The sequence below is a fragment of the Eschrichtius robustus genome, chromosome 3 (genome assembly GCF_028021215.1).
Source record: "Eschrichtius robustus isolate mEscRob2 chromosome 3, mEscRob2.pri, whole genome shotgun sequence".
NCBI lineage: Eukaryota > Metazoa > Chordata > Mammalia > Artiodactyla > Eschrichtiidae > Eschrichtius > Eschrichtius robustus.
Window position 1 is genome coordinate 180278770 of NC_090826.1, and position 288358 is coordinate 180567127.

The window sequence follows — 288358 nt, forward strand, 5'->3', positions numbered from 1 at the left end:
TCCGAAACTTCTTCAAACCACATCCTCCGAGGCAGCTCTGCTCGACCCCAAATTCACTTTCTGGTGCCAGGAACAGGCCACTGTACTCACTGGTAACGAACGTGCCTATCTCCCAGGGTTCAAGCACTTGACAGATGCTATCACACTAAACTGTTAGTGTTTGAGAGCAGCTAGGATAAAACATCCTTCTACTGATAAGGATGAGACACTGACTACTGACTACTACTGATGAGACACTGCAAGTCAAGCGACTTTCTCTTGAGCACCGAGCAAGTCAAAGGCCATGGAACGCTGCAAACTGTCTTTACTCCTCAGGCCTCCTAATTAGGTCAACCGCAGCGGCCCAGGCCACTTGGACGGCCCGTGCTATGGCCCTCTCCCCCGGCGGCCACTGCTGCGCTTCCTCCTCTGAGACCCCCCCGCCCCCCCTAACCTGACTGCTCCCCCCACGTGACATTCAAAGCTGCCCTTCACTCCACCATAAGCGTCACCATCAGCTCCACCACGCGGCCTCTCCCCTCTCGGCAACTCCAGGGTCAAATGCCCTCCAGACATCTTATCCACATCATGATGTTTGTTAGGAGGATTATTTAAATGCCTTCTCGCGAAACCCCATTATAGAGAAGAGAATTCTCCACAGCCCAGATTGGAATTTGCACAAAATTTGCCTTCTGGTCTCTACCTCCTGATCTTTTCTCTCCCCTTCCAGCAAGACCAGCTAAAGAATTTGTGAGGCCCAGTGCAAAATGAAAACAAAAAGCCCTTTGATTAAAAACAAAACAAAAAAAAACAACTGTGAAGAAGTTTAAGACCATGACAGCAGAGCATTAAAGCAAGCCCTGGGCCCTGTGTCTCTTCTTCCTGAGCGCTGAGCACCTTTAAAGACGCATGCTCTGTGTCTTCCTCCACCTGGACTGCCGCCCCGCCACTACAGCAGCCCCCAGAGACTGTCTGCCAATCCCTTCGTCCCGCGCACCACTGACATCTGCGTCCTGTCACAGCCCCTCAGAGACCAAGCAGTCGGCTAGTTAACTCACCAGATGAATTGTGCGCTGTGTCACCTGGAAGGTCCTAATCCCCACATCCTCATTTCAAGCGTGGCCTCCGGAACCCTGGCTGGCCTCCGGAACCCTGGCTGCACTGCCCTGAGGAATTCGTCACTGATCGGCCCAGGGGAACCCTGTGTGTGTGGACAGTGTGAATCCCAGCATCTGTCAAGTAACCTTGCCTGTGGCCCGCCTAGACATGGGGCTTAAGCCTGGAGAAAGTCTCCTCAGCAGAGTAATCCGTCTCGTTTCTCCAGGAAGACAGACGAAACAGTTAATTTCTCATTCTCTAGAACCAAATGCACATTTGTCAGCTAAGAACAAACAGCTCTGCCAATTAGCAGAGGTCTCAACCTGAATCAATAAACTTCAGCCTAAAAATAAAGCCACGCAGCCCCTTTGCAAGTACCACTTGACTCAAAACAGCCCTAGGTGGAATATTCCTTAATTACCACTGTTTCATAATAGTTTTTTTGACCCTCTTTTCTCAGGCATGTTTGACTCTCCAGGGTATTTCTAGGCATTGCAATTCAGCAATTTTAAATCCGTTTCTAATCTCCAGATAGTATCATTCATCCTACCAAACAACCCAGGGCCTTGGCAGAAAGCAAAAATAAAATAAGAAGTATATTATTAAGTACTGTATATCATTGTTCACATCATCCAGTATAACCAGCGTTTTGAATTGCTGGCGTTATTTAGGAAAAGTCTGGGTGTTTTTCATGTGTCATTGAATTCAAGTACGTTTTGCTTTATGTTCTTGAAATACTGAGCATCAGCTGTGTTTCAGAAATTTAAACTAGAGGAATTCACTAAGGGAATCCTTAAAGAATTCTTTTGTAAAATAAACCACTGTTTTCAATATGAATAATCATCCTGTAATCTATATTTTCTGTCAGATATTTTACATATTCTGGTAGTAGGCAGCATATACTGTGTTTCGTCAAAGAACGATGCCCAAACTGCATCACCTGAGACAGATAACTTAGATTTAGAAGCATTACATTCTATTTATTCAACTCATGAAACCATGTTAGTAACAATCCAGTGCAGACGCCAAGTTCTCAATACGAAATGAATTAATTACAGTGAATATAATGCAGCAAGAATGGGGCAGGACTTGTATAACTATAGCATCTGTGCCACATGTCCTCCTGGTAAAGAAAGAAGTGGGGGGGGGGGTAGGGGTAGACATCTAGACACGTGTGCCTGAAAACTCTCGGTTACTACATAAAAACTGAAATAAAAATGTAAGATGTGTACAATTCTCTAGTCCTCAATCAGAAGTAAATCAGAAAAGGGATGTAGGAAGAGCACAGAGCTCAGGGCTTAAGAGGCCTGAGTTCAGTGTGATTTGGAACAATGCAAAAGAGATCACTTTCTTTGTCAATGAAATGAAAGCTTTCAACTAGATTATCTCCAAAGTTGCTTTAAACTCTCAATTTCTGGGATAGAATTTCTACTTTAAAATGCGGTTGGAGAAGCAGCTCTAGTACAAGCTCTTCAACTCCTTACATAGACAATACCAAGATTTAAAAACAGAAATTTCACCCTTGTTGTAAAAGTCTCTTTCACAAAGCTGTTCAGCAAAGGCATGAAGAAAACAACCAATTAATATAATTTTCACACTTTTGTTTACCCTCTGCCTACTTAGAAAAGCAATAAGAAGGGATAAATGTCCACTAACCTGAAAAAAATGCCATCTTTCCTATATTATTGTATTTGAAAGTCTTCAGTAAAGTTAAAACAAATTTCATGTTTTATTATATATTATTTTCTGTATTATTTGAAAGTATGTTTGGGAAAAATGGATGTTGTGATGACAGCCCCAAATTTTTCTTTTCCAAACTAAAGTCATACTTTCTTGTGTCTCAGTCTCCCTTGTCTAATTCCTGTTCGGGCCCTTTCCTTGGCTTCATCTATAAAAATCATTCAATAATCTCTATTGCTCTGATGTCCTGTATTAAGAATGCCTTGCAGGATTCTAGGACCCCAGGATTATATCTTTTATAATGGCAATACTGCTCATTTTCCTTTGGACATAATTTTCTTTGGGCCAAATTACTTTTCCTTTATGTAAAAATGTTTTAAGCATAGATTTTCTATATCTTAAAAAACAAAACAAAACATTTCTCTGAATGACTAGTTTTACAGTTGTTAAAGCAAACCCCAAATATTCAAACTTGTGGGAGGAAAAGTATGTGTTTTTTTTTTTTTTTTTTAATGGAGGAAAGCACATCAAAGTAGACTTCTAAAGGTCTGGGATTGCCATTTTTTTAATTCCTTGCTTTCCATAAAAATTAAACATGTTTTAACTCATTTTGCTTGCTTATCATGTCCTTCCAAAGGTTTTACAATGTAGTTTCATTTTATTATTTTTCAGATCCAAAGACAAACGTTTGCTTTGTGTTTTATTCTAGTTCCTTATTTGAGAGACTCATAAGGACTCCATTGTTCAAATTTGCATGCTTCATAAAAATACATATTTGAGTAAATTATACTTACAAAGCTTAGCATTTGTTGACATCTCTCGTTAACTACTACACTAATTTATAGGTTATAAAAAGGCTACAGGGAAGACACAGGACTCTCTCTAAGGAAGGTTTGTGATAGGAAAACTTGTGCAATATAATCCTTCTCCCTAAACTCCACGATTTAATCGTTAAGTGAAAATTGGTCAAAAGAACATTAAGGGGCTTCCCTGGTGGCGCAGTGGTTGAGAATCTGCCTGCCAATGCAGGGGACACGGGTTCGAGCCCTGGTCTGGGAAGATCCCACGTGCCGCGGAGCAACTGGGCCCGTGAGCCACAAGTACTGAGCCTGCGCGTCTGGAGCCCGTGCTCCGCAACAAGAGAGGCCGCGACAGTGAGAGGCCCGCGCACCGCGATGAAGAGTGGCCCCCACTTGCCGCAACTAGAGAAAGCCCACGCACAGAAACGAAGACCCAACACAGCCAAAAATAAATAAATAAAGTGTAAAAATTAAAAAAAAAAAAAGAACATTAACAGTAGTTTTTATTTTCGATGAATCTTGTTGGAAAGGGAATATATTCATTAATTGTTCTAATATTTACTGAGCATCTACTACACCAGTCTCGGTGCTCTGTCCACATATGCAGCTGAAGCATGGGTGAGAAAAGCAGGGGATTCCTTTGGTACAGGAGGGAGATCCATGCAGGCTGACCCCAAGTTCTCCACCCTTTGCTGTACTGCCTACCAACCAACTCAAGGACCTATTTCTTCTCAGATTGCCCTTGTCCCTGAGCCACTACCTAGCCAGCTGTTTCCCTGAGTCCCTGGACACCCCACAGACCTCCTGGAGTGGGATGGAGCTATTCATCACCATTCACCACTGCCCTGGGGACAGATCTGTTTTGTTTCCAGATTGTCAGCAAGTTTTGAAATAGTGATCTGCAGAAGAGCCATTTTAATCTCTGTGATTTTTAAAAAAAAATTTTTTTTTAAAACAAAACATAGGAAATGTGGCCCAGGTGTGTTTGTTCCACCCATCTATAGCTGAAAATTCATACACTTCGCAGAAAGCGCCAGGCTTATATAAAGAATAAGGGCAGTGAAGTGAACTGTTTAGGTGACGAGAAACCAGACAGGCCTCAGCTTTGCAACCACGTCCAGTGGGCCCAGTATGTCTAAGGTATTTCTCACTTAAAGAAGCACATAATGGTGGTTTCCATCTGTGATAACAAGGGACTACTGGAGTTCCAGCTTCCTTGATATTTCACTGCGTTTGACTTTGTTAAAAAATAAATATATCACATTCCATATAAAAGAAAATATGGATTATAGGAGACAAGGCATATCTTGAAAGATCTTCTCACTACCAGACACCTAGAAATGCTAGAAATATATATATATATATATATACATATATATATATATATATATACACACACATATATATATATACATATATATATATATACACACATATATATATATATATGTATATATATAAAACAAATACCCCCATTTAAATGCATAGTTGAGCTCACAAAAAGTAACAGAAATCCCCAAGGAAAACCAGAGCAGAGCCATAAACCAGCATGAAATGTACAGCTGAACTCAGCTAGAGGGCTGGCTCTTAGGAGTCCTTTGAAAGCCAGAAAAAGAGATCCCAGGCTGTATCAGGTAGGAAGGTGAGCCAAGGACCCTCAAAGTGCTGCATCTTCACTGAGAGAGTAGACTGGAAAACCAGTTACCTGCAAAGACTGAGGACAAGATGAAGCAAGCATGTTGGATTCAGCATAATACCAGGTGTGTGCTTTCCTGGATTTAGCATTTAAATTTACCCTACCTGTGTGGTCCAGGAACCAGCCCCCGCAACCCCACGTCAAAAAATAACAAAGTAGTCCTGGGTTGGAAGGGCCTGGGGCCACCTGACAGAGCCTATGCAAATCTTCAAAGGGATGTACCCCCAACCCCAAGCAGAGATAACCAGATCAACGATGTGAATGTAGAAAAAAGCTAATAGATGGCGTCCCAGTCCAAATTAAACAGCTGTGCACTGTCTTCTTTTTTCTAGGAAAAGAACATTGCTTTCCTAGCTAAGTTAATGTTGCCTTAAATACAGTGGGGAAAACAATAAAATTCTAACTGATTCCCTGGAAACTAATCGGAAAGGACAGGACGAGACCACTAAGTGCTCAGGAGAAAGGGAAACCAAGTTAGGGCTGCTGTTGCTTTGTAATAACGAACTGGAGATCAGGACCCCGACAGCATTACTGATTTCCTGGGAAGGCCCAGAGAATGGATTCAGAGCAGCTGTCACGTGGAGACTATAATGATCGGGCGTTAGTGACTGAGCTTTATAGGCTGGCAGAACCATGACTGTAACAAAGGCATCTTTTAGAGTCAGTCATTTGAATAAATGCAGACAAAACTGATAGTTAGTTTTAATTGCTATTTAAGTGCATTTTGTCCTGGCAACAGTGTCGGGTGCTCAGTTGACTGTTTCTAATTTATGTTGTCACTATGCTTCTGGCTCACACAGGGGAGAAGCCAAAGTTAGATTGTGTCTAAGTCGGCAGCAAGCCAGAGCTGACAAGACCAGGAGGTGAGTCAGGTCTCATGGCAGATGTAGGGCCACACTCTAAGACGTGGACCTTGAGTCTATCACGACAGATCCTTGCTCTGCAAGGATGCAACATGGGAAGGAAGTGCAGGCAGAAAGGACCAAGTGCAAGGCTAAGGGGGGCAGAGTTAAAGGAAAGCAGGAGCGGCCCCGGTCATCCTGAGCCAAGGGCACAGGTGGAACAAGGGGAAATCCACCCAGAAACGAAGAGGAACGTCTCAGGATCTGGGAAAGGCCACGGATCCTCACAAAATGCAGATCACAAATATCTGGTCACCCCCAGGAATAGGGCCTCATCTCTTACTTGGTGATACAATGAGGATTGTGGCTAAGAGACTAGTAGTCTGGGTGGTTTCTTGGAGCAAGGTACTATCAGAACAAGGTACACAGAACTCAAATGTTTCCTAACTTTTCAGTAAAAATTCTGTGTCTTTGTAAGTAAGAACTTGAATAAAATACTTTTAAATCCTTTAATGAAAGAATGTAAAGCTAAAACAACTGCTTAAAAAAAAAAAAAAGCTTCTGTTGAAGACTAAAGAGGCGATGTGACCTTCACATCATCCAAGATTGTCTTTGACAGATTGTTTCAGTACACTTTTCTTTTTGGCTGTCTTTTTAGATTAGTAAACAGGAATTATTAGCATTTTTTATACAGTACTTAAGCATCACTGTAAATGTTTTCATAATTTATTATCTAACCACTTACTTTTCAGTTTAGTTAAAGGAAATGAAAACATTCTAAATGAGTTTTCCTAAGTATTGGGTGAACACAGCTAGAAATAGCTGCTGAATATGATTATCAAATTTGGTTTGAAAAGAAATATACCTCAGTAGGCGGGTAGAAAATAAAAGTCTGTACTTCAACCTGGACAGAAAACTTTCCACAGCAGTAGGTGTAGCAGCCATTCCGCAGGGTCTCAAAGCAGGTGATTATATTTGCGGACATGTGGGAAAATCTCTCCTATATGGGAATGAAAACACTGCCACACACTGTTGACTAGTGGATACGTTTCACTGAAGAACTCACCAGTGCCTACTAGTCAAGTCACTGGAGGTTCCTTTTGGTTCCAGAATATATTATAAAGTGCTACCGTACGAACGAATGGCAACAAATATTTAAGTAGGAGGCACTGCAAATAGTAGGCTTATTTCTTAAACAACCACCACCATCAATAACCAATATCCAATATTTCTTTATTCTGTTCATATGAAGTTCACTTTGGATTTTGACCATACAAAAATATTAAATATTCACTGACTGCGCACGTGAACTTGTGTTACTTTGAACTTAATTTGGCTGAAACAGAAATAGAGTAAAAGTGATTAGGCAGAATGTGCGGATCGAAGCTGATCAGGAGAAACAAACAGCCTCTCAAAGGCAAGGGCATTCCAGAGCCGCACCAGCAAAAGCAAAAGCACAAGGATACTGGCACCCGCCCTGACATCACTGAATCAGTCACAGCTGCCTAGGCGCCACGGATTACAATGCTCCAACCCCATCAATTGTCCTGACCTACCCTTTTCCAGAGACACCACACATGCTAAGAAATCTGCCAAAAGCATCTACACCTTGTTCTGGAATGCTTCCAGGACTGCCTTCTACCTACCCATCGTGTTACTCTTCCCTCTGCGGCTTGTTTCCCAGCCCCTGCTGACACCCAGTTTTCACTCCATAGGAAGATGCTCCGGCTTTGTTCTGTGAAATAGGCTTTGAAGCTGCCACCCGTTCAGGGTGTTACTTTCAGAATCTTCCTGTCTGCTTCTGGCACCCAAACCATGAGAAAGACGAGTCACTCCTGAATCCCAGGCTCAACGCCTGGAGAGAGTCTCCAATGCCTGGAGCTGGGGAAGGAACTAGACAACCAGAAGCCAACGAAAATGACTGCATTCAGCAAACCACCTGGATCCTTCCCAACTAATCCACACCCCACCCTCTATTTCCTGCACCATTGCTACATCTATGCAGCTCCTGACTTCCTGAAGTTTGTCTGCCTTTTCTATTCCCAAACTTATCCCTTAAGCTTGACAGATTCAATTTCCCTGGGTTTAAACCTCCAAATCATAGAATACACGTAAAGGTACTCTTCTACACCATGAGGCCTCCAAATACTAAGAAACACTCCATCAACCTCAGCCTGATCTTTGCCACTGTTTTATTTAGCATTCCTCCGCCGCCACCACTCTGTTTCTCCCCCTCTTATCAATCACCCTCCCCCCGCCCCCCACACACAATTACAGGAGGCACAGGACAAGGGCACTGGCAATCTCACCAGCCTCTGCATTCACCAGTCCTCATCCGCAGCAGTGTGCGCAGTTAAAAGATTTTCACAGGTGTTTTAACGAACTGGAGAATGAAGGAAAGTCCAAAAACTGCCCTATGAGGACCAGTTGAAAGAACTAGAAAGGTTTAGCTAGAAAACAGGCCTCTTCAGATCTTTCGATTGTTACAAGTCCTTAGTAATTTGATTATTCCAGATTGAGTTTAATGGTTCTCAATAATTTGGTAACAAGTGTTTGCTGTGGTAGCCGACTTACTGGTATTCAGTTCCCTGTCTTTTTTTTAAAGGGGGATTTCACTTTAAGCTATGCATTTTCTAAAACTACAAGAATGAATTACTTGGGGAAAAAAAGGCTGACTACTACATTGAAGATTTCATGGAGCTACCGCTTCCAATCATCTGATCACTTCAGATGGGCTAATAATGTTAGATAAGACCTCTTTATCAGCAACGCATTGCATCCCACAGCACTGATTTCCATATTCAACAAAACCTCTCTTTGCATAGATGCGTGTGTAAAAACAGAACATTCGGTACAGAGGCCAGAGTGCCATCGAAGGTAATTATTGAGACAGTCAAGTTCCTTTATGCCAGCAAAAATAAGATGCTGGGCGTCTCAGGGAATTTCAGAACCTGACTTCAAAAGGATCATACAGGGAGGAAACAGAATTTAGCACGGTGGACTACTCTACAGCATAGATTTGTAAGTATGAGATTCTATAAAATAGTTGATGAATACAATAATGTTCGCTTGACATAAATGACTAGTGGATGTTTATTTCAAAAGCAGAAGTGTTAGCAGGTTTCTTCTAAGGAAAACAAAGAAACGAAGTAGTAAACACACATTTGTGTGGCCTAGGCTTTGAATACTTAAAGTCACTCGTGTATAAACGAAGCTTCTAAATGGAGCAGTAAAGGAAATATTACAGTTTTAGAGTAGAGTATGGTCTTTCATTTCATGTGCTTTTTGTGTGCATGTGTGTGTATACGTTTAGGTAAAGATACATTATGAAATCAGGAACTTCAGAATTGTTTGTTTCAAAAATTACGCATTACCAATGATTAGTTCCATCATTTAATTAGCTGTACTGATTTCAAGTGTAGGTCGTTAGACGGTTTCTATGAAGTATTAACTTGATTTTATGAAATTTCTTCATTCTTTAATGTTATGCCTAAGCACAACTATTGCACAAATTACTTGTTTTTCACTTTTATTTTTTTTTAAGTTATTTATTTTTTATTTTCTTCATTTTATTTGTTTATTTTTGGCTGCATTGCGTCTTCATTGCTGCGCGCGGGCTTTCTCTAGTTGCGGTGAGAGGGGGCTACTCTTCGTTGCGGTGGCTTCTCTTGTTGCAGAGCACAGGCTCCAGGCACACGCGCTTCAGCAGTTGTGGCTCGCGGGCTCTAGAGCACAGGCTCAGTAGTTGTGGTGCACGGGCTTAGCTGCTCCGCGGCATGTGGGATCTTCCCGGACCAGGGAATGAACCCGTGTCCCCTGCATTGGCAGGCAGACTCCCAACCACTGTGCCACCAGGGAAGCCCAAATTACTTGTTTTTTAAAAGGCAGGAATTTTGTGTGCTATGACAGACAAAATCTCACCAAAATAAAAAACTTTTCTAGGTTTTTCTAAATCTTATGTGACATGTCACATTATAAAATAAACACATTCAAATGACAACACTACATATGAACAGAATATCAATTGCCTACCAGGATAATAAGAACATTTAAATATGTCAAAAGGCTCAATTTAAGAAAACTCATTTATTTTCGTATCACTTTGAGAAAGATTTCATTTAAACGTTAGAGGAAACTTGAATCTATTCCTGGCATATTATATATCTAACTCAATTAATAACTAATGCATTTATAACCACTCTAAGAATTGGCTTTCATAGATAAAATATATTCTTTCTTCAAAATAATCAGGAAGAAACATTGGAGGTAAAATCATACGGAAGCCTAAACTTGTTCCAAATATTCTATGCTTAGACAGTAACAGTGCACACTAGTTTTACCACGAGGATATTGAAAAATAAAAAAAGCTAGGTAAATTAATACATAAAATATTTAAAGAAAAAGCAATGGAAAATACAAATACAAAGTATAGGAATTTTTATGATATCAATGCATGAAACTAATAAAGTTCTAAGTAAGGAGTGAATAAATCAAAAATGTAGATAACCATAATCCAGCACTTACAAAGTGGAAAAAATATTTGCTTAAAATGTAAGGCAGGGTATTTATAGAAATCTTTGCCAAATATGCATTCTCCAGGAAGCACACAATAATTTTTTTGTTTGTTTTTGTTATTATTTTATTTTTAGGTCAATGGAATTTTTCCACATATCATACCACCAATATGAGAAAAAAATGATTATTGTTGATGTGAAGCTTGGTGAGTTTCTCCAATTTAAATCAATTCTATATCTTATCAGTTTAAGTCATTCTTTCACAGGAAACTCTTTTCTTGCCAAAACAGAATTGTAGTTCTGTGGAATATTTGAGGCTCATTTATATTTTTACCAGTAAATGACCATGTGTGCTCTAAGTTGAAAGGTATAATTTCACTGCAAATGTTCTTAATTGGATTTAAAAAAATTTAAGCAAAATAAATATGAGTTTATCAACAGGAATTTTAATCAAATTCTAATTGTGAAGAACTATACTTTAAAATTTTTTTAGAATTTACTCCTTTTGGAATCACCAAAAATATTTCTTAAAAGTTTGCAATTGTAAATATGAAAGTGTTTCACTCTGTCACTCTATATTTTGGTAACTGTAGATGTGGACGCACTACTTAATGATAAACATTGTTGAACGCAGGACTGCAGACATTTCCTTTTAAACCACTAGCTATTTTGGAAGTTCTTTGTCCTCACACTGTGAATTATATTTTCTTCATTTGGTCAGATGAAATTCCAAAGGCTGCCTTTTCTCTTCTCCTTTTAGAGGTATGAGAATTTTAATTTCTATTACTTTGTCTGCTTTCCATCTTCCAGAATTCGTTTGAAATATTGTGTTTTCTGTCTCCTTGTTTAATCTGCCTTTTCCTTCATGTTTAAGCCTTATACATTCCTTTACTATAATTTTAGCAGTGTCAGTTGGAAGAAGTAATAAACTCAGGAGTTCAATCTGTTCTATTACCAGAAACTGGGTTAAATAATTGTGCATTTATCTCTTGGTTTCAACGTTGGAGGCATTATGAGGACGTGGGGAGTGTTCTGTGATATTCCAGCAAAGTGGAGGTGCATAGTGACGGTGAATCCAGCAGTAACTGAAAGAGGGCATGCAGGTGGGCAAGGGATGCGCGGTCCCAGGAATCTTAGAAGATGAGCAGCAGGGCTCCACTCACTGGGGCAGCAGCCAACAAGGTCCACTTCTCAACGGACTAGAAAACCAGAAAAGTTCATAAAACAAGACTATTGTGTGATCTAATTTTTCTATGCAGAATACACCTTGTACCCAATTCTGTCACTAAGTATTTAATTTAATTGTTGATGCTTTTATGTCATTATATTCTATTGGCATTCCATAATTTAATAAATCTGTGAATGTTTGACTCAGAATACAACAACATGTAAACAACTACTTATACATGATTATGAAATAGCATTTGCACGTAACACCAGGAAATTTATACTCTAGTAAGAGTAAAGTCAGAAATATAAATAACATTATTTTTATATATTTGTATATATTTTTGTATATTATATATATTTATATTTATATTCCACTCCTTTTCCAACTAATGAGCCACCTGGGCCAGAGAACCTCCCTCTGCATCAGTCACGTAGCTCAGCACGGGGCTGCTACTCGTCTATATGGAGCCTTTGCTGGAATTTTAAAAAGTAGTCTTTCCATCACATGGATGAAACCCCACTTGGGGGTCATAGCCTGGAAAGGGAAGTGTGGGTGGATCTCAACCCTTCTCTCCTCCAGACCAGGCATCCGGGTTGGGGGACAGCCTGCATGATTGTACACAAGGGGAAGCTCTGGCTGGGCTGTCCTCTCGTCCCTTCCCCTCTACCCCTCAAGCTTGCCAGGGCTCTTCTGGCCAAACGAATCCTTCCTGGCAGCCCCATCCCTTCAACGGGATACACATGCCACATGTGTCTGAAGCTCTGCCGCAGACCTAGCTAATTATTAAAGCTGGAACCTCAGCTACTACCATAATACGTGAACAACAGAAAAATAGGAACACAAGAGCAAACGCAAACGAAGGAAGGAGGATTTGCAGGGAGTGTGCTGACACACTGAAGAATGAATAAGATTAATTGGAAGAACTTATGAGGTCTGAGCTGAACTTTAAAAAGAGAAAGGGATGCAGTCTTGACAGAACGTGTGCTTCCTGTACACACACTAGAGCTTAGGAAATATTTCCTGAGGGACAGAGTGTAAGAGGCTGAAGGACGATCACATTAACTGGAACAGAAGGTTTTCGCACACATGCGTTTTTCTAATATGTACAGTTCCATTTTAGAAAAGAGGAAATTAGGAAACTGAGAGTTTAATTAATATGCCCAAGTTCACACAGCTAGTAAGAGCCTGAACTCAAGCGTATGTCTGTTTGGCTTCAGAGCCCAGGATTATTTTAATATACCCTGTCACCTCTCAGGAACTGCGGGACTCCCCAAAACTCTAGTGCACCCAGAAATTACTTTACCTTCGCTGTGCTGCTGACCTCCGTGGGTGCTGCACACTAAAGACTGCTCTGCTTTTGTCAAACAGGTGCGTTGAATTTATAAAAGAAAATATGATGACTTATAAACAGACATGAACTTTAGATACACAGATCACCAATGCGTGCACATAGATCCAGTAGATCAAGTGAGGAGACGATGAGATATAAAAACGATTGTTAAAGTAGAGCTTGGGGGACAAGTCCAGGCCCAGGAGAAGACAGAGATGACGAGCGACACTGACAGAAATGACACATGAAAGAAAGAAGTTCTCTACCATCCTCCCGCTTAGAAGATAAGCAGAGAGCCATCGGGTATAATCCGCATCTTAGAGGTGATTACAGAGATGAGGAATCTTGAAACTTGAGGGTGCAATTACACACAGGATCAGTTAAGGACAGCCAATCGCTGTTAACAGTTTTCTCAGCCTCAATTATTTCAGTGTTAATCATCTTCAGTCAGATTTGTCTTTCTAGAAAAAGACTTATTTTCTTCACACTATTATTGAAAGACCTCAATGAGTTATCCCTACCAACAGGGTAGAGCCCAACATTGAAGGCCGTCCAGAATCTACCTGCACAAACATATTCCCTATAATAAACTCTCCCTTTTGCTTAAACTAGTGTGAGTCTAGAATAAAGTCTCCCGTTTGCTTAAACTAGAGTGACTCTATATTTGCACTCAAGAGTCCTAATTTTGTTCCATCCTGTAGATGCATGTAGCTTCCTGTCCCTTGGTTCTCCTCACAGCAAAGACCCACACAGAAAATGAAGTCCAGCAGACCACAGCACCCATAAGTTCTTATCCGCAAACCTGCAAATATACTTAGACCTGCACCTGTGCCTTCCCTGCCCCTTCCAATGACAAGGGGACAGGAACTTCCTCCTATGCTTCCACTAGGACATCTCCAAAGTCCGACCCCCCCTTCTGAATCCCACCTCCTCCTCAGTCTTCAGAAACCTGAAATTCTACGGATTTTCCCTCTTTCTCCTATGTCTTCACCCTCTGTCCATGGCTACCACGGCCAACTTCAGGCTGAATCACTCGCAGTGTAGACTTTATGAAGGATGTCCCCAAGATGTGCAGGCCAGGTCTCCATTTCCTCTTATTTTCTGCTGCTTGTTTCTGCCCTCCCCACTCCACTAAAACCACTCTCACCGGGGTTATAGATGACCTTCTTGTTAACAAATCTGAGGGATGTTTTCAGTCCTTTGCTCTCTTAATCTCTACCCAGGTCCTAACACTCAATTAGCCATTTTTTTTTTCCTTTTGATAACTCCTCCCTTGGTTTCTGTCATAGCATATTATTCTGATTTTCCTCCTGCAGGGCCCTCTTTCTCAGTCTCTCTCTTAAACGTGTGTGTTCATTCATCTGTCTTGAGCCACCCGCTTTTCTTGTTTTATACTGCCTCCTGGACCATTTCATCTTTTCTTTTGCCTTCTCTTATATGTTTTATGAAAACTGCCCATGTTTACCTTGAGGCTGAATTTCTTCTACCCGAACTTGTTTCCTTTCCTTCTCCCACCGGGTAGAGTCAATACATCAACAAGTTCGGATAGTTCCTCCGCTAAAACATCTGAAACCTATCCCCTTCCCACCACTGCTACTGCCACCTTCCTCACCGAAGCTTGTAACATCCCTCACCTGGACTCCTGCAGTCACCTCCTAACTGGTCTCCCTCATTCCACCCCGGCCACCCTACAATCCATTCTACTACAAAACCAGTTTCAAATGTTAACACGTCTATTCCATATTTTAAAACCTTCAATGATTTTTCAGCCTCTTACTACGAAACTGATGGTGTGTAAGGCCTATCGTGCTTGACTGCTGCCTCTACCCTTATGGCTTCATCTCCCACCACGTTCTTGCTGCAGTGAACGCTTTGGAGCCTTTCTCTCCGAGCTCTCTCCCTGCCATACTCTGGACTCATGTAGTGACCACATTCCTTTCATTTCCTCAATGAGGACTCGACCCATTGCCTACTCTGGACTCATGTAGTGACCAGATTCCTTTCATTTCCTCAATGAGGACTCGACCCATTGCCTCCTGACCTGGGCCCAAGCTGCCTCTCTCCTTCACTCAGCACATTCCTGCACACCCTGTAGTTCTAGCTCAGCTACTGCTTTACCGGGATGCCTTCTCTAACCACCCCTGGGTCCGGTTAGGTTCTCCTCCCATGTGTACTCATGGGCCCCTGTACTTCCTGTTGCAAAGTCCCCACCACGTGAATATTCACTGCTTGTTAGTGAGGATGGGAAGAGGAAAGACAGGACCTATGTAGACCCCCGGCAGCCAGAACCTGGTACATAACAAGTGTTCAACAGATGTTTCCCACGAGCCAATAAAGACTGATATAAAACTCACTCCTTATCCTGAATAACTCATTGCAGATAAGTGTGAATATATATTTAGCAAAGTATTTCCGGCTCTCATTGTAAAGTGTGGATTTAATCGTTTTTAACAAATGTTTGAGCTTTTTTTCTCAAAGTTTTGAGTTAAAAACCTTCTGTGCCATACATTGTCGATAAAGCCTGGGCTGACTAACCTCTACCTGAATTTTAAAGTCAAAGTTACACTGACCAGAGTGGGGAAAGCCAGGTAAGCAACACTCCACTCAGAATTCGCCCTTAAAAAGGCTTATTTTTTTATTTGGCTGTTTACACTATTTTGTTTGGTTAATTACAAAGAGGCCAATTCTTGTTCAGTATATTGAGAGAGCTTTCTATAAATAAGAGTTATCCAGAGTGGGAAGACTTGGGAGTTGGTGAATTCATTGCTGGGAGTTCCTACGTGGAAAGATCTTTTTCAGAGAGCTGTATTTTTTGAAAGCTGTTATTAGAGAACAGGTGGGCCAGATGAGTTCTAAAATCACAACTCAAAGCACCTATATCCCTGTAGAATATTTATGAGATGAGTCATTTTATTCTCTTCCCTCCTTCCCATCCCCACCAGTGGCTGTGTTCCATTAACTTCAAGAACCCATCCTTATTTCTGTATGATTTATAACTTTGTCTGTTCTTTAGAAGTTGACTCTAATATATAATCATTTTAAATCACTAGATTATGTACTAAGTATATGCTGCGTTTCTTTAGAAAAATGAGCAGGCGGAATTGTTGGATCTGTAAGATGTGCAGAGATGACTCTAAGAGGCCTCCTTCAAAGTAAGTAGCATGTAAATTCTATTACCATTATAATGTATATTTATCACATGATAAGTAGGTGTATGTTTATTCAACTGCTGTCTTAATATATTTTGCTCAGAAAGTAAAATTTGCATTTACACATGAGTAATTCCACTAGAAGGGCAATCATGCGTTACACTAAGGTTCCGTTTTCATTATTCATGGTTTACACTTGAGAATTCAGCAAGTTTAATGTTTTTAGAGAGTCTTTTACGAACAAATATTCTTAGGTTTTTTTTAAAGTCTTATATTGTTAAAATTTTATATGTTAAAATGAGACTCTTGGGCTTCCCTGGTGGCGCAGTGGTTGAGAATCTGCCTGCCAATGCAGGGGACATGGGTTCGGGCCCTGGTCTGGGAAGATCCCACATGCCGCGGGGCAACTAGGCCCGTGAGCCACAACTACTGAGCCTGCGTGTCTGGAGCCTGTGCTCCCAACAAGAGAGGCCGCGATAGTGAGAGGCCCGCGCACCGTGATGAAGAGTGGCCCCCGCTTGCCGCAACTAGAGAAGGCCCTCGCACAGAAACGAAGACCCAACACAGCCAAAAATAAATAAATAAAATTTAAAAAATAAAAGAAAAAAAAAAAAAAAAAAAGAAACTGCCAAAGTGTTTTCTAAAGGGGTTGTACCATTTAAAAAAAAAAAAAAAAAAAAGAGACTCTTTGATCCAAAATATTTACATGGTTCAAACCCTCTATCTACAAAGTGCCAGACCTTCATCCGTGGTTGCAAGAGGTGAGACTGGAGGGGTAAGCGAATGCTCACCAAGCTCCCAGGTCTCTTCTACATTTTGCCGTAACTCAGAATGAAGCCATTCAGATGGGGCCAGTGGCTATACTAAAATGGAAAGCGGAATGCCTGAGGAGGGTAACAAACCGTTTGACTGGATTTGCTCACCTTGAAGAATCCCCAGGCCGAGGATCCCTGTTGGGTTAACCTGAGAGCCTGACCTCGTCTGCGTGGAGACTCAGTCGTGGCCACGCAACCCTGCTACAGTCGGAGCTCCTGGTATGCAGGCTCCCGCCCTGAGGTTTCCAAATATCCAACAACGCTAACCAGCTACTGTGTGTCTGGAGGATGCGGAGGCTCCAGTGGTGGGTGGGAGAGACAGGAAGACCCAGAGCTCAGCATTTCAACGGACCAGCTGAGGCTGCTGAACTGCCCAGGCCTGTGGGAGAAGGAAGACGAGAAGGCTGGTTTGGGAAGAGCTTCCTTCTCTTCTGCTGATGATTCCCATAGAGCATCACATCAACGCTTGCCTTCCTTCTACCTGCCCTGACACCCACCGTCAGGAACGGCGAAGGCCAAGGAAAGAGAATTCACAGTCCTCACCAACCAGGAGATAACAGTCATTTGATAAGTGCTTTATGTTCCTGACCTAACTTAATTTTCGGGGTAACTTTCTGGATAATAAAACTGAAGCTTGGAGATTTTAAGTTAGACCAAAAGCTATAAAGTCCAGCACAGGAATCAGAACCCAGGACTGTCAGACTCCAAACTCTCCTCGTTCCTCTCTCCGCAATGCTGCGATGTCTCAGAATGCTCCCGTATCTGTTTGGTACCTGCTCTCTCTCTGTCCAGAAGAAAGGAGGGGACGCAGAAGTGGAGTCTGTTATGAGAAACTCCAGGGGATGAGGGGACAAAGGTGTTTAGAATTACCCTAAGGGAAACCGGTAGCCACGGGACAGCATGAAACTGGTGAAATACTCAGAAACAATTTACAAGCAGAAATGGGATTAAACCAAAACTAAATTTTACTTCACAGCTTCACCCCCAACCATAATTAGCCCAATCACGATGCATCTCCATAAACTCATGACCCTTAGAGGCACAGGTGCTCCCTTGCCAACAATCACCAACACCAAACTTTGAGCTAACCCAGGACAGTGACGGTATCTCCTCTCACACTGTAGCTTTTCTTCTTTCCTATATGACAGTTAGGTCTGCAGGACACCTTGCCAAGCACTTTTCGTTTCGCTGGACTGGAAAAGGTGATTTTAGGTTTCTGTTTTTAAAGTTCTAATACGAGAAAGGAACAACGAGTCTGACACGGTTTCATGGAAATGTGTGCTGAAAGCAATCTCAACGGTGGTGCACTGTTAAGCCTCAGTGCTGAAGCAAACATTCCATCTAGAACTAGCAAGTACCACCTGAACTTTCAGAAAACAAAGGATATTTGACCTTTTTAGGACTCCCAATATTTTTCTATGTCCCAGGTTACTTTTTAACCTCTTTAACTAATCTTCTTTCACTGTGTTAAGTACCTGCTAATGCAGATGGCTGTCCCCTCAACACTGAGTACTGAGCTAACTACACCAGGTGACAGCCAGTGGGCAGTGCTTGCTTGTATCTATAGTGGCTTTTGATTAGATGCGGTTATTAAAAATAGGAAAAGTAAGAAAGTATCATAAACTGAATGGCAATGAACGCACTGAGTATTTTAAAGGAGGGAAAGAAAGTGATTCTGAAGAACAGTCGCTTACCAATTCACCTCAAAAAGCCCACCAAAATGAAAGAAATGAAGTCTCGAAGCCAGTATCTTCCACAGATATTTTCAAAATGGTAAATAGCCTTTTTCATACTGTTTAGGTCAAATGTAGCTTGACATATTATTCACAGTGATAAAAACTAAAACCGTCAAGGTAAAAAAAATATATAGCAAATAACTGACCAAGAAAATATTTATACGTAATAAATACAAAGTTATGCATGCCAATAGGTTTTGTGGATAAACTCTAAGAGTCTAATAGATAAATGAGCAAACACATTGCTGGTGGCAGCAACATACAACGTGTAACCCTTTTAGAAGCATTGATTCTACTTCTGCTAATCTCTTAAGGAATTACCTTGACCGCTGGCATGGCAAGCCTCAATGACAGCTGGGTTTTATTTGTTTTTATTGGTGAAAAATTAGAAATGATCAAAACACTCATTGAGAATAATTATGTCAACTATGGAATGCCCCCTTGTAGAATACTTCATGGTCACTATAAATGATACTGACTCCCAGTGATTATAAATTTACAATTACTCATCTAGAGATAAAAGAATAAATATTTCCTTAATCAAAAAAGTAAATAAATAAATTTACAATTATAAATTATAACACTATAAATTGTGAAGACATAAAAGGCTTATTAAAAGGGTATATATAAACTTGTGTGTACATATACATGTATATACACACCCCACACACATATAAAGTATGCACACACACATATGCAGAGAATGATTACTTCTTGGTTAAAAGCACACAAACATGCATACAACCAAAAAACTAAAAAGAAATACATCAAAATATTAACAATGGTAATCTGGGCCACAGAGATTGTAAAACTCTGGTTCTTTATCTTTTTAAATTTATTTTATCAGATTTTCATGTTTTTTCTACTTTTATATTTTTATAATTCTAATCACTTAGAAAGTAAAAATAAAACGTAAAAGATCACTGGGAAATAAATTTCCATCCCAAACTACACACAAATAGAGTATAACTATATCTTGGCATTATTTTCAAGATAGCATATTTCTATTTAGTTCAGAAAAAGCTTGAGAATATTTTAGTGCAATGAGCACCTTTTGTTTCTTTTCAAAGCCTTACTTTGGAGGAAGCATTAGAGTGGGCCCAGTCTTTTGAAAAGTTGATGGCTACGAAATGTGAGTATCATGTACATATCATTTTTTAATAACTAGTCAGTTTTATTCTTGGAGGAAAATGAGGGAACTTGATGATGTATGCTTGCTGCTCTTCTCACAGCCTTCTAAACGGCAACTGCCAAAGTTAAAAAAAGAAACCTGAAAATAGTTTGCCATGTCAACCAGTATTATTTTCTTTGGTGTTAATTAAAGCAAGATTAGTCATTGTGAATATTTATTCTTCACAAGTATATGTGTAAAAATCCCTTGGAAAATATGTTTAAGTAGTAACACATACTGAAATATACTGCCTTCCTGTAGCTTTCTAAAGTTATAATTTAAAAAAAACTAACAACTTCCTCTTCTTAGTGCCTTGAGAAGTAAGAATAAATTTGAGTTTTGATATTCTAAAAATCCTCAAAGTTTGCTTCTAACTTTATCAGTGTCTGATTTAAGTGGGACTTCATATAAGTCCATATTTAGTTATGTATGTGTCAGAATTCAGATGGTATAAATGGAAGATGATAGCAGTGGATGTGAGGAAGATAAAGTCAGAGGCTCAACACAAGACATACGAAGGAGCAGTCAACTGTGTCTGGGGTAGGAAATTGGGAGGCTGTAGGAAATGATAAACACCAGAAGACAGGTACAGAGAAAAATTAGGGCACACTCAAAGAAAATTCCTGTTTGCTGAACTTGGTACTTCTTTCAAAATGCGGTTTGTTCCCCTCAAATGTCTGCTAATGACTTGCTCTAGACCTTTTTTAATTTGAGATTCCCTGTTAAGCCTCTCTGTGAACGTTTAATCTGTTTACATCTATTGACTGTGGGAGGGGAGTTAGCTGTGATACCCAAGGTTTAAATTGGCAGGGGTGCCAGCAGTTATTCTGGGCAGGGTGCTTCCCGTCGCCCAAGGCTCGCCATGTTTCTGGGGTGCTGCCTGCTCTTCTCGACTCAAGGGCCCCACCCCCACCCCCCACCCCCACCCCGGTTCAAAGACAGCTGTCGCCACCTGGCCTGGAGGGCCATGGCACAGGTGCGGACCCCTGGCTACTCCTACTGAAACACCTTAGCCAGCCGGCCTGGCTCTTATTCCACGGCACCCACAGTGCTGGGACACACAGCTCCAGGCTCTGTCACCACCTGAGGGCCCACCTCAGGTAGCAGCCCTTCCCAGTGGGCACTGAAGGCCACGCTTTCTTTCTCTGACGCCACCGTCCCCGCCTCTCACTTTTCAGGTGTACCTCATAGTTTGTGATCCGGTTTGCCAGCATGACTGCAAATTTTAAGATATGTATCCTTTTGGTCAATTTTAGGATATTGGTATAGGAGGAAAGAGACTAAAGTGTATGTTCAGTTGGCTATCCCGACTGATCCTCTGTTAATAATTCAGAGTTCGTCCCAACCCCCAGTAATCCATATTGTGCAGCACTGCCAGATTAATCTCCCTCTTGGAGTTTATTATTCTTCATCTGCAAAACGGCATAATATCATGTATCCTTTCAGCATCACTGTGCAGGTTAAATATACACCCCCTCGCTCAATGCCTGGTACAGAGGAGACACACAATGACTGAGAGTTATTTCTCTTAGAAATAAAGTGCTTGTCTTGAATAGCATTCCTTTTTCTCTGCTGCCCACCCAAAAGTCCAAAGTCTCCAACTTGGTTTGCAGGACTCTATACCTAACCCAACGCACTTTCTAACACTTACCTCCAGCTCTGTCCCTACACGTGACATGCCCTTCTGCCCCTGTGATGCCTGCTCTATCTTCTACATGCCCAACTCTCCTGGTCCAGGCTTTTGCCTCTCTGTCTCCTCTATCTACTCTGCCCATCCTTAAAGGTAAAATTCAAGTCCCACTTTCTCCTCTTGGAAACCTCCTGGAAATATTTTTCTCTCTCTCTTCTATTTGATAGTATCATTATTTACTTTGCTTCTAATTATGGCAATTTTGTGTACTGGGTTTTTTTTCCCGCAGCTGCATTCTCACTAGATTGTAAATTCCCTGAGAGCACAGATCACTTCTCATCCACCTTTCATCTTACCTCCCAGAGGCCGAAATTGTGCTTTGTACCTAATGGGCATGCAGTAAATGTTCAATGAATAAATACGAGACAAATATTAGTAAGAAAAGATCAAAACGCCATTGTGTAAGAGTTTAGGTCAAAACTCTTATTGTGTAAGAGTTTCTGTGCCAATCCTGGCAGCCTCATAAACTGAGTGAATAAAGTTAATTACTCAGAAAAAATTTTCAAGTGGGATCTTGGCTAGAATTAGCAATTTAGAGATCTAGCATCATAAGAATAAGTAAAGTCTAAAGAAAAGATGAGGACAGGAAGACAGCATACTGCTCTTCACAAAAATCACCAAAAACAGGGTACTAATCTTACCAGAAAGTGAATTACTGAGAAATTCATGTAAAAATTCAACAATCATGTAATAAAAAGGTGATAAAACAAATCATTCTATGGGACATGCAATCAGAAAGATAAAACTAAGAATACAAACATTAAATGTGCCAGAGAATAGACTGCGTTTACATTAACCAAGCACAGGAGTAAAACTCATCCTCTAGCTAAGACACACAGATGCCTCCACACAAATTAAAAAACAATTTCTAAGAATATGTAGAGTTCAGAAACCCACATGGCAAAGATTCTCACAAAAGGCAAATTTTGAGCTGGGACTTAAATGACTCAGATTGTTGTAAAATGATAAAGAGTTCTGACTGTAAGTACTTTGCTTTCTGACTGAAAGCAAACAGGAAACGGTTTTAAAAGAAGGAAGTACAGTAAAGACAAATGAGTGCTTCTTTCAATGAAGAAATGTAGTGTGTAGTATTCCTCGGAATTTGGTGTGAAGACTGGTCTCATTAAAAAAATCTCCACAATGAATTAAAGAGAAAGTACCCTGCAGAAGTTCCAAGTTTACAGATGATAGAAAGTCCTTCAAGTTTCCAAACATCCAAGATTTTAGGAAAAAAATTATTTTCAAATGGGCATAAAAGTAGTAATAACTTTTTTTTTTTTTTTAATTTTATTTTTGGCTGCATAGGGTCTTCGTTGCTGCGAGCGGGGGCTACTCTTTGTTGCGGTGCGCGGGCTTCTCATTGCGGCGGCTTCTCCTGTTGCAGAGCATGGGCTCTAGGCATGTGGGCTTCAGGAGTTGTGGCGTGTGGGCTCAGTAGTTGTGGCTCGCGGGCTCTAGAGCACAGGCTCAGTAGTTGTGGTGTACGGGCTTAGTTGCTCCACGGCATGTGGGATCTTCCCGGACCAGGGCTCGAACCCGTGTCCCCTGCATTGGCAGGCGGATTCTTAACCACTGCGAAACCAGGGAAGACCAATGATCACCTAAAAGCTGAGGACTCTACAAACTGGAAAGGTCAAGACTAAAAAATAATTAAAATCAAAACTCTGATTAATCAACATTTTATTTTTGATTTTGATTAAAATGTCAGAAAAGAATGCAGAAGGCTCATACATAAATAATATTTTTTGGCCAAATCTCAAAAGATGAGGATAGAGGTTTCCCACTAATATTCGAGTAAAGTATGCTTAATATAAATAAAAAAAGTTTAAAACGGCAACTAATGCCCTTGGATGAGTCATTCAATCCTTCCACGTGTCTGGCTGACCTTCCTGGCACCGGACAGTACATTGAAAGAGGCCTAGAGGGTCACTGTGCTCAGCTCGTGTGCACCCTCTAGAGGGAGGAGAGAGACAAACAGGAAAGCCAACTAATAGCTTAATTAATTCCACAACGTTAATAAGTGCTTTGAAGAAAATAAAACCAGGTCGTATGGCAAAGAAAGACAGGAGTAAGAGGGAAACTCAACGGGATGATTAGAGACAAACTGTCGGAAGGTGTAAAATTTGCGCTAAGAACTGAATGACGAGAAGCGGCCAGCCATACTGGGGTCTGGGGGCAGAGCGGCCCAAGCAGAGGAAAACCCTGTTCAGAAGACCCTGAGATATGAATGAGGTTAGTGTCTTCAATTAACCGAAAGAAATTCAGCGTAACAGGAGCACAGGGCCTTATAGGCCACATGAACGACCTTAAATGCAAAGTAACAAGCATTAATGTGCTTTGAGAAATACCCTCTGAGGATGGGGAAGGGGAAGGGCAAGGGAGGGGAGGAGATTAAGAGATACAAACTACTAGGTATAAGACACATAAGACCCAAGGATGTAATGTACAGTACAGGGAATACTGCCAATGTTTCATGATAACTTTATATGGAATATGATCTATAAAAACATCAAATCACTATGTTGTATCCCTGACACTAATATTGTAAGTCAATAAAAGAAAAAATCAATAAAAGTACGCGCTAGTTCTCTTCTGAAGAAAAGAAGCAGAGAGACTAGTTAGAAGGCTTTTTCAACAAACCAGTTAAGACTGGAACTCAGTAGGGAAGACAAAACCTGGAGTAATTAGCATATAGATGCTAATCCAAGCGGAGGCCCTATGAGCTCACTTAGAGGGACAGTTCAGAGGGAGGCGAGCAGAGATCCAGACGTGGCGCTTAGATGCACACCAATATTTCCATATCCAGAGAAGAGAAGGAGTCTGTGAAGGAGATGTTAAAGGAGCATCAAGTGAGTGAAGAATAACCAGGACAGCATATCATCACGGGAGGCAAAGAAGAGAGCGTTTCAGGAAGGGAGGTGTGCACTGTGTCTAAGGCTGCTGGGAAGTCAGGTAAGATGTGGAAGGAACAGCGACCATTAGGTGTGGCAACATGAAGTCAATTGTGCTGAGGTAAGAGCAGCCTTGGGGGCAAGGTGGAGCTGGATTGGACAAGAGAAAGCAAGGCAGATGATACAGGGAATTATTTACATAAAATAAATTTTGCTGTGAAGTTCATTAGAGAAAAGCCCAGACGCTGGAAGGAAGCGTGAATGCAGTCCACGCTGGGCGTAAAGAGTCAGTAGTTGTTATTGGTTTTACTTGGGAAATAAAGCAGCATATTTGCAGACGATGGCAACCACTAGAGAGGAAGAAGCGGATGACACAGAAGAGAGTGGCGGCGACTTTAAGAGCAAAGGAGAAGTGCAAGGCAACAGGGAAAGCAAAATCAGGTGGGAGCCACAAATGAACTGTTTGGCCCACCCAAAAAGCAACTGGGATCCTTTCCTCTCAGGAGGGGAGTCAGAAAAGGGCAGGTACCAGCGGAGGTAGGTTGGTTGATTTGGTGGAGAGAAGGTGAGGGAATCTCCACCTAATCAAACCTGTGTTCTCAGCTAAGTTTGAAGCAGGGTCATCAGCAGCTGAGGAGAGGAAGAGTTGGCATTGTGAAAGGACGGGATAGGAAATAGTTTCTGGAGAGTTGGAGAGCCACGGTATTAGGGGAGGATGGTAGGATGACAGGGTAATGCTGAGTGCCCATTTTAAAATTTGCAGTGATGACTTCAAGTGAGAAAGCACAATTGTGTATTCTTCCATGGCCTGTTGTGTGCACTCCGGCACAGACACAAGAGCAGACGTACAGTTAAGCCCTTCTGGATCGGCAAGGGTTCTGAATCCCAGAATTTGCATCAATCTTAATTTTGGCCAAAAGCATCCTTAAGTGTACTGAACGCTTCCCTCCCTTTCTCAGTGATCACAGTCACCGTGGACAGCCTTGGAAATGCCAGATGGGAAGTGTAGGATGATCGTAGTGCTGAAGGCACCGGGGCTGCTCCACACCACAGAGCAGCTGCATCACGGCAGAGAGTGCACACTACAAGTCACTGAGGGATATTGTTGTCCCCTCCTGTGTGTTGCCTCGGCTCTCCTCATCTGTGAGGTTCTGTGCTGCTCACTGGGGATTGGCAGCTCCCTACACCACCCTTTATTCTCAGCGCTGCTACCCACAGCTGTTGCCATGGTTCCCCTCGCCATCCCTCTTACTCCCCATGCTGCCGTGCCTCACCTTTCCCGCTAGCACGTTCGTCTTCTTTAACTTCTCAGGCATGTCCTCACCTTGCAGGGAAAACAACAGAACAACAACAAACCTGGCCTTTTGTAGACCTCAATGTTCAGTTAGTACATTTTCTGTCTCGCTCTCAAGAAACCAAAAAGTAACAACTATAATCCTCTGGTCTTTGGTGCTTCCTGGATGCTGAATAATTAGAGCCTGCCTCTTTACTTTTCAAAACCTACAGAGAGTCCCTTTAAAGTACAGAAGCACGAGGGATCCAAAAGCCTGGATTGACAAACATTTCTTTACTGGGTACCCGTTACCCGTCAGGCAGCACGTAGGCGTGGGGCATGCAAAGGTGAGTGACTGCAGTGCTCGTTCTCAAAGGGCTGGCAGGCGAGGGGAGAGTAAGAGAAATAAATCAACACACAGAACAGACTGTGGTACAGAGGGAGATACGATGAGAACGAAAATAAGTGTGGACTAGGTGCTGCTTGTCAACTGACAGGAAGCACTTATCTAACCTGCTGTGGGGACAGGGGCTTCGGAGAGATTTTCTTCAGAAACTGAGATACCAAACCTGAGTCTTCGATCAGGGTCTGAAGCCCGCCACACAGAAGGAACTGCATATACAGCAGCATGGCAGTAACACACCACCTGGCCGGGAGGAGCAAGGCGCAAATCAGGACGGTGTTCAGGCATGACAGGATGAGGCTGGAGAGGCAGACAGGGCGGTATCCTCATGGGCCCTGCAGCCACTGCCGAGAGGTAGGGGTTTTACCATTAGAGCAATGGGAAAGGCTGAAGGCTATAAATAAAGGGCCATGGCCAGATTTTCGTTTTACAGAAGTTTCTCTAATAAGAGTGAAGAAAAGATTGAAAGCAGATCAGATGGATGAACTTAGGCTTTTTCAGATTAGATATTTTACAAATATTCCCCCAAACCATAAACAAAAGTAACATGTAAAAGTAAAACAGAAGATAATGCCATAAATAAAACAGATAGTGTCTTTAATACACAAAGAGACCTGGAAATTCAAGAAAACAGTAACAATGCAAAAGAAAAATGGACAAAAAATTTGAGATTCACAGAAAGAAAAGAAATGGTCTGGAATAAAGAAAAAATGTTTAAGCATTCATATTTTTAAAACACAAATTTAAATAATTACAAGTCACTGGTTTTACCCAATCTGATTGGGAAGGAAGGAGTGTGTAGACATGTCAACACTGCTATTACTAATGAAAAACAATGAAATATTTCTGAAAGCAATTTTGCAATAGGTGTCAAGAGTCTCCAAAAATATTACATCATCAATCTAGTAATTCTACTCTTTTAATTCTAGGGAAATAATTAGAGATGCAAAGATTTATAAACCAAAATGGTCAACGTAGAATACGTTACAACATATAAAGGGGAAATAATCTAAATATTCGATAATGGTAGCACGGCTAAATATAATACAGTGTAGTAGTCCTGCAATGGACTATTACATGACCTTTAAGAGTAAACAGGAGGGAAAAAAAAGAGTAAATAAGAGAAAGTGTTTGCTACACCATATTAAGTATGAAAGAGTGATACAAAATTGCTTTCATTGTATAATGCCAATAAGGTAATTTGAGAGTGTGTCTGTATTTGTGAAGATGAATGAATACTGTTTAGGTAGAAAGTTAAATGAATACTGTTTATGTAGAAAGTTAAACATGAACAAAGGACTGAAAGAATGAAAGGAAATATATCAAGTTGTTAACAAATTTCTGTATTTAAGTTGCTTTGATAATAATATGGCAAAGAGAAGTTAGGAGAAAAACCAGAAATGGTTAATATCATACAAGCCAAACCAGAGAATTTCTATAAAACAGACTTATTTTAAAACTTCACACAGAGGCTGGTAGAATTATGGAATTCATTTTCCCCAGTGGTACATATTAAAAATAAAATGGATTTAACATAGTTTTAGACACTTTTCTGGTGGCAGACTGCCACACAGACCATTTTTAGGATTTAATGCATGCCATGAGCCTTGCCGCCTTGCAGAAAACAATCCTGGAATAGATGGGCCACCATTCTGACTCAGACAAGAGGAATGTCATGTTTCCTTTCTATTTACATCAAGATACCAGCATGTGTCACCTTGTGTGTCACAGAAATACTAATTTCAGTGTCTAATTTGTAAAGAACACACTAGGGAGTCCCAAAGGCACCACTCTCATTCTTCAAGGAAAAAGCGTACACTATGTGTGACATAAACCTAGTTCTTCCATCTTCTCAGTTTAATGAGCAGTTCTCCTGTTTATCCCTATTACTCTGCTCAAGCAGAATCATGGTCTCTGGAGCGTTAGTGCTCAGAAAGGAGCATCACTTAAAACCTCAGAACGGGCCGCACTGGGCTGCATCGCCTAATTTGGAAAAGGCTTTCCCACCTTGTAATCCCCTTGTTGTATGAGTCAACAGAAATTCTACAGTGAGCAATTCAGTTCTGACTTTAATAATTGCTCAGATTCCTGGAACACTTTCTTTTTCTTATAAATTTATTTAGTTAATTAATTTATTTTGGCTGCGTTGGCTCTTCGTTGCTGCGCACAGGCTTTCTCTAGTTGCGGCGAGCGGGGGCTACTCTTCCTTGCGGTGCGTGGGCTTCTCATTGCGGTGGCTTCTCTTGTTGTGGAGCACGGGCTCTAGGCGCGTGGGCTTCAGTAGTTGTGGCACATGGGCTCAATAGCTGTGGCTCGCGGGCTCTAGAGCGCAGACTCAGTAGTTGTGGCGCACGGCCTTAGTTGCTCTGCAGCATGTGGGATCATCCCAGACCAGGGCTCGAACCCGAATCCCCTGCATTGGCAGGCAGATTCTTAACCACTGTGCCACCAGAGAAGTCCCCCTCGAACACTTTCGTACAAATATTTTCAGCTGCTTAACTTACATAACATAAAAATTAGCCTAATGAAGACAAAATTCTATAAAACATACCAATCATGTGAGCTACTTGTTCTCCACACCAGAGTCCTATCAGTAATATCAGACAAGTTCAAGTGGTCCAGGTCAGCTTTCACTAGGATATGATACAGTAATACGTGGTACTAAAATCTCACTAATCTACAAGGAAGGTGCATTTCTTGTTCATGCTACACAATGACTGGGTCAACTGTAGCTCTGTTGCAGGTCTATTCTGGCCTTCAGACTAAAGGAGCAGCTGTTCCGGAATGTGTCCTTCTCACGTATTTTGGGGGCGGGGGGGAGCAATGGCAGAACCCCCTGATAGTCCTCCTGAAGCCTTCTGCCTGACCTGCACATGACACTGTGCATGGGTGTCATTGGCTGACACAAGTCCAATGAGCAAGGCTGAAATAAATGGGACATGAAAGTACAATCCTCCTCCAAGAAGGGCAGGAATAACTGAGAACAATACCACCGTCTACCACATCGGGTATCTATATAAAAATATATGTGGCAACACACGGATGGGTTCATCAGCAGAGGACTTGGGAATGTTGAGAACTGTTGAACCATTCGGCCAGCCCCAAAAGACCCTTCCTCCACTCAATCAGGAGGGAAGTTAAAGAAGGCAGATACAGATGCAGGCAGCTTCTAGAATAAGAATCCCTAAACATTTTACTATACAGTTAACCTAAACATAAATATAAACACAAATTTGGAATACTATAACATGTAATCTAACACTGGTTTCCAAATTATCCCCCAACCTGCCCCCCACCCCATCCACTTAACCCATGCAAGCAGCCTGGTGGCTAAGTCTCATTCCAGAATCTGTAGATTTCATCTGGCAGCTTGTTTTTTTTCCTATTCCATAACTCATTTATTTTAGGATCCTTATTTTCTGTTCCTAATGAAGCACTCAGTCAAAATTTCTCTAAGTACAAAGTATAAAAAATTGCTTTTTATTTTCTTAAATAGGATTGTAGTTCTTTCAATACACACTGCAAATTATTGGCTTCCAGCTTCACTTGTTACGCCAGAAATGGCTTTCTGTTTTGATTTGTTTTGTTTTTTGGTTTGCCTACCCATTCAGCTGTTTCTCTAATAGGAATACCAATTGCTACATCTGTATTCTCTGACCCCAGCTTTCCGTGTCTGTGATGAGGTGAGGCACATCTTAAAGTTAACTGCTGTGAAAACAAACTTCTTGTTTTAAGTGTAAGGTAACATATATTCCCCCATTGGGTAGAAATACCAAATCCATATCCTTTCCTTGTTACATTTTTATACAAGCCCTACCCCAATCTCGTCTGTCCTCTCAATTCAAACAATGCTTCTTTTGAACCATCTCCCACCCAATGTCGTGAAGGCTACACTTGCTCCCATGATCCTAATGAACCAAGCTCTAATCTTGCGTCTTCCTAGGATAGCACATTTCTTGCAGGTTGCCAGCTTTCCCCAACCCTAATGCCTCCTTAGAAGGTGTTATTAGAATCTGCCTCTGTTTGAGTTTTTCTCTTGAATACAAAATACCTTAATTGTTGTCTTTATTTTTGTATCAGTGCTGACAGAGCAGTAGAAGCCAAGGAGTCAAGGAGCCTGGCTTTCTGGTGCTAGGAAACTCATTAGATCCAATCTCTAATGTGAAGACCTAGGAAAACATGATTTTACTCACCGTTGCTATTCCCTCTGATTACTATTATTTCTTGTAACAGTTAACAATACTAAGATATTGTTAGTCAAAATCCTATGTTTCATCACGTGTTCAATGTGCCTACATACACATTTCTGTCACTATCATTGGAAAGTTACATTGTCTTACCATTTAGCAATTCAGTTTCTCAGATATGCCAAGAGACTTCCTAGTCACCAAAAGAAGTTTCCTATTTTTCTCAGAGGGTTCATCTTGAATCTTGAGAATACTTGATCCCCCCAAAGATTCTGATTAATGTGTAAGATGTGTGAAAATTCACTTAACCCTCTTCTTCAAACACTGGCGCCCACAAAATAGTGGCTCAATCGGGAAACTTCCTCCCACACGTTTGCCCCTATCTTCCCACTTCAGCAAAGACCAGAGCTGAGGATGACCGTCTCTGGCATCAAGCGTCACTTAATGGTTGTTCTGCACATCCTCACGGCCCCGTCCTGGATTTTGAGGCAGTTTCCAACACCCTGTCCGAATTCCATTCCCTGCCTCGTCCTTCATTTCTGGCGTGAACCATAAACCATGGATATGAAGTTGAATTGTTCATCACCCATGTTCTCCTGCTCTAATTGCACACGAGAAACACCCCGGGCTATACAGCCTGATCAGTTTATCATTTCTACATGGTCTGGACATTTTCCTTTCAACCCTGACCTGCCTGTTTAGATTCTAAACCTTGCTCTTACCCTCCAGTTTGTATTGAGGTTTTAGATTTTTCATGTCAGTTTCATGATCAGAGCTCTCTCCCACTGAGGCCATTTAAGTCCTGTTTCTGGGTCCTTGTGACCTATTCCATCCTAGACCCAGCCACACTAGTGGGCATTTTGCTCTCAGTAACACGGAATAAAGGAATGAAGGAATGATCCCACCACTAACTGGCACTGTCAAAACATGCTTCAGATGCACAGATGTAACTGAGATGTGGGGTGTGTGTGTGTGTGTGTGTATCATTATATAATACTCACTTGTTAAATAATTTGGGAGCTCTGATTCAGATGTTAGTTTTAAACTGCATTACATATTGTTCAGATATTTTTAGGATGCTGACCCAAGAAAATAAACTGATTTCTCCTCTACTTTTAGATGGTCCGGTAGTCTATGCAGCATACTTAAAAACGGAGCACAGTGATGAAAATATTAAATTCTGGATGGCGTGTGAAACCTATAAGAAAGTTGCCTCACAGCGGAGCAGAACTTCTAGGGCCAAGAAGCTTTATAGGACTTACATCCAGCCAGAGTCCCCTAGAGAGGTAACCACACCTGACAATGCCGGCAACCGGAGATCAATACACCCCAGGAAAGCGTTAGTGTCTGTCAAGCACACGTATGTGCCAGCACTCTACATCCAGTACCTCCTATAGTGCTATGTAGTCAGTATTGTTAACCTTACCTTACAGATAAGAAACCTGAGAATCTGAGAAGTTAATTTAACTTCTTCAGTGTCACACAGCAGTTAAGTAGGGAAGTTAGGCCTGTCTGGCTCCAAAGCCTCTCCTCATTAAATTATCTTAATTCCCAGGAAAGTGAAAAAAAAAGAAGTCCTTGTAAGAAGAACTGACTCTGCTACAAGAAACAACAGATAGCATAGACGTGGTGACTTCCCCAGTGGGGGTGGGCAAAGTGTGCCGTCACTGCTCACCTTAGTTTAAAACCAGCAAACCCAGCATACATTCACACTGACATTACTGCCAATCACTTACAGCTGGAGAAAGGAAATAAAGAGTCATGAATGAAACGGATACCCTGAGACTCCTCCTGGTGGAGAGAAAATGAGGAATGAAAATTCTGGTCAAGAGGATAAGGGTAGAGGGTGGTTTATGAGATTCCTGTCTTTCAGGAGAGTCCAATATTATTGACTTGTTCCTCAAAACTCTTGTCTGGAAAATATTTGGTTTATTGAATAACCACTTCTCTCCTCTATTTCTCCACTTCTCTTCACTTTCTTCCCATTTCAGGGCATAGTCAGTTAAATCAACGTTCATGACTGTTAAGGAAGATAAACTTCAAAATAGCCCCAATTTTCCTTTTCTTTAAAAGAGGCCTCCACCTCATAAACTCCTTGCTTGCAGACTCCACTAACGAACCACTTGCATCTGCCTAAGGAAGCAACGGTTTCTGGTATTTCCCTGGTCTTGGCCCTCATGTTTTGTGGTTTTTTTGTTCTTGTTTTTTTTAAATCTGGGATGTGGAGTTGGATGTTTACTTTTTCAAAAGCAAGTAGCTTATCTCTTATCAGTCTTTTAAGATACCAATGAAACTGCAAACAAAATGACCCTATTCCACTGAAAAGGAGAGGAAGAAAAAAATTAAACCTTTCCATTCCATTTTCATCTTCAATTATGCCTACTTATGTTCTACATGTAATTTCACTTTTCAGATTAACATTGACAGTTCGACAAGAGAAACCATCATCAAGAATATTCAAGAACCCACTCAAACGTGTTTTGAAGAGGCTCAAAAAATAGTGCATATGCACATGGAAAGGGATTCCTATCCCAGGTTTCTAAAGTCAGAAATGTACCAGAAACTTCTGAAGACTATTCAACCCAACAACAATTCTTGACCACCACTCAAAATTGAAGATGGTATACTGAAAGTCCTGGCTTTGTGCTTCTAATATAAAAAAAAAAAAAAAAAAAAAATCAGAAATGGAGTAGGAATGAAATAGAAGAAATCAAACTATAAATTGATTTCTAGTTCTCGAAGAGAAACAGATCCTGAAAGGATGGACTACAGAACTCTTATAACATGAATAACACAATTTATGGCATACCTACATAGCTCACTTAATATATAAGGAGAAGGAAGGTCTTTCTTCATGACAACAGTGCGATAAAGTTTTTACTGTAGAAATCCAACTAGATGGATGTTTTCTTATTAATGAAATTTTTCTGTCATAATGCACAAATCAGTTCTTTAAAAACTGTAGCTATATGAGTTTTGTCTCTAGCGTGAATGTACTCTTTAGATAGAGTGCTCATAATAACTTTAATTAGTAGACAAATTTGGTACTCAATGTATAATCAATTGTATTATATCATAAGCCATATAAAAAGATGTGTTCTTGAGAGATATTTTACCTATAAAATCTTCCTACTATTACTTTCATAACTGAACTTCTATATTGCATATATCTTCTACATGTGAAAAATTCCAAATGAGTCTAAGCTGTTTAAATGTATGAATTTCCTCATTTATTTTCATACTTATATTGCTATAGGGTAGAAAATTTGGCTCCTATATTTTGAGGTTTTTTTCCTCACAATTTGAATCCATCATGATGGTCTTGATAATCAATAAATCCAAATATAAACTAAAAACTTTATAAATATGTGATTTTTTTCAAAGACATGATAAAGTAATTTTTCCGGTAAAAGACTGTTTTTATCTTACCTGTCATAGAAGCTTCTTACAATCTGTCAGAATATTCCAGAGGAAAGAACTCATGTCTGTTTCACTTGCTTTGTTCAGCACATAGCATAGGATAAATGTTCCTTAGTAATGGATAAATATTCTTTACTTTTGATAAAGAATAAGATACTTAAAATATTTAATATCATTTTTCCAAAGAATTAACTGTAAGAAATTTCTGATCAAGGTTTTTAGTTTTAGTATGAAAAGTGTTTCTCAGGTCTCAAATTTGACGGAAATAGCATTACTATTTTAAAATGCCTATAAAACCTAAGCTGTATCACATGAAGATAAATATTAACTGGAATTATTCTCATTAAACAAAGAATTATTATAATATAGAATCAATATTCAGGGGTTCATTTCTGGGAAAGAGAATTAGCTGTGCAAGAGAACATTTTTTGTTAAAAAGTATAAAGCTGATTAATAGGGGCTCTAGTTACTTGTAGAAGGTGTTACCACAGTAGTCCAATTTTATCTAATCCACTGAATTTATTTCTTTTAAAAATATCAGTATAAGAATACAGGTTTAAGTCTTAGATATCTGAACTTGATAAATGATCCCTAGGCACAATATGCCAGAAAAAAAATGTTTCCACGTGTTTCAAATAGTCTCCTCGTCTCACTCCATCAGCAAATGAGTATATGCATGGGCAAGTCAGAAAGGTCATACATCCATGGCCTCGAGACACATGGTTTCAGGACACCTTGAGCCCTTCCCACGCAAATTATACTAAATCAGCCAAACACTGATGTAACTAATAAATGGAATAACCAACATCCTTTGCTACTTATTTTTCCCCTTGCACTCCAACACAGGATAAGTCTAGAATTTTCAGTTTTGCTTATGTGCTGATTTTACCTTCCAAATACAGTCCCTCTGCCCAGCCCTCAGAGCACGTTCACCTCATGTTGGGGAAGCAAGGTGCCACATGGTGACAAGGAACAAAAAGCTTTGGACCAAGCAACTGGATTAGCGCCTATTCACGCCCCGCATGTCTCTCTCTGTACCTCTAGTACCAATAGGCCTCAGTTTCTTCATCTATAAAGTAAAGAAATGGGGCTGGCTGACGGAGTGAGCCACATGCAGTGTGCTTTACATCGCATTACTAATGTATTCATCATTTCCTTCAAGCTTGGACTCATTTTGAAGGGGAATTCCTCCAAAAATTGATGTTTTCATGGGAAGGTGGATAATGAACTATTCTGTGTTTAACACCAATTGAGGGAGTTCTAAATTTTTTTACTTAGGAACAGAGAATTTAAACTTAAAGTGCTATCTGTTCAAGAACTCTATGTGGAAGTATGTGTTTCATGTGACTGACAGTTAAAATAGTTTTCAGATTATTTTAACTGACTATCTTAAATCCTGTTTGTTTTTCTTAGGATTTTTAAAAATTAATAAATATTTCATTTTATTAAAACAATTCAAAAATTGATTGTATTTATCAAATGGCTACAAGGTTATATTCACATTAACACATTTTTACATGATATTTGTTTTATCCTTATATTTTCAGATTAATAAATTAAAAACATATTGTTAGAGTTCTGAAATCAGAACCTGGATATATTAATGATTTTTTTCCCATTTTTAGATATACATTTTCAATTTCTGGAGATGTACAAGATAAGCCTTCATTGTTTCCTCATAAAAATAAAGTCTTATCTTCTCCAAAAAAAGATAGCGACAGAGATTTGTACAATTCAGATTCAAGCATCTTGGCAGAAACGAGCACTTTCCTGTTTATAACTTATCAGTCACACCACAGTTTTGGCAACTGCAAAGGGCTTTTTACCAATTTTGGAAGGATGATTACAGAAAAGATATGTATGAAGCTTTCTTCAAAGACATAATGGGGTGTGATTTGAAGAAAATCATAAGATCCTACTGCCCCAAAATATCTTTCCCATATCCAGGACCTGAAATTTCCATCATGGTCATAAAAGATGAAAAATAGCATCTGAACTCAAGCTTTAAGTGAGCAGTGAAACACTGGTGCTGACACATTACCTGTTGCTTAGCAGAAAGCAAACTTGGGGAAAATAGAATACAGGCATGTGGGGTGGCACAGAGAAAGAGGCTGAGAGAACAAAGATATTAGAGTAAATAGAGGTCACCACATACCAAACACGAGTGGGAACTTGGGGGACAAATGGAAATGGATTTCTTATTAAAATCTCCCTATGTTGATAACAGAAAACCAAAAGGGGAAGGAGGGGTTAGTTTAAAAAGCAAGTATTAAGAGGTACAAACTACTATATATAAAATAATAAGCTACAAGGATATATTGAACAGCACAGAGAATACTGCCAATATTTTAAGATAACTTCAAATGGAGTATAATCTATAAAAATTTTGAATCCCTATGTTGTACACCTGAAAACTAATATAATATAGTAAATCAACTATACCTCAATAAAAAATAATAATAAAATAAAGTATACAGGAAAAAAAAAAAACTGTGCCTGTTCAGGCTATTTTGAAGTACTATTTCCCACTGAATAAACAGATGTTGAATGATTTTTTTTAAAAAAGCAGTTACTCCCAACTGCTAAGTTTACATTTTAGTAGAAAAAAATGAATAGCATGCCTATAAAAATAAAAGAGCAAGTATTAAATTCCCCAGTGAACAGTATTTATAGAAGCGTTCCTTTAATAAAAACCTACCCGGCTCCTACTGAGTAGAGATATTGTAAATACGAACATTAATTAGAGGCTTCTTCTCTCAAGGATGTGTGAGCTGATAATTAAAATACAAAATAATAATGGCCAAGGTTGACGCGTGTACAGAGTGCTGTGGAATCCCAGCAGAAGCATCTACTTCTACCCTGGAGAACTTGGAAAGAGGAGAAGAGATGCTGTGTAAGATGATTCTTGAAGGGTAATTAACAGATCATTCAGAGGAAAGGAGAAGGCAGTGTGGATTGAAACAAGGCCTCAAGAAGGGAAATTCTGCGGCAAGTAGGAAGATTTAAAAGATGGTAGAGGCTCTGAAATCAGATCTAAGCTCAAATCCAACAGCAGCTTTGAGAATTTAAGAAACTGCTTAACTTCTCTGAACCTTGTTTTCTCTTCATCTGTAAAATGATAATAACAATAACATTAGTAACATCTTCCTCATAGGCTGCTGTATATTTAAATGCATATCAAGTCGTACTGTGGTCAATAAAATTTAATCATACCGTTAGGTGCCATAAAAGTCCAAATGAGAGGCAATGATAGTCAGAGCTAGGCAAGTGAGGAAAAGAGAGACATTTCTGGGGGAGAAACTGTGAATTGGTCAGATAAGGGAAATAAGGGAGAGATCAAGGCTGATGCAAAGCTTCTAATCTGAGCATCAGGGCAGGTACAGATGCCGTGAGCGGAGAAAGGCAGCCTGGGAAGGTGAGCAGGACTGGGAGACCTGCTGTGTGTGAGTGTCTACATGCCGTACTTGGGACTCCAGAGAGAGGCAGAAATGTAGATCTGGGAGCTGTTAGCATGGCTGAGTCACTGACCAGAGAAGGTCTTACAGGGAAACTGCAAAACAGAGGGTAGAAACCCAAAGCACTCAATCAAACCTTAGAGAAAAAAATAACGTACTAATGACTCAAATTCTCGTTGTAAGCTCATCATGATATTTGCAGTAACGATAATGATCGTTTATTGAGTTTTCCTCTGTGGATATTGTGCTAAGTGTCTGAATACATTATTCATTCATTCAACAAATAGTTTCAGAGCACCTTCTGAATGCCAAGCTGGTCCTCAGGTGAGAACCTGAGATGCACCAACAAACCTAGCAGAAGACATGGCTGCCCGCACGGAGCTTGCATTGTCTTGTGTAACAAAACAGCAACCAAATAAAGAATATCACATCAGATTATGACAAGTGCTACAAAGAAAGGAAAAGAAACTAATACGATAGAGAGCAGCAGAGGCAGGATGAGGACAACTGGAGAAAGACGTCAGGGGAGCTTCCCTGCAAAGTTCACGTGCTCCTCCCTCCTGACAGCCCTGATCGAGGCTGGGGACTCCAAGGCTTTGAGAAGTTAAATAACTTTTTCAGTGCCTCTCGGCTAGAACCAAGATCTTTCTGACTCTCATACCTTAACCACGATAAGTACAGCCTCCCACAAACAAGCTAAATGGCAAGTAAATGCACAATAACCTAATATAGTAAAATACGTATTCAAATGTAAAGTGCTATTGCCTACACAGACTGTTTTAATGCGGAAGGTCACTATTACAGCTACCGCTAGTTTCTGCTGCTAAAAAGCTCGTACAGATTGGTTTAAAACGTCGCTGATGCTTAGGTTTCTGCTAGAAAGAAGAATTACCAGGCAACTGATTGATGTAACGATGCCCAAGTTCTAGTAATAAGATGAAACCTCCTCTCTTTAGTTAGCAAATACATTGTTTACTCCAGGAACTGAAACACACATGTTGAGTAGTCAGCTTATGTTTATGAAAATGATGCGGGGGGAGACAGGAGAGGAGCCAAGCCTGTCGAGAGGTTGGAGGTCATGGTACTTACCGTGCAGCATCCCACGCTGTCACCGCTGTCCTGGATGAAAAATGAGCAGGAGGTCCAGGCTCAGGACCACGGCCATGGCCGGTCAGTACTAACGCTAAATCTTCAGATTGAGAGCCTGGAGGAAAGGTGTGGGCAGAGAGTGAAAATGTCATTAGAAACACTAAAAGCCAAAGAAAGAAAGTGCTGAAAGAATCTAGAATCAACGGCCAAAAAATTTATTAGAGAAAATAAAGTAGGAAATCATGAGGGTATTTTAGTTATTTTCACAAGCAGCATCTTTCCCATCTGAGGTCATTTTTTAAAAATCTATCAGCCATACATGCAGCAGCATTTGCCACTTTCTGAAGACACCACCCAACATCTGGCACCTACCACTGTCACGGTCAGTTTTGCTTAGAATTAGGAACCAGTCACTTAGGGCTTAGTTCATTTATCTAAGTATAAAGAAATGTGTTTATAGAAAGGATTTGACCAGTGGCATTTTCAAATTTTAACACTTTATGGGCAGAATGCCTTAGAAAGAATAACTCATTTTCAAAAATCAATAAAGTCTTCAGAGTTCAGGAAAAATACTGATATCCACTATTTTACTTGAGCCTCAAAACAATCCTACCAGGATGAATTTTTATCCCCGATATGTGAGAAGGAGAGTAGTGAGACCCAAAGAGCACATGGGCCGGTGGTTGAGTGGTGAGGTTCTAGCATGCGAACAGTAGCAGGTGGTAACGGGGACTGCCCTGCAGAGGTACGGCGTGAAGTAAGTGAGTTGATGGATTCAGACTCCCAGACCACTGTACCTGGCAGGTCACCGTGAGCCTAAAAAGGTAGTTATTAAGACAGAGCATGGGATTTTAGAGAATAACGGCATGTGAGAATCAAAATGGAGGAAATCTGTAGATGGGATACAAGAGAACAATAAACTGAAATACATAAGGGGAAACAGAAGAAGCAGTATTGTAAACGCAGGGAGCAGCGGCCTCAGATGACAATTGCGAGAAGGGAGGAGGGGGAAATGAAGAAACAAGCCGCACGCAGAAGTGCTATGATAGTAAATAAGCAGTGCTTATAATGATAAACACCCTTCATTAGAGAGCTTCCATTCTTAATAAGGAAAGGAAACTTTTCGATACAAGAAAGGAATCTGCCAGATCTATAAACATACTTAGTTTGAAACTTATCCTGTAAAAGGAGTGGTACACAGAAAGAGGCGGGAAAACCTACTGGATAATTTGACTTCTTGACAGGATTACTGCTCATCTTGCTGCTTCTAATTAATAATGTATTTAGCTGTATTATTAGACACTTGGATGTGTTTTTCTGGCAGCAATGGTAACTGAGTTCTTTCTCACAGGCCTTTGCTAGTGAGAATAATAATAAAAGACAGTTAAGGTAAATATAGTCTGCTTTCATGATGTAAGGCTGTCTGATAGCACCCCAGCCCTTTGGTGATTTATACACAAGTTACATCCCAAGTAACTAATCCTAAAATTGGACTGTACGTGCTAACTCAGTTTCTATGTCTCAGGGTGGCAGTTTGTTTCTAGAGTTGCCACAAATGAATGTTACTATTAGCTTAAAGCTTTGGTGAAAAGTGTCATCAATGCTTATTCTTTGAGAAGAGGAACAAGAAAAAAGATACTGAGGTTCTGTTTCCAGAAAAAAAAAAAACTTGGAAGCTACTAGGTGCCAGGCACTGTGACGGTCATTTTGCATTTCTTATCTCATTTAGGTCTCACGGTAAACGTGCAAAGAAGTTATTATTAACTACATTTTAACCTTGAGAAAACTAAGCTTCAGAGGGATTAAAAACTTGTCCAAGTTCACTCAAGGAACCAAGAAACCAAGCCAGGACTAAAACTAAGAGCTTTCTGACTCTGAAATAACCTCTCTTCCCATAAATCAAATGAGATTTTGCTGATTAAAGACCAAAATTGCAACTCCTTTCAGTCACATGCTTAAAATTAGCCTCTGAAATTGAGGAGACTCTTTTGTGACTGAGCAATGACTGATTTTCTTAATAAATCTCAAAAGAGATACTGTCATCATTCAAATTATATTGTAAGGATGGTCAGTCATCATCCTAAACACAGACAAGTTAGAAAGTTCTTTCTATGCAATACGCAACAGTTATTGATATGTGCACTCTGACGCACAGTCTAAGAAAAAAAAACCCACAAAGACTTAATTTTAAAAGAAAGATATTACAAAAAGTCTTCAGGAATTCCCTATCTTTCCAAAGGCAAGGAAATTGTTCAGATAAACTGAACTGAATAATCTGAGTTTTCTGAAATGAGTACCCGTTCAGAAAACAGGACGATGTTAGGAAACCACCATGGCCCTTCTTGCTTGCTAGACGTCTCCAGAGCAGTCTCTCACCCACTGCAGCGTCCCCGATCATCTACCCCCCGCCTGAGATCTCCACCTGAACTCCAGGCAGGAACTGTGCAATGCCACCACACTTCAGAACCCCCATGTACACTCACCATCTTTGTCAGTTATTGCACTAAAGACGTAATACATTATCATCACCCATGTTCAGTAACTCTGAAACGTGGGTGATCTGCATCCCATTTTTCAGATGACGAAACTGTTACTTACCTGAAGTCATAAACCTAACAACTGATGGAACCAGGCAGCAATCCAAGCCCAGGTCTTTCTGATGCCAAGGCTGATTCTTGTCCCTCTCGCCCTGACTGCCTCTCCGTATAATTTCCAGCTCCCACTCGTGGTTCCAGAGCTCTCCTGATCTTTTTTGTGTCTATAACTGAATGCCACTTTTTCTCCTTATAATTCATCTCTGCTTTCTTTTTCTCCTGGATTCCTTATGAGGATGAATGGCGTCACTAACCAACTGTAATATATTTGTACGTTCACTTGTCTACCTCTTCCACTAAATTCTCAGTTACCTTTGCGTGCCTACAACCTGTCGGAGAGCCTGGCAAAACGCTTGACACATCTAATATATAAGTATTTGCTTGGTAAATGATGCTCTCCAGTCACCTTAGCCAGAACCCCGGAGGTCATCCAAGACTCATTCCTCGCCTGCCCCCGAGACCAGTACGAATCAAGTCTCATCCGTTCTACTTTAAACGTCTCATGAAGCTGTCTTCAGCTTTCCACCATGACTGCCTTACTTATGGTTTCCATTCCCACCTCTTGCTTGGATTACCACAGTTCTCTTCTCAATGATGGAAACACCCTTCTCTCTGAGGTGATTCTCGCCAAAAACATTGTCTACCAAATGCGATCCGGTTCTTCAGTAACTCCTCACCGCCTCTACCATGATACATGTCTCTTCAGAGCTCTTACCTTGCAAACCGCTCTCATCTCGTCCTTTGCTGGCTCTCTCGTGCTCTCTCTCTCTCCCCCCACACCTCCCATACAAACTGTATGGTCCAGCCATTATACGCTGCTTATAAGCCCCTTAAACCTATGTGCTTTTTCTCTATTGTGGGGCTTCTTGCACAAGAAATGCCCTTTATCCATTTATTTACCTCATAAACTTCTAATTAAAAGGCCAGTCAAAGGTTAATAATTTCTCATCCCTTTAAAGGGACAGCCCTTCACGCCTGGTGGATCAAGATGGCAGAGTAGGAAGATCCTGAGCTCACCTCTCCCCGGGGACACACCAAACTACAACCACACACAGAACAACTCTGAGAACAGCCTGAAGACTAGCAGGACAGATTTTCTACAACTAAGCATATAAAGAAAAGGCCACATGGAGATGGGAAGAAAGGGAGGAGACGCCGTCTAGTCACAACCCACACACCCGGTGCAGTGGCCCGCAGGCAGGAGGGACATCACAACCACGGATGCCCCCTGAGGAGCAAGGGGTCCATGCCTCACACTGGGCTCCCCAACTCAGGGGACCTGCACAGGGAAGATGAGCCCCATCATGTCAGACCTTGAAAGCCAGTGGGACTTACATCTGGGAGAGCCAGAGAGCTGCGGGAAACCGAGACTCCGCTCGTGAAGGGCTCGTGCACAGACTCACTCTCACTGCGTCTCAGCACAGAGGAAGCAACTTGGAAAGTGCCTGGGTTATATGAGAAGGAGATCTGTTGACTAATATTAGGGCCTGTGCTGGAGGGACAGGGATCTAGTAAAACCTTCTTCAGGGACAGAAGCGCTGGCGCGTGCCATTTTGTTGTGCTCTCTTTCTACCTCCCTGGCCTGGCACCGGCAGGTGCCACTTCTTTCACTTGCCATCATCTCGGCTAAAACCATGCACCCACCCTGGTGTTCTCCTGAGGACCAGCCCCGCTAACAGGCCCATCCTAGCTGGCCCTTCCAAAGCAGCTCCCACCCCCACCCCACCCCGCCTGGCAAGTGGACTCTGTCAGCATCAGCGGCCCCTCTAAAGCAGCTCCTGCTCCAGGGGGCCAGCCCCCAGCCACAGCATGTTCACAACAGCCATGGCAAGGCCTCAGGGCCAGTCACACTGGGGGCCAGCCCCACACATCAGCATGCCCACAGCAGTTGCATGCAGACCTCTCAGCCAGCTGGCCTGAGGGCCAGCCCTGCCCACCAGCAATCACAGCCCAACCACAGCAAAAGGGCACACACAGTCCACACAGGAGATACACCTGGAGCACCTGGCTCTGGTGACCAGGGGGAACTGTGCCACTGGGTCCCGCAAGACACCTTCTACATAAGGCTACTCTTTGAAGACTGAGAGATATATACCTCACATGCCTAATACATAGAAACAGACACAAAGAGTTAGGCAAAATGAGGAGACAAAGTAATAACTTCCAAACAAAAGAACAAGACAAAACCTCAGAAAAGGAACTAAACAAAATGGGAGATACAAAGTTTACCAGGTAAAGAGTCCAAAGAAATATTCATAAAGATACTCACTGAACTTTGGAGAAGAATGGATGAACTCAGTGAGAACTTCAGCAAAGAGACAGAAAATATAAAAAACCAATCAGAGCTGAAGAATACAATAGCTGAAATGAAAAACATACTACAGGGAATCACCAGCAGATTTGAGGATGCAGAAGAACAGATCAGCAATCTGGAAGACAGGGTAATGGAAATTAACAAAAAATTTAAAAATTAACAAAAACAGAAACATAGATCAATGGAAACAACAGAATAGGGAGCCCAGAAATAAACCCATGTATATATGGTTAATTAATGTATGACAAAGGAGCCAAGAATACACAGGGGGGAAAAGACAGTCTCTTCAATAAATGGTGGTGGGAAAACTGAAAAGCTACATGCAAAAGAATGAAACTGGGCCACTTTCTTATATCACATACAAAAATAAACTAAAAATGGATTAAAGCCTTGATTTTAAGACCTGAAACCATAAAACTCCTAGAAGAAAACACTGGCAGTATGCTCTTTGATGTCAGTCGTGGAAATATTTTGTTTGGATCTGTCTCCTCAGGCAAAGGAAACAAAAGCAAAAATTAAAAAATGGGACTACATCAAACCAAAAAGCTGTTGCACCATGAAGGGAACCATCAAGAAAATGAAAAGGCAACCTTCTGAATGGGAGAAGATACTGGCAAATGATGTATTTGGTAAAGGGTTAATATCCAAAATATACAAAGAACTCACACAACTCAGTATAAAAAACAGTAAACAATCTGATTACAAAATAGGCAGAGGATATGAATAGACATTTTTCCAAAGAAGACATGAAGATGGCCAAAAGACACATGAAAAGATGCTCAACATCACTAATCATCAGGGAAATGCAAATCAAAACCATAATGAGATCACTTTACACCTGTCAGAATGGCTATTATCAAAAAGACAAATAACAACAAATAACAAGTGCTGACAGGGATGTGGATAAAAGGGAATCCTCCTGCACTTCTGGTGAGAATATAAATTGGTGTAGCCTCTATGGAAAACAGTATGGCGATTCCTCAAAAAATTTTTTAAAAAACTGCCATATGATCCAGCAATTCCACTTCTGGGTATTTATCCAAAGAAAACAAAAAGACTAATTTGAAAAGATAAATGCACTCTTATGTTCACTGCAGGACTATTTACAGTAGCCAAGATATGGAAGCAACCTAAGTGCTTAAAAGTGGATAAAGAAGATTTGGTTACTCAGCCATAAAAAAGAAAGATATCTTGCCATTTGAGACATGGATGAACCTAGAGGGTATTATGCCAAGCGAAGTAAGTCAGACAGAGAAGACAAATACCATACAATTTCACTTACATATGGAGTCTAAAAAACAAAACAAAACAGAAACAGACTCAGATACAGAGAGCAAACTGGTGGCTGCCAGAGGGGCGGGGTGTGGGAAGTTGGGTGAAACAGGTGAAGGGATTAAAAAGTACAAACTTCCAGTTATAAAACAAATAAGTCACGAGGATGTAAGGTACAGCATAGGGAATATAGTCAATAACATTGTAATAACTTTGTATGGCGACAGATGGTTACTAGACTTATTGTTATGATCAATTTGTAATAGATATAAATGTAGAATCACTATGTTGTTCACCTGAAATTAATATAATATTGTATGTCAACTATACTTCTATAAAAATGATAGAAATAGAAAATAAAGTGATAGTCTTCAAACACGTGATCCTTTTGCACAAAACTTCTAATCATTAAAATATGTACACCTGATTTTACAGGTTCAAAACATGGAAATTTCTTGCTTGCATTAAATATCACCAGTTATTTTATCTTTTCTGTTATTGTTTTTGTATTTCAGTTGATCTGACCTTCATTAGTAGGTAGCATTTGTAGCAGAAAAATAATATATGAGATATTAACCAAGATTCTTCATTTGGGCGTGGGGGGGATGGGTGAGACGGGTGAAGGGGTCAAAAGGTATAAACTTCCAGGTATAAAATGAGGAAGTCACGGGGATGTAATGTACAGTATGGTGACTATGGTTAATAATACTTTACAGTATATTTGAAAGCTGCTAAGAGAATAAATCTTATAAGTTCTCATCACAAGAAAAAAAAATTTTGTCCCTACATGTGGTGATGGACGTTAAGTAGACTTACTATGGTGATCATTTCACGATATAAACAAATATCCAATCTTTACATTGTACACCTGAAACTAATATAATGTTATATGTCAACTGCATCTCCATTTTTAAAAACACATTTTTACTTTCATGTTCTCCTATTTTGTCAGCAGCAAACAGAGGCAGCTCAAGGAAGCAGAAAGAGCACGAAAAGCAAATGGTCAAAGTCTTGGCTTTGGAGTTCCAAAATAAAGACCTGAAACTTGTAGGGATGCCAAAGATCTTAAAAGATTTCTATTTGCAAGCACAGACTTTTCCTACTTTCAAAGGCTGTCTTGAAAACCCAAGCACAATGTTTATGCTGTTAGAAAAATAAATAAAGAGGTCTCTAATAAGCAGCACTTAGAATCACTCTTTACTGAAATTTTCCAAACTTTTTGTCTTTAGCATGGGAAATTTTAATTCAAGTTTATGTCGTATAGTTATATCTATTCCCTTCGCTTTCTAGTTTTTATACTTTATTTTGCCAATAGAACTTTAGCAAACAACTCATCAGAAAAATCTGCTTTACCTTGACTGAAATCATAGCTCTCTTATAAATACTGTTTCCATAAACACACTTGGGTCTTCTCAGTTCCGCACTTTTCCCTGTTAGATTTCACCTGTGTGAAATATCTTCCCCTTTTCTCTTGGCTTTAAATAAATCCGGTGCCTCCCTCAATATCCAGTTTAAATCCCACTATGTTTTCCTAAAGTCCTTCATGATCACCCCTGGCTAGAAAGCCATCTCTCTCTCACCTCTGAATGCCCAGAGCAACCATTATCAATGAAATCCATGGGCCGTAAATCTTGTGCCATTTTGCCACAATTTTTATCTTTATTGAACTACTTCTTAAAATTTTTATTATCATATTCTTTTCAAGGATAGTACTCATATTTCTGCAATTAGAGTATAAATTTTTGGAGTGAACTAAATATGTTTTCCACCTTTATATCCACCAGAGACCACATCAGTGGGTTGAAAGGCGTAAATGCTAAAAGCACATTTGATATGGTATTTTATCTTTGGTGATGATTATAGTAACAACAACAACAACAATAATAATAATTTATTAAGCATCTACTATGTGCCGGGTGCTATGCAAATCACTTCATGTGGATTATCTCCTTTAACTCTCACATAAACTTATGAATTTGGTTCTATTATTACCTTTATTGTTTAGCAGATAAGACAGACTTTAGAGTCTTGAGAAGTGTTAAGTCATTTGCTCTAAGCCACACAGCTAGAAGTGGAAAAACCATAACTTTGTTTAATCCTCAATGTTAAATTTCTAGTTGTAGGAATTCACATCTAGGACTTCTAGTTGTAGGAATTCACATCTAGGACTTCCTCAGATGGACAAAATTTTATTATCTGTTTTTTGATGTCATGGTTTTAGCAAATGTATTCTTTATTAAAAGCCAATCTCCATTCCAGTATCTAGATCATCTGAGAGCAATGGGAAGGCCCTCTGCAATGGTCTCCAGAAGTAAGAAGTGGATGGTGTTAAGGGTGCTTCATGGCTTTAATGAAGTGACATAAATTTTCAGGGAAAAAAAACACTAAATCACATTAATAGAAAACCTAATGAACCAGAACTCTGCAATAAATAATGATAAATATTACACAAAGGTTTCTAAATATCAGAACTAGTGATAATTCTGAAAAACAACTAGGCAGTTAAAAAGCTCAACATGGAATAAAATAATTATTGTCAACTAAATCACTGTGAGAGAGAGAAGTGATTTTTTAAAACCTCCTAATTGGATCTGGAATTGGTGAAATCATCTGCAAGTGAAACCTAACTGAAGAAGATGAAGACAAAGAGACTGTAAAGTGCTCTGAGTACCATACTATCTGTTCCCGGTTTATTGCTTCCTATAGACAAAGAACTATTACACATGAAGGAGGATGAAATACTAAGGGACCTCTAAATAGTTAGGGTGTCTAATAAGACATTTCAAAACTAATGGTTCCAAAAATTAATTCTTGATCTTCCTCTAAAACCTACTCCTCCCCAGTTTCCCTCATCTCAGGAAACACCATTGCCTCTTCCCAGTTCTGCACTTTTCCCTGTTTCAGGCTTGTTTCACTGGCCTAAAATTCCTGCCCCCTTCCTCTTGGCTTTAAACAAACCCTGTTCCTCCCTCAATATCCAGTTCAAATCCCACCATGTTTTCCCAAAGTCCTCATGATCATCCCAGGTTAGAACACTCTCTCACCTCTGAGTGCCCACAGCAACCATCATCAATGCAATTCATGGGCCATAAATTTAGGCCCCAACCCTTGGAATCTTCCTGAACTCTGCTCTTTCTGTCACAGCCCACATGCAATGCATCAGTCAATCTGGTCATCTCTTCCTTTGAATTATACCCTGAATCCTGTTGAGCCACTACTTTGACCAAGCCACTGACACACTGTGCCTGGACTATTGCAGTAGACCCTTAGCTGGCCTTAGAGTGTCTACCTTTCCATTTCCATCATTTTCCCCAACACACACACACACACGCACACACACGCCAGAGTATTCTTTTAAAAATCAGATTATGTCACTCTTCAAAATTCTCCAGTGATTTCAATAGCACTCAAGGAAAATGCCCCAAATCCTTGCCATAGACTAATAGATCCACCGATACCTCACCATCAAGCCTAACTAATCTTCCTGCTACCATTCTCTACTGCTCTAACATCACCAGCAAAAACCCATCACCCTTCCCTCTACTCCAGACATGGGGTCTCTTTGCTCTTCTATGAACTCATCATCCTCTTCTCTCTCTACCCCAAGGCATTTTCACTTGCTAATCCCTGGGCCTGGAACACTCTCAGTTCAGTTCTCCGCTCAAATGCCTTAGGGAGACATTCTCTGATCACTCTACACAAAGTAACATTATTATCATCACCACCTCTTTCTCTTCCCCTGAACCTTATTATTCTTCACAACACTTGTCAATCCCTAACATGTTATTTTAATATATATTATAATATACAATATATATAAAATATATTTATATATTATAAAATATATTAATATATAAATATATTAATATTTATAATATAAAATATATATAAAAGTATATATTTTAAAATAAGTTCTTGGGAGGTTCTATCTAATAGGAGCCTACAATAAATAAATAAATAATACATACTAAGAATAGTTTTTAATATATACTCAGTTGGTCATTTTGCAAACTTCTCAACAATGCAATGGTCCAAAAATGCAACTGCAAAATGCATGAAGTAGGGCTGATGAGGAGAAAGGTTAGGGATTAAAAGCAGTGTTAGTGAAAACTTATGCCCATACAAAAACCTGCACACAGATGTTTATAGCAGCTTTATTCATAACTACCAAAACTTGGAAGCAATCAACATGTCCTTCAGTAGGTGAATGGGTAAACTGTGGTACATCCACATGATGGAACATTACTCAGGGCCAAAAAGAAATGAGCTCTCAAGCCATGAAAAGACATGGAGGAACCTTAAGTGCACATGACTAAGTGAAAGAAGCCAATCCCAAAAGGCTTTATACTGTATGATTCCAACTATATTGCATTTTGGAAAAGATAAAACTATGGAGACAGTAAAAAGATCAGTGGTTGCCAGGGGTTGGGGGAAGAAGGAGGGATGAACAGGCAGAGCACAGAGGATTTAGGACACTGAAAATACTCTGTATAATGACATGTGGCATTATCTTATCATACAGCATCCAAATCCATAGACCATATAACACCAACAGTGAACTGTAATGTAAACTGCAGACTCTGGGTGATTCTGATGTGTCAGTGTAGGTTCACCAGTTGTAACAGATGTACCATCTGGTGGGGCATGCTGATAATGGGGGAGGCTGTGTGTATGTGGGCACCGGGGACATACGGGAAATCTCTGTACCTTCCTCTCAATTTTGCTGTGAACCTAAAATTACCCTAAAACAAAATAAAAGTAGTATTTGTGGATAAAAGTTACTTCGCAGGGCTTCCCTGGTGGCGCAGTGGTTGAGAATCTGCCTGCCAATGCAGGGGACACGGGTTCGGCCCTGGTCTGGGAAGATCCCACATGCCGCGGAGCAGCTGGGCCCGTGAGCCACAACTACTGAGCCTGCGCGTCTGGAGCCTGTGCCCCGCAACAAGAGAGGCCGCGACGGTGAGAGGCCCGCGCACCGCGATGAAGAATGGCCCCCACTTGCAAAAGCAAAATAACCTCATAAAAACCCAGATTATTATGGTCTTCATTACATTCTGGACTAAGTCTTCTCTCTGATATCACACCTACACAATGTCAAAGTGTTCGAAGGACCAATTTTCATGATAATTTTATTTTAGTAAATATGTTTATGTAGACAGTATCTATTTTATTACCTAATATTTCCTGGAAACTCTGATTATTTACAAAGAAATGAGTAGACCCTGTGTCAATAAGCTCAGGCTAGTATCTTCTGCCATCTAATGTGTTAAGAATTCTTGAGAATTTTCTGATTACAATTCAAATTAAATGCAAACAGTCAAGCAGCACACAGAGACCCCATTATCCACTCTCTGTGAGCTGAGAGGATGAATAATATAATGAGACATGTTAATTATTTGCTTTCCAGCAGCTGTGACTGATTAGTTTTGACTGGTACATCTTGCTCATGTGATAGAGGACAGTAAATAGCAGGGCTTGTCATATTTTTCCAGGGCAAGGAAACTGTGGTCTCTAATGACTTGCTTCACTCATAGCTTGTTATGCAATTTGCCAAAGTGATGCTAGATCCCCACAAACTCTTAACCAAGGGAATTTCATGTTAGGGGACCCTAAGTTTTCAGAGCCCTCTGTCTCAGAAAAGTTGGTCTCTCTCTGTCTGTCTCTCTGTCTCTCTGTCACACACACACACACACACATACACACACACACACACACACACTTTAGTTTCTGAATTGATAACATACAGAACCAAACCTATGGAGGTACTAAGAGATCCCAGCCACCATATGTACGTTTCTTTCTTTCTCCTTAAGATGCCTTTTTAAATCATGTTGCTTATTTTTAAACAACCAAATGCCTTTTGTGAGTCCACGAGTGGCGGCACCAGATCCAGTATGAGCTTTGAAATCTTTGAACTGCATGTGAGGGGTTTTGAATCATGGCCATCTAGAAGAAACCATCACTAGAGGTGTGTTTCTCAACCTTTTTTTATCACCCCCCTTTAGATTTTTTTTCCTGATCATCCCCTCCCCATGAAATTTTAATACCTCAGATACACCACGCCTGGTTATGTACTATGGCCTTTTATAGGGCCACAGACCTGTAACATCTGAGATTTTCTTGATCCCCCAAGAACCTGCTTTCACCCCTTGGGGGCAAGATCACCCCTGCTGAGAAAGTGTTCACGAGAGGCTTAATTCTACCCCCTCTTCATCATTGTCTAAGTTACATATTCTTGCTGGACACATGAGCTCCTCAATATCTCATGTTTCTCATACAAACCGCTAGAACAGACACCCCCAAGTCTAGGTCTTCCCCCCAAAGGAGGTGGTCAAGACAATGTACAGGGTACAATCACACTTCACCCTCTTTCTTTTCCCCCCAATAACCTAGGCTCAATCAGGTTCAAACAACTTCAAGGCAACCTTGATGGAAGAAAGAAAACTCAAAAGTTCCATGTGCAAATAGTGCTTTGCAGAAATACTGAATGAATTTGAACCCACAGTCTACCTACTTTAATTAAGTACTTCACTTTTCTGAGCTTTAGCATGCACATCTATTAAGTGGAAACATCAATAGTTATTTCTTGCCCATTTAATAAAGATTTGTTAGCTCAATTGAAAGCCCCCATGAAGACAACCAAAAACACTTATTGATCCAAAGAAGATAATTTTCCTAAATTTACTGCAGCAAGTAAGAACACTACCTTGACAAAATCTTAGAATCACCAAAGGGAGAAAATTAAGGACAGTTACTTATAGGGTTATAGGACCCGCGCCAAAAGATTTCAAGGTCATTTTGAAAAGCAGAGAAGCAGTCAGGATTGGGTAGAATTAAGGACAGAGTAACTTGGAATTGGTGGCCACAGAAAAGTGAGGTTTCGAGATGAGGGCTGATAAGCAAGCTGTTTTCGAGGCAGTTCTGAGGAGCAAGCTATTCGTTTTCATACGATAACCATTTTAGTTGGTCTGTGGTCTTAGCTTCCTGGAATGAAACAAAAATAATACACTTTGCTTGGTCCCAGTATCATTTAACACAGGAAGTGGAATTTGTTTCAATTCTCAGTTCCTGCAATATGTCAAACATATATATTGTGAACAAGTTCCCTAGCTTCAAGAAGCTTCTGCTCCCGCAAGAAAAATAAGCTTCAAAAAGATACTGCATGGATCAAATCTTTTAAAGAAGTGTAGGTTGCTAGGGAAGTGAAAAGAAGAGGGGGTCATTCATGAGAAAAATATAATAAAGTGTTCTTTGTAAAATGTCTAGCAAAGTCTCCAAGACAATACAGGAAGGATCCCTGAGAATATCCACTGGCTTTTCAGTGCTTGGACCTGAGGATGAAAGGTGGGATGGAGTGGTTTACCCCATTTTTCCATTCTGAATTTGGAAGGATCTACAGATTAAGTAATTTAATCTATAAATATATATATATAGATTAACCTTCTGTTGTCCTTCCTAAAATCCTAAGGAAGACAGACTCTCCCTCTGAGTTTGTGAGGTCAAGCATTAAATCAAGGAATAGAAGCTATCAAGACAATAATCTAGAAACTATGAGTTCTAGTTAACCCAAATGGTCTGGGATTACAATCAGTAGAAAGCCATGCCCTGGTTTTAGTAAATGTTGCCTCTTAGTAGGTATGAATATCATATATGCATGTTTACGAATCATGACTAAATGTTTTCTCGACACAAGTCTTCGGAGGACAAAGGGTCTAACTCGTAAACCAAAATTCATCAGCAGTTGCAATCTAGAATTACTGAAGCACTGAAAGTTAAATAAACCTACTCAAGAAACCCACGCAGATCCAGGAACACCAGACACTTTAACTTCGTGAAATTATCACTTGGGCTGTGTCTACTCTGGCTCAGCTTTGACAGGTCCTCTGGCGGATCTTCCATGAGCCAACAACTCCTACTACCTTCTGCCCTCTCAGGTCTGGTGAGCCCACATGTACCCTCTTCCCTTCCCTATGGAAACTGGCTCCATTTCTACAGACCCATTTTGGAAACTGGCACCACCACACCAGGCTCACCTGGCAAACCTGTGCTAATCCCAAATGCTCTGGCCCATCACTTACTAATGTTGTAACCCTAAGGAAGTCACTTAAACTCTTGTGCTTGACTTTTCTCACCTAAAAATGGGGGTAACAATAATGTCTAGAATTTTAGAGCCATTCCGAGGTTTAAGTAACATAATGCATGAAAAGGGGTAAGCATGGTAACTAAAAAACAGAGAACTATACATTTTAGCTATTGTTATTATTCATGCCTGGATGTGTCTCTCTGATTTTGTCCCTTCTCAATTGCTGCTGATTCCAACAGAATCTTAAATCTCATCATCTGATACCTCATGTCTTATTATTTTAAGAGCTTTCCCACTGGTTTTCTTACCATCAATTTTTCCCCTTCTTCATTTTAGACATTAGTAATTAATTATCCCCTACGTGCAACTTCCCATCACATCAAGTTCCTGGCTTGAACACATTCTTGTGCCTCACTCTCAAGGTTTCCTGTAACCTGACTCTGCTAAAACAACCTAAACGCATTGTTAACGCACCATGGATTCTTTCTGGTAGTTTTCAGTAGAAACCAATGGCTAGAGGGAGTTAAAGCTATAGGTCTTCTCTCCCTCTGTCACTCAGAGTTACACCAAAATGAAAGCAAGACTGAAAGCTGCCTCTGCCACCGATGCAGTGATGCGACCCTAAAACCGCCACGCCACCTGTTCTGTAAGCCTGGTGGAGGCCCATCTCTCTATCCTTTCTGGTGTTCCAACAGCGTCTGTATAGAAAATTTACCTAAAGCAGATTCTACACCATTCTTTCTTTCCCCGGCTTCACTGAGATATAACTGACATGCAACACTGTGTAAGTTTAAGGTGTACAACAGGTTGATTTGATACACTTATATATTACAAAATGATTACCGCCATCGTGTTAGCGAATACCTCCCTCACATCATATAATTACCATTTCTTTTTTGGGGTGAGAACATTTAAGACCTACTCTCTTAGCAACTTTCAAGTGTATAATAGGGTATTGTTAGCTACAATCACCATGCTGTACACTAGGTCCTCAGAACTTATTCGTCTTATAACTGGGAGCCTGTACCCTTTGACCAGCATCTTCCCACCTTCCCCACCCTCTACACTCTTCTAATGGCAGGATGCAACTCACCTGGTCAGGGCTGAGCAACAGTATCCTCTGCTCAACAACCGAGCCCAGGTCAGGTGCAGAAACCTGAGCCCAGCGTGTCGTCCACAGCGCGTGGTCAGTGGGATCTCTGGGCCTTGTCTGTGCCCCAGCTGCCATGCCTGTACCACGTTTCTCGACTGATCAGCCCTCATTTCATGGATTATAATAGCTAACATCCACTATACAAATTAATAAGGCAACTGATATTAATTGAAATAAAGACAGTGAAGCTCTCTGCCTGCCTGGGCCTCTGGCCCCGGGGCCTCTGTTTAGAGTCTTTCATACACCGACTAACCACTCCTAACGTGCGTATTCCTGACTACGGTATCTGAAATGTCGACCTTAGAGTGTAGACTAAATTAACTAGCACTTTCTATGCCGAAGCATTTGACAGTAAATTGCAGGATATAACGTCTTCTCTTTCCCTGTTTCCCACCACACACATTCATCTAGAGCAGGGTTTCTCAACCTTGGCACTACTGACATTTTGGACTAGATAATTCTCCTAGAGGGGGATGGACTGTGTATTATAGGATGTCTAGGTCAATTCTAAGACTGGGACCCACTTTGCTTACGGTGGGTCCCTGTCTTAGAATTGAACTTCTCTGCTCTCCTAATCAAACGTGACCCACGCTTTGAGACAAGATAGCTACAAGCACCTCAAAAACCACATGAAGCTCTCAGAAGTAATTTGTTTGACCTATGGGAATGCAGTTTCCAGATCCCCATGGTCCCCCACAGCTCTGGTTATCTTAGAGTTTCCCACTCCTCCCACTTTTTTCATTTATAGTACTCGCCGGGTCCTGTAAGAATAGACTTTGAAACCTCTACCTTAATATTAAACAGAAGTTATCCTTCCATAAAAGCTTCCACTCTTTATGTCCATAGTGACCTGACTTCTTTTTCTGGAGAAGTTTTACACTCTAAAGCAGAGAGAGAGAGAGAGAGAGAGAGAGAGATTGAAGGAGGAGAGAGAGAGAGATTCTGGTACCAAAATTTGCAACTTAATTGGTTCCTGTTAACAGAATTAAACTATTAAACCACAATATACAAAAGTCATTTATTCTTTAAATAGTCACAAAATCACAAGTAGTTTGACTGGCTAAAATATTGTTCGTGTGGATTAATATAGAGTACGAGCTGTCCTGCAATTCTCAAAAGATCAAGGCCCACAGAAGACAGAGTTCTTTAAAAAATTCATGTGGGAGCGTCCATTTATGTGGCAATCTATGAAACTGTTTGTACTAGGAAAAGGTACAGGTAATAATTTTTTGTGAACTACTAGCTAAAAAAAATTTTTTTAACTCTCCTAGGTTTCTAAAAACAAACCCTATCATATTACATCAAGAACATTATAAAAGCAAATGCTGGCAAAACACAAAGTCAGGTGAACAGTGGCTGTTCTCAGCAAGGCTTAATAAACATAATAGGACTTATAACAAATTAATGATCAATAAAAGCACCGTGAAAATGCAGTGGTATATCTGTGTACACATTACCCATGTAGGTTAAATCACTTAAAAGTAGTTCTACCTGAATCCAATTTATAATATGTAAGGAAGATTTTACAGTTTTCCCTAAAATAGAAATGAGATAAACATTTGACAACATTTTATTAAAATACCTTATATCTCCACATTTGTTTTATCTCAAAAGTCTTTAACAGTGCAAAAAACATTTCCCAAACTGAAATAAATATATCAGGAAAACATACATATGTGTCTGTGAACTATCTACTTTTTGTAGATAAACATAAACTATGTCACTGATCGTCTCACTCTTTTTCTCTTCCTTTTTTTCTATTCTTACATCAAACACCTTGCAATGTTACATCACAGCCAGACACCTCTCCCCAGAGAAAGTCTCTTTTTAAATAATATGGCCTTTTCTAATCTTCACAACTGCTGTTGGGGGTCGTTATATTAAGTTTATAGAGAGGAAAATGAAATCTCAGGGAATTTGAGAATATTGTCTAACTTCCTAAGTGGAAAATGCAGAACCCAAACTCAGGCATATCTGACTCCAAGTCTGTGGTGTTTAAGCTACTCAAGCTGCTCATCAGTTTCCTCCCTCTCAGCACAGGGAGCCTGAATGTACTGGCCAGTAGGGTCCATCTAGTTCAGTTATCTAGGTACAATCATACCAAAAGGTTCATTTAAAAAAATTTTTGGCACTTTATGAGATAACCAAAACCTTATTTGAGAATGCAAAGAATGAATAACCCCTAGCCTGAGTAAGATGTATATGGATATGTATAGAGATATTACTGTATCTTAGAATGCATTAAGCAAATAAATAGTATCCATGCATTGTATTTATGATAAGTATTCAATGGATAAAAATGAGGTTCTGAATAAACTTGCATGACTTTCTCACAGTGGAACTGGTAAAACACTTTAACTAGTATGGCTGAGAGAACAGTCTCCATTCTGGTCTGGAGTTCTCTTTTATTAGCGTCTTCTTTTTCCTTAATGAATATTTCACTACTTTTGTGCCATCCTAGTCTATCATGGAATGTTGGTTTACTGAGCGCAAGGATCTTTATTTTCAGTTTAATTTTTCATGTGCTGAAAGTTCGAGATTATTACATTCTAATAATATTTACTCATAACGACTACTCAAAACCTGCTAATCATTTTGTTAAATCTATTACTTTTATTATCTCATATCATATTTACAGAACATTGCAAGGTAGGTATTTTTACCTCCACCGTGTAGTTGAAGAAACCGAGGCTTATGGGCGGGTACGGTGTGAATTCTAAAGTCACACAGATGGGAGATGGTGGGCTGGAATTCAGATGCAGAAATGTCTAATTCCAAGCTGTGTACTCAGCCACCTTGCGGTACAGCTGAGGAGGGAATGTTTCTCTAACAAGCTTTGCAAAATGTCAGCTGCATGCTTTCCATGCTATCCCAGAGGCTTACATGGGCTAAACCTCTTCCTCTGTTTACATGGCATTCTGAGCTCTGGGTGAGGCAACTACTCTCTGTGCCAAAGGAAAGAAAGAGTACTTTATTCGGTTCCCTACGAAGGAAAGAGAGCTAATGTTGTTTTCCAGGAAGAAAACTATTACTTTCAGATTAATGATTGAGTTGAAGATGGGTCATCCATTGGGCAAATATTTCCTCTAGTGCAGCATTAAATCTTCTCCAGTATCAGTGCTCAGGGGATGTATTCAGTTAATTCTATCTAAACGGAGGTTACATTTTAATCTAATTATCAATTTTATCAACTTATATATTTTATACAATTTCTATATTTAAGTTCTACAACTTATTTAGCTACTATCATTTGAATAATGTAAAATAATTTTAGCTATATAAAATAACAAATTACGCAGAACTTAATTCTACCTGAAGTCCAACTTTTTGTAGATTCAAGGATATTAAAGAGCCTTAAAAAATGTTTCAAGTGGACATTTAAACTTCTAATGGGAAATGTTATAATTCACATACTGAAAAATACCTTGTCATGTACAAAGATGAAATCTGTGACCTCTTTTCAACATGCTATATTTAGTTTCCCAAGAAAGAGGAGCAGGAAGAATTTTGCAAATCTGTCCCCATTTCTTACCTGGTTCCTGCTAAAGCAATAACGGGCACTTGAAAAATGTCATTCTGTAGGATTACGGAGCTAACTGGCCGGCCTGGGCTAAATTCACACTCGATTTTCTTGGCACCATGCTAAAACCAACTGAACTATTTGGTCTTCAAAGCAAGAAAGGTTTACTCTGCCAGTCTAAATACCTAGAGGAATCACTATGTAGTATTTTTTTAGTTTTTTTTCAACCCTAATTAAACGTAGTCTTAAAGTTTATCCTGAGAAATTTATTTCCCAGTGGAAATTTACCCCCTGGATATTTAAGTAAAGTTTTTTTGTTTTTTTTTTCCTAACTACTTATAAAGCAGTATGCTAGAAGTCACATATCGGGGATCTACCATAATACAACTTTTAATAGACACATGGGTGCATTTTAGCCAAAATCCACATACTTGGCTGAGGATGAATACATCTATTATTTACAGTTAAATACTTCCTCTACCTGGAGAGATTCCTATCCTGGAAGGATTTTAGAACATGAAGTACTAATATCTTATTTTGAAAATAAAGTGAGTGACAACCTTCTAAAATCCTTGCCAGGAAGAAAAATGCTAAATATAGATTGTGAAACTCCATCTTGGGGAGATTAAATCATACCTGTATGAACACCTGAAGTCATGGCAACTTTCCACCACAAACCAGTCAATTGTTATATCTTCAAAATTCTATACTTCCTCTGTGTATTTTTTAGTGCACTTTTGTAATCGTTGTATCCTTTTTAACCATTCCCCAAATCCCCCCAATATTGCTTTTTACATGAATTGATAAAGCTCAGAAAAATTACTTCACTAGCTTAAAAAGGTAATCACACAGAGTAATACACAAAACAGGATTAAAAAAAACACAGAAACTTGGGGTATTCTAATGAAAAAGAAAATAGCAAGTATCCTCATTTAAGTTTCAAATCATTAACTAAATTCAAGTATCACATAGCATTAATTCTAACACTCAACGTTTCCCTATAACATTACATCATCTTGCATGAACATATCTGATCTTCAGAGCCATTCCTGAACGAGGAGACTATCATTATGATAATCTCAATTATAAATAAGTAAATAATAACTCAGAAAGCTGAAGTGTCTCCTAAGAATTAAGCTCGGGTCTCAGACTAGATCCTTTGTGTTTTCTAGGGCAGGCAAGCCCCATAAAAGTCAGGGTAAATCTTTACTGAACAATGAGGATAATCAGTTAGGACACAGGTCAAATTGCACTTTAGGAAACCCACCTGCTATACTGTATGTAACAACTATTCTGTGGTTCTACAGAACAAGACCATTTCCACAATCATGAATGTGCCAGTATAACAGTAACAAAAAGCTTAGCTTGTCTGATTATAAAGAACTAGTTCAATAACACACCCCTCACAGATTTCCATCTCAATATTAAACATGTTACCCTCATATTTGGAGGTTTCTAGTTGCAGAGTAATAGTCATTGCTCAGAGAAGAAGCAGAAAGACAGGCTATGACTTAAGTTTCTAGGCAGAAACATTGTTTACATGTGCCATGCCTTTGCATACATAAACAATTCTACTCCCCCCATCACCAGGGATATTTTAGCAATAATAGCTTAAGTCTGAACCATCAACTAAATTAAAACAGGATTCTACCTACACTTTTAGTTTATGAATCTGACATAATGGAATTTAAGCCTTACACAGAGATTTCTGGAGCCCCTTGGACTTAAAATTTTAACTTTTAATTAGTATTAACTTGATACAGTTGCAGTAGAATGCAGCATAACTAACTACTTGATTTATTTTGAAAATGGATCAGATAGATCTATTGTCTTTCACACCTTTAACTATGGGTTTGACTAAACCACAAATCTGTACTTTGAAAGTATACACTGTTCTCTCCTTTTTAACCTTTATTGTATTAATTACCTCATGTGTATTCCTACACACTTATTTGCACGTGAACGCTTACACACATATATACACACAGAGTTTAACTGTCTACCTAAACTATTTTAAATATTTTTAAAGCTCAGTGCTTTCCCCTTTAACTTTCTGAACAATTGCATCTCCAGTCACCCATCTTCACAGTCCTAAATCTACATCTCTCATTTTGTGCGTTCTCCTTAACTGCAAATCCACATGTCCGGTTTTCAGGTGGACCCCTTTAATATGAATGTTCCCAGAAGCAGATCAAATGCCTCATAACTTCAAACTCCTCATCTTCCTCCCAAATGCAGTCCTCCTCCTGTATTAGAAATTCCATCTCATGGCCTCATCATATGCCCAGTTGCCTATGTTTGAAATCTCAGACTTTCAGATCATCTATCAGCCCCTTCTGTTACTCTCCTCCTCTAACCAGCTTGTCTGCTCATCTGATTACTTTCATCTAATCCGTGCTTCCATTCCCATCTCATCTAATCCTTGCATTCATTTTCTCACCGTTTCCATTAACGCTTCCCTAGTTTATCTCTCATCACTTCTCACCTCACTTCACCATGGTTTCTACTATTTATCCTTCCATGAATTTAGACCTCTTCCCCATTTCCTTATCCTTCATGAAGCTACAGTAACCTCCCCAAAATTAAGATCTGGCCATTTCATTCCTCCCCAAACCTGCAATGGCTCCCAACATCCAAAGAGTAGGATTCAGATACCTGGTTTTGGTATTTAAGAGCATTTTCTATGTGGATCCAACACACTTCAGTTGTATCTCCCAGTCTATTGCTTTTCCCTTGGTCTCTACTGTGAATTAATCTTTATTCCAATTACATACTTTCTATTACCTAAGACTCCTTCCTTTATCTTTCAAGGAATGACCTTTGTTCTCTCCTGTCCTTACTTGCATCTTGAAATGCTGCTGTAAAGTCCTCTAACTCTAAACTCTTCTCAGTTCCCTGAGTCAGAATGATTGTCTTCCTCTTCTTTTCCTCATTATACTTTGCTTGCATCTCTGCCATGGTACCTATTATATACCACTTTAAATTATATTAGGTCTAGTTCAATCCAGTAAACATTTATTGAGGGTCTTCTCTGTAAAAGGCCAGTACTAGGGAAAACAAAATGATTCAGACAGTGTCTCTCCTCAAAAATTTACAATCTAAACAATCAATTGTAGCAGGCAGATTTTGCATCACAAAAAGATACAAACAAGGTGCTGGGAAGTCTTAAATGAAGTAAACCTGTATATGTCTTCCTTTCCCAGAAAAGGGCAGGAACCATCTTTCTCTTTCTCTTTCTTTCTTTCTTTTTTTCTCCCTCTCCCCCCACCACCACACGCACACACACGCACACACACAGAGTAACACACAACATACACATACCATTGTGAGTGTCATGCAGTAAATATTACTGCAAGTTGATCAAAGTAGATTTAATGCATATTATGGGCTGACCTCTGTCTCCCCAAAATTCATGTGTTGAAGTCCTAACCCCCAGAACATCAGAGTGTGAATGTATTTGGAGACAGGACCTTTACAGAGATGATTAAGTTACATGAGATTCAAATGACTGAGTTAGAGTGGGCCCTAATCCAACCTAACTGATGTCCCTATAAGAAGAGAAAGTTTGGAGACACACAGGGACACCAGGGATGTGCACTCACACAGGGAAGACGGCGTAAGGACACCGTGGCCATCTGCAAGCCAAGGAGGGGGGCCTCAGAAGAAACCAATCTTAATCTTAGACCTCTAGCCTCCAGAACCGTGAGAATCAAATTTCTGTTGTTTAAGCCACTCAGCCTGAGGTCCTTTGTTATGGCAGCCCTAGCAAATTACTACACTGCATATCCAAAGAACAACAGGGAAAATGGGGGAAGCTGATACCCTGAAAACTAACTAGAAAATAAGCACATAATTGAAAAGTAAGCTATGTAATTTGTACAGGTCTACACATTATAAAAGCAAAAAAAATATTCTGATTGGATGAGGTTTATGTAACCAAAGAGGAGAGTTATGACACTGCGTATACCAAAGCATGGACTTGATTAGGGATTCCCAGTTATTTTGCTACAGTGTACTCCCTTATTATTTATCCCCTACATTGCACTCCAAGTACATGTTGCTAACTGCATTTGCTTGCTTGCTTGATCTGTCAAACAAAGCATGTATTATTTTCCTGTATACTAAAGAAAATGTGTGTGTGTGTGTGTGTGTGTGTGTGTGTGTGTGTGTGTGTACCTGAGTGTATTTTTCATCAAGGTGAGAATAGCTTGACATTTCAGTTAATCCATGAAATCATATTGCAGGTAAATACATGATTCTGGTAGACTTTTAGAAACACTGGAAGCAGCTTGAACAACATACCCCTTTGCAACTTTCTTGGATCATTAATAGTTTGGATCTCTATACCCAAACTGATATAATTGGATCACTAAAATCTATACTCCTCAGTGTTTGGCATAGGTTTTTACTAATGTAGATCTGAATTTGAGTTTTCTTTGAAAGTACATTCCCAAGCAATCTTCCTGAATGACTTTATGATAAAATGGTATTTTTAAATGTTTTTATTACTATGACCTTATAAAGTATATATGCATGACTTTCTGGTTTCTTGCCAAAATTAAATAAACAAATTAAATACAAATCCATTGCTTCATAGCACGACCTATGTTATAGTACATGCCATAGAAAGAATGTTAAGCAACATTATTTATCTACAAAGTCTTGCATAACAAATTAGTTGTAAGTGAAACTAAACATAACTTACCAAATTAGTGATACTGAATTACCATGTAGGATTTATTTGACAAACTGACTAAGGTAAGCACTTACTGCTATGATTGTTGAAAATAATGAAGAGCACCCACTCACATGAGTTCAAATCAGAGGCCAAAACTTCACTGGCACCATGTTCTAGTCACACAGGATGGATGTTTATGAGTAAGGCTCTACCATGGTCAAAATTCTCAGTTGACTGTGTGTAATTCATTAGTGGATGGAATAAATTGTTAAAGGAAAAACAAAACAAAACCTAGACCGTTAAGTTGACACTTTCTATTAGTTCACTCTCTTGATTATAATAGTTGTATATAAAGCAACTGATTTACGTGTCACATAATTAATCTATCTTAGACATTACAATAGTGCAAATAAAATCACATTAATGGTTAAAGTAGTTTGCTCAAATGATCAAAGGAGTCAACTAACAGTGAGAACACAATTTTTCCGTTTCTAAATGAAGCTGGTCAGGGCCACTCCAAAGGGTTCTACCGGTTGTTCTCTGTACAAAGGCACAAGGCTGAGGCAGTCAGCAGAGGCTGAAAGCCAGCCTGACGCGATCCCCCAAGCCATGTACCTATAGGCACCAGAGGAGGTGCCTGTGACTAACTCACACAAAGGGGTCCTTTGGACCCTAGCAGGCCTGCGCCTGTCACTATTTTCTTCAACTAAATGACGCTAAAAATCCCACATGGTCTTAGAATCCACTCTGAAGAATATCTAAATAGAATGTGACTCATGAACCAGTTAAACCGTAGAATTCTTTTGAACGTGATTTGAACTTAAGCAATTGTAAACAGTTTTAAATTTCTGAATGACTATCCTTTCGCAAAAGATAAATATTATATTCTAACTACTTTCCAAACATTAAACTGCCAACATAGAATTCAGCAAATTAATGGAATAGGAAGGCAATTTGTTGACTGGTAAGATATTATCTCAATGACAAATATAATTAACAAATGCACCTCAAGACTGTTCAAAACTGGGAATTCCCTGGCAGTCAAATCATTGAGTCCTACCTTCCTTCTATTTGTGTCCTCTATGAAAAGAAGCTAACTAAACAAAAAATTTAGGGTCACAAGATTAAACCATGTGCCAAATGAAAATTAAGATGATTTGGAAGTGAGAACTCACAAAAGAAGCAAATTGAGATATTCTTTTTCAGTAATTCCTTATTTCAAAATTCTTCTTAAAAATTTTCAACCAGGTTAACAACCTAAGGAAAGTTTGCAACCACTTCGTAGATAGTGAGGATATCTATGAGGTGGGGGAAAAAAGGTGGTGAATTGCTGCCTTTCAGTTATGCAAGAAGCATGTATTTTTTGAGCATTTTCTATATGTTTTGGAGCACGTAAAGACAGTGTGTGTGACCTTAGCCCTTTAGAAGCATTCTTATTCTATGGGAAACTAAAATTCTTGTCATGTATCAAGATTTTTACAAGAGCAGTAGAATAACATTTTATTTCTTTTTAATCATCAGCCTCATGGAATTCTACTGACAAATTTGGTCTTTGGGTTATTTTTGCTCAGAGAATATATTTTCAGGATGTAGTGTTGCTTATTATCCTTTTGTGCTTCAATTTGCTCTTGGGCTTCCTAGTTACAAAGCATTCATTCCACTGGCATTCTCTTCATCATTAATTGTTCAAGTAGCCTTAAATACCATTGTATTCTTAATCAAAGGAGATGTGGTCATTATGGGCATATGTGTATATATTTTCATTTTTAAAGCTCCTTCAAATAGAGCCAGTAATAAAGTACAGATTTAAAACTACACCTCAGAGGTCTGAGAACCCAGTCAACCAGATTATATTGATTAAGAGTGAATTAAATCATCTGTGATTAAAAAATGCTTGCATTCATATACTCTCAGAAAAAAATCAAATTTCTGCTTAATAAAAGCAAAATTTCTAATGAATTCAAGTTAACATTCATATGATGGTATTCCTTAAATAGTAATATGCAACTGACACTCGTTTGAGTTTCTATCTGTGGAGAACAAACACTACAAGCATACTCTGGTATATATTCCCCTTAGGTTCTATTTTGATTGTCTTTGCTAAGGTTAAATAACATTTCTTTCATCAAAACTGTATACACTCATCATAAGTAATCAAATAAAATGATGTAGTACAAAGCAAAAAAATTTTAAATCCCTTAAAATCCTAACATGTAGAAATCATTTTCTGAATATATTTTGACTTGCACTGTGGATATTTTTCTATATATAAACATTGAAGAGAGGACAGAAAAGTACATAGACAATTAATACACAGGCTTTTTAAAAATGGGATTCTACATACATGACATTTTAAATAGAAATTATTATTTAATTATACTTAGATTTAATGAAATAAAAATAAACTGAATTGATATATTAGGCATTAAAATAAATATTTCTTAAATACCTAAGTTCACAAAAGAGTTCTCTAGATCTGAAAAAAGGTATAAGAAATCATACTTTTAGCCTAGATTTTAAAAATTTAAACAGTATCTGTTAACCTTGTGCTCCATAAGATGAGAACACTGCCCCTTCTACTTCTTCTTACCTTTTCTTCCCACTCATGTTTGTTAAGTATATTAGGAGATAATTAATATAAATTCTATTTGTTAAATTATTTTCATATTGCCCTGAGGCACCCATCCAGCCTGCTAGTTGGATTTATGGCATCAATAAGAGAGTGGGAAAATTCTACCTCTTAAAAAAAAAAAAGTTAATTGAGTTGCTAAATAAATGTATTTTAAATTTACAGCATGAAAAATTGTCTTGAAAGACAAACATTTTTGTTTCAAGAGCCAGGCACTTAAGAGACAGAAGAGTTTTTCATTTTCCAAAAATCTGGGTTTTGAAATTCAAGAGGCAAAGCCCTGAAGAAGGAGCAGGGCATAAAGTTCATACCATAAACAAGACAAAAGTATGATGAAACAATAGCTAGTAGCAGCACAAATACAGAAAAACCCTCATCAACTGATGAAAAAGAGAATCAGAGGGAATGGAACTCTAGCTTGAGTATTTCCTGGCTCTCTGAGATACGGTTCACTCCATTCTGGAACAAGAACTATGGTTTGAGATGGATAACTGTAGCAGATGCTGTAGGTGCCCATCCCATACCCTTTTAACATTCACCATTCCCCTGAACGCTGTCCGAACAGTTTCAAGATGTAATCATCTGTTGACTTTGCCTCCGGGCTTCCTTTGGCTGCCAGATCCTGGTTGGCCCTCTCTCTCTAGTTCCTGGAGTTAACCCAGGAGCAGCTTTCAACCAATATCTGATGGGAGGTGGTGGATAAATACCTCTGCTCCTTTGCCTTTGGGTGGGGTTAATTTTAAGGTGTGTTCTATACTATCTCCTAAATTTCCTCAGAGTAATTGAGCCCCATTTACCTATGGTATTGATAGTAACCTAAGTAATGAGGCATCCTTTGTTTTCTTCCCTTCTCTGCCACTTCTCCACCCAACCGATGCTTTCTGGAATCACATCTCAAATCACCTCCCAAATACTTGCACCCACATCTTTATCGCAGGGTCTGCTTCTGTGTGAACCCCACCTAAGAGTGTAAAGAACAATAAAAGAGGTGTATGGGGAATCTGAGAACAGAAATGGGCCACATTTCTCTGTTTAAGAGATAGGTTCTCCTTCAGGTTCTCCAGAAAGCAGACTCTGAGATGAAGTTTAGAGTATATGGTGTTTAATAAAGAGTCTTGGAATCAACACCTGTGTAAAGGAGACAAGAGCAGGACTGAGCCAAGGAGGAAGGTCAGCAGAAGCTCAGTGAGGGTCAGCCAACCTCACAGGGCGCTCTGGAGCTAAAATGACTTCTTACCCTGCCTCAATTAGGATGTCACTGGATGTGGGCTACTTTGGAAAGTGTGTGACCTAGGGTGAGAGAGATGTCTGTGGCTGAGCCAATCTGAGAAAGGGATGACAGCTGAAGACTGTATACCCTCAGTACAGCAGGAACAGGGGTAGAGGGTCCTTCCTGGAAGAGGATTCTGAGAAGCACATCTTGGTGTCCACCATGGACCCCTTCTGCTACTCAGACCACTTCATGTAGTTTGGGGAAGCAGATTCTTCAAAATTTTCAAGGTTCAAGTATGTATATGTTAAATGACACCTTCCTCAAACTTGTTTTGGCTTTTATAACAGCTACAGATATATAATAGACAGATGGTAGGTAGGTAGGTAGATAGAGAGATAGATACATAGATAGACATATATACAGACAGATAGAAATTTGTCAGAGTTCTCCAGTGAAACAGAACCAATAGTATATATACATATAGAGAGAGGGACTGAGATTTATTTTAAGGAATTGGCTCATGTTATTGTGGAGAATGGCAAGTCTAAAATCTGAAGGGCAGGCCAGCAGGCTGGAGACCAAGAGAGGAATTAATATGGCAGTTCAAACCCAAAGGCAGTCTGCAGGCAGAATTTTCTTCCTCAACTGATGTCCAATTTTTTTCTCTTAAATTAAACTGATTGGATGAGGCCCATCCACGTTATGAGGGTAATCTGCTTTACTCAAAATCCAGTGATTTAACATTAATGCCATCTAAATAATACTTTCAACAGAAACATCTAGACTCATACTTGACCAAATAGCTAGGTACTGTGGCCTAGTCAAGTTGACACCTAAAATCATCACAGATGTGTAGGCAGATCTATACATATCATCACAGATAGATGTTAATAATATTACTATCATTTTGCCTTTTCCTTCCCACTTAGCTCTCAGGTATTGCTTTTTTACTGAAGGCACTGTACATGCCTCTGTCACCTCACTTTTCTCTCTGCTTTGATTTCCCATTTCTAATCTTCCGAGGGATAGATAAAAAAGAGAAGCATAGTTCTGAGTGTAAAATGGAAAGAAAATGCCTGTAAATGACAGCCAGAGCACTTACCCATGAGTAAGAGGACTTTAGTCTGGGCATGTGGATTTTGTGTTACTGTACTTGGCTACCCAGAAGTCTTTATTATTTATTTTTACATACCTATTTATATTGGTGATTGAGTTTGCCGAACATGTGAGAGGTAACAACAACAATGAGACTTTCTAAGAAGTTATTATGTACCCATTTTTAACATAGAAAATGTATAGAAAACTTTTTATTAATCTTATGAAATCTGATAATTCAAAAATAATAAGAATGTTTTAATTAATGGAAGGGTCTCATTAATATTTGATATAATTTCCAATCAAATATTTAGAAGATGATTAATATTTTTATTTATTCTCTTTTGTAAAACTAACTTCTCAAGTTTCTGTTTCAACACTAGAGACCATAATCAAGATGAACTAGTCATCTTTTCAGCTTCCTGGAATTTATCATAATTAATCTTTGAATACATTAAGCCAAAATGTTAGAGGCATTTAATAGGGAAAGTAACATAACAGTAAAAATGTTGAATTAATACCATCACTATTTCCAAATCAATAATGGAAAAATAATTCAAATGATCTATAAGTAAAGTTCCTTGTGGTTAATATCTGGAAGTATTGCTTGTAATCAATATCTGGTTTATCTTCTCAGCTTTGGTCATGCCTATAAAGTAACAGACAAGAAGCCAGACACAGCCTTCCTCAAATCACTGATATGAAGAAAGCTCTTTGTTATGAGCTGAAACTTAACATGCCTCATCTTTGGTATTTGTTTGCCCTTAATTGTGTCGTTTATTATCTATTGTAAGCAAGTCAGGCCCGGTTACAAATTCTTCGCTTTCTGAAATGTATGCTACTTACTGCTCTACACATGACTCAAGAACACGTTTACTTAATAACAAATCTTTTCCTGTTTCTCATGTCAGAAGGTACCAAGTAAGCAAATGGAAAGTCCTAACAGTAGGAGAATGCTTGCCAAAATCAGTGAATGTGACTTCCAATGGCACTCCAGATTCAAAAATAGAGTGGATTTTAATTATTTCCTTTGAGGGAAAATAAAACCACCACGGCACTTAAAAAGATGTCTCAAATAAGGCATCTTTCCTCAGAAATAAGAAATAACAGAGTGCTATCTGAAAATACCCCCCAATGTCCAGTCAGGCAGTGCTGTGAACACTTAAAATCAGAGCTTCTGCCTCAGACACTGTAAGGACCAAAGAGAGGATCTGTCGGCATAGGACATCTAGCCCTCATAGACCATTCCTGCCATTCTCTCCACAGGGCTGACAGGCACCAGAAATCTTGATCTCACCAGCAGGTGCCTATAATGTCAGCTTTCAACAACAGGCATTTTATCATAAGCACAGTGTATTTTTAATTCCTGGCAGCTAACTTTTCTGAACCAGTCTTGATCTAATGTTAAGAGAGCTGGGCCATTCTTTGAGCTTCACTTCTGCTCTGAGATGCAGGAACCTATTCACGACAACCCTCGATCTCTGCCGGTACTGTGTGTTTATCCTCCCTGCAGAAGGATGGCTCCTGGACCCCAGTCTGCTGTGCCCACACCTTGGGGCACACTCTGACCAATGAAGTTTATTCCTCCGACTCTGACAACGAACGGTCCAAAGTGCATTCAAGCTGGTATTAATTTATATCACGGCCCTTTCCCATACATATAACATAGAGTTGCAGCCAGAGTTCTTGCTGTAGAAAGCTATACGCTTTTTCCCCTAAGAGGGATCATTTAATTCCCCACAGGGAAAGATATGCAGAATAAGCCCCCAGCAAAATTACCAAGGCTGGAAACTGTCCCCCGCATCCGTTTTCAGGCTGTGGCCCAAAGCGTCCCTTTTTTCATATTCCAAGAAGGAATCTAGGCAGTGCAGAGTTGAAGGTCTCAGGCTCACAGAGGCCTGGTGTGAAGCCAGCTCCGAGGGGCCCGGGCACCGCCCTTGCAGTCAGGCTGCCTGGGCAGATCCTGGCTCCGCCAGCCGCCAGCTCTGGGACCGTGGGGAAGTCACGTAAAGCCTCCACACCTCGGTCCTTCCGAATGCATGGAGAGATGAGGGTAATAATGGGGTTGTTCTGAATACTCAAGGAGCTTGCCCACATGAAGTCACTAGTAAAACGCCTGAAACAGTGCAATGCTGATCCCTCATCAAACTGTCTACTCACAGCTTTAAAAAAAATAAATAAATTTATAAAAGGAAATGGACCTGTGGGCGTAACTTGGGTTCTTTTTCGTCGTTACTTTCACGAGGATGACTGAGACCAACACCACTCTGCCTTCAGCACAGGCACCTCCTGGCGTTTCTTCAAACTCACCAAACACCGTCCTGGCGCCTGCTGCTCCTCCTGCCTGGAATGCTGGGTCCCCAGGTGGCCATGCCGCTCCTGCCCGCCCTCCAGGGTTCTGCTCAGACGTCACCGCCAGAGAGAGAACGTTCCTGACCCCTGATCTGTAACAGCACCCGGTATGGCTCTCTGTTCTTCTAAGCAGCTTTACTTTCCTTCATAGCATTAGGGCCATCTGATGGTTCCTTATGTACTGATCTCCTTAGTGTCTGTCTCACCGCATGTGAAGGCAGGGACTTCCATTCACTGTGCTCCCTGACGTCTGTGACAGTGACTGGCACGTTACAGGTACTCAAAATTATGTGTTAAGTAAATAAGTGTTGTTACCGAATGATTCCTCACCCAGCAGGTTATACAGAGGAACAGGGATGCGTGGTGTATGTCAGACAGAGGTCAGGGCTGCAGCTCCTCTCGTGGAGCTCAGTCCCTGGCCAGGACCCTCTCAGCTGCATGCATGCCAAGATGCTGAAAGGTAAAATGGACATTTCTCTCCACTATCTGACACTAGGTTGTTTCAATTTATTTCCAAAGAGACAAATGTTTAAGATTTTCAATTGTTTCAATACATGTGGCCATAAAGAGAGATTGGAATTAATATATATTCTACTACAATCATTTGTCAAAGTATCAGGGGCTCAGCAGACACAAAAGAACACAACTAGGCTTGAAACACCAGTTGCTCCCAGCTGCCAATTAGGTTGTTTGCTTTACTTAGTTAGGTGCACGTATCTTTTTCATGTCTATCCTACAAGTCTTGCCATAAAAACCACGGTGTCTAGGATCCAGCTCAGGTTATGTTCTATGTGGTTAAGTTTGCAAACCAGAGGAGGTCAAATCTGCACTACACTTTAACTGATTTAGATCTTGTTATTTCAACAAGCAAACAACTTAAGTGTACCGTCCTGGGGAACTCAGGGACAAGAGTGATCACATCATCGTCTGTGTACTCCGGGCCAGGAGGATGCTTCACGAGGCTCAATCATATTGGTAGAATGGGCGCACTCTCTGCTCTTCTCAAAGATTAAACAGCTTTTTTATAAGTGGCATCCTAAATCAATATTTGTGATGCATTTTTTTAATGCAACAAGCAGAGTATGATTCAGAAAGATGCTTGTAATAATTACATGGAACTCCTCTCCTGAAACTTTTCCAGCTTTCTTTCGTTTGAATAGCAGTCTAGTGACTCCTTAGGAAATCCTTATAAAGTAAGGGTGGTAACAAGAAAACCCATTTTACAAATGAGGAAGCGGTGGTTACTTACCCTAGGTTCAGGTTCTAACTGAAAAGTCAGGACAGAAGACTCTGTATCAGAGTCTACTGTTAAAGCTCCAAAAAGGGAATGATTTCTTTCCTAGCATGATTTTCAAACTTATCAATTCATCCCAAGGTAACGTAATAGTTTTTACAATTTCTCTTTAGCTTTGTGCCAGCACCAATTGCTATTTGTCACCAGCCTTGGAAAGGGAGCAAGAGGTTGGAGAGATGGCACGTGGAGTTTTTTAAATTGAGATATAATTGTCTCATAGCATTGTATTGGTTTTAGGTATACAACATAATGATTTGATAATGATTTGATATATGTACACTTTGGGAAATGATTACCTAAATAAATTTAGTTAACATCCTTAACAATGCATAGTTAGCAACCTCCAAATATTGGTATATAATATAGTATTGTTAACTACAGTCACCGTGCTGTAAATTACAGGATTTATTTATCTGATAACTGGAAGTTTGACCACCTACTCCCATCTCACCCATCCCTCCACCCCACCTCCGGCAACTACCAATCTCTGTATCTGTGAGTTCAGAGTTTTTGTTTCTTTTTAGATTCCACATATACATGAGATCTTATGGTATCTTGTTCTGTGTGACTCATTTCATTTAGGAGTCCTCAAGGCCCCTATTCATATTGTCAAAATGGCAGGATTTCCTTATTTTTTATGGCTAAATAATAATTTTCCATTATTTTCTTTATGCATTCACCCACCAATGGACAATTAGGTTGTTTCCATGTGTTGGCTATTATAAATATGCTGCAATGAATAGGGAGGTACAGATGTTTTCACGTTAATGTTTTGTTTCCTTTGGATAAATACCCAGAAGTGGAATTGCCGGATCATGTGGTAGTTCCATTTTTAGTTTTTTGAGGAACCTCCATACTGTTTTCCACAGTGGCTGCACCAATTTACATTCCCGCCAACAGTGCAAAGTTTCCCTTTTTTCCAAGCCCTTGTCAACATTTGCTACTTCTTCTCTTTTTGATAATAGCCATTCTAACATGTGAGAAGTGATATTTCATTGTTGTTTTGATTTGCATTTCCCTGATGATTAGTGATATTGACCTCTTTTTCATGTACCTGTTGTCCATCTGCATGTCTTCTTTGGAAAAATGTCTATTCGAGTCCTCTGCCCTTCTTAAAATCAGATTGTCTGGGTTTGGGGGTGTTTGTTTTGGGTTTTGTTTTGTTTTTTTTTTTGCTATTGAGCTGTATAAGTTCTTTGTATATTTTGGATATTAGCTTCTTATCAGATGTATGATTTGTAATTCTTTTCTCTCATTCAGTAGGTTGTCTTTTCATTTTGTTGATGGTTTCCTTTGCTGTATAGAAGCTTTTTAGTTTGATGTAGTCCCACTTGTTTACCTTTGCTTTTGTTGCCTTTGCTTTTGGTGTCAAATCCAAAAAACTCATTGTCAAGACAGATGCCAAGGAGCCTATCCCCTATGTTTTCTTCTAGAAGTTTTATGGTTTCAGGTCTTACATCCAAGTCTTTAATCTATTTCAAGTTCAGTTTTGTGTATGGAGTATACAAAATGAATAAAGAGAAACCTCAATTAAATAGAGTTGGGAGACTAGAATGGGGAGCTCTCATGGCCTGCAATGAGAGCAGAGCCCAACAGGAAGAAAGACCCCTATTCTTTCCTGGCAGGACTCAGCCAGTGAAAAGCCATGAACTCTTTGTTTACTATCACCCTCCTTACTTCCTTTTCCCTTCTATAAAAGTGTTCTTCCTCCCTTGCTGTGTGGGGACTTGCATATGGCTCACCATGGTTGCAGAAGCCAAATTACAATTCTCTGGTGATCCCAAATAAACCCATCTTTGCTAGAGCAATGTCTGGCAGTTATTCGTTTCAGGTCAACAGGGGTAACATAGTGGTCCAGTTTCATGCTTTTGCATGTGGCTGTTCAGTTTTCCCAACACCATTTATTGAAGAGACTGTCCTTTTCCCACTGTATATCCTTGGGTCCTTTGTTATAAATTAGTTGACCATACAGGCATGGGTCTATTTCTGGGCTCTCTATTCTGTTCCATTGATCTATGTGTCTATTTTTGTGCCAGTACCATACTGTTTAGATTACTGTAGCTTTGTGGTATAGTCTGAAATCAGGGATCATGATATGTCCAAGTTTGTTCTTTTTCAAGATTACTTTAGCTATTCAGGGTCTTTTGTGGTTCCACACAAATTTTGGGGTTCTTAGTCCTAGTTCTGTGAAAAATGTCATTGGAATTTTGAGGGGGATTGCACTGAATCTGTAGATTACTTTGGGCAGTATGGGCATTTTAACAATATTAATTCTTCCAATCCATGGGCACAGAGTATCTTTTCATTTATGTGTGTCTCCTCCAATTTCTTTCATTGATGTCTTACGTTTCCTTGGTTAACTTTACACCCAGTATTTTATTCTTTTTGATGCAACTGTAAATGGGACTGATTTCTTAATTTCTCTTTCTGATAGTTCGTTATTAGTATATAGAAATGCAACTAATTTTTGTATATTGATTTTGTATCTTCCAACTTTACCAAATTTGTTTATTAGTTCTAACAGGTTTTTTGGTGGACTCTTTAGGGTTTTCTATATATAATACCATGTCAGCTACAAACAGAGACAGTTTTACTTCTTCCTTTCCAATTTGGACGACTTCTATTTCTTTTTCTTGTCTAATTGCTGTGGCAAAGCTTCCAATATTATGTTGAATAAAAGTAGTAAGAGTGAGCATCCTTGTCTTGTTCCTGATCTTAGAGGAAATACTTTCAGCTTTTCACTATTGAGTATGATGTTACCTGTGGGCTTGTTATATACGGTCTTTATTATGCTGAGGTACATTACCTCTATACCTCTTTGTTGAGAATTTTTGTCATGAATGGATGTTGAATTTTGTCAAATGTTTTTTCTGCATCTATGGTGATGACTGTATTGGGTGGGCCAGAAAGTTCATTTGGGTTTTTCTGTAAGATGTTACAAACTTTTTGGCCAGCCCAATATGATTTTTATCCTTCATTTTGTTAATGTGGTATATCACACTGATTTGCAGATGTTGAACCATCCTCGTGTCCCTGGAATAAATCCAGTTTGATCATAGTGTATGATCCTTTTAATGTACTGTTGAATTCAGTTTGCTGATATTTTGTTGAAGATTTTTTTGCAACAATGTTCATCAGGGATATTGGCCTATAATTTTATTTTCTTGTAGTGTCTAGTTTTGCTGTCAGGGTAATGCTGGCCTTGAAAAATGAGTTTGAAAATGTTCCCTTGTCTTCTATTTTTTAGAAGTGTTTGAGGAGGATTAGTGTTAATTCTCCTTTAAATGTTTGTTAGAATTCATCAGTGAAGCCATCTGGTCCTGAACTTCTGTTTGTTGGGTGTAATGCATTTTTAAATGTTTCAAAGAGCACTCTGTGTCTTAATAAATAGACAATATGAGAGGTGTGCTTACCCAGACAATCATTCTCTTAGGGAACATCAGTTTAATTTCAACATCATAATTATTCTGGCACTAAATCAATAAAAGCTCTTTCTCCTTTACCTCAGTTATGATACTTAAATGTTACTGAATTGAAACAATCATAAAATTGAGGAAAATACTGTATACCGACAACCTACAACAAATATGTCAAAATATCAACAATTTGTCCAATTCTTCATGGCCTATTGATCGGTAAATGTCATGTCACTGCTCCAGCAGATCCCTGGGTCATTGTAGCTTCATGACTGAGAATTGAGGCTGGCCAAACTCCCCATAAGGGACCGCACAATCACATGTCTGACCCTCTTCCAAAATTTTAACATGCCCAAAACATTAACCCAAGTAAGAATGAGAGCACTCTTCTTCTTAAAGATTAAAGACCAACAGCTCCTGTTGCCTTTGGTGCCACAGTCACTGAAACTGGGGTCCTGGGTGCCTCCACCACAGCTGGGGTACAACTCCTAGCAACATCCTTAGACTGTCATCATTCCTTAAGGTTTGATAAATGTACCTTGTTTAAAAGACAAGCTCAGACTGGAGTACTCTGTGACAAAACTGGCCTGGGTGCCAAATGGGATAAAGTCTCTTATTCAATAACACACACACTGCTCTTGGTGAGAGCGTCTGGACTGAAATTATGTGCTTCCGAAGTCAGCTAATTCACGGTCTCACAACCAGAGCTTCCCTTTAGCCTCCAGCCCTGAGACAGAACCTCACCCACTAGACACATATACTCTGGTAGGGATGGATTCACTCTCAAGAGTGTCACTGCTCTTCCCTGCAGGCAAGAAAAAATGAAGGCTACGTAAGTTAATTAAAAATGTTTAACAACTTTGGATTCCAAAAGAAAGGCATCATTATGGGCCCCTTTCCTCAGAGGAAACTCCTCTACTTCTATGCAAATTTACGGTTACAGATGGATTCATAATGGAGGGTTTCTCCCTCTGCCCCTAGGGTAGCAACTAAACTCCAACAGATATAAGAGAAAAGGGGTAAAGTCTACTCCCTACATCCTAAGCAGATACCCTGGCATGGCTAAAATGTCTTTTTCAAAAACAACATTATATATATATATATATATATATATATATATATATATGTACATATATATATATATATATATATATATATATATATATATATATATACACACACATATATATATATATATAAAATGCCTTGCACATGATAACTATTTATCAACAAAAGGTACCTTTCGTGTTCAATGAAAGGTAGCTATTGTTATTAAAAACATAATCACACAATGCACAGATTCTGCTGGGCCACTTCTCAACTGGAAAAACCACATGGAATGGCAAACAGCATTTAATTCCACTTTCTTAGTCATCTACATATTCACTTCAAAATTAGAGCTGAGGTCAATAAAACACAGACTTTTGTAACAGCCCAGATCAAACTCTTTTTTTTCCCCATCCCTAAATTTTACATTTGCAAGTAAATGACCAGAGTGTGTTGACTAACAACCTAAAATGATAACAGTATGTATTTTCATCAATAACTAAAATTGGCTTGGCTGTATAGATTCTTGAAAAACAAAGAAAAAAGGCAAAACTCATAAAAGGAGGATAAATTGGAATCAAATATCGTCCCCTGGATAAATTCCTTAATTGTGTGTATACCCTCACCACTTCACAGACAAGTAAAACAGATAAACATACGTTCCTTTTAAGCCGAGAGCCTAGAGATGAATACTAACTCCTTTTCATTTGTCCGAAGAGACTGAGGATGAGAGATGCTCAAGAATGGAATGTGCTTCTATTCCCAATAGCCAAGACATGGAAACAACCTAAATGTCCACTGACAGATGAATGGATAAAGAAGATGTGGTACATATATACAACAGAATACTACTCATCCATGAAAAAGAATGAAATAATGCCATTTGCAGCAACATGGACAGACCTAGAGATTTTCATACTAAGTGAAGTAAGTCAGAAAGAGAAAAACAAATACCATATGATATCATTTATATGTGGAATCTAAAATATGACACAAAGGAACCTATCTATAAAACAGAAACAGACTCACAGACATAGAGAACAGACCCGTGGTTGCCAAGGGGGAGGAGTGTGGGGGAAGGAAGGATTGGGAGTTTGGGATAAGCAGATGCAAACTAGTATATATAGAATGGATGAACAACAAGGTCCTACTGTATAGCACAGGGAACTATATTCAAAATCCTGTGATAAACCATAATGGACAAGAATATAAAAAAGAATGTATATATGTATAACTGAATCACTTTGCAGTACAGCAGAAATTAACACAACATTGTAAATCAACTATACTTCAATTTAAAAAAAAAGAAAAAGGAATGTGCTTAATCAGTGGGAGTCATGCTGGCATCAGTATCCTGGGCTCTGGTCCACCTGTAGATATACAGAAAAGCAGATGACAGGGACACACATTCACAGGCCTGTCTCCCCAAATGAATAATAACAACAGCTTACATTTACATAGCACTTACTGTGTGCCAGAGACTGCTCTAAGCACTCACCGAGTGTGTGAGAGAGACTGTGTGTGTGTGTGTGTGTGTGTGTGTGTGCATCATTTAATCTTCACAACCACTCTATGAGAAAGCTACTTATCCTCACTTTAAAGATGGGAAAATTGAGGCCCAAGTTCACACAGCTTGGAAGTGGCAGAGCTGGCATTTAAACTCAGGCCATCTGAACTCTGTAGTCTGTGTTTTTAACCACCACGCTCTACTGCCTAGAGTGGAATCATTTCCCCTGAAGTGCCACCAGAGAAAGTGTTATTCTTTCTGAGAACAGTGGTGGTGCTGCTGTCTCCTAGTTTTTCAGGTGATCCTGGCACCTTAGGATTTTTCTGACTTAGCATGTCTGCAGTTCACACTGGTGGAGCTCCTGTGTCACTTTGAGAAGTTCAGAGATTGAACCGGTCAACTTAATTAGGCAACAGTACAGTGTGACTTCCTGTCCCCTGAGCAGCCCTGCACCAGGCACTGAGAACTTACAAGGGAAAGGGAGGATGGCCTTGATGAGGCCCAACCTAACGTGACAGTATCAGAGAATGGGCCTTTGGGAGGTAATTAGGTTTAGGAGAGGTCCTGAGGGTGGGACCCTCATGCTGGGAAAAGTGCCCTTAAAAAGGAGAGACACTAGAAAGCTTGCTCTTGCTCTCTCTGTCATATGAGGACACAGCAAGAAGGTGGCAGTTTCTCAACCCAAGGAGGGAGCCTTCACTAGAAACCAATCATGCTGGCACCTTGATCTTGGACATCTAGTCTCTAAACTATGAGAAAATAAATTTCTGAGTTTTGGGGGGTTTGTTTTTCTGTGTTTTTTAATTTATAAAGAAAAAAAAGCTTAATTCATTTTGTACTTTCTTTTACATCAACATCTTCTTCTTTCCTGCTTTAAAAAGGCTCACATTGGGCTTCCCTGGTGGCGCAGTGGTTGAGAGTCTGCCTGCCAATGCAGGGGACACGGGTTCGAGCCCTGGTCTGGGAAGATCCCACATGCCGTGGAGCAACTGGGCCCGTGAGCCACAATTACTGAGCCTACGCGTCTGGAGCCTGTGCTCCGCAACAAGAGAGGCCGCGATAGTGAGAGGCCCGTGCACCGCGATGAGGAGTGGCCCCTGCTTGCCGCAACTAGAGAAAGCCCTCGCACAGAAACGAAGACCCAACACAGCCATAAAAATAAATAAATAAATAAATTTAAAAAGGCTCACATTCTCAGCTGAAACCCCAAATGTCAGTTTGTGGGGCACAATGTTATTTTATGGGTAAAAACAGAAGTGCTGATATTAATTAACTATTAATTAATCAGGATTAATTACAAAGCAGTTCAAAAATATGGAACGCTTCACGAATTTGCATGTCCACCTTGCGCAGGGACCATGCTAGTCTTCTCTGTATCGTTCCGATTTTAGTATACGTGCTGCCGAAGCGAGCACAGATTCCTGTTTTTAAAGCCATGCAGTCCGTGGTATTTGGTTATGGCAGCCCAAGCTGAGATAGACATAGACAGCGTTTAATGACAAAGACAGGATAGACACTTAAATCTGTGTTCATGGAAGAGAGACAGGAGCGAGAAACCATATTTAGAGGTTTACTAGAAGAAATATTTATGCATTTTAATAAAGAAGGTAAACAGGGAAGGATGGGTGTTTATCATGGTGGCAGATAATTATTATCATCATTACTCTTGCTACCACTTACCGAACATTTAACATACTTTCTCATTTAATCCTCAAAAACAACCCTATGTGAAACTGAAATTTAGAGGGACTAGGTCATTTCCCCAGAGCCTATAGCAATATTGTCAGGACAAAGACGGGATCCTGGCTGGCTCTGACACCAAAGCCCCTGACTCTGCCTTGCATCATGCAGAAGGTGGCAGGACAGGTCTGGGTTTTTACGACAAAGCTTCCAGAGCAGCTAAAATCCACGAGGGTAGAAACCCAGCAAACAATATCTAGAATTAAGGCTTTCAAAAAAAACAACAAGGTACTTCTTTTTAGCTCCTGCCAAGACAAAGGAAAAGAGCAGCTTCTTATCTGTAATATGATTCTCCCTTTTAAATTAATCCAGGGTGAATAAAAAGATAGCATCAGCCAAAGATGCACATGGAGACCATATGATCAATCTCAAAATATCCTAAAAGGGACTTTGTCTGATCTGGATAACCATGTGCTTGTGTCAATCTTAGATCACATTCCCTTTCAGGTAAGTGTGAAAACTGGGAAGGATTTGATGCTTAAAATTTAGTAACAATATAGTATTATCAAGATTTTGGATTTGAAATCCAACGTACTCCTTTCTCCCTTCACTCAGAAAACCTGTGCTCTAAAGTGAATTAATCGAGGAATGAAAAGTTGGGTAACGCCTATGGAATCATCACAGTATGGCTACATTTTTTGTCTGAAGCTCTCTGCTCATTTGAGCATTTTGTTCTCAGGAACAGCCCAGTACTTAAGAAAAATTGTCCCACAAATTAGTGAAGGCATTCTTTGTCAACCATCTGGCAGGCTGTTAAACGGATACTTTTTTCCTTTTTTTCCCAGCCAAATGATTTCAGCACAATCTACTACCAGATGTCCTCTGTTTCTGAACAAATGATGATAGAAAGCAATCTCTGTCTAACAACAAAGGTATAAATAGTGAATAATCTTGGCTCCATTTAAAATGTAACGCAACAAACTGTGGAACCCTGAGCTCAAAGACACGCTGTTCAATTTTCTCTCAATTTTCCTAAGGATATTTTCTATCTCCCAAGATTATTCTAAACAATAAGGGGAATGATGAATTCAGAGATAAACAGATGATAAATGTTGGCTCTATTTGTTTTGGTGTAAGAATAGTCTGCCTCATGAATTACAAAGGATTTATATGTGTGAGCAGAATTCAACAGTATAATCAAATAAGCCTTAAGAAAATGTTCTATTGATTAGCATTCTAAAATATTCATAATTATTGTTGCTCTGCATGCTAATTAAGCAAACTCAAATTTATATTAAGAAGTGTAATGTTTAATTCTTACACAAATTACTTTTATGTGTCAAATGACTTATATCCCTCCTATTCCCAAAAGGATTTAAAATAGATTACAATGAAAGATATAACTAAGAAAAGTAAAAAATGTTTAAGTCGAGGACTAAAAAGAAGATGTAAACATTCTGACTACAAGATAACATCATTGCTGCCACTGAGGTTCTGCATACCCTCATACTAAGGTCTAATACATGATAGATGATAGATAGATAGATAGATAGATAGATAGATAGATAGGTAGGTAGATAGACAGACAGGCAGAGAGAGAATAATAAATTGTGTGGCTGCCATTATGCCATAATTGCAGAGTAAAAAACATGCCAACTCTTTAAAGAAACAGAATTTTTCCTGGCACTAGATTCAAACCAAGAGTTTATAGGTTAAGGGAAGAGAAGCGGTGAATAAAAAAGAAATACGTTATTAGAGCCCCTTTGAATAATCTTCAAAACATAAACTAGAAGTCTCTATGGAGATGGACCACGATGACAACATTCCAGAAATTCCAAGATGATGGGGTCACCCCCCCAGAGATGCTGAAACAAAGGCAGGATGGACACTACTTTCTCGGGGCTAGAACAGATGAACGGCACAGACTGAGGCGGCTCCAGGATCCAGGCAGTGGACAGAGGCTGTGGTGCAGCCGGGCACAGCACAGCCGGGGTGTGCTGGGGCCTGCGGCAGACAGCGAGAAGGCAGCCCCGCAGAGAGTACACACCCAGCCCGGAAGGAAGGGCACAAACAACACCCTCTTTCTGAGGAAATCCAACCCATAGGCCATGTGCTCCCAGCTGCAGGCAAAGAAAAATTATGTGTGAAATACTTCCTGTAAGATACGCTGTCGGTAATTACATACGACATCAAGGTGAGGTTTTAAGCACAGCCTGCAGGATTTCCCTTCCATGAAAGATGTGGTAGGTCACGGCAAGGCATCTCTTGCAACAACTAGAAAAAGCCAAATAAATTACCAAAAAGCATACCTTTAAAGACACTGAAGACCTATGGGGACAATAAGGACCAAATATACTACAATCACAGGAAGGGCAGGTTCCCTCCCAGGTGATCTGATCATCAGAGAGAGAAGGGATCGCAAGAGTGCCAAGCTCAGAACTCCCAGAGGGTGAAACTGACCTCCTACTCTTTCAGGGCACAAGAGACAGGACACCAGGTGCTCCAGGAAAAGCCTGAGAAGGTCACACCTGAAGAACATGCATACACCTGTCCTGGGAAATATGCAGTTATCATGTGACTCAGTGTTTCAGCCCTGAAAATATAATCTTCTATGATTTAGGAATACAGCCCAGATCTCATGACTTTCCTTTATAAGGCAGTACGGGTCTTCCATCTATGCATTTATCTAAATTCTTTGTTCACTTTGTTCACTCATTTGTATTGTTAGCCTGTGCTGCCGCTGGGAAAAATGAGATCTATAAGCTTACTCTCCACTATGCGAAGATATATATATATATAAATATATTTACAATTCCACTTACTAACTAATCCATTTATAATAGATTTTTAGAATAGTCACTTCTAATTTTCCATTTCTAGGCTTCAAGACACTAAAATATTTAGTCTGTTACTGACTATATTTGTTTTTGCATCTTTTTGAAACATATTTTTAAATACACAGTTAACACCTGGAGACATTCTCCATGTTGAAACGTTTTGAATCAGATTTTGTAGGTGGCCCATCCAATCCCATTGTCTTCCTCAGAAGTAAATGGTTTTGGGCTTCCCTGGTGGCGCAGTCGTTGAGAATCTGCCTGCCAATGCAGGGCACACAGGTTCGAGCCCTGGTCTGGGAGGATCCCACATGCCGCAGAGCAACTAGGCCCGTGAGCCACAGCTACTGAGCCTGCGCGTCTGGAGCCTGTGCTCCGCAACAAGAGAGGCCGCGACAGTGAGAGGCCCGCGCACCGCGATGAGGAGTGGCCCCCACTTGCCGCAACTAGAGAGAGCCCTCGCACAGAAACGAAGACCCAACACAGCCATAAATAAATACATAAATAAAAAAAAAAAAATTAAAAAAAACAGGAGCTGTTAAAAAAAAAAAAAAAAGAAGTAAATGGTTTGATGTGAATCTTTTCAGTCCTTTTAAAGATACATTTATAGTCATATAAATGCAAATGGAGATATATTTAGGTTTTTATATGAAATATTTATGCAAGTATTACATAATGTGTTGCAACTTGGTTTATTCAAGTAAAAAGACAAATTCCTCATATATACAGATACCCCATACATATGTTATTTATTTTTATTTTGAAATGTTTTTCAAAAAACATTTTAATCCTTTGTTATTCAGCTGAAAGTATTATGTTATAATTTATAATTAGGACAGAGTCTGTACTTTTACTAATAAAATTCTGAAATGAATTTTAAAATAACTAGAAATGTATCTTCATTACAGTCAAATTTTTGTAAGATTTTTTTTGTCTTAGGTTGTATTTATAACTCTGAATTTCCAAAAGTATTAAAATAAGAATTGAGGGGTACCACATGTTATTTAATAATAAGAACTTTTGAGTAGAAAGTGATCTGTGTCACATAAGAAAACAATCATCCTCCCTGTAGAAGCTGGTCATGGAAAGTTCACTCAATTCATTACTTTCCTTAAAAAGGAAACAGTTCCAACTGTATCTCTCACTGCTGTTCTCAATGTTCTGTATTGTCACTAAAAGTCTTGTCCATATGCTTTTTGTTCTTTTTGCTTCTATGCCTCGCGACCTTCCTCTTCTGGCTGCCAGGCACGTCCCCATGGCAACACATGTCCAAGCTCAGCTTGCCTTCAAGAGCAGCTCACTGACCCCCTCTCCAAAATCACTTGCTTTCTTTAGTTTTCCAATCAATAGCTGCGCTCTCTTGGACAAGTCACTAGAAACTGTACATCTATTTTCCTAGAGTATTAGAGAATCTCTCAATTTCCCCCCAGTCCCCAATGTGCGGTGGTTCTAAAAACGCTCCCTCTTGGTGGACCCTCCACTGCATTTATCACATGTTCCTCTTTGTGGGGCTAATACAAGTCTCCCCTGTGGGATGGAGCCTGGCTCACCTCCCAGGCTAGAGGGCGGAGGCGGAGGGAAGGACTCGCTGGTGAGCACTTTTCTTGAAAGCCTCCCTGTGATTTGGATCCTTACGATTTTTTTCTTTTTAACAGCTTTATCGAGGTGTGACTGACATACAACAACCTGCATGCGTTTACAGTGTAAAATTTACACTTAAATGTGTTCATACGTGTGTTCTCACACATTTATGCAACAGAGAGACCATTAGCCCAATCGAGACAATGAACATATATATCCACCACCCCCAAAAGCTTCCTTGTCCCCTTTTGCATACCTTTTATTCAAAATTTCTTCCTTCAATTAGGTGGCTATATAATTACAGATTCTTTTGTATGTAAATGATATTTAACTACCTCAGACTTAACCTTGGTTGCCTTAAGTAAATTTCAGCTTGGCCCTTATCTTCCAGCTTTGACTAAGAATCATCTTATTTCCTGAAGCACTGTTTTTCAACCTTTTTTCCAACGCAACCAATCCTATCAGTGACTCTTCTCATTATGGGGAGTGATTCTAACACAGCCTTATGGTCAAAATCCTTAGTCTTGTATATGGCTTAACTGAGAGAAGGGTTTCAGCAGATTTTTCCACACAGACAGTCTTTAAAAATAAAAAGCAACTCTTTATAAAACACTCACGCATACGCAATCACTATACTATGATCATGACATTTTGGAACAAGAGGCACTAATAATCTGACAAGTATTTAAAGAAACAGAAGTTCCCAGGAAAATCAGGCCCATTGATGGTTCACAAAATAACTCACTCAACAAGCATTAACCCCACCCTATTAGCCACCTCACACACACCCATCCTTGAAGATCACTTCCAAAGAAACCTTCTCAGCCATTACATCTTCAACGACACTGTGAATACCAGAATACCTACCTAGAGACTGAACACTTTAATATTCAACGAACAGAACTGTTTGAAACAAACCTTTTATGATCATATATTTTTAAAATGATGACCTTATACAAAGTGAAGAATGGTGAGCACAGAGAGCACCACATGATAACGATGAAATTCATCAGGCAACAGAAGGCCAGGCCACAAGATGCAGACGAAAGCACGCAGATTTGACTGGAAGATGGCAGGGACATCACCGCAAATCTCTGGCGATGTGCGAACTGTGACAATTTCCAGTTGTTGATGGAGGGAGGCGGGTGGGTAAATGTGTGCATGTGTCTGTGTGTGTGTGACTGATGAGCTTTTTGAGAGGCTAAAATATCTGTAAACAATGGGGAAAATGTCTTAATCTAGAACAGACCAGTCCCAGACGTTCTGAGAACATTATCTTCCCAGTGAAATTTAATTCCTAGATGATGAGCTGACCTTAAAATCTGAGAATAGTCACACAGCTACTTGGCACTGCTTTCAGAGTAAGTTCTGTGCCCAACTTATCTTGTACCTCCCAGACTGAACAGTCTGTATCCAGACGCCATTGGGTGAGGAGTGACAGAATTCATAAATGCAGAGGAGAATAAGCCCAGCTGTGATCACAAACACATGAACTGACGAAATAGGGCTATTGCTTTCAAAACAGGCACTTCTATTCCGTCTGCTCATTTAATAATTGTGAGATGACACTGCAGCCAGAGTGGGACAGACAGAAGGCTGGGAGGGAAGGAAAGCAGCACACCAGTCAGAGGCAGAGACAGTAGTGGTTACAGCATGGCAGGGCCAGGCCATTTGGGTTTGAATGTTGGTGCTAATATATACATATAAAGTTGGACAAATTCTTTAATCTCACTGTGCTTCATGTATAAAATGGAGATATTACCACAGGATCTTCACTGGATCATTCTGAGGATTACATAAGTTAATATAAGTAAAGTGCAAAAAATAGTGCCAGGCATACTATAAGCACGATTCATTGCTATTATTGTTCCAATATTTCTTTCATGTTAATTTGAATTTAACATCCAAATAACTGGAGAGAAATAGGTGAAAATAAAATAATTTGGATCCTAGGTTGCAGGGGATACAAACCCAGCTCAGATTGGATTTTTTAACAGGACTTATGCTAAGAGAACTTAAGGAAGGTGTACCTCTCAGGAACACGTGGACGGGACGGTGCCTGGTGAGCCTCGTCCACAGCAGAACCACAGACAAGTCGAACACCCGCAGCCTGCCCCCTCGAACACCCCCAGCCTGCCCCCTCGCTCTTCTCCACGACAGCTTCCCTCTTCTCCTTCTCTTTGCAAAGCGGCTTCCTCCTCTCTGAAACCGTGCTGGGAAACACGCTGCTGACACACCATAGGCCGTACATGCTACATTTTAGGAACTCAGAGACGGGTTTACTTTTCTCAGTTCCAGTTTTAAAAACCTTCCCAGGGAAGGCGTCCTACTGCCCATTCCCCAGGCAGCCCCCGAAAGGTCCAGACGGATGAGGGGAGGAAGAGCTCCCAGTGCGGTGAGGCTGCGGGGCACTCCTGAGCACGCTGGAACTTCTTCTAAGAGGTCTCTACATGAAAAGAAGACGATATGAGGGCAAAAATAGAGTTCCTCCTCTGAATCAGCGCCTGCCTTCTTCTCTACCAGGTTTCCTCAATTGGCTTTTCTTCTCAAGCTCAGTAAGACTCCAGGAACAAAAGGAAATCTCCCAACTTCCTGATACTTTCCCACACTTGGAACAGAACTGTGTTTGTACGATACTCATTTCTGAATGGGTCTTGCTTGCTGTATTATTTGTTTGGTCTAAATTCCAACTGTTGATGCCTAAATTAGTTAGAGGAATCTCATTCTGGGTCCTAACCACAGGTTTCTGTTTTTAAGTTTCAACTTAGAAAATCCTGCCATTTGATTCATGTAGTTGAAATGTTGCGGCTATGTATCATAAACTCTGAAACAGAGTTTTAGGAAATACAAACCACTTTATATTCTGTTTGTTGCAACAGATAAAGAAGATGTGACACATATATACAATGGAATATTACTCAGCCATAAAAAGAGACGAAATTGAGTTATTTGTAGTGAGGTGGATGGACCTAGAGTCTGTCATACAGAGTGAAGTAAGTCAGAAAGAGAAAAATAAATACCGTATGCTAACACATATATATGGAGTCTAAAAAAAAAAAAAATGGTACTGATGAACCTAGTTGCAGGGCAGGAATAAAGAGGTAGACATAGAGAATGGACTTGAAGACATGGGGTGGGAGGGCGAAGCTGGGGTGAAGTGAGAGTAGCACTGACATATATACACTACCGAATGTAAAATAGTTGGCCGATGGGAAGCATCAGCATAGCACAGGGAGATCGGCTCGGTGCTTTGGGATGACCTAGAGGGGTGCGATAGGGAGGATGGGAAGGAGGCTCAAGAGGGAGGGGGTATGGGGACACGTGTACTCATATGGCTGATTCACTTTGTTGTGCAACAGAAACTAACACAGTATTGTGAAGCAATTATGCTCCAATAAAGATCTATTAAAAAAAAAAGTTTGTTGCAATCTGTTTAGCATGTGGGTATGTGTGTGCCTGTGTCTGTGTATTTTTTTAAATAACATTTTCAGAACTTTTATTTTCATTAATAAAATGATATGCTTCCTTTAAAATAACTCCTGATACACCATAAGGAAGACACTGTTATCCTCTTATAGGTGCAGCTTTAAGTGCAGTGCCTGGCACACAGAAGTGGCTCAACAAATAATTCTTTAAAAACTGAATGAGGAAGAGTGGCCAAGATGTCAGAGTAGGAGGACCCTGAACTCACCTTCTTACAGGCATAGCAAAATTACAACTACTTACAGAGCAATTATCTATGAAAACGACCTGAGGACTGGCAGAAAAGATTTTCCACAACTAAAGACATAAAAAGAAAGAACTACAACAAGGAGGGCAGGAGGGGCAGAGACATAGTATAGTCAGGAGCGACACCCCCTGGGTCGGTGACCCACAAATGGGAGGAATATCACAACCCAAGAAGTCCTCCCCAAGGAGCCAAGTGTTGGGCCCATATCAGGCTCCTCAGCCCAGGGGTCTTGCACCGGGAAGACGACCCCCCAGAACATCTGGCTTTGAAAACCAAAGAGACTTATACTCGGAAGGGCTGGAGGGCTACAGAAAACAGACACTCCACTCTTAAAGAGCACATGCAAAATCTCACATGCCCCAAGTCACAGTGGAGAGGCAACAGTCTGAAAAGAGCTCCTGGGTCAGACCCACATGCTGATGGTGGAGAGCCTCCCAGAGAGGCAAGAGGCAACTGGGACTCTCCCTGGGGACACAGATGCTGGCAGAGCCATTTTTAAGAGCTTGTTTTACCATGATAACACTGACACTGTCAAGCACATTTTGGAATGCTCCCTCTTGCCTATTGGCACAGGGAGTTTACCTGCTCATCAGTGGGCCAGCAGAAGCCCCAGGCTCACATGGGCCACACAGAGAGCTGTTCAGGGAACCAGTTCCACCCACCAGCAGCCCCATGCTTCCCAAGCACACAGCCAACCACAAAGAAAGCCTACCTCGCTTTCCAGTGGGACCACAGTCACTCCAGGAGGCAGGGCCTTACATCCAACTGGGCCGGGGCTTTCAGCCCAACCTACCACTGCAACCACAGCAGCTGGCCTCACAACAGAAGGGCACAAGCAGCCCACACAGCGGGCAACACTAGAGCATACAGATCTGGTGACCAGAGCGGAGTGTGCTCCTGGGCCCCAAAGGAGGTCTCCTACATAAGACCGCTTCTCCAAGACTGCGAAATGCAACTTACCCACCTAACACATAGAAACAAACACAGAGAATCAGGAACATGAGGAGACAGGGGAATGTGTTCCAACAAAGGAACAAGATATGACCTCAGGACAAAAAAAGAAAAAAGAAACAAAGTTGAAATAAGCAATCTACCTGATAAAGAAGTCATCATAATGATCATAAAGACACTCACTAAACTCGGAAGAATACATGAACACAGTGAAAATTTCAATAGAAAGTTAGAAAATATGAAGATAAACCAAAAGGACTGATGAATACAACAACTGAAACAAAAAATACACGAGAAGGAATCAACAGTAGATTAGATGGCAGAGGAATTGATCAGAGGACTGGGAAACAGAGTAGGGGAAACCACCCAAGCGGAACAGAAAAAAAAAGAATTAATAAAAATGAGGATAGTTTAAGAGACCTCTGGGATAATATAAAGCCTACTAACATTCACATTATAGGAATCACAAAAGGGAAAGAGAGAGGGGAAGGGACAGAGAACTTATTTGAAAAAATAATAGCTGAAAACTTCCCTAACCTGGAGAAGGAAACAGACATTAATGTCCAGAAAGCAGAGTCCCAAACAGATGAACCAAAAGAGGTCCATGCCAAGACACATTATAATTAAAATGGCAAAAATTAAAGATAAAGAGAGAATCTTAAAAGCAGCAAGAGAAAAGCAGCAAGTCCTATACAAAGACACACAGGACCATCAGCTGACTTTTCAGCAGAAACCTGGCAGGCCAGAAGGAAGTAGCATAATACATTCAAAGTGATGAAAGGAAAAAACCTACAACCTAAAATACTCTACCTGGCAAGGTTATCATTCAGATTTCAAGGAGAAGTAAAGAATTTTATAGAGAAACAAAAGCTAAAAGAGTTCAGCACACTACTGGCTTTACAAGAAGTGTTAAAGGGACTTCACTAAGCAGAAAAGAAAAGGTCACAACTAGAAATATAAAAATTACGAAAGGAAAAATCTCACAGATAAAGGCAAATATACAGTAAAAGTAATAGATCAACTACTCATAAAGCTAGTAGGAAGGTTAAAGACAAAGAGTAGTAAAATCATCTTTATCCACAAAAAGTAGTTAAGAGATACACAAAACAAAAATATTAACTATACATGTTGTTAATATGTGAGTCACATGGCAACCACAAACTAAAAACCTATAACAGATAAGGAAAAAAAAAGAGAGAAAGAAAGGTATCCAAACATAACACTAAGATAGTCATCAAATCACAAAGGGAAGAAAGCAAAGAAGTAAGGAACAAAAAAGAATTACAAAAACAACCAAAAAACAATTAATAAAATGGCAATAAGTACATACCTATCAATAATTACTTTAAATGTACTGGACCAAATAGTCCAATCAAACTACAAAAAGCAAACCAGAAAAAAACACATTCATGTGGAGTCTAAACAACATGCTACTGAACAACTAATGGTCAACAAATAAAAGAGGAAATCAAAAAATATCTTGAGACAAATGAAAATGGAAACAAAACATACCAAAATCTGTAAAACACAAAAAAAAACAGTCCTAAGAAGGAAGTTTATAGCAATACAGGCCTACCTCAGAAAATAAGAAAAATCTCAAACAATCTAATCTTAAGATTTAGGTTTAACTTAAGTTAAACCTAAAGGAACTAGAAAAAGAAAAACAAATAAAACCCAAAATGAGTAGCAGAAAACAAATTAAAAGGTCAGAGCAGAAATAAATGAAATAGAGACTAAAAAAGCAGTAGAAAAGATCAATAAAACCAAAAACTGGTTCTTAGAAAAAATTTTAAAAATTGATAAAAGTTTAGCCAGACTCATCAAGAATGAAAAAAAAGAAAAAAAAGAGAGAGGGCCCATACAAAAGCAGAAATGAAAGTGGAAACCTTACAACCAACACCACAGAAATACAAAGTACCATAAGAAAGTACTACAAAGAATTATACGGAAATGAAATGGTCAAATGACAAGAAATCAATAAATTACTAGAAACAAAAAATCTCCCAAGAATGAACCGGGAAGAAATAGAAAATATGAACATACCAATTACCAGTAATGAAACTGAATCAGTTAAAAACAACAACAAAAAAAACCTCCCAAAACAAAAGTACAGGCCAGATCCAGATGGCTTCACAGGGGAATTTTACCAAACATTTAAAGAAGAGCTAACACTTATCCTTCTCCAACTATTCAAAAAAACTGAACAGAAAGGAGTGCTTCCAAACTCAAACTATAAGGCCAGCATCATCCTGATACCAAAACCAGACGAAGACACCACAAAAAAAGAAAATTACAGACCAGTATCACTAATGAACCTAGATGCAAAAATCCTCAACAAAATATTAGCAAACTGAATTCAACAAGACATTAAAAGGATCGCACACCATAATCAGGTGGGATTTACGCCAGGGAAGCAAGGATAATTCAAATCCGCAAATCAATCAACATGATAGACCATGTTAAAGCACTGAAGAATAAAAATCATATGATCATCTCAATAGATGCAGAAAAAGCTTTTGACAAAATTCAACATCCATCCATGATAAGAATCTCAACAATGTAAGTATAGAGGGAACATACCTCAACATAATAAAGGCCATATATGAAAAATCCACAGCTACAATCATACTTAATGATGAAAAGTCAAAAGCTTTTCCTCTAAGATCAAGAATGTCGACTCTCATCACTCTTATTTAGCATGGCATTGGAAATCTTAGCCACAGCAATCAGACTAGTAAAAGAAATAAAAATAATCCAAATTGGAAAGGAAAAAGTAAAACTGTCACTGTTTGAAGATGACATGATACTATATATAGAAAATCCTACAGATGCCACCAAAAAACTACTAGAATAAGTGAAATAAGAAGTTTCAGGATACAAAATCAATATACAGAAATCTGTTATATTTCTATACACTAATAACAAACTATCAGAAAGACAAATGAAGAAAACAATCCCACTTACAACTGCATCAGAAAGAATAAAATACCTAGGAATAGACCTAACCAACGAGGTGAAACACTTATACTCTGAAAACTATAAGACACTGATGAAAGAAGTTGAAAATGACACAAATGTAAAAAAAAAAAAGAAAAAAAGAAAAGAAAATGACACAAGTGTAAAGATATACCATGCTCATGGATTGGAAGAATTAATATTGCTAAAATGACCGCATTACCCAAGGCAATCTACAGATTCAATGCACTCCTTATCAAAATACCAAAGGCATTTTCCACAGAACTAGAACAAAAAATTCTAAAATTTGTATGGAAACACAAAAGACCCTGAATAGTCAAAGCAATCTTGAGACAGTACAAAGCTGGAGTTGTCATGCTCCTTGATTTCAAACTATACTACAAAGCTACAGTAATCAAAAACAGACATGTAGATCAATGGCATGAAATAGAGAACCCATAAATAAACCCACACTTATATGATCAATTACTCTATGGCAAAAGAGGCAAGAATATACAATTGGGGAAAGACAACCTCTTCCATAAATGGTGCTTGGAAAACTGAACAGCTACATGCAAAAGAATCAAACTGGACTACTTTCTCACACCATATACGAAAATAAACCGAAAATGGATTAAAGACCCAAAACCATAAAACTCCTGGAAGAAAACAAAGGCAGTAGGCTCTATGACATTGGCCTAAGCAATTTTTTTTGGATCTGACTTCTCAGGCAAAGGAAACAAAAGCAAAAATAAGCAAATTGGACTACATCAAAATAAAATGATTTTGCACAGCAAAGGATACGGTCAACAAAATGAAAAGGCCACCTACTGAATGGGAGAAGATATTTGCAAACAATATATCCAATAAGGGGTTAATGTCCAAAATGTACAAAGAATTCACATAATGCAACATCAAAAAAAAACAAATAACCCAATTAATAAATGGACAGAGGAGCTGAATAGACATTTTTCCAACGAAGACATACAGATGGCCAACAGACACATGTAAGGATGCTCAACATCACTAATCATCAAGGAAATACAACTCAAAACCACAATGAGAATGGCTAACATCAAAAAGACAACAAATAAAAAGATGTGGAGAAAAGGGAATCCTAATATACTGTTGGTGGGAATGTAAATTGGTGCAGCCACTATGGAAAACAGTATGCTCCCTCAAAAATTTTAAAATAGAATTGCCACATGACCCAGCAATTTCACTTCTGGGTATTCATCCAAAGGAAATGAAAATACACACCCATGTTCGAAAAGAGATACACACGGGTGTTCACTGCAGCACTGTTTACAACAGCCAAGATATGGAAGCAACCTAAGTGTCCACTGAAGGATGAATGGACAAAGAAGGTGTGGTATATGTATATAATAAAACATTACTGAGCCAGAAAAAGATAAAATGAAATAAAACCTTGCCATTTGTGACAATGTGAATGCATCTAGAGGGTATTAGGCTAAGTGAAATGTCAGACAAAGAAAGACAAATACCTTACGATCTCACATGTGGAATCTAAATAACAAAACAAATGAACAAACATAACAAAACAAACAGCTGCACAGATACAGAGAACAAACTGGGGGTTGCCAGAGGGAATGGCCTTAGGGGGTGGGGGCGAAATAGGTAAAGGGGATTAAGAAGTACAAACCCCCAGTTATAAAATAAATAAGCCATGGGGCTATAATAGACAGCATAAGGAATATGGTCAATAATACTGTGATAACTTTGTATGGGGACAAATGGTTACTAGACTTATGGTGGTGATCATTTCATAACATATGCAAATATCAAATCACTATGTAGTATACTTGAACATATTATTGTATGTTAACTATATTTCAATAAAAATAAATAAAATTTTTAGAAAGTAAATGAGTGAATGAATTAAATGATTGGAAAAATGGAAAAGGAGGTAGGATCTCTTCAATCCTGTTACAGTTCAGAAGTTGTCATGCAGAGGAAAAAGAAGGGCACTTGCAGGGAGAAGTAGTCTTCTAGATTAAAAGCAACTTCAGAACCAAATGCCACGAGTGGTGCTTAACTGGATCTTGTTTTGGGGGAGAAAAAGGCAGCTGAATAAAACAATCTGGTATAACTGGGGAAATTGTTGATAATATGAGACAAGTACATTAATTTTTAACAGTACTATGGTTATGTAAGAAAATATCCTTCCTTCTTTGATATGTACAGTGAAGCATTTGGGATAAATACAATATTCAGTATTTATTTTAAAATACCTTAACAAAAAAAAAAAGAGGGAGCAAAGATAGCAAAAGGTTGTGGTACATGTATATATGGTGTTAAAAAAAAAATTTCAACCTAGTAAATTTAAAGATCTAATTGGCTTTATTAGGTGATTCATGAATCGGGCAGCATCCCATCTAGGAAACAGAAGGGCCCTCCAAGGCATGGTAGGAAATGGAAGATTTTTTAGAAATGAGGGTGGGGCAAGGAAGTCATTAGCAAAAGAAAAGAAAGGGTTATATTGAGCCAGGGCAACTTCTTTTTGGGGGGAAGTAAATGACAAGGGTTTTATCATGCAGATTACCTCTTCTTCCTGGGAGGGAGGGAGGGATGGAGAAGACCCACATGACAGATGACCTCATTGGGGCTGAGCAGAAAATTCCAGACTGGCCGATTAAGATTACATTTCTGGTGAAGGTTGAAACTGTAATTAGTATAGGTATTAAACTTAGGGTTGGCATGGGCTATAGCACAAGTGATGCCATTTTGGGCCTATGGTTTTCCTCTTTAACAATGCCTCAGACAATAAAGGTGATTAAGTAGTTCTAAAACTAGCCTATGATCTTGGAGGTTTATTGTCAGCAGGTGTAACATACACGCTTTCCTTTTTATCTACGGAAAAAACTAAAGGCCCTTTTAAAATGACACCAACTTGATTTCCCAGTATTTTTTAAACTTTTATCCTTCTGATACATCATACCCGAGACAAATCAGAATACTCACTCTTTCTCAAAATGATAAAATTTCAGGCTATTCACATTCCTCTATCCTCTTGGAATATCCTTTACTCTCATCTCAACCTCTTAAGATCCAATCTTCCACTGAAGGTCCAGGTGAAGAATCATGCAGACAAAACAGTCCCAGCTACAAGTAACCTAAGACTGCTCTACTATTCTAGAATCATGGGGTCAAGACTTTGGTGAGTATTGGAACCATCTCGGGTGTCTTTCAACATCCACAACCCCAAAATCACACTTCAAGAGATTGGGATTCAAAAAACAGGTAGTGACTGGAGCCAAGAAATCTGTATTTTTAATAAGGGTCCAGGTAACTCTCTCTGATACAAGTGCTCTAAGGACTTCAAGTTGAAACAAATATTTGTCTAGGCATACTTTTGAACCTTCCTAATTGTTTTGAATACATGTTTTTTCCACTATAGATTTAGTAACCTTAAAAACAAAGATCACAACACAGCATCCTCTACATATAAAGCAATATTAAATATTTGTTAGAAAAAAGGTTGAGTAAGAAATTCTAATTGTTCCTAAATATTTACATTTCTTTAAATATTGTCCTAGTTGATTTTTTAAAAATATTTAAAGTTGCTGTACTAATACCCCTAGATTTACACATACACACACATACACACACACAATTAACTTTAAACACACAATAACTTTATAACATGGACTATTCTATTACTGTCAGTGTTTGTACTTCTGTGGCTTTTTGATACAAAATCATATAGTTATAGCTTAAATAATGACTAATCAGCCTTTCACAGATTTTAGTTTTTACTAATAATGTCAATTTTTCTTTTAAAAATGTTATATTTTCAGTAAACTTTAGAAAATATTGAGGCAGGAGGTAGATGGGCTCCAGGCTAGGCATTTACAAATGGCCTCCTGTTTACATTTCTTGGAGCAAGAGAAAGATGGGCTTCAGGCCGGACACTTACAACTAGCCTCCGGTAAGCATTTCCTGAGACAGGAGATAGGTGGGCTCCAGGTTAGGCATTTACAATCAGCCTCCTATTTGCCCTCTGAAATGGAAGTAACAACAGAAACAGGATAAATAGCCAGGCTTTGTCGCTTGTAGACACCTTAAGATAACAGTCATGGCAGGAACAGAGAGGGGCAAAACCTTGTTTGAGTAAAGGATCAAGAGATCACATATCCTCCCCCTCCTTGAGGCAAGGGAGACACTGCACATATGCAGAAAGGCTCCTTGGGGAGTCAAAAGTCAGGGGACAACACCAGGCCATAATGAGTCTTGCTTCTCCCAGACACCTTTGCCTGGAGATCCATCTTGGCTGAGAGGTGTGTGCGCACCTAGGGGGAGGGTCCTGAAACAAATTGGCCAGCGGGGACAAAACAAGACAATTGGCCAGAAGGAAGACAAAGACCCAGAAGAACTCCCTACATAAACGACTTAACCGCCTCTTTACCATGTTTCTCCTCATTAGGGAGGGTGCCCACACCCTTCCTCTCTGGGGGTGCATCTCTGCCTTGCTTCTGTCTTAACTAAACAAACTGTTTCTCTGTGTGCTCTCCCACTTGTTGTTGTGCTATGTCTCTAATAATAAACTTTGTGCCTGTTTTTACAGTTTTTGCCTACATGAGAAATGCATTTTTCACTGGAGGCAAGAGCCAGGGAAAAATAGCTTCTAGCCACTAGTCCTTGGTGGTCTAGTGGCTAGGACTCCTGGTTTTCATCCAGGCTACCCAAGTTCAATACCTGGGCACAGAATTAAGGTCTCGCTTCACGCCACTGCTCACTGCTGCCTCTCCGAGATCAATATGATGATTTCTTAAATTATAGAGGAAATGTATATAAATATATAAGCATATTTATATATTAAATACATATATAAATTTTCTCCACAATTTAAGGAATTATCACAATTCCGAAAGTCTACCAATAATATACACACACATACACAGATGTATGTACACACATATGTGTACATGTGCAGAGAGAGAGGAGTTGACTTCAGCTATGACTGAAGTTAATTGACTTCAGCTAATTAATATATGATGTAAATGAGGTAATGAATCCAAAGTAACTATCCTCCTGGTATTCCACCCTAAATATTATTAAGTAGCTCACAAGTGTCAATCAGCTTGGACACCAAGGAAACTAGAGGAGGGCAGGCAGACATCTACACTCATCTTTCCTTTTTTTCCCCCGTGTACCCTCTATTCATACTACTACTGTTGTCCCCTATATAACATGACTATGATGTGTTCAGGAGTAACATGCTGTGTTTATCTTGCTTTGGGTTTAAGTTTTTTGAAATGTAAATTAAATTAATGTTTTTCATTAAATTGGGAGAAGTTTGGGCCATTTCCTCAATTTTTCTGGTTCTTCTCTCCTTCCTCTCCTTCTGGAATTCCAATTCCATATGTTAGACTGCTTCATAATGTCTCAGAGGTTTCTGAGATTCTGTTCAGTTTTCTTTAATCATTTTTTCCCTTTGTTCTTGGGTTATTTTATTTGTATTGATCTTTTTATAAATTCACTAATTCTTTTTTACTCTATTTTTAATCTTCTGTTAAGCCCATCTAGCATTTTTTAAATTTCAGTTACTTTATTTTTCAGCTCTAGAACTTGCATAATTTTACATAGTCATCATTCCTCTGTTAAATAAATAAATATTCCTTTAAATATTTTGAACATTCTTTTAATTTTCAAAACGTAAACAGTTACTTGGAAGGCTTTATCTAGTAAATCCAACACCTGGGCCAACTCAGAGTAAGTTTCTATTGACCGCCTTTTATTCCCAAGTATGGGTCACAATTTCTCGTCTTTTTGCATGTCTTGTAAATTCTTGGTTGAAAATTGATATTGTAGCTAATATGTTGTAGCTACTCAGAGTTCTGATTTGTTCTTCTGAGAATGACTGAAGTTTTATTCTACCAGGCAGTTAACTTTCCTGGTTTCTAACCAAAAATATTGCTTCCCCTACACACCTGTAGTTTCTTACAGCTTATTTTTGTAAGCCTGATCCCTTTAAGTCTCCCTGTTTCTATAAAATTCTCTAATAAACCGAAGATTTAGGCAGGGATGGGGCTCATTCTCTCTGTGAATTCTTGACTCTAGGGATCCCTCCTTATTTTCCAGCAGGTCTGCTAACCTTTGGACTTTGTATCATGATATTCCAAATCCATCCAGTTTCAGCTTTCTGCCACCCGTGCTGTGCAGAGTAGAAAAATGCACTCAGTTAAGAAAAGTGTCCAATTCACAGATCTGGATCTATATACTTATATTTTTCAGAAGTAGATTTCTCTCTAGTGTCTGCTTAATTTTCACTAAGCCCGTGTCTGTACATATGTAGCTCAGCAGTCAACCAAGGATTTAGACAGTTTATGCTCTGAATTTGTGTCTCGCTTCTGTGGGTCTTATGCTACCAGGATTTTCCTTTAAATTTCTAGCTGCTTCCCCAATTCCAAATTCTAATCTTGGTATATTTAGCTGGTAAGTCTGCAGTTTATTTCCAGCACCATTTTCCACAACCGTATCTGTGGGAGGTGGCCATTGCCCTTGGACTACAAACTACAAACTCACAATTCTTAGCCATTTCAGCTACAGGTTTTCAAAAACTCTTACAGTTACATGTTTTTGTTTACTTTTTAATGACTTGCAGTGTCTTTCTATAGATTTTTTTAATCCAGTATTTTATAGGTGTCATCTGCAACTATTTTACTCTCTGCCATTAACTACATTTTTTTTTAATTGGAGTAAAATTGCTTTACAATGTTGTGTTAGTTTCTGCTGTACAATGAAGTGAATCAGCTATATGTATAGCTATATCCCCTCCCTCTTGGACGTCCCTCTCCCCCTCCCCCCCCCCCATCTAGGTCATCACAGAGCACCAAGTTGAGCTCCCTGTGCTTTACAGCAGATTCCCACTAGCTATCTGTTTTACACATGGTAGTGTATTTATGTCAAGCCTAATCTCCCTATTCATCCCACCCTCCCCTTCCCCAACTGTGTCCACATGTCCATTCTATATGTCTACGTCTCTATTCCTGCCCTACAAATAGGTTCATCTATACCATTTTTCTAGATTCAACATATATGTGTTAATATATGATGTTCCTTTTTCTCCTTCTGGCTTACTTCACTCTGTATGACAGACTCTAGTTCCATCCACATCTCTACAAATGACCCAGTATCGTTCCCTTTTATGGCTGAGTAATATTCCATTGTATATACGTACCACATCTTCTTTATCCATTCATCTGTCGTTGGATATTTAGGTTGCTTCCATGTCCTGGCTACTGTAAATAGAGCTGCAATGAATATTGGGGTACATGTGTCTTTTTGAATTATGGTTTTCTCAGGGTATATGCCCAGTAGTGGGACTGCTGGGTCATATGGTAGTTCTATTTTTAGATTTTTAAGGAACCTCCATACAGTTCTCCATAGTAGCTGTACCAATTTACAGTCCTACCAACAATGCAAAAGTGTTCCCTTTTCTCCACACCCTCTCCAGCATTTATTGTTTGTAGATTTTTTGATGATGGCCATTCTGACTGGTGTGAGGTGATACCTCATTGTAGTTTTAATTTGCATTTCTCCAATAATTAGTGATGTCGAGCATCCCCTCACGTGCCTCTTGGACATCTGTACGTCTTCTTTGGTGAAATGTCTATTTAGATCTTCTGCCCATTTTTGGATTGGGTTGTTTTTTTGATATTGAGCTCCATGAGCTGTTTGTATATTTGGAGATTAATCCTTTGTCCATTGCTTCATTTACAAATATTTTCTTCCATTATGTAAGTTGTCTTTTTGTTTTGTTTATAGTTTCCTTTGCTGTGCAAAAGTTTTAAGTTTAATTAGGTTCCATTTGTTTATCTTTATTTTTATTTTCATTACTCTAGGAGGTGGACAAAAGAGATCTTGCTGCAATTCATGTCAGAGCGTGTTCTGCCTATGTTTTCTTCTAAGAGTTTTATAGTGTCTAGTCTTACATTTAGGTCTTTAATCCATTTGAAGTTTATTTTTGTATGGTGCTAGGGAGTGTTCTAATTTCATTCTTTTACATGTAGCTGTCCAGTTATCCCAGCACCACTTATTGAAGAGGCCGTCTTTTCTCCATTCTATGTTCTTGCCTCCTTTGTCATAGATTAGGTGACCATATGTACGTGGGTTTATCTCTTGGAGTTCTATCCTGTACCACTGATCTATATTTCTGTTTTTCTGTCAATACCATACTGTCTTGATGACTGTAGCTTTGTAGTATAGTCTGAAGTCAGGGAGCCTTATTCCTCCAGCTCCGTTTTTCTTTCTCAAGATTACTTTGGCTATTCAGGGTCTTTTGTGTTTCCATACAAATTGTAAAATTTTTTGTTCTAATTCTGTGAAGAATGTCATTGGTAGTTTGATAGGGACTGCACTGAATCTGTAGATTGCTTTGGGTAGTATAGTCATTTTCACAATACTGATTCTTGCAATCCAAGAATATGGTATATTTCACAATCTGTTTATGTCATCTTTTATTTCTTTCATCAGTGTTTCACAGTTAGTTCTAAGTACAAGTCTTTTGCCTCCTTAGGTAGGTTTATTCCTAGATATTTTATTCTTTTTGTTGCAATGGTAAATGGGATTCTTTCCTTGATTTCGCCTTCTGATTTTTTGTTGTTAGTGTATAGGAATGCCAGAGACTTCTGTGCATTAATTTTGTATCCTGCGACCTTACCAAATTCATTGATTAGTTCTAGTAGTTTTCTGGTTGCATCTTTAGGATTTTCTATGTAGAGTATCATGTCATCTACAAACAGTGACAGTTTTACTTCTTCTTTTCCAATCTGGATTCCTCTTATTTCTTTTTCTTCTCTGATTGCCGTGGCTGGGACTTCCAAAACTATGTTGAATAAAGGTGGTGAGAGTGAACATCCTTGTCTTGTTCCTGATCTTAGTGGAAATGCTTTCAGTTTTTCACCATTGAGTATGATGTTTTCTGTGGGTTTGTCATATATGGCCTTTATTATGTTGAGGTAGGTTCCCTCTATGCCCATTTTCTGGAGAGTTTTTTATCATAAATGGGTGTTGAATTTTGTCAAAAGCTTTTTCTGCATCTACTGAGATGTTCAGACGGTTTTTATTCCTTAATTTGTTAATATGGTGTATCACATTGATTGATTTGTGTACACTGAAGAATCCTTGCATTCCTGGGATAAACCCTACTTGATCATGGTGTATGATCCTTTTAATGTGTTGTTGGATTCTGTTTGCTAGTATTTTGTTGAGGATTTTTGCATTACGTTCATCAGTGATATTGTTCTGTAATTTTCTTTTACTGTGATACCTTTGTCTGGTTTTGGTATCAGGGTGATAGTGGCTTCGTAGAATGAATTTGGGAGTGTTCCTCCCTCTGCAATTTTTTGCAAGAGTTTGAGAAGGATAGGTGTTAGCTCTTCTCTAAATGTTTGATAGAATTCGCCTGTGAAGCCATCTGGTCCTGGACTTTTGTTTGTTAGAAGATTTTTAATTACAATTTCAATTTCATTACTTGTGAAAGGTCTGTTTATATTTTCTAATTCTTCCCGGTTCAGTCTTGGAAATTTGTACCTTTCCAAAAATTTGTCCATTTCTTTGTGGTTGTCCATTTTATTGACATATAGTTGTTTGCAGTAGTCTCTTATAATCCTTTGTATTTCTGTGGTGTCAGTTGTGCATACACATGCACAACTGTCTACAAGAGACCCACTTCAGACCTAGGGACACATAGACTGAAAGTGAAGGGATGGAAAAAGATATTCCATGCAAACGGAAATCAAAAGAAAGCTGGAGTAGCAATACTCGTATCAGATAAAATAGACTTTAAAATAAAGACTGTTACAAGAGATAAGGAAGGACACTACATAATGATCAAGGGATCAACCCAAGAAGAAGATATAGCAATTTTAAGTATTTATGAACCCAACATAGGAGCACTTCAATATGTAAGACAAATGCTAACAACTATAAAAGGGGAAATCGACAGTAACACAATAGTAGGGGACTTTTAACACCCCACTTACGCCAATGAACAGATCATCCAAACAGAAAATAAATAAGGAAACACAAGTTTTAAATGACACAATAGACCAGTTAGATTTAATTGATATTTATAGGACATTCCACCCAAAAGGGGCAGAATACACTTTCTTCTCAAGTGCACACGGAACATTCTCCAGGATAGATCACATCTTGGGCTACAAATCAAGCTTTGGAAAATTTAAGAAAACTGAAATCATATCAAGCATCTTTTCTTACCACAACACTATGAGACTGGAAATCAATTACAGGAAGAAAACTGTAAAAAACACAAATACATGGAGGCTAAACAGTGCACTACTAAATAACCAAGAGATCATTGAAGAAAACAAAGAAGAAATTTAAAAAAACATAGAAACAAATGACAACAAGAACACCACAACCCAAAACCTATGGGATGCCACAAAAGCAGTTCTAAGAGGGAAGTTTATAGCAATTCAATCTCACCTCAAGAAACAAGAAAAATCTCAAGTAAACAATCTAACCCTATACCTAAAGCAACTATCGAAAGAAGAACAAAGAAAACGCAAAGTCAGTAGAAGGAACGAAATCATAAAGATCAGACCAGAAATAAATGAAACAGAAATGAAGAAAACAATAGCAAAGGTCAATAAAACTAAAAGTTGGTTCTTTGAGAAGATAACAAAATTGATAAACCTTTAGCCAGACTCATCAAGAAAAAAAGAGAGGGGACGCAAATCAGTAAAATTAGAAACGAAAAAAGGAGAAAACTACATTCCTTTTTGAGCTGCCATTTATCATATCTAATCCATCCAAAAGATGTGCTAAGTTGCATGAGATAAACTTACCCAGTACAACAATCCTATTATATTTATGCTAACACTGAGATCAAAAAGGTTAACTAACTTGTCCAAGGTCACTTAACTGATAAGTCTAGTATTAGGAATTAAACCCAGATCTCTATGACTCCAGCATTATTGCGTAATACAGTCTTTATAACCAAGTAATAATGATAATTGTTTAATGCCCTCTTACTATGTATCTGGCACAACAGGAAGAGCTTAGGGTAATTCATTATTGCTAATTAATACATTTATTCCTCACAGTAAGCCTATCAAATGGGTACTATTGTCAACCCATTTTACAGATGAGAAAACTTAGCCACAGTTTAGCTTGTTTGAAGTGACACTTAGGTTAAGTGCAACAGCCCAGATTCAAATGTAAGTAAACTTACTCTAGATTCAGGAACCAATTACACTTTCTAGAAATGAAGCAAAATATAGTATATATACCTATAAAGATAATTGGCTATAACTTCCTAAACTGTGAATTGTCATAAAAATGACATCTGTCCTGTATCATTAAGAAATCGGTATTAAAATCAGGAGCATTATAAAATAATAGAATGTCTAGCCCTATTAATATACTGATATTAATATCAATCGATAGACTTTTCAAAAACTTTATAATTCATTTATTCAAATAAGTATACCTTAGAACATTGGCTAAAGAGCTCGGTTTTTAAATCTATAACAAGTAGAACTTTCTTAAAAATAGTTTTATTTTAAATCCAAATGATGTACTTTTACAAAAACTAAACACTTTCTTAAGTATATACCAAAAATATCAATGATTTAAATGTTGCTTCTGTATATAGTTTTTCCAAACATGAGCACCACCATGATCATTACCATTACAACTACAGCATTCTTTTTTTTTTTTTAATTTATTCATTTATTTATTTATTTTTGGCTGCACTGGGTCTTCATTGCTGCACTCAGGCTTTCTCTAGTTGCAGTGAGCAGGGGCTACTCTTCATTGCGGTGCGCAGGCTTCTCATTGAGGTGGCTTCTCTTGTTGTGGAGCATGGGCTCTAGGCGTGCGGGCTTCAGTAGTTGTGGCACATGGGCTCAGTAGTTGTGGCTCGCGAGCTCTAGAGCGCAGGCTCTAGAAATTATGGCGCATGGGCTTAGCTGCTCTGCAGCATGTGGGATCTTCCCAGACCAGGGCTTGAACCCATCCCCTGCATTGGCAGGCAGATTCTTAACCACTGCACCACCAGGGAAGTACCACAGCACTCTTTTTTTTTTTTTTTTTTTTTTTTTTATTTATTTTTGGCTGTGTTGGGTCTTCGTTTCTGTGCGAGGGCTTTCTCCAGTTGTGGCAAGTGGGGGCCACCCTTCATCACGGTGCGCGGGCCTCTCACTATCGCGGCCTCTCCCGTTGCGGAGCACAGGCTCCAGACGCGCAGGCTCAGGAATCGTGGCTCACGGGCCCAGTTGCTCCGCGGCATGTGGGATCTTCCCGGACCAGGGCTCAAACCCGTGTCTCCTGCATTGGCAGGCAGATTCTCAACCACTGCGCCACCAGGGAAGCCCAACACAGTACTCTTTTTAAAACTTGTTTTTCATCCAGAATTTCACACTTTGGTTTTTCAGTTGGATATTTAAATTCCACTATTAATCATGAGTCACTTTAGAAGCTATGATGATATTGAAAATGATTAATGTCATGTAACAATTTCATTTAAAAAATAAACTGTAGTCACTTTTGAGAAAGCAAATTTTAGGCAGTAAAGCTACGTGAAATCAACTTTTGGAAGAGGTAGTAATTTACTTAAAACTAGGGAAGTGACAACTATCTTAAGGCAACTGCTAAATTTTTGATCTCTTAGAATAGGCTCTTTGGGTAAGTTTAGGAACTCTCCAAGGTGAGTTGTCTGCTTCAGGTAACTATTTTCCTAATGTACACATAGCAACAGCTATCATATCTGGATTTCCCAAAATTAAATGGAAAACGGACACTGTTTCCTTTGTCCTACCCAAGCCTGTGAGGCAGACTGTGATCAGATAAGTTAGTTCTGTAATTGCCAAACACTTTTGATTTCCAGTAAGGAAATGACTGAGGGAACTAGTAACAGAAATACAAAGCATTTAACACACCAGGAAAGTATTAGTTAAGCTTCTTGGCCTGGCAGATGCCAATACAAAATCAAAGCAGTCAATCCTCTGAAGAAATCAACTCTAGTCATTCCTATCTATAAGTAAATCCAAATCAAATTAATAAGGACATTTACTCCAAGTAAAGTAGCTCTAATTTTTCATTTTGTGACATGACATTTAAAAGGCAATACAATGGGTAAGACTTCCTTAAACTGTGAATTAGGTGAAATTATTTTGACTACTCCCATTTCATTTTCTGTCACATATCGTATCTTTCATTCTTGGAAAAGTAATTGCTTTAAAAAAAAATCAAGCAACACTTTAAAAAAAAAAAACAGAGTAGAAGGACTTCAAGGTGTTTCTCAGAGCCACTGAAAAAATTCTAATTAAAAACAGTTACAGTATTCATAGAAGAATCATGAAAATAGTCCCTCAAGGCAATCACCTCCCTTTTCCTAGAATGTTTTACTCTCAAAGAGCTCTCAGGTCTCCACTAGGCCAAAGCTAGTTGGTTAAGCAACAAACAAACAAACGACTCCTTCCAGGAGTAATTACATTTCAATAACAGACTCTTGAATGTGAAGTTCGATTTAAAGAAATAGATCTCATGTCTGGGATGTAGGCACTATGACAGAACAATGAGTTAGGTGTCTTTTCTGAGCAGAGGGTATTGCTCAGTAGTTTCTCCAAACACACAATGTGGGTGACTCTCTAATTTATCGGCTCCCTAACCTGGCTGACACAGGACCTACTCTGGTGAGGTCTGTTTTTGCTTTGGACCTATTTGTCACTTCATTCTCACTCAAGGAAGGAAAGCTTCAGAGTTCTGACTTCTTCTGAGATAGAATATAAACAAAAGGAGACAGGAAGGAGGAACCCAGAAACAGCTGGTGGTCGAAATGAGATGGTGGAACATACTGTAAAAACAAAACAAACTGCTAAGTTGGAATGACAATATCCCACAGATAAAACTCCCACTGGTGCTCCAGTAAACAAAAGCCACACTAGGCACTGTGTCACCAGCATGTTACCAGATGCTCAGCTTTTATCTCATCACATTTCAAGGAAAAATAGAAGTCAGTACGGAAATCTTACTAGTTTGCTTCATTGAAATACTTCTGTCAGCCAACTCTGCTGTAATAAATCTGTTCTACAAAATAATATCTTTCTACCATCACCATACATACCTGCATTACTCTTCTTTCACAAAATCTATCCCACTGACATTTTTCTTAAGGATTGCATCAAATGAAACACGTTGATCTAAGGTTTTGTTTATGTAACTCATAGGTAAAAAAATGTCAGCATTTAAAGTATATGAAGTATATGGAAGCACCAGATGAGGTCTAAAAACGGCTCTTTCCTGCCAGCTTACTTGCTGGGTCATATGACTTTCATCAGCTTTTAAGTGAGTTGGATACCACCTAACCTTACACACAGGATATCTGAGGATGAATGATCAAACCTGAAACTGCTTTAAATCCTGAAGGATAGCCTCGTACTCAGTAAAAGGCAGTTTGGATGGATTTTTAAAAATTTTTTCTTTGTTTTATGAATTAAATGAAGGGCAAACTCAAGGTTTCTTTTTACTTCTTTCTTACCAAATATGGCAAAGTCACTCATAACAAAGCTAAAATGTGAAAATCTGCCTATCCACCACGGCCTTTAATGGTCACAGATATTTGTTGAATGATCCTGGGATGAAATTTCAAAGACAAGGGTTGTGGTAGGACCTGGCCCCGCCCACCAATGGGCCAGCACCAGCCATGAGATCCCCCCCCCCGGGGCTGCACACCAAGCTGGATGGGATCCAACCCTGCCCACCAGTGGGCATGCAGCCACTGCACAAGGGAGGGCCTGGCAGTCAACTGGGCCAGGGGACAGCCTCACCTACCAGCACACCCATAGTAGTCAGTCCCAACACAACAGAAGGACCCATGCAGTCCACACAGGGGGCACCCCAAGAGTGTACAGCTCTGGTGACAAGAGGGGAGTGTGCCGCTGAGCCCCACAGGACATCTCCTACATAAGGTCATTTCTCCAAGATTGGGACATGTAAACTGACTGACCTAACACACAGAAATAAACACACAGAATTAGGCAAAATGAGGAGACAGAGAAATAGGTTCTAAAGAAAGGAACAAGACATAACCCCAGAAGAAGAACTATGTGAAGTGGAGGTAAGCAATCTACCTGATAAAGAGTCTGGGGTAATGATCATCAAGATGCTCAACAAACTCGGAGAAGAATGGATGAACGAAGTGAAAAGTTTAACAAAGAGTTAGAAAATGTAAAGAAGAACCAAACAGAGCTGAAGAAAACAATAACTGATATAAAAAATACACTACAAGGAATCAACAGTAGACTGATACAGAGGAACAGATAAGCGAACCAGAAGACAGAGTAGTGGAAATCACCCAAGCTGAACAGAAAAAAGAAAAAAGAATTTTTAAAAATGAGGATAGTTTCAGACACCTGTGAGACAACATCAAGCCTAATAAAATTCACGTTATGGGGATCCCAGCAGGAAGAGACAGAAAAAAAGGGCAGAAGAAATTTATTATTATTTAAAGAAATAATAGCTGAAAACGTCCCCAATCTGGGGAAGGAAACAGACATCCAAGTCCAAGAGGAACAAAGAGTCCCAAATAAGATGAATCCAGAGTGGTCCATACCAAGACACATTATAACTAAAATGGCAAAAATTAAAGAGAAAGATAAAATCTTAAAAGCAGCAAGAGGGAAAGCGCTAGTTACATACAAGGGAACTTCCACAAGGCTGCTAGCTGACTTTTCAGCAGAAATTTTGCAGGCCAGAAGGGAGTAGCACAATATATTCAAAGTCATGAAAGGGAAAAAACTACAACCAACAGTACTCTACCCAGCAAGGCTATCATTCAGATCTGAAGAAGAGATAAAGAATTTTACAAACAAGCAAAATCTACAAGAGTAGGGAACTTTAACACTCCATTTACATCAATGAACACATCATCCAGACAGAAAATCAGGAAGGAAACACTGGCCTTAAATGATGCAGTAGACCAAGTAATTATATATATATATATATATATATATATATATATATATATAAAACATTCCATTAAAAAGCAGTAAAATACATTCTTTTCAAGTGCAAATGGAATACTCTCCAGGATAGATCACTTGTGAGGCCACAAAACAAGTCTTAACAAATTTAAGAATATTGAAATCTCATAAAGCATCTTTTCCAACCAGAGCAATATGAGATTAGAAATCAACTACAAGAAACAAATTGCAAAAAACACAAACACATGGAGTCTAAACAATATGCTACAAACCAACCAACAGGTCAATGAAAAAATCAAAGAGGAAGTTTTAAAATATCTTTAGAAAAATGAAAATGAAACATAATGTTCCAAAATCTATGGGATGCAGGGCAAGGAGCTCTAAGAGGGAGGTTTATAGCAATACAAGCCTACCTCGGGAAACAAGAAAAGTCTCAAATAAATAACCTTATATCTAAAGGAACTAAAAAAAAAAACAAACAAAACCCAAAGTTAGTAGAAGGAAAGAACTAACAAAGATCAGAGCAGAACTAAATGAAACAGAGACTACAAAACAAAAGATCAATGACACTAAAAACTGCTTCTTAGAAAAAAATCTAAAAAATTGATAAACCTTTAACTAGACTCAAGAATAAAAAAAAAAGAGAGGGCCCAAATAAATAAAATCAGAAATGAAAAAGGAAACCTTATAATCAATACCAGAAATACAAAGGAGCATAAGAGATTACTATGAACAATTATACTCCAGTAAAATGGACAACTAAAGGAAATGGACAAATTCTTAAAAATGGACCTTCTTCCAAGACTGAATCAGGAACAGACCAATTACCCTAATGAAATTTAATCAGTTAAAAAAAAAAAAACTCCCACCAAAAAACGTCCAGGACTAGACAGTTTCACAGGTGAATTCCACCAAACATTTACAAAGGAGTTAACATCTATTCTTCTTTAACTATTCCAAAAAAATTGAAGAGGAAGGAATACTTCCATACTCATTCTATGAGGCCAGGATCACCCTGATACCAAAACCAGACAAAGATATCACAAAAAAAGAAAAGTATAGGCCAATAACACTGACGAACATAGATGCAAAAATTCTCAACAAAATATTAGCAAACTGAATTCAATAATACATTGAAAGAATAATACACCATGATCAAGATGGCTTTATCTGCAAATCAATCAATGTGATACACCACATTAAATAACTGAAGAAAAAATCGTATTATCATCTCAAAAGATGCAAAAAAAGCTTTTGACAAAATTCAACCCATGTAGGGTAAAAACTCTCAACAAAATGGGTATAGAAGAAACATACCTCAACATAATAAAATGAAAATGCAGCCTAGCCTACTGAATAGGAGAAAATACATGCATATGATATATTCGATAAGGGGTTAATACTCAAAATAGACAAAAAACTCATACAACTCAACATCAAAAAACAACCCAACTGAAAAATGAGCAGAGGACCTGAATAGACATTTTTCCAAAGAAGACATACAGATGTCCAACAGACACATGACAAGATGCTCAACATCACTAATCATAAGGGAAATGCAAATCAAAACCACAATGAGATATTACTTCACATGTGTCTGAACAGCTGGCTGTCTATTATTAAAAAAACAAGTGACAAGTGCTGATTGGATGTGGAGAAAAGGGAACCCTCATACACTGTTGGTGGGACTGTAAATTAGTACAGCCACTACAAAAAACAATATGGAGAGTCCTAAAACAACTGAAAATACAACTACTATATTATTCACCCATTTCACTTCTGGGTATTTACCTGAAGAAAACAAAAACACTAATTCAAAAAGATACATGCACTCCTATGTTCACTGCAGCATTATTTACACTAGCCAAGATATGGAAGCAACTTAAGTGTCCATCAATGGATGAATGGATAAAGAAGATATGAGATAGACACACATAATGGAATATTACTCAGCCATAAAAAAGAAGGAAATCTTGCCACTTGCAATAACATGGATGGACCTAGAGGGTATTATGCTAAATGAAATGTCAGACAAAGAAAGACAAATACCATATGATTTCACTCATATGTGGAATCTAAAAAACAAAATAAATGAACAAACATTATAAAACAGAAACAGACTCATAGATACAGAGAACAAACTGGTAGTTGCCAGAGGGGAGGGTGTGAAGGATAAATGAAGTATTCGAGGAAGATTAAGAGGTTACAGACTTCCAGCTATCAAATAAGTCACTGAAGGTAATGTACAGCATAAGAAATATAGTCAATAATATTGTAATAACTTTGGTGACAGATGTTAACTAGACTTATCGTAATCATTTTGTAATCTATAAAAATATTGCATCACTATGTTGTACACCTGAAACTAATATTGTAAGTCAATTATACGTCAGTAAAAAATTAAAATCAACTTAAAAAAAAAAAAAAAACAAGGGGCCTGTAAATTTCAACTGTGGTAAATATGTTTAGGAAAAACCCTTGGAATATTAATCTAAAACAAAAGTAATGACAGATAATTATGAGTTTAATTCTTAGGTATATGACTCAAGTTCAAAGAATCGAATATATATGTATTGGTAATTGAAAAGTTTTTCTTCTACATGAATTAAGAAATAGCTAATCACAATCACATACAATTTCTATTTACAGTGGGCCTGTTCAGTGAAAATAAAAATAGAATTCATTGAACATACTTGGACCCTCCAAAGCAGTTTGAACAGATATCTAAGGAAACATTAGTTTTAAATATTATTTAAGAGAGGAAAGCATTTGAATAAGAATACATATCCAGGGCTTCCCTGGTGGCGCAGTGGTTGAGAATCTGCCTGCCAGTGCAGGGAATACGGGTTCGAGCCCTGGTCTGGGAAGATCCCACATGCCGTGGAGCAACTGGGCCCGTGAGCCACAACTACTGAGCCTGCGCGTCTGGAGCCTGTGCTCCGCAACAAGAGAGGCCGCGATGGTGAGAGGCCCGCGCACCGCGATGAAGAGTGGCCCCCGCTTGCCGCAACTAGAGAAAGCCCTAGCACAGAAACGAAGACCCAACACAGCCATAAATAAATAAAATAAAATAAAAAAAGAATACATATCCAATTTCATTTTATTTATGAATTCTGAATTTTTGCTTTATCATAATGTCTTTCCAAGGGAAGTCAGGTGGCATTCCCATAATCAAGTAAGGTTTCACTCTAGTGCCCTCAATGAGGGAGTTTCTAGTCATCTCAGCAGGAGGACTAACAATGAAGATTTTCTATCTGGTGGTGCAAACAGAGAGGATTAAGAATAGGAACCAGAGATAAGGTTCTGAGCTTAACCACTCCCAGTGAATATAAATGAGACCTACACCTTGTTTCTTCGAGTATATGATTTCCTTCACTACCATGGGTTTATCAATTTAACTCATATCTAGCCAGATGACAAGCTAGTTTTTACCTCTAAAATTACTGACAATGATGTGTACGACCTAGAGGTAATCCAACAGAAATCTCTGGCATTTGAGTAGAGTTAGTAGTCCATGTGTGAATTAATGATGCACCCACAAATAATGTATTACTAGCCAGAAAGCATTTTCAACACAAATTGTTATATGAGAATCTTTTAAGAGACTTTAATGTTTTAACTCTGGAGCTGAAATTAAGACACTAAGCATGTTTGTGTGTGTGTGAAACGCCTTGCCATGGTAGCTTTTATATCTATCTATCTATTTATTTATTTTCATGATAGCTTTTAAAAACTGATTCTCCCCACCCCTCCCCTAGACCTTCTAAATAGCCTAACACATTCATTCAATTTGGAAATGTATCTTGGCAAAAAAAAAGTTCTCCCCACCCACCCAATTTATAACCAAGCCTCAAAGTAAAATTGTTTAGAAATCAGACCCATGAGGGAAGATTATTCTATCTGCCAAGGTAATGCTATGTGCTACTGTTTACACACACCTTTTTGTTGATAGTTACCCTGGAACACAGGAAGCCACACTGTCCTCTGGGGAAATAAGATTAACCACGTGTGATGATATGCTGACATGCTGTTATAGAGTATTTCAGTGATACCATAGCTATAACCATCTTAACTTTCAGATGAATACATTTTGTTCCTACATTTTGTTCCTAATAGGTTTTAAAGGGATGATATAAGCATGGTATCAAGGTTTTATTTAGCAATGGACACTAAAAATAGTTACATGCACAGACATTATCCCATTTTTAATATCTTTGGCAGCAAGGCCCTGCTGTAGATTTAGTTCTCATTCATTCATTTATTCAATTTTCTTTTTCTACTAGAGAAAAACTAAGACCTTTTAATGAAAAAACACAGTAAACTTATAGTATATAGACATCTTTCATGTCCATTTCTTCTTTCTCTTCACCTTCAGCTTTGCCCACTCACTCACCCCTCCATGTCTCAACACTAAAGTGATGAAATCATAACCACAGAGACTGAGAAAAATATTCAAGGTATTGAGGATTCCATGGACATGTCTTCCCCTTGTGCTGATTCCTAGTTCTTCTCCATGGAAACAGTTTCATTTTTTTTTTTTTTTCAACAAACACTGGTTGGCATACGACAGTGTAAACAAAATTTTGTCCAAGGTTTGTTGTATACATTCAAAGTCTATCATATGACTATATCAATAAAGTGCCCCAGAGCTGAGAATACTTCAATGTTCCTGGGGTTAAAAATTCGGTAACATTTCTAAGGCACTTATACACTGAATATCTCACATCACTGAGGTATCTTAATAAATCATTGTTTATTACAGAGAAAAGTATATGTTTGCAAAAAAAGGTCAGGAAACAAGATATAAATCTATGGTAAAAGTACATTAATATATGTTTTTCTTTCTTTAATGAAAAAGTATTTATCGAGATTCAACCAAATGTAGATCATTATGCTAGGAACCACGTGCAGGAGGTCAGCGTCAGAGAGGTTGAAAATATCATTGTAACACTGAAAAATTCCAAAATAATTTACAGTCTGGGGTGGGGGAGAGATTAAAATGGATGAAAGGTTAATTATTAATGTAACATAACATTATTTAGTAGATAAGAATATGTATTTGAATTCGGGCTTCACCAATTTTAGCTGGTGGCTTTCATTTAAATTTCCTGAGATGCTTCCTCACCTGCAAAATGAGGATAAGAAGAGTACCTTTCCCATGGAGTTCGAGGATTAAGTAAGAAAAAGCTCTTAGCACAATGCTTGGCACTTAGTGGGCACTAATGTAGACAAGCTCTTAGCACAATGCTTGGCACTTAGTGGGCACTAATGTAGACAAGGTCATAAGAACTTGGAAAAGGAGTAGAGGTACACTGGAACAGAGCAGTTCAAAGAGAACTTCAGACATGAGGGAAGACTTCAACAGGAACTTGAAAGATGGTTAGGATATGAGTGGGCAGAGGTGACGGGGTACTGTCACAGTCCGGGGGGATGGAGCAATAGAGGAAGGACAAACATGTCGTGTGCTGGACCAGTGCAATGAGAGTGAAGGTGTGCACTTAAGTTTACTAGGATGTAATACTGGAAAAGAAAGCAGAGGCCACATTATGAGGAACTTTGAATGAAAGGCAAAATAATCTGGACTTTATCGATAACAGGGAGTAATCAGAGGTTGCTGACTTTGCATATTTATCAAAAGTATTCACCTAAATTTATGAAATTTATCCTTTGACAACAAACTTCCAAAAATAAAATCCAAGATGGTAATTAGAATAACTGACCTGTTTAGAAGCTTGTTTAGATTTTCTAAACCATAAATCAGTCATGTCTCTGCTGTGTCTCATTCCATTTCAGATAGACGCACAGGGCTCTTTGACTTTCAATGGAAAATATGATAGTTACCCTACTTTTACCTAAGAAACTAAACATGTCTGGCCTACTGAGGTCTCTAAGTAGAGGAGGATAACACAATGGTAAACAGAAATTACTTAGTGAGTCAATTGTGTGCCTAGTCTTGAAAAAAATGTCTTCAGCATTACATCACTCTGAACACAAGCCAGCTATCATCAGATCTCATTAATTAGATAAGCAGACCAAATTAAATTTCACAATACTTAACTCAAGGTGATTTTAGGGTATACCAAAGATTCCAATGTATAGTTTATATCTGTTGAAATATTTTAAAAAATAAACTAATGGAAGTTTTCAGTTTTAAAATTCCAGAACTCTTAAAAATTTCAAATCCAAAACCTAATACAAGCTTCCATGTAGAGCATTTCAGATTTTAAAATATATTGTTTTTGATTGTGATTAACAATAAATATTAAAGCATGGCATATATGTCCTTCTTCAGACATCATACTGAGATAAATGAGTCATTTGGGGTCTCGGTAGAAATTCCTCTATTATTCGAAACTAAAAGTTCAGTAGTAGATGTACAGAATCATGGATCCTCTCTGACCTGCATCCATGATTTTCTTTTCCTTCAGTATAGATATGGCTCAGGACCAAATCTAAAAATTTATATGAAGCATACCTAAATATAGATATGGGAAAGCATTTATCATCTTTTTTATCATCTTTTACCAATGAAAACAGCTTTCAACTCCAGTGCCCAGTCTTGCAGCTGGGAACTGTAACACTGAAAGTTAGAACTGGCAAGAGACAAAACCGTGGAGGAAACAGTTTGGGGTTTGGGGTGTTTTTTAATACCTCTAATTCCACGCATCAGCCTCCTGAAAGAACAAGGCTACATTCTACAGTATCTTAGATCTTCAATGCAGAGAGCCTTGTGTTCAGGAAGCACATTTCTGCCTTTCTTTCAATCAGTCCTAGTTATCAGATTCTCTGTAAATTAACTGAAGGCAATCTGATGAATTAAATAATACAAGATTCAAATGGGTGATGATAACATAAGTTATCAATACACCTTGGGAGGGCATGGGGACTGAGGGATCCGTATTTTAATAGATATGTTTTCAGACGAACTGCTTTAACCATTAGTGAAAGAATTTAAGTGCTGACTCTAAAAGCCAGGAGGGCACTTGGGGAGAGATGCTTTCTAACAGAATCCCCTCGAATCAACTCATTCAGACGACCCAGTCATCCTACCAGGCAGGTCAGCACTGCCTGAGGCTAAAGGAACCCTAACCCCACCCGCCGACTGAGCACTAGGTAAAGGGTCATCACCGCTTCCTCGACTCCAGGCACCTCTGTATACATAGCTTCATGGTCTGTATGGGCAGGACCTCTGTTCCTATCCAGTTCAGTTCCACGGCCATTTACTAAGCAGCCAAGAGCAGTAAATAAAGCACTACGTGAGCTAATTCGGGGCTGCAGTTCTCGGCCTGGCTACCTAGTGACACGATGACCTGCTGCTGTCAATCGTGGGAAAGGAGAGGAGTTGTGATTAATACAAAAGGCACTGCTCATTCCTGGAAAAGTTATTTCAGTTCTTCTTCACCTGGATGGCCAAAATCTCAGTCAATTCCCGGCATGGCTTGTGTGTGAACATGCAGTACTATGAACAAAGGTCAAGTCCCACCCATGGGCAGGGTCAGTGGTCCACACTCTCCCGAGCCCACAGCAACCACTGCTCCTGACTGCCCCTCCACCAGCCCACAAGTGTGCCCTTGAACTGCAAGAGGAATGTTGGAAGAGGCTTTGCAGAACAGCTGTAACCTGGTGGAGGTCACCTCAACAGCTCTCATCTTAAAATAGTTGAGCAAAATATTACTAGATTCAAAACTTCTTGAGTGCAACGACTATATTTTATAATCCATTGTGACATTCAGCATAATCCCTGATGTCTAATGTTCATTGAGCAAATAAGTGAAAACTTGAAGAGACTGGAAAAGGAGGACTTGTTGAGAGCAGTCAGGCTAACTGGATTGTGAATTTTAAACTGGTTTAGCATCCAGATGTTTTATGCAACTGAAATCTTTTCAGATCAAAGGGTAAAACAGAGAAAGAGCAAGTGTGGAAAAAAGATGAGCCAGGAACTTCTGGCCCCTCTCCTCCCATCCCACTCGCCTCTACTGGTGGCCCTGAGGCATCCCCTGAAACCTTCAGGACCTCTCAGAGCACAGGTTAAACACAAGCACACCAAACCTCCAATTCGCTAACTGCAAGGATAACATTTAACCTGGTTTATCATTGCAAATCTAGCACATGCCACAGGTTTCGGCAAACAGTAAGTACACGGTAAACATGAATGAATGAACGAATGACTGAGCATAGGATTATAACATTTAATGAAATGTAGGATTATAACATTTAAATAAACTGCTCAAGGAAATGGAGTAAAGTTTAAAAAGACTCAATAGTGACCAACTTACTCATCCTAGGATTCGTATATAATTACCTTTAAAAAATTTTAAAGTCTAAACAAAAAAAAAAATCCTCAAAATATATTCAGAGAAATTTTATTTTACTGTAGTAAATATAATATTCATTGGTGAGGGTCTTCAAGTACAGAAAGCTAATTAATTAATTAATTAAGAAACAAACTCCATTTCAGAAGGCGCTATTCCATTGTGCTTGAGTAGAATGAACAATTCACCTCCAAACTCGCTCATGCTCACTGTTACTTTGAAATTGAGCTGTGCATTATTTACTATTCTTTCAGAGAGTTATCTTTCCCTGGTCACTGGCCACAGCTGCTGAAGTGAGTGATTCTTTCCTCAGGTTCCTGATCTAGCTTTGCTCCAATTTCATGCTGCCTTTATGCTACTCAAAATTCATCTTCAAGTTACAGCTTACAGGATGTTTTCCCCCAACCCAGAGCATTATACTCATGTTTCAATCACAAACACAGGTATACTTGCCTGAAGCTTCCTCAAATGCAGAACCCTCCTAGAAGCTTATCAGGGACATTTCTTAATTAGAACAACATACACTGGTTGCTAAAAGACAAAGAAGTGTATAATGCTTGCTGACAAACTGCATTGAATTTATAAAGCAAATTTATCCAAAAGCAAAAACAAAAAACAACTCTGTTCTTCCCTGCAGTCAAATGAATGTTTTCTACAGCAAGCTATACATTCAAAAATCTTTTGACAGGGGAGCCTTTTGTACATTTCCAATTTCTGGAAATAATGCAAAAGTGGTTCCAAAAGTTTAATTAAATTTATGCATTCAAAAGTACTCAGTTATAAGACCAATACTGTTTATATTGATCAAGTTTAATGAAAATATTAACAGACTAAAATATTTTGAGACCTGGGAGCAGATTGGGAAGGTAGAAAAAACTGAGTTCTATTAGAGAATATCTCATCTATAACCCAAGGTTTCAATCAGTCATTATTAGCTTTCACTTGATTTTAGAAATTCCATGAAAGAGATTATGTAAGCCATTGGACTTAGGTCTACAATTCTGCCGTATGTTCCAAATCATAAGGATATTCTAAGATTGATACACTCGGTTCCAAAGTTTAAAATTCCAGGAATTCAAAGATTCACTTTGTCCCCTCTCTTGAAGCATGGGTACTTGGTAACTCAAACAACTTCTAAGGTTAGCTCACGAAATATATCTGCAAAAACTTGAGCATAATTGATACTCAAACCCCGTGACTCATCTCTAAAACTGCGGTTTTCTTTCCACTGGAAAGCTCTGAAATTCTCCAAAACCTATCATTTATTTGAGTCAGAACATTCAAGCAATGGAGGAAAATTCAGCTTTTAGCATCTGGTCTATCCACACACTCAATTTTAGCTTAAATACCTGTACCTCCTTGAACAAATTAGGACCACTCATTTTTCTCTGTTCTCAAAATTTCAATATGCTCAGATTTCTGGTCATAACATACAAAGGTACAATTTGAGATGCACTCATATGCATCAAATTGGTTCTCTCAAAATCTTTTAACTGATAAAAAAAAAAAAACTTGATCTAAAAAAAGCAGCTCAATGAATATCTTCAATAACTTTCCATCCCCTACCCATCCAGCACCACATTCTACTTCAACTTCTTCCAAATATGCCATAACCAGGAGTCCCCAACCTTTGCGGCACCAGGGACCGGTTTCGTGGAAGACAATTTTTCCCTGGAGGCGGGGAAATTGTTCACGGATTGTTCAGGCGGTAATGCCAGCGACGGGGAGGGCAGATGAAGCTTCACTCACTCGCCTGCCGCTCACCTCCTGCTGTGCCGCAGCCAGGCTCCTAACAGGCGACAGACCTTTGGGGACCCCTGCCATAAACTACTTCAGGGCTAAGGGGAAGAGAACAAAAGAGAGCTTCAAACTTGATCACTTTCTCCATCTGTGCTATTAACCTGGCTTGCAAAGTTTACTGCATAAACTCTGTTAGTGTATAATACAATGAAAGATGTGCACAAAAATAATTGTTAAAGACAATTATTAAATAAATGATTAATTTTTTTCTTTTCCTTGCAGATGCCCTGTGACAAATGAACTCAGTTTCTACTGATTCTAAGGTGATGGACATTTTCTGTCTCTTGATCTTGGTTGTAGTTACAATGTTTAAGTTACATTTGTAACAGGTTACAAGGCATACACTTAAGATTCGAATTTTTTACCATATGTTCATTACCCCGCTGTAAGAATATGTTCAAATAGAGCAGCTAGATCTTCCCAAAATTAACCTGGGTCTCAGCTGTCACATATGTAAAATAGTGATAATAATGCTGCCTTCATCTCATGGTTGTATAATTTATGTAACCATGTGAAGAGCTATTTTCTATACAATAAAAATTTTCTTTGCAAAAAATAATAATAACGCCAGGCACCACTGAATTTAAGAAACAAAGGTTAAGAGCATTTCGGTTATTTCCAATTGTTTGGAAATGTCTGCAGAGCTCTCGTTTCCTTCCTGCCTCTTTTCTCCTCGCCCTGGGAACACATATTGCTCCAACCCGCTCCAGTACCTATTCAGCCAAGCAGAGCCTGGCCTGACCCCTGTAGTACCCTTGGGATTTGAGCCTGCTCTGTTGCAGTGCTGATGCCAGACTCTGAATACTGGGCAGGGCACCAGGAACCTTTTTTGCCTTTTCAGAAAGCAGGCATTGACTTTCTAAGCCTACTCTTAATGGAAAACCCCTTTACCCAAAGGTTTGTGTCTAAATGATTCTCTGGGTCTTTTTCTTTGTATTCTCATTCCCTTGTCCAAAAGAGAAAGAGAATGAAATCTAAGTAGAAGGCTACCCTGGTGACAAAGCTTCTTCCCTTTATTTTGAGATTGGGAACTAGCACCGTGAAAGCAATTTTGTGTTGAATGCTAAAGATTGTTTTAGGCTTTAATACAGAGGTTTGCCATCACATTCTGATGAGCACTATTAATGACTTCTTTTCTTAAGAAAATAAGTCCTCATGCCCTCAGCAAAGCTGAAACAAAAACTTACATAGAACAGAACAAGATTTAAGGAGAAATATGCAGCTATTTCTTCGTGGAGTGCAAACGTTTTAAGCCATGTCAGTTTATAGGATAGCTGCTACTCTTAAGCACTCTCCTTTGAGCAAGAAAAGTCACACTACAAGAAAAGTCTTTATAGAACAACTTCCACACTGGATGCTTTAACAGTATCTTCAACATGGTTTTCTAATCATCAGTTTAATTTCACGAAACTGGTTTTGTGGCACACTGCCAGACACCATCACAATTTTCAGCAAATACACTGAACCACTCTTGAAGCTGCAGCCAGAGAACCAATAATCTTTTTGCATAAATATATCAGTCTTATCAAACAGGAACTTTTAAGATCATTTAAAACAGCTTATTTCCTAACATATGGCATATTCAAAATATCATTAAAAGCTATTTAAATTATTTTTATTTCCTCAGCTATTGATTCTATGGATAGGAAATGGTATGAGCCATGTATGAATTAAACATAAATATTAGGTAATATTTACTGAGTCCCTACTATGCCAGACAGTATGCTTAAGTTAACTCATTCAATCCTCAGAAAAGTGCTATAGATATATATTATTATTATTATTAGCCCTGTTCTACAGATGAGGAAAATTAGACTCAGAGAGGTTAAGTAACTTGCCCAGAGTTACACAGTCATTTTCATGCAGGAAGTATGGCTCCAGAGCACACGCTCTTAACTCCATGATATGCAGTACAACTAACTCATCCACCACTTACTTACACACAACTCAGCAAGATAGCTTCTTGACAGGTAAGTAGGAAATTTAAAAGGGAGGAAAACATTCACGTTCTGGCTTCCATTATTTTATCAGCACTTCCTATCGTTTCCTGGGCAACCCTCATGCACCTGGCACTGTGTCAGAAGCTGCACAAACAGGGAATGAGACACACACAATTCCGGTCCTCAAGGAGCTTATTTCTAGTAGGCGCAGGAAGAGACAGAGAATAAAACTTTAAACAAGACAGACTCAGAATCCGTTACACGCTGTGAAGGAAAACTGGATACTATGATAGTGAGTACCTCCGACACAAGAAGAGGGTACTTTGAGTAGAATGGCCAGGAAAGGCCTCTCTGAGGAGATGGCATCAGAGCATAAAAAAGTCTTTAGAAGGCAATTAGCAGAAACCAGCTACACAGAGTTGAGAGATTAGGATTCGGGCAGAGGGAATAACAAATGACAAAGGCCTTGAGACAGGAAAGCCCTTAACTTGTGCAAAGCACTGAGAAGAAAGAAAAGGTGGCCCAGATGACTGAAATCCGGTGGGCAAGGGTATGAGTGGAAGAGGCTGAACTCAGGCAGAAAGGCAAGCTCAGACACAGCCATGCCGGCGGAGCACAGGTTTTATCCTAAGCGTAATGGGAGACCCCTGGAGGGTGTCAAACAGGGTGACGCTGACCAGGCTGGCTTACTGTGGACTCAGCAGAGGCACAGGCAGCAGCCACAGGCAGAAGCAGGGAGATGGGTGAGCAGCTTGCTGTAACAATCTAAGTGAGGAGGGAGGATGGTGTGAGAGTGACACAAGCGGAGAAGAAAGGGAGTCAACAGTTCTTGAGAGCTATTTTGGATGTGTGTTGACAAGACTCTGGGCTAAAAGCAAGTGAATGGATGGTGGTGACATTTACTGAGATGGAGGAGATGCAGAAAGGAACCGGACGGGCGTGGCGGTGCGGAGGTGGGGAGGTCGGGGAGAACAGATTCAAGAAGTTGGTTTTGGAAGTTCTATTCATATCCAAATAGAGACGGTTTACATAAATTTTAAATTCTTTCTTCAGCCCTTCAGCATGGTGCTGATGCAATGCGTGAGCTCAACAAATATTTCCAGTTATAGCACAGACAAACCCTGCAGTGATAGTTAAGGTTGACAGAAGTTCAGTCTCGCGAGAATGTAACTGTTTCAAGACTTTTGAAACCCTTTAGATGATCCGGAAGGCTGAAATGTTTATATAAAAGAAAAGAACTAACCTCCTGTGTGTTCTAACCACTCCTGGATGGGCCTCTGGAACTGATCACCCACGACACCGCACCTCCTTCTCTCCTGGATACTATTTCAGAACTGCCCCCTCTCCCCACACTTCTAACACTCCTTCCTAGACTCGCTCTCGGCCCGCAACCTTGCTTCCTGTGTCTGTGCCCACATGTCCTTCCTTCTCACCAGTTACCATCTAGCAATGTCTGCACTCCCGGCAGAGGTAACCGAGATCCCCTCTCCTGCAGCTGCCTGCGGACTGGGCCCAGCGTTTCTCCTCTCTCCTTGAACAGCAATCCTTCCTTTCATACCGGATCTCTGGGTCTTTCACATCACACACCAACACTGCTATTTTTCATTGCCTAAAAAAAAGGATTTTGATCCCCACTTTTTCTGCCAGCTACAGTCCTAGTTCTTTGCTCCTCTTTGCAGCAAACTCCTGAAAACTTTGTCTATATTCGTCATCTCATTTTCCCACCTCTTACCACTCTTTCTGTCTTAAATCCATTACTAACTTCATCCCCACCACTCCTCTAAAAACAATTCTACTCAACATTGCCAATAACCCAGTAGTTTAATCCACTTGGCATCTCTCAGTCCTCATGTTACTTAACGCAAGTGATGACTCTCTCCTCCTTGGAATATTTTATTTCCCTTGGCTTCCAGGACACCAACTCTCTTGACTTCCTCCTCCTTCACAGCCAGACTTTCTCAAGTTCCTTCATGCATTCCTCCTCTTCTCTCCGACCTCTTAGCCTCAGAACATCTCCTTATCTTCACTCACTCCCTTAGTGACGTTTTTGAATACTATCCACACGCTGTCAACTCCCAAATATTTATCTCCCTCCCAAGCCTCTTTCCAGACTTTTATATCCAACTTCCTAGTCAACATCTTCACCTGTATATCTAAAAGGTGTCTCAAATCTAATACAGCCAACAATGAGCATCACCTCCAAACCCTTCTTCCCTCCCCACAAACCCTCATCCCTACTGATGGCAACTCTGTCCTTCCCACTGCTCCAGCCAAAATTATGGCACCATCCTTGATGCCTGTTTTCCTCTCGTACTCCACGCCCAATCCATTGTTGTCTTTTTCTGACAGCTTAGAGAAGCTAAGTGACTTGCCCAAGATTCCTCAGCTAGCAAGTGACTGTTGAGATTCAAATCCAGTTCTCTCCAGCACTAGATAGAGCCTAGCTTGAATATTAGCCTGAAAATGAGTCATCCAGCTAACCACTAGAATAGACAAGGAATATATATGGTGTATGCAAATATTCCAAAGATTCTCTGTGTGGTAACTCTACACTAATATATTGTCTATAATACATTACACTTTCACAGCTGGTAAAAGAAATCCGTTCCGCAGTTTTGTAAGCACACTGATGGAAGGACAATTTATCAAATATTTAATAGGGACTTCTTTTGCTCTCTGTGTTGAGATCAAATCACCAGACACAAAACCTTCCTTCCCACATTTGCCCAGAATTCAGATGAGCAGATTTTCCAATGCCCTTACCAGAAATGACTGTCAAAGATATCCTCTGATCCTCCTGACTCTGACTCGCTCTCTTTTCACATGGCTTTCTGAGTTTGGCAATCGTCAACAGATTTACAAAGCTGCAGGAAGACGCCGATGACCCCATTTCATTCTTCCTTCCCTCTGTAATTCTGGAACACAAGCATTATCAGATTGTCTCAAAGATGTTATCTGTCTAAACTGTTTTGATTCTTTGCCCCCAATGTTTTTGTTCCACATACTCTACATGATGTTAGGACCTATCATTTTCAGAAAAGGGCTTGGAGAAGCCACTTAGTTCACTGGGCATAAACATTGTTTACAAGCACTATAATGGGTCAGTTCCTTTAACAGAGACGCTTCCAGAGTCCTTGGTGGCCTCCCTAAAGTTTTTGCAGTGTTTTCGTTTTAAATCCCAGTATGCAGCTTTTTGATCCTTTAGGCTTTCAGGAGACAGTGGTCTATATCTTTTAGGGATGGCAGTGGGATATTGGGAGAATAAGTTTAAAGACCAGTCATTTTCATGACTCAGAATTCTTTCTCATATGGTAAACTGCAAATAGTGGCAATATTTATGTTATGGTTTTTAAATAATCTAACAATTTCTCCATTCCCCCACTAAGAGAAACTGTCATCTCTACTTTTTCCTTATGTTTTCAACTTGCTCATGCACCCCTGGGAACAATACTTCACTGTTAAAGCCACATGGGTCTGGCTGCTAGTTTTTACTTTCCTATGTGTGGAAGGAGTCAGAGCCAATAAATCCTTAGAGCTGCTGCTAAAAGAAAATCAGTCATAAGAACCTCAATCTATGCACAATCTCCCCTTAAGTTCTCCCATCACTAGTTGCACTCAATAGTACCTACTGCCATGGTCACCATCAGTTATTAACAATATGTAAAACACAGGATAAACTCTTACCAAAAACTTGGATTAAGAACATGAACTGGACCAAATATTTCAGGGTACGTTTATTAAACATTAAGTGTGCAGGCAATCAGAACTGTTAAATAATCTGTGGCTATCCAACCAATACACCTAAAACACTGTCTTTATCCAACCACAGGACCACACGGAAAACTGCGGAGTGCTGGCTGCTTCACGTTTCAAGTCTCAAACCTTCCATCCTCATCGAGGTCCCTACTGGAAGCATCTCTGTGATTCATTCCTCCCCCAGGCTTGCTTCCACATGTGGCTCACACTGAAGCTCGGAGCCAGGCAAAGAACTTCCTCTGAATCACTCCAGCATAAGTGCTATTGACGAGCAACCCTGTGAGAAGCTACAGGCCACATAGAAGCCATTAGCCACTTCTCATCTTCCTTGTTCTGTCTTTAAACACTTGGCAATCCTATTCGAGAGGAGGCTGCTTCCCCCTGCCACAATCTCCTTTTCTATTTTTCCTTATGGCACGTTTCTGAGACTGCCACTCCTCGAGCACTCCTCTTTAGTATATCTTTATATTTCAGTCTGTTATACACCAAGATGCTTTCGCTCATCAGATTCTAAACGGGACATGGTAAGTATAATGCCTAACAGCAATGACAAAAATGGAAGAAAGTTTTGGTTAGTCTATAGTCTAATGACCATGGAGATTCCAATGTTATAAAATACAGCAAAACAGAGAATTCCTAAAGAAAAGTACTTAAGGAAATAGAATGAACAGAACAGAGAATCTAAATTAATATTGTGGGGTAACAGATAAAGTTTAGAAATCGGACTAAAGTCACCCAACACCACAGACCTCAGAATGTGGGACTCAAAGTCTACTGGAGAAAGGTCAGTTCAGGTGTGCACAGAGTTTAAGGCCCAAACGGCTTTTATTATATTTTGATGTTTGACATTATTAGAACATCTCTCATCACTGAAGTGCTCTTGATCAAGAGTTCAGGTGTTTCAGCTGGTGACTTAGGCTCAATGGAAGACCTAGATTCTCAGAAGGAGAGCCTGGCTGTAGGTAGCCTATGGACCTGACACAGCTAATGCAGCATGTGGACATGCCTTGGGGTTAACGACTGAGACTGTAACAATAAAACAAATGCTGTAACGTGCGGGAGCCAGAGCACAGGGACTTGGGGCAAACAAAGCTGGGCCTGACCCTAGGCACAGAGTTTTCTTTTCCCTACATTCTGAGAAGCTACTGTCTGATCAGAAGAGATATCACTGCTGCTGTAAACAAGGATGGCATCTAATCTCCTGTTTTCACGGCAACGCCAAATGGCAGTGACTGCACATTCTCCAAGAAGAGAAACTCCGTTAGTTGTAACAAGAATCTCATTTCTGTACCAAAGCAAAAATCATTGAAAACCTAGTCAAACCATGCTTCCATAACAGCAGTTTAAATCTCCAATTACAGAAAGAATTGCATAAGCATTAAAAAAAAACAACCCTCTAAATAAAAAGATAACAGCTACTGCTTAAAATTTCTTCTTATAGGAGGAACTATTATTTACACTCGTAGCAAAAGGATAAGATTTCCTAAATTAAAAGTCAAACGGGGGGCTTCCCTGGTGGCGCAGTGGTTGAGAATCTGCCTGCCAATGCAGGGGACACGGGTTCGAGCCCTGGTCTGGGAAGATCCCACATGCCGCGGAGCAACTAGGCCCGTGAGCCACAACTACTGAGCCTGCGCGTCTGGAGCCTGTGCTCCACAACAAGAGGGGCCGCGACAGTGAGAGGCCCGCGCACCGCGATGAAGAGGGGCCCCCGCTTGCCGCAACTAGAGAAAGCCCTCGCACAGAAACGAGGACCCAACGCAGCCAAAAGTAAAATTAATTAATTAATTAATTAATTAATTAAAAAAAAAAGTCAAACAGAAGGATAATTGTCATCTTATCTACAAATAATACTTTCTTGTACCTGTTGTCATGATCATATGTTAATCTGTAGACAATGTATAAATATCAAATCATAAATCAACTTCCTTATGTGGAAAAAAAAAATACTAAGAGAAACTATACTAAGAGTAGTGATTTTTCCAGGATTTTCTAACTGGGTAGAAGGACAGGACAAATTCTAAGGCACTGCTAATTTTCAAATCTATGCATTAGGCACAAATTTATTAACTTATGTATGCCATGCATTCGTTTCTTAGAAGTCTTTCCCCAACAGAAGGCCTTCCCTTACTTTGAGACAGAAGCATCTCCTACTTTGCCCATTGGTTACAAGATCCCTTGTAACACCACGCATCACTACTAGGCCCAGTAGTAGCTATAGGAAATGTCACAGAATTTTCTAATTTGGGGTGACCTAAATGCTCAATTATTAATATGCGGTAGCTGTTTGCTACATGGGACAGTACTTGGCCTGTTGGCCCAGGTCTCAGTGTTTAGATTCAGTAGCATCAATGTAACTTGCAAATGCAAAGTACTTCCAACTGTCACATGCTCCCTCCTCCACACCCACTTTCTAGCTTGAGGTCCCTGATATTGACATCAATTCACACAGACTGTGCAAAAAGGGTTACTTTTTATTCCCCCTTAAAAGAATGTTGAAGTGACACATATATATCAACTTATATATATCATAACACATATATATGAGGAGGTGGATACATGCTCAAGGTCATGAAGAGTATTTATGGCCACAGATGCTGCCCATAAGAGCTGAATGTAAATCATCAACAAAACGTACTGAAGAGACTCCAGCCCTGCATAGATACACATTATGATTATTATTTATATTTATACTGTATATTTTATATATATTATTTAATATGGTAAAAAATACCCATAAAGTCTGATGGACACAACCTTAACCAAACGATCAAGGTTACGATTACCGGATTTAAGCCACACTAATGTCATGTGGCCCCTGATATAGTGCAATGAGAAGAAGAACACCTCACCTTAGGTGTTTTTTGCAAAAATCCATAATCCTAGTGTAATCATAAGAAAATATCAGACAAACCTAAAATGAGAGACCCTTTATAAAATGCCAAACCAGAACTCTTTAAAATTTGTCTCAAGGTCATGAATGGCAAAGAAAGACTAAGTAACTGTCACAGACTGGAGAAGGCTTAGGAGACCACGGTTAATGCAGTATGTTAGCCTGGGTTGGATACTGACAGCAAAAGGACATATGAGGGAAAACTGGTAAAATCCAGATGAAGTCTGTAGTTTAGTTAATAACACTGTACTAGTGTTAATTATTCCTTTGTTTTGACAAAATGCACTGTGATTGGGTAAGATGTTAACACTAGGTGATACTGGATGAGGAGCACACAGAAACTTTCTTCTATCTTTGTAGCCTCTCTGTAAATCTAAAATTTTTCCCAAAAAAAAAAGTTACTTAAAAAAATATTAACTTATTAACTTATTACTAAATGTTACCAAATGCCAGCCACAGAGACCAAGAAATAATATGTATGTTAATCTCCTGAAATTCACACAAGAAAATGTTGCAAATTTGGTACCTAAGACTTAAGATTCTTCTCTCCTTCCTTATAGACAGCTGGATGTAATTAACGATAACCACCTGTATTCCAGCAACCTATCTTTAAATTCTAATAACTTAGCTAAAATTAAGCATATTCCAAACAGAATAAAATAAAAAATGAAAAATTCCCGAATATCTTAAAACCCCAACTGACTGCCTGGTTTCTTAATCTTTCAACGTATTTTATAAAAAGAAAGGGCTACTTTTAATTTTTCTTTAAATTTTCTCTTTTTGCTTACCTAATAAAACCAATCTTTCCTTTTCCTTTTAGTTTTCTTATATACATTTTAATGGGGCATCAAATTTGACAAGGCACATTTCACTTCTAAGAACTATTTATCTAGCTTACAAATTGAATGTTTAATATGTTTTGTCTTACAGTATGACGCCACTTTTGTCAAAAGGGTGTGTGTTTAGAGTCTAGAGATAGTAGTCTGGAGAGACACACGTCAACAGCGGTATGAAAGACAGCAAGCTGACCTCCAAAGATCCACACTCTCCTTCTCTAGTGTAAAGTTGCTGCCAGAAAGTGATGATCTAATTTCCAAGCCCCCTTTCTTCTAAGTGAAGCTATGTTACTAGTTTGGGACCATATAATGTGAATGTGTATCATTTCTAGGCCAAAGAGTTTAATCATGTGTTTCCTCCACGCTCTCTTTGCTTTGCATGATAATCTTGAAGGCATACTCTACAGCAAAGTAATTCTTTGAAAGCAAAGTTATAAAACAGTAAGAAAACTAACACATTATTAATTTTATATTAAATATCACGCACCCTATGTCTGTGTAAGGATAGGCTATCCACTTCAATATAAGTCTTGCACACGATGTTCTACACATATATTTTTGTGTATTTATTGAAAAAAATCCGTGTACAAATGGACCCACACAATTCAAACCCGTGTTGTTCAAGGGACAACTGTAGGTCCTGCATGGAGAAAAAAAGAACAAATTACTTAATCTTTCAATCCCAATAATCTTCCTCTTACATCTTGTGACTTTGAAAAAGTTACCTCTTCCTACCAGATAAAAAAGTTTTCCTCGTTAGGATAAAGTTATCTGGAAATGCTAGTAAGTATTCTGCTATGTTTTAGATCCAGTATCACAAATACAGTATCCCAGGGCAGATGTACATGTCATTTTAAAAATATTACCTAGATGCATGACAACCAAAAGTCAAAAGGATGTAAAGATTCCAGCAGATGTGAGAACTTAGAAAAATTAAAAGTCATAGAAACAATGAGCACCTTTAACCTGGGGGTATTCATTATTTTGTTTATATGTCCACAGCATACTTTAAAAACAATCATATATTAAAACGAAAGCAAAACCAACAAAACTATGCCTTTGACCCCACAAATATTTCATTATTTTATGCCTTTATCTCAGTCATAACGACATAACAGCCATGGCACAGACATGCAATTCTCCCCTAATATCTACACGCTTCTTCACGATTCTGGTCCTGCTAGAGATAGGTATGCTATATTACTAGCTTTGACCAAAAATTGTGAGAAGTAATGTGTGTCACTGCCAGGCCGAGGCAGTGAAAAATCCCAGAGGGATACTGCACAGATTTTCATCCCCTGCCTCAGTGAATGGAAAACTAGTGTTGAGATGACAGAGTCAAGATGGAACCTTGAATCACTGCTTAAAGTGAGCTGCCTTGGAGACCTGGCAGGCACACTGAAGGCTTTTATATAATAACACACTGAGATTTCTGAGTTACTTTGTTACTGAGGCATAGCCCAGCCTGCCTAAAACAGCACCTCCCAACTTTCTCCCTCCTTTGAATTCCACAGCATTTCAATCCATTTACTACAAAGGTACTTACCTCTAAGTAAGCTTTGGGCACTGTTATTTAAGCAAAGTCTTTGCTTAGTCTAACTCAAAGACTTTCAGTGAGACAAGTATATTCTTGAGACCTCTCATTCATTGCCTTACAGAAAGCATGGTATAAAAGAACGAATCTTAAAAAAATAACTGCACATCACAGACTAGTATTTAAATTCATGAACATAAAAGAGACACTGACAATGTGCATCTATAGGAAACAAAACATAAATGAGAGAACTAACTAATTGTATCTATTTTTTCTCTGTCAGCCATAGTGAAGAGGCCTAAATGTCATTTGCTCATTTATGGCGATACATATCAGAAATACCAGAAATCAGTTTCTTCGCACTAAAAAAAAAGTGATAAGATAAAAATATCTTAGATTTACATATTAAAAGCAACAGCACTCACTGCCAAGAAGGACTGCGGATAAGGCAGAACCCTCTCAATTATAATCAGTAGAACAGGGGAAAATGTTAGTGTAATTTCACCTGGCATCTAAATCCACTGGGGTAAGTCTATAAATACAAACATGTAAGTTAATTACTAAATGACTCACTTAGCTAAACAAGTCAGTATGTTCGGAATCTAAGTTATCCAGCTCTGCGCTGCCTCAGTGAAGCTGAAGTGGCTGTAATGGAAGCACACTCAGGTTTCCCAGGACAACCAAAACCAGTGCTTGCCCATCATTTGATGGATTCCTAACAAAATATAAACCCGATTTAAAACCAGAGCCCAGCAAAAATCTATGACACATATATTCAGATGTACATAAGACTACATTTTCCAGGTCAGCACCTTTTCACAACATATATTCCTAAAGGTCTAACTACATGCCTCTTTTAGCACACAGAAGGGTTGCGCTTAACTATGTGCATTAGAACAGTGATTTTTCAGGGACTTCCCGGGTGGTGCAGTGGTTAAGACTCCACGCTTCCAACGCAGGGGACCCGGGTTCAATCCCTAGTCAGGGAACTAGATCCCACATGCATGCCGCAACTAAGAGTTCGCATGCCACAACTAAAGACCCAGCACGACCAAATAAATAAATAAAAAAGAACAGTGATTTTCAGGATGGAGCAGAGAGTGAGACAGTAGAAGGTGAGAGAAGGTGTATTAGAACCACCAAGGGAGGATTTTCAAACCAGCTCACATGCCCGCCCCAGTCACCTTGGGCATCTGACAAGCCCTTAGAGTCTCAGGCCCTGTGGGGTTCAGGGAACAGGCGTACAGGCTGTAGGGGCCTCAGGGATCCTGCTCTATCCTCACACCTTCCCCCATCTGGAACTCCTGAAATGAAGACAGATACGTTTCTTTTTCTGTAAGATTTTTTAAAGGTGGACTCCTGAGAGAATAAATTCAAACAAAATACCCAGCAGAACAGTCTCAATGTTCCTGGTGGAGACTGAACCAAATGTTTCCCGAGCATCTCCTTCACACTCTTCGTCATCTCGGAGAAAAACAGCATGTTCCAACTTTCTCACTTATGCTCACGCTCTAGGAAACAGAATGTCTCACAATACTGAATAGAACTGAAGGGATTATACTAAAATCTCTCAATGATGGCTTCATAGAGTTTTAATGCAAATGTAAAATTTAAGAGTATGGTCCAAATATAATGCTCTGTATCCTCCCAAAATTTCTTTTCTTCACAAAATTTTACTCTTTCACTGAAACAAATTAATACATACCTATGGTGTGCTGTGTAGTATCAACATTTGTCAGAAATATTTAACCAATTCTATTTGATTGAATTGTGTAATTTGACTCTTGGGCTTCAAATCCTACTGATTCAACTTCAAAAATATCTTAAATTATACTTCTCCCCATCTCTACTACTGCAGAAATAAATCCAACTCATCACCTCTCCGAGGAGAGCATCATTTTCAGACTACTTACCCATCAGACTATACCATAAGATTTGTTGTCCTCCAACCCAAATCTCATCGTGCTGGGGTAGATTAAAACCTATTGTTGCTTCTGCATGACCTTAAAGACAAAGTCTAAGCTTCTTAGCTTTGCAAAAAACCTTTCACAAGCTTTAGACTCAATTCATGCAGCTCCCCACTGTGTAGTATTCTTGGGTCTCATTAAACTCATTAGATATTTTAAATTATTCCTGAATACAACATAACTTTTCTTTGACTTCACGTATGACATCTACTACGCTTAGAATGCCCTCCCCCAACTTCTTTATTAAAAAAATAAAAATAAATTTTCCTACTGGTCCTTCAAGAACCGACTCAAATTATACTCTCTCCTCCAAGTGTTCTGGTTATCAGATGAGTGTAGTAAGTTACTCTAAAACAGGGCCACTGTCAAAACAAAAAACATTTATTATCTCATAGTTTCTGTGGTCAGGAATTTGGATGGAGCTTAGCTGGTGGTTCCAACAGAGGGAATCTCACGCAGTCAGGACGCTGACTGGGGCTGTAGGGACCTGAAGCCTTGACTGGGCTGGAGGATCCCCTTCCAAGATGGCTCCTGCATGTGGCTACTGGCAAAACCCCTTGCTGGCTGTTGGCAGGATGCCTCAACTCCTCACAACGTGGACCTCTTTATAGGGCGGCTTCAGTGTTGTGATTACATGGCAGCTGGCCTAGATGAGAAACCTGTGAGAGAGAGACAGAGACAGAGACAGAGAGAGGGAGGGAGGGAGGGAGAGGGAGAGCGGGAGAGAGCGTGCGCGCAAGGAGAAAACTAGTGTTTTTTATCTACTCGGCCACATTCTATTCACTGGAAGTGAATCACTAAGTCCTGATAATGCTCAAGAAATGCCTCCACCTTTGCAGGGAGGATTGTCAAAGAATTTTGACATACTTTAAAACAATCACAAAAGGTTTCCAAAATTTCTCCAGAAAGTCAGCTAGCTATTCCTTCTTCCATATTCCCCTAGTATTTTTTCTATCTGTATTGCAAAACTGAACATATGGTGTAAGGAATTCATCTGAAAAGACATTGTGGGGCTTTAATACATAAACAGTAAACTTCTACTTTGCTATTTCCATATGTTTAAATCCCAAGACTCCTAAAATTAGATTACTCAAAAAATAATATAGGGATAACTGGCTAGTCATTTGGGAGGAGAAAGCTGTAACTCTATATTAATCTTGGTATAAAAATAAATTCCAAGTTAAAGAGTTAAAGAATTTCAATTTTTAAATAAAACTACACATGTACCAGGGAAAAATATGAACATTTTTATCATCTTGGAGTAGAAAAGGACTTCTTGAGAATAACGTAAGAGCCCCAAGTCGTAAGAAACTGATAAAGATGACTAGGTAAGTAGTAAAACAGCTGTATAGAAGAACAAAAGATTTAAACAAAAAGAAAATATACAAAAGACAAACAGGGAAATATTAGTAACATATGTATAATAAACAGAAAACGAATTTTCTTAATATACATAGAGTTCTTATAATAAGGAAAAGTGGACAGATGAACAAAGGGACTTCCATTTCAAGAAAGCGGAGCACAGGCTACAACCTCCACATCCTATAACAAATCCTAAAATTTATAAAATAATTTTTAAGTGAGATTATACAAGAGATCACACATATACAAGTGATACACACAAACATTTCTCTCTCACATAAAAGTGCAGGGGCAGAGTACAGGGACAGTAGGGCAGTTCTACCAAAGTCTTCATTAAATCAGGTTCCCTGCAGCTCCCAGTGTGTGGATGTAACTCTTGTGTCTCAGATGTCAGTTAGATCTCCAGCCTCTACATCTCCATTCCAGCAAGTATCCAAAAAGGAGCCACTGACTGAAGAAAGTTTCTAAAAACCACCATATGCATTTCTGCTTACATCTCTTTGACTAGAACTTTGTCATAAGACCACATCTAAGCCAAAGAGGTTTGGGGATATAGTCTTCATTGTTTATGTTCACATACCCAGCTAAAAATCAGGGATTCTATTTTTCCGAGAGAAGAGGAAGAATACATATTTGGAAATATGAGTGGCTTCTGAATTCACTAAAAGTCAAAGGTATGACAGAAACAGATTTAAGAAAAACCTCAGTGTAAAACATTTCTGAAAGTTAGAACTGAAAGACATGAAGACTGAGATCATTAGAACCATTCTATAGAAAATGTCCATGACTTATATACACTACCAGATATAAAACAGATAGCTAGTGGGAAGCAGCCACACAGAACAGGGAGATCAGCTCAGTGCTTTGTGACCACCTAGAGGGGTGGGATAGGGAAGGTGGGAGGCAGATGCAAGAGGGAGGAGGTACTGGGATATATGTATATGTATAGCTGATTCACTTTGTTATAAAGCAGAAATTAACACACCATTCTAAAGCAATTATACTCCAATAAAGATGTTAAAAAAAAAAAAAAACGTCCATGAGCTCCTGGTACTAAGCCTTGGAGCTGCCCCAGGTCTTTACCTTTCCACAATTTAATCACTTACTCTTTAGATTGTAAGATGTACCCCAATATCAAACCAATGGATGATGATACTTTTCTCTCCCTTAAATTAGCCAGAATCAGTTCCTGCTGTTCACAACAAAAATAATCTCAAGCAATATATTTCAAGATATTTATTTCAAAATCTTCAGTCAAATGCACGTGCATGTACACAAACACACACACACACACACACACAATGGACGTGTCTCTTGAGAAGTAAAGGCTGGATTGTGTAGCTTATTAGCAACTATCTATCTCAACAATAAAGGGCAGATTTCTCTCCATCTCATTCCATCCTTCTGAATATCACCTCAGGGGTTCAACAGAGATTCCAAAATATTTAAGGCTAATTCATTTTGAATTTCATGTTTTAAATGCAGATTCAATTATATTATTTCCCTACTTAAAACTCTGGTATGAATCTCTATCATTTTTCAGGAAAAAGTCCAAACTCCTTACGATGACATAGAAATCTCTCTATAACCTGGCCACACATTAATCCCCATCCTCTTCTGTGTTCATCTGTGCAATCTCTTAGTCAACACAATTATTTATTGACAGCCTACTGTGTGCCGGCCACTGTTCTAGATGCTAGATATACAGTCAGGAATGATATTTAAAATATCTAGGGAGATTGGTTCAAGATGGCGGAGTAGAAGGATGTGTTCTCACTCCCTCTCGCAAGAGCACTGGAATCACAACTAACTGCTGAAAAATCAACAACAGGAAGACACTGAAACTCACCAAAAAAGATACGCCACATCCAAACACAAACAAAGGAGAAGCCACAATGAGACGGCAGGAGGGGAACAATCACAATAAAATCAAATCCCATAACTGCTGGGTGGGTGACGCACAAACTGGAGAACACTTCTACCACAGAAGTCCACCCACTGGAGTGAAGGTTCTGAGCCCCATGTCAGACTTCCCAACCTGGGGGTCTGGCAACAGGAGGACGAATTCCTAGAGAATCAGACTTTGAAGGCTAGTGGGATTTGACTGCAGGACTTCAACAGGACTGAGGGAAACAGAGACTCCACTCTTGGAGGGCACACACAAAGTAGTGTGCATGTCAGGACCCAGGGGAAGGAGCAGTGACCCCATAGGAGACTGAACCAGACCTACCTGCTAGTGTTGGAGGGTCTCCTGCAGACATGGGGGGTGGCTGTGAGTCACCGTGGGGACAAGGACACTGGCAGCAGAAGTTCTGGGAAGTACTCCTTGGCGTGAGCCCTCCCAGAGCCCACCATTAGCCCCACCAAAGAGCCGGGTAGGCTCCAGGGTTGGGTGGCCTCAGGCCAAACAACTAACAGGGAGGGAACTCAGCCCCACCCATCAGCAGACAAGAGGATTAAAGTTTTACTGAGCTCTGCCCACCGGAGCAACAGTCAGCTCTACCCACCACCAGTCCCTCCCATCAGGAAGCTTGCACAAGCCTCTTAGATAGCCTCATCCACCAGAGGGCAGACAGCAGAAGCAAGAAGAACTACAATCCTGCAGCCTGTGGAACAAAAACCACATTCACAGAAAGACAGACAAGATGAAAAGACAGAGGGCTATGTACTAGATGAAGGAACAAGATAAAACCCCAGAAAAACAACTAAGTGAAGTGGAGATAGGAAACCTTCCAGAAAAAGAGTTCATAATAATGATAGTGAAGATGATCCAGGACCTCGGAAAAAGAATGGAGGCTAAGATCGAGAAGATGCAAGAAATGTTTAACAAAGATCTAGAAGAATTAAAAAACAAACACCTAGAAGAATTAAAGAACAAACAAACAGAGATGAACAATACAACAACTGAAATGAAAAATACACTAGAAGGAATCAATAACAGAATAACTGAGGCAGAAGAACGGATAAGTGACCTGGAAGACAGAATGGTGGAATTCACTGCCGTGGGACAGATTAAAGAGAAAAGAAATGAAGACAGCCTAAGAGACCTCTGGGACAACATTAAATGCACAAACATTCACATTATAGGGGTCCCAGAAGGACAACACAGACAGAAAGGACCCAAGAAAATATTTGAAGAGATCATAGTCGAAAACTTCCCTAACATGGGAAAGGAAATAGCCACCCAAGTCCAGGAAGCACAGAGAGTCCCAGGCAGGGTAAACCCAAGGAGAAACACGCTGAGACACATAGTAATCAAACTGACAAAAATTAAAGACAAAGAAAAATTATTGAAAGCAACAAGGGGAAAACAACAAATAACATACAAGGAAACTCCCATAAGGTTAACAGCTGATTCCTCAGCAGAAACTCCACAAGCCAGAAGGGAGTGGCATGACATATTTAAAGTGATGAAAGGGAAGAACCTACAACCAAGATTACTCTACCCAGCAAGCATCTCATTCAGACTCAACAGAGAAATCAAAAGGTTTACAGACAAGCAAAAGCTAAGAGAATTCACCACCACCAAACCAGCTCTACAACAAATGCTAAAGGAACTTCTCTAAGTGGGAAACACAAGAGAAGAAAAGGACCTGCAAAAACAAACCCAAAACAACTAAGAAAATGGTAATAGGAACATACATATCGATAATTACCTCAAATGTGAATGGATTAAATGCTCCAACCAAAAGACACAGGCTCACTGAATGGATACAAAAACAAGACCCATGTATATGCTGTCTACAAGAGACCCTCTTCAGACCTAGGGACACATACAGACTGAAAGTGAGGGGATGGAAAAAGATATTCCATGCAAATGGAAATCAAAAGAAAGCTGGAGTAGCAATTCTCATATCAGACAAAATAGACTTTAAAATAAAGACTATTACAAAAGACAAAGAAGGACACTACATAATGATCAAGGGATCAATCCAAGAAGAAGACGTAACAATTATAAATATATATGCACCCAACATAGGAGCACCTCAATACATAGGGCAACTGCTAACAGCTATAAAAGAGGAAATTGACAGTAACACAGTAATAGTGGGGGACTTTAACACCTCACTTACACCAATGGACAGATCATCCAAACAGAAAATTAATAAGGAAACACAAGCCTTAAATGACACAACAGACCAGATAGATTTAATTGATATTTATAGGACACTCCATCCAAAAACAGCAGATTACACTTTCTTCTCAAGTGTGCATGGAACATTCTCCAGGACAGATCACATCTTGGGTCACAAATCAAGCCTTGGTAAATTTAAGAAAATTGAAATCATATCAAGCATCTTTTCCGACCACAACGCTATGAGATTAGAAATAAAATACAGAGGAAAAAATCTAAAAAACACAAACACATGGAGGCTAAACAATACATTACTAAATAACCAAGAGATCAAAGAAATCAAAGAGGAAGTCAAAAAATACCTAGAGACACATGACAATGAAAACACGATGATCCAAAACCTATGGGATGCAGCAAAAGCAGTTCTAAAAGGGAAGTTTATAGCAATACAAGCCTACCTCAAGAAACAAGAAAAATCTCAAATAAAGAGTCTAAACTTACACCTAAAGGAACTAGAGAAAGAAGAACAAACAAATCCCAAAGTTAGCAGAAGGAAAGAAATCATGAAGATCGGAGCAGAAATAAATGAAAGAGAAACAAAGAAAACAATAGCAAAAATCAATAAAACTAAAAGCTGGTTCTTTGAGAAGATAAACAAAATTGATAAACCATTAGCCAGACTCATCAAGACAAAGAGGGAGAGGACTCAAATCAATAAAATTAGAAATGAAAAGGGAGAAGTTACAACAGACACCGCAGAAATACAAAGTATCCTAAGAGAATACTACAAGCAATTCTATGCCAATAAAATGGACAACCTGGAAGAAACGGACAAATTCTTAGAAAGGTATAACCTTCCAAGACTGAACCAGGAAGAAACAGAAAATATGAACAGACCAATCACAAGTAATGAAATTGAAACTGTGATTAAAATCTTCCAACAAACAAAAGTCCAGGACCAGATGGCTTCACAGGTGAATTCCATCAAACATTTAGAGAAGAACTAACACCCATCCTTCTCCAACTCTTCCAAAAAATTGCAGAGGAAGGAACACGCCCAAACTCATCCTATGAGGCCACCATCACTCTGATACCAGTATCAGACAAAGATACTACAAAAAAAGAAAATTACAGACCAGTATCACTGATGAATATAGATGCAAAAATCCTCAACAAAATACTGGCAAACAGAATCCAACAATACATTAGATCATACACCATGATCAAGTGGGATTTATCCCAGGGATGCAAGGATTCTTCAATATACGCAAATCAATCAATGTGACACACCATATTAATAAATTGAAGAATAAAAACCATATGATCATCTCAGTAGATGCAGAAAAAGCTTTCGACAAAATTCGACACCCATTTATGATAAAAACTCTCCAGAAAGTGGGCATAGAGGGAACCTACCTCAACATAATAAAGGCCATATATGACAAACCCACAGCAAACATCATTCTCAATGGTGAAAAACTGAAACCATTTCCACTAAGATCAGGAACAAGAGAAGGTTGCCCACTCTCACGACTATTATTCAAAATAGTTTTGGATGTTTTAGCCACAGCAATCAGAGAAGAAAAAGAAATAAAAGGAATCCAAATAAGAAAAGAAGAAGTAAAACTGTCACTGTTTGCAGATGACATGATACTATACATAGAGAATCCTAAAGATGCCACCAGAAAACTCCTAGAGCTAATCAATGAATTCGGTAAAGTTGCAGGATACAAAATTAATGCACAGAAATCTCTTGCATTCCTATACACTAAAGATGAAAAATCTGAAAGAGAAATTAAGGAAACACTTTTGCAACATTTACCACTGCAACAAAAAGAATAAAATACCTAGGAATAAACCTACCTAGGGAGACAAAAGACCTGTATGCAGAAAACTACAAGACACTGATGAAAGAAATTAAAGATGATACGAACAGATGGAGAGATATACCATGTTCTTGGATTGGAAGAATCAATATTGTGAAAATGACTATACTACCCAAAGCAATGTACAGATTCAATGCAATCCCTATCAAATTACCAATGGCATTTTTTTACAGAACTAGAACAAAAAATCTTAAAATTTATATGGAGACACAAAAGACCCCAAATAGCCAAAGCTGTATTGAGGGAAAAAAACCGAGCTGGAGGAGTCAGACTCCCTGACTTCAGACTATACTACAAAGCTACAGTAATCAAGACAGTATGGTACTGGCACAAAAACAGAAATACAGATCAATGGAACAGGATAGAAAGCCCAGAGATAAACCCACACACCTATGGTCAACTAATCTATGACAAAGGAGGCAAGGATATACAATGGAGAAAAGACAGTCTCTTCAAATAAGTGGTGCTGGGAAAACTGGACAGCTACATGTAAAAGAATGAAATTAGAACACTCCCTAACACCATGCACAAAAATAAACTCAAAATGGATTCGAGACCTAAATGTAAGACTGGACACTTATATATAAAAGTCTTAGAGGAAAACATAGGCAGAACACTCTTTGACATAAATCACAGCAAGATCTTTTTTGATCCACCTCCTAGAGTAATGGGAATAAAAACAAAAATAAACAAATGGGACCTAATGAAACTTCAAAGCTTTTGCAAAGCAAACTACAAACAAGACCAAAAGACAACCCTCAGAATGGGAGAAAATATTTGCAAACGAATCAACGGACAATGGATTAATCTCCAAAATATATAAACTGCTCATGCAGCTCAATATTAAAAAAAAAACAACCCAATCCAAATATCGGCAGAAGACCTAAATAGACATTTCTCCAAAGAAGATACACAGACGGCCAAGAAGCACATGAAAAGCTGCTCCACATCACTAATTATTAGAGAAATGCAAATCAAAACTACAATGAGGTATCACTTTACACCAATTAGAATGGTCATCATCAGAAAATCTACAAACAACAAATGCTGGAGAGGGTGTGGAGAAAAGGGAACCCTCTTGCACTGCTGGTGGGAATGTAAATTGATACAGCCACTATGGAAAACAGTATGGAGGTTCCTTAAAAAACTAAAAATAGAATTACCATAAGACCCAGCTATTCCACTACTGGGCATATACCCAGAGAAAACCGTAATTGAAAAAGACACATGCACCCCAATGTTCATTGCAGCACTATTTACAATAGCCAGGTCATGGAAGCAACCTAAATGCCCATCGACAGACGAATGGATAAAGAAGTTGTGGTACATATATAAAATGGAATATTACTCAGCCATAAAAAGGAACGAAATTGGGTCATTTGTAGAGACATGGATGGACCTAGAGACTGTCATACAGAGTGAAGTAAGTCAGAAAGAGAAAAACAAATATCGTATATTAACTCATATATGTGGAATCTAGAAAAAAGGTACAGATGAACCAGTTTGCAGGGCAGAAATAGAGACGCAGATGTAGAGACCAAACATATGGACACCAAGGGCGGAAAGTGGCATGGGGCGTGGTGGTGGTGCTGTGATGAACTGGGAGATTGGGATTGACATGTATACACTGATGTGTATAAAATAGATAACTAATAAGAACCTGCTATATAAAAAAAATTAAATTAAATTAAAAAATTAAAAAATAAAATAAAATATCTAGCAACTAGTATAACATTACATATACCAATTATAATGGATACTCAACCAGCAGACACTAGCTATAAACAACTGATAAAGCTTTCCCAGTGTGTACTATCAGAATACCAACCTGAAAATAGCAATAAATACAACACAGCCCCTCCCTGCAAAGAGTTACATTTTTTTAAATAGGAAGACAGACAACAGATAAAACATTAAACTAATTAAGAAAATTTCAAGTACAAGAGTATAAAGTAGAGAAAATGTCATCTGAGGAGGTGACATTTGAGTTGAGATGTGAATTAATAAGATGTAATAAGTTGAAGTGTGCCAGCCCCCAAATATTTCCATGTCCCAATCCCCAGAACTTGTAAATGTTGACTGTGTTTAGAAAGGGGAGCATTATAGATGTGATTAAGTGAGCACCTTGAGATAAGGAGGTTATCCTGGACTATCCAGGTGGTACTAAATCCAATGACATGTCTTTATAAGAGAAAGGCAGATGGAGATTTGAGACAGAAAGGAGACAAAGACACAGAGCAGTAAGCGATGTGAAGACAGAGGCAGAGATTGGAGTGATGCAGCCGCAAGTCAAGCAGTGCTAATAGTCACCAGAAGTTGGAAGAGGCAGAGAATGGATTCTCCCTGTCCTAGTCAGCCCAGGCTGCCATAACAAAATATCACAGATGTGGTGGCTTAAACAAATGACATTTATTTCTCAGAGTTCTGAAGGCTGGGAAATCCAAGACCAAGGTGTTGGTTGATTCAGTTCCCCAATGAGGGTCTGCTTCCTGGACTGCAGACGGCCACATTTTCTGTTGTTTTAATTCACAGTTCATAGTAATTTGTTATAGCAACCCTGGGAATCTCATACAGAAAGCAACTATGGAGAATCTGATAGAAGTATATTCTAATCAGAATGAAGAGCAAGTGAAAACTTCCAAGATCATCTATAGAGAATGTACCACTTATCAAAGGTCATGAAAGAAGATTTTGGGGAAATACACCATGTTCATAAAGATGCCATTTTTCTCCAAGGTAATCTATAAATCCAATGCTATTCCAATCAGTATCCCAAAAGATTTCTCATATAAATTTACAAACTGATTTTAAAATGTATATGGAAGATCATAGCCAAAACAATTCTGAAGAATAAAAAAACAGGTATAATATTTACTTAACATATATTGTCTTATAAAGTTAGAGTAATTAAGAGAATGTGATATTGTTATAAGGATAAACAGATCAAAAGAGCTTAATTTCAAAACCTAAAAATAGACCTCTATTTATGAATACATATAAACAAAATATATGTATACATATATATTATATATACACACATATATATACATATATTTGAAAAGTCAACAAAGGCAGCATTTTAGATCAGAGCAACAAAGAAAATTTATTTAAATAATGCAGGTGCGCATTATTATATTATTATAAATACATATATATTATATATAAATATATATAATATTATATATAATTTATATTATATTTATACCATATATTATGTTATAGTATATGTTATATATATAACTTATATTACATATAAAAGGATATTTATATTATAAATGTATATTATATATAAAAGGAAATTCCAGGTAGATTGAAAAACTAAATATAAAAAAATCAGGGGGAGGAGAGAAGATGGCGGAAGAGTAAGACGCGGAGATCACCTTCCTTCCCACAGATACAGTAGAAATACATCTACACGTGGAACTGCTCCTACAGAACACCCACTGAACGCTGGCAGAAAATGTCCGACCTCCAAAAAGGCAAGAAACTCCCCCCGTACTTGGGTAGGGCAAAAGAAAAAAGAAATAACAGAGACAAAAGAATAGGGACGGCACCTGCACCAGTGGGAGGGAGCTGTGAAGGAGGAAAGATTTCCACGCACTAGGAAGCCCCTTCGCGGGCAGAGACTGCGGGTGGCAGAGGGGGGAAGCTTCGGAGCCACGGAGGACAGCGCAGCCACAGGGGTGTGGAGGGCAAAGCGGAGAGGCTCCCGCACGGAGGAGCGGTGCCGACCAGCACTCTCCAGCCCGAGAGGCTTGTCTGCTCACCCGCCGGGGCGGGCGGGATCGCAGGGAGAGGACTGGGGCTGGCGGCGTGAACACAGCCTGAAGGGGTTAGCGCACCACAGCTGGCTGGGAGGGAAACCGGGAAAAACTCTGCAGCTGCCGAAGAGGCAAGAGACTTTTTCTTGCCTCTTTGTTTCGCTGCGCGCAAGGAGAGGGGATTCAGAGCGCCGCCTAAACGAACTCCAGAGAAGGGCGCGAGCCGCGGCTATCAGCGCAGACCCCACAGCACCAGGGGTGCAGAGGAAAAAAAGGAGAGACTCCCGCATAGAGGCTCGGCGCCGAGCAGCGCTCACCAGCCCGAGAGGCTTGTCTGCTCACCCAGCGGGGCGGGCGGGGCTGGGAGCTGAGGCTTGGCTTCGGTAGGATCGCAGGGAGAGGACTGGGGCTGGCGGCGTGAACACAGCCTGAAGGGGTTAGCGCACCACAGCTGGCTGGGAGGGAGACCGGGAAAAAGTCTGCAGCTGCCGAAGAGGCAAGAGACGTTTTTTGCCTCTTTGTTTCGCTGCGCGCAAGCAGAGGGGATTCAGAGCGCCGCCTAAACGAACTCCAGAGAAGGGCGCGAGCCGCGGCGATCAGCGCGGACCCCAGAGACGGGCGTGAGACGCTGGGGCTGCTGCTGCCGCCTCCAAAAAGCCTGTGTGTGAGCACAGGTCACTCTCCACACCGCCCCTCCCGGGAGCCGGTGCAGCCCCGCCACTGCCAGGGTCCCGTGATCCCCGGACAAATTCCCCGGGAGAACGCACTGCGCGCCTCAGGCTGGTGCAACGTCACGCTGGCCTCTGCTGCCGCAGGCTCGCCCCGCCTCCTCCATACCCCACCCTCCCCGTGGCCTGAGTGAGCCAGCGCCCCCGAAGCAGCTGCTCCTTTAACCCCGTTCTGTCTGGGCGGGGAATAGACGCCCTCAGGCGACCTACACGCAGAGGCGGGTCCAAATCCAAAGCTGAACCCCAGGAGCTGTGTGAACAGGGAAGAGAAGGGGAAATCTCTCCCAGCAGCCTCAGAAGCAGCGGATTAAAACTCCACAAACAACTTGATGTGCCTGCATCTGCTGAATACCTGAATAGACAACGAATCATCCCAAATTCAGGAGGTGGACTTTGGGAGCAGGATATATTAATTTTTCCCCTGTTCCTTTTTTTTTGTGAGTGTATATGTATATGCTTCTGGGTGAGATTTTGTCTGTATAGCTTTGCTTTACAATAGCTTTATTTTACTTCACTATATTATAGCCTCTTTCTTTCTTTCTTTCTATTTTTTCTCCCTTTTACTCTGAGCCGTGTGGACGAAAGGCACTTGGTGCTCCAGCCAGGCATCAGGGCCGTGCCTCTGAGGTGGGAGAGCCAACTTCAGGACACTGGTCCACAAGAGACCTCCCAGCTCCACGTAATACCAAACGGTAAAAATCTCTCAGAGATCTCCATCTCAACATCAAGACCCAGCATCACTCAATGACCAGCAAGCTACAGTGCTGAACACCCTATGCCAAACAACTAGCAAGACAGGAACACAGCCCCATCCATTAACAGAGAGGCTGCCTAAAATCATAATAAGGCCACAGACACCCCAAAATATACCACCAGACGTGGATGTGCCCACCAGAAAGACAAGATCCAGCCTCATCCACCAGAGCTCAGGCACTAGTTCCCTCCACCAGGAAGCCTACACAACCCACTGAACCAACCTTAGCCACTGGGGACAGATACCAAAAACAACGGGAACTACAAACCTGCAGTCTGTGAAAAGGAGACCCCAAACACAGTAAGATAAGCAAAATGAGACGACAGAAAAACACACAGCAGATGAAGGAGCAGGGTCAAAACACACCAGACCTAACAAATGAAGAGGAAATAGGTAGTCTACCTGAAAAAGAATTCAGAATAATGATAGTAAGGATGATCCAAAATCTTGGAAATAGAATAGACAAAATGCAAGAAACATTTAACAAGGACGTAGAAGAACTAAACAGGAACCAAGCAATGATGAAAAACACAATAAATGAAATTAAAAATACTCTAGATGGGATCAATAGCAGAATAACTGAGGCAGAAGAAAGGATAAGTGACCTGGAAGATAAAATGGTGGAAATAACTACTACAGAGCAGGATAAAGAAAAAAGAATGAAAAGAACTGAGGACAGTCTCAGAGACTTCTGGGACAACATTAAACGCACCAACATTCGAATTATAGGGGTCCCAGAAGAAGAAGAGAAAAAGAAAGGGACTGAGAAAATATTTGAAGAGATTATAGTTGAAAACTTCCCTAATATGGGAAAGGAAATAGTTAATCAAGTCCAGGAAGCACAGAGAGTCCCATACAGGATAAACCCAAGGAGAAACACGCCAAGACACATATTAATCAAACTGTCAAAAATTAAATATAAGGAAAACATATTAAAGGCAGCAAGGGAAAAAAAACAAATAACACACAAGGGAATCCCCATAAGGTTAACATCTGATCTTTCAGCAGAAACTCTGCAAGCCAGAAGGGAGTGGCAGGATATACCTAAAGCGATGAAGGAGAAAAACCTACAACCAAGATTACTCTACCCAGCAAGGATCTCATTCAGATTCGATGGAGAAATTAAAACCTTTACAGACAAGCAAAAGCTGAGAGAGTTCAGCACCACCAAACCAGCTTTACAACAAATGCTAAAGGAACTTCTCTAGGCAAGAAACACAAGAGAAGGAAAACACCTACAATAACAAACCCAAAACATTTAAGAAAATGGGAATAGGAACATACATATCGATAATTACCTTGAATGTAAATGGATTAAATGCTCCCACCAAAAACACAGGCTGGCTGAATGGATACAAAAACAAGACCCATATATATGCTGTCTACAAGAGACCCACTTCAGACCTAGAGACACATACAGACTGAAAGTGAGGGGATGGAAAAAGATATTCCATGCAAATGGAAATCAAAAGAAAGCTGGAGTAGCAATTCTCATATCAGACAAAATAGACTTCAAAATAAAGACTATTACAAGAGACAAAGAAGGACACTATATAATGATCAAAGAATCGATCCAAGAGGAAGCTATTACAATTGTAAATATTTATGCACCCAACATAGGAGCACCTCAATACATAAGGCAAATACTAACAGCCATAAAAGGGGAAATCGACAGCAACACAATCATAGTAGGGGACTTTAACACCCCACTTTCACCAATGGACAGATCATCCAAAATGAAAATAAATAAGGAAACACAAGCTTTAAATGATACATTAAACAAGATGGACTTAATTGATATTTATAGGACATTCCACCCAAAAACAACAAAATACACATTTTTCTCAAGTGCTCATGGAACATTCTCCAGGATAGATCATATCTTGGGTCATAAATCAAGCCTTGGTAAATTTAAGAAAATTGAAATCGTATCAAGTATCTTTCTCGACCACAACGCTATGAGACTAGATATCAATTACAGGAAAAGATCTGTAAAAAATACAAACACATGGAGGCTACACAATACACTACTTAATAACGAAGTGATCACTGAAGAAATCAAAGGGGAAATCAAAAAATACCTAGAAACAAATGACAATGGAGATACGACGACCCAAAACCTATGGGACGCAGCAAAAGCAGTGCTAAGAGGGAAGTTTATAGCAATACAAGCCTACCTCAAGAAACAGGAAACATCTCGAATAAACAACCTAACCTTGCACCTGAAGCAATTAGAGAAAGAAGAACAAAAAAACCCCAAAGCCAGCAGAAGGAAAGAAATTATAAAGATCAGGTCAGAAATAAATGAAAAAGAAATGAAGGAAACAATAGCAAAAATCAATGAAACTAAAAGCTGGTTCTTTGAGAAGATAAACAAAATTGATAAACCATTAGCCAGACTCATCAAGAGAAAAAGGGAGAAGACTCAGATCAATAGAATTAGAAATGAAAAAGGAGAAGTAACCACTGACACTGCAGAAATACAAAAGATCATGAGAGATTACTACAAGCAACTCTATGCCAATAAAATGGACAACCTGGAAGAAATGGACAGATTCTCAGAAATGCACAAACTGCCGAGACTGAACCAGGAAGAAATAGAAAATATGAACAGACCAATCACAAGCACTGAAATTGAAACTGTGATTAAAAACCTTCCAACAAACAAAAGCCCAGGACCAGATGGCTTCACAGGTGAATTCTATCAAACATTTAGAGATGAGCTAACACCTATCCTTCTGAAACTCTTCCAAAATATTGCAGAGGGAGGAACACTCCCAAACTCATTCTACGAGGCCACCATCACCCTGATACCAAAACCAGACAAAGATGTCACAAAGAAAGAAAACTACAGGCCAATATCACTGATGAACATAGATGCAAAAATCCTCAACAAAATACTAGCAAACAGAATCCAACAGCACATTAAAAGGATCATACACCATGATCAAGTGGGGCTTATCCCAGGAATGCAAGGATTCTTCAATATACGCAAATCAATCAACGTGATACACCATATTAACAAATTGAAGGAGAAAAACCATATGATCATCTCAATAGATGCAGAGAAAGCTTTCGACAAAATTCAACACCCATTTATGATAAAACCCCTGCAGAAAGTAGGCACAGAGGGAACTTTCCTCAACATAATAAAGGCCATATATGACAAACCCACAGCCAACATTGTCCTCAATGGTGAAAAACTGAAACCATTTCCACTAAGATCAGGAACAAGACAAGGTTGCCCACTCTCACCACTATTATTCAACATAGTTTTGGAAGTGTTAGCCACAGCAATCAGAGAAGACAAAGAAATAAAAGGAATCCAAATCGGAAAAGAAGAAGTAAAGCTGTCACTATTTGCAGATGACATGATACTATACATAGAGAATCCTAAAGATGCTACCAGAAAACTCCTAGAGCTAATCAATGAATTTGGTAAAGTAGCAGGATACAAAATAAATGCACAGTAATCTCTTGCATTTCTATACACTAATGACGAAAAATCTGAAAGTGAAATTAAGAAAACACTCCCATTTACCACTGCAACAAAAAGAATAAAATATCTAGGAATAAACCTACCTAAGGAGACAAAAGACCTGTATGCAGAAAATTATAAGACACTGATGAAAGAAATTAAAGATGATACAAATAGATGGAGAGATATACCATGTTCCTGGATTGGAAGAATCAACATTGTGAAAATGACTCTACTACCCAAAGCAATCTACAGATTCAATGCAATCCCTATCAAACTACCACTGGCATTTTTCACAGAACTAGAACAAAAAATTTCACAATTTGTATGGAAACACAAAAGACCCCGAATAGCCAAACCAATCTTGAGAACGAAAAATGGAGCTGGGGGAATCAGGCTCCCTGACTTCAGACTATATTACAAAGCTTCAGTAATCAAGACAGTTTGGTACTGGCACAAAAACAGAAATATAGATCAATGGAACAGGATAGAAAGCCCAGAGATAAACCCACACACATATGGTCACCTTATCTTTGATAAAGGAGGCAAGCATATACAGTGGAGAAAAGACAGCCTCTTCAATAAGTGGTGCTGGGAAAATTGGACAGCTACATGTAAAAGTATGAAATTAGAACACTCCCTGACACCATGCACAAAAATAAACTCAAAATGGATTCAAGACCTAAGTGTAAGGGCAGACACTATCAAACTCTTAGAGGAAAACATAGGCAGAACACTCTATGACATACATCACAGCAAGATTCTTTTTGACCCAGCTCCCAGAGAAATGGAAATAAGAACACAAATAAACAAATGGGACTTAATGAAACTTAAAAGCTTTTGCACAGCAAAGGAAACCATAAACAAGACCAAAAGACAACCATCAGAATGGGAGAAAATATTTGCAAATGAAGCAACTGACAAAGGGTTAATCTCCAAGATTTACAAGCAGCTCATGCAGCTCAATAACAAAAAAACCAACAACCCAATCCAAAAATGGGCAGAAGACCTAAATAGACATTTCTCCAAAGAAGATATACAGATGGCCTACAGACACATGAAAGAATGCTCAACATCATTAATCATTAGAGAAATGTAAATCAAAACTACAATGACATATCATCTCACACTGGTCAGAATGGCCATCATCAAAAAATCTAGAAACAATAAATGCTGGAGAGGGTGTGGAGGAAAGGGAACACTCTTGCACTGTTGGTGGGAATGTAAATTGATACAGCCACTATGGAGAACAGTATGGAGGTTCCTTAAAAAACTACAAATAGAACTACCATATGACCCAGCAATCCCAATACTGGGCATATACCCTGAGAAAACCATAATTCAAAAAGAGTCCTGTACCAAAATGTTCATTGCAGCTCTATTTACAATAGCCAGGACATGGAAGCAACCTAAATGTCCATCGACAGATGAATGGATAAAGAAGATGTGGCACATATATACAATGGAATATTACTCAGCCATAAAAAGAAATGAAATGGAGGTATTTGTAATGAGGTGGATGGAGTTAGAGTCTGTCATACAGAGTGAAGTAAGTCAGAAAGAGAAAAACAAATACAGTATGCTAACACATATATACGGAATCTAAGGGGAAAAAAAAAAAAAGGCCATGAAGAACCTAGTGGCAAGACGGGAATAAAGACACAGACCTACTAGAGAATGGACTTGAGGATATGGGGAGGGGGTGGGGTGAGATGTGACAGGGTAAGAGAGTGTCATGGACATATATACACTACCAAATGTAAAATAGATAACTAGTGGGAAGCAGCCGCATAGCACAGGGAGATCAGCTCGGTGCTTTGTGACCACCTAGAGGGGTGGGATGGGGAGGGTTGGAGGGAGGGAGATGCAAGAGGGAAGAGAAATGGGAACATATTGTATATGTATAACTGATTCACTTTGGTATAAAGCAGAAGCAATTATACTTCAATAAAGATGTTTAAAAAAAAAAATCAAACTTTACAGATTTTAAAAAACAATATTGAGAAATACCTTTATGACCTCAGAGTTAAAAATTTCTTAAGATCCCAAAATCCAGAACTGTAAAGAAAAGTATTTCATACATTCAATTACATAAAATATTTAAAGACAATATTATAATAGTGAAATGAAAAGGCTCAGAGTTTACTTCACTTGGAATTTATATAACTGACAAAGACTGAGTGTCCAGAATATATAAAGAACACCTACAAAACCAGTAAGAAAAAGACAAACAATTTTACGATTTGCTTTTCCACATTCAACCTTCCACAGGTATACAACGGAGGTCCGCAGCTGCTGCATGATACACAAACACCCTTGACGCCTTAGTTGGGAGAATGGTCCCTCCTGGGGGAGGACGTGGAATAGAGATCAGAGGAACCCAAAGGACAATAATCATGTGTGCAGTTTTCCTTCTTGACCTTTCTATTTCTATTTACATGGGTTTTCATGTTGTTACATGTCTCTATACCTGAATTACTCCATAATAAATAAAAACCCAACACAGTTAAAAACAGCAATAAACTGATCAAGCATAGGGGAAAAGAAAAGGACCTCATAGAACTGATTCATTACCTTCCCTGTAACCATGAATAGAGGTAAAATACTCATTATTAGCTTTTTGCAATTCTTCTTCCTGGATCACATATTAAAGAGTTAAAGTCTCCTATTCTGTATTTATATTAAAAAACTATATTTACCAATTGCACATTATGTTTAAACAATAATTCTTAGAGTAATCATAAATTCTTCTGCTACTGCCTATAGCTCTTTTGAGTCAAAAACGAAAAATGAAAGGATTTAAAGATAATAGGTAACTCAGCAGAGGAAAAAGCACAAAAGTCTTGGACGCGAAAGGCCTAGATATGACGTTCAGCCATGCCTATTACTCACTGACGGGGCCTGCAATTTACACAACATCTGCGAACCTCCCTCCTCCATTCCTGATTTGTCAAACGGGAACACTAATTCTTCTTAGATGTAGCTGTACATATAGGAGGTGCCTGGCAAAAAGAGGATTCAAAAATTTTTTTAAGCCAGACATGGCCTTTTGGGGTAGGAGATTTGTTTTTCTCTTTGGATTCCTTGGTTAATCAACATAATCCTCCTTTCCTTCCTTTGTAAATAGTGGCTCAGGGAAAGTTCACAGCAGGAGTCATCCTTCCCAGGTACAAGCAGGAAGGGGTGCTCTACCTAAACAGAATTTTAAAATGATAATGAAGCCCTCTAAAAGCCTGCCTGCTGTTGACTGCTACCCTGTGCTGGCGATTTAAATAATGTCAATGCTAAAATACTCCTCTTCTGCTATGGTAGACCACTCCCACTGTCCTCCCCCTTGGTAGGTCGCTGCTCTTTTACACCTTCCTCTCTTTGTAGTACACAGCAGTTTAAATTCTGACAGTGGTCTGCCTGCTCTGTCTCTAACTCTGAAGCAGCTGAATGTGGCTGAAGAAAAACACACAACCAAGCTAACAATTCCAGTTTTGCATTCGTGACCTCAAATCCCAAATGGGCACTAAACACTGGTGAGTATTTTACTACACTTTCTTGGAATATTTGTTTTCTCACTATCCAAAATCACCATATCACACCTTTTTCTTCCTTCTCAAATCTACAACACCCCGCCCCTGCCATTCCGCTCATTATCAGCTGATGACTGACTCTTACTTCAATGAGCAAGTAGAAGGACTGAGATGAGAATTCCCTAATCTTTCCACTATCAAGCATACCACTTCTACCAGTGAAATCTACCTTCCTGCCTCCTCTTCCAATAGGTGAGGTATTCCTGCTCCTATATGCTTCTCCAGTGGCGCTTTGGATCACATCCCCTATCACCGTTCCAAGGACTTCAGGCACACAAAAACCCCCTCTCTCTCAAGTAATAATTTTTAAGTAATGAAAGGATGGTCATGGATGGATGGATGGGTGAATCCATGAATGGGGAGAGAGAAAAAGAAAGAGAGAATTATGTTCCCATGATCACACCTCCTTAGAGCTACAACCCCACCTTGTTTTAGCTCCTTTCCCAGTAATAGATTTCTAAACTGATGTCTAAAATCATTCTCTCCACTTCCTCACTTCTTAGCCTCTCACCAATTTGATCTCACTGGACTTGGTCACCACCATTCTGCAGAAACTATAGTAAGCAAGATCACCAAAAATCTCCATCACGTCCAAACCAACGTCGTTTCCCTGCCCTTATCTCAAACTCCCCGCAGCGCTCAGCTACTTACTGCTCCCCTCTCCTTGAGACGTTTCCTCCTCTTGCGGCAGCACGTTGTCTGGTGTCCTTCCTGCCTAACCAACTGCTCGTTCTTGGCTCATTCGCATCTTCAGATACTACCTGTACACTCCCTTCTCACCAATCTCTATCTCCAGCTCCAACCTCTCCCCTGAACTCTGCCTAAAAGGCATTTATTTCCATTTTACCATGTCCAGAATGGAACTCTTGATTTTCCCCCATATATGTTCATCTACCACGTTCACCTTATTAGCAAATGACACTACAGCCCACCTAGTTACTCAAGTCAGAAACCTAACAGTTACTTTTTATTCTTTTTCTCTCACACCCCAAATTACCTCATATCATATCAACAGTCATAACTCTGAAATATATCCTAACTCTAACCATTTCATTCTGTGAGATAAAATTCATATTTTATGGCAAGACAAGAAAAATTTAAACATAAAACATCTTCCCTGCCCCTTGGCCTCCTCTCTCCCCCCCGCTGTGTGTTGTGTACCTGCATCATGCATCAACCATACCTCCCCCATCGGCAGGAATACCTGGTCAGCCGTAAAGAGCAACATCCTCCCAGCATCAGCAAGACAACTCCTTAAGAGGTAACGTTCCTTCTTGATCTTGTAAGGGGTCACATGACCCACCAGGACGATGCTTAGATCTGGATTACGTAAAATGTCAATAGTATGTTATTTGATGTACAGCTCTCAGTCTCAAAAACAAACAAACAACCTCATATAACTGCGACCTGACTTCTAACCCACAGTTCTCAGAGCTTTCTGACATGCTCTTCCTGGGCTATAATCCTCAAATTTGGCTTGAATAAAATTTTCCATTTCTTTCTTAGATCGACTGATTAATTTTTCGATGACAATTCCATTCTTTATCATCTAAGCCACCTTCACCTGGGCTACTAAACTCTCCTTCTGCTTGCCCACACATCATCTAAGCCACCTTCACCTGGGCTACTAAACTCTCCTTCTGCTTGCCCACACATCATTCTTGCACCAAAAATTCTATATTCCATAAAAAAAAAAAAGCGTAGACTTTTAAAGTGCGTATCAGATCACGTTGCTCCCCTGGTGAAAACTCTCCAAGGACTTTCCATTACACCTAAAATAAAATCCAAAACCCTCACCATGGCCTAGAAGCGCCCACACCGTCTCATTCGTCTCTACCTATGCGATTTTGTGAGGCCCTCCCCGTCGCTCAATACACTTCGGCACCTTCTTTTTCTGGATGCGATCAAGACCCTTCTCCTTAGAATAAGTTCACATCCCCGTTTGCCTGGGTGGTCCAGGTCTGCATCTGTTATCCTGACGTCCTACCCACTTTTGTATTTGTCCCAGACTTATCTTTTACTTTAATACCAAGGCTTATTAATAGTTACATTAAAATAAGCCAGGATGAATTTGGTAGATCCTCATTTTGTACTTCTAGCTACTACCCTGGTCTTGCCTAATAGTATGTGAGACACGTGCAGTGAACTGAGTTCTCACTTCAACTGGTGAAATCTGAAAGGTGACCTCAGTGAGGATCCTGTTTCCCAGACCCTTTCCAATGCAAAAGGACCAAACAAGCTTCCGAAAACAAAGTGCGCTGGGACAAGAGGCTAGGGAGAGCCAGCTCTTCCAGTTCCTGGTGGTGTGGGAGACGTAGTAAATGTCTCTGCCTCTGGTGTCTGAACGCCAGAAAGAGACAAATCTCCACCCCAAAAGGCTAATTCTGGTACTAGCTAACGGGGCGTGACCTTGGGCAATACCCTGTGGACTACTGGACTTGCTTGTCCGGGTGTTGGAGTCTCAATTAGTAGTGTTTGGGGGTTCCCATTTTGCGGGAAGCTAGTAAGAGAGGTCTGATTCTGAGCACAGATTATGGCTGATGACCTGAAAAACCGCAGTGCAGACAGGCAGCAGCTGCAGTGAAAGGGCACTTGCTCTGGTCTGCCCAGACTGCCTGGATTTTGGAAGGGACACCCAGAGCAGCAACGTCTGCAACAGCAGCTCAGAACGATGCCATTCAGCATACTCTCCCAACTTTAGGAGACAGAAACTTGGGACAACTTCATTGGACTAAGCAACCCTGAGGACCCATAGGGATATCTGGAGATGAGACAAAAAAAAAAAGATGGGCTGCCACAGATTGTGAAATAGAGATTTAGAGTCATCTACATCTTCTGGTAAATAGTAGGAGCATTTTTTTGAACTCTACTCTGGGTCATTTAACTCTCTTCTGGGTCTCCAAAACGCATAATAAATCTGAACAAACTCACTGCTTGCAAGATAACTCCTACAAAGCCCTTGATGCCTTGTCCATGCTGGGTAAACAGTAGCTAGTATCACTGATTACCTAAGCAGTACCCAGATAATGTAAGGCTCCTAGAAGTTTCCAAGAAGTTACAGACCCTGATTTACACACTCTTAGAGTTTATACTCTACTTCGGTTATAACGAAATACATACGAATTTCAATGACAACAAAAGTCAAAATGAAAGTAAGCTCAAAGTTAAGTATTCCAACAATAAATGCTGCAGGCGTTCAAAGAAAGGGCATTATTTTGAGCTGGGTAATATCTTTTTATATAAAAATGACTGAGTCCATGATGGCAGTAGGCTATACAAATCTCGGTCAACGAAAAGTAATACTAACAACACATCCCAAAAAAGAAGGTTGTAAGTACTGAGAACAAGTTGAATATTTTCATTTACTCTAAAAATAAATAATTTACTGTTGGAAGGTCAATTAAGGTACATACTGAAAAACGGTAGGAACTCAGGAAAAGAATAACATGGCCACCCATGCAGCGCCCACAATGCTATATGTACCTCAGTAAACTTCTTTGGCACTCAACCACACAGGACCAGAAACTACATTAGCAATGTCTCAGAGTAATAAAACTCAGGGATGCTAATTTATACAAACCAGGCCTATAGAGATTAATTGCCAATGGACCCTTTACACAGAGGAATGCAACTGTCATTTGGTCTAAATAGTGCACTTTTGGACACATGCTTCATGGAAACAAAATTTTTGGATGAGTTTGGTGAGGATGGACTCAGAATGGCGATAGGGCAGTTAATTTTATGGCTGCATATTCTATGACTTTAGATCTAACGGACTTACGGGTCCATCCTCTTAATAAGGAAAGAGTCACCAAATAGCCCCATACTTCATGTTGAACACCTAGAACGTGGTCTGGCTCCCAGCAGGCATTTAGTAAATATTTGCTAAGTGAATGAATGAATGAAAGTTTCCCTGTGCTTGGATAGTTGTTGCCAAACTTTGTCTTTCTGTTTTTCTACAATTTTTCCTGAAATGTTCTAAACTGCATTATTCCAATCAACACGTTTTTTGAATGACATATTAATACCTTCAATCCTTAGAGTCAAGAGTCACTAGCTGGAAAGTCGGTTGTTCTATTAAAACAGCGTTTTTCAACCTCAGCACTATTGACATCTTTACCCGGATAATTCTTTGCTGTAAAGGGCTGTCCTGTGCACTGCAGATAGTTCAGCAGCACCGCTGGCCTCTACCCGCTATGCCAGTAGTGCAGGCACGCACACGCACACGCGCGCGCGCACACACACACACATACACGCTGTTTCTCCTGTGTTTCCCATTAATATTTACTTCTGCAATGCATGATGATGCTTTGTTTCATGGTTTTGAGGTAGTTCATGGCAACAGGACTAAGGAAAAGAGGATTGGCTTGGGGTGGAGTGAGGCAGGGTGGAAGGAGTTTGAGAGGAAAGAACAGTTGCTAAGAACAGCTAAGTCAATCAGAAATGTCCCCAGGCATTGTCAAATATCCCCTGGGGACAAAATCAACCAGTTCTTTAAAGTGACATCTCTGCTCTTATCTATTAAGTACTAATTTCAGAATTTAACAGTTAGAGACTACGTCACTGAGTCCTTAGTCTTCATTGCTGTCTCTCCTAAACGTCACCCTTCCCCCCACAGGTACTGGCCAGGCCACCACACCTTTACATAGATACACCACCTGCAGCAGTGATTTCAAGGGAGAGGGGAAAGAAAATAATCCGGAAGGAAATTAGGTCCCTCACTTCCACCTACCGCATCCAAATACAGTAGCCCTCCATATCCGAGGGTTCCATATGCACAGATTCAACCAATCATGGACTGAAAATATTCAGGGGGAAAAAAAAAATCCCAGAAAGTTCCAAAAAGCAAACCTTGAATTTGCCAGGGTCAGCAACTATTTACATAACGTTTACATTGTATTAGGCATTATAAGTAATCTAGAGATGATTTAAAGTATATAGGAGGGTGTGCACAGGATATATGCAAATACTGCACCATTTTATATAGAGACCTTGAGCATCTTCGAGTTTTGGTATGGGGGTGGGGGGAGATAAATGGAACCAGTCCCCTCACTACCCTGCAGATATGAGGGACCACTGTAATGCCAAGGGTCCTCGGAGATACAGTGAATGTGGGTCCTATTTTATCAGTTGAGTCTTACCAACACACTTTGTCAGCTTTCATGCAGCACAAAAGAAAACAGGAATCAAGTCCCCCCAAAAAGATGAAGAAGTTTGACTACAATGACCATCCTCCCAACAAAGACTGATGTGATTTTTATCAGGTTTTCTTTAAAATCCAAACGCTTCTGGCTTACCTATTCTAATACAAAGTTACTGGAAAGAAGGAAAAACACTAAAGAATTTTGAAAAGTCAGAATTCTTGACTCATTGATCCTAAAAACAAATTTATGAAACAAATATAAGCAACATATTATGACTTTTTATAATTTAAAAAGCCTATTAACTTATATAATCATATTTTATAAGCTAATATAGCACATTAAATACATAAGAAGGCAGAAATTAATACATATGCCAAATACCATCTGAGGTAAAGATTATTTTATAATTGAGAGAACAGGGACCCAGACTAACCCAAAGTTATAAATAACAGAACCAGGATGATGCAAACCTTGTGTTTTTTCCCCGACGCTACAGCACCTCCCTTGTGAGTGTAGGGGAGCAAAACCTGCCACCTCAAAATGTCTCTTTGGCATGCGGATTATTTTGAAATGAAAACAATCAAGGCCCAAAAGACTCAGGAAGAAACTTTGACCTTCCCCATAATTGCCTAAAAAACATTTCGATAGAGGGCCTATTCCAGGAAGGGAGCTATCCCCCGTATCCCCGTATATAGTAGTAACTAGTATAGTAGGAACTAGAGTAGGAACTAGGTGTGTAGACAGGGAGGAACCTAGCAAATTCCTCTCTGTGTCCTATGTCTCTTCCTGGCCCAGCAAACATTTATTCACCAAACATTTGTTTTCCCATCTCCATGTGCATTGCCTTCCTCCCCTTTAAATCCCAAACCACAACCCCCAACATCCTCTTTTGTCTTTAGCTGAAGACGGTATTTAAGGGTGAGGGTTTCAGCCATTTGAGGAGTTATTCAGTTTTTTGGGGTCTCTCCCATTGTACATATGTTATTAAAATTTTGTTTGATTTTCTCCTGTTGATGTGTCTCATGTCACTTTAATTCTTAGATCAGCCAGAAGAACCTAGAAGGGTAGAGAAAAATTTCTTCCTGCTCGACATGAATATATCTCATTATTCTTTCTTTGATTTCATAAAACCTTAATAACTATCGTAACTTCTATGTATGCCTAAATTGTTGATACAGCAAATACCACTTTATCTAAAATATTTTAAAACACTATACAAATTTAAATATAAACATTCTCAATGATTTCAATTGGTTAAATTAAACTTTGTTTGGGAACTCCCTGGCAGTCCAGTGATTAGGACTCTGCGCTTCCTCTGCAGGGGGCAATGGTTCGATCCCTGGTCGGGGAACTAAGATCCCACAAGCTGTGTGGTGCGGCAAAAAAAAATTTTTTGAATAAAAAAATTAAACTTTGTTTAATTTAACATTTTGATGGTCTTAAAAATATAAGATAATAATGTACAAGAGTGAAAAAAAAATTGAACACTTAGCCAGAAATTCTATTTAGTCATATGCTGGGATGATTCAGCTACATAAAGTTAGTTAAATCAAACATATGACCAAAACCTAATAAATATTTTTATAAAATAACTATATATAAGATGTTAGTATATTTGAGCCATGTTTGGTCCTATTCAGGGGAATGGAATGTTTTTCTGGGTGTTTTTCTTGACAAGACAGGAACTTTAATCCCATAGAAACTCTGGGAGCCTGATGGTCTCCTCTCCCTGGCTATAGATCAGGTCTCAGAAAGTCACAGATATTTTTCTGTTTTAAAGTCAGACATGGTATTTCAACAGCTTTTTATTATACCTTAGAACCAGATACAACTGCCTTCAGAGACATTTTTTCCTTCATCCTGAGTCTTCTCTTAATTTGTCCTCAAATGACCAGTCAGGAAAATCAGAAAAGTATAATGTGCCAAGAGTCACAAAAACACCATTCTGATAAGCACTGGGAGCAAGGGCATGTCTAAAAAAAGCTTTCATCTATTTCAGGAGCTCTCTAAAAGAGGCTCCTAAGCTAAATTTTTCAGTCAATAAATTTGGTTTAAACATGAAGTGGGTAACAGGATAACATCAATCCAACCTTCAGGACTTTTCCACTTCAAATAATTACCTACAACAAAACCGCAGGTTAATCACACTTATCACCAGTAACCAACCTTTCTGCAGAAACAACTCTTTCCTAAATACTTAAGAATAATAAAGGGCAACAGTCAGAAATGTAAAGACTCACAAAAATTTTGAACACTGTTCTTTGCCTAGCACCCACAGAAAAACCCTTAAGCCCTAAACTGTGGTTACAAGTAAAGTATACCATTAATTTTGAGCAGAAGAAACTATTAGCATATGATCAGCTATCAATCACCCCAAGACTAAGTCTCTCCTGACTGGAGTTGTCTTGTTTTGTTTTTGACTTATTTTTTTAAGTAAATGCTTAGGACCACATATTATTTTTCACAAAGAGAAAAGTACAAAAACTGTACTGACCTATGTGATTTATCATGGTTAACAAACCAATTTTAAAAAAGAAAAAAAATTGCAACAAAACACATTGCTGATTTTGGTATTAGGGTGATGGTGGCCTCATAGAATGAGTTCAGAAGTGTTCCTTCCTCTGCAATTTTTTGGAATAGTTTCAGAAGGATAGGTGTTAACTCTTCTCTAAATGTTTGGTAGAATTCACCTGTAGAGCCATCTGGTCCTGTACTTTTGTTTGTTGGGAGTTTTTAAATTACTGATTCAATTTCGGTAGTTAATTGGTCTGTTTGCATTTTCCATTTTTTCCTGGTTCAGTCCTGGGAGACTGTACCTTTCTAAGACTTTGTCCATTTCTTGTAGGCTGTCCATTTTATTGGTGCATAGTTGCTCACAGTAGTCTCTTATGATGCTTTATATCCTGTAACTTCTCCTTTTTCATTTCTGATTTTACTGATTTGGGCCCTCTCTCTTTTTTTCTTGATGAGTCTGGCTAAAGATTTATCAATTTCGTTTATCTTTTCAAAGAACCAGCTTTTAGTTTCATGGATCTTTACAACTGTTTTTTTAGATACCACTGTTTGCAGACAACATGATACTATACACAGAAAATCCTAAGGAAGCTACCAGAAAGCTACTAGAGCTCATCAATGAATTCAGTAAAGTTGCAGGATACAAAATTAATACACAGAAATCTGTCACATTTCCATATACTAACAACGAAATAGCACAAAGAGAAATTAAGGAAACAATCCCATTTACCAATGCATCAAAAAGAATAAAATACCTAGGAATAAACCTACCTAAGGAGACAGAAGACCTGTACTCCAAAAAACTATAAGATGCTGATGAAAGAAATTGAAGACCACACAAACAGATGGAAAGATACACTGTGTTCTTGGATTGGAAGAATCAGTATTGTCAAAATGACCATTCTACACAAGGCAATCTACAGATTCAATGCAATCCCTATCAAATTACCAATGGCATTTTTCACAGAACTAGAACAAAGTTTTTTTAAATTTCTACAGAAACACAAAAGACCCCGAATAGCCAAAGCAATCTTGAGAAAGAAAAACAGAGCTGGAGGAATCAGGCTCCCTGACTTCAGACTATACTACAAAGCTATAGTAATCAAGACAGTACGGTACTGGCACAAAAACAGACATATAGATCAATGGAACAGGATAGAAAGCCCAGAAATAAACCCACGCACTTATGGTCAATTAATCTATGACAAAGGAGGCAAGAACATACAATGGAGAAAAGACAGTCTCTTCAATAAGTGGTGCTGGAAAAACTAGACAGCTACATGTAAAAGAATGAAATTCGAACATTCTCTAACACATATACAAAAATAAACTCAAAATAGATTAAAGACCTAAATGTAAGACCAGATTACTATAAAACTCCTCAAGGAAAACATAGGCAGAACACTCTTTGACATAAATCGCAGCAATGTTTTTTGGATCTGTCTCCTTGAGTAATGGAAATAAAAACAAAAATAAACAAATGGGGCCTAATTAAACTTAAAAGCTTTTGCACAGCAAAGGAAACCATACACAAAATGAAAAGACAACCTACAGAATGGGAGAAAATATTTGCAAACAATTCAACTGACAAGGGATTAATTTCCAAAATATACAAACTGCTCATACAGCTCAATATCCAAAAAACAAACAACCCAATCAAAAAATGGGCAGAAGATCTAAATAGACATTTCTCCAAAGAAGACAGACTGATGGCCAACAGGCACATGAAAAAAAATGCTCAACATTGCTAATTACTAGAGAAATGCAAATCAAAACTACAGTGAGGTATGACCTCACACAGGTCAGAATAGCCAGCATCAAAATGTCTACAAATAATAAATGCTAGAGAGGGACTTCCCTAGCAGTCCAGTGGTTAAGACCCCACGCTTCCACTGCAGGGGGCGTGGGTTTTACCCCTGGTCAGGGAACTAAGATCCTTCATGCCACACAGTGCAGCCAAAAAAAGAAAAAAAAGAAAGCTAGAGACAGTGTGGAGAAAAAGGAACCTTCCTACACTGTTGGTGGGAATGTAAATTGGTACAGCCACTACAGAGAACAGTACGGAGGTTCCTTAAAAAACTAAAAATAGAGCGACTATATGATCCAGCAATCCCACTCCTGGGGATATATCTGGAGAAAACTATAACTCAAAAAGATACATGCACCCCAATGTTTATACATTTATAGTTATAAATAACCATGAAATGAGATAATGTACGTGAAAATAATCTCAAATTGTAATATCCTATATAAAAGTAAGATGCTATTAGCAGGACTTTACAGTGAAAGCCAAAGACACCATTTGGGCCTCCTAATAGTCAACAGCTCCATCATTTATAGATCTTAGATGACCCTCAGTTTTTAAGGACTCCAAGTATTCATGTTTCCCTAACCCCATGAGCATATATCAGTCAAAAATCACTGACATTATGTTCCAGAAGCCTAATTCTTATTCCATGAAAGCCTGACAGACCTGAAAAGGATAAAAATCTGGCCTACGTTAATGCCTACACTCAATTATATAATAGTGCACATACCAAAGATTTCCAAAATGTATTTCAGAACAGCAAAACTAGTTCTCAAGCAGCAAAATTAACACAGACCTTGTCGATTTCCTCTTCTCTAATTGTTAACTGGCCACACTCTCGGACGGTCTTTTACCAATGACTTTCCTATTGACATCGACCTTGTGACATTCTGCATCTTTTGCGAATTTTGCTATTAGGCTTTGCATTACATGTGCATTGTATGTTAGTGATTGTTAATTACCAAGACTACTATGAAGTGGGGAGAGGGTTTTGAGTGTAAAATGCATTGGTTTTCAACTCATTAGTGGATGTTTTCCTATTCTGATGGCCTTAGAATCCCTGTGCACTCAGTGTGGAGACTATAGTAATGAACACTCAGATAAGAAGGACACCCTATTCCTACCTCAAAGGGTTGTTCTGAGAATAAAGGTGAAATTCTGCTTGGCACACAGTAAGCCTCAATAAATGTTGCTTACTGGTATTTTTAAAGACAGAAGGCAGTAAGCAGAAGCCATTAGGCAGAAACAAGGAGAGACAAAAGTAGTAACCAATTATGGAATAGGAAGACATCTACAAAGGGAAGCAAGGAGAGGAGTGCTGAGTCACAAGCATGATAGACAAGTAGAATCACCCTTGGCTCCCAGAGCTGGGCCAGATTTTGAGCACTGCAGCCTTGCTCAGAGTTTCCTGGCTCTCCCTTCAGACTGCGTGTACATAGTGACAATACACTGCTATCACCTGGGGTAACCGAGGATGCCTCAACCCGCGAACTAACCAAACACACCCATGGGATCTCTTTGTTAAATTTTAGTCAACCAGACTTGCTTCCGGGGGAGATACTGACAAAAGAAACATTCCTTTCACTGAATGAAAGAGACCCTTTCTTTTCTGATTTAACTGAGTCTCTTAACTGTTCTCTTCCTTCACTTTCAACAGATCCCAAAGGATACTTTCTCCACCTTCATGGGAAACATACACACAGACACACACACACAGTTTCTTGCTAATATATTAAGTGTGTACAGCACTCCACAATTTACAAAGCATTTTATTTCACATCCACAAGAGGAGAGTATAAAAATAACAAACTCTGGGAATGGAATATAGGGATTTTCATTTTTAATGAGATCCCCAGATGACTAGCCAATCCTTTTATTTCACGTTTTTTCACTCACTAAATGAAAATCAAATTCCAGTTTTACCTTCCTAGGAATATTTGCACGTCATCGGAACTGAAGTTGTGGGTGTTTAAACACTCTTGAATCACACATATATAAAGTCTCTTGGTTTATTACATAAATTACTAAGAATAACATTCATGGGTTTTCTATTAATTAACTAATTCATTATTTCATTCAACAATTATATTGAGCATGCAATTACCATGTGCCCAGCAATGTATTCAAGGCTGGATTTCACCAGCTCAACTTTCACGATCGACCTTTTACAGACCATAATTACACAGCCAGGGTACCCATGAGGAGACCTACTGACGACAACCCAAACTGAGCTTCCCATAGAAACATCAATTCTACAGTGGAACAATTACAGACTTGGGATTCAAACCCTGGCTCTGCCGGACTTGCTTGCTATCTAGTTGGGGCAGCTTCTTCACGTCTCCAAGCATCAGTAAGATGGAGATAATAGCACCTACCTCACAAACGTGGAAGGATAAGAGAGAATGATAATAATACACAGCGCCTGGTCAGTGCCTGGCACATATAATAGGTGTTCAATAAACAAAACCTACTGCCTTTCTTATGAAAGGGCCAGATTTTCTAAGGAAGATTACTGAAAACCCCATTCTCATGTATTATTATTATTTTTTTTTACAGCAGGTCCTTATTAGTCATCCATTTTATACACATCAGTGTATACATGTCAATCCCAACCGCCCAATTCAGCACACCACCATCCCCACCCCCCACGGTTTTCCCCCCTTGGTGTCCATACGTTTGTTCTCTACATCTGTGTCTCAACTTCTGCCCTGCAAACCGGTTCATCTGTACCATTTTTCTAGGTTCCACACATATGCGTTAATATATTTGTTTTTCTCTTTCTGACTTACTTCATCTCATGTATTATTAACGTTCTCATTTTTCAAATGGAGAAAAATTAAGTTCAGGGAAGTTAAATCCTTCGTTCATGTATCAAGTGTGGTCAGCCCTTACTGTGTCCAGACGAGGGCTGTTCTCTGCAGATACAGGGATGCAAAGCACAGAGTCTCTGGCCTCAAGCACCACTGTCTCACAGAGGAAACACAGGAGAAGCGAACCGCCCCAGAAGAGGGAAGCACGGGGCTGTGGCAGCACACAAGTGAGCTCGCTCAGGATGCGGGGGCATCGAGGAGGCTCCCCAGAGCGGGCGTCCCAGCCGAGCCACGAGGGAAGTAACGTGACAAAAGCAGATACCCACTAGCAGCCTGGCTTGAATGAAACCAAATCCTTGTCTCCAAGACCCGTGAGTGTCCCACTATTCCACAGCTCCTGTGATTAGATTCAATTAACAAGGATTTTCTTAGCGCTTGCTTTATGGAAATGTCTGTACTAGATGGCAACAAAGGTGAATCATTATAGTTCTTATCTCATGATAAGACAGACATACAGATAACCAACTCAACCAATACCAAATGTAAGTCTGACCTTCAAAATCAGGTGCTGGACTTCCTGCCTGAGCTCTCACCTAGTTCTCCGACTCCTGGTGGGGATGCTGGTGATTCCTCCCAGGCCCTGGGGAAGCAGGTCAGCAACACTGCCCACCCTGTGAACCGCCCCACGCGGCAAAGCCGGGCGGATGTTATTCACCACCTCATCTGTGAATTATAATATAAATTCTTCAATTTCTGCAAAGGAGCTTCTTTTATCACTCGTAGGTACCACGAGTTCTGTATTTCACTGTGCACAGTGTTTCTGCTTACTTGAAACTGTTTACAGTGGAAATATTTAAAATATTTTATTTAAGGTATCTACATCTTTATAATTGAATTTTTTCTTTAGTTTTCTTTTGAGTGCTTTCTTCAGCAAATTTGGGGACCAGAATTATGCCTGCCTCAAAAAAATTACTGGGGAAACTTCCTGTCATTCTGTGCTTTGGAGCGATATAGGAATTATCAGACCCTTAGCAGCTTTACTCAGCTCATCTGAAAAATCCGTTGAACCCTGAAGTCACTACTCACTAACAGCAGAGCTCCCCATTCAGTACAGACTCACCTTCACACGCCTTCTCAACACTGCACTCGATATAACCACTGGGTGACAAACGTGGATGGGTTCATTTATCTTCAGTCTTTCTTCTACTATATGTGGAATCTAAAAAATAAAACAAACGAATGAATGTAACAAAACAGAAACAGACTCACAGATACAGAGAACAAACTGGTTACCAATGGGCAGAGGGAAGAGGAATGGGGCAAGACAGGCGAAGGGGATTAAGAGGTACAAACTACTAGGTATAAAATGAGTAAGATACAAGGATGTAATGTGCACCACAGGGAATATAGCCAATATTTCATAATAACTTCATATGAGTATTATCTATAAAAATACTGAATCACTATGTTGTATACCTGAAACTAATGTAATAGTTGATTGTAAATCAACTACACTTCAAATTTAAAAGAAATTAAGACAAGTTATTTTCTGTGCATGGCTTTGACCACATTCCACAGCTTCTCATAGGTGACTGTCCCATTTTAATAATTTCTAAATACCTTTGACTTCTATTTTCATTTCCTCCTTGGCCTACAAGCTCTTCATCTCGTACACTCTCCGTATAAAACAAAACCCAGGGAAACACAGCATGTGGATCACTGGTACACCTTCTAAAATAATGTAATATCCCCGTCACCCATGACCCCTATAGCACACCCTTGTTCAAACCTGTTGCTCCAAAAAGGAAACTTTTTCAGGTTACCCTGAGGACACTGTCCACTTACTTCTCAAGAGGCACCAACTTACCTGCTATTCAAGTCCGATAGGTTTCTGCTTCCATTTGGTCCTTTCTGCTTCACATATTCCCCAAGTTCCATATTTCTTATACGTCAGTGGTACACTTTCCTCTTTTACAGCAGTCCTACAAAGTTTCCTCTTTTCTTTTCTTCTCTGTTTAATTTCTTCCCATTTCAGTGGATTGTGGGGACGAAGAGGAGGTAATTGCACGGGCTCAAGACAAGACCTCAAAGCAGAAATCCAGAAAATTCTTTGAACTCTTTTAAGTGCTACCCAATTGATCATACTCTTAATAAGACTTTCTTACTTGTTTTCCTCTTCCTGAACCTAAGAAAATTATCTAAACTGATAATTGTACATATTATATATTATAATGTTATAATAAGTTGAACATTACAATCCAAATAATGCAATACTGCTTATATGCGAACAGAAATTCAGAGTTTAAAAGCAGTGAAAGTATAAAGGAAATTATTTTCTATCATTATGCAAGTTTTAAAACCATTAGGAAATGTTCTGTTTTCTAAAATCTACAATGCGTTAGGCCTCAGTCCATTTGTCTGACAGAAGCAAAAAAGAGGCAACCTATTACATAATGGTCCAAACTGGAAATTCCTAAAAACAAGAAACAAGCTACTTTTATATTAGATCTAATTTACTATTAAATTGTCTAATTAAGACAAATACACACACACACACACACACACACACATATACACATCTATATGGCTTCATTCAAATATATATGGTAAGAGACAGTGAAAGGAAAACAAATGATAATACCATGTGACCTTTTTAATCCTGTGGGTTTTTTTTTTTTTAATTTTTATTAGAGGAAATGTGAGATTTTTCACACGTTCATAATGTTTTAAATGAATAGTCTCTAAACCTGTAAACCTATTTACAATAGGTAAAAGTCAGATTTTTAAGAAGACCAACAAATAGATTATTTCATAAACTGCACACAGAAAAAATACCAACAGAAAGAACAGAAAATTTACAAACACTGCAAAGTTCAATGTTAGTATGGAAAGTTTATAAGGTTACAATAGGAATTTAATTACAGATATGGAGAACATATGAACCTCTGGCACAATTTACACTGGTAACAGATGTCAAACGCCCTGGGAAAGTTACCATGCATGCATTCATTCACTCATTCACTCATTCGTATGTCCACCCATCCATTCCCTCAGCAAATATTTACTGAGGATTCTCTATGTTCCAGGATATAATAATTTTTAAAAAGAAGAAGAAGAAGAAGAAGGAGGGGGAGGGAGAGAGAAGAGGGAGGAGGAAGAGAAACTGTCTGGTGACGAATAGTGACAAGAAACCAGGCAATTACAATTCATCATGGTAAGTAAATTAACAGGTGCTATGACAGCACTTAAGAGGAGCACCTTATCCAGATATGTCAGTGGAGGGAAGAAAAGTGTGTAGGTGGTGTACACAAAGAAAATTCATTTAAGCGATACCTGGAAGAGTATGAATCATACAGAAGTCAGATAAAGAGTGGAAAGAATGGAAAAAGGTCCAAGTAGAGGGAACAGCATGAGCAAGTGGCTAAAGCAAAGAGGAAGCATAGCACGTGGAAGGAACTACAAAATATTCAGTAGGTAGGGGCATAGAGAGCAAGGCAGCAGTAACAGAAGATCATGTAATAAATGAAAGGCTTTCAGGGGCCAGATAGAAAGGATCTTGTACGGCAATTTAAGGAATCTTGAACTTATCTTAAGGGTAATGACAAGCCATTAGCAGTTTTAATCAGAAAAGCAATAATGACCAGACAAGTGTTTTAGTAGAATCACGCTGCCTGAAAACAGATCATTCATTAGAGAGGATCAATTAGCAGGTGAGAGATCAATTAGAAGTTTTGCCTGGATCCATAAGAGAGATGAAGAGAGAATCAGGAAAGTGGAAATGGAGTAAAGAGTTTATAGTCTCAAGATACATTTAAGAAGTAAAATTAATAGGCAGGATAAACTTGATATGAGACTGGGAGAGGGTGGAACTCAAAGATAAACTCAATTTGTCTTTGGTAACTGAGATAGAGAACAAAGGCCAAGAAACAGGTTTAGGTGCAAAGATGGGAAATGCTGTCTTCAACAAGTTCACTTGAACCGCCTGTGAGTCATCTAGGTGAATCAAGCTAATGGACAATTAGCTAAAAAGGTCTGAGATGAGGAGAGAGACGAGCACAGACATTCATCAGCACACAGACCGCAGCTGAGTTTTGGGAGTGACTGCATAGCGTGAACGTGCAGAGCCAAAACAGAAGATATCTAAGGAACTTCAGCATTTAAGGGACAAACAAGCAGATGCTGCAAAGAAGGCTGACAGAAAACCCTCTTCCCAAACAGAAAGTCCATTTGATATCCCTATAAAAATTCCCTGGCTTAGTTCTGGGAGACCCACAGAGACAGTTCTCCTGACCAGCTGAAACTCACGCCTTTGCTAAGCTTTCTAACATCTGACAGCCACCATCACCCGCCCACTTCTCTACCCTCCCCCAAAACAACGGACACACACACACTCTTTACCTTTTCATCCAGTTCATAAGCTCTTCTCTCCTTAAAATAAAAAAACAGTCTGCTAAGAAGGTCTGCTTATATATTATACGACAAACAAACATTAAGTATTTAATGTTTAAAAAAAAAAGGGAGACACTCCACCCAGGTGGTAGTCTCCCAAAGCAGAGACACCTCCCTCCAGCAGTCCCTCAGGTTTGCTACAGTCATCCACCAGCCCAAGGGGTCATGATGTTCCCCGAGGGGCAGGGCAGCCAGGGTCTCCCAGAGGTGGGAGAGAGAAGATACAGAACAAACTGACAAGCTGACTGAAATTCTGTAGCTCTCAGCTGCAGCTGGGTGTTTCAGGACAAGAATTAAAGGCTTATCACCTTTTGGAAAGACAGCAGGAAGAATGACTCAGAGCATAATTCCTTGCACCTTGACATAAATGTTGATTTAGTCTTTCAAGAAAACTCTACAATATGTTAAAAAAAAAAAAAAAATTAGCACTCTTGGAAAAAAACTGTCTCAGTCCTGCCAAAGATGAACTTTTCACACCAGCTTGAGCCCCACCAGATTCAAAATATGGAGTTTACTCACATATTTCCTGCTCTTCAGAGAGAGAGAAATGGAGACCTGCAAATACGAAGAGGCTTCCCTGGAATCCCGCAGTTACTCAGCATTTGGTCCTGCTGAATCAGTGCCTTGGACACCCAAGTTGTCGTCATTCCCACTGGACAGTGTATGCCGTGAGGGGTTTCTCCTCACCTGGTCAGCCGAGTGCAGGACTGCGGGAATGCTCGTTTAGCCGTCTCTGGGTTGGTGTGCACTGCAGTAAGAGTTCACCTCTGCCAACTCACATGTCCCAACTTCACAGTGACCTGTGAACCAAGCCACAGAAAGAGAAGAAATGGGTGACTGTATCAACGCCTACTCCATATCCCAATTCCGGAAAACCCACAGTCTCCCTCAGGATCATGCCTTCAAGAAGAGAAAAGGCCACCAAATGAAATGCCGACATCTCACAGTCAGGGTGAATTTTTAAAAATGCAAATTGGGTAACTGCTCTCACAGCCAAAACACTGGCTGTTCTGTGCTCTGCCATTAACATGGGAAGGACAGACCAGGTTTCACCACAGATCACAAGACAAGGATGAGAGATTCAAGGGCCAGAGCCAAGCACTGAGCGACACCAGCCTGTATCAGCTGAGCTCAACACACATGAGAAATCCAGCCAAGACCTGCACAGCCACCCAGCCTCACCGCGCCGGACTGACCAATCTCTAGCCTACTCCAAGCCGTAGAAGTGAGCCCAGCCGAGTCAGGTGAAACGCCCAGCCCAGCCAAAGCCAGCGAACTCCCAGCCAACCTGCAGGCTCATCGCCAGAAAGACTGACCTGTCAAGTGAGCCAGACAAAGCTTGGATCTCCCACGGCCTAAGGGTCAACTTCTGTGAGGAAAAGCTGCATCCAACGTCTAATACCTCCAGAGATGATAATTCTGAACAGAAGCACCCTGTAAGCTTCTGTATCATCCAACATCTCGCCACATGCAAGAGTTTGAAAAAATCATGTTTTCTCTGATCACAGTTGGACTGCACATTCTTGAGGAGTGAAAACTTTTTAAAATTCCAATTATTTATTTCTTATTTTTCAAAGGTGAAATTGGTGAAGTTGAAGCCTCTCTAGCGTCCTCCATAATCTGTCCCCCATCCTTTCCCACATATGTTCAAGGCCATCCTGACGTGGAGGGGCTCTGAGAGCAGGAAGTTTTCTGTGACCTGTTTGGGTAACATAAGACCTCCAGGGCCACAGAATGAAAAGGTAGTCAAGAGAAAAAAAAGCATTAGCCAATAATTTATTGTACTTGTCCCCTCTATCTCCCCTGCACTGAGGTCTACCCTAGTTACCAGACACAGGACTGGTTCCGGGCACACGCTCGCAGGTGTTGTCTACGCTCTGTGCCGCCATCAGAGTCCTGGCAACCTGCATGGGCTCAGAGTAGCCTAGGGGGTCTACTCATGGCCATGATGCTATGTGTTGCCCTGGTTCTGGACACGCCGTACCAGCCAGTGTCCGCCCTCCTAGAGAACATTAAACTAGACTTAGAGCCCACGGATTACTGTGGGAGATGATGTTCTTTATAGTCAGTCAGATTTTTAATAATTAAAAGGCTACCTTACGCAAATAAAGACAGAGAACTAGCTACTGAAGTTCCTGCCCTTCTGGAGAAAAGACATCAAAATTTTGCCAAGTTTAACCTAATTCAAAAAGAATTTGAAGCATGTGAACCAACTTTAATGGAGGCCAGACTCAAGAACCAACTATCAGCAACAGAAAAACTGGAGGCCAGTAAGAAGGAGGTGGAAATCTCCAACTCCTTGCTTAGGCTTAAAATACAGACCTTTACAAAAGAACTTAGCAAAGAGAAATCTAAGCATTTAGAACAAGTTGACATTCAAGAAATATTCAGTCTTTGAAAGATTCATCGAAACCCATCCAATATAAGTAACTACAAGCAAAACAGCCTTTAAAGTGCACCAGAAAAGCGAAGAACAACTTCAGACAGCACTAAAAAGATGCTTCAGATGACAATTCCCATCTTGGGGGAAGTATATAACTGCTTTCACAAGAAGCTAAAGAATGGACAGGAAGAGTGAGCAAACTTATTAATCAGAAAAAAAAAAAAGTTAAAAAAAAAAACCCTAAAATTCTACTGCATCTGGAACAAGTTCTAAATGATTAAGAAAGATTATTACTCAAGATGAGAGATCAGTCTTCAGTTCATGAAGAAAGCAACAAGGATGCAGAACCTTGAAACTAGATATAAACAAACATATCAGAAAATGAAGACTTCTAATAAGATGAATTCAAAGCAGTTTTGATGAAACTGACTCATGCTGCTGGGTTAAACACGGCTGATCTAGGCTTGGCTAGGCCAGGTGACTATGCTCACCTTCGCTAGGTTTATTTTAAAATTTAATTTAAAACTCTTGAAGAATATGAAACCAAATGTACACTGCATTAACTGAAAGAGATAAAATAATTGAAGCACTGAAAGTCTGTAAGTCTCCAAATAAGAAAGCTTCGCTATGATGAGAAAGGGGGACGGTAGGGGGGAGAGGGGAATGTACTTAGAAAGGAACAGGGAGAACAACCAGAGGCAACTTAACATCCTTCCTACACTGCACTGAGAAAAATAAATGAATTTTCACCAAGTATCTAATGTAGAGAGAACTCACCCTGTGAAGATAGCGGAGAATTCTTTCAAAATATCAACAGATGGAAATGTCAGCATGTGAAGAGCTAGACATTTCCAAAACATTTTTCAGGAAGAACTTAAAACATTTCAAAAAGTAACCTTATATCCCTGATGTTCCCAATGGGGCATTTGGAAGAGCAAAAAGGGAGCACCAGGGAACCCAATGGATGAACAGACACCCAGAAAGCAGTGGCATCAGGCAGTGATGGCGCAGAGGCCAGGGCCTAGCGCCTGGTGGAGAGCAGATGCATCCTCCCAGGGACAGGACCACAGACAGAAGAGCCCTCCACTGGCCACCCCCATCCTCAACACAGTGCGTCCTACGCTGAAGCAAGCCAGAACTTGTCCTGGTGCTCCTTGAGTGGTAGATGCTCAGGGCCTGCTGATTCAACCCTTCCACCTGAATGGAAGACCTGCCACCCTAAGAGCAGCAGGAAACAGTGGGTGCTAGGAAAGCAACAACAAAATGGGAAAAAGAGTCACCTGGAAGAAACCAGTCCTACTACAAAGTTCTGCTGAACACCGGGCCTGGGCACTATGAGATATCATCAACCCAGACACTCACGCAGTCCCTGCAGTGTTTTCTTTCCACTTCCTCGCAAAGGAAGGCTGCTATAATTACTTCCATCCTGAAGATATGAAGCCTAGGCACAAGAAGGCTAAGCAATTTGCCTGGGGTCATAACTAAAATAACGCCAGGAACTGGGAACTAAAGGCAAGTATCCCAATTATGGACAAACCCTCCAACCATCCTGCTCTCCTAAGCATAATTTATGAAAATAAAGGCAAAGGTACTGTGTCTTTTGAAGCTGAGGACGTGAGCTCAGCATTGAGGACTTGAACATTTATAACTTGGCAGTTGGGTCAGAGCCTACTGGTATCTCCTTGAAAGCATTGTTCTTTTATCAGTTAATCCGGTTAAGATTTGGGAATTTTTGTTGGTTTACAAAAATGTGTTTGGGAGAGAAAATCCACGAGGTTTTAGGTTCTTGCGAAGTAGTCCATGGATCAAAGACCTTTGAAAGCCAGTGTCTAAAATGAATTAATACTCCCTACATAGAAACAGTCAGCAAGCTGGAAATACCAGTGCAAATGGATTCCTTATTTACTAGATAAAAAGAAGCCTTTCTTCACACTTAAAAAAAAAAAAAAGATTCTCTGCAACTGATATCATATAGACCTTTGAAATCTTGTATATTAGGATGCCAATATCCCAAGATTTCAAAAGAGTAATCAATACACACTTGACATTTTCATGATTTGACAAAATTCTGTGCACAGAAATTAAAATCCCAGGAGAACAAATGCCAGGAAAGAAACCCCTAGTTTTACCTCTGCAGTTAATAAGGCAATATGCCATCTATGTAACTTATTTCATCAGAAAGTGTTTCTAACCGCCTCCTCTCCCCTGAGATTCCATGTGGTCCACTGTCACAGAAGAGAGCAGTAAGAGGCAGATACTGGAAATGGTCCCCCAAACCTAGACTTCATACTAAGTGTTCTTCAACTACAGGAACCTACTAGAGGTATTTCAATATACATTAGGATTTTTATTCGGGAAGAAAAAAAAAACTTGTGATGCTCCTGTTGTTGGTTTCCAAAGAGAATCCAGGTGCTTTACTTAGTAAGAGGGAATTATTAAATTTAAGTAGGCCCTGCCTGCATTTGAAGTATGACATACTTCATACGATGGGTGAATTTAAGGCAGAACCATGGAAGTGCTCTTACTGAAATTACCAATACAAGGACCAGTAAAATCATTAACTCCTCTATAATACGTGTCAAGTACTTGGTTGAAACTCTGATTCATTCCTGACAAAAACACTTTCTCTCTTAACAACGCCTAGGTATGAAAATTACCTTCTGAGAAAGAGAGCAATTATGAATTTTAAATCTCAGACCATATTAGGAGTGAAGGGTAGAGTACATAATCCTGTGGGGTCACAAATTCATTCACTGTGGGGTCATATGTTCCGTATGTTGAAAGAATATTCCACCCATTAAAGTTAAATGAGAATAAGACCAAAAAGAAAAAAAGGACAAAAAAGACAGACAAAATGACAAGACAGGTGTCACACTTCCTCAAATACACTCAACAATTAGGATACTAAAAGTTTTCATTATTTCCAATTACTCATCACACCGTTTGACACAGGGCACTTAACTTCCTAATTTTTTTTCCTTTTTTTAAACTTCTCACCAATTTAAGATTTCATGAGGTAAGCAACAGGTTTACAGCTTTTACAAATTTAGGAACTAAGATATCTTACTGACGAAAAAAAGTAAAGCACAGAGTAATACACAGAATGATCCTTTTCTTTTAAAGCATATATCTTGTTTCCTAACTTTCTAAAGCATAAGTATGAAAGTTATTATGTATAACTATTTTCAGATAATAATAATAATTTTTATTGATAATAACATACAGTGGGTGTGGAAGAGAGAAGTATGGCAGGGGACACTTCTGCTTTCCGTAATCTCCTTTTGGTGTTACTAAAAACTTGTATTTTTTGTTTGCCTTCTTCTGTAACTTAAATTTTTTTAGATACAAAAAGTTCAAGAACCGCCGTGCAAGCTTCCACCCCTTATGCGCTCAGCAGACAGCCTCTCCAGTAAAGGGCACGGTAGACTCAACATGGGAAATGTATGTGTAGTTCATCAAGCCACTCTCAAGCTGAGGTCTGGCTGTGCAGTATTTACATCCTACTGCATTGTTTCTTCCTCCAATAGAAGAATGGAAAGCATGTGTCATCTTCATATTAAGCAATCCCATTTACCTAAAAGCCACTCGCAACAACAGCGAAAAAGGGAAGTCATCAAACACTGCAGTTTTCGCTTTAAAGGTACGTCTGCCTGCCTTAACTTCAGTTGTCAATCGGAAATGGTTTGCAAAAAAAGCAAATAGTTACATTAAAAACTTACAAGAAACATCTGGAATAGTCTATATTTAAACCAGTTACTTACATGGATATACATATACCTTCACGACATACATTCACTGTCGTGAATGTATTGAGATGATTAAACTTTTCTGGCTTGAAGATCTCTGAAAAAGTTCAAATCCTAAACAGTTTACTTATTTTCTTATTTGTTTTTTACCCAGAGAACATTTATTAAGTATCTATTACGAGCTTGATACTCCACAAAGCTGTGACGTTACCTTGAATTTTACTAGTACTTACACATTTATAACCTAATAAACCCTGAATTAATCCTTTAATGATTTTTCTACCTTGAATAGCTATGCTTCCAGATATTTCCTTCTTCCACGCACACGCAAATTTTAAAGAAAAAACAAACTTTTGTATAGTACTTTAAAATTTGCAAAGGCCTTTCACGAAAGATTCCCATAATATACAGTGAGGCTGGCAAGAAAAACACATTCATTACTCTTAATAGAGATGAGAAACTGGTGCTCAGGGAGGTGGGATGCGACTGCCCCAGCAGTTACTTAGCATTTACTGGTGAAGCTGAGACTCTATAACTACGTATCCTGACACAAGCCCAGCTCTCTCTCCTTGCTGCCTCTGAGTCAGAACTCCTGTCTTTTCCACTATGAGTGAATTCTACCATCCAAGGTTCTAAGTGAAAAACATACTGAGGTTTGAATTAGCAAGAAAAAGCAAGTGTCTGCATATTACACATATTTAATAAATAAGTACTGAATCATCAGAAAGTGAAAATAGCTGTAGGAAATATGCAAAGTTCTTTCAGAGATGAAGAGCATAGGCTTGAGAAAAACTATATTCTTACATTTCACAAACACGCTTTCAAGTACTTATTACTGAAATCTAAATGATTTTCCTTTCCATAACTGAGTACATGGCTCTCCTCTTTAGTAATAATTGCAGGTTTTACTCTCCAAGTCAAACTGGGAGCTCCAACTACTGGCAGCTCATCTTAAGAATATGGTAAACTAGTCCCCATTTTCTTTTAACAGTTCTAATGCAAAGCAGAGAGAATATTTGCAGTCTAATACCTTGCTGTTAATCTCACTGTCTACTTAGACGCTTGAGGGAAAACCACTAGAATATTCCACTGCACGGTTCTAATCATGTTATCTGATATCAAATCATTTTCGAGTTGAGGTTATCTTCTTGTCCTTACCAATCAAACCGTTTAACTCGTGCTACAGCAAGATGATTTTTGAAGACTTCACAGACTAAGCTTATTCAAGCTAACTGTTAACTTCTCCCTCCCTCCACCGCCACCTCTCCTTTTTGCCAATTAAGTGTTCTGGTAAATTCTAAGGCAACTAAGAATGACTCAGAAGGAAATCTTGCATCCTTGCACTCTTACACTAAAATGATTCAGGTGTATGACAGCTGCGAGGTCTTGGTGTTTCCCTCTATCTCATCGTAAGGAGGTCTGTGATTTCTCTTTCTGTTCTGGAAGGACAGGGCAGCCAAGGACTCCTGAGGGATAGTCTACAACCCCACGGACAGACCCAGCCACGTGCCTGCTGGTGATCAAAACTGCACACCCAGTGAAAGCACTTTCTCCTGTCCCTTCCCTGACTAACGTTCATCCCCAAACGTGCTACGAGACGCCCAGGCAGAATGCAAAGTCAGTCACACCACCTGCCTCTGGACCGTCGCCTTTCCTCCCATTGGCGGTTTCCTTCCCCAAATTAAATGGAGTCGCAAAGAGGAACAGATGAGGGTCTCCCCACGGCCTCAGTTTGCAGACCAAGAAAGGAGGCGTGGGGAGAGGGCGTGCGCTCCAAAAAGGGGGAAACACATCCTAATTCAAAATAAGGTAATTGCATTCGGGTTCCCAGCAAGCAACCTTTACCTGCTGGGCAATCGTCGCTCGCTTTGGGGTCAGGAGCACGTGAGCGTGGGGGAGGGGAGGGGATGGAGAAAGGGAGGGGGAGGGCGAGCGTCCCGGCCGGGCCTGCAGCCGACCTGGCTCCCTGCCTCCACAGCCCTGCGACCCCGCCCGGCCGCCACAACTCGGCAGAGGTGTCTGGCGACCACTCGGCGGGAAACTTCTCTGCTCCCACACCAGCCCGAGCCGGTCGCCGCTCTTAGCCCGACTGCGCACGACGCCGCGGCCGCAGACGTCAACAGCCCCCTCGCTTCCAGACCCTTCGCCGGCAGCCGTGACTGCGCAGACGGGCGCTGATCTCACCCCCATGCCCGGCTGCAGCTAGCCAATCGGCGTCCGCTGTTGGTGGGCGTGGCGTCGCCAGGCCCCGCCCCCGCGCCTCCGCCTTTTATAAATACGGCTGCGCACAGCCGGTTACGGAGGGTAGTGGTTTCAGTCGGAAAACGATAATGCCTAGTGCTATGTTCCTGGCTGTCCAGCACGACTGCGGACCCATGGACAAGAGCGCAGGCACCGGCCCCAAGAGCGAGGAGAAGCGGGAAAAGATGAAGCGAACCCTGTGAGTAAGGCTTTCTTCTCTCCCCCCGCCACCCCTGCGGACCCAGCTGTCCTGGGCGGCTGCAAACGCGGTACATCTGCGCTTGGAACTGGGTAGCGTGCACCTCTGCAGAAAAAAAAAAAAAAAATGTGGAAAAGGTTAATTTGTTAAGTAAGGTTTAAACCTGTGTGGGTAGGTATTTATTTTGTGACGTGAGCGAAGGACTCCCGGGTAGAGTTTAGAAACTGCAGAAAATTCTTGATGCAGAGGCGGTGGTAGATGCTGGTTGGCTTTTTGTCCCCCTGCATCGAAAATGACTTCAGGGAATCCTGCGGCCGAAGCCCGTCCCCGACATTCGTACGTTGCATTGTAAATTCTGATCAGCTTTACACGGCTGCTGCGATGTAGATATTTTTTTGCTGATTCCGAATATATTCTTTTAAAATCTTTTCTTTTTTTTAATTGAACAGCAGATCTCACCCACTCAGGACTGTGGAACAAATAATTGTTCTGCATCATCTTCTTAAAAATGAGTGTTGTAGTTGGGGGAGGAGGACGGGCAATCTCACACACACACATTCGTTATGCACAGCTTCTAGGGTGGTCCAGAGCCTCCTGCTTGAAGGGTAGAAGGGAAGTGAGCACGGGCTGGCTCAGGGCAGTTCCACTGTGGGTTTCATCAAGTGTGAAATGTCTCAGAATTGTAATTAACGTTGCAGAAAAACTGCTGCCTTCTGTGGGCCAGAAATAACATCTGCTTTTTGAACTATGCAAACTAGATTCCTAAAAATACCCTATAATTGTAGGTAGTTCTACCCTTAGTTTTAAAACTAGTCATTATGTTCAGATGAGTGGATGAAACTAGTGTGTTTAGTATATAGGTGCTGGGTTTAAATGTTAAAGGTGTAAGACTGACAGGAAGAGTTGTTTTGTCTTATTTGGTTTGTCTGTAGCCACAAGGGGCAACTTTATTTGGTAAAAATGCCTTCAGCTGCATTGGCGATTTCAAGTGTGGCCACTAAGTGAATATCCTTTTTCTTTTTTCTTTTAAGATTGAAAGATTGGAAGAGCCGTTTGAGCTACTTCTTGCAAAATTCCTCCTCTCCTGGGAAGCCCAAAACCGGCAAGAAAAGCAAACAGCAAACCTTCACCAAGTAAGTTGAAAATCTTGTACTTGCGAATGAGCTCACTGCTGAGCTGAAAAGGGAACCTCTGACATGCGTAAGCTAATACGCAGAACTTCTCTTGCAGGCCTTCTCCCGAGGAAGCCCAGCTGTGGTCAGAAGCATTTGATGAGCTGCTAGCCAGTAAATGTAAGTTAAAACCTCTTGAATTTGATCCATTTCAAGTATCAGGAGAGTCTAGAAAGGTTGTGTCCACACAGCAAGAGCAGCTTGCCCAAGGGGAATTTTACTTTACAATCCCCATGACATGAGGCGTATTCTTCTCCTTTACTTGCCAGTGATTAACCAGGGAAATGCATGGCTTTTTCACTCTAGGTGGGAAAAAAATTAGCCCCAAACTGTAACGGCAGTTGCTTTTTGTTAAGGTTGAGTCAGGTTTTCCATTGCAAACAGTGTTTTCAAGAGATGTCGTTCCCAGAGAACTTATGGCTCCCCTATAAATATTTGCATTAACAGCGAAGCTAAGTATTTATGTATTTTTGTAGTAGTGTGCCAACTTAAGCGTTTTGCTGACTGGCATCTTAGTCTTTAAAGAGCTAAATTCTGAGGATTACAGGTTGACTGAAATCTAGAAAATTGCTATCATCTAGAAATAATAAAATATGGGGCCAGGGGAATGGGAGTTCTAGGAAAAAACAAAAGGGATTATTTGGTCACTCCATTCACTGTATGCATGCTTTCTTTCTCCCCCCCACCCCCACCCCCAGATGGTCTTGCTGCATTCAGGGCTTTTTTAAAATCTGAATTCTGTGAAGAAAATATTGAATTCTGGCTGGCCTGTGAAGACTTCAAAAAAACCAAGTCACCCCAAAAGCTGTCCTCAAAAGCAAAGAAAATATATACTGATTTCATAGAAAAAGAAGCCCCAAAAGAGGTAAGGGGAGATAAAAAGTTCCTCGTTTTAGCATGTTTTAAACATTCTCAGCACCAAAGTGAAACGGAAAGAACTGAAGAGACCTCAAATTAAAAGGGGAGTGGGGTAAATGTTTTTCCCCTACTTCTAGCTTTCAGGGAGGTTAATTACATTTCTTCAGTGACTTGGCTGGTGAAGCTAATCACACATTATAGTTTTTTTGTTGTTGTTTTCAAATATTAAATAGATTAATCTCTTAACTCTGAATATGGAATAAACCACTTTTTATGTTTTATTTCAGATCAACATAGACTTTCAAACCAAAACTCTGATTGCCCAAAACATACAAGAGGCTACAAGTGGCTGCTTTACAACTGCCCAGAAAAGGGTGTACAGCTTGATGGAGAACAACTCTTATCCCCGTTTCTTGGAGTCAGAATTCTACCAGGACTTGTGTAAAAAGCCACAGATCACCACAGAGCCCCATGCTACCTGAGATGAAAAAGGGAGCCCGGAAACGAGGACATTTCATTTTTTTCCTAAGGGGAAAGGCTGTCACCTGCCAAAAAGACTGACCTTGAATTCAGCCTGGGTGTTCAGGAAACATCACTCAGAACTATTGATTCAGAGTTGGGTAGTGAAACGAAGCCAGTAGCCGTCTAGGAGAAGCTGGTACTGGGACAGCTTCCGTAACTGATGGAGCACAGGGAAAGCGTGGTCTAAACGTTGGCGTGTCTCACGCTGGAAAAGCAGGAGCTTGCGACTGAAAGATAACGATGTAACACTATTGGTCCAGAAGCATTTACAATCAATAGGTCTGGGGTTATGTGGCCTTAGTGAGCTGGCTGTACATTTTTCCCTAAATCAGTCCTTGTTACCACATAGTGGTTTAGCTGTAGTTTCTTTAGTACTAGGTAACCTATGTTTACTATGTGCAAGGGTATTGAAGTTCCTATGACTACAGATCATCAGTACTGTTGTCTCACGTAACTCTAAAACTGAAACAGTCTGTTTGAATTGTCAATCGGTGTGTGTAATAGAATGAGTGCTGTTGTGTAGAAAACGACAATGTCCATTATGAGTGCCAAAACTGTCCTGATGGCAGCTAAACTTTGAAGTGGTCTTTGAATACTTTTAATAAATTTATTTTGATACATAATGTTATTGAATATTTGGTCCAGATGTGGGTTGGGGTAGGTTTTTTCGGTAATTGAATATGGCAGGTACAAGGTGAAATATCTCCTCTCTGGTAAAGAAGAGGTGTCAGTTGATGGGCCCTGTTTAGTGAGAATTGACAATCCTCAGAACTGAGAAATTACAGCTGCAGGGAAGATCTACTCCCATCTCTAATGCTTTCGTAGGTCAAAGGAGGTCAGGTCACATCTTTAGAGCCACCCTAAGATCAACCTTTCTAATACAATCTTGTAAAAATCAAGCTTGTTATTGAAAATATGGGAACATTGGCTTTAAAGCCTTTCATGAGTATTAAAGATCAGCTAAATATGAGAAGTAAAATGATGTAAGAGACAAAGCACCAAAATTATTCACACAACTAAGCTGCTCAAATGAAGAAAGAAACCAAATAAAGAGGAAAGTAGGCCTTTTTTATTTCCCTTGGTTCCAAGTTCCCCCACAGGGTAATGGCATGAGCTTCCAAGATCCATGCCTGAAACTGTTCACTTCCAAGATGGATCAGTACAAAATCAGAATTTCCCTGATTTGCCAGCCTTCATTTGGCCAATAAAGAATCTGGGGACTTCCCTGGTGGTCCAGAGGTTAAGACTCCATGCTCCCAGTGCAGGGGGCCAGGGTTTGATCCCTGGTCAGGGAACTAGATGCCGCATGCCACAACTAAAAGATCCTGCATGCGGCAGTGAAGATCCCGAGTGCCGCAACTAAGACCTGGTGTAGCCAAATAAATATTTTTTTTTAAAAAAGAATCTGGTTGTGTTACTGCAGCTAATGATGAAGGCAAGAAGCACGATTTTGTGGCTTAGACTTCACCTAGAAGTGTGCTCTTTCTCTAGTTGAGACAGAGGCCTTGAATCTGTTATTTTCCAAACCAGCTACTTAGAAAAGGAATAACTCTTCTCCAGCAAGCTGCTTTTTCAACCTTCTTGATGGTGGTTTTCATTTTGAAGAGGAGGGCGAACACTCATCTTGGAAAACCTAAGCCCATGTACTGATTTCTCACACCTTTGTGACCTTGGGAGTCCTAATCTGCCCCGGCTCCTCAATTCACACCTTCCTGCCTATCCCACTGGCTCCTGTGAGGTAGTAAGGGGCTTTAGGAAGTGTAAAGCACTTTTTAGAACATTTATCCTGATTCGCCAGAAGAAAACTTGACCTCCCCTGGTTTAAACTGTTTGCGTGGTGCTTGCACTGAACTTCACCTTCACCCCACTTTCTGGGACCAACAGGCACAAGCTCCATGAGAGACATGAACTAGTCTACTCCTGTGTCACCAGCAGCCAAAATAATACATAACAGGTGCTCCATAAATAGTGATAGAATAACAATTCTGAAGGGTCACTGAAAGAGATTTCTCTGGAGAATAAATAGGTCTGCACAATCCTCAATTTGGAAAGGTTTTGGCCAACAGAGAAACCCGGGAGTCACGCCATGTATCCAATTTGTCACCAAGTCCTATTTTTACTTCAAGTCTCTCTCCAGCCTGCTTTCTGTCGCCACCCTGATCAAAGGTGCCACCATCTGCCCAGGCAACTGCAACATTCTAAACTCACCTACCCTCACTCACGTTCCCCGCCTCCAGTGTGTTCCCTGCTTTTCAACTCTAGGGAGCCTCGCAACACAGAAACCTGATCTTGTCTCCTGTTGCTTATAAACCACTGACAGGTTTCCCAAACAATCAGGATAAAGGCATCATCCTTAATATAGTCTAACACCTGCATGGGCTTGACCCCTTCTTCCACTCCATCCATGCTCCACCACGTGTCCCCCAGCTCTCTCTGCCAGCCTCACCGACCTACTTCTATTACCCCGTGGCTGCCATGCCCGCTGGTTCCATAGGACCTTTGTGCATCATAGGCCCTCTGCATGGAATGCAATTTTAGCTCTTACTCATCATTCACAGATCGGTGCAATCGTCACTTCCTCAGGGAAGCCTTCCCTGACCTCCTTACCTGGGTCAGATCGCCTTTTAGGTGTTCTCATAGCACCAGCTTCTCTAATTCAGCACACTTAATAGAATTCTCATTAATTTGTATGATAATTAATAGTTCTATCTTTTCCCCCTGGATTGCAGATGTCACAGTTCAAGGACTCCGTGTCTTTTTCTGCTCACTGCCAGATCCCAACACCTAGCACCTTGACGGGCACACAATGCCAGCTGCATTAATGAATGCATGAATATTAAAAACTCTTAAATTTTGGTGAAACAGAAAGTATCTACCAATGCACAAGGAACTAAGGACAAGGTTTTAAACGCCCCATTGCCTCAAACATCTGAAAATATCTGCAGAGCTTTTCTCTTGGCAAAAAAAAATACCTCTTACTAAGCATGTTCTCTATAACTTTTGACCTTTAATAGAAGGAGAAGCCAGATCATAGTAACAAGAAGCAAGAGTTCCGACCGTTTCAGGGCTGCTAAAAGTACAGACTTTATTCAGGTGGTATTTTCCAATGTTCTTTAGTGTAGAACAAGCTGAAATAGATTTCAGTTTAGAAACCACGTACCTCCACAAATAAGTATCACTTAATGTTCCCATTTGTTGGAGTTTGTACACTTAGACTCCACAGTCCACTCACTTTTATAGTATTTCATTTTCCATATATTTTAAGTTCAGAAGCATTTCAAAATGTAATTTCATACAGTCCCACTGAAAAAAGTAGAATTGTGTATTATCTGTCATGTGAGCCCAGAGAGGCAATACATGAGTTTCAATGTGGTGATTTAAAATGATCACCCAAAATTTTATAGGAAACAGGTCTTTGGTAGAGGGTTTGTTTGACCACATTATTTGATCGTTTCTGGCAGTGATTCTTACCTTGTGGGGTTGGAGAGTGAGGAAGCTGTGTTTTTGTCAATGGCAAGAAGATGAGGTTGATCTACATTTCGGCATCGTATCCAAGGAGTAGCTTGGAATTGCTTGAGGCAACAACAACAGCCCCAAAAAGCTTCTCCTGTGACCTGCTTTTAAAATCTAAAACTATATCTTTCATGTTTTCCAGACTCTCTATTATTGAAGACCATTATTTTTAGGAACTGCATAGTGTTCTATAACATGTGCTTATTATAATTAATTCTCCTCTGTTGAACATCGTAGTTTTTCTATTATATACGTTTTATAAACACTATGGTTAATTTCCTTAATTACATGAGTGTATACACATTATGTACTTGTATACATATTACATATATGCGTCTGTGTAAATGATATATGTATATTAAAATTTTTCATCTTAAAAAAAAAAAAAGAATCACTAGAGGAGTAAGGAGTACATGCTAGCCTAAGGCAAGAGCATTGAACAAAAGCCTGATACTACCCATTGGGGGCCCATGATTCAGCAACACCAGAGTACCTGGCAGGATAAGGCCGGGATGGGTGTAGAAGCATGGCCCAGAACCAGGTGATAGAGGACAGTCTTGAATACGAAAGGTTAGGATTTTATTCTGAGGCGATGGATACCAATCTCAATTTAAATGTACAAAATAACCTGGGCAGCAAATGAAGGATGAATTGGAGTCAAGCAGATGAATTAGGAGACTGCAGTTATAGCCCAGATGAGACGTGCCATGTTGCCTAAACCAGGACGTTGTCACCAAATAATTCAATGTATTGGGTTGGCCAAAAAGTTCGTTCGGCTAGAGACTCCATTGCGCAATAAAGTTCTTGGTGAAAATGAAAAATGTCTTTTTTTTTTTTTACTTAAAACCGAAAAAACTTTTTGGCCAACCCAATAAGTTAACAGCAAATTATACGTCTATGCAGAGCACTGATCTCAACCACACAGGGGATGGTAAGACATTGGTCCTCTAGGAGGCACCAATTAAGTATCTGATGAAATAGTGTTCCAAAAGTAAAACATGAGGCGGGCCATGATTGGCGATTAATTATCAAAAGAGAAGTGCAAGACCCTTTAGCTGGAATGAATCAAGAAACAAAGTGAAGTGGCAATTTTTAGCAGATTTAAAAAATGGGTCGATTAGCAAGGATGAAGTGGAGAGCATCAGGGTGGAGAAACAGTTTAAATAAAGGAAAAGGGGAAAGCGGGATTGCATTTTGCATTGTGCTATGATATACAACAGCTAAATAAACAGATATTGTAGGCAGATATTTTTGATGGGGATGTATATTTGAAAACTATTGACATTTCAATGATTTATTTTTGGCAAATATTTATGAAAAGTTTCTCCGGGCAAGGGAGATGTGAAAGAACAGGAGAAATGGTCATCTCTTGAGAAGGAAAGAAACAGAAAGGCTGGAAATTCAAAATCACAACTAAAAGCTATGCTTTATTTGTCTTAAAAACTGATTTCTGTAAGATCATCAACCAGCCTAGTCATCAAGCACGCCACTGTTATGGTCCTCTCGACTAGAGCTTGATAGGTCAGATCCCGTGTCCTGTTTCTCATTTGTTCCCTAGACTACCATCTGAACATTGACTTTCTCACACAGAATATATGAACTCTGGAATCTCCCAAGTCAAGATAAACTCCTATATCTAAGGCTAAAACTTCTCCACCATGTGGCCTTTTGCTGCCCATCCAATCTTATTTCTCACCACTGACCAGAAACATTCAATGCTGGATTTTCTTACTGTTCCTGAGATATATTCTTTTTCTCCTGTTATGAGATCAAATTGTTCCTCTTGCATAGAACTGCCCTTTCTTTCCCTAGATTTTACTCGTTTTTCAAGGCTCAGATCACGTTTCACCTTTATGAAATCCTGCTAAGGGAGTGTGTCTTATCTTCCAAATAAATGGTCAATAACTGGACCATTTTGGCTTATTCTACTTAATTTTTGGAGTAACTAGTAAAGTTCTAGACCTGGAAGATACTCAGTGCCCATTGATCATTGATTCAGTAATTAGCTCATTGACTGATCGATTCACAAACTCCTCAGTAAAAATGCATGCAGAGATATAAAGGATTTAAATTTGCTAAACTCATTTGCAAAACAATGTTTTTTCAGGAGTCAACATAGTTTTTCATTTTTTCTTTACGTTTTTGCCTTGCAAATTTAGAAAAAAAAAGACTATTAACTGTGTGGATCTTGGATAAGAACCTAACGTTAGCTTTTCTCAAATCCCAAATTAATCTGATATTTATATAGTTTAAAAAGCACACTGCCCTACATGGAAACTTCCCTTAAGTGAGGCCGTGTGTTTACTTAGCTGTTGTATATCTTAGACATGTACGGACGTCACACCAAATCAAAATAATGAAAAGGAGAAATGGGCCAAAAAAGAGAATGAGAAGAAACTATTGATATCTGCTGCTGTCTGCTTTGGGGTAGGGAGGGACCTGATTTTTTTTTTTTTTTAATGCATTTGCAACTTCCAATCTCACAGGCCTCTTGCCACTTTCATCCCAAATTACTCTTCAGTCTTTCGCTTCGGAATGCAACTACAGCTTGTCTACGACAAGTGCATTTTTAAACTACGATACTGAAAGAACTAAGAAAATGCACATATGCAGTTTATGTGAGCCATGGTGTAGTCTGAGAAAGACCAGATATAAAGCTTTGGTTTGAGAAGCAGGTGGTACTTAGCAGACCTTTGCCCTGTTTACAATACAAAAACAGGAAAGTTTACAGTATGAAATCTCTGTTTGGCACAAACCTGTGCCTTCTCAGAAGTGGCCACTGAGCCTGGTAATCTAAATGTCAGGGCTTAAAGTGCTACCTCTTTCTAATTTCTTCTACTTCTGTTTTCAGATTCCAGAACTTCACAAGTCCTATAACTTTCTACAAAAGTGATAGTACGATGATTAACATTTTAAGAGCAGCTGATAACAATAATTTCTGAAATAATTTTGATCATCAGACAACTATTTTTAGGAAAAAAGTCAATAATTCACCCCCTATTGAAACTGTTAATGAAGTATCTCTGAACTTTGAGACATTTTTCATCCAGAGAATGTAGAAAGAACCCAGAAACAGCACTAAACATAAAATCAGTAAAGGAGTGCGGTCCAATAAAAAAGATAATGTAATATAACATAACATGCCACATAGGTAATTTTAAATCTTATAGCCACATTAAAATATGTAAAAAGAAACAAGTAAAATTAATTTAACAATATATTTTATATAACCCTGAATATTCAGAATGTTATCATTTCAACATGTGATCCATATAATAAATTATGAAAGAGAAGTTTTATATGTAATTTTTCTTATTAAGGGTTCAAAATCTGGTGTATATTTTTCACTTATAGCACATCCAGGTCCACACCAGCCACATTCCAAGTACTCAGCAGCCACATGTGGCTAGTGGCTCCCTTATTGCAAAGCGTAACAGTAAAAGCTGAGTCTGAGATGACAGATTATAAACCAGAATAAATTTACACTTTGCCTTATTTTTTTCCAGTCCCCAAAATATACTTTGTAGCCAGCAGTTCTCAAAATCCTTTACCACCTTGCTGCTTTGAATTAGGAAACCTGCCTTCTATTTGCTGTATAAAGGCAGTCAAGCTAGATTGCCTGAGATCAGATCCCACCTCCAATTCGTACTGGTTGTGTCACCAAGCAGGGACATATTATGCAACCTCTTAACCTCACTGCCTCTCAGCTATATAACAGCAAGGAACAGATCCCTTTAACAGGTCTTTCTGCTCTTTTGATTTTTTTCAAAATACATGGATGGATACATGTAAAATGCTTATAACAGTGCTAGCAAATGATGTTTAATAGTAACATTATTTACTTAAGCATTAGCTACTAACACTACTTGGTATAATTTTCTAGACATGATGGAGATCAGTAAATATTGTTGACTGGAAGAGCACTAGAAAATCCTGACTTGAAAGAACTAGTTTCTTAAGGGAACTGACTCCTTTGCACAGAATTAGAATTAGAATTAGGATTAGGATTAGGATGTTGCTTTCACACATTCAACAATATTCAGCCCGGTACCCACTAAGCAGCAAACAAGATACATGGTCTCTGCCATCATGGGAATTTCTGTTGCAGTAGATATCCCCTCTACAGTCTTCTCGCTTACATCTATCATAGGATGATTTTGTCTGCAAAGAGTCAAAAACCCCAATCAAGCTGGCTTGCAAAATATGGAAATTCAAAGATAGGATCAACCCCAGTCATTGTGCAATCCGGGCTCCTGCTGTGACTGGGCATTGTTTCTCTAGCCCTCCTCTATACTTCAGTTTTGTCAACAGACTGGCTTCCACCATGGTCACAAAAGGGAAGAACCTAGGGGCAGGACAGGAATAAAGAGGAAGACTAGAGAATGGACTTGACACAGGGAGGGGGAAGGGTAAGCTGAGACCAAGTGAAAGAGTGGCATTGACATATATACACTACCCAATGTAAAATAGATAGCTAGTGAGAAGCAGCCCCATAGCACAGGGAGATCAGCTCGGTTGTTTGTGACCACCTAGAGGGGTGGGATAGGGAGGGTGGGAGGGAGACGCAAGAGGGAGGGGATATGGGGATATATGTATACGTATAGCTGATTCACTTTGTTATACAGCAGCAACTAACACAACAGTGTAAAGCAATTATACCTCAATAAAGATGTTAACAAAAAAAAAAGGGGGTTGCCACTAGTGAGAGGAGCGATGGAGACAAGAGATTGCTCCTCCAAGTACAGTGAAAAAGGTTTCTTAAGTCTCCTTGGGTCAACCTGTAGCAGTCCAGAGAAGAAATCATGCACAGATTGGCTTAAGGTCGGGCTTTTAAAGGATCCTTGGCAAAGGTGTGGAATCATCACCAGGATCCAATACTAGTCAGTCCAGGAGAGGGATCATGCCTAGGGTTGAGGTGGGTTGCTGAAGGAAAGTAGGGTTTTGTTATTAGTAAGGAGGAACTGAAACTGTGTGGGCGATCAACAATGTCTATCACACACTGCTAAAAAGGAACTGATATTTGCGTGATTGTTCTAAAGCCAATGCAGAGGCAGTCCATGACTCAATACGGACTTGGGGAGAATACCAGAAAATGGGCCATCGTAAAGTGAAATTTAGAACACACATGATTTTTATCCCAACTGCATGGACTATTGTCTTCATCAGTTCAAACATGACTGGAAAGTATTAGATGAGCAAATAAATATAAAACAAGGAATATATTTAGAAATTTGATTTGCAGCTCCACTGCTTACAACACTACTTTCTAGTATATTGCCTGTTCTCTTGGAATTAGAGTTTTCCCTTTCTAACTCACCCTACATACTGAGTCAGATTAGTTTTCATAAACACCAACTTTACCATATACTGTGTTTCATTCAGTTTCATTGCTTTCCTATTTCCAAAGTACCATAGGAAGAGCACTGGATTGGGAGTCAACAGAATGAGATTTCTGATGGTAACAGCATTAACCATTTAGTTACCTGTCTAGGTCACCCGTCACCTCTCAGGACCCCAGTCACTTCATCTTCTTTTTTTTTTTTAAGAGTTTTGTTTTGATGTGGACCATTTTTTTTTAAGTCTTTATTGAATTTGTTACAATACTGCTTCTGTTTTGGTTTTTTGGCCCCAAGGCATGTGGGATCTTAGTTCCCCAACTACGGCTCAAACCCGCACCCCCTGCATTGGAAGGCGAAGTCTTAACCACTGGACCGCCAGGGAAGTCCCTCCAGCCACCTCATGTTTAAGGGAGTTGATTGGATCGTGAAATCTCTTCTAACTCTAAAATCCTGCTTGGCTTTGGATCTTCTCTGCAATCTGCCTCTCCCCTAACAACCTTAATTTTCCCCCAAACAATCTACCATAAAATCACTGCTTTAATCTCTCTGCTTGCCTCCTTATCCCCATTAACAAAGCCACCACCATTTCACTCATATTGACCTGCCTGAATATGTTCCCTACTCCATTTATCCTACCCATATCCCATAGTTGCTTCAAGACTTAACTCACATTCCCATGGCACACCAGTTTATTAATCTCTGCATCTAAACTCTCATTCAGCAAATACTTGTTGAGTGCGTACTCTGTGCAAAGCACTGAGGACACCTCGTTGAATAAGAGAGAGAGGTTTCCTGCCCCTGGAACTTACATTCCACTGGGGTCAATAGATAATGAACAAGCAAGTGTTTGCTTTGGCAAATGCTTACCAAAAAAAAAAAAAATAAGCTAAGTGGTGAGATAGGGAGAAAACTGGGTGGTCTGGGAAGGCGCATTTTAGCTGTGCAGTATTGTCAGATGTTCTGTGAATTTGTATTGACCAACTGATGAACTAAACAAAAGCCTGGTTCTGCTTTGCAATAACAAATCCTCTTTGAATAAAACAGACGTAAAACTTGTTTTAGCTAAGCCATAGCTTTCTATTAATTCCAAAATAATTTTTATCCGTAAGAAAAAGAATCTTTTCAAGAACGTATTACATTCAGTGTTTTTATATTCTAAAATGTAACAACCCCTTGAGGTATTTCTCAAATCAGTAAAGATACGAGGTTTTTGCTGGTAAAAAGTTTTTGCTACTGTTATTATTGATTTTCTAAAGTTTTTGCTACTGTTATTATTTTGATACTCCAGGCTAATGTTTCTAGAGAGCTCCTGACCCTCTGACTATTTTTTATGGTTTATTTCCTCAGGTAGCAACCTGCTTCTCTTCCTAGTATACTCTCATGTTACTGACTTTATCACATACTTTATTCCCTGGAATAAAAACCTGTCACTATATATACTTTTTATGAAAGTCAGAAACCTCAACCATTCACATTACTGAGTTACTAAAGCTCAGAGATTCTCCTCACAGCTCTACTCCTTAAATTTACAATGTGAAGACATCAATAAAACTGGAAAATAAAATAAAATAAAATAAAATAGTGGAGAAAGAATTTACATGAAGACAACCAACAACAATAGTATTCTAAGTAATTTACATGAAGACAGTATACCTTTGGGCAGGTCCTCACCACCTCTCACCTGGATTCCTCACTACAACTTTCTCCTGAAAGTTCTCCCATCTCCAGCCTGGACATGCTCAGTTCATCCTAAGAAAGGAGTGGAAAGGTTGTGGAGCAGAAAGAATAATCAGATTCCAGTCGTCATCTCGATTCCACCACCGTAATTGTTGTTCAGTCTTTGGCTTAGTACTGAACCTCTCTCATAGACTGTTTTCTGACTTGTAAACTGTATCAGCCTCATAAATGGTTTTAAGAAATCTAAGAAACATTGCACGCACTGTACTTACCTCTGTGCAGGCACTTAGTAGCCAACCACGTTTGTTAATTCCCTTTCCCTTCCTAAAAACTCAAATGAGATCACTTCATTTCTTTACCTAGGAAGACCTGTTCACAACCCCATAGGACTTACATTCAGCTCCAAATCTACTGGCAGGCTCCTCTCATTCTGGCTCAATTACTTTTCCAGCTTACTTTCAGAGTTTTTTAAAATTATTCTCTTCACTCTCCACTAGGGCACCCTGGCCTGCCACCAAAGCAGACATCTTTACATCCCTTGACAGGAAAAGCTTCTCCGGAGCTCCACGCCCCAGGCCTCGGCATGTATTGTTTTCTTGCCTGAAATGCCCTTCCTTCCTCCTTAGTGAGACTGAGATTTCCTTACTCCTTCTTCAAATACTTGATAAAAATTTGCTTTCTTTAAAATTTCACAGACAAACTCCTAGGCAGAACAAATACTTCCTTTTTCTGATCACCCACATTATTTTGTTCATGCCTTCATTATAGCATTTTTATTGAGATAATATCTATCCCACAACATTAATCTCTTCCCTTGTGCACTTGCTTGTAGAGACATTTCCCTGTCAATCAAAAGCATTCTCATTGCTTGGGCAAGACGTGGAACTGTTTCCCAGGAGGAAAGAGAACTCTGCCTTGTTCAGTGTCCAGTTTGTTTCTTTGTTTATTATTATTTTTTAACACTTCACGTATGATCTAGAGCACAGGTTCTGAACTTGTCCACAGACATTTTGGGGGTTTGTGCCCTTGGATAGGAGGGAATTACATCTTCATTTTCACTAACCCCAGGCTAAATTTAGCATTTCCTTCCATTGTGAATCTAGCAGTAAACCACAACAGTAGTAGCGAGACATGAGACTCTGTCACAAATAGAAAGCACAGATATTTTTACGTCACATTACAGTTGTTGAAGATATTTTGAAATCTTATTTACAATCATTATTACTTCCAAATCTCAAGAGTCATTAGACCTGCCAGTAGATCCTGTTTAAAGTGTTAATGAAGAAGTACATGTATTACTCTATCATAGTTTAATATTTTATTTTGAGATATTGTAGATTCACGTACAGTTGTAAGAAATAATACAGATAGATCCTGTGTACTCGCTACTCATTTTTCCCCAATAGTAACATCTTACAAAACTACAGTAAAATATCACGACTAGTAATATTGACATGGATAGTTCAAGGTATAGAATATATTTACATCACCACAAGGGTTCCTTGCCTTGTCTTCTTTGTAATCATACATACTTTTCTCCCAGCCCACCCTATCCTAAACCCCTAAAAACCACAACCTCCTATCCATTTCTGTAATTTTGTCATTTCTAGAATGTCATACGGATGGAATCTTACAGTATGTAAACTTTAGGGACTGGCTTTTCCACCAGCATCACACTATGGAGATACCTCCAAGTTGGTGTTCGTATCAGTGAGTTATTCTTTTTATGCTGAGTCCTATTCCATAGTGTGAGTGTAGCGTCATCTGTTTAGCCATTTCCCCATTGATGATGGCTGCTTTAAACTCTTTCTCAGGTCATTTTAACATCTCTGTCATCTCACTGTTGGCATCAGCTGGTTATCTTCTTTCACTGAGTTGAGATTTGTCCTGGTTCTTTGCATGACAAGTAATTTTTCATATTAAAATCTGGACATTTTGAGTATTTTGTTATGAGACCCTGGATCTTATTTAAACCTTCTGTATTAGTTGCCTTCATATCTCCCTACTCCAGTAGGAGAAGATAGATGCTGCCCTATTATTTCCAGGATTAGAAGTCCAAGTTTCCCACTTGGCCTCTGTTGACACCTGAGGGGGGACAGATGCTCATTTTTACTGCTGGGGAGGGGTGGGAGTTTCAGCTCCTAACTAGATCTCCACTGAAACCTCGCCGGCTCAGAGTCTGACAAAGGTGGAAACCTATCTCCCCATTCAGACTTTGCTGGCATGGGCATGGGTATGGCCACAGATTTGTGTGCGTGTGTGTGTGTGTGTGTGTGTGTGTGTAGTGTTTGGCTGGAATAGGGTGCTTATTGTTTAAAAGTTTTCTGTCTTGTTAGGCTGAATCCTTCCCTGGTCCTTTGGCTAAAGAAAGAAGGCTTTTGTTGAGACTTTTCTGTCTGCCTGCCTTGACGTTTCTGGGTCAAGACTTTTCTGTCTGCCACCTTTTTCAGCTCCAGATCCCGGATATATGAAGCAAAAAGACAATCTAGGAAACTCATCATATTACTATTCCTTGGGCCCTGAAGTCTCCAGCTGGTCTTCTTATTCTTTCCACTTTTCAGAGTCTTTTTATGACTGTTTCATATATAATATGCAGGGATTTTAGTTGTATTTAGTGGGAGGAATAGGGGAAAGAATATCTATTCCATCTTCCAGGAAGTGGAAGTCTCCTCTATTACTGTTTTTTTAAATATTTTGATGACTATATGTCAATATAATTGGTTTCCTTTGCAATCTTATATGTTTTATTTTTGGGTTTATAAGCAATATTCTGAGAATCACCAGCCAGCCATAGAGGTCCACAGCACAGAACCACCACTTTAGAGAAAAATTTTAAAAGGAGAACCTAAGGAGGCAGCACAGAATTATTTCCAAGATATGCAGTTGGCCCAGCTTCCTTCTTTAGAGCACACACTGGCTCTTCTAACTTCCATGCATCCTCTCCAACCCCACCCAGGGTTATGTGGAGAAGAGAAACTACAACAAGAACTAGGATAATTACATGGAGAGGAGTAGGGAACTGTCCATCACCATGCAAGCTGTCGCTTAACAGGTGACCCAAGCCGGGGGATCTTCCTCAGAACTCCAGAGAACACCGGCTGCCATTCTGGGAGAAGTGAAGTTAGCCATTCTCCCCATCACTTTGGGTGTAGGTTTTCCACAGGACAGCCCCTTCTTAACTGTGCTATATTGGAAATTCCCTTTTCAGTGACCTAGAATACTCACAGGCATGCCTCCCACCTGAAAGAGACAGCAGTCTTGGTCACCCTGATGGCAGGTAGAGAAGGAGAAGGAAAGACCACACACCAGGACTTGAGAGGGACTGCTCAGCCACTATCACATTACATAGAATGTCTATCCTTTCATTAGACTGTGAATTCCTCAAAAGAAATTATACATATATATTTTATATACATATATACACACACACATATATAACATGTAATATATATTTTACATATTTAATTACCAGTATTTAGCACAGATTGAGGCACATGGCAGATGCCTAATAAGTGTGGTTAAATGAACACATAAGCAAATCTATCCCATAGAGAAATATCATATATTAGAATTTATCAAAAGACCTCATGCTTGTATATTTTTATCTTAGCTGAGAAAACATTACTAGATTATTTAAGACAAATTTTAGTCATTTCTTGGGCTTTCATTCCTAATTTCTTCTTATCCATCCACTACTACTCACCCAAACATAGACAATAAAGTGTATGCATGCTTTCTCCATTTCACAGACCATCTGGCACAGATGTCATGCATGCTGCTACCTCATAAATATGCTAATGAATGGCTCAAGGTTTCCAGGTCCAGTCACACCAATGTCATTCCCCTCTTCCACCTCCCCATTCCTACCCCAAGGGTCAAGGTGAACACATCCTGCAGTGACAGTCTGGATAACAGAAATAAAATTGATTCATATAAAATTCGAGTGATCTGCCATTGACTGATGGTAATACCTTCAGTTAACTAGAGTCTGGAAACACAAAAAGATAAAAATCTTAGGTGCAGCCTCATAAATCTTTAACCCATGTGGCTCTCCTTGACAGCAAACTCTTCTTGAAAGCAAATGACAATACAAAGAAACTATCTGAGGGAGATTGGGATAGACATATACACACTACTATACATAAAATAGATAACTAATAAGAACCTACTGTATAGCATAGGGAACTGTACTCCATGCTCTGTAATGACCTATATGGGAAAAGAATCTAAAAAACAGTGGATATATGTGTATATATAACTGACTCATTTTACTGTACAGCAGAAACTAACACAACATTGTAAATCAACTATACGCCAATAAAATATTAATTTTAACAAAAGAAAAGTGAAAACAAACTGCCCATGTGTCTTGGAAATGATGTGTTATACACAAATACATTTACAAATAAAACATATTAAAAATGAAAGAAAAAAGAAACCATTTGCATGTTTCAGTATTAACTAGCTACCCAACCAAGTCTAAGAAATGAAACAAACATTGCCCAAGAGCTGGAAGGAAATGACTAAGGAAGAGCTGGGAAATGGTTCACAGCATCAGGAATGACAACTTGTAAAGGACGGTGACATTCTTCACCTCCTCTCTGGACAGGGTATACACGACAGCCTATGAATGGCCATGAAACGCAAACCCAGGTTGGTCTTACTAAGGCCAATAACAAAGGAATCTTGGCAGCGAATCTGACAGCTAATACTGTGAGTGAGGTTACTGCCGAAAATAATTAGTGAATACCCTGTCTGGAACTCTTCATCAGCGCAGTGGGAACCACTGAAAAATTAATGTGCTCGGGTCTCAGAAAGAACACCTTCTGCATCACCCAGATAGATAAAGAAATTAAAAGAAAAGAGTATCTTTTTAAAGGCAGATTAATTGATCCCTTTGCTGAAGTAGAAAAGATTTGTTGTTTGAAGTAAAAACAAAACAAATATCTGAAGTAAATAAAAAGTTTTGATGAAATAAAAGACAGATTTTAGATATGCTATGAGCACAGGGCAGACAAAACATGGATATTTATTTTGGAATTGATGATGTTTTAAAACCGTCTTGCCTTATTGTTGTAAAATTAGCATTACAGGGTTAGAAGTCTCAAGCTGGATAAAATCATGACAGATGTCGTGTCAAATAAATTGCCTAGATTGGTTAAACTTCCAAATGGATTGATTTCCTTTTCACGCAGGCTTATTGTGTGTGTGTGTGTGTGTGTGTGTGTGTGTGTGTATTCACCCTGGGTCAGACTGGAAATTGGGGTAAGGAGAGGCAGCTATTCAAATCTCTTCTACAATCACTGCCTAGAAGAAAAGATGAAAAACTTTGGTTGACCATTCAACTGGTCCTTGAATGGAACAGAAAATAGGAACAGAGAGGTTACATAAATCTAGAAGGGTTAGAATCTCTTTTCACCTGTAAAACTTTGGAGAATTCTGAGATCATATAGTAACTGATCTCTTTACTGCATCTCAAGACTTCTACATGATACAGTTCTCTTTATCTTTTACTAGATTTTTATACTTTCCTGTTGCAAGTACTCCTCCTGGTTGTACTCAGTTCACAGTGGATAATCTCGTTAATCATTCATTTAAAGTAAAAAAAGCTTCATGATACCTGTGAAGAGGTGAACTGCTGGAAGTAAGAAAAACAATAAATAATGGCACCTATCCTCTTAGTAAGTGTGGGGTACACTACAGTATACCATTTCGGGGTATATTACAAGTAATTATGCTACCAGTGCTCAATTATTATAAACAATAAATATTAGTAATTATACTGATGCTGAATAGCAATTCAGTGACTCTATTTTTAACTTAAAAATTGCTCTTGGGACTTCCCTGGTGGTCCCGTGGTTAAGAATCCATGCTTCCACTGCAGGGGTGCAGGTCTGATCCCTGGTCTCAGAACTAAGATCCCACATGTCGCGACGGTGAGGCCAAAAAAATAATAATAATAATAATTAATATGTAAACTTAAAAATTGCTCTTGGCTCCTTGTCTTTTCTCAGGATAGCTGGGGTTCCTCGTATTCCTGCCAGTGGAAGAAAGTAATAAACATGCTTCTCCTAAGCTCTTAAAGTATGAAAAACCTAGTCCTTTGAAAACCATCAACCCAGGAAACAGACAGCTTCATGATGAAAAATAAACAAATAAATAAGCTCCAATTTCAAAAGTGGTATAAGAGCTTGCATCCATTTTGACATTTAAATGTTTTAATTCAACATTTATATTTTGGGGGAAAAATTGCTCATGAACTCAAATGACTTTATAGATCCTAATAGAACCCCCAAACCTAGCAGTTCTTGATTATTTAGTCCCTCATCTTCCGTGCCAACTTTATTATTTATACTGCTAAGAAGACCTTAGAATTGTATAATATCTCACAGTTTACAAAGCACTTTCACACCCACGTGAACCTTACAATAAGATAATGGGATATAGAATAGGTCTTTTAATAAAAAGAGGAACAAATCCAATCTCCTTATTTCACAAGAGAGGAAGAACTGGGGAGGTGAAATGACTTGCCAGTGTCACTTTGCTCATTTGGAACAGAACTCAGATGAGACTTCAGACTCAAGCTACTTCCCTCCACACCAGCTGCCTCAACTAGATTAGCCCATATTTTTAAAGACTCCAAACTGAGGCCCCAGGAGTTTGGGTGCCTTTTTTAAGGTTATACGGCAAATAAGTGCCCAAGTCAAAACTAAACCCACTTGCCAACTGTCCTTCTCTCTTCTTCATCGATTATGGAACTTTGATTTACTATTGAAGATTGTTTCCATATCATTTACATACAAGAAGAATAGATTTTCTCTAAATTTAAAAATGAAATTACTTTCCACCATTGGAGATGTAGACATATGTTTTCTTCTCCAGGCATTTAGAATGCACATTTGGAGCCAGGTGGATAAGTCAGGCCTCAAGACTAAGACTCTGGAGTTCTCACTGTGTCTGTATAAGTCAATGCGTGAGAACAAATTAGGTCCCCCAAGGAGAGCCTGTAGTGTGGAGAGACAACAGAAGAGGCTGAGCATCTGTTAGAGGCTATCAGCATTTCAGAGACATGTGGAGATCCAGTGAAAGAGACTGAGAAGCAGTTAACTGAAGTAGTAGCAGAGTCAAGAGAGAATGCTATTAGAGAAGCTACGGGAGAAAAGAGTTTTGAAAAAAATAAGTTCGGGTCAAACAATTCAAAATGCTAGGGGAATGTCAAAAAAGAAGCCAATGGACCTGTGTTATTTAAAAACATCTGGACACTCCTACACTGTTGGTGGGAATGTAAATTGGTGCAGCCACTATAGAAAACAGTATAGAAGTTCCATAAAAAACTAAAACTAGGGCTTCCCTCGTGGCGCAGTGGTTGAGAATCTGCCTGCCAATGCAGGGGACACGGGTTCAAGCCCTGGTCTGGGAAGATCCCACATGCCGCGGAGCAACTGGGCCCGTGAGCCACAACTACTGAGCCTGCGCATCTGGAGCCTGTGCTCCGCAACAAGAGAGGCCGCGACAGTGAGAGGCCTGCGCACCGCGATGAAGAGTGGCCCCCGCTCGCCGCAACTTGCAAGAGAAAGCCCTTGCACAGAAACGAAGACCCAACACAGTCAAATAAATAAATAAATTAATTAAATACAATAAATTTAAAGAGCCAACATGTTAGAAAATAAATAAATAAAATAAAATAAAATAATTCTAAAAAAAAAAAAAAGAAAACTAAAACTAGAGCTACCAAATGATCCAGGAATCCCACTCCTGGGCATATATCCGGAAAAGACAAACAGAAAAGATACATAATTAGAAATATGTAATTAGAAAAGATATATGCAGCCCCGGTGTTCACTGCAGCACCATTTACAATAGTCAACATATGGAAGCAACCTGTGTCCATCAACAGAGGAATGGATAAAGAAGATGTGGTTCATATATACAATGGAATATTAGCCATAAAAAGAATGAAATAATGCCATTTGCAGCAACATGGATGGAACTAGAGAATATCATACTGAATGAAGTAAGTCAAACAGAGAAAGACAAATATTGTATGATATCACCTATATGTGGAATCTAAAAAATAATACAAATAAATTTGTTTATGAAGTAGAAACAGACTCACAGACATAGAAGACAAATTTATGGTTACCCAAGGGGAAAGAGGGAGAGGGATAAATTAGGAGTTAATTAGGATTAACAGATACACACTACTATATATAAAATAGATAAGCAACAAGGATTTACTGTATAGCACAGGGAACTATATTCAATATCTTATAATAACCTATAATGGAAAAGAATCTGAAAAATTATACATACATATGCACAACTGAATCACTTAGCTGTACACCTGAAACTAACACAATATTGTAAATCAACTATACCTCAGTTTTTAAAAAAGCCATTATCAACCCCCTGATAAAACCCACCTGGTTAAAGATTTTGTACTCTATTGTTAAAAAAAAATACAGGGAATCTTTTTAGACCATTTTTGTGCAAAAGAGTAGCAAGACGAGAATTGTCCTCAACAAGTCTGACCTGGCCGGTTCACGCAGGGTAGATTGAGATGAGGAGAAATTGCAAGAAAGACAGATGACAACTGTGCAGGTATGAAAAACTGAAAATTGAAACTAGGATGATATCAGTAGGGACAGAAATTCGAAAGGAGATGCAATCAATATTTGGAAAAAGTTAAATCAAATATATATATATTACAATTCTAGCCTTTGAGGAATTTAGTTGAGGGGAAAATAAATTCTTACACAATGAAAATATTGGTCGATGTTACAAGTCCATATTTACTTACTAAGAGGCAATTCTCTGATACAGTAAGTGCTGGGGAAGCCTTGATAAAGAAGTATGGGTATAAGCAGGTCACTCAAGACACATGTAATTCATATAGAAGCCAGGCAACAGTTTTTTAGAGCTGAAGAGAAAGTGATGGTTTAAAACTAAGTATTAACTTCTAATAAGGAGATCAGTCATTAAGTCGAGGTGGATTTAGTCATTTAAACAGGCACCTGGTCAAACCAGTAATGATGACTTCTTTCCATTTCTAGAGAGAAAAATTATTTTGGGCAGCTTTATAGATGTAGTTCTCTAAATACTGTGGCTAAGAGTCCAGTTTTAAACGACCGTTTGCCCACGTTCTCTAAATAGTATCTTACCACGTCCCCTGAAGTGCCTGTGAAGACATCAAGAGAAAAATGCGAAACACCAAAGTCTATGATTGACAGGCACTGTATTGCCAGATTCTAAGAGGAAATTCTATTACCCCAACATCCCATGGAGCTGATTTAGGAATCACAATCTTTTGAGGACACATGGTTTACAACCTGAAAAAGAATAGAACTGTCTGCCTGAGGCTAAGGAGAGAGATTTTGATTTTTCCCCCAGTGCCCGCCTTTAGGCACAAAAACCAGGGGACCCAAGGGAACTGCGTTAGGGTTACGGTTACCTCCCCTCATATACACAGGTAGAGACTGCAACTCCCTCCACCCACTCCTTTTTTGCTTTGCAAAAAAAAGAAAGCAAGGAAAAGATTGAGGGGCTGGTAGAGGAGCATGGAGTGCTGGGAGGAGAGTGCGACAAGCGCAGCACGTAGAGGAGGTGGTGGACGAGGTGGTGGAAGAGGTGGTGGAGGAGAGAGGGACCAGTCCTGGAAGCAGTGCCCAGGGGCGAGTTGCAGCATCTGTGCATTTCACTGCTTCCGAGAGACAGAGGACCAGGTAATAGGGATGGACCATCTGCCTCCATACATCAAAGTCTTATGTGCAGAATACCTTCAAGATGCTAGAAACAGGGCCATGAGTTTAAATGCAACAATATACCCTCAGTATGTCACCCAAGAAATGAGATTCTCACTCCCAAATGTCCACACACCGTTAATGAACTCCAAGATTGAAGCATTGGGTGTTCTTGGCTACTCTCCTGACTCTCTGACCTCACCTCCGTGGTCTCTTTTTCTGATTTCCAGGCTCTTCTTCTAAACCTCTTTGCCTGATAGGAATGCATCTGAAAAGAATCCCTTCTGAAAAGACCAAGAGTTCAAGCTGACATAAATCGACAGTTGATGGTGGTTCCCCAAAATTGAATGCAGGGTTGGACTGTGTTAATAGAGGTGGAGTATATAGGATGAGGGAGGTGACAGACCAACTCTGCTGTGGACCTGTCACAGCACAAGCATCACTACAGTCCTGGACCCTATGCTACGCAAAGAACATGTCCTCTTGTGCTTCCAACCAAGGGTCTCTCTTTCCTCAGTCTCCCACTTCCCTGGACCATCTCATCTCTGTTGGCATCTGGTTGGTTATGAAGGGAGTGTCTGATACAAAGGCACCTGATCAAGGAGGAGGGGAATTTAGTCACAGCTGGAGTCCTGGTTAGTGTAGGAGCAGAGTTGACCTTGTGGGAGGGAGGGATGCAGCACAGCTTTCTAATGATTTGGCCCAGAGGGAGTGTTCTTTTCTAAACACCACGAAAGATGTGTTTGCCAGCAGGCAGCCCTGCATCTCATGCACTCTCACGGCTCCGATTATCATTTCTATATTGATATCTGCCTTCAGCCCAGATAGATCTATACCCAACTGCTATTGGACAGGAGAATGTTGGCGGGAAGCTTCTGAGAAAGTTGTACTCAATTTTGAAAGAAATATGAGAAAACGCTTTCTCTCTTTCTGCTAGATGTGAATAAGAAAGTGGGTAATCCTGATTGCAACAAGCAGCCTTCTTGTTACCACAAGAAGGATCAACATCTAGATGAAGCTGATGTGGGACTTCCCTGGCGGTACAGTGGTTAGGACTCCACGCTTCCACTGTAGGGGGCACAGGTTCAATCCCTGATCAGGGAACTAAGATACCGTAAGCCGCGCAGTGCGGGCAAAAAAAAAAATCTGGGTGAAGTTGATGCTACGGACCACAGTGTAGAGGTGAAAAGACCACTGGTCTTGCTAACATCACTTAGCTGCTGAATCAACCAACCCAGAAGACCACTCTACGTCTGAACTCCTTTTATGTCAGATAACAAAAGTCTTAACTGTTCAAGCCAGTTTTAATTGGATTTTCAGTAACAAAGTCAAAAACATTCTCACCAAAACATTACGTATCAATACTAGGTATTTGATTGATTGGGGCAAGGGCTTTGCACTGAACTATACACATTTACTAAATGGGCCCCTAAAGGGGCAGACCTATCATTTAGTCTTATTAAAAAACTAGAGACAAAAGACCAGTAGCGATCTTTTATGATGAATATACTTCAGTGCCTCAGAGGGGATGTTTTAGAATCCCAGCTTGAGCACCCAGTAGCTGTGTGACCCTGAGAAAGTTACTTAGATTCTCTAGGACTCAATTTCTTCCCCCACAAATGGACATAATCACCATACCTATCTCAGAGGGTTATGGTCAGGACCAAATGAAATGATACATGTGTCTTAGTTAGGATTGTTTCAGCTATGAAGAGCATTTTAAAAATAACTGGCTTAAAGAAGTTTCCTGCACTCTCACGTTCAAGTGTACAAAGATATGCATCCCAGGACAGGCATGGCCTTTTGTAGTATCAGAGACTCAGACTGCAGACTACTTGGTTGCCTCTGCCTCAAGCTTCCCTCATGGTACACAGTTCAGTCCCCCTTCCACGCAGGAGGACAGAGGCAGAAAAGAAGGGGATGTTCTTACTCTTTTTTAAAGGTTTTACTCCATTTATAGTTATTATAAAATATTGGCTATATTCCCTGTGTTGTACAATATATCCTTGTAGCTTATTTACTTTATACATAGTAGTTTGTACCTCTTAATCCCCTACCCCTATGGTGCCCCTCCCTCCTTCCCTCTTTCCACTGGTAACCACTAGTTTGTCCTCTATATCAAACTAGTCTGCTTCTTTTTTGTTTTATTCACTAGTTTGTTGTATTCTTTAGATTTCACAGAAAAGTGACATCATACAGTATTTGTCTTCGTCTGACATTTCACTAAGCATGAGACCCTCCAAGTCCATCCATGTTGTTGCAAATGGCAAAATTTCATTTTTTATGGCTGAGTAATACTCCATTGTATACATGTACCACCTCTTGCTTATCCATTCATCTGTTGATGGACACCTAGATTGCTTCTATACCTTGGCAATTGTAAATTATGCTGCTGTGAACATTGGGGGGCATGTATCTTTTCAAACTAGGGTTTTTGTTTTCTTCGGATATATATTCTCAGAAGTGGAATCGCTGGGTCATTGTTAGTTCTATTTTTAGTTTTCTGAGGAACCTCCATACTGTTCTCCACAGTGGCTGCACCAATTTACAGTCCCACCAACAGTGCAGGAGGGCTCCCTTTTCTCCACACCCTGTCCAGCATTTGTTATCTGCAGTCTGTTTGATGATGGCCATTCTGACAGGTGTGAGGCTGCTACTCTTTACGACATCTCCTGGAATCAGCACACACCACTTCTGCATGTGGGCTCAGCTAAAAACCAAGGGGTTTGCTATGGGAAACGGGGAGAAAGCATCCAACATCCTCTGCCACAACCTGTGAGGTATGAATAGCAGCATCAGTGCATGGCAGTTATTCTTATTAGAAATCTCCGCTGCCTGAAGTCCTGCCCTGTGAAACAACATGGACGAACCTGGAGCACATCCTGCTAAGCGAAGTGAGCCAGACACAGAAGGACAAATACCGCATGATTCCACTTACATGAGAAATCAAAAACAGTCAGACTCATAGAAGCAGAGGTAGAAGGGTGCCTGCCAGCGGCTGGGGAGGGGAAATGGGAAGTTGCTCTCCAATGGGTCTAAAGTTTCAGTTACATAAGCTCTAGAAATCTGCTATATAACACACACTTAAAAATTTAAGAGAGTAGATCTCATATTAAGTGTTCTTACCCCAATTTTTAAAAAATTCTCCTCTTTATCACAAGAGCAGGTCCTCTCCCAAGCCCCCACTCCCAGCTTCACTTCCATCCAAATCCCACCCAATCTCTTAGGCCCACTGGGGGTCTATTTAAACTACAAGTTATTGAGATACCACACTGCGTAGGCACAAGACATGCAGAAATAAAGATACAATTCCCACTCTCAAGCATCTCACTGTAAAGCAAGAGAAGTTACTGTCGAGTTGCCGCATGTGAAGCTGTGCCTGGCTCACAAGAAGTGCTCAGTGAGTCTCTGCAATCCTTACTCTTGTGGCTAAGGGCCTAGATATTGGGGTCAGGAGGACTTGAGCTTGAACTCCTGCTCTACCACTTACTGTCTGTGTGACCTTGGGCAAGCCGCTAAACCTCTCTGCGCAGTTGCCTTGTTTTCATTCTTTGACAGCTGCATCCAGCATTTCATGTATTACAGGAAAGAACATTGTATCATAAAATTCTTTTCTTTTTAAAATTTATTTATTTTATTTATTTTTATTTTTGGCTGCGTTGGGTCTTCGTTGCTGCGTGTGGGCTTTCTCTAGTTACGGCAAGCGGGGGCTACTCTTCATTGCGGTGCACAGGCTTCTCATTGCGGTGGCTTCTCTTATTGCAGAGCACGGGCTCTAGGCACACGGGCTTCAGTAGTTGTGGCGCACGGGCTTAGCTGCTCCGCAGCATGTGGGATCTTCCCAGGCCAGGGCTCAAACCCATGTCCTCTGCATTGGCAGGAGGATTCTTAACCACTGCGCCACCAGGGAAGGCCATAAAATTCTTTTCTAAACTTGATGTTTCGGCCTCAAGTCTTATAGATCACAGCACTCTAAGAAGTTATTGTCTAGAATGTGACTTCTAAATGTCCCTCTATGAAAAAGGAAAGTGATTACTTTTCTCTAAATTCCCTCATGGTGTCTGATAAAGAGGTTTTAAACCAGCTCTTTTAACCAGTCATACTAACAGCATGTCTTGTCAAGCATTTGAGTTTCCAATATACCAGAACAATCCTGTAACAAAGGAACAAACCGTTTAGAAAACACATAAAACATCTTTGTCCAAATTTACTCATCTTCCAAGGAAAGATAAGGCAGCTAACGCTTGTCATCATGTATCTTGGAAATCTAAAAATAGCTTTTTCAGGAAACGCCAGATCTCCAAAACATGAAATAGAGAAGTTGGTAAATGGATCATTTAGGTTTGTTTATCGACAAGATTTCTGGTAGTCGAAGTTAAGGATGAATAAAGATTTGGTTGGATGGGTTCATAGTCAATGTATTGGTTTTATCATGAGAAGCTTAAAGATAGATGGATATTTCCAGTGAAAAATATTCCCTAGGTTTGCTAGAATAAAAAACAAAGGGAGAGGGAGGGAGAAGGAGAAGTTAAAGGAGGAAGAAAAGGGAAAGGAATTTTAACTTGGTCTACGTTTACAGGAAATGAGAGTTCTGGGAACCTCCAGAGAGGAATGAGCGTCTAGTGCTTGGTGCTGACAAAAGAATGCACAATTCACTCTCTCAGAGGTAGCCTCACTGGATAGGAAGGCGAGCTCAGTCACAGAGTATCTGATGACTTTCTAGAGGGACAGTCTGATTTTAAGTTATCAAGAATGTTTATCATCCCTTTCTACAGCAAATGACTCTCTAAGTCAAAGACTACTATTGAACAGTTTGTGGAGCAGGTGGGCTGCTTCAGGGGGTGCAATTTTATCTACAACATGTCTTGCCAGAAGGTTTTCGAATCCTCACTCAAAGCCTAAAAACCTAAAACTGAGTTGACAGTATTCACAAAAAATAGCGTTCTCGAAACTAAAGCTTCTGAGATTTCTCTAAATAAGTACGTAACGCTATCTTAGGAGATGCCCAATCCAAAGAGCACATCTCCTGTTCTCTTGCTCATGTGTCCCATTCTGTTCCTCAGTGGTTACTGTGGCCCATCCAAATGGAGTCTCACTGTGTCAGCCAAGCGAGAGCAATGCTATCAGATCCACGTTTCCCAAAGAACAGCCCAGAGGCGACTCAGTTTATAGATCCAGAGTCTACAGATCAGGAGGCTTTTCAGGCTCCAAGAGGTTAGCAAAAGAAGTGAAGACCTGGGGGAAATGTTCTCAATGTCTTACTGTTGGTTATGCTGCTTTGGTTTAGAAGTAGCAAATCTGACTCAAATGATTCAACCAAACTGAAGAAAGAGGGAAAAAAAGGAAATGTGCAGACTCAGTGTTGTGTTTGGTCGTGATCTGATCAGGAGGCCACCCTGTATCTGCTTCTCTGTGCTCTCCCAGCTCTGCCCTCCTCCCTGTGTCCGCCTTGTCCTCTGCCTGACTTCCTTCATCACGGGAAGATCTGCAGGAATTCCAGACTTCACGTTCTCCCGCCACAATGTCTAGAGGAAGTGGCAACATCTCCATCACTCTCCCACGTGTGAGTCGGAGTGTTTGTGCTAGAATCTCCTCACCCATCCACTTACGTGTGCTGGGGGGAAGGGGGGTGTTCACAGGCCCCCTCTGAAACCGACCACTGTGACAAAAGCAAGGGCTTAGCCGATTGGCAGTGAGGGCTCTTCCCTGGGCCTAAGGGTAAGGCCAGCCCTACCTACTTCACCCACCATAATCATTAAGAATGTTAAAATAAAAACTCCCCTGAAGAAATATCTAGATGCTGGTAGGAAAGGGGAAGGTGGATGAAGTCAAGAAAGAATTCTGAGGAGGTAAACAATAGATGTTTACTACAATTATTTAGGATTCTTCTTTTTTAAACTACAGAAACCAATTCTAACTAACCTAAGTAGAAAATGGAACTTTATTATAAAAATTCCCCCAAATCTGTTAGGTTTAAAGGCACAAATGCTACTGGACTTCTGGAAGGGTCAGGAATGGAGGGTAATAAATCATTGGAATTTTCTCTCCGTCTTTGATTTCTCCTCCGTGTATGTACGGTTTCTTCTCTGGGTGTGGACTTTGTTCTAATGTCCATGTGGTGGGTAAGACTTCCACTGGCTCCTGACTAGATGTGAGGTCCAGTTCCCAGAGAAAATGCTCTGGGTCTCAGTTTTAGTATTCTAGGAAAGAGATTCTAATAGTTTGTATCAGGTGACTCCCTGGTCATGAGATGGAGTTCCATTTTATGAAAGGACTCCCAAAGATCCACTTCGGTGACTTTATGAATGGCAGGACCATAGGGGCAGATCCCAGAGAGGGGATGGCTGGGAAAACCCTCCAGTAAGTATTCAGTGTGTACCTACGACAATATGTTTTGCATGATATTGGCCACCTGAGACATTTAGAGCAGTGGTCCCCAACCTTTTTGGCACCAGGGACCAGTTTTGTGGAAGACAATTTTTTCACGGACCGGGGGTTGGGGGGATGGTTTAGGGATGATTCAAGTGCATTACGTTTATCGTGCATTTTATTTCTATTATTATTACATTGTGATATATAATGAAATAATTATACAACTCCCCATAATGCTGAAAGGAGGCGGAGCACAGGCAGTAATGCGAGCGATGGGGAGTGGCTATAAATACAGACGAAGCTTCGCTCGCTCACCCACTGCTCACCTCCTGCTGTGTGGCCTGGTTCCTAACAGGCCATGGACCGGTACTAGTTCGTGGCCCGGGGGTTGGGGACCCCTGATTTAGACTATAAACTTTGTCCTAAAAGTGAAAATGTATATAAAAAGAAGCAAACTATCAAACCTGGGACTTCAAAGAAAGAAGCAAGAGAAAGCTCTTATTCCTCCCCATCATTTGGCTGAAATCCTTCTGAGCATCTCTGTGTTCCAGAAACACTTGATACTGGTGCCCATGAGCACACCTGACTCCATTATCACAGTTATTTCCATGGGTGTTTCCCTGAGAACACAGCATCCTTTTAGAGTTGGAGAGAGTTTTCAATTCCCTGTATCCAACAACCACTGTAGTACCTATCTCAGAGCTAAAACTCATTCCTATTTATGCAACAGATGGGTTAATGATGATAAGTCTGAGATTATCTCATTCCTTCATTCACTAAGCATTTGAATACATGCTTTCTTTGAAGAACTATTTGAGGAATTATAGAAAAAGTTAAACATTGTATAGCTTGCTTCTCCCACCATGACCTGTACATACATGAAAAGAAGTTCAAAATGTACTTAAATGAAAAAACAACCTATGCTCCCTTAATAAGTGTTTTCTTATTCTGTCTCAAAGTATTTAGTTGACTATTGTTAATTTAAGGTTGTCTTTTGTTACGAAACTCTATAAAAAGGAACCCAATACCATGTACTTGGAATAGGGTAGAACTCGATAAATACTTGTTAGTGAATGAATGTTGACTCTAATCTTACCTTACAAAATGCTTCCCAACATTTTTCACATCATGGCATATCTAAAAAATTATGGTTTTTTGGTCAAGACCATTAGGTAGGCTCCATGAGGCCACTCCAGGTCCAAGGTAATTAGGGATGTATGGTTTTTAACAACCCCAGGCAAGAACTGCAGGGATCAATATCTTAGCACATCTTCATATGACAGCCAACAGGAAGAGTAAATGATGCATAGTCTGAATTTTTCATCCTAGATGACTCAATTCCTTTTAGGCTGAGTGACACTTGCAGAGAGCTTTCTGTTTTAAAATCATCTTTTAGGTAAGTCATTTTTAGCATTACTGCCTACATCAGTATTTCTTTACAATGTGGGATTGTGATTCCCAGCAGAACTGTGGGGAAAATTGATCTGGAGTGATGTTTCCTAGTTATCTCAGCTCCCGAAGCACCAACTATTAAAGGTTTGGATTTCTAGCTGATGAAATAATATGTGCTTTTCTTCTCTCCATCTCTTTTCCTCCTCTATTTTCAGGAGTTAGCCCAGCCGCAAAATCTGGGAATGTTGAATTAGATTTCCCAGTGGGCAGAGACAATATACAAACCACTTAATGACATTTTCAAACACCAGAACCGTATATTCTTTTGCTTATAAAACTTGTCTTCCAGGATGATTCACAGACACTCCCAAACATAGCTCATTCCCAGCCCCTCCTCTTACAGACATTTGCTCTCTCCTCTCCAGGGCCCCCTGTTCTCCTCCTTCTCTTGCCTATTCCTGTGTCTCCACCTACAGTCACCCAGGCCCGAGTCTCATAGTCGCCATGAGTCTCTCCCTCCCATCCCACTGCCTCCTTTAGCAAAACAGCCACTTAGTCTTAGCATTTTACCAGATAAGCTGCCTCAAATTGTTTTCCCTCCACCCTCATCTTTTCTTCCTGGAGTCTTTTCAAAATTCCCCTGCCTTCATTCCCACCACCTTGACTCAATTCCCACTACTCTAGCTAGAGTGAGCTTTCAAAATATAGGAAAACACAGAAGTCCCCAAATAGCCAAAGCAATCCTGAGAAAGAAAAACAGAGCTGGAGGATTCAGGTGCCCTGACTTCAGACTATACAACAAAGCTACAGACATCAAAACAGTATGGTACTGGCACAAAAACAGAAATATAGATCAATGGAACAAGACAGAAAGCCCAGAAATAAACCCACACACCTGTGGTCACCTAATCCATGACAAAGGAGGTAAGACTATACAATGGAGAAAAGACAGTCTCTTCAGTAAGTGGTTCTGGGAAAACTGGACAGCTACATGTAAAATAATGAAATTAGAACACTCCCTAACACCATACACAAAAATAAACCCAAAATGGATTAAAGACCTAAATGTAAGGCCAGATACTATAAAACTTTTAGAGGAAAACATAGGCAGAACACTCTCTGACATAAATTGCAGCAGAATCTTTTTTGATCCACCTCCTAGAGAAATGGAAATAAGAATAAACAAATGGAACCTAATTAAACTTAAAAGCTTTTGCATAGCAAAGGAAACCATAAACAAAACAAAAAGACAACCTACATAATGGGAGAAAATATTTTCAAGTGAAGCAAATGACAAGGAATTAATCTCCAAAATATACATAGAGCTCATGCAGCTCAATATCAAAAAAACAAACAACCCAATCAAAAAATGGGCAGAAGATCTAAATAGACATTTCTGCAAAGAAGACATACAGATGGCCAAAAAGCACAAGAAAAGATGCACAACATCACTAATTATTAGAGAAATGCAAATCAAAACCACAACGAGGTATCACTTCACACAAGTCAGAATGGCCATCAGCAAAAAAATCTACAGACAATAAATGCTGGAGAGGGTGTGGAGAAGAGAGAACCCTCCTACACTGTTGGTGGGAATGTAAATTGGTACAGCCACTATGGAGAACAGTATGGAGGTTCCTTAAGAAACTAAAAATAGAGCTACTAAAATTGCTGGAGTAGGATCCAGCAATCCCACTCCTGGGCATATATCCAGAGAAAACCATAATACGAAAAGATACATGCACCCCAATGTTCATTACAACACTATTTACAATAGCCAGGACATGGAAGCAATGTAAATGTCCATCGACAGAGGAAAGGATAAAGAAGATGGGGTACATAAATACAATGGAATATTACTCAGCCATAAAAAAGAACAAAGTAATGCCATCTGCAGAAACATGGATGGACCTAGAGACTGTCACACTGAGTGAAGTAAGTTGACAGAGAAAGGCAAGTATCATATGACATCACTTATATGTGGAATCTTAAAAAATGGTACAGACATCGGGTGTGGAGTCAAGATGGCAGATAAGGAGGGTGTGGAATTCGTGTCTCCTCACAAATAGGGCACCTACCAGGCACCGGTGGGGGACCATGGACACCTAAGGGGACCGGAGGAACCGCCGGCAACCGGGTAGGACGTGGGGCATGGGGGGGAGTGAAGGGGGAGGAGAAGTGGAGGTGGGACGGGACTGGCGCCCCTGAGGGGCTGCTGGAGGAGGGGAAGGGATCCCACACCCGAAGGGGGAAATTGGGGAACCATTGGGAGGGCAGAGGATGACAAGGGAGTGTGGCCAGGTTTCCCCTGCCCACTTGGGCCCCCGGGAACCTGCTGAGATCCCGGGCCTGATCCTCTGCCCACCTAGGCCCCCTCTAGCTGCACAGGTCCTGAGGGAATGGGAGGGAGGGAAGGGGGAGCAAAAGTAAAGGCTGGACCTCCAGGACTGGCACCCGAGGGGTGGCTGGGGGAGGGGAGGAGTTCCTACACCGAGAGAGACCCACCCACGGTTAGGGGTCCAGCAGGGATGGGGGAGACCCTGGGGGAGACAGTGGAGGGGGCGTGGAGGAATGAAAGGGAATGGGGCCAGTGCTTTCCCTGTCCACTTAGGCACCAGGGAGCCTGTTGGGCTCCCAGGCCTAATCCTCTGCCCTCGGAGCCTCCCTCCTGCTGTGCAGAGCCCAAGCCCCGCCCCTACACCCCCACCCAGGGCCCTACCTCTACCCTTGAAGATCCCCTCTGAGACCCCCTGCAACGTGCTGGGCCTAAACCCCACCCACACACCCTCACTCAGGGCCTTACCTCCAAACTCGGGAACTCCACACTCCAGAGGCCCTCCTTTCCATGTGCTGCCTCTCGCCTTCAGTGCAGGTCCTAAGCAGAGGCCCCACCCCACGCTTGAAGTCACACCACCTAGGCCCCGCCCCCAACACCTTTTCCGGCTGCATGGGTCCTGAGTCTAGGCCCCGCTCCACAAAGCTCACCCTCCCACCTGCCTAGGTCCCACCCGACCCTAAACCCCACCCCTGCCTGAGTTCCATCCCCACCTAAACTCTGCCCCCATAGTCAAGGTTTTATTTTCTTCTTCTTCTTTTCTCTTTTAAACTGGGGTTCTGTTTTACTTTGTTGATTCATTGTTGTTGATTCATTTATATTTTTATTTTTCTAATAAATATTTTATTTCTCTAATTTTATTTTATTCTTTACACTGTTATTGTTCTCTCCTTTTGGCTCACTCCCCCCAGCCCCCCATTTTTCTTCTTTTTTCTGTTGTGGTTTTATTTTACTTGTTGCAGTTGTTTCAATTATATTTTTACTTTTCCTAATATATTTTTTACCTTTCTAATTTTATTTTGTTTTTATTCTTTGATATTTTACTGCTCCTTTTTTACTTTCTTTTTTTTTTTGTTTTGTTTTGTTTTGCTTTTTGCTGTGCCACACACCTTGCGGGATCTTGATTCACAGGCCGGAGGTCAGCCCGAGCTCCTGTGGTGGGAGCTCTGAATCCAAACCACTGGAATAACAGAGAACCACAGACCCCAGTGAGACCTCCCAGACATCCTAATCTCAGCACCAAGACCCGGCTCTATCCAACTGCTTGCAAACTCCAGTGCTGGATGCCTCAGGCCAAACAAACAGTAAGACTGGAATACAGCACCACCCATCAAAAAAAAAAAAAAGAAACTGAAACGACAAAAAAATATGTTACAGACAAAGGAGCAAGGTAAAAAACTAAAAGACCAAATAAATGAAGACGAAATAGGCAACATACCTGAAAAAGAATTCAGAGTAATGGTAGTAAAGATGATCCAAAATCTTAGAAATAGAATGGAGAAAATAGAATAAACATTTAACAAGGATCTAGAAAAACTGAAGAGCAAACAAACAGTGATGAACAACAATAACTGAATTTAAAAACATTCTAGAAGGAATCAATAGCAGAATAACTGAGGCAGAAGAATGGATAAGTGACCTGGAAGATGAAAAGGTGGAAATAACTGCCAAGGAGCAGAATAAAGAAAAAAGAATGAAAAGAATTGAGGACAGCTTCAGAGACCTCTGGGACAACATTAAATGCACCAATATTCGAATTATAGGGGTCCCAGAAGACGAAGAGAAAAAGAATGGGTCGGAGAAAATATTTGAAGAGATTATAGATGAAAACTTCCCTAACATGGGAAAGGAAATAGTCAGTGAAGTTCAGGAAGCGCAGACAGTCCCATACATGATAAATCCAAGGAGAAACACTCCAAGAAACATGTTAATCAAACTATCAGAAACTAAATACAAAGAAAAAATATTAAAACCAGCAAGGGAAAAGCAACAAATAACATACAATGGAATCCCCATAAGGTTAACAGCTGACCTTTCAGCAGAAACTCTGCAAGCCAGAAGGGAGTGGCAGGACATATTTAAAGTGATGAAAGGGAAAAAACCTACAACCAAGATTACTCTACCCAGCAAGGATCTCATTCAGATTCGACGGAGAAATCAAAATCTTTACAGACAAGCAAAAGTTAAGAGAATTCAGCACCACCAAACCAGCTTTACAACAAACGCTAAAGGAAATTCTCTCAGCAGGAAACACAAGAGAAGGAAAAGACCTACAATAACAAACCCAAAACAATTAAGAAAATGGTAATAGGAACATACATGTTGATAATTACCTTAAATGTAAGTGGATTAAATTCTCCAAGCAAAAGACATAGACTAGCTGAATGGATACAAAAACAAGACCCGGATATATGCTGTCTACAAGAGACCCACTTCAGACATAGGGACACATACAGACTGAAAGTGAGGGGATGGGAAAAGATATTCTATGCAAATGGAAATCAAAAGAAAGCTGCAGTAGCAATTCTCATATCAGACAAAATAGACTTTAAAATAAAGACTTTTACAAGAGACAAAGAAGGACACTACATAATGATCAAGGGATCAATCCAGGAAGAAGATATAACAATTGTAAATATTTATGCACCCAACATAGGAGCACCTCAATACATAAGGCAAATGTTAACAGCCATAAAAGGGGAAATCGACAGTAACACAATTATAGTAGGGGACTTTAACACCCCACTTTCACCAATGGACAGATCATCCAAAATGAAAATAAATAAGGAAACACAAGTTTTAAATGATACATTAAACAAGATGGACTTAATTGATATTTATAGGATATTTCATCCAAAAACAATAGAATACACTTTCTTCTCAAGTTCTCATGGAATATTCTCCATATAAACCATACGTTGGGTCACAAATCAAGCCTTGGTACATTTAAGAAAATTGAAATTGTATCAAGTATCTTTTCCAACCACAATGCTATGAGAATAGACATCAATTACAGGGAAAAAACTGTAAAAAATACGAACACATGGAGGCTAAACAATATGCTACTAAAGAACGAAGAGATCACTGAAGAAATCAAAGAGGAAATCAAAAAATACCTAGAAACAAATGACAATGAAAACACGATGACTCAAAACCTATGGGATGCAGCAAAAGCAGTTCTAAGAGGGAAGGTCATAGCAATACAATCCTACCTCAAGAAACAAGAAACATCTCAAATAAACAACCTAACCTTACACCTAGAGCAAATAGAGAAAGAACAAAAAAAACCCAAAGTTAGCAGAAGGATAGATATCATAAAGATCAGATCAGAAATAAATGAAAAAGAAATGAAGGAAACAATAGCAAAGATCAATAAAACTAAAAGCTGGTTCTTTGAGAAGATAAACAAAATTGATAAACCATTAGCCAGACTCATCAAGAAAAAAAGGTAGAAGACTCAAATCAACAGAATTAGAAATGAAAAAGGAGAAATAACAACTGACACTGCAGAAATACAAAGGATCATGAGAGATTACTACATGCAACTATATGCCAATAAAATGGACAAACTGGAAGAAATGGACAAATTCTTAGAAAAGCACAACCTTCCAATACTGAACCAGGAAGAAATAGAAAACATAAACAGACCAATCACAAGCACTGAAATTGAAACTGTGATTAAAAATCTTCCAACAAACAAAAGCCCAGGACCAGATGGCTTCACAGAATTCTATCAAACATTTAGAGAAGAGCTAACACCTATCCTTCTCAAACTCCTCCAAAATATAACAGAGAGAGGAATACTCCCAAACTCATTCTATGAGACCACCATCACCCTGATACCAAAACCAGACAAAGATGTCACAAAAAAAGAAAACTACAGGCCAATATCACTGATGAACGTAGATGCAAAAATCCCCAACAAAATACTAGCAAACAGAATCCAACAGCACATTAAAAGGATCATACACCATGATCAAGTGGGGTTTATCCCAGGAATGCAAGGATTCTTCAATATACACAAATCAATCCATGTGATACACCATGTTAACAAATTGAAGGATAAAAACCATATGATAATCTCAATAGATGCAGAAAAAGCTTTTGACAAAATTCAACACCCATTTATGAGAAAAGCTCTCCAGAAAGTAGGCATAGAGGGAACATACCTCAACATAATAAAGGCCATATATGACAAACCCACAGCCAACATTGTTCTCAATGGTGAAAAACTGAAACCATTTCCTCTAAGATCAGGAACAAGACAAGACAATCAGGTGAGTGCCCACTCTCACCACTATTATTCAACATAGTATTGGAAGTTTTAGCCACAGCAATCAGAGAAGAAAAAGAAATAAAAGGAATCCAAATCAGAAAAGAAGAAGTAAAACTGTCACTGTATGCAGATGTCATGATACTATACATAGAGTATCCTAAAGATGCTACCAGAAAACTAGTAGAGCTAATCAATGAATTTGGTAAAGTATCAGGATACAAAATTAATGCACAGAAGTCTCTTGCAGTCCTATACAAAAATGATGAAAAATCTGAAAGAGAAATTAAGGAAACACTTTTGCAACATTTACCATTGCAACAGAGAGAATAAAATACCTAGGAAAAAACCTACCTAAGGAGACAAAAGGCCTGTATGCAGAGAACTATAAGACACTGATGAAAGAAATTAAAGACAATACAAACAGATGGAGACATATACCTCTTGAATTGGAAGAATCAATATTGTGAAAATGACTATACTACCCAAAGCAATATACAGATTCAATGCAATCCCTATCAAATTACCAATGGCATTTTTTACAGAACTAGAACAAAAAATCTTAAAATTTATATGGAGACACAAAAGACCCCAACTAGACAATGCAGTCTTGAGAAAGAAAAACGGAGCTGGAGGAATCAGGCTCCCTGACTTCAGACTATACTGCATAGCTACAGTAATCAAGAGAGTATGGTACTGGCACAAAAACAGAAATATAGATCAATGGAACAGGATAGAAAGCCCAGAGATAAACCCACACACATATGGTCACCTTATCTTTAAAGGAGACAAGAGTATACAATGGAGAAAAGACAGTCTCTTCAATAAGTGGTGCTGGGGAAACTGGATAGTTACATGTAAAAGAATGAAATTAGAACACTCCCTAACACTGTATACAAAAATAAACTCAAAATGGATTAAAGACCTAAATGTAAGGCCAGACACTATCAAACTCTTAGAGGAAAACATAGGCAGATCACTCTATGACATAAATCACAGTGAGATACTTTTTGACCCACCTCCTAGAGAAAGGGAAATAAAAACAAAAATAAACAAATGGGACCTAATGAAACTTAAAAGCTTTTGCACAGCAAAGGAAACCATATACAAGACCAAAAGACAACCCTCAGAATGGGAGAAAATATTTGCAAATGAAGCAACTGACAAAGGATTAATCTCTAAAATTTACAAGCAGCTCATGCAGCTCAGTATCAAATAAAACAAAGAGCCCAATCCAAAAATGGGCAGAAGGCCTAAATAGACATTTCTCCAAAGAAGATATACAGATTGCCAACAAACACATGAAAAGATGCTCAACATCACTAATCATTAGAGAAATGCAAATCAAAACTACAATGAGGTATCACCTCACACTGGTCAAAATGGCCATCATCAAAAAATCTACAAACAAAAAATGCTGGAGAGGGTGTGGAGAAAAGGGAACCCTCTTGCACTGTTGGTGGGAATGTAAATTGATACAGCCACTATGGAGAACAGTATGGAGGTTCCTTAAAAAACTACAAATAGAACTACCATATGACGCAGCAATCCCACTACTGGGCATATACCCTGAGAAAACCATAATTCAAAAATAGTCATGTACCACAATGTTCATTGCAGCACTATTTACAATAGTCAGGACCTGGAAAAAACCTAAGTGTCCATCAACAGATGAATGGATAAAGAAGATGTGGCACATATATACAATAGAATATTACTCAGCCATAGAAAGAAACGAAACTGAGTTATTTGTAGTGAGGTGGATGGACCTAGAGAATGTCATACAGAGTGAAGTAAGTCAGAAAGAGAAAAACAAATACCATATGCTAACACATATATATGGAATCTAAAAAAAAAAAAAAAAGATCAGAAGAACCTAGGGGCAAGACGGGAATAAAAATGCAGACCTACTAGAGAATGGACTTGAGGATACGGGGAGGGGGAAGGGTAAGCTGGGACAAAGTGAGACAGTGGCATGGACATATATACACTACCAAACGTAAAATAGATAGCTAGTGGGAAGCAGTCGCATAGCACAGGGAGATCAGCTCAGTGCTTTGTGACCACCTAGAGGGGTGGGATAGGGAGGGTTGGAGGGAAGGAGATGCAAGAGGGAAGAGATATGGGGACATATGTATACGTATAACTGATTCACTTTGTTATAAAGAAGAAACTAACACACCATTGTAAAGCAATTATACTCCAATAAAGATGTCAAAAAAAAAAAAAAGAGCCATCTGTAAAACACTAAGCTTGAGGTTCCAGGTGTATAAGCAACAGCTGGGGGCTAACATGTTTGAACTGATCACTGGTTTGCATAGAGGGTCTTGAGACCTCTACAAATATTGAGCTTATAATTTTATACCCACACATAATTTTGTACACATAATGGTTATTATAAACTTTCAGCAAATTCAGAACATAAGGAGGACATAAATTATGGCATTGAAGAGTAGAGAAGCTTTATTATAGCTCATTTAGTTCCAATATATTGTATTATATTTCTTCCTTTTCAATTCATCAATAGAGAACCATATGACATTTCTATTCTACAAATATGCTGAATGATGGCCATAATATGTATTGATAGTAATTTATGAATCACCATTTTCATTATTTGTAAATTAATAAAATAATTTACAGAGATGGGGATTTTCAGTTACCTTTTATTTCTTTTATGGGTCTTGTAAATACAGTTGTCACTTCCTAGATAATTTATCAATATTAAATTATTAAATCTGCACTAATGCAATATCAAACATTCATCATTCAAAGATTCTTGTTTCTCATAATTTATATGTGCTTTAAGGAAGGAACAGCCATGCAACTGGACTTTTTTTTTTAGCTTTTTTTGGAATAAAACATTTTTCTTAATCTCTGTTTTGTATTACATTGTGTTTTCAAAAAATTAGAAAACAGAAATTTCATAAAAATCAATAAATTTTAAGTTAAATCGCCTGACATTTTTCCAAAAAGAACCACTTTACTCATATAGTCTTTCTAACTTGTTTTCTACATGCTTGTCTAATTTAATGTTTATGTGAGTTATCACATCTTGAACTGTGAACAATTTAACTATATAACAAATGCCTTTGTATTAGTTATCAGTTTATGTACATGATAAAATCAATCCTATTATTTACTATGCTGTTAATTAGAGCCTCTTTCGAGCTACTAATTCTGCATTTAGAAATAAAGTGATATCACTCTGAAGCATCTAGATTAGGCCCTTCGGTATTCACTGAAATATATTCAAATTAGATTTAAAGTATATCTAATAATGTTCTTATTCTCTGTAAATTACTAATACAAGTAGTATACAAATCATATTTTTAACCACACATCTTCCTCAATCAAAGGTCCAAAACACATTTACTAAGCACAGAACCCACATTTCTTTTCCATACCTAAGAGAAATACAAAAAGTGAAATTTGTGGAAAGTTTTCAGTGAGCTTATGAGCTGTTCAATGAAATAAGATATTTGTGAAGATATAATTAAGAGTACTACAAAAATTTTACGATGACAGCTAAATGAGTAATGATAACTAATATCAAAGTTATTTTGACACAATCGTCTTGTATTTTATTTCAGATCTCCTCATATCACTAACTCCTCCTTGAGGTCAAATGGACTCAAAGAAGACAACATGTAAACTGTAGATCTCTATGTTTGACCAGTTAATACTGGTACATCATTTATAGGAAGCGCCTCTTGATTTATGACCAGTACCAGTTTCCATAAGATTTCATTGCTTATAACTGTTAAACACCTTACAATTGAGTAAGAATCCTGCTGCAACATGAGAAAAAATTCTTCAGTTGACTTTAAGCAACTGTGGTCAGTTGTTTTTTTTTTTTTTTTAATGGGCACATTCTGTTCTAGTCTTATTTATATTTAGGGAGATTTTTCTTTTCCTGCATCTCCTCAAAGATTAATTTTATTTATTTTGTTTCATTTGCCAATGACGCATTGTTTAGAGGAGGGTCAGCTATTCTAAAACAGGGATGACTTCTCTTGTTAGACAACGTCCAATCGAAACAAAGCAATTAATATTTTTATAGCACATCTTGACATCTGAACGATTTTCAAAAATTTTTTCCTCCTGTGTAGGGATTTCTTTTTAATGTGATAAGTACAGTGCCTACAGAAAGAAATTGAGAGATCTTTGAGTATCAATAAAATGACCAACATAGCTGAATACTGACGAGAGTTGTTCCCATGCCTCAGCTTCTCAACTATTTTCACTTATTGTTAGAGTTGCACGTTTGAACTTGTCTTCTGATTATCACCCATTAATAGAGATTACAAGTCTTGGCTCATTGTTTTACAAAACATGCTGTAATTCAAATGCCTTAATAGCAGTTAAGAAGCAAGGGCACAAATCAGGTTATTCTCTTTTCAAAGCCTAAGTTCACTTCTTGTAAAAGGTGATATTTCTTGCCATTAAATTTGTAAATCATTTTTAGAATATGTTCTCTCTAGTCAACAGCTTGGTGTAAAAGTCAGGTATATACCAGGAATTAGAGAAGGGTAAGGGTAATAAAATCCTCAACCTGTAGAGTGGATTAGCTGTCTCCTGAAAACCAGCCCAGAAGGAATTCACTCTACGATGTGGTTAGTCATGAGCAAACCACTTGGAAAATAACCAGTCAGAAATGATATAATCTAAAACATAGACATTGTAATAGACTATAACAATATATTAAGATGAGAGAGTGAAATTGTAGTCAGTGCAAATCCAAAGTACTGATCACAAAAGAGTTTCAGGAAAATTAGAGCTGAAAAATATAAATGAATCAGTCCTGGTTTAAGATCCCAGATGATGATTTCAGACTAATCAGAGGAGAAAAACTCTTCAGGGTATCGCAACTTGATAAAAGATGTCTTTAAAATATTCAGTTTCCTTTGCTTATTCCCTATTCACCAAATTCCTAAATAATATTTTTTTTTCCTGAGTGGAAATTTCCAGGAAGAGAATACCTTGGGAAGAATTTGCTCTTATAAATTAATAAATCTGTGAACTTGTGAAGCACAAATCAATTAAAACCTTCTGAGACCTAAAATCCAGACTGGGAACAAAAACATACCAATTTGTGATACTTGAGCCAGACTGCCAATTCCCCTTCTACCCTGCTGTTGCCAGTTCATTGCTAAATATGGACCATTTATAAACATTTATAAACATCACAAATAGAGTTCACATAAGCAGAATCTCTAAGACTGTGATGTGAAACCCATATAAGTGGACCTGAAGACTTTTTATTTTTAACATTAAAGGCCCAGCTACATAGAAAGTTGAAAGAACTTAAAACTTTAAAATTTCCACTTATGTAAAATAAACATGTAAAATTATGAACTCAGACCAGAATAAATAAAACACTGATCACTTTCTGTGTGTGAGGCATATAAAAATAAATAAGACATAGTTCCTGTCTTCAGAGCAGTCACAGTCAATTTGGAAAGATAAGATCCATGAATAAATAAAAAGTTCACTAACAAAGTCAGGCATGACACCAAGGTGAAGGAGAAATCTGTGTAGATTAGGGATGAATGAACTCTAAGAAAAAGGTATGATTTGAGAAGACCTTAAAGGAAAGGAATGGGAAAATAGGTAAGGAAAGATATTTACCTAGATAGGCATAAAGGATGCACAAAGCACATTCAGGGAGAAGATGTCCACATGTGGGACTTCAGCAGAGAGTTTATCTAAGATTGAGTGGGAGATAAATTTAGGAAAATAGAGTAGGATCAGATTTTAAAAGCCATCGAATGTAAAGATTTATCAACCTTTAAGACTGCATTTGAGGCCAGGAACTATGTCTTATTTATTTTGGTAGTTTCCTGTTAGCCTAACCTACTGCCTTTTACAAAGTAGGTACTCTGTGTGTGTGTGTGTGTGTGTGTAATTGAGTTGGCTTCTCTTGGAAATGTGAAACAATTAAGTCTTTTAATAGTGACATGACATGAAAAACAATTTCATAAAAAGATTTACGTAGCTAAGACAGATGCTCTAGATGGGGAAACACCAATGGGAGGGAGACCACTTATGAATTAGGAAAGTCAAACCTACTTTATGTTTGTTTTAGTAGAAGTTAAGCACCTCTTATGGGTTTATTTTTAAAGACAAGATGATAGTTAAAGTTGGCACTTAAAAGATGCTCACATGTTAATTAACCCACCACATGACTATGGGAATGCAAGGTGTACAAAACAAATGTTATAATTATGATGTTTGTAATTATTATCAGCTGCAGCATCTAAGTTGTGACCAAACATTTCTACCAGATTTAGAAAGTGTTAGGGCATATATCTACTGACTCTCCCTGATACGATTTTCCTGGTAGAAGAAAAGCAAAAATACTTTGACGTTTTCTGTGGAAAGTATCTGAAAATTTCAGTTATTACAATTGATACATCATAAAATGCTGAAGCTATTTTAAACAAGGTTTTGATGGGAATTTAGGCTTAATTTAACATGTAAGGTATGTGGAAAACTGAGGCAAATATGTGAATTTGGTTCCAGATATCTGATTCATGAAAAGGAGAAAGTAAAGAAAAAGGAAGAAAATTTGATTGTTGCTGTTTTTTTAAATCACCAATTGTACAAATAAGTTTCACATATAGGCTTGGCTTTAGAATAAAATCACTTGTGAGGTTTTATATTTTACAGTTTTCTGTTTCTAGGAAGAATACCGTGGTCCTTCAACAGGTGTCTTAATCATCACATCAGCACAACTGAGCTTCACGTGGAAACCAAATTGCACTTAGACCCCTTACCCAGTAGGAGATTAAACAACATACACTGTGCACCTAGGAGGACAAGAAGTCAAAGGCAAATCTATCGCCTCTGAATTACAGCGAGGCCTATTTCAAAACAAGATTTTCCTCTTCAGGACCATTTTAAATAGTCAGTTAGTAGGTGGTTGGGAGGAGCTAAGAAAGGAGGGCCTGGGAAAGATAGGCATCAGATAATGAGTCGTCCCACAGGGATTCGTATCCATTGCAATGTGCAGAATGATTTCAGTTTGAACAAAAGCCCTTCAAAAATAAAGTTGGATTCAGTGCAATCCCTATCAAAATACCAGTGGCATTTTTTTCACTAGAAATAGAACAAATAATTTTAAAATTTGTATGAAAACACAAAAGACCTCGAATAACCAAACCAATCTTGGGAACGAAAAACAGAGCTGGAGGAATCATGCGCCCTGATTTCACACTATACTACAAAGCTACAGTATTCAAAACAGTATGGTACTGGCACAAAAACATACACATATATCAATGGAACAGAATAGAGAGTCCAGAAATAAGCCCACATAAATCACTCCAGTAAACTGAGACTTTGTAATTTCATCAGGTTACTATTAAGAAGCAAAAGTTTCACTTAGAACAACATAGAAGTCATTAGACCCCTCAAACATTTATTAAACCATTTATTGATTTGTCAAATATTTTTAATGCATACCATTCTAGGTCCAGGGAGTAAAGAGGAGGATAAAGTCCCTCCTCTCATGGAATTTACATACTAGTGAGGAGAGGGACAATAATCAAATATATCAAATGCCAGGAGGGATTGGTATCAATGGAAAAAAAAATAACAGGGTAAAGGTGATCGTGATGGTGATGGGGGGGTGGGGGTACAATTTTCTATTGCAGGCTTAAGAAAGGTCTCAGAAAAGGGGACACGGGAGATGGGAAGGAGGTGAGGGAATGAGCCATCCAATTATATCTGGGAAAAGAGTGACCCCGACAGAGGAACAGCAAATGCCAAGCCCCCAAGGCAGGAGAGTTTTATACACAGCAAGTTGCCTGGTGTGCCTGGAGTGGGGATGGGGGGTAAGGGGGACACAGTGGATGACAAAGGTGCTGGGTGGGGGGATTCCAGAAGGAGGTCAGAAAGATTATAGAGCACCTTTCAGGTCACAGCAAGTAGTTTAGCATTTCCTTTCAATGGAAAGCTGTTTGATGATTTTGAGCAGAGGAATGATTTGCCATTTTGGAAGGGTCACTGTGGCAGCTGTATGACAAGGAGATGGGCTGGATGGAGAAAGGGAGACCAAAGAGGCAGCATTATAATCATCGAAGTGAGAGGTAACCCCCACTTGGAGTAAGGAGAAAGCAGTTGAGGTGCTAAGAAGTAGTAGTGTACATGATATATTTTCCAATAGACCCATAAGATTTGTTTATGGCCTGCCTAGGGAGTGTAGAAAAATCAAAGATGAACACAATGTTTTTGGTCTGAACAACTGAAAGGATGGAGTTGCCATACCCTGGAGAACTCGGAAGGACATACCACTGAGGGGCTGAGAGGATGGTGGAATTAAGAGTACAGTTTTGATAGGTAAAGGGAATTAAGAGGTACAAACTAGCAGTTATAAAATAAACAAGTCACAGGGATGTAACGTACAGCACAGGAAATATAGTCAATATTTTATAATATCTCTGTATGGTGCATAGTCTATAAAATATAAAATCACTATGCTGTACACCTGAAACTAATATAATATTATAAGTCAACCATACTTCGATAAATTACTAAAAAAAAAAAAAAAGAGTACAGTTTTGAATGTGTTACATGTGAGATGCCTATTGGACACCTGAATGGAAAAATCAAGGAGCCAATTATAAATATGTATGGAGTTCTAGTGAGAGGTCGAAGGTGAAAATATAAACTTGGGAATCATCAGCTTTTGGATGATATTTAAAGGTATGGGATTGGATGAGGTTACATGGGGTGTGAATACAGAGAAAGAAGGTGAGGTTCTGATACTGAAGCAAAATCTAGAGTTTGGGAACAAGAGTAGGAACCAGCAAAGGAAGACTGAAAAAAAGTGGGCTAGTCAAGCAGAGGAATAAACAAGAATGAACGGGGTCCTGAAAGCTGAGTGAAGAAAGTGTTTCAAAAAAGGACGGAGCAACCTTCAGTGCTGCTGACTGGCCCAGGGAGCTCTGAACCAAGAATTTGACTTTCGATTTGACAATGTGTAAGTCATTAGTAACCTTGACAAAGGAAGTTTCTGTGGAGAGGTGGAGAATAAATGCTAATTGGAATGGGTGAAGAAGAATCAGAGAGGGAGAATCAGAGACAGTGTAGACAACTCTTTTAAGAGCTTACTTGTAAAAAGCAGAAGAGAAACGGTAACTAGAGAGAGACATGGGGATTCAAGGAAGGAGTCACTAAAATGAAAATTGCTTCAGCATGTTTGTTTCTTGGTGGGGAGCCAATAAAGATGGGGGAAAGATAAAGGGAGACAATTATAGGAGCATGTCCTTTATAACACGGGAGAGGTGGAACCCAACAATTAAAGATGGCGATTGCTTTAGATAAGAGCCCTGAGGGTGGTTCTTAGTTGTATCAATTGATCAAATTAGCAGCCTGTTTGAGGACTGATGATAAAGTTTTATTGAGCACTTACAGTGTACCAGGCACTGTTTTAATCACTTGACATATTCTCTGTCTCATCCTCAAAACAACTCTATGAATCAAACTGAGCCCACAGTTCATTCATGTATTGAATCATTGAACAAAGAGTGAATAAAATCCCACTGTGTTCCAAACACTATACTAGCTGTCGGGGAATAAAAAGTGAATGATAAATTATCTGGTAAGAATTGTGTAATGTTCATGATGGACCAGGCTTTTTGTTTATAACTCCATATTTATAATCTCATTTACTTCTCATACCAACCCTGTGAGGTTGGTATTACTGTTCACAGTACATAGGTTAGAAAACTGAGGATTAGGGAGTTTAAATAATATCTAGGAGAACATGTCAACGATTCAAACTCAGACTGTATGATTCCATTGTGTTACTTGCATGTTCCCTGCCCTCTATCCTTTACATCTGCATTACTGAGATAAACAAAAATCATGCAAACAAAAAAAATTTTAAATAAAAAAAAAGAATTGCAATGTGCCAAGCACTAGAAAATGACTGAGTGCTGAACCAGAGAATGACGGAGGAATAGGATTGGGGAAATCTGTAAAAAAGATTCGTCAGGGAAAGCTACTTTCTAAGGAAGCAACATTTCAGCCAAGACCTAAGAGATAAGAAATATTGAATGAGGGTGGGAAGAAACTTCCAGGTCAAGGGAAGAGTAGTAAGTGCAAAGGCCCTGAGGTAGAAAAAAAGCTGTGCATGCTCAAGGGAACAGACTAGAATCAATTTGGTTGGAGCATAAAGGAAGAACATAAGAGTGACTTGAGATAAAGTGAGGAACTAGGGAGAGCTCTGATTCTGCAGGGTCTTGAAGACCCAGAAAAGAGGAGTTTAAATTGCATTCTAAGTTTAGTGAGAAATCAGTGAAAATTTTAAGCAGGGGAGGAGAATTTAGCCCAGGAGAGAAAGAAGAGAGCTTTCCTGATTCTGGGGAATCAAGCAGGCTGATTCCTGCCCCACACCATTCCACTCAGTCTCTTTTTCTTGGCCATTTCATGTGATACATTTGAAATCTAAATATTGAACATTTCTAGGTTTTCAACTTCATATCAGCTACTGTTACTCGTATCAAACTTGAAAACTGTTTCAGAGAACAATTTTTCCAAGTTACTGCTTATTAAAGCACTCTTTTCCGTCCCCAGCCCTCCTCCACCCTCTCTCCCCTCCTTTCTGTACCATTATCTTGACTGGTCCTCCCCATTTCTGCCAAGGCAACATCAAAGCTTTTCTCTCCCTCTTGTTCTCTTTCCTTGTCTTTGCCACCTACATTTTCTAATCATTCTCTAACCAGGCAATAATGTTCTTCCCATCACGATTCTCAGGTTAGCGTCCTGTGTCCTTCAAGATGGCATTTGACAGAGGCCAGACTTTGTTTTCCAGAATGGTTTCTATCAAAGTCACAGAAAAGCCTTGAATTGAAGAATTAAACTGCTCAAACTAATTCTGTTTGAAAATCCACATCAACAGGGTTCCCCTCCCTCCAAGCCATTTCAAGACTGGCATTTTTGTTATTGGATTTTCCACCCAACCCTTACTCTTGGCGCCCCTGGCTGCTCCCTGCCTATTATCTTTCTTCTCTCATTTTTCTCACAATTCCACCCACTCCTCATCATTCTCCTCAGTAATCCTGTCAAGAACTCAATTTTCTCCTTCCTCTGCTATTAAATAAAGTGGCTTACCCAGCAATTCTTCCCTTTTATGGAAGAGAAATGAGGGTGGAAGTAAGCTCTCCTCCGCTCGTCCCGAACATAGCATGACTGGGTTTCCAACACAGGTACTGTGTCATCTTAGATAACTCACAGAGACCGTGCACTTAAACCTCATTAAAATGGAAATATTCATTATAATTAGAGAGTGCTTGCTGAATTGTACATCACTTGTTCACTGAAAGCACTTACTTTTAGGGTAATGTGACGATAATAAATGCTACTGTGGGAGAAGCCTTGCATTTGCCCAGAGCTAGACCAGAAACAAAGGGACCAGGAAATTTAAAAAGATTTCAGACCTGTAGGGAATTCTGGATCTTAGATGCTAAAGCAGCCTAATTAGGGCTGGGGCTGCCGTGCATTTAGTCTACCTGGCGGAAGGGAAGGTAAAGATATTGCCAGTATTTGGAAATTATACCCCAAAACTTAAAATTAGGGATTTTCCTCTGAATAATTTTAAACTGTGAAGTTAGCACACAGAGATGGAAGTTTTTCTTCAAGGTAGCGGCTGTAACCCTAAATAATGACTTGTAAGTAGGAGGCTGAAGATTCTCCTCTAATTACGTGAATACGGTATAGATGTAATTGGGATTCTCAGTATTGAAAACTGTGGCATTGATACCAGTGTTTATATACCTAAGAAGAGAAGAAGAAAAGGGAGGGTATAGGTCCCGAGACACCCTGCATCCTGTCACGCTGTGACTCCAGAGGTCCATCCAAGGGACCCCAAAAGTGGGTTTTCCAGTAGTAAGCTCTCTATATAGAGCATTGATTCAAAATGGTGATTGCTTTTAAGTTTACATTTTGATATAATTTCATTTGTGTTAGTATTTCCTCTGTCTCTCTCTGATTTTTTTCCTGCATTATTTGCTTCTAAGTTACAGATGTAATGTCCTATTAAAAACCCCAAAATGGAGTCATTTGCCCCCATGACGGCAAACCAAGACTTAATTGCAGTTTCAACCTCTTCCAGGAATGTGACCTTTAAACAGACCATCTGAAACTTCCTAACCAGCACTAGTGAAGTAATCTATATAACAGGATCCCTGCTGTTCCCTCCCCCCCAAAAGAAGATTGCCTGTCCCCAAATAATTCTTTCTTTCCCATTGCCAATAACTTCTTGGCTCCACCCTCCTTCTGCCTTCCATCGTGTACCACTCTTTGGAGCCCCCTACTAGTTGTTAGATGGGATGTTGTCTGATTCATGAATCACTTAACAAAGCCAAAGAGGTCTTCAAATTTACGCAGTTGGGTTTTGTTTTTTAACAGCCCTTTACGCCTAAATACTTCAGTGTGTATTTCTTATCTAGCCATGGTACGATGATCAAAACCAGGAAATTAATTTTGGCTCAATACTTTCACCTATTCTATGGGCCCTATGTGGATTTCACCAATTATCCCAGTAATGTCCTTTCTAACAACAACAAAAATCAAGGATCAAGCATTGATTCAGTTGTCATGTTAGCCTCTTACCTGGAACTCTTCCTCAGTCCTTCATGACAGTGACATTTGAAAAGTGTACGTCACTTATCTGATAGAATGGCCCTCAATTTGAGTTTCTCTGATGCTTCCTTAGGATTAGGTTTACTTTACGCATTTTTGGCAGGAATGTCACAGAGTGATGTTCTTCTCTTCTTGGTGCTTAGTGATTTGTATCAGGAGGCACTGATGTCAGCTTGCCCTATTACAGTGATGTTAACTTCAATCATTGGGTTAAGGTGTTTTCTGCCAGGTTCCTCAACTGTAAACTGATTCTTTTTCCCTTTAGAGCTAATAAGTATTTGGTGGGGAGCTATTATGTAAATATCCTGTCACTACTCAAACTTTCATGCATGAGCATTAGAATTTAATGGTGATGTCTGCCTCAATTCATTATTATTATCATGGTTGCCAAATGGTCATTTTCAAATTCCATCACTCTCGCATCATTTATTAGTTGGCTTTGACTATAAGGAAGACCTTTCCCTCCATCCCTGTGATTTTCTTTATTTACATATCAATATAAACTCACATGGTAGATCATAACACACACATAAGATAATGGACTATATTTTTTGTTATCATTTATTTTGTTTTTTGGGTTTTTTTAATATTTTAATTTTATTGGAGTATAGTTGATTTACAATGTTGTGTTAGTTTCAGGTGTACAGCAATGTGATTCAGTTATACATATACACATATTCATTCTTTTTTAGATTCTTTTCTCATATAGGTTATCAGAGAATATTAGGTAGAGTTCCCTGTGCTATCTAGTAGGTCCTTGTTGGTTATCTTTCTTATATATGGTAGTGTGCATGGCTATCATTTATTTTGATTCTCAAATTGATGCTCAGATTTAGCCACAAACTGATGATTTTTTTTAAAAAATTCAGATTTCTGGCTTTTATCGAAAAATCAGTGCTCTGGAGAAAATGGGGCAATAATTCCATGGATCAGAGTAGCTGAGAAAAATGTAAATAGGCTTGCCTTCTCCAATTTCCGGATTTTACCTCCCTCCCCCCACCAGCAGTTGACCTGACTCATGTATGTTACCTAACTTAGTACGTATGCATCTGACTCTATTATAGAAGGACTTCTCATGCACAGATACAAATTCTTTTTGATTTTAACCTCTCCAGAGAAACTCGCTGATTATGATTCCCTTGTAGATTGACTCCAGGAAAAACATGAGCTGAACACACAGGTTTTTCATTTCTCATAACAGTTATTTCTTATAGTAAATTATTAAATTGGCATTTTGGTGCCTACTTAAGTCTTGTTTGGCTTTGAGTTATTGCTTCTCAGTCTCTCGGGATCTATTTAGACCTGGACGCTAACAGGAATGTGTCTTTGGCCTCTGAAATAGAGGACAGGTTCCACAGTAGCCAGTCAAAGCACTACTGGCCTTGTCTGCCCCAATCAGACTTTCACTAGACCACACGGGCACCAAGTCCACCCCCAAGTAAGCAAGGGTAGTTTATAAAGAGCAGATACAAAGCAAGAGAAAATACAAAGAGAAATGTTCATGAAGGACTAATATGGGGAGAAAGAATGACATAAATGGAAGTTGATGACTTATTACTCAAGCAAGTAAAAGGTGGGAAAAAGAAAAGAAAATCCTGAAAGACCAGAAGCAGTGATGTGATGAGAAAGGTGTGATTGAAAAATGGAGGGGAAAATACCTAAGGAGAGACTAAGATAAATGCCAAGCAAACCAAGCAAGTCAAACTGGCCACCCAGGTTTCTTCTTGTGATGTAAGTTGTATCTAAATGGTTTATCGTCCAACAGTTCAGTTTAGGGTAAAGAGGCCCTGAACTGAGCTTAATGGGGATCTCCCTCTGGAAGTGTTGTGACATAAAGGTTGTTGGTAAATCTGATGTCATTTAATAATCTATTCAAATTGTCTTTTTGAGTAGTGTAAATAAATACAATGTTTAAACACAATTACAATTAAAATCTACAATTTAACACATATATGCCAAATAAACATGATTTTCCAAAATCATGGAAAATGTTGGAGAATTTTGAATATTATAACCAAACAGTCTTTTGTTGCTAAAGAGATGAAAGAGAGAAAAATATAGCGTTCAGCGTTTTGTTTTACAGGAGCCCTTATAGAATGAGAGCGGCACCGCCCAGCTCCTTCCCCAGGAACCACACTCAGCATCCCCGCATAAGGCTGTCATAGCTTTAAACTGTGTCTGTGAGCATCTGTACTTTATCTCCGTTTATTTTGTGCATCGTTAGCAAGATGTATCCTGAGATAATCACTTCTTCACTTTATGCCATTTCGGATAAGGAAAGGTTTCATAGGAACATTGTATTTTCAGAGAGTGGAGGAAGCCTGTATGACAACTCAGCGACTTCACCGAGAGGGTTTATAGGTCAAATCTCCCCACCTAGAGCCCGCAATTCCAGCCTGCTGCTACCAAGCTTTTGTAGAACTTTCCTGCAATAATCCCAGAGTAGGCGAAGGGCCTGGGTTTTCCCCTTCTCCAAATCCCAGTGCCCCTCATTTTCTCTGCCCTTGCACTCCAAAGAGGCATAGAGCAAGACAGAAAGTGGAGTCACCTACAGCTACTTAAAAATGACCGAGGCCCATTAACCAAGCCGCCATCTGGGGTGGGAGACAGGATGGTGGCTTTAGAACATCCATATCAGCCTTTGACTCTGAACCTCTTGTTTGTTCTGCATCTTATCCTCTCTGTGTTTCTCTTCGTCCCTGGCCAAAAAACAAAAACAAAACAAAACAAAAAAACCCAAGAAAATAGTATCATCTTTGCTCCCAAGGTGCTCAAGGGATTCAGTAAGTCCTAAAGGTAGAACACTTGAAACAGTTTTAAACAGTGCCCAATCAATGGTGATGCTGATGAGAGATTTTGACTATTTAAACCTGTGTTAAGTGGCATAAACTTATTGAGGGGAAGAGGAAAGGATGATACCATCCAAACCTCCAAAGCTAGGCCTGTTCAAAGACTTCTAATTTTGATACATCCCCACTCAAATAAGGAGGGGTTATGTTTGTTTTCCCTCCCTGTCTCCCAGCACAAGGCAAGCATATAACTATTGAATCTGTTAATCTGAAAACCATTGCTCTAATGAAAAAGCCTAAGACCCCAGTCATAGGTCTGACTCTGATATTTGAGTAAAGCATTTAACTCCCACTTGTCCTAGTTTACCTGCTAGTTGGAAGGACTAATGCTTGCCTCTGCTTAGCCAAGAGTCATGAGAAAAATGAGGAATGGGCAGACCTGCCATAGGACAAATGGAAACTAAGACATTGAAATGATAATGTTTTATTTTCTTTCTATAAGGATATTATTAAGCAAAATAGGTATAATAATACCCACTTTTCAAATGTCAATAAGTTGGTACAGCCACTATGGAAAACAGTATGGAGGTTCCTCAGAAAACTAAAAATAGAATTACCATATGATCCAGCAATCCCACTCCTGGGAATATACCCAGACAAAACTATAATTCAAAAAGATACATGCACCCCTATGTTCACAGCAGCACTGTTCACAATAGCCAAGATATGGAAGCAACCTACATGTCCATCGACAGATGAATGGATAAAGAAGATGTGGTACATATATACAATGGAATATTACTCAGCCATAAAAAAGAACAAAATAATACCATTTGCAGCAACATAGATGCAACTAGAGATTATCATACTAAGTGAGGTTAAGTCAGAAAGAGAAAGACAAATACCATATGATATCACTTATATGTGGAATCTAAAATATGGCACAAATGAGCCTACCTGCAAAAGAGAAACAGACTCATAAACAAAGAGAACAGACTTGTAGTTGCCAAGGGGGAGGGGAGGAGGGAGAGGGACAGACTGGAAGTTTGGGGTTGGTAGATGCCAACTATTACATTTAGAATAGAGAAACAACAAGGTCCTAATATCTAGCACAGGGAACATACTCAGTATCCTGTGATAAACCATAATGGAAAAGAATATAAAAAATGAATGCATATATGTGTATAACTTTGCTGCACAGCAGAGAGTGCCACAACATTAAATCATAAATCAACTATAAATCAACTATACTTCAATAAAAATTTTTTTAAAATAATAATAATACCCACCTTTCATAGGGTTACTTTGAGAATTAGAAATAATGCATGTAAAACCCTTGCAGTGACTGATGTAAAATAGGAGTCCAATAAATTATAGCCATGATTGTTATCATTATTACTGCTGAGGGACTTTAAAGTCATTTCTGCCTCCTGTAAAAGGAAGAGCACAGAACAGCTGTGCAAACAATATACAAGTTCCTTGGACTTAATAGAACATGTGCACGTCTCAACTTTCAGGAGTCCACTGTGTTCTTGTTTACTAAATGAGGACACCATGAGCAATGACCATGAGTCAGTTCTGCCCAGCCTTCCTTAGATGTTACAAAAATCAGCAGAATGTTAATTAGCCGGAGTCATGGCTCTTTAAGACTCACACTGGTGTGTCTCAACAGAATTGCATTACAACAGAAATAGGATGTTTATTTTTATCACCACACCTTGAAAGTCACCAAGGGTTTAGAAGTCAGTCTGTCACTGAGAAACTCCCAAAGCAAATAATATGACTATCTCTTTACAGGCTTATCATTCAGTCAGGCTGAACATGGGACCACATGCTTGGATGATCTTTTTGAAAGTTCCCTAGCTGTGTGATCTATATGAAGTATATTACACTCGCCTAACATGTTATCATTATTCTTAGCTTAGTCAATTCTCATACTGCCTCCATATGAGAGATTTCAGTAGGTGTTATGATATCCACGTTACTGATTTAAAAACTGAGATGCTGTGACTTCCGCAGGGTCGGTGATTAAGGCAGAGCTAGAATCCAAATTTCTGGATCTACCTTCTTTCCACTGCACTTTGCTATTTCCACATACCTCCAGTGCTCCGGGAAAATAAAATGCTTCTAAGCAATTCTCGCTTTTTTTTTTTAATGACCATAAACAATACAACCAGACAGGTATAATACTAATTATTTTAGGGAGTTAATCCGATCTTGCTATTAGTAACATATAAGAGGAAAATAACTTGGTGTCTCAGAAGAGAAACTTCCATAATCACTAAAGATAAGAACTAATCTGCGACTTCCCTGGTGGCTCAGTGGTTAAGAATCCGCCTGCCAATGCAGGGGACAGGGGTTCGAGCCCTGGTCCGGGAAGATCCCACATGCCGTGGAGCAACTAAGCCCGTGAGCCACAACTACTGAGCCTGCACTCTAGAGCCCGCCTGCCACAACTACTGAGCCCATGTGCCACAGCTACTGAGCCTGCTCTCTAGAGCTCGCATACCACATCTACTGAAGCCCGTGTGCCTAGACCCCATGCTCTGCAACAACAGAAGCCACCGCAATGAGAAGCCCGTGCACCACAACAAAGAGTAGCCCCTGCTTGTCACAACTAGAGAAAAGCCCACGTGCAGCAACGAAGACCCAACGCAGCCAAAAATAAATAAATTAAAAAAAAAAAAGAACTAATCTGTCAGAAAACTGACCCCAGCTAAGTGTGCAGGCAACGGGAGGAGCTTCAGGTAGAAGTCTGTGTTCCAGGCTAATTCTGGCTCTAATTAGCTGTGTGACTTTGGATAAATTCCTTCTCTCTCTAGGGTTGCAGTGTTATCATCTACATAATAATAAGGGAGTTGGAATGAATGTAGCTGCAGGATGTTGAATGATCATATTTACAAATCAGCACCACCTCCATGGAGGCGCTGAACACTTTAGCATGAACACTGATAAGATGAAGAATAGAGACTAATAAAGTTTACAGTACTGTTCTGTACAATAAAAGACGTGAATTATTCTCAAGGATAAGCTGTAATAAAATATATGGTTGCACCAATAAGTGCCTCAGAGCCTTATCAGCGTCAGAACGAACGATTATGGCCTCTGTTCACGGGGCTTACTGAAATGTCCCTGTCACTGCAATTTTCTAATTTTAAGAATATCAGGTTTTCTTTTCTGTGCCCAGTTCACCCTTGGGTGCTAGGCAGCAAGGAAAAGCAGCCTCCCTAAGGCCACCTCAGGCCTTGAGGAGAGCCTGTTTGTCCAGGAAAAGCCAGCCAACCTGACCACCCACTTCAGAAGGTGCTTCTCTAGGAGAGAGGGGACTGCCTTTCCTCACTTTCCACGCACACAGTCCGCAAAATGTATTTTTTATGATTTTTTTCCCTCCTAAAGACTTCCTTGAAGTTTATTCAAACCTGGTTTTACCTGACCCCTGTCCCAGAAATTTGTTTTTTCTTATCAGAATTGCCATTTAAAGTAATCAAAAATTCCTTAGGAAAAAAATGTCAATTTTCTCTAGCTTTATAAATATGAAGCAAATATATCTGTTTATCTTGAATTTTGGTGAATGTCCCTTTTAACACTTTATTCATCTTGAGAGAAATGAATTCTAATATTCCTCAGAAGTTCCTTGAGAGACCATTAATGAATAATACATCCTTAATGCTGCCCTAGAGAAAGAGAGATGATTTCAGGTGTCTGAAAAATAACCTTTTATCTTTCGTTAAAATTTTGAAAAAAATTCATTATTGTACCACCGTATACCATTTTGTATATAACCTCAAAAAGAGCAGAACAAATTTTCAGAATTCTAAGAAGGGTTCTAGACACAACTCTGGTGTCTTTCCTTCAAAATTGTTCAAAATATGGGTTATTCCATAATATAGCAAGTATATGATCTAGGTTTTCTGTGACCATCTTAATTTGGAAGACTCCATCCCACCCTATAAATAAGTAAACTTCTGCCTGTCAGAGCATGAATTGGATATAATATCATGATATGCACTGACCACAGGGAAAATGTCTTCCCTTAGAAATACTCTAACCTCTTTGCACAGTAACACAAAGAATTTATACAGAAATAATTTATGAATATTATTAATTAGTACATAATTAGTATATAATACTAATGTTATATAAATTAGTATACTATATTATATATAATAATTTAACATTAATTAATTAAATTAATGATACCTTCAACTCTCTTAGGAATATGAAAATGAGAAATGGTATTTTTAATTCATGCAGTTGTCTCTTTTTTGATGTTGGTTTGCTAGCCTCAAATGGCTTACAAATGTGAAGTGGAGGTATGTATCTTTCTACTGTATAAATATACTAGGGCTTTATACACTCCCTGGGTCTAAGCTACCATCTCTATGAAGATGACTCTTGAATCAATAATTCTAGTAGTCTGTCCTTTTTCTTTGACCTGTCTTCTGAACCCCAGACCTATATGTTCAGTTGACATATCCAACTCACATTTCGAATTCAACAAAATCATACCACCCTCCCCTAATCATCTGAGGAAGACACACTAGAGTTAATTCCTTTCCTTGGTCATCAAATTAAAAAGAACATTCAAAATTTTCAAACCAAAAGCCTCTCAAACTAGAAGTGTTATTGCAGTCAGCATAGGACAGTGGCCCAGTATGTGAATTTTGACATAAGACAGAGCTGAGTTTTAATCACCACTCTGCCACTGCTTGTTTGATAGTAGGCAAATTATTCGGTCTCTCTGAATAGTTTTAACCAGACAATGGGCATAAGCAAACCAACCCTATAGGGCTGTGCGAGGATTTACAAAGGTAACACATGTTCAGGAATTAGCGTAGTCTCCAGCTCAGAGTAAGATCCTCATCTTCTCTGTCTTTTCTAGACTATCATGCTAGACTACTTGGCCGGCTCTCTGCTTTCTGTTTTCTTCTTTAGTCCTTCCTCCACAATCTTTGCTTTTCCACAATGAAGACCTAATTACAGCTTCCTGTTTTGCCAAGGAAAACCAAACTTTGTATTGGAGGAATGAAGCTGCCGTCACTGCAATCCAATGGTCAACCTTGGCATCACAAACAGTGATGAAATCTGACAAGTAGTATCTCTTGATGAGATAAAATATGAAGTACCCAACATTACATGTGTTATATCAGAGCAAAAAACTGTTTCACTGGAATCCACTCAAGCCTGTAGGTGTAATTTGTACTTTATAAGAAATACAGAGGATAGAAGCTAAACACCACCAACAAATCAGACAAACCCAGAAGATGGAACACAGGTAACTGGACTGGCAAGAGAAGGGACTATTCTAAATTAAAAGATGTCAAGGACCTACCGACATAATGGTGGTCCTGGGTTGGATCCTCGTGTTGACAAACCAGCTATAAAGACATGTGGGGACTATTGGAAATGTTTAATATAGACTGAATAATAGACAATGTTAAGAAATTATTATTAATTTTAAAAGTTTCTATAGTGTTATTTTTATACAGGAAAATGTTATTTTTTAGAGATGCGACTAAATCATTTGGGGGTGAATCATGATGTTGGCAGTTTAAAGTGCTTCAGTATTAAAACCAATAATTTTTTTAAAAATCCATAATCTTGAGTACATTACCATTGTCTATAAAACAGTGCTACTAAAATAGAAATGTAATGCAAGCCACATACATATTTTAAAATTTTCTAATAGCTACATTAAAAAGGTAAAAATAAACAGGTGACACATTTTAATAACATTTTATTTAATTTAATATATCCAAAATACTTTCATTTTAACATATAAGCAGTATAATACGTTATTAGTGAGATTGGGTAACATTCTTTTTTTTTTCATACTGATCTTCAAAATCCAACGTGTGTTTCACACATACAAGCACATCTCACCTTGGAGTAGCCACATTTCAAGTGGTTGATAGCCATATGCAGTTAGTGTCTCTGGTATTGGACTGTGCAAGATTATATAAGGTAAAGTTCAAATTCCTCTAGAATGGCATAACAGGCTATTTTTAATCTGCCTTTAGCCTGTGCTTTCAACCCCATCTCCTCTGTACGCCCTATGCTTCAGCCATTCTGTAATATGCCCAAATCATGCACACCACGTGCTTTTACGCAGACCACATCCCTCCAACAGACTGAGCCCTCGGCTGTTCTCAGTCTGAAGAACTTCAACTCTCATGGCGACAAAGACACTCCTTTAATTACATCTCATCGTGCACCTGCGATTCTTACCAGGGCTTGTTCTTTCCCACCCTGGTTAAATAGTAAGCTTTTTAACAGGAGGACTGTCACACTCGTTTTTGTACTCCCAGCATGTTTGATGGAGGAAGGAACAGAGGGAGGGAGCGAGGGAGGGAGGAAAGGAGGGTTTTTGTTGCTTCCAGCTCTTCATAGTTTTATCCCCATCTTACAAAACCACAAATATAGAACACAAATACTTTTTTAAATGGGAAATACCAAAATTATGACATCAAATTAAAAGCATGGGTTGCACTAATGCTGACCCTTCACTGATACTGAGATGGGGATCAGAGTAGCCATGAAGAGGAAATAATCTTTTGGAGAAAAAATAATCTTTTCTTTTCTCCTTTAATTTATTTATTTAGATTAAAAGAATGACTAGCTGTGTAAGGTTTATGAACTTGGGCAATTCAATTAATTTAGGCCTCAGATTCTTATTCTGTAAAACAAGGAGATTGAATTAAGTGATCACTAAAATTTATTTCAGCTTTAAAATTTTATGGCTTTAGGGTTTATCTATGCATATATGAGAAACATTCATGACTGCACTAAAAACTTCATGATAATACTTTAGGATAGAGAGAGGAGGGGTTGAGTAAAATCAGTGTTGTGATCAGGGCCAAAAGGAAAAAAGCAAGCTTGCACGTAGCTGCAGAATCTTTTCACACCAGAGGAGGCCCTTGCAACATGCTGGGTTATTATTATCCCCTCTTCTCTCTAGGCCCCTCCCATTTTGGGGCTAAGATTTACCACCCACCCTATCATAAAACACTTCCAAGGAGCAAGTGTGGCACCATTAATCTCTACGACACACAGTTAAAGTCAGATATTAGGTTTCCAAGACAAGACAGTGAAGACTCCCCACGTTCTTCTTTCAGGCCTTTAAGAAACCAGATATCCAGAGAGCAATGAATTAAAATATTTATTTTGAGAGGCAATTAAAGTAACTGCAAAATAAGTGTGATCACTGAGTTTTCTGTTTGCTTGTTTTTTTAGGGTTTTTTGTTATACCTTCTCTGTTTGGTTAGTTACAGAGTCTCCTAAAGCGAGGATGAGTTAAAATCTTATTAGCGCTGGTGTGATAGGTCTGCAGCACAATACAGTCTGCTCGGACAGCATATGATATCTGTAATCGTAAACAAGTGATTTAAAAAGTCACTTTTTTTTTTTTTTTTTAATGGGGAAAGGGTGATCAGAGGCCAGAGCAGTGTTTTTCAATGTGTGGCTTGAGGTCCACCTGCATAAGAATTATTTGAGGAACTCAGCACACAGGCAGATTCCTGAACCCTATTCCAGACCTGCAGAATCACAAACCCTATGTGGAACCTGGGAATTCTGGTTTTTATCAACTGCCCCAGATGATTCTAATGCACTGGGCTAAAGATCTTCCAAACTTAAGCAAAGATTCCTATAGGAATTTCTGTAACAGGTGGTGGGAAATAAATCTATGTTGTGTGTGTGTGTGTGTGTGTGTGTGTGTGTGTGTATTTAACAAATTGGATGCTCAATGCTGACAAAAACAAACTAAAATGATTGGTCATTTGTCCTTTGATTCAAATAGTTATGGTGAGTCTTTGGCCATGTTGCTGTAGTAGTTTACAACTATCAGCAAACAGAAAAATAATAAACTAACAAGGCACCAGTTACTAGATAAAATGGATCTAGTTCTCATGGTTTATGTACCTTAGCCTTCTTTTTCATCCTTGGGAACTCTTATTCCTAATACTCTTATGACAACCAGTCATGATCAACATAACGAAACCATACTGCAAATTATTTCATTATGTTGGGTCCAAAATTCTTGGGATGAACAAGCATGCTATAAGAGAAATGCCTGTATTTTATCCAATTTCTATCAAAAGACCACCAAATATCTGCATGTAACAATACAAATGTATTTATATACTTCTAGATATCTGGATATGTTTGATATTACACAGTCAAAATGCCTAGATTTTTGCTTTAAAATATCCACTTTTCTTTATCATGTTTTTAAGCCCTCTTACTATCAAAAATTATTTCTAGAAAAATCTTCTACCTTGTGAACACTATATTTGAGCTGAGCCGTGCAGATAATAATACAATTAAATAGTTTTTCTCTAATTCTGCTATTATAAGTAAAACTAATCTATCATTAAACAATTTGAGAAAGTACTACCTAAAAGGGAATTGAATTGTATTTATGCTGATTCTCTCCCCAGAAAAATTCTGTCTTGAAACCGATCTAGAGAAAGAATCTTTTTGAACGTAACATATCCTAATGATTCTTCAGATAAAACTTTGCAATAGCAAAATTTTCTTTTCATTTAACAACGTTAAACCTAAAGTGATCCACACTATCCTTTGAAAATAAAACAATCACACATTTAAGAGTTTGCAAAAAAATGAGAACCAGGAAGGGCATTCTTTCCCTTTATTGAATTATACAATCATTTTTTCATAAACAGCTGGTGAGCACTTTCTCAATGATATATATGACATGAGGGAGGGGAGGAGATAGATACAATTCCTGTTGTAAAGTGGTTTGCATTCTCAGTAGAGTTCAAAGACAGTACAGATATAGGTAGCTATTATAAACTAAGAAAGCATACAAGGAGAATGTCATTTCTTCCAAATGACTCATGGAAAAACATAGACAGAAGAGGGAGAGGAGAGTAGAATTTAATGACTAACGAACAATCTCAATGATCGTCAAGGCTATACCAGTACACTAGGAGCTACCTTTGCCACTCTGGGTCCCCGTGACAGCACCCTGTTTTGGCAGTTCACCAACTTCAGAACTTTCCTTACACTCATACACTATCACAACAATTACTCGCTTTGTGTTCCGGTCCTTGGGGAACTGGCATTTTTAAGCATTAATTTTAATTAATATGATCACACTTTTAGTAAATTAGGGTGTTATACCTTCTCGACAATATTTATATTTTAGTAGCACTTTTCTACCTCATTAAGTTATGTTATTAAAGAGTGTCTTAATTTGGGTTCTCTCAGAAACTGATCCTGAATCAGGATTCAAGTAGTGCAAATAGTTATTTTGGAAGATTTTCCAGGAAGTGGGGGAGGAGTGAGGAAGTGCAGGGCGTGGGGGGGGGGGGTTGGGGGGTGAGTGGAAAGTTGAGCAAATAAAGGGTGAATTATCAGGCAATTTACCATGGTGGGTAAATAGAACGTAATCTCTCTGGGAAACTCTGGGCCCCGATGGACACACCTCCAAGTAGAGTAGGAGCTGGGGCAGTTATACACCAACTACCACCTGAGGGCTGCTCCGAAGGGGCATTAATTCTTTGGCACTTTCAGCCACTTCACAAAGTTGACTCAGGTGGCCAGAGAAAACCCTCAGACAAGAAATGCAGGGGCTGACAGTTGGAGGTTGGGCCTCCCTAAAGGAGATTCACAGGGAGACAGATGGCAGCCTTAGCAGTATTTGCTCCAGAGAAGAAGAATCATTTGAAAACATTTTGAAAGAAATAATTATTTTTTCTCCTCCTCCTTCTGGCTTCACTTACACAACTCTTTGCACATAAACTTCTCTAGCTCTATTACAGAACTGAAGTCAAAACGTGTATATTAGTTTACATTCTACTGTTTGTCACATAATTTATCATCTATTTTCATATGTCTACATGTTCATAAATTTCACTTGAAAGATTACACAATATTCTTTCCTACAGATGTATTTACTATTCATCTCTTCTTATACTCACTGAGCACCCGCTGGGAGCCAGGCACTGTGCCCAGGGGCTGAGGATAGCGATGCAAATGAATGTGAAAGTTTTGAAGAATGAACTCACACATCTGTAGATGTGCACTAAGTTCAATGTTAGAAATATGTTCAACTGAAAGAGATAACTGGGAAGAGGGTGATTAGCTGAGGGCCCTCAGAAGAGGTTCCAAACTGGGGGATGTTGTATTTACATTTTGAAGGACAAACAGTGAGGGCATGTAAAGGACTGAGGTGTGAGTATTCACTATTGTCCGAGTGTGTGCAAATAAAGAGCACAAAGAATCCATTTCACAATTCTCGTTGGATATTTTCATTGTTTTCCTCTCTTTGTTGTTACAGATCATATTGCAATAGACACCTCTATGCTTCCAACTTTTTATTTCCCTTAGATTACTTTTTAAATGTGAACTTCTGAAACTGGAAATAACCTGGCCAAAGGAAAGTCTTTTTTAAATCGGGAGCTATGTCTTAACTCTGCAGTGTGGATAATGGCATTTCCAGCGAAACTATCCGGTGACCTAAAGTGACTAGACGGAGCCTGCAGTTTCCTTCTTTTCTGTCTCTTCTGTTCAGCTTTGGGCCTTTTCTTTGCAAGTTTCTACAGGGTGGCTCAGCTTTGGGGCCACGTGCTTGGAGACTCTACTCAGGCTAAACGTGGTAAACAGAGCGGAACTCTAGAGTTCAGACTATAAATCATCTTGTATTATAATAAGACTGCTTTTTTTTGTTTGTTTCTGGGTTTGTTTTATTTTTTAACATATATCTACTCTTTTTTGCATTTCCTTCCCATTTAGGTCACCACAGAGCACTGAGTAGAGTTCCCTGTGCTATATAGTAGGTTCTCATTAGTTACCTATTTTATACATAGTATCAATAGTGTATATATGTCAATCCCAATCTCCCAATTCATCCCACCACCTCGCCTTCCCCCTTGGTATCCATAGGTTTGTTCTGTTTAAAAATTGTTTAAAAAACAATTGTTTAAACATCTGTTTAAAAATTGCTCCTTGAGGAACTTCAAGATGGCGGAAGAGTTAGACGCGGAGATCACCTTCCTTCCCACAGATACAGTAGAAATACATCTACATGTGGAAATGCTCCTATAGAACACCCACTGAATGCTGGCAGAAGACCTCAGACCTCCCAAAAGGCAAGAAACTCCCCACGTACTTGGGTAGAGCAAAAGAAAAAAGAAAAAACAGAGACAAAAGAATAGGGACGGGACCTGCACCAGTGGGAGGGAGCCATGAAGGAGGAAAGGTTTCCACACACTAGGAGCCCCTTCACGGGCGGAGACTGCGGGTGGCGGAGGGGGGAGCTTCGGAGCCACGGAGGAGAGCGCAGCCACAGGGGTGCGGAGGGCAAAGCGGAGAGATTCCCGCATGGAAGCTCGGCGCCGAGCAGCACTCACCAGCCCAAGAGGCTTGTCTGCTCCCCCACCGGGGCGGGCGGGGGCTGGGAGCTGAGGCTCGGGCTTCGGTCGGATCCCAGGCAGAGTACTGGGGTTGGCGGCGTGAACACAGCCTGAAGGGGCTAGTGCGCCACAGCTAGCCGGGAGGGAGTCCGGGAAAAGGTCTGCAGCTGCCGAAGAGGCAAGAGACTTTTTCTTGCCTCTTTGTTTCCTGGTGCGCGAGGAGAGGGGATTCAGAGCACCGCCTAAACGAGCTCCAGAGAAGGGCGCGAGCCGCGGCGATCAGCGCGGACCCCAGAGACGGGCATGAGACGCTAAGGCTGCTGCTGCCGCCACCAAGAGGCCTGTGTGCAAGCCCAGGTCACTCTCCACACCGCCCCTCCCGGGAGCCGGTGCAGCCCGCCACTGCCAGGGTCCCGTGATCCAGGGACAACTTCCCCAGGAGAACGCACGGCGCGCCTCAGGCTGCTGCAACGTCATGACGCCTCTGACGCCACAGGCTCGCCCCGCCTCCTCCGTACCCCTCCCTCCCCCTGGCCTGAGTGAGCCAGAGCCCCTGAAGCAGCTGCTCCTTTAACCCCGTCCTGTCTGAGCGAAGAACGGACGCCCTCGGGCGACCTACACGCAGAGGCGGGTCCAAATCCAAAGCTGAACCCCGGGAGCTGTGCGAACAAAGAAGAGAAAGGGAAATCTCTCCCAGCAGCCTCGGGAGCAGCGGATTAAATCTCCACAATCAACTTGACGTACCTGCATCTTTGTAATACCTGAATAGACAATGAATCATCCCAAATTGAGGAGATGCACTTTGGGAGCAACGACATATATATTTTTTTCCCTTTTTCTCTTTTTCTAAGTGTGCATGTGTATGCTTCTGTGTGTGACTTTGTCTGTATAGATTTGCTTTTACCATTTGTCTTAGGGTTCTGTTTATCTGTTGGTTTTTTTTCTTTTTTTTAGTATAGTTTTTTGGTTTGGTTGCTCTCTTCTTTCTTTCTTTTTTTTTATTACTTTTTAAATTTTTTAATATTTATTTTTTTAATAATTTTATTTTATTTCATTTGATTTGATTTGATTTGATCTTTTTCATTCTTTCTTTCTTGTTTTCTGCCTTTAATTCTGAGCCATGTGGGTGACAGGCTCTTGGTGCTCCACCCAGGCACCAGGGCTGTGCCTCTGAGGTCGAAGAGCCAAGTTCAGGACATTGGTTCACCAGAGACCTCCCAGCTCCACATAATATCAAATGGCAAAAATCCCCCAGAGATATCCATCTCAATGTCAAGACCCAGCTACACTCAACGACCAGCAAGCTACAGTGCTGGACACCCTATGCCAAACAATTAGCAAGACAGGAACACAACCCCACCCACTAGCAGAGAGGCTGCCTAAAATCATAATAAGGTCACAGAGATCCCAAAACACACCACCAGACGTGGACCTGCCCACCAGAAAGACAAAATCCAGCCTCATCCACCAGAACACAGGCACTAGTCCCCTCCACCAGGAAGCCTACACAACCCACTGAACCAACCTTAGCCACTGGGGGCAGACACCAAAAAAAACGGGAACTACGAACCTGCAGCCTGTGAAAAGGAGACCGCAAACACAGTAAGTTAAGCAAAATGAGAAGACAGAGAAACACACAGCAGGTGGAGGAGCAGGGTCAAAACACACCAGACCTAACAAATGAAGAGGAAATAGGCAGTCTACCTGAAAGAGAAGTCAGAATAATGACAGTAAAGATGATCCAAAATCTTGCAAATAGAATGGAGAAAATACAAGAAACGTTCAACAAGGACCTAGAAGAACTAAAGAGCAAACAAACAATGATGAACAACACAATAAATGAAATTAAAAATTCTCTAAAAGGGATCAATAGCAGAATAACTGAGGCAGAAGAATGGATAAGTGATCTGGAAGATAAAATAGTGGAAATAACTACTGCAGAGCAGAATAAAGAAAAAAGAATGAAAAAAATTGAGGACAGTTTCAGAGACCTCTGGGACAACACTAAACGCACCAACATTCAAATTATAGGGGTCCCAGAAGAAGAAGAGAAAAAGAAAGGGACTGAGAAAATATTTGAAGATATTATAGTTGAAAACTTCCCTAACATGGGAAAGGAAATAGTTAAGCAAGTCCAGGAAGCACAGAGAGTCCCATACAGGATAAATCCAAGGAGAAACATGCCAAGACACATATTAATCAAACTATCAGAAATTAAATAGAAGGAAAAAATATTACAGGCAGCAAGAGAAAAACAACAAATAACATAAAAGGGAACCCCCATAAGGTTAACAGCTGATCTTTCAGCAAAAACTCTGCAAGCCAGAAGGGAGTGGCAGGACATATTTAAAGTGATGAAAGGGAAAAACCTACAACCAAGATTACTCTACCCAGCAAGGATCTCATTCAGATTTGACGAAGAAAGTAAAACCTTTACAGACAAGAAAAAACTAAGAGAATTCAGCACCACCAAACCAGCTTTAAAACAAAGGCTAAAGGAACGTCTCTAGGCAGGAAACACAAGAGAAAGAAAAGACCTACAATAACAAACCCAAAACAATTAAGAAAATGGGAATAGGAACATACATATCGATAATTACCTTAAATGTAAATGGATTAAATGCTCCAACCAAAAGACATAGACTAGCTGAATGGATACAAAGACAAGACCCATATATATGCTGTCTACAAGAGACCCACTTCAGACCTAGGGACACATACAGACTGAAAGTGAGGGGATGGAAAAAGATATTCCATGCAAATGGAAATCAAAAGAAAGCTGGAGTAGCAATTCTCATATCAGACAAAATAGACTTTAAAACAAAGACTATTACAAGAGACAAGGACACTACATAATGATCAAGGGATTGATCCAAGAAGAAGATATAACAATTGTAAATATTTATGCACCCAACATAGGAGCACCTCAATACATAAGGCAAATGCTAACAGCCATAAAAGGGGAAATCGACAGCAACACACTCATAGCAGGGGACTTTAACACCCCACTTTCACCAACGGACAGATCATCCAAAATGAAAATAAATAAGGAAACACAGCTTTAAATGATACATTAAACATGATGGACTTAATTGATATTTATAGGACATTCCATCCAAAAACAACAGAATACACTTTCTTCTCAAGTGCTCATGGAACATTCTCCAGGATAGATCGTATCCTGGGTCACAAATCAAGCCTTGGTAAATTTAAGAAAATTGAAATCATATCAAGTATCTTTTCTAACCACAATGCTATGAGACTAGATATCAATTACAAGAAAAAAATCTGTAAAAAATACAAACACATGGAGGCTAAACAATACACTATTTAATAACCAAGAGATCACAGAAGAAATCAAAGAGGAAATCAAAAAATACCTAGAAACAAATGACAATGAAAACACGACGACCCAAAACCTATGGGATGCAGCAAAAGCAGTTCTAAGAGGGAAGTTTATAGCAATACAATCCTACCTCAAGAAACAGGAAAAATCTCAAATAAACAACCTAACCTTACACCTAAAGCAATTACAGAAAGAAGAACAAAATCCCCCAAGTTACAGAAGGAATGAAATCATAAAGATCAGATCAGAAATAAATGAAAAAGAAATGAAGGGAGTGATAGTAAAGAACAATAAAACTAAAAGCTGTTTCTTTGAGAAGATAAACAAAATTGATAATCCATTAGCTAGACTCATCAAGAAAAAAAGGGAGAAGACTCAAATCAATAGAATTAGAAATGAAAAAGGAGAAGGAACAACTGACACTGCAGAAATACAAAGGATCATGAGAGATTACTACAAGCAACTATATGCCAATAAAATGGACAACCTGGAAGAAATGGACAGATTCTTAGAAATGCACAGCCTTCCGAGACTGAACCAGGAAGAAATAGAAAATATGAACAGACCAATCACAAGCACTGAAATTGAGACTGTGATAAAATATCTTCCAACAAACAAAAGCACAGGACCAGATGGCTTCACAGGCGAATTCTATCAAACATTTAGAGAAGAGCTAACACCTATCCTTCTCAAACTCTTCCAAAATATAGCAGAGGGAGGAACACTCCCAAACTCATTCTACGAGGCCACCATCACCCTGATACCAATACCAGACAAAGATGTCACAAAGAAAGAAAACTACAGGCCAATATCACTGATGAACATAGATGCAAAAATCCTCAACAAAATACTAGCAAACAGAATCCAACAGCACATTAAAAGGATCATACACCATGATCAACTGGGGTTTATCACAGGAATGCAAGGATTCCTCAATATATGCAAATCAATCAATGTGATACACCATATTAACAAATTGAAGGAGAAAAACCATATGATAATCTCAATAGATGCAGAGAAAGCTTTTGACAAAATTCAACACTGATTTATGATAAAAACCCTCCAGAAAGTAGGCATAGAGGGAACTTTCCTCAACATAATAAAGGCCATATATTACAAACCCACAGCCAACATCATCCTCAATGGTGAAAAACTGAAACCATTTCCACTAAGATCAGGAAGAAGACAAGGTTGCCCACTCTCACCACTATTATTCAACATAGTTTTGGAAGTTTTAGCCACAGCAATCAGAGCAGAAAAAGAAATAAAAGGAATCCAAATTGGAAAAGAAGAAGTAAAGCTGTCACTGTTTGCAGATGACATGAATACACAGAGAATCCTAAAGATGCTACCAGAAAACTACTAGAGCTTATCAATGAATTTGGTAAAGTAGCAGGATACAAAATTAATGCACAGAAATCTCTTGCATTCCTATACACTAATGATGAAAAATCTGAAAGTGAAATTAAGAAAACACTCCCATTTACCATTGCAACACAAAGAATAAAATATCTAGGAATAAACCTACCTAAGGAGACAAAAGACCTGTATGCAGAAAATTATAAGACACTGATGAAAGAAATTAAAGATGATACAAATAGATGGAGAGATATACCATGTTCCTGGATTGGAAGAATCAACATTGTGAAAAGGACTCTACTACCCAAAGCAATCTACAGACTCAGTGCAATCCTTATCAAACTACAACTAGCATTTTTCACAGAACTAGAACAAAAAATTTCACAACTTGTATGGAAACACAAAAGACCCTGAAGAGCCAAAGCAATCTTGAGAAAGAAAAACAGAGCTGGAGGAATCAGGCTCCTGGCCTTCAGACTATACTACAAAGCTACAGTAATCAAGAGAGTATGGTACTGGCACAAAAACAGAAATATAGATCAATGGAACAGGATAGAAAACCCAGAGATAAACCCACGCACATATGGTCACCTTATCTTTGATAAAGGAGGCAAGAATATACAATGGAGAAAAGAGAGCCTCTTCAATAAGTGGTGCTGGGAAAACTGGACAGCTACACGTAAAAGAGTGAAATTAGAACACTCCCTAACACCATACACAAAAAATAAACTCAAAATGGATTAAAGACCTAAATGTAAGGCCAGACACTATAAAACTCTTAGAGGAAAACATAGGCAGAACACTCTATGACATAAATCACAGCAAGATCCTTTTTGACCCACCTCCTAGAGAAATGGAAACAAAAACAGAAATAAACAAATCGGACCTAATGAAACTTAAAAGCTTTTGCACAGCAAAGGAAACAAGACGAAAAGACAACCCTCAGAATGGGAGAAAATATTTGCAAATGAGGCAACTGACAAATGATTAATCTCCAAAATTTACAAGCAGCTCATGCAGCTCAATATCAAAAAACAAACAACCCATTCCAAAAATGGGCAGAAGACCTAAATAGACATTTCTCCAAAGAAGATATACAGATTGCCAACAAACACATGAAAGAATGCTCAACATCATTAATCATTAGAGAAATGCAAATCAAAACTACAATGAGATATCATCTCACACTGGTCAGAATGGCCATCATCAAAAAAATCTACAAACCATAAATGCTGGAGAGGGTGTGGAGAAAAGGGAACCCTCTTGCACTGTTGGTGGGAATGTAAATTGATACAGCCGCTATGGAGAACAGTATGGAGGTTCCTTAAAAAACTAAAAATAGAAATACCATATGACCCAGAAATCCCACTACTGGGCATGTACCCTGAGAAAACCATAATTCAAAAATAGTCATGTACCACAATGTTCATTGCAGCTCTATTTACAATAGCCAGGACATGGAAGCAACCTAAATGTCCATCGACAGATGAATGGATAAAGAAGATGTGGCACATATATACAATGGAATATTACTCAGCCCTAAAAAGAAATGAAATTAAGTTATTTGTAGTGAGGTGGATGGACCTAGAGTGTGTCATACAGAGTGAAGTAAGTCAGAAAGAGAAAAACAATATCATATGCTAACACACATATATGGAATCTAAAAAAAAAAAAAAAAAAAGGTCATGAAGAACCTAGGGGCAAGACGGGAATAAAGATGCAGACCTACTAGAGAATGGACTTGAGGACACGGGGTGGGGGAAGGGTAAGCTGGGACAAAGTGAGAGAGTGGCATGGGCATATATACACTACGAAACGTAAAACAGATAGCTAGTGGGAAGCAGCTGCATAGCACGGGGTGATCAGCTCAGTGCTTTGTGACCACCTAGAGGGGTGGGATAGGGAGTGTGGGAGGGAGGGAGACGCAAGAGGGAAGAGATATGGGGATATATGTATATGTATAACTGATTCACTTTGTTATAAGGCAGAAACTAACACACCATTGTAAAGCAATTATACTCCAATAAAGATGTTAAAAATAATGATAATAAATAAAAATAAATAAATTGCAGAACACCAATATGACAAAATGCTAATAAAAAATTGCTCGTCTTTCAAAGTAGAAGAATCCCCCCTGTATTAACTGAATTGATCTAGCAACTACAAGGCAAGTTGTTGCCTGTTATCAAAAAAAAAATTAGTAACTTTGAAGACTATTTCAATTATTTATATTTTCTATTTCTAAAGCATTTAATATTTTGATGAAATGAATGACAAGGTTTTCTTTCTACTCATCAAATCTTCAAATTAAAAGAAACGTGATTGACAAGAGAAAGAAGTCTCCTAAGTCCTTTATCAGTAGTTTTTCCATAAAACCTAGTAGTTTGGGGTAAATTACTTTTTAAAATTATACAACATGTCAGGTACAAAATTTTTGTCCATATATAGAGAGGAACAAGTATTTGAATCCATATTCACCAAAATCTTAGTGTAAACCTCTTAGGAAGTTTTAACTGAGTCCAATAAAGGGGGGGAAATACTATATTTACACACATACTTATTTCCTTCACAGAATTCGAGACAATACTTGACTTAGTCATATCCCAGACATAAAAAAATAAAGTAAATAATCCCGATTCACACAATTCCTGGCTTTTACAGTCAGTAGTGTTGTTCATTTTCCTGTTTTCAATTTTTCTTGATTAGTTGCATACTTGCAGTCGTTATTGCTTCAGATGAAATTGCTTCAGACCATTTCCTAAATGAAATTATGAAATGTCTCTCACTCCTTTGATTTTTAAAAACAATCATTATTTCTTTTCAAAGTAGAGTAAGAAAAATATACCATAGAAAATCTCTTCTATAGATTTACCTAGTGTAGCTTCTATCTAGGGATGAAATTCAAATTCCTAGTGTAGCTTCTATCTAGGGATGAAATTCAAATTATCTTTTGGGCCATCTGGTCCTCACTCAAGCAGAGTTATTCTTAAGAGGGAGTTGGAGGTGTTAACTTCTAAATCTCTCTCTCTCCCTTATTTTATTCAAACAAAGTCCTTGAGACAGAATCTTCATACTCACTCCTGGCTACCCAGACCCACCCTGGCAGCAGTCTGTATCCTATACATCTCAAACCCATCAAAATGGCACAATTTGGGGTCCTAATAATTGGTGCCATCATCTGATAACTAATCCTTAATAAGATGTTAAAGGCTTGTGTAATCAAGTGGTTTGATGTAATCAATTGCCGTATTGGAAAGAGCAATGCATTTGAAATCTGAAGATGCTCTCGTAATCTTCCTCTACCACGTGCTGAGTTATCTGAGCTTCCATTTAACAGTGTAGTTCACATTATTGAGCACCTATTATGTGCCACTATTCTGTGCCAGGGACTGGGGATACAAAAATAACTGAGAAAAGCCTAGTCAATGTGCTGGGGTACTTTGCCAGTGGTGAATGAAACAGAAAAGTGAAAAAAGATCATTTCAATACATTGATATTAGACACATACTCTGCAGGGAGGAAATGGAAAGCTAACTGACGTTCAGGATTTTTTCTTTTTCCCAAAAATGTGAAGCTTTGTTAAACACCTCTCAGAAAAGACAAGTTTCCCCTCTTACTGGAACTGGAAAGTCTTCTTACTTTCTCTCACTAAACCTTATTTGTCCTAGTTTAAAGACAATATATGAAGCTTCCTTAGGGATGTTGCTGCTGATTTAGGAAAGATTTGCAAGCCCTGTGTCAATGAAGTCACTGCTATATTGGGCATATGTCGAAAGTAAGTGAATGAGAAGATCTAATCTAGCTACTGGAAACAAACAAGAGAACATCTGGTCCTCACTTATTTACAGGTGAGGAGATGGAGTTTGGAGAGGTCAAGGGGCTTGTCCAAGGCCACACAGCAAGCGGTTAAGAAGACTCAAAGCTAGGTCCCCTGACTTTCACTCATTCTCTCATCCATTCCCTTAATGGACACAGAGTATCCACAGCACACAAATTGTGCAAAGCACTGCAGGGAAGTCAGCATGCATGACACAGGCTCTCTGTTCCTTCTCGTTCAATTTAATGCTGAATGTCAACTGCATTTTATGACCGAGATGAAGAGTTAGATTGGAGAGACCCTGTTTATCTGAAGAGATGAGATGAACAAAATTTAAAAGGCTGAATTAATATGAAGTATACAAGGTGACATGAGTCCTCAGGGTAATACAGTTAATGAGCCATCGCTTATTGGTAGCAACTAAAGAATATTCACACTCTAATCAGAATAGTAGCTCGGTTGAGTGAGGATAAGTCACCTGAACTGTGCCTTTGATCTTAATCTTAGGGACAAAGAAGAGAGAGAAACAGCAGAAGGGAACCAGCTTTCTAAACAAAGGAGTAAGGAAAAGACTAAGATAGAAAATTTGCTCCTATTCATTGACCAAAGAGGGGTGGGAGTTTTATCTCGTGGGCCCTCTAGTTCAAAGTGTTAGCTCTACAGAACCAGACTATCATGGGATTCCTACTGAATTAGAACTCCTACTGAAATCCTTTTAGGTTCAAAAAAAAAAATTATATGAAAAGTAAAAAAAGAAAAAAAATTGTCTCTGTGCATCCTTTATTGCAGTGTTTATTGAACTGTTCTGAGATGTGATTCAGTGGATTCAGCTGTCAGATGCGGCTGGTGTGGCAGTCTCAGTAATCACGATCTCTTTCAACGCTAAGAAACTGCATTCCAACCAGAAATCCAAACTGAAAGATGGATTTGTTGCTCCTTGTGTCTTTGGCTCCTAAAATCCCTGTAAGAACTCCCTCTCTGGTTGTCATCCTTTTTGATGTAGGGACTCGTACATTCCAGAGTGCTGGGTGTACCACTGGTTTCCGCAGACCTCAGATGCTATAAATTTGGGAGTTGCCATTTTTCATCCTTTTTCTGCCTAAATCTTCTTTGGACACAACGACTGGTCATTTCACTGCTACGCATTCCGTAATTTCATTATGATTAAGTGGTCACAGTAAAAAGAACAAACACCCTGGTCCAAGTCTTGTTGATACCAGGTAATGTACACATTTAAGTGTATCCCTTTAAACACAGAAGAAGCTAATATCTGTTGTATACCATCTGTGACAGGAGAAAATAGCCTAAAAGAGAAGCAAGGGCCACAGGTGTGTCTTATCTTGTGTGAATTCCTCATTTTCCAGTCACTGCCAGGCAGAATATTAATATACCTATCTCCTTTTCTAAGGGAACTTGTACTTGAAGTGGGGAAAAAAGCAAGATTTGGTTTCATAGAAATACTGAGTTAATCCTTTCATAAGCAAATGAAAACAGGTTGACAATTTTAGTCCCATTTTTAAAAAATGTCTTCTTATGAATGCCTTCATTTTCTCAATGCACCACACAAGAGAAAGTGGGTTTTTATAGGCCTTTGGGGTCAGGAAGAATATGTGCCTGGAATAAAGCATGTCAGGTTTCCAAGCTGTAACTAAAGTCATCCACAGCTGTAGGGATCTTTTTAGGTTTTCAGAAACAGGTTTTCAGAAATTGTGTGTAGAGTTACAGAGAGTAGCCTATAAATGTCCACTGCAGGTCTGCAAGGAGCACCGCATTCAGTGAATGTAACTGGTCTGTAAATCCTATACAAGAAGGTCATAGCAATATTTCCACTTTATCTTCCCCCACATCTCTGATGAAAACAAAAATTAGACAAGTGTACATTCTTTGTTTATTTGCTTTTTGGGTTTGAAGGATTTTTGTTATTTTAATTCTTGTTTAAACTAGTGCTTGGGGAACCTCTTCTGAGTTCAGTATTGGTCAAGCTTTGGGCTGAAACAAGCTGAATTAGGCCCTCTTTCCTAACGCGCTTAGTTCCTCAGATTAGATACATTCTGTGCATCTAAAAATTGTGCAAGTATGAGAAAAGGGCACTCGTGGTTGACCACAAAGCAGATTGGGTAAATTACCATCATGCAAGGTTACTAGGCAGAGTCTTCAGAGGTGACTGATCCCTGTTTTTCCTATATCTGGCCCTTCTCACTACCTTATGACAATAGTACTGGAAAAAACTCAGGCTACAACAGCAGCAGACAGGCAAACCCACTGCCTTCTTTTATATTCTAAACAGTCCCAGAGCATGGATGAGACAGGAGCTTTCCCGATCACGCTGTCCACCACCGGCCCTCTCCCTTGTTCAACCATCTGTAGTATAACTATGCAAAACACTCCTTGTGTTAACTTCATTTTTTAAGTCCAACTTGGAATGTGGGGTTCATGCGACGCAGTGAAGTCAGACAGACTGGATTCAAATTCTGAACTCAAGCACGTTGGACTCACTGTGTACTCTGAGCAGGGTACTTGAACCCTCTGGGCTTTCACGGTCCCATCTGCAGCGCAGTTCGGTACAATCCCATTCAGCAGGTATTTATGAAATGCCGCAGACTGTGCTGGGCGGAGGGGTGGAATCCATGTGGACCAGCCTTGACAAGTAGGGGGAAAAACACAGCAGGCAGGTAAGGAGGCTGCAGAATCCCCACAGCATGTGTGCAGGGCCGAAGGCAAGTCACCTGGGTACCATGACTCCTCAGGGCCCGGATACTTTTGCTGCCGAAACCCACAATGGGCCACTAGGCAGGGAGGACTCACATGGCATCTCCCAGCCCTCGAGAGGGATGGGTTGCTCTCCAGCTATGACGTTCCCTAGCGGCTCGTGGAACTGAACCAGCCGGGCCCAGGAGGAAGCCACCAGGAGCTCTTGCCAAGTTTGGAAAAACTCAGACCTGGATCCTCCTCCAGAAACAACAACCCGCTTCTCTTTTGAGAAGAAGAAGGGAGAGAGGGAACCTGAGGGCAAGGGAACTTGGCAAGTAGGCAGAGGGGACACTTAGCACGCTCTTCCCTTTCAGAGGCTGAGGCAGGGAGCCCAGCAAAGCCTCACAGAGGAGAAAGGAAGTGGGGAGAAGGGCACAGTGTCCTTTAGGCAAGCGCTCTGGGGTTTTCTCTGCACAGCTGCTGTGAAACAGAGTCTGTCTTCTCATCGTCCAGACCCAGGATGAGGCCAGATTGGTGCTCAGATTCCTGAAAGCCTTGACGTGCCCCAAAACGATGCCCAAGAGAGCATTGGCACATAGGAGGGGCCCGTGAAATATGTGTTGACTCCATGAAAAAATGATTGAGACAGAAATGACCCCAGTCCTCCGAGCTCCCAATTCTAGTGGGAACTCAGTCACATGTGATGCCAGAGAGCAAGCCAGGGCTGGGGGACGCAGGGCAGGAAGTTACCCCAGATCTAGGAAGCCAGATCTGGGAGGAAATGGTGTATCAAGTGTGACCCAGAAAAATGAGAAGTTAGACAAACAAAAAGCAAAAAATAAGGGTTGGGATGAAATGAATTCAGTAAAAAGAAAAAAGAATATTTCAGGCCAAAGGAATGGTTCAAAGATGGCAAACTGGCAGCGAACGAGTGGATTCCATCAGCAGAGATGTTTCATTCAGCCAGAGAGTTGGCTCATGTTTAAAAATTAGAATTTACTTTAAATACCCGTAATTACAGTTTCTCCTTAAAGGCACAAAGGAAGCCTGTAAAGACGCTGACAGCTGAAGGAGACGTGGTGCATTTAAAGCGTTGAAGATGTGCTGTGGCTGAAACGTAATGTGTAACCCGGAGAGTGGAGATATAATCGTGTCTTGAAGGCCTTTGAATGCCATTTTAAGGAGTTTGAACTTTAATGCAAGAAAAACAAAGAGCCACTGAATCTCTTTAAGTGAGTGAGTGACAGCTCGTGTCTGTTTTCCAGGAAGGTCGCTCAGCTGATGTCTGCTGAGTGGAGGGAGTTGTGCAAGATCAGAGGTTAAGTGACCCATTACAAGATAATCGCAGGAATCCAGGCAAGACAGGATATTTGCCTAGACGTGGAAGGGGTGGGAATGGGGATGGGGAGATTCTAGAAGCATCCATTCTCCCCTTCCTCATTCTTAACATTACCCTCCTTTGTTTAGGGTGACGTTTTGCCCAGTAAAACACCTCCCCGGATTCCACTGTGCAGTCTTGTCAATTTTCCAGAACAGCTGTACCAGTCCTGGACTGTTTCCCTGCATGTTGTTTGTCAGGTGACAAAAATAAGTCTGTTTCTGATCAATATGCATTCAGTACAGTGCATCTATCAGGAGACAGAATTGACAGAATTTAGTAGACATAGGAGGGTACTTACTTTGTAGGGTTGTAAGGATTCAGTATGTAGAGTACCTAACACTATCCAAAATAGAAGCCGGCAACAAACACTAATTTTATAATATTCTCTCTTCCTGTGCCTGATGAGGAGTAAGCTTACGTAGGTCAGAAACAAAAATTCTGGTCCTCCTTCTACATTTATTTAGTAACTAGCATGTGAAAGGCATCTTCCACATTGTACACACCAAGCATTTGATACTGACCCGCCAGCAATTTTAATAAATGTTTAAATATTACTTAGATATACAGAAAGTAATGTTTGTAGCAAATGTCCTCAGACACAAGTAAAATCCCAAATGGATTATTCAGGCTGATGTAGCTACAGAAGATAATCGTACCAGATTTTTTTATTCTATTTTATTTAGCACTTCTAGCAATTTGATCAGTTTTGACTCATAGTCATGGGGAAAGCAGAAATGAATTTTATGTTTGAAGATTTTATTCTGATTAGATAATACTTTGGGTAATATCTGATCGTGGATGAGAATATTGAAAGCAGAAAGCAAACATAAGAAGGCCGCAGAGAAATAGCAAAGTAAACAATAAACTACATACAGTTTCCTCTCTTTCAATGCAGTTTTTTTATGTAAAGAGGGATAGAGGTAAATGCTTAGGTAAATGTGTCTTGATCTTCTCAATGTCTGCTGAGAACAAAGTGAAATTAAGGCAAAAACCAATCAAAAAGTAGCTCTAAATATGACCTCAATTCTATTGGGAAAACAATTATGTATCTACGTGTGTAGTGAGGAAAGCCATAGAAGAGGGCTGGAAGGAAATGTACTAGGAAGTGACCATATATTCTCATGGAATAATTTAGCTGCATGTGATTTGCTGTATTTCCAAGTTTTCTGTGATGGCATTTATTACTTTTATAATCAAGAAAAAAGATGTTTATTAGAAAGCATATTGTGCAGCATTCCTTTGACTTGACAAACAGAGTCATTTCTGGGTCTTAACTTAGCAAATCTTTTCCTTAAATTAATTTTTATTGGAGTATAGTTGCTTTACAATGTTGTGTTAGTTTCTGCTGTATAGCAAAGTCAATCAGCTATATATATATATATATATATCCAAAAAAGAGAAATCCAAAAAAGAGGGGATATATAGATATATATAGATATATATCTATATATCTATATATATCTATATATCCCCTCTTTTTTGGATTTCCTTCCCATTTAGGTCACCATAGTGCATTAAATAGAGTTCCCTGTGCTACACAGTAGGTTCTCATTAGTTATCTGTTTTATACATAGTATCAATAGTGTATGTGTCAATTCCAATCTGCCAATTCCTCCCACCCCTGTTTTCCCCCTTGGTATCCATATGTTTGTTCTCTACGTCTGTGTCTCTATTTCTGCTTTGCAAATAAGATCATCTATACCATTTTTAACTTAGCAAGTCTTTGGAGTGGCTCCAGTTCTGTGGACGTTTATCCCCTTTCACAGGAGTATGAAGAAGGGGAAATAATATGAAGTGTGGATGAGGTAACACAGTCAGGGGACAAGAACAGAACCACGGACAGAAGCACCCAACAATACTAACTGTGAAAATTTATATTAATAAACCAACAAGTGCTTTGAGTTTGAACTTCTAAAATTATTTTGATATATACAAATCCATTACACACAATACAACAGGATTGTAATGTAAACAGATGTGATGAATAGGGTCTGTGCTTTGTCTCGCCACACTTAATAGTATACAAATGCTCTTCGGGAACCGGGGAAATCTAGTCAACTATAAATAAAGGCAACTATGATGCCCTCACACCAAAGCTCATTCAAATCAATTGGATGAGCAATTCTGTCCTAGAAATTTGACCCTTTGCTGTTAGCTAATCACATTTACCAGAGAAAAATACATTAATTGAAAAAATAAATTGGCTTCCAAAAAGAAATGTGATCTTCCAAGCATATCTGGTAAGATGTATTTTACTCAGGTATTTGGGGAAAGGGGGTGTCTTTGGGCAAAGAGATTTGATGACTTATTATTTCCAAAGAATAAAACTGTTCCTCCAGTGGGAAGAAACTCAATGATACTAATTGATGAGCAAAATATTAAAGGTTAAAGAAATAGAGCTAAGTAAATTTTCTTTCCTTGGGTAATAGAATAAGAATAAAGGAAAGGACATGGGGTTAAGAAACCTTAGGAGCAAAGCAAATTAAGTTGGTTGGACTGGTTGACATTTCTCAGAAGTTTGCTTTTGACCTCTCAAAAAAAAAAAAAGCCATGCTAAGGCAGTGAGCTAAGAAAGTGAATTGTTATGTGCATGGCTATGGTATGATGTCCTTGCAGTGTTGATAGTAAGAGGAGTATATGAAAGTCAGGACAGTACACAGGGGCTATAAAGGCAAGAGCTGCAACAAAACGCAGGATGATGAAGTGAAAGGAGAGTTAGAAAGAAGCACAACCGTCCAAGAGGCAGTGTAAAGTCAGATGCCATCAAACTTTACCACAAGGAGATAAAAGAAAAGGCCAAAGTTGATAACAAATGACGAACTGTAATATCCGAAGAGAAATGGGGAAAATCGAAGTCACATGTCCTCATGTGAATATCTGGATGGTTCCCAGATACACTTAGCTTAAGCAGGGTTACATGATCTCTGAGTTCTTCCCCCCTCTGCTTGGCAAAAAATGATGGAAGGTTGTCTCCAATTTTGATTTGATTTCCTTTTTTGCAACAATAAGGCAGATTGTTTACATGCAGGAGGGGGAAGAAAAATTAGGAGCAAAAACAAACATGTTATTAATTTGGAAAACAGAAATGTAATTCTAATGATCAAGCAATCTTGCTTGCTAACAGAGCAATTTCCTGAACACTGTGATAAAGAACAAAATGTATAGAAATTGATACATTAAACATTGGATTTTTAGCAAACCCTCTCATTTGGTGAGGTTTTTTTTGAAACAAAGCTGACCTTATTTTGTTTTAGGTCACACCAGAGAATTTCCACTGAAAATGACTAAACTGTTGCTCTTACCAAAATGGTTTTCATTCTGTGACGTTATTTTGTTTCCACCCCAACAGCTATACTGCAATCCTTTTCTGGTACTAACCACCCCACAAGTTAAGGACTTAGTCCTCCACAAGACTGACTCCACTTCAAATGCCAGCCACACTTTTGGGGTTCCCAGGCCACCCATATTTCTGACTGCCTGGTTACAAATTGGGGGATTCCCATGACCTTCTCAGGTTCGATAATTCACTGGGATGACTCACAGAACTCAGGAAAATGCAATACTTACTGTTATCATTTTACTATAAAGGATATAGATCAGGACCAGCCAAATGAAGCGACTCATAGAGCAAGGTCTAGGAGGACCCTGAAGGCAGAGCTTCTGTGCCTTCTCCCCATTGAATCAAGCTGCATCACCTTCCTGGCACATCAATGTGTTCACCAACCTGGAAGCTCCACTAAGCTTTGGTGCCCAGAGTTTCCATTATACAGGCCTGATTAATGAAAGCACTGGCCACGTGACTGAACTCAATCTCCAGTCCCCCTTCCCTCCATGGAGGTCAGGCTGGCTCAAAGTCCCAGTTCTCTAATCATGTGGTTGGTCTTTCTGGAGACCACCCCCATCCTGAAGGCATCTAGGGAATGACCAAGGGTTACCTCATTAGCATAAACTCAGGTGTGACCCAGGGGGCTCATGAAGAGCAAAAGCTCTTCTACCACTTAGGAAACCCCAAGGGTTTTAGAAGCTTCCTGCCAGGAACTGGGGACAAAGACCAGACAAATTCTTTTTAAGCAACAGACATATTAAACCAAGAACTGAAAACTGACACAAAAACAACAGATATTTGCAAGACAAATAGAAAATTCTGTGTTTCTCATTTACAGTATACATCTGAAGGATGAGAATGACAAGTCTGGTATAAATCACACAAAGTTTTTGTGACTTGAACATATACCAGAGTAAGAAAACATCAATCCTATCCCAAAGGAGGGTTGGCTTGAGCAAAAACCAAAGGCAAAATCGGGTTCTTTTCAATACACTCACTTCTTATTTCAGTGCTCTCCGTTTCCCTAAGTGTCAGGCTTGCTTGTAGTTCTCTGTTGACTATTTCTTCCAAAGTGTTAACTTCAATAAACGTTTATTCAGCACCCCCAATACAGTACAAAGACTGTCATAACTAGGTCCCTGTCCTCACAAACCTGTCAGTCTAAAGGAGGTGACAATTATGTTAACAATTAAGCAGCAAGACAAAGGTAAAAACAAAGGACTTTGGGAGCGTTTGAAGCATCAGCATTTTTGAGAGAAATCTTGGAGGTGGCTAGGAGGAGGCAGCATTTCCAAAGGGTCTTGAAGAATGAGTAGGATTTCAGTACAAGACGGAAAAGCAAGAATTTTCCCAGCTGAGTGAAGAGACACAGAGACCCAGAAGCTTAAAACCCTGTTTAGTGAACCCAGGTGGCTGCAACAAAATGCACGTGGCTGAAAAGGTGGTTGAGGCCATATCGGGGGGGGCTTTAAATTTTGAGCTGATGAGTTTGAATGTTATTCTTCGGGCAATGGAGAGCCACTGAAGGTTGTTGAAGATGCTTCACTGTGCCTCAAATTCCTCTTCTCTAAGTCCTTCGGAAGCTTACAGACAAAAACTGAACCAATTTAAAAGATTATTGAAATAGTCCAGACAACCAATCACAAAGAACCACGGTACTGAAGAATGAAAGGAATACCAGAAAAGAGAACCAACAGAATTAAGTAATGGATTGTGGGAGCAGAAACAGGAGGAACTGAAGACAATTTCCAAATGTCTAGCCTGTCTTCCTGGGAATATGGTGTCATTGAAAGAAATGAGGAAATGTCTTAGTCTGCTCAGGCTGCTATAATAAAATACCATAAACTGGGTATGCGTCAACAGCATTTATTTCTCACAGTTCTGGAGGCTGGGAAGTCCAAGATTTAGGTGACAGCCAGTGCAGTTCCTGTGAGGGCTCTCTTTCTGGTCTGCCAATGGCTGTCTCCTTGCTGCGTCCTCACGAGGCAGAGAAAGAGAGGAAGCAAGCTCTCCAGTTCAGTAACAACTAGCACCATTTACCATAATTCTAAAACCTGGCATTGCACTCACCCCAAACATCCTCACCATGACCCCCAAGGTATCCCTCCCTGACCTGGTTCCTGCCTCTTTCTTCAACATCATTTATTATCACTTCATTTCACTCTTGTCATTCAATAATACTGAGATACATATAATTCATGGAGAGGTCACAATGTTTTAAGGTTCCCTATCCTTACTCATGCTGTTCCCTGTCTAGAATGGTCTTTTCATATCCTAGTCTTCATTTTCTTAATGATACCCCTCTTTCAAGGTTCAGTTCAGGCATCATCTTTTCATAAAACTTTGCTGGGACATAGCCCATAAGCTGAATTGAAATGTCATCAAATGTCATCGTAGGATGTACTGTACCATAAAGTGGTCATTGATTCATTTGTCTGCTTTTTCCACTGGACTGTTAGTCTTTGAGAGCAGGGATTGTTTCGTTCTGCTTTCTATCTCCAACACCTAATAGTATACAGCAGATGACTGCCTGTAAAAAAGAAAACGACAACCCCAAAGTGTGCCCAGTTAATTAACTGACTTCTCAGTACTCAAACATTCATGGGTGATTAATGTACAAAACAGCACCCTCAAATGTTCTGCTCCTCTTTCCCTTGTGCTGCACTTGTTATTTAAGGGTCTATTTAAAGGGGCTGTGTCTAGACTAGCCAAAGAAGGCAAGAACAAAAAATTCTAAATGTAAATGTCTCAATTTCTCTCAAGTAACATGATCTATTTTTAAAACAACCCTGTGGACCATTCCCAGGAGAGCAGAGTTGAATAGAGCATCTTCTCATGCATCACCTCACTAAGCTGATTCTCTGTGAAGAACAGGGGAGAGGGTTTATTTGAAATGAAAACCCTGGAAAATGAGAAACAGAGAATTATGTGGACAAACCAGCCAAGGTTTACTAAAGGTTTAGGAATACTAACGGGAGAATTTGAGTTTGACACACAAACATAGATAAACCATTTTTCCAAAAGAGAATAAATGTGATCAAAGGAGTTAGAAGGAAAGATGATTGGGCAGAGAAATCTAGAAGACATTAAATTAGAAATTTCATTTGTTCAGACTGTACTGTATTTTCTCTGAGAATGCAAGTTCCTGACCCCAGTATCATTTTTACTGAACTCCCACGGCGAATGAGGCTTTGTTCAGCTGAGTCTAACATGACACCAGTGTAAACCATTCAGCAAGCATAGCCAAAGGATCACTACACCAATAATTAATCAGGCTTTCCATTCATTCTCCTTTCCAGGGGTTAAAGAGTTGGAAGTATTATGTCTAATAAATTGAAATCTGCCAACATCTGCTAGGTCCAGAAGAATCCATTATAAAACAAAAACGTGCCCCAAACAAAAACTATTTGGCCACTTACATTATTTTCTGAAGCATTTTCAAACACATCCAATCTAAAATTAGATATTTAAAACAAGTTGTTACCAATTTGAAAAAGAACACAAAGCTAACTACTTTATAAACTTAGCAGAAATAAAGGGTCCATTAATTGTATAAACTTTAGCAAAACCTCATCGTGGCCTCTTGCTTAACGTCCTGTAAACGAAAAATAGTCAATACCTGTGATAAGAGCAGAATGAACAGCTTCAAAAAGGGCTGATACATCAACAACCATTTGAAAACCTACATAAATGAAAGACTTGTTGGGCCTAACGGAAATACTGATAAATGGAATCTTGAGTAAGAGCTATGAAACTGAGTGCTATGAATTAAAAGAACGCTTATGATTTCTGATTTGCTGGAGGATAGGTAACAAGTCAAGAAATTCTGATACATTTTAATATTTCTGAGAATTGTTTTTGTATATAATTCAGGGTTTAATTCTTCAATCTAAAACCTAACACTTTTCGGGCACCTACTATATATGAGGAATTAGATGAATTAAAACAAAAAAACTGCTCTCAAAGACCTTGCGCTCCAGTAGTGGAAACTGACATGTAACTGAACAAAACTGAGGATTCATCTCAACGATAAAAGTGTTGGCGGAGAGAGGGATTATCTCCCAAGTTTGGTGTTCTGGAGGTGCTCACAACTGAAGGATGGGCATTCTGAGAAGGGGAACCAAATGCTTTATCTCATAAACTAGAGTATAAGTTCACTGAAGGCAGAGACTGTCTTACTTCTTTGTATAGTTCATAGTACATAGTAAATTTTCAATAATTGTATTTTGGTTAATTGCCCAAGACCATTCTGCTTGATAAGCCTAGGTGATTTAAAATTTGAAAAACTGGAGGCATCCAATGAAAGAGCAGTCAGTGGAACAATAATAAGTAATATCTCTTCACAAGTAATTTTAATTGAGTCCTCACTGCCATGAGGACAATCTGACTCATCTTGTAAGTAGAGATTACCTATTTTTGCTCTTTAATTGTTTTTGAGCGTGAATGAGCTTGTGGATAGGTCACACGAAGTTTTGAAGTTACTATTATCATAAAATATGACTCTTTCCTCTAGATATATTTTCAATTTGTTTTATAAGCTCTGTGAAAAATGGTGCAAATTCAGGAAGCTGTTTCATTCCTCTACAAAGTTCTGAGCAAAATAATAGACTAGGAGAGGGGTCTCTGTATGTATCCATCCATCAGCTGATAGTTTATAGAACGAAAAAGGACAAACATTGATATTACTCTGATTTTCTCTGTTTTCTTAATGAGGAGAATTAGGTTTTTCTAAAGACATAGCTTATTGATGTAGAACGTGTTTATGTAGAACAAATCATTTCCATTAAGTCCTCCAGATAATGGGAGCAGAAAAGAAAAAGAAAAATCTAGTTATAATCCCTTAAATATTCTCCATAGGTCACCTTACCAAAATTAAATATTTTGTAAATATGGTTATTTTCATGCATGCAACGCTTGACGATACACATGTGCATTCATCACATCACACTCATCAGAGAGCCATCAGCAGATACTGAAATACTGTTTAGTGGTTGTCAAATTAAGGATGCAGTCATTTGAAATAGCACCTAGGCAGTTTTCATATATCTTTACTCTATTACAGTATATAACTTAAAATTCCTGACTATCGCTCAATTCAATCAATAGTCCATCAAAAACTATTAAAAGTGTCTATTGATTTCCAGGCACCATTTTAAAATGATTTGCCAAGAGTCCGTTATCTTAAAAGCATGTGAGGAGCTGCCCCAGCAAGTTCCCCATCAGCCTCCTCCAGGACAACTGTGATCATGAAGTACCCTCCAAGGATGGTGACAATGCCATTGGTCCCTCTTCAAGCACCAAGCTTCTCCACAACAGATGGGTTTGGACCAAGATGGGTCTAACATTTCTACATCTTCCTTAGACAGCTGTGTTTGACTCTGGAAAGAGTAATGTTCATTTTTAGGCCCACATTTCCTGAGAGATTCATAGAACTAATTTATTTCAAAAGTCAGTGGGACCCCCCTACAGAGCAAGTGGTCCATTAATCCTTGATTTAGTCACAGAGCCTACAGAGATCTCAGAGATTACTCAGGCAAGTGCTTCCCAACTTTCTTTGATGCTCGAACCCCTTTTGCACTAATATGCTATCTTGAGAACTCCCTTAGTAATCTAAAACTCTCATCATTTCTGCCTGGCATATAATAAAGGAGTAACTTAAACATATATATATATATATATATATATATATATATATTCATTTAAAAAACATTCATTAGGGTCTTCCTAAATGCTATGCACTGTGCTAGATGCTAGGAAGACAGAAGAGAGCAAGTCGTACATGGACCCTGTGCAAGGAGTCTGTCGTCTGGCTATGGAGTCAGACAATTTAATCAAGAATATTACAATAGGGCTTCCCTGGTGGCGCAGTGGTTAAGAATCCATCTGCCAATGCAGGGGACAAGGGTTCCAGCCCTGGTCCGGGAAGATCTCACATGCCGTGGAGCAACTAAGCCCATGCACCATAACTACTGAGCCTGTGCTCTACAGCCCACGAGCCACAACTACTGAAGCCCCACACGAGCCTAGGGCTTGTGCTCCACAGCAAGAGAAGCCACCACAATGAGAAGCCCACTCACCGCAATGAAGAGTAGCCCCCGCTCGCTGAAACTAGAGAAAGCCAGTGCGCAGCAACGAAGACCCAATGCAGCCAAAAAAAAAAAAGAAAAAAACAAGGAATATTACAATAAAGTGTGTTAAATGCTCGGGTAGCATTTAAAATAATTGCTCTAGTTTCGACCTCTCTGCTCAAGTTAAAACGGTGTTTCCAGTGTTTTCACCTTTTCCCTTGGATGCCACACAGGCACCTCACAATCAACATGTTAAAAAAGCAAGTGGATGGGGAGGAGGGATTAATTAGGAGTACGGGATTAACGAACACACACTACTATATATAAAATAGATAATCAACAAGACCTACTTTATAGCGCAGGGAACTCTACTCAATATTCTATAATAACTTGTAAGGGAAAAGAATCTGAAAAAAAATGGATATGTGTATAACTGAATCACTTTGCTGTACACCTGAAACTAACACAACATTGTAAATCAGCTATACTCTAATATATGGATAAAATAAAAATTAAATTTAAAAAAGCAAGTGGAATGTTGTAAAACAACTCTACTTCAATTAAAAAAATAAAATTAAAATTAAAAAAACAAGTTGTCTTCCTCCTTCCCTGTCCTGCTCGTCCCCCATGTTCCCTTTGTTTAACAACGTCTTCTCCACCTGGTCAAACCAGTAGAAACTACAGTCTTTCAGCTTTTTCCTGATCTCTCAACTCCTATACTGACCTGTCCCCAAGACATCACTCTACAAACGGTCTCAAAGAAGTTATTTTAAGAAAAAATATATATAACAGTATATTGTTAATTTAAGGCAATTTTAATATATTTAAATATATGGATGATTTTTAAAACTCTCTTCCCCATTTAAAAAGTGATGCATGTTGATTTTAAATTAATTGCAGAACAAAGGCAAAACTATATACCAAATTTGCTTTGGGTACCAAATGTACATTAAAAATTGGCCATATGTTATAGTATCAAAAATAGATAAAAATTGCTTTCACGATATGATTGCATTTTTGTGCTAAAATTTTTTTAAACTTTTAAAAAAATCAGTGGGATCTTTAAAAAAAAAACCAACTTAGAGTCTTATCTTCTCATCTAACAGACAAAAAACTATGACTCAGAGTGGTAATGCAGGTTGTCTGTGATCACAACGACAGCGAGAAAAAGGCAAACCTCCAATCTCCTGACAAATCTCCAGGGAACCCCTTCAATATTGAACTCAGGGAACATCCCCAGATATCATTATGATTGCTAAAGTGAAATTCAAACCAGCTTATCAACTGGATACCCCACCTAAGGCACAGTATTACAAGCATGCATTTATTTGTAAAAGGTTTCTCATAATAGACACCGCATTATTCTACAACAAAATCACACATTAAATATCAGGCATAACCCAACAGAATTCTTTTCTTCTATCACTGAAGGTTTTAGAGCAGAGGTTGAAAATTGACATCCATGGGCTGGATTCAGCCCTAGATGTATTTGTTTGGCAAACAGTAATACGATTTTTAATTAACAGTTTTAATTTAAGAAATTTTAACCAATAATCAGAAAATTTTCCCATGAAAGAAAAATCATAGTATGTCAACACTGGTACCATATTTCCACTTGGCAACAATCATTAAAGCTGAGCAGCTGCTCTGCCTTGAGACAGGAGTTCTCTGCTTTACCAGTGTTCCCACCCCTTCTCACTGTGGCCAATTCCAGCTGGCTCCCCTCATTTCTGTTACTTGCCTGGTCCCTAGGACATCTGAATTTTCAACATACATTTTAGAGCCTTAGTTGACAATCTTTTGTCCATGCTTTGAAAGATACGGTATGAAAGATTCAAAGGCATTTGAAGGATGAAATGTTTGAGGGAAAGTAAACCATTAAACGTACACCAGAAACAGTAACTTGTTCAGGGTTTTCGTAAGCATGTGATCGACTTACTGATACATTGCCTCTATAACATTGGCAAGACCTAGGTCAAGGATATAGATAGAAGGACCTTGGCCGCAGCCTACCTCCTTTCTCTTCCCACCCCCAGCGCCGGCCCACATTGCAAGGGGCCTCTCGTGCACACGTGTGAACAGCCGGCTTTAAGTCCAAGGTCCGGTGACAACCCATACTTTATGTACAAGCAGCCACGTCTTGGCCCTAGAAGTGGACGGACCCTGGTGAGAGGCCCACGCACACCATGCACACCATGGAAGTGAGCAAAGGGCCCTCTGAGGAGGGAATTCCAGGATTCCAGAACAGGAGGGAGGACCTGGGTGGGCACAACCCCTCAACCAATGAATCCTCACACCCCAGAGAGGAGAACAGCTGAAGGAAGGTTATTACATTGTTCTCCAACTTTTGGATCTTTGCCAGCCTGATAGGTGAGAAACCTAACTAACCTCTGGATAGTTTCAATTGGCACTTCTCTTACTATGAATGAAGTTGAGCATCCTCAACTTTCTTTGAAAAGTAAATCATTCACAAGCCCAGGACCACTATCAGCAATACCGTCAACTTGAGATTACCTGGGATATTAGGTGGAGGCGGTCATTTTTCAAATTGTCAGATACTGTATAGGATGATTTAATGTTAACGTATTTTATTACATTTTACGATTCTACTTTTTTCATCCAAGAATGTTTAAAAGAATGCAAAAAAAACTAAGCGTAGGAGCACTGCATATCACATAAAATGCTTACTCCTCCCAAAATGGCCAAGAGTTTCTGCTTCTTAATATATTATTAATATAACAGTACCCAAGTTGGGGAAAGACACAGTTCAAAGCAAATGTTCCTCCTTCCCCTCCCCTCTCTTAGAGACAAAGACCTAAATAAATGGAGAGATGTATTGTGTTCATGATTTGGAAAATTCCATACTTTTAAGATTAAAAATCTGATCTCTCCAAACTGATCTATACATCCAGTAGAATCCCAACCAAAATCCCAGCAGGATTTTTTTTATAGAAAGCAACAAGCTGATTCTAAAATTTACGTGTAAGGACAAAAGATTTAGAATAACCAAAATACTTTTTGAAAAGAGGACAAAGTTAGAGAACACACACTACCTGATGTTAAGACTTACTATAAAAATTACAATAATCAAGAGAGTGTGGTATTGGTGAAAGGATAAAGACATAGATTATTGGAACAAAAGTGGACCAACACAAACGTGATCAACAGATTTTCAACCAAGGTGCAAAGGCAACTTAATGGAAAAGATATAGTCTTTTCAACAAATTGTATTGTGACAAATTGCACATCCATACACAAAAATAAAAATAAATTTCAATCCATACTTGTGTCTTATGCAAAAATTAACTCATAATGAATTATAGACCTAAATGCAAAACCCAAAACTGAAACTTCTAAAAGCAAAGGTAGGAGAAGATATTTGTGATCCTGTGTTTGGCAAACTTTTCTTAGCTATGACACCAAAAGCACAATCCATGAAAGTAAATTGATAAATTGGACTCCATCAAAAATCAAAACCTCCTGCTCTTTGAAAGACACTATTAAGAGAATGAAAACATGAGCCACAGACTGGGAGACAATATTGGTAAAACATGTATCTGATCAAGGACTTGTATCTAAAATACATAAAGAAAAAAAATAAAATAAAGTACATAAAGAAGTGTCAAAAAATATGAACAATCCAATTTTTTTAAACGGGAAAAATGTTTGAACAGAAGTTCACAAAGGAAGATATACAAATGGCAAATAAGCACATGAAAAGTTGCACTATTAGTTATTAGATAAAAGCAAATTAAAACCACATTGAGATCTCACTACACACCTATAAAAATGGTTAAAATAAAAATAAATAAACAAAATAACAGTACCAAGTGCTGGCAAGGATGTGGAGAAACTGGAATATGCACACATCGCTGATGAGAATGCAAAAGAGTAATCACTTCGGAAAATGGGTTGGCATTTCCTTATAAAGTTAAACATACACTTATCATATGACCCAGGATTCCTATTTCTTAGGTGTTTATTTTCCAGGTGAAATTAAAACTTCTGTCCACACAAAAGCCTGTGCATGAACGTTTACAGTGGTTTTATTCATAATCACCAAACCTGGAAACAGCTTAAACATTTTTCAACTGGTGAGTGGATTAACAGACTGGGGTACCTCCATACAATAGAATACCACGCGGCAGTACAAAGGGACAAAGCGCTGATAACACACAGTACTGATGAATCTCAAATGCAGTGCTCTAGTGGAAGAAGTCAGACTCGAATGGTTACACACTGTATGAATCATACATATGATTCCATTTCTATAACACTCTGTAAAAGGCAAAATTAAAAGAACAGATAACTGATCGGTGATCTAAAGGGGTTAGTGGTGGAGAGAAGGACTGACTATAAGAGGGCAGTAGAAAATTTGGGGAAATTATGCAACTGTTCTGTATCTTGATTGTAGGGGTCACACAACACTATAAATTTGTCAAAACTCATAGAAATGCACACTAAAAAGGTTAAAGTTTACCTATGTAAATTACACTTCAATTTTAAAAATAAAACAAAACACTGAATACACCTTACTTTGTCCGGTCCAGCCCTTGGTGATCTGTACCCGCCGACCCCTAGGGCCCATTTCACACCATTCCCCTTAACTCCTTGTCTGATTTCACGTCCTCAATCACAGCAAGTTTAGGGCCTTGTTATTAAGTGCTGCTCCTGCCTGTAATAGACCACCGTTCCCTTCTGTTGACTTTGCATGGCTCTGTCCTTCTGGTCGTTTGGATCTCGGTTTAAATGCCACATCCTGAGAAAGGCCTTCCCTGACCACCCAATGACTGCTGTTATTTATGTTCCTGTTTTAATTTTTCTGTATTGTACTTATCATGCCCCAATGTTTTTATCATTTATTTACTGGTATATTTACTGTCTCCTCTGCTAGAATATGCTCTACGAACATTCAAGGGTCATATTTTTCCATGTATAGCTTCTAGATTGAATACAGCCACAAAAAAATAAAGAGGTTGATTATATGGTTGGTTATATACTTAAATTAAGAGAGCAAGGACATCTTCTATGTCGTTCACCACAACATCCCCAGAAAATGGAAAGTCTCTGTCACACAGTGGGAACTCAACTGCTAGACTTTGAATAAAGGATGACTGTTTCAGTGCCTGCTGTTTCCCTATGGTCAAGCTTATAGGCCCAAACCGAAGAACTAAATTATGACGCAACTTGGTCCGACTAGCCTGTCATTCCAGGTCTCTGTGCTCTGATATTTCTTTCATCCTATGGCATTCGGCCTCTCAATCTGGCAGCAGCCTGCTAGTGACTAAAGCAAGTTGTGGAAATTAACAGCTGCACCACTGATTCCAAGGCCATGCCAGGGGTATTCCCCGGCAGGTGCCAAGTTTAAACATAAGCTACAAGGGAATGCTCTCTTGCTGGTGTGATGTGGGATCCCAGAAAACTGTGAACACTGGACCCCAAAGGACACTGATCAAATGTCTCTTTAGTGACATCTATGCTTATTACCACCAAGGCATAACCCAAAGGGTTTCTCTTTCTCAGACCATCACTTCTGCTGCTTTTATAACAGTAGAAGGTAAAGAAATTTCTAGGCATTCCATGTAAATTGTATAGAACTATTCTATTCCTCTGCCCTTATTGACTTTAGATACCCCCAATATCTTATTTCAACATCCATAAATTATATATGGCCTTTTTAAACTAATTTTCTAATTTCCTTGTCTTGCTAATAGCTCACAAAAGGAAGTTCTTTCATCGGTTTATAAAACTTCCACAAAATAGCCCTTCTCTAACGGAGCTGCTGTTCAGAAAACACACTGCCCACACTGCTTGGTGAAATGCTTAGGAAATTTAAAGTAAAATTTGAAGATGTTTCTCTGTCTGATATGAACTTGAAAACAGAAAGTCCAACTCAGTTCAACAAACTAGATGGTCAGTTCAGGCATGGAGGAGTCACACTGTCCTGAAAATTGCCAAGGAAATAGCTTCTTCAAGTTCCCTTAGAAATGCATTAGTCTTCTCTCGTCTCAGAACTGAAGATTGAAGAATATAGCAAAGGTGTATGAAACTTGCATGGCATTACATGGTGTTTTGCAGTTTAACATAAATAAAACTTTGTTAGTGACTTAGGATAAGTGACTAACTATAAGATGAAGTGGAAAAAACAGGATACAAAATGGTATATGTACTTTTTCTTAAAAAATGTTAGTGGTAATCTCTAGGTAGTAGAATGACGCACTGCTTTTCTTTTGTTCTTTATACTGCTTACTGTTTTAGTTTAAAAAAAATTCTGCAGTGAATATGTACTATTTCACAATTTAAAAAACTATTTTTAAATGCCTTAACATATTTCAGTAAGGGCTCACACATCCTGTAAGTATGAACATACTCATGGCACAAACAAAAAATTGCTTAAGTGGTACAGGTAGCAACTTGCCCCAAAAGTTTGAATATTCTTTATATTGGCCAACTTGGCAATGAATCCTTCTGCCAGCTCCACCCTGACATGCTAGAGAAAGGAAGTGGGGTTATAAAAAAGTTGAAGGAAGAAGAGAAGTGGGGGAGAACATATATTTTATTCATGATTCTGACACGCTGTAACTGAGTCAGTGGTAAATGCCCATTACAGCCCTTTTGAGATCAGCGTGTGAGTCATGAACTGTCCCAGGAATAAGAATGCTCCCAGTAGTTTGGTTTTGGTGATAAAAGACTCCAACCACTTGCCCTAACGTTAAAGGAAAGCAAGGGGAACATACGTCACTGGCTGTTAACTTACCGACAGCAGCCTACTATGATTCATTATTTTGGCAAACATATTAGAGATACTAATGTTTTATTTAGAAGTTCTGTACAATTTAGCAATGTGCAGAGGTTACATTTCACAGGGCTTCACCAGGGGTACCTCACGTAGGTTTTGCAAATGTATCCAGATCAATAATGTATGACTCTCTTAATTTAAGCATAGAATAAAAAAAAATTCAACTTCCTTAATTTTTGTTGTTGTATTAATCTGGGAGCTACCAGTGGAAAAATAATGAACCTTAGCATGTTTATTAATCTGATTCACCTATTTGTATCCACTAATTGCAAGGCATTTCTAACTACAAACGTCAATTCTTAAAGGAAATTATGAATTCTTTACCACTATACTCCACATGGATTAGGAAAAAAATATGCAATAGCTACTGGCTTTGAAGAAAGACAGTCTTTTTTTTTTTTTTTATTCTCCTTTCTTCTTTTTCTCTGAGAAAAATATAGCCCTACAAAGACTAAACAATGACGTCAAAGCTTTGATCACTACGAAGATTGGTAAGTGTATTACCCTGTTCTGACTAGAATTTCCTGTGTATTGAATTTTTATAAAAGTGTGCGTGTGTGTTTGCTGAGGACCTATTAGGTCAATTTCACATGAATCTTACTTTTTTTTTTTTACTGACCATAAAGAAAATACTAATACTGAAAAACCTGACTATCAGAATTTTTAGGTAAACTGCCAAGTATTACAAATTTTCTTCAGTCAGAAATTTTAATCATGAGGCTCCGCCCAGGTACTGTGGTAGCAATTCAAGGTACTTGATTAATATAATTATATGTAATTACTTTTTCTTATTATAAAAATAATCTATGCTTATAAAACATTCAAACAAGGCATAATGTAAACTGGAAACATAAAGTCCCACTCTGCCAAATTACACTTGCCATTGACAATATTATGCTCATTTTGAATAGTAAATCTTTTTGAGGGGCTTCCCTGGGGGCACAGTGGTTAGGAATCCGCCTGCCAATGCAGGGGACGCAGGTTCGAGCCCTGGTCCGGGAAGATCCCACATGCCGCGGAGCAACTAAGCCCATGAGCCACAGCTACTGAGCCTGCGCTCTAGAGCCCACAAGCCACAATTACTGAGCCCACGTGCCACAACTACTGAAGCCCACACGCCTAGAGCCCGTGCTCCACAACAAGAGAAGTCATGACAATGAGAAGCCCGCGCACCGCAACGAAGAGTAGCCCCCGCTCGCCGCAACTAGAGAAAGCCCGCACACAGCAACGAAGGCCCAATGCAGCCAAAAATAAATAAATTTTAAAAATTTAAAAAAAAAACCTTTTTGAGAGCACAGGGTCAAATAGTTAAAGCTGGCCTTCTGACTGCTGCCTCTACCGACTCAGCAGGTAACCTTGAGCATGTCAAGAACAGGTCATCTGTTTGTCAGAAGAAGCAAGTAATTCATCCTTTATTCATGCAGTCAACAAATATATATGTATAGAGGACCCTGTGAAGAGCATTAGGAATCTCTCCGCAAACTGTCTACCACTGTTGCAATATTATCCTTAGAAATTCATATGAGAGCATATAAGTCATTTTCCCCTAAAAAAAAAAAAACCCACCACCAACAACCCACTTATCTGATAATTACTGTGTACCCAGCACTAGACTAAACACTTCTGTGTATGGTGTTTTATTTAATATTCACATTAACTCCATGGACTAGGGACTATTATTATCCCCACATTATAGCTGAGGACACGGGGTGATGTGACTTGCTCGGATCCAGGTCACTGCACGTGGGTGAGAACCCAGAGCACCATTTCTGCTGCAGGCCTGTCCTCCCCACCGCAGCGCCGGGAGGCTCCAGTGGACACACACTTTCAGGAGGACACAGCAAAGCCTGTCCATTCTGAGCATTTCATGTAAGCGAGTGATTCGAGGGGCGCGCGGTGATGTCCACAGTGAGGGGGTGGGGGGGACACGGCAAATGGTCGGCTGGAGAAACAGGATGACTCCGGGCCTCTTAGGGAAAGGAGGCTCTGAGAGGAGGGGAGGAAGCAGATAAGAGGTAACTCAAAAATATTTAGTGTGTGTGTGTGAAAAAAAAAAAAAAATTTAACCTGTTTCACAACTTTACCTAGGGGTAAGCTGAATAAGCCCTTGGCTTCTTCTTTTTCTTTTTTTTTTTTAAACATGTATCTATTCTTTTTCAAATTCTTTTCCCATGTAGGTCATTACAGAGTATTGAGCAGAGTTCCCTGTGCTCTACAGCAGGTCCTTGTTGGTGATCTGTTTTAAATATAGCAGTGTGTACACGTCAAACCCAATCTACCAGTCTATCCCTCCCCACAGCCCGTTCTTCCCCACCCTGGCCCCGGTAACCATAAGTTGGTTCTCTAAGTCTGTGAGTCTGTTTCTGTTTTGTAAATAAGTTCATTTGTATTTTTTTTTACTTCTGCATATAAGCGATATCATATGATATTTGTCTTTCTCTGTCTGACTTAATCTCCAGGTCCATCCATGTTGCTGCAAATGGCATTACTTCATTCTTTTTTTTTTTTTAATTTTTTTTTCTGCCTTTATTTATTTTTTTATTTTTTTATTTTTTTATTTTTTTTAAATTTATTTATTTATGGCTGTGTTGGGTCTTCATTTCTGTGCGAGGGCTTTCTCTAGTTGTGGCAAGTGGGGGCCACTCTTCATCGCGGTGCGCGGGCCTTTCACTGTCGTGGCCTCTCTTGTTGCGGAGCACAGGCTCCAGATGCACAGGCTCAGTAGTTGTGGCTCACGGGCCTAGTTGCTCCGCGGCATGTGGGATCTCCCCAGACCAGGGCTCGAACCCGTGTCTCCTGCATTAGCAGGCAGATTCTCAACCACTGCGCCACCAGGGAAGCCCTACTTCATTCTTTTTAATGGCTGGGTAATATGCCGTTGGCTTCTATGTACAATTCTCCTCATCTGAAAATTGTTCTGTGGGCGGCATGATATTTCAGGGTAACAGATTGCTGACTGGTCAAACCAACTATTATATGTTAGTCAAAGATAATTTCATGAACCACTTTCCTTTCCTTAACTTTTCAAGTAGAGTGTAGTAGTAATCAATAATTTTGAAATATGTTTTTGTGCAGACACCACTAATATTTTTGTTCACAGTTGTGTAGGCTAGATGATACAGATATCTGAAGAAAAAAATAAAATAGAGACAAAGGTGGAAAATATTTCTGGTGTATAAACGAAAACAAAGTCTAGATCTAGTCTGCCCGATGGGGTAGTGACATAGGATGATTTACGTTTAAATTAATTAAAAGTAAATCAAATGAAAATTTCAGTTCCTCAGCCACATTAGCCACATTTCTAGTGCTCACCAGCCATGTGTGACTGGTGGTTACCCTACTGGAGAGCCCAGACATACAGCATTCCCATCACCTTAGAAACTTCTACTGGACAGCACTGGTCTAGATGTAAACCCACAGAGTAAGAGACCATTATGTTCATACAGGTAATAACCTAATGAAAGGAGAGAAATAATAAAAGGAGGCAGTTTAAGAATAAAAAGAGCAACTTAATAATCTATATTTGTTGAAGAACAAGAAATGCTAAACAGACAAGGTCACTAAGTAATATCACTAAATTGCTATCAAGAGAAAGCTAATTTGTAGTTGTGAGTATATTATTAGTCGCTATATCTATTATGCTTACTAGAGTTGAAAACTAGATGAAATCAGTAATATGAAAAGGAAAGAAATTTTTCAAACTGCAAAAGTTATGCCAGTGGGTTAAGGAAGCAAGGAAGATCAAGTTGATTGTTCAACAGTGAGAGCCGTAGGCTGAGAATCTGGAGAGGAAAACGCTCATAAGTGATGGTATGAAAGAACTAGATTGGTTGACACAATCCCAATGACGTGATAATGAGACAGAGAAATGAAAGAAGAAAATTTGCTACGAGGAAGTTGTGAAAATGAACGAGGTTGCCTTTGGTAAGTGGGCTCCCAGTACAGCGTGCTGCTGGTGATACATTGTGAATATTGCAAACATATTTTGAAAAAGAAGCTGCAGGATGTAAACTTTGTCTTATTCATTTTTACACAACTACTACAAGGAAATTTCTGAAATGAAGAAAACACTGCTTCCACCTCCTCTAGAGAAAAACATGTGACCACAAAGGCTCTTATTACTGGGCAGCTCTTTTGTCGGACGTGAGGCTGTGTCCTCCACGTGGATACGTCATCCTGACAGTCATTCCCTGACTGGCTCAGAAACGCATTGACTCACCAGTGCATCACGTTCCTGGAGGCTGCGCTAAGTCCATGTATGCAAAAGTACAAAATGAACTTGTTCAAGCATCACTAGCGTCTTACGGTGAGTTACTTCAATTATTACCTAGTTTTGTAAATGTTCATAGCTCAGCAGTAAACCTAGTGCCAGAAAAGTCACCAAGTGGAACAAGATCCGTTGCACCTATGAGAGTTCGTAAGTTGAAAGCCTGTAAATAGAGGAACTTCCCTATCGTTAACCTATGTTGCCCATGAGAATGTGGAGACTCAGAGAGTTTCAGTTGCCCGAGGTCAGGCAATAAGCTAGAGGAGAAGCCGGGGGTGGGCTCTGGGTTTAGGTGCCTGCAGAACCGAGTCCCCTTCTGTGAACTATGCCGTGCAGCTGCCCACCAGCTGTGTCACAGGACTGGGTGGGTGAGGGTAGCACTGTTGTCTGGGGGAAAGAGCAGGAGGTTGGACACCTGTTTTACACTGGGCTACCCCAGAAGCAGGCCTGGAGGAAAGGATGCTGAGTGTTTGTGGTTTATTTGGAAAGTGATCTCAGGAAGCACCGCCTGTGCAGTGGGGAAGTGGGTCAGGGCGGGAAGGAAGTCCACGCAGGGTGTGCTAATGAGGAGATGAATTCTTTGAGTAAGTGGGAATAAATACCACCAGGACCAGTGGGAAATGGTGGAAACCGCTCTTCAGAGTTTTTTCACCCCAAAGAGGAAGCTGAGTTGTTAAGTCTCCAAACTTTCTCCTTTATTGGCTGAGGGTTACTCCCAGGGCCATTAACTCTCCTACCCCTTCTGGACCGCCCCAGGGGTGCCCCCTCCCCTCAACGAGAAAGCCCCCAGGCAGAGAGCCTCTGACACAGAAGGGCTGGTAGAGATGGGAACACTGAGTGCCAGGAGGATCCAGGCAGAGCACAGACAGCTGCTCTACCAGCTCCGACAACGATAAGCTTGAATTCCAACTCTACTGCTACATGCTTTATGACTTTGGGCAAATAAGGACCCCATCAAAGATGACACACTGTATTTGGTTGTTCTATATCTGTTATGTCTCCATCTAGAAGAGTTCTCCTTCTTCCGTTTTTTCCATAAAATTGACCATTGACTGGAAGTAGACCAGTTGTCTTACAGAAGGTCCCATTTCATGCTTTTGTCTGACTGTTTCTTCAGGTACTATTTTACCATGGTCCTCTACTCCCCGTATTCCCTACCAACTAGGTGTTAGATCTAAAGACATGATTAGATTTAAGCTAAACATTTTGGCAAGAATCCCTCCTGGGAGGTGATCTGTATCTCACAACGCATCCCTTCAGGAGGCTCCCTACATCTGGTTGTTCCATCACTAGTTACGCTATCCTCAGTGGGTAAGATGGTCACAGCTAGATCACTCTGGAGCTCAGATTCTGTATTTGTAATAAGGAATCCAAATAGCCATGTTGCTGGATTCCTATAAGAATTAATGATATAGTCAATGCCCCTAACACAATCCATAAATACAGTAGGGGCTCCATTAAGGAGAAGGATAATATGACTGGAATAACTATAGAGGGAGAAGAGAAGAAGGAACTATAATATACAGCTTCAGAAGGACAGAATTTTAAACTGAGTTTTAAGATCAGACAAGGGAGAATTGCTTCCTGGTGTGAGTTTCAAAGGAGAACAAAAATACAAAGTGCGTGGTACAAATAGCAACATGGATTGTGAAAGAGATGAAAGTCAAAGCAGGAAAGCTGTGATGAGGAGAGATTGTGGGAGGATTTCGGTATCATGTTAAGTCCTTTGGCTTTTATTTTGTGGCAATAAAAAGCCATCACAGGTGAGATTTTGTTTTAAGAATCATTTGACTTGTGTTTCAAGAGTATAATGATACCCCAGATCTTTGGTTTGCCCTTCAAGACCCTCTCTCACCTTTCTCAACCTAGTTCTCTGCCCCCAGAGGCCACTCTGGCTGGACCACATCAACACACTTTCTTGGTTTCTGGCTTCTGTGTGGTTTGGACCACTTGGGAGCCTGAGCAGTAATGAGACAGGCTGGGACCTGGGACCCTTTGCCGCAGTGCTGCAATGCTGGCACCTGGACAAACACCTCCTCAAGCAACGAAGTACAAAGAAACTATAAGGGACTAAAAATAACAGCATGCATGTGCAGTTGGGGCAAATTCTGGACAAAGGACACAAAAAGACCCCAAAAAACCCCAACTGCCACTTCTGAAGAGCTGGGAGCAAAAGCAGGGCGCTGTGCATGCCCCCTGCACTCAACACCACCAAAGGGGTGGGCAAAATACCTAAGCCACCCCTCCGGCCCGACCCCTGTACACATCCCTACCTACCCTCACCCCACATAAGGAACCAGCTCGCTCCCCCTTGGGGTGTGAGCAAGGGAATGTGTTACTTGTTCCCGCTCCCCACTGCTGCAGCAGGAGCCCCAGTAAAGCCCTGCCTGAATTTCTGGTCTGACCTCTAGTCAATTTCTGTTGATTGGGGAAGGCCGAGAACCTTGTTCCGTACCACTCGGAGTTGCCATATGGTTCCTGCTGCATATATGAATAGAGTACAGGTATCCCCTGTTTTTTGACAGTTTGCTTTATGCCACTTTGCTTTTTCAAAAGACCTACATTAGCGTCTGCTTTTGCTAACCGAAAGAAATCCAGAGAGGATTTTCACCTGTACAAAAAAAAGGCGAAAAGCAAAACTAGCATTCAGTATTTGTTTTGCAGGGAGCAAGAGCGGGACCACCAAACTCCTTCCCTGGGAACCACACTCAGCACCTCAGGGTCAAGTGGCCACAGCTCTGAACTGTGTCTGTGAGCGTCTGTGCTTCAACTCCATTTATTTTTTGCATCCATTAGCAAGATATGTCTTAAGGTAATTGCTTCTTCTTCACTTTATGCCATTTTGGTTTACGAAAGATTTCACAGGAATGCTCTACTTTCAGATAGCAGGGGAAACCTGTAGTACAAAAATGGCTCCAAGAGACAGACCCTCAAATAAGATGAATGTGTGGTAGAGGAAAGAAGCACTCATTACCAAACTCTGCTAAGTCCAGTTACAGATGTGGGGACTGGATCAGCTACAGTTTGTGTCACTTGATTTTTTTTTTTCCTTTTTTCCTCTGCTGTCTTGCATGAAAAACCCCAGTGATCACTAATGTTGGAGTTCCAGACACGGGCATGACTGATTGACAATTCAGCCAAATCACCCCTTGACGATTCAGTAACTGATGGGACTTCATGTGTCCTCTGCGACGGGGACACTAACTTTTTTCACAAACACGAGTGGATGCCAAGAGGGCAAAGGGATGAGGGCACCAGAGGTCTTGTGTACCACTCCAAATCCAGGAGACTTTTAACTATAAATTTTATCAGTTGTCTCCCTCACTTTCTGGGCCGTGGTTGGGTTCTCACAGTCCGAGCAGAGCTGATGAAGGGATGAGAATGAGGTGAGGGTGTTTCTTCCTCTGCTCCCATCCTGCGCATTGTCTCTGGCTGGCTGCCTCGCATGACCAAAGGGGACAGGTCCGGTCATGGGGGGGTGTTATGGCCTGAATCGTGTTCCCACAAATTCGTGTGTTGAAGCTCTAACCCCCAGTGCAACTGTATTTGGAATAAGGAAGAAATTAAGGTTAAAGGAGGGTGGGATTTGCATTCTCGTAGAAGAGATATGGGAAGGCTTACTCTGTCTCCACTGCATGAGGACACAGCAAGAAGGCGGCCATCTGCAAACCAGGAGAGAGCTTTTACCAGAGACCTGAGTGCCTGGCACCTTGATCTTAGACTTCCCAGCCTCCAAACTGTGAGGAAAGAAACTCCTCTTGTTTGAGTCAGTCATTGGTATTCTGTTATGGCAGCCCAAGCTGACTGAGATGGTGGGTCTCTCCCTAGAACCCTCTCATTTCAGGCTGTTGTTACAACTCCTTGACTTGCGATCTCAGACCTATGGACGGTTAACAGCCCCACTATTCCTTTTTGTTTCTGTCACGGGCACACGCTTTTATTCACAGCCCCTTTAATTTTTATTGGAGCATAGTTGATGTACAATGTTGTGTTAGTTTCAGGTGTACAGCAAAGTGAATCAGTTATACATATACCTACATCCACTCTTTTTTTAGATTATTTTCCCATATAGGCGATTACAGAGTATTGAGTAGAGTTCTCCGTGCTATACAGTAGGTCCTTATTAGTTATCTATTTTATATAGAGTAGTGTGTATATGTCAATCCCAATCTCCCAATTTATCCCACCCTACCCCGGTAACCATAAGTTTGTTTTCTACATCTGTGATTCTATTTCCGTCTTGTAGATAAGTTCATTTGCACCCTTTTGTAAGATTCCACATATAAGCGATATCATATGGTATTTGTCTTTCTCTGTCTGACTTACTTCACTCAGTGTAACAATCTCTGGGTCCATCCATGTTGCTGCAAATGGCATTATTTCATTCTTTTTAATGGCTGAGTAATATTCCATGTATATATGTACCACATCTTCTTTATCCATTCCTCTATCGATGGACATTTAGGTTGCTTCCATGTCTTGGCTGTTGTAAATAGTGCTGCAATGAACATTGGCATACATGTATCTTTTCAAATTATGGTTTTCTCCAGATATATGCCCAGGAGTGGGATTGTTGGATCATATGGTAGCTCTATTTTTAGTTTTTTAAGGAATATCCATACTGTTCTCCATAGTGGCTTCACAGCCCGTGTATTAATCCCCTCTTTATTTATTCTATTTTAAGCATGTTAGCTTTTTCCTATTGGGCCTTGACTGATGTCATAGCTCTAGATTTCACATGAAAGATGAAATGCAGAATGTGGGAAATTAGAGGCTAGGGGACTTTTTCTGGGTCCTTTCTCTTTATTATTTTTAAAGATTTTTTTTTTTTGGATGTAGACCATTTTTTAAAATGTCTTTATTGAATTTGTTACAATATTGCTTCTGTTTTATGTTTCAGTTTTTTGGCCCCGAGGCATGTTGGGATCTTAGCTCCCCAACCAGGGATCGAACCCGCACCCCCGGCATTGGAAGGTGAAGTCTTAACCACTCGGCCCCAGTGAAGTCCCTGGGTCCTTTCTCTTTAACAAGTATTCACTAAGCACCTGCCTTGTGCCAGGCAGTAAAGAAGAGAGACAAAGTACCTGCCCTCAAGAATATTCCAGTGTGTGAGACAAATAATAAACAAGTAAGCAAATAAACGAGATAATTTCATGCTGTAGCCAGAGCTATGAAGGAAATAATACACAGTGCGCTGAGATGGGAAACAGATGGGTTGAACCTGCTTTAGATAAGTTGGTCAAAAAAGGCCTTGGAGGAGACGACAGAAAAGCTATTGAGAAAGGAGAATCAATTACACTGATTAATGAGTAAATGTGGAAAATAAAGGAGAAAAAGAAATCAAAGATACACCAAGATTTCTAAACGAATAACTAGCAGAAAATAGCACCACCCACATCTATAACAGATATAAGATAGGTCTACGTTCTCTGGCAGAGGTTGGCAAACTATAAATTCATCCTGCCCCTTGTTTTGTAAATTAAATATTGTTGAAACACAGACACATTCATTTATTTGTTGTCTATGGCTGCACTCAGCCTACAAAGCAGAGTTGTACAGTTTCAACAAAGACTGTGTGGCTTGCAAAGCTGAAAATACTTCTTAACTAGCTCTTCACAGAAAAAGTTTACTGATCCCTCCTCTCTGGCATGTTGCCATAGCATCATGATATAGAGAACTAAGGGGTGGTCCATTTCCTCTAGGAGGGTTTTGGTAGCTAGTGTGATCGTCTGCTCAACTAACCTTTCCCATCCTTAAGTGGGTTGGAGGAAAATTCACATTCAACCGTAATCAGTACTCGGGGTGTAGGGTAATTCGACTTTCTCATCCCTTGAATAAACATGTTCAAGAACAGTTAGCAATATCAGTGATGAAGAAATAAGCAGAAAAGGAAGCTCCACCCCCTGGCCAGGGGCCAAACCCGGAGTGCATTTCTACATGACCCAGCGACTTCTGGTTCTCTGCTTGCTCCATATTTCTTACATCCCCACCCCTATGTTGTCCTGTTGACTCTAGTTGCTAATAACTCCTAATTCACCCAACAACATCTATGTCAGAGAAGATGATTGGGATCAGAGAACCCCCTCCACCTCCCACCTGGCAGCCTCTGAGGAAGGCTGTACCACTGTCTGCAAGTTAAGACTCCCTTGAAGCCTTACCTCCCAGAGAAGGAGCAAGTGTTAGCCTCACCAGGGTCACAGTTGCAGGCAAATCTGCTGATACACTGTGTCATCTACAAAGTAACTGGTTGCAAAGCTGCATTAACATTAGCCCCAAGGCCAACTGATACTTGAATAGAAAGTACTTTTATTTCAAAATAAGATTGTGTCCACAAGATTATGCCTGTCCCTATTTTAAGAGTTGAATCTAATAAATAGCACAGTCTGCTCTGTGATCATTTGATTTACCCACTCCCCCTCCACGTTACTACTTGTTTGTATCTGTTTTTTCTGTGTTACTATTTTTGGCCATGCTTTTAGCCACAGGGTCGAGTCTGAGAACGGGCAGATACGGACTCAAGAAAGATAGATGATGGTTTAAATGTATTCTCTCTGGATGAAAAGCAAAACAACCTCTGTTCAAAGGGCACTCAAAGCTCGTTAGCTGACTGCCAATTTTGAGCAACAGTCCCCCTGCCCAAAACATGACAAATTTATAGGAACCTAGTCATCATGTTCACTCTTAGTATAAACTCTCATTTGGATGATCACGAATTCATAAATTTTAGAGCAAAATAGCTGTGAGATTGGTAATCATGTGAGAGCACACTGGATGTGCGTATTAAACGATCTGGGTATAAACTTGAGCTGTAACCCCTACACTCTGTATTCGCCGACCCCGTCTAGCATTCGATTTCCTATTTGGAAAAAGAAAGAACTGCATTGATTCCACGAAGGACTAGGAACAGAAACAAAAGGAAACCTCATTCAAAACGGAGTCAGGAAACCCTAACGAGGGAGGCGCTCAGGCAGGTGCTACTCCAGCAGAAAGAAGAAAGATTTTCTCCTCACCCAGTGACGACCCAGCCAATGAGAATTCGCCGCAACTCAGCCAATGAGAAGCCACGACAACCCCTAACTCTCCTCTCTTCTAAACACCACCCCCAGCTTCCTCCTTTCCTCTATAAATGAGGTGTGAGGAAAATTAACAAAAACCAAAGGGTGATTGTGCTGATAAAAACAAAAAATGCTCCTCACCTTTGTTCTCTGGACTTGCCCATGGTTTGCCATAGTTCGCATGTCCCAAACTGCAATTCCTCTACTATTCCCAAATAGCCCCCACGTTGCTGGCTAAACCGCTTACCTTTCTGTTTTAAAGGTTGACAGTACCTTCCAGCACGAAAAGTCTGTGGATCTCCATCTGTTCTAGTTTAATGGTGTGGGTGACTTTGGAGTCAAAGTCTCTTATGTTTTGTTTTAAAGTAACTGTACGTGTGTGTGTGTGTGTGTAGGTGTTCTGCAGAGCTCAGAATCATAAGAATGCAATATCCCTGGCTCTGGGCCTAACTCTGTGTGAATTTCTGCATCTTTCTGTTCTTAGAACAAAAGGGACCATAGAGATTGTGCAGTGGCCCCCTACTCAATTTATAGGCAAGAACTTACTTACAAGGCACCACAACTGGAACACCAGAGCTGGGACACATCTTAGGCCCTCGAACACCAGAGGACTAGAACAATGGTGTGGTTTGTTTTGACTTTCAAACCGAGTGGTATTTCTCATATTTCCTTAGTAATGAATGACATGCCAAAAAAAGCTAGTGATTCAATGTCATTTGTTGGTTTTCTTCTAATTAAAAATCATTTCCCAGGAGTCACTAACTGCTCAGTATAAGGACTTTATTGTGGCATGATTTTAATTTTACTGTGGCAGTAAGGATTATACCAATTTCCCCTTTACCTCAGAAGTCTTGGAATGGAAAATTCTGCTTGAGGAAGTACATATTTGTTGGATAATTTTTAAATAAAATTGTGCTTCTAAATAGCACTGGTCTCCATCACATGAGGCATTTCATCAAGAAGATAACCACTTAGTAAATTTGTTCTGAAATGCAAAAGTACTTTTACAAATTTTATTCAATGACAAAGGAAATCCTGTGACCAAACAATATGAATCCAGCCTATTTATTTGTGATACTGTTTTGGCACTGTGCATAATTAAAATCAAAATGTCACTGCCCCAGAAATAAATTAAATGTTCAATAGAAGATCAATTAAACACATTATGACACATTCATAAAATGGAAGGCTATCCATTTAAAAATGTGTTTTAGAAAAAAATATATATTTGTATAACTTATAATATTCATTAATTAAAACACAGGTTACAAACTGTTTGTACGCTATGATCCCCATTTCATAAATCTGTGTGTGTAAAATTCTAAAAATGAACTACGTCAGAAATTTAAGGAAATTTTGAGCCAAATGTTTTGTTGAAAAATTGTTTTAACATGAGACTGTTATTCTTTTTTCTTTATCTGGACAAATTCATTCCCGTCATACTCCTTCCGCATTTCACTTCCACCCACTCTACAAAAGCCACCATTTCCCATCAGAACTGATAAGAATTTAAAACTGTATCATTCCATTTCTTTTTACACTTAAAAGCTTCATGGTTCAATTACAGTAAGAAAATCTGGGAGACTAAAATCTAGAGCCAGGCCTAGGAGTTAAGTCTCTTCTCTCCAGTTTGTTTTTCCACTTAATGAGGAAGCATGCTGTTCTGATGCTATAAAAGTGATTCAGTATGAATCTATTCTCCAAATGCCGTAAATCATAGATATTGCAACTTCAAAGCCAAAGTTACTTCCTTGTGTAACTGGAAAAGAGGAAACCTAAACACACCTTTCTCAATTCTTGCCCCCAGGGCTGTTTTGTACTGACCGCAATTGCCTTGCTTGGTTTACAGAGAATGGGACCTCCTGCCCTACCTAGGAGAGCCATCACCTGATGGCAAGGAAGAAAAACACAGTGTCAAGGCTTTGGCCTCTTCTCTGTGCTGCTGCCAAGAAACAGCTTTGTGATGGGCCCTGATTTCTTATGCAGGTGGGTTTGGGGCCCTATCTGGGTCCAGGGAGGCAGGTAGGGTGAAGAAGAGTGACACTGAACTACTTAACAATAATAAGTCCCTGACCTGATATTGTGGTAAACACTGTGGGGCACTTGCCTAGTTCTGCCCAGATGGACTTTCCTGGGCTTCTACACCCATTACCCGGCTGCTAGGAATGTTGGCTGCTAACAGTTCATGCCTACTCTGTTCTCCAAGCCCCCTCCTGGCCAGAGCCAACCTAGGAGTTAAGTCTCTTCTCTCCTCCCACCAGAGCCCGCAACCCCTGTCTGATCCAGGCTACAAAAACATAGCCCCTGATCTCAAGGAAGGACCACTTTTCAGAGCCCAGTCCCACCATCCCCACGGCACACCCCCGCTCCCCCCCACCACCATGGGGCCGGGGCCAGACTTTACCTTCGATCACATCCTTCCCGGTTCCATCCCTCCTCGACCCTCCTTCCCTCAGTCTCTGAGAGCTATCTCCCAAAGAGCTGACCCTCCACAGATCACAGGAACCCCATCCCTGCCTCAAGCTCTGCCTCTAGGGAGCCTGTCCTAAGACAGATAATCTGGCTTGAGGAAAAATGATTTTATTTCCTGAACAAGTTCCTGGCCTCCTGTAGTAGATGATCACCAGGGACCCAGGGCTCCCATGATGGGGCTTCCATAGGACTCTCCAGGCTGGCTGGCACTGTATCTGGATCTCACTGTATCTGAGAACCAGTGTTTATCTTTGCATCTGTGCATCTGAACGTCTCCGTGTCCGTGGAGGGCTGTGGCTGGCCCCCTAGCTACCTGCTGATGGTGAAGACAGATTGTCCTTCTGTCTTGCTCACTTGGAGGCCCTGGCGTTGAATGCCAAAGGCCGGGCTGCAGGGTTTGGCAGAAACCCCATCAGGGTAGCAGCCTAAAATGAACAACACCCGGGCTTCCCTGCTGGCACAGTGGTTGAGAATCCGCCTGCCAATGCAGGGGACGTAAGTTCAAGCCCTGGTCTGGGAAGATCCCACGTGCCACGGAGCAGCTGAGCCTGTGCGCCACAACTACTGAGCCTGTGCTCTAAAGCCCGGGAGCCACAACTACTAAGCCCACGCGCCACAACTACTGAAGCCCCTGCACCTAGAGCCCATGCTCTGCAACAAGAGAAGCCACTGCAACGAGAAGCCCACGCACCGCAACGAAGAGTAGCCCCCGCTCGTCACAACTAGAGAAAGCCTGCGTGCAGCGACGAAGACCCAATGCAGTCAAAAATAATAAATAAATTTATATGTTAATTAATTAATCAATCAATTAATTAATTAATTAAAATAAAAATAAAATGAGCAACACCCATCACTGTGTCCCCGATGGTCACCTACAGCAGGAATGGCTCCCAGGGCAAGACTACCCCTGGGAAGGGGCTGGGAGTTCTTAAGGGAAAGATGGACAAAGAGTCTGTGTATTGTGGAATATTCCTCAAATACCACAGACAATCCGAACTCCACTCTTTTGCTTATCTATTCTCTCCTTCCTTCGGCTTCTCTAAATCCTACACACCCTTCAAGGCCCTACTGTGTCCTAACTCCTCCTTGCTCTACATCCTCCCCAACCCTCCTGGCCACCGGAATCTCTCCTCTCACACTTTACACAATTCTTGTTGCCTAGACCGTTCTTTCAGCATCTCACATATATCATCATGCACAGTCCCTGATAGCTTTGTGTTGATGTCTCTTCTCTCCAACTTATTTGAAAAGCCCTCGAGGCTAAGGACAATGCCTTATACGGACTCTCCCTAAACGGTATGCACATGACAGATACTACTAAGTAAATATTTATTAATGATGTTGACACGTATACTCATTGCCAAGCTTGCGAAGTGATGTGTCTTCATGTGGATGACAGGATTGTGTGAGTTCTGGCAATTAAGATCTTTTCCTGCCCTAAGGGATTACCAAATGATCGCAGGGATTGGAGAGAAGTTAGCATTCTGTTGGAAGCAGAGATAATAAATTTAAGTCCAAAGCGGGCTCAGTTCTTACAAGTAGGCCCCTGCTCACTCTGCCCCCTCGGGCAAGAGAGGATGATCTGGGCTGTCTGGAGATTAGGGGAGAAATGCCGTGTTTGTAAGGAGAGGCCACTCTCTTCCATTTAACATCCCTTTTTTGGACTGATTTGTGTCTCAAAAACTAAGGTCTAAGTTCAAGAAGAGAGATGTGTTTTGAAGTTTTTGTGTAACTGAGAGATGGTGACAGTGGTAATTTGTTCCCCAGTTGGATGTCCTCTGAGTCACCAGAATGGCCAACTGGTCCCAGTGCCAACAGAGCTCAGGGGAAAATGAGCAGAGAAGGGCCAAGAACTACCCAGATACACGGCATGGTACCTACCTGAGTCCTGAGGCTCCAGAATCAGGACCACAGAGGATAGATTGGGGTCAGGATGGGTCCGCAGGGTCCTGCCCTCCTCACATGAATGCTGAGTGCAACTATCAACTAGAAGTCAGCGAGTGGTAGCCAGGTCCCAGGAGAGACCACCATTACTTAGAAAAGCTCCTTGGGATTGAGTCCCTTATCAGCAGATTGGGAGGGCCTCTGGAGACAAGTTGCTACAGCAATTATGATGAACGACAGAAAACAAGCAGCATCCTCCCATCCCTGACATGGGGCTGTCACGTCCCCAAGTCCCCAGAGCCAATCCTGCCCCTTCACCACCCTGGAGGAACAAGCAGGGGGCGGGGGAGGGGGGAGAGCAGGGGAGAGGCAGTAGGAGCATGCTCAGTTGAATACGAGATTAGAGTTTGTAAAAGGATAAGATGATTAAAACGTAATAAACTTACTGTATAGCACAGGGGACTCTACTCAATATTCTGTAATAACCTATAAGGGAAAAGAATCTGAAAAAGAATGGATATGTGTATATGTACAACTGATTCACTTTGCTGTACACCTGAAACTAACACAACATTGTAAATCAACTCTACTCCAATAAATAAATAAATAAATAAATAAATAACCCAAACTGACTACATAATTTTCAGGGTCCAATGCAAAATGAAAATGTGAGGCTCCTTGTTTAAAAAGCAAGAAAAATCACCCTTAAAAGTACTAAAATTTGGGGCTTCCCTGGTGGCGCAGTGGTTGAGAATCTGCCTGCCAATGCAGGGGACACGGGTTCGAGCCCTGGTCTGGGAAGATCCCACATGCCGCGGAGCAACTGGGCCCGTGAGCCACAACTGCTGAGCCTGCGCGTCTGGAGCCTGTGCCCCGCAACGGGAGAGGCCGCGATAGTGAGAGGCCCGCGCACCGCGATGAAGAGTGGCCCCCGCTTGCCGCAACTAGAGAAAGCCCTCGCACAGAAACGAAGACCCAACACAGCCAAAAATAATTAATTAATTTTTTTTTTTTTTTAAAAGTACTAAAATTTAAAGCTTTTGCCTTTCATCCATGGCCTCTCAACCTGTCATGGAGTTTTTTTATTCCTATTTAATGTCACTCTTCCTCAAGCACAGGGACCGTCACAGGCCAAGCGAGGACCCTCATGAGCTCCAGGAGCCCAAACTGGCTACAGGTTGCACTTGGGCCTAACAGCCCCCAGGCTCCCCTTCCCAGGGGACATGTGTACTGAGCGGTACTGCACCCTCAGTGCTGGTATCTGGGTTGGGAGTGGGTGAGAGGCTCACGCAGCCCGTGCTGCCCACCACGGGGCCTGGCACCTGTGCCCCACATGGAGGACCTGGGCTGTGCGACTCCTCCCGGGCCCCCTGGCGACAGGCAGCGGCCATCACTGGCTAGTGGCAGGAAGGGGAGTGTTTTTGCAGGGCTCTGAGGCTGGAGGGGGTGAGGGTGGTGGCAGAAGGTCTTCCACGTGGTGCTGAAGCCCCAAAGCCCCCGGGTGCCTTGTCCCATCAGACTTACAAGTACGAATCCAAAGACGACATTACTAAGAATGTCAAGATGGCAAGTGCAGAGCATTCAGCTGCAAGCCCAGGGCCCTTCTGAGATCGGGGTCCCCAGTGGCTGCACCAGCCCTGCCCACAGCCCAGGAAGCTGGCCTGGAGAGCCACTGAAATAAGACTGTTAACACCAAAACTGACAGAAAAGGCACTGACTCGGCCTGAGACGTTGGTAAAGGAACCTGTCACCAGCGGGAAAGGCCGGTTGAAGAGGGCACCGTTGGTAGCAGTTTGGGGGAGAAGGAATCCTATTTATACCTCAAGGAAGTGAGACTCCTCAGTTAAATCAGTAACATGTGTATTTCCCCACAGCAGGTTTTAACCTGTAGTAATTTGATTCTCCCCTTTCTTCCTCTCCTTTTTCCATTTGCTGCCAAGCTCTGCTATTTTTTCTTTTAAACACTCTGTGGTTCTTCAGGCCTCCCCACCGCAAACACATGCCCCAGCTGCGCACGTTGGATGAGACCAGCCTTGAGCAGGCCACCAGGTACCCAAATCATCCCCGTGCAAGCCCGCACTCCACTGCCCAGATCTGTGCTCCAGCAGTTAAAGCAGTTCCTGCCTTGCCCCTTGCTAGATTCTTCACCTAAGGCCACTTACTTAGCCCTTCCATGTCTCATGTTCTTCATCTCACAAGGCTGTTTGAGGATTCAATAAGGTAATGCATATAAACCTCCTCACATATCTAAGCAGGCAGTCCCCTCTCTGCAAGGATAGAATTTAGTATCGTTCAGGGACTTCCCTGAAGTGCAGAACGCCTGCACCTAACAGATGGTTTCCTGAGCAGGGCTGCCTACAAAGATTCAGTCTCATCCCTCTTATATGGGAATATAATGTTTACCCATTACAGAGACTTTGGGCTGGGGCCCAGAGGTGCTGTAACTGGCCAGAGGAGGACCTTAAAAGGGCAAGAATGGAGAAGCCCAGGACATAGATAAAATCAGAATTGTAACCAATGAAGCACTTTAATGATGTCCCAGAGACACAGGAGATAAGGCACTATGATTCTGTAGATATATGTACGATGCATGTTGTAATATTAAAAAGTCTGAGTGCCGTACAGAGTTGTGCTTAGAAGAGGGGTTTTCTCTTTTTGCTTCCTAGAGTATTCAACAGAAGTTATTTTACGGACATTCTTCATCTATCCAAGCATTTACACTACGGACACTCGATAAATTTGCGTTTTAACACATGTATTTGGAGTTACGGATGGGTATAACAAAAAAACAAAAGTCAGTAAATCAATGCTTTTTTATGAGTTTGAAGGAGCCTTGTAAATTCGTTCAAGGTTGTTACTCGATGGTTGTGGCTATTTACGGTGAGTGAGGATAAGTAACTTGCCCAAACTGGGTGACAATAGGAGCAACTAGAACCAAGTCTGCTGCCTCGAAGACGGTACATGCCCAGTACCCCCAAGGTGTCAGTCCCTGCAGATAATTATTTGACACATAATGGTTAAATTTACACATACAGCAGCTAAAGGTGACCTTTTCTTGGGTGCCTGGCATGAAACCCTTACCTACAGAAATGAGCAGCATAATATAGGGTTGCTTTATGCTACTAACTTGGGGGTATTTCGTTATACAGAATTAGATAAGCAAAACAGACATTTAAATGACACTGGTAATAAATAACCATTTTAATAATCAAATGTGGGTTTTCTGTTCTCACCACTGCATCTGACCATCTTTTCGGGTAACACACAAAATCGAATTTTTTTGTTAAAACTGATACTAACTATTCCTTTTACTAGAAGGCATTGCAGAATACAAGGCCTAAAGAATTAGCTTCTGTTTTAATTTTATCATGAACTATCTTTTTAATAATCACTGCCTTGCTCTGAACTAGCCTGTGTGCTAAGCAGTTTACATATATCATCTCAGGACACATGTCTTAGACACACCTCACTGATAGGTACAAAGGCCATAAATCTCATTTAAAGGTTGACAACACCTCTGGAAGGTTAGTGTTACCATTACCCTGACTCCACAAATGAGGACACTGAGGTAAAGAGGTGTTGATTTCCCTAAGGTCACACCACCAAGAATTGAATCCAATTATGAATGACTCTTCATCAGACACAGGCTCCCTCTAATTTTGACCTCAGGCCACCCAGTGAAGTTCTCTAAAGCTCAGTTTGGTCACTTGTAAAGTGACGGGATTGTAAATACTCTGCCCACCTCATAAGGACCATGTAAGAAAATAGGTGAAGTTGTTCATTATAAACAAATCTATAAATAGCTAGCACTTAAATTCATCTAAATTTAGAATTCTACTTTTCAAAAGGGTTCCCAATTACTAGATATTTAATCTGCTATTGTTTCCGACCTATTTGTTACAAAGTCCACAAAAACAAATTAATTTCAAAGATCTATGTGCTTTCTTTAAATGAATTTGGAGGAAAGTGCTATTTCTTGAAGCATGATTAAAAAGCATCTTTAGTTTCTGATGAAACCTTTAATTATTCAAACCCTCTGGAAACAAGAAATAATCCAGAGCAGTAGTTGTCAATATTTTATCTTTGGGGACCTAGGGGTTCTTCCCGCAGAGCTGTTCTCTTTAAATTTATTTTTTCTATCTAGTATAGGAGGAAATAGTATCATATGTGCTTTTGTTTCTGGGGAGAGAGGTGATAGTTTTTATTAGATTCGTAGAAGAATTCAAGACTCAGAAAAGGTCAAGAGCCACTATCCTAGAACATAAATAGAAAAGAAAGAAACATGAAATGTCATCTTCTCCAATCATCCAACTGAAAATTAAACCTGCCGGGCCTGTGCTGGAACCTTCAGAAACAGTGCGTGCCCCTCCCCCAGGCCTCCAATTTTGTCTCTGGGGGATTCAGATATTTGGAAAGATATCATTTTCTTGCAACTTCGAGCCACCCTTGGTCTTAATTCCAGTACCTGCAACACTTGGTCCGAATTTCACCACTTGGCATTTACAAGGCTAAACTCTTCTCACCCTTAAAATATTTGAAGGCAGGTATCATGCTCTCCCCTCTTCCTTCCCAATTCCTCCGACTTTCTCAAAAGAGAGCCTCGTAAGAGTACAGCATACCCTGTGTATTACCAAGTCTACGTGACTACAGGGGCCTGTCATCATCCTCCTTCTCAGCCCCAGGTCTGTATTAACACAGCGTAAAGCTGAACGTGCTTTAACAACTCTATGGCTTTGAACCTGGCATTCTGGCATTCTCCGTATTAAAACCTGACATTTCCCCAAACTCCTCCCTATCTAGCTACGTCGATAAATGAATGAATGAAGGAACACAAATTAAAAGAGCTTGAGGATCTAGGGCCAGCAAAGAGGGTTCTAGATAAATAAGGAAATGGCTATTTTAATCTCACAGCCCTCAAGTCAAAAAATGGAACAGACACACGGGTATCGTGGAGGGTCTGGTTGTGGTAGTGTGGATTCAGGTTGGAAAAAGGGGAAGTGGGGATTCTCAAATGACCGTGTAAGAAGAAACTTTCCATGACTCATCTAGACATTTCGTAATTTTTAAAAAGGAGTCTTGACCAGTACCCACGTCCCCACCCCCTCACACACACTCACCTTAACACCTCCACATAACAGAACACAATACTGAGGAGCCTAAATGTATCCCTCTTTGTGAGTCAAAACAGAATGTTTTAAATATAAGGAACAAATAAGGAACAAGAGATCGACACAGTTTACGGATGACAAATAGTAATGATATTGTGCTTTTATAAAACTCTGAAATAAAACTTTAGGCAATATGTATTCGGTCTCCTTGAAAATTTTTAAATTAAATTTTAAATTAATTTTAATTAAAAGTGGGACTTCCCTGGCAGTCCAATGGTTAAGACTTCGCCTTTCAATGCAGGGGGTGAGGGTTCGATCCCTGGTTGGGGAGCTAAGATCCCACATGCCTCAGGCCAAAAAAATAAAACATAAAACAGAAGCCATATTGTGACAAACTCAATAATACTTAAAAAATAATAATAAAAATTTTTAAATTTTTTAAAAAATTAATATACTCTCAAGGTTCCTTTCAATTGTATATTAATCAAGCTGTTCTATCCTCTTTTCCCTTCTAAGGTGGATTCTTTTTTCCTCCTCTTCCCATTTCTCTGGTATTACAAA

General features: G+C 39.7%; 2 protein-coding genes, 1 long non-coding RNA gene and 1 other non-coding gene across 4 annotated transcripts; 2 read left to right on the forward strand and 2 right to left on the reverse strand.

Moving 5' to 3' along the window:
- Positions 1–11153: 11153 nt before the first annotated feature.
- LOC137761643 (uncharacterized) lies at positions 11154–173894 on the reverse strand. The gene is made up of 7 exons (XR_011073440.1): positions 173620–173894; positions 166333–166445; positions 165595–165624; positions 163064–163280; positions 162317–162415; positions 38390–38504; positions 11154–11808 (listed from the first exon to the last, which is right to left on the reverse strand). It is a non-coding gene; the product is annotated as an uncharacterized lncRNA (long non-coding RNA).
- On the forward strand, positions 16198–33024 carry RGS13 (regulator of G protein signaling 13). Its single transcript, XM_068538556.1, has 4 exons — positions 16198–16262; positions 19881–19942; positions 31545–31711; positions 32839–33024. Exons 1-4 carry the CDS (start codon positions 16198–16200, stop codon positions 33022–33024), a joined length of 480 nt encoding a protein of 159 aa, XP_068394657.1.
- On the reverse strand, positions 77865–77971 carry LOC137763116 (U6 spliceosomal RNA). The gene has a single exon (XR_011073682.1). It is a non-coding gene; the product is annotated as a U6 spliceosomal RNA (small nuclear RNA).
- Positions 173895–174089: 195 nt separating the features above from the next.
- RGS2 (regulator of G protein signaling 2) lies at positions 174090–177347 on the forward strand. Its single transcript, XM_068538557.1, has 5 exons — positions 174090–174214; positions 175246–175347; positions 175445–175506; positions 176085–176251; positions 176532–177347. The coding sequence occupies exons 1-5, from the start codon at positions 174105–174107 to the stop codon at positions 176724–176726; spliced, it is 636 nt and encodes a 211-aa protein (XP_068394658.1). The 5' UTR covers positions 174090–174104; the 3' UTR covers positions 176727–177347.
- Positions 177348–288358: the final 111011 nt, after the last annotated feature.

Bases quoted from the DNA above. Each gene is read 5' to 3' on its own strand.
- RGS13 (XM_068538556.1), top strand. From the start codon at position 16,198: ATGAGCAGGCGGAATTGTTGGATCTGTAAGATGTGCAGAGATGACTCT. The intron at 16,263-19,880 runs GTAAGTAGCATG...TTCTTTTCAAAG, and splicing joins TCTAAGAGGCCTCCTTCAAA to CCTTACTTTGGAGGAAGCAT. The intron at 31,712-32,838 runs GTAACCACACCT...TTCACTTTTCAG, and splicing joins AGCCAGAGTCCCCTAGAGAG to ATTAACATTGACAGTTCGAC.
- RGS2 (XM_068538557.1), top strand. From the start codon at position 174,105: ATGCCTAGTGCTATGTTCCTGGCTGTCCAGCACGACTGCGGACCCATG. The intron at 175,348-175,444 runs GTAAGTTGAAAA...CTTCTCTTGCAG, and splicing joins AAACAGCAAACCTTCACCAA to GCCTTCTCCCGAGGAAGCCC. The intron at 175,507-176,084 runs GTAAGTTAAAAC...CCCCACCCCCAG, and splicing joins TGAGCTGCTAGCCAGTAAAT to ATGGTCTTGCTGCATTCAGG.